The sequence below is a fragment of the Lissotriton vulgaris genome, unplaced genomic scaffold (assembly GCF_964263255.1).
Source record: "Lissotriton vulgaris unplaced genomic scaffold, aLisVul1.2 SCAFFOLD_3169, whole genome shotgun sequence".
In the NCBI taxonomy this organism is placed as follows: Eukaryota; Metazoa; Chordata; class Amphibia; order Caudata; family Salamandridae; genus Lissotriton; species Lissotriton vulgaris.
Window position 1 is genome coordinate 1 of NW_028245345.1, and position 267,092 is coordinate 267,092.

At 46.8% G+C, this 267,092-nt stretch overlaps 1 protein-coding gene across 1 annotated transcript; it reads left to right on the plus strand.

Moving 5' to 3' along the window:
* Window positions 1–28,453: 28,453 nt before the first annotated feature.
* LOC147666472 (complement C4-like) lies at window positions 28,454–217,021 on the plus strand. Its single transcript, XM_086949063.1, has 10 exons — window positions 28,454–28,548; window positions 64,320–64,482; window positions 86,208–86,298; window positions 138,051–138,125; window positions 141,541–141,643; window positions 142,330–142,419; window positions 168,054–168,146; window positions 169,479–169,562; window positions 203,938–204,070; window positions 216,730–217,021. Exons 1-10 carry the CDS (start codon window positions 28,464–28,466, stop codon window positions 216,869–216,871), a joined length of 1,059 nt encoding a protein of 352 aa, XP_086805189.1. The 5' UTR covers window positions 28,454–28,463; the 3' UTR covers window positions 216,872–217,021.
* Window positions 217,022–267,092: the final 50,071 nt, after the last annotated feature.

A 267,092-nucleotide genomic window follows, 5' to 3' on the forward strand; every position in this document is an offset into this window, starting at 1 on the left:
ATTTGCTTTGCTATAGAATACTATTAGCAAAGCAAATGGCTTTAACTTATTCAAAGGCGAGACCTATTGCATTTTCAATGCTTGTTTTTTCGTGTCGACCGGTAAACGGTACGACAGATAAGTAAATCTTTTGTTTTATTACGTTCCTTGAATGCATTTCGTATGTGCTTACTGCATTGTGCATCACGTTGCGACAGTTACAGAGCAGCACTTGAAAGGCATAGCTCTTGTGGTGCTAGGATAGGGAAAAGGCTTGGTATGGGGAGGTAGTCTTGCGGATTCCAGCCTGTAGTGGTGCTCCCACTCTGGTCATGTGCTGTTCATGTGCAAGCGACCAGATGTTATAGTGCCTCATTAGGTCTCGCGTAGCGTTCCAGCGCATGCGCTGGCATCGCTTTGCGAGGCATGGTATGTATAATTTAGTGGGGAAGCTTTGCGTAAGCTCCGCCCACTCTCCCCCCTTATCTTAATTTGGCTTACAGCCTAAATGCAGCCTCTTGATTGGTTTCTGTTGTTGTATATGAATCTAGGACCCTAGAGTAATTTTCCCGATTCATGCCCATAGATATGTATAAATCACCCGATCCTTATATAGGCATAGAAATCATAACCATATTTAGACTTAGCCTATGCAGTCCAAATACGGCATGGCTACTTCCACTAGTTCCGAGAATCCACAACTATTTCCTGGAAAAACCCGCCTTCAGCAGTCAGGGACTTCCCCTTGCTTGAATATTGATTTATCCAAGAACTCAAGAAGTTTTCAAAGAACTGAGTCTTTGATGAAGTTATTATGTCCAACCTTGCGTCAAACTAGGTGCCTGCAGGAGGATTGCTGGAAGACAACTTGTTGAGGCGTCTCATGAGTGCCATTGACATTTGCTCTTCCTGCTTTCCATGTTCACCTCCTTTGGCCCATGTCCGGGTTGGTACCTGAAGGCGCTTGCACTCAGCCACTCCTGGAGGAGCTCCCACCTGCAGCCGCCTGCCAGGTCAAACTGCCCATGTCCCGCGTCAAAATTCTTATAAAGGACAATCCTGATGTGACTCTGGCTAGCCAGGAGGCTGTGCGCTAACTGCTTGTGCCACGGTGAGTGCGAGATTGGGGTTCAGCCCATTCAGGGGAGTACATAGGAGTGGAATAAGGGGAGTCAGGAGTGAGTGGTGACAGTGTCGTCTGCACAATCCGTTAAAAAAAAAAACAGCAGCCCGGCTCATGTTCGGAACAAGATACAAACATCCAGGTGGAATTCTTACTTTCAAGTTTCCTCTTGTGTATAAATGCCCTGTCTGATATATGTGGTCATCTTCCTCCAACCAGCCCTTCGTTGCTGCACAGAAATTGTAGTGTTGCACATGTTTACATCCAAAACAGCAGGGTGTCTGCACTCTGTACTCCGTTACAAGGCACAAGCTGTGGTGTTGCATATGCTTGTTGTCTCCCGCCCCCTCCCTTGTCCCTCCTCCTCTCCCCTTCCTCGGTTTGTGATAGGAGCAGCAAGCTGTTCTCATTAGAAAACTCACAACGTCTTCGGGAAACTTGGCCCGTCTACCCTCGTATACCGGCTTCCTTCCCTCCTCTCTTTTTTGTCTGGCTCCAGCAGCACGAGTAGAAAGAGTTGATAGCCAGGCAACTGCATTGTCACTATGGAACATGTGAAGGAAACCAGCTAGAGTAACAATTCTGAGCCTCCAAGTGATGAGGAGGTATGACAGATCTCTAGAGGGAATCTGCAGCTATTAAGCAGTCCACTCTGCTTTGAATGAACCAGCTGTAAAAAGGGCTAGGGCAGACTTGGATTAGCGGCAGGAGTCTGACCACAAAAAGAGCTACATTCAACGTTCTCAATTGCAGAAAATTGTCGTATATTCGCAATGTGTTGGAATTTAAACAGACCCAGCTTTATACACAGTATAGCTCCTCTCCAGTTCACAACCTTCCTTTCCATGATGTCTTTAGACATTGTCATGAACTAATGGAAATACATTGATATATCCTATATTCCTCGTTTTAAAAAAAAAAAGATATCCAATTGACCGCTTTGAGGAACAGTACCCCATATTCCAAAATCTACAATCATATTTGAAGGGGTTTCATCTGGTCATCAGAACAGACAGTCAGGTAGCAAGTTGTTACCCGAATCATCATGGGGGGCAGAAGGAGTTGGGGACTTAAAGACCAGGCCACTAAAACCTTTTCCGGGTCAGAAGATCACCTGTTGACAGTGATGACAGTTTACATAGAGGAATGTGAATTTTCAGGCACATGCTTTGAGTCGCAGTTTGCCTTCCATTTCTCTCTGTCACTTCTTACAACAGATATGTGTTTGGTTTGGGCCCCCAAAGATAGACATATTTGCCTTTCAGATGCAATGCTCCTTCTCTTTTTCTCAGATGTTTGGTGTCCTCTCCTTTTGCAATCAATATCGTGGCCTCAACATGTATTGTATACTTTCCCCCCATTTCTCCTCCTCTCAAAGGTGCTGCTGAAGATTCAGGAGGAGAAGCTTCAGGTGATGTTAGTGGCTCCATTTTGGCCATGACGTCGATGGTATTGCTTGATCTTGGAGATGGCAGTAAAAGTTCAGTTTCACCTCCTTCTCGCCTATCCCTCCCCCCTTCAGTTTTCCACCAACGACGTTCAGGTTCTCAAGAGACTGAACTTGCCAGCTTGGAAATGGAGAGGTTAGGTTTGGAAATGTTGAGGTCCTCACATCAGGTGGCCACAAATATACAAAACTCCAGAAGATCATCTACATTGAAATCTTACAAGTAACATTGGAGTTCTTTTAAATCTTGGTGTTCTGAGAAATCGGTGGCTCCAGGTTCCATGAAGGTTTTGAGAAGGACTTAGCTCCTACCCCCAGTGCTTAGTGGTTAGCAATCCAGGCGTTCAGAATCCTATCTCAGTATTTCCCATGATTCTTACATTAGTGGCTCTCCTTCTTAAGAGTTTAAGACTCAGGAATCCGGCCATTCACGAATCTGGGTTCAACCTGTAGTTTGGTGATAGTGATTAATGGGCCTTCAGTTGACTCAGCCTGGACCACAGGAAGATGCTAGCTTACAGCACTTATCTTCTTACTTATTACATCTGCCAGAAGACCGATGGAGTTATCTGTCCTTTTGATTAAGTTCTCTTCTTTGAGGTTTTTCCCATACAGGGTTGCACTTCTGGTAGATCCCAAATTCATTCTCAAGTGTAGTTGAGATATCCTTTTTCTAAGGAGGAATGCCTCAGTTTTCCCATCTTCTTCGAGATCAGACTTTGTTAATATAACCCCAAAGACAACAACTTTCAATCTGTCTAATTCCAAGTTTGTTTCATGTGGAGCAGTCAACAAATGGAAAAAGATGTCTGCTCCTACTTTAAGTAGGTGGGTGAAAGTTTTTTTTTACTCAGGCTTACAGGTCTTATCAGTGTGACCCCTTATCAGGATGACCAGGGCTGGTCAGCAAGGGTGACATCAGCTTTCTGGGATGAGGTGGGTGTTGATTTGCTTCTTGAGAGTTGTAGGAAGAAACCTGGGCACATCCTCAGACATTTATTTCTAATTATTGAATGGATTTATCTAATTCCACAGTCTAGAAATGTGTTTGTTGTTTTGGGTACCGTAATGGAGTAATTGTAAGAGTTAAGTAAAGTTTCTCGCTGTGCCCTAAAAGTTAATTAGTGCTTTTTATTGGCTTGGTATAGCCTCAGATATATTGAGACTGGGACGGGAAGGTCGGATGATGGGTAATGGACTACATAATCCAAGATGGCAGCCGTGGATGCAGAATGGAACTGGATGCCTTTGTCTCGTAGAAGAGGGAATTGACAGCTCAAGTCACTCTACCTCATCCATCACCACACTCGCAGAGAATGTGGCTGACAAATAGGAGGTTGTTTCTGAGTTTTAAGGAACAATTCAGCGAGACATGGAAAAAACGTATCGCTATGGGTGCCAAACCCCCATTTACTGGGCGGAATTGAAAATATATGATGCGGTATTAGTTAACCTGTTATCAAGGCCTTAAAGGTTTAGTGCGTCAAGTAGCATTTTCAGAGCATTCTCTAAGGGCCAGAGACATCACTTAAAATAATAAATAATTAATACTACAAGAGAGGGGGGGAGGAGCTTCGCGGGCAACCAAGATGGCCGCGTAAGCTCGGAGCTCCGTGGACCCTCCGACCCTCCGCAATAATCCTGCACGAAATCCTGTTTCACTTCGGTGGATTCTACAAGCTGACGGGTCACTGATGCAGGAGCTGCTCTCCGCCTTTGAATCGGTGGTTCCTACGCTGAGTTACGTCGAGTGGGACTCCGTGCCAGGGGAGCGCCATTGTCTCCCAGGTCTCCGCCACTCCGCACGACTGGCATGCGTAGTGCTCGGTGCTAATCCCTTGTGGCGGAGTGCCTGTGACTGCGGTGCTTTACTAACGTCGGCCTGATCGGCTCATTTGGCCCCAACAGCTGCCTTTGGGTCATTTGCCTTGCACTCGAGAGGTGTGCCCCTTTGTTCTCATCGGACCTAACATGGCGGGCAAGGGCGATCCCGACAAATCGTCGAGCAAGGGTGTTCGTGGCAAAGCTCAAACTCAACAGAACAGAATTGAGCGCTATGTTCAGCCGCGCACTTCACCTGCAGCGGGGGCCTCCGCCAAGGACCTTCTTCCATCGGGATCGCCGGATGGCTCCGAGCCCACCCTCAGTGACATTATGGGGGCCATCTCGGGCATTCGGTCCGAACTGCAGAAGCAGCATGAGGTCCTAACCCACAAGGTGGACACTTTGGCAGTGGATTTCACCCTTATCCGAGCTGACCTGGGTAAAACTAATGACCGGGTGAAGTTGTTGGACCTCAAAACCTCTAGCCTCATTACCGACGTCTCGGACTTGCAAACTGAGGTCCGGACTTTGCGACTAACTTTCGAACAATTCTCCAAGAGGCTGGAGGATTTCGAGGGACGTGCCAGGCGGTAAAATGTTCGTATCATTGGAATTCCGGAAGGTTCGGAGGAGGCGGCAGCGGACCTATTTGTGGAGGACCTGATACAAAATCATCTAACTCCTCCCGGGTTGAGCAAATTCTTCTCGGTGGAACGTGCTCACCGTATACCGGGCGGCCCACCTAAGTCAGGCGTGGCGCCTCGACCCATCATTGCCAGGTTCCTCAACTTCCGAGACCGGGACGCTATCTTGCAAGCGTCTAGAAGACATGGACCGCTCCAGTTTCAGAACTCAGAAGTGCATTTCAATCCTGATTTTACCAGGGCGGTCCAGAGGCAGCGCCAGAGCTATGCGGGGGTGAAAAGGCGACTGAGAGACATGGGCCTAAAGTACTCGATGATGTTCCCTGCCAAGCTTCGGGTTGAACACGACGGACATGCCCTGTTCTTTGACTTACCGGAGAATGTTAGCGAATGGCTGGACACACTGCCGCAGCATAGGGAAGACCACGACGGACTCAATGGAGGCGCGACTGGTGGATCTGATCAGTAAGACTTGGTTCACCTATCAGGACTATGGCGGATGGTGGTCCTGCTCTATGTGACTATCGTTACGTTACTGTGTTGATTTTGCAGATCTCCTGTTGAATCATGGAGGGTGGCGGGAGGAGTCCAAGGGGATTCCTCACTCCTTTGGGGGCTTTTCGTAGACTAGTTAATGGGGCGACAGGCACACTGCTGGTTGGGTGGGCTTTTTAGTCTGATGCAGGGGTGCAGGGTGGGGGGTGGGTTTGGGTCAGTTCACTTGTTTGCTTGTTCTTTCTTTCTTTCTTATCTTAGGCAATGGGATGTGTACAATGTTGATTCTTTTAGTCTGTTGAGGTTTGTTGGGGCGGGAAGGGGCGGGCGACACGACGATGGGGGGTAAGAAACTAAAAGTAATCAGTTGGAATGTTAATGTGCTGGGTGATCGCATCAAAAGAATTGTCGTGCTTCAACTGCTCAAGTGCCATATACATGATATTGTCCTTCTACAGGAAACACATTTGTTTGGTAACTCATGCAAAGCGCTTAATCGCAAAGGTTACAAAATGGTGGCCCACTCAGGGTTCTCTTCAGGTTCTCGAGGGGCGGGCGTCCTTGTACGTACGTCCCTTCCATTTGAGATTGACGTCACCATGATTGACGATAGAGGGCGCTACGCCGCGGTGGCTGGGAGGTGGGAAGGGCGTGCCCTCACTCTGCTTTCGGTTTACGTCCCCCCAGGCCTACAGACTAGTACTTTTCGGGACCTTGGTGGCGCCATTTTAACCCTGCCTGCTGGTTTATTGATCGTGGGTGGGGACTTCAACTCAGTCTGTTCTGGCTCTCTGGACCGACACCCGCCTAGGGACCTCCGTCACTCCCAACTGTGGTTGCCTTCTTTTCTAGAGTCTATGGGCCTAGTGGACAGTTGGCGGCTCTTGCACCCCACGCATCGCCAATTCTCCTTCCTTTCTGGTGCACACGGCAGTCTCTCCCGTATAGACTATGTTCTCACTTTAGCTGCACACGCGTCTGCCGTGTCTGAGGCCAGGTTCTTAGCACGTGGCATCTCCGACCATTCACCGCTATGGGTCTCCTTTGATTTTGACGTTATCCTTTCCGACCGTCCGGCGGCGGTAAATCCGTGGTATTTCCGCAACCCTAAGACTCGCGCTCTCCTGGCCAAAGCCATCGACCTCTACTTCACTGAAAACGATGGCTCGGTTAGGTCGGCCGGGACCCTTTGGGAGGCATTTAAAACTGTCTTGAGAGGCGAGGCCTTCGCTCTGATAGCGGAAGCCCGAAGGATCAGAGACGCTGACCTACTACGCATAGAGGAAGAGGTTCTTCACCTTGATTCCCAGCTGGGACCCGAACCTGATCTCGCTCTCCTCCATCCTTTATCCCTCAAGCAGACGGAATACCGCGATTTGCCCACGAATGCCGCCCAGACCTTGGCTAGGGAACAGCAGGGTCGTATTTATGACGTTGGAGACAAAGCTGGGAAGCTGCTGGCCTGGTTGGACAGGAAAGAGATGGCTAGTCGCGTCGTTCCCGAGATTCTGGGGAGCGACGGCGCTGCTGTCACCGACCCCAGTGCCATTGCCGAGTCTTTTGCTGATTATTTCCGGGGGGTCTATACCGCTACATCGGACTACTCCGAGGCTGACTCGATAGCGCTTCTCTCGACGGTTGACCTTCCCTGCCTCTCCGAGGAGGACCGCGATGATTTGGATAGAGACATATCCACTGACGAGATCGCTCTCGCGATCCGCTCGTTGCGGTCTGGCAAGGCTTCCGGTCCCAACGGCATTCCGGTCGAGTTATATAAGATACGCCCTGACGTAGTTGCCCCGTATTTGCGGACTATGTTTCTGGAAGCGCGAGATGCCGGCACTCTTCCCCTCGACCAGAGACTGGCCACTATTGTGGTCCTCCACAAGGAGGGGAAGCCGAGAGACTTGTGTCGATCCTATCGCCCCATCTCTCTCCTGAATGTCGAGCCTAAGGTTCTTGCCAAACTGCTCGCCAATCGCCTGATTGGAGTTATTGGCGACCTGGTGCACCCAGACCAGTCGGGCTTTATTCCCCACCGTAACACAGCCCTCAACCTACGTAGACTCCACGGTGCCCTTGCCAGGGCCCATACTCTCGAGGAACCGGCAGTCTTAGCCTCTCTTGATGCCACCATGGCCTTCGATTCCCTTGAGTGGAACTACCTCTGGGCAGTGCTGGCCAAGCTAGGCTTTGGCCCGGTTTTTGTGGGTTGGGTGAAACTCCTTTACGCTAGCCCACTGGCTAACGTGTTGGTAAATGGCCGTCTGTCCACTTCCTTTGCTTTACACAGGGGCACCAGGCAGGGTTGTCCTTTATCGCCACTCCTTTTTGCCCTGGCTCTTGAGCCGCTTGCGGCCACACTGCGCGTTCACCCTGACCTGCATGGCATCACCTGGGCCCCCGGCTTTGAGGACAGGGTTTCCCTATACGCCGATGATATCCTGCTCTATCTGACTTCTCCCTTTAAGTCCCTCATAGTGGCTTGCGACGTACTCAGACTTTTTGGGAGGTATTCAGGCCTAATGATAAACTGTGCCAAGTCCTCCCTCTACGTCCTGAGAGGGGACACGCCACGTCTTCCTAGAGGGTGTAATATCCAGGTGGTTACACAGGGTTTCAAGTACCTAGGGATCTACATCTCTGGTAGCTCGAAGGCACGGTACGATAACAACCTGCTCCCTCCACTCCAACGTCTCCGTCGTGATGTGGATAGCTGGCGAAAGCTCCCGCTCTCCCTACTCGGCCGTGCAGCCCTGTTCAAGATGATGTCCTTGCCCAGATTTCTCTATGCTTTGCAAAACACCCAAGACCCGGTTCCTGCACGCTACTTCAGGGAGATCGAGGGTCTTCAGCGAGCCTTGCTCTGGGATGGTCGCCCCCGGGTTGCTATCACGAAGCTCACGCTTCCGTGGTACGACGGGGGCATAGCTCTGCCGGATATTCGTCGGTATTACTGGGCCTCCCAGCTCGCAGCTCTCAATCACGGGTTTTACGGCCCGGCTAACAGTCCCGGCTACGCCATGGATAGGTGGCTCTTGAGTGGTGGTAATTACTACCGGGCCCTATACTCGAGATCCCTGGATCGGCGGATGTCGGGTCCAACGAAGACGGCGGTCTCCATTTGGCGAACGATTAACAAGGCACAGGGATGGCAGTGCAGACTGACCAGATTCACCCCCCTGTATGATTCTGACATCCTGGGCAGGTTATGGCACACCAAGGGTTTCGACAAGTGGGACCTCATTGGGATCTCCAGGGTGGAAGACATGATCTCTAGGGGTGAAATCAAAACCTTTCCCCAGTTGCAGGACGAACACCAGTTCGGCGGCTCGGAGTTCTTCCGCTACGCCCAACTGAGACATGCGCTACTCGCTGCCATGCCACCGGAAGGGGCGATCCCGGAGAGCTCCCCGTTGGAGGACAGAGTGCTGGACGGCCATATGCCCGACAGTGCTATTTCACTGTCGTATAAAAAACTAATTAATATCCGCACTGACCTTCTCCTTGGAGTGCGTGATCAGTGGGTGAGTGATGGCTTGGAGATTGACGATGAGGATTGGCAGAGCGCTGTGTCCTCCCCTAAGGAGGTTGCCATCTCTTCTCGTCTTCGATTGGTGCAATTTAAGATCTTGCACAGGGTGTATGTGACTGGCCCCAGACTGGTACACATGGGTTACTCGCCCGACGGCCTTTGTCGTCGAGGCTGTGGCGCCCTCGCTACCTTCCTGCACATTCTATGGGAATGCCCCGTCATAGCCTCCTATTGGAGAAGGATACACGGCGTAATGAGTGAGGTGACTGGTGTGGCGACCACGGCGGAGGCGCGGAGATGTCTCCTCAACATCTGGGAACCTTCTGATCATAACACTGCACAGACCCAATGGGTGACCCTAGGCAATATGGTGGCCAAACGTGACATAGCCCAGAAGTGGGGTGCAGCCACGGCTCCCCTAGTGGTACAATGGAAAGCCAACATGGATTGGTGTATGCTCCGGGAGAAGACGGTTTATGTTGCCAGGGGGAGGCCCCGTAAGTGGAACAGAGTGTGGGGAGCCTGGAATGCTTACCGAGGGGATATAAGCCTGCCACCTGAATCTGTCTCTCTGGATGAAAATGTGTCGCCATAGCCTGTATGCCAACTGTGTCACTTTATTAGAATGATCCTGTCTTTCCTCCCCCTTCTAGTGTCCTCCATTCTCCTGTATCACTGATTCGATGTTTTCTCTCCCCTCTCTGCTACCGACACCTTGCAGCATTCTCTATCTCATTGCCACTCTCCAGCGCCCTCTGGCGCTTTCTCTCTTTTGTTTTCCTTTCTTATTGTAAAAATTAAAAACAACCTGCATTGTCCTGAAGTAACTGTTTGGCACTATAACACAACTCTTCTATCATGCTGCCTTGCCTCCGGGATGTTAGGCTGAATAGCTGTGTGCTCTTTTATAATAAAGGTTTTAAAAAATTTAAAAAAAAAAATACTACAAGAGAGTAATATTCATAGTGAAGGTGTCTTATAGTCTTTCATGAGCATTATTGAGGGTGACCATCCAGTTCCTTATGGGGGCATTTATACTAATTCAAGGCTATCGCGTCACTGGCGTTGTCATGCGGCTTTGGTGACCACCAACAACTAGCATTAGGTGTTATTTAATAGTTCAAAAGGGCCATCTAGTTGCCGGAAGGAGCATGTTCTATTTAATCTTTTTAATGGCCTGATAACGAACGGGTCGGGCAAAGAGTAATCTCAGCCAGATATAGCCCTCCTGACTCTGTGCTTTTTGTTTCTCCAGGGAAATCTTAAGGATTTCGGGGGCCATCGGCCAAGCAGATTTTAGGGGCACCTATTCAGAACAGCTTTGAATTTATGATCCAGTTTCAGCTCTTTCATGCCCTCTTTGGCCAGGTTACTGACAGGGCACAGGCACACTCGTCAATATTTTAATTGTGTTTTTATCTGAAACTCAGGAATAGCGGTGGTTGTTTTCAGTATTACAATACCGCATCAGCTGACTAATATTATTGCAAATAATATTTGTGACCTCTCCCATTTCTCATATGTGAAGTTCTGTTTTAATCTAAAATACTTTTTTTATGAATGGTATATTGTGTTGAAAAACAAGCATTTCTCTGCAACATGTCTGGAATAGGCTCCCATAAATCTGCCACATTAAACATAAATGAAAGGAAAACGTTATTTAATATTTAAAACAATCTGTGAAAGAATTATTCAAGGGCATCAGAGAAAGACCCTGCTGAACAGAGATGGTTCTATCAGGGTGTTCCTGAAAGTCTGATGCCCTGGGCCTGGGCCATGCCTTAAAACGTCTCTGCCTCTGGCACAAGCACACGGACACGGGAGCCATGTTGGTTATAAGATACATGTCACATGTACTTCCCTTGGGGCAGGGTAGGTGATGTTTTCCACATGGTGCGGTCCCCTCGGTGTGTTACCCAATCGAGAAACACTACATTTCTACGCAACCATAACTAAACCAACAAGTTAAAACATGAGGTTTGGGATGCGAACATGAGTCATAGTTTCGCAGTACAGACTCTTTGACCTGGAGGTAAGGCAACACGTTCTATCTCAGATGATATTTGGTGCGATCACTCCATCCTACCTGGATCTGTGCCGTGAGGGACAGGCAGTGTGCTGAGGGATTGGCGATTACTTCCAGAGGATCCAACTCGGGTTCACTCATCAACGGTGTCTAGGATACTGGCTGTGCTGTGGCCCCTTCATCAGTTCCCAGGGAGGGCCATCTCATTGCCAATCTCTGCTTTGGTAAGCTGGAACAATAAATATGATCTCTTGTCCTTCGCACTGTTCGGTGACCAAGGTTCCTTTCTGCCAGACTACGACCCACAGGTATTGTTCAAATGGGAGCTCGAAATTTGCTCTAGGGATACTAGTCCTTAATGTACACTGGATCTCCTGGCCGAATATCTGACTCTCAGACCCCTCAGTGGATGCTCCCCCTTTGATTGGTAGCCTTCTTCTTCTGCAGTGTTTGGCGGTAGTCATTGGGGGGAGGTCACCACTGTGGACTATGGGGAATGGTGTCCGCTATCACTCAAACCATGATGGCATGTCCTGGGGCTTGTTCAAAGTGGAATGTGGTGTCTGGCAGGACTCCCGTAAATAGGCATATAGGGCCCATTCATGGGGTTGTTAGTTAGCATGGGATATGCAAACTACTTTCTTAAACATCCGCATGAACCTCTCGCCCTCCCCCTTGGCTTAGGACCACAGTGTGGTCACCTTCTTATGTTTAGTGTTCCAATAGTGTACAAATTCCTGGCTGAGAAAGGGTGGACCATTTTTTTTCCTGAGTTCTTTCAATAACTCGTGTCTGGACATCATCTTCTTGAGTTCTGGCAGGGTCTCGCTGGCTGTCTGAGAGGTCACAATTTCCACCTCAGGGTATTTGGTGTAATCATCTATCAGGACGAGGGTGTACCGCGCTATGGGGAGGCAGCCAAAATTGAGGCTGGCACATGTCCACAATTGTTGACGGGTATGTTGTGTAAGCACAAGCACTGGTGGGTCAAGGGGACCAGCTACTTGGCACCATTATCACAAATGTATGGTAGTCTCTACCATCTCATCCATGTGTGGGAACCATACCTTGCTTGGGAGGCGATTTTTGGTTTTCATCGCCCCATTAGATCCGGTGTGTGTCAGATGCACCATGTGCTCTCTGAGGCTGGCTGCTATAATTAGTCAGGGCCCTCGCTGTAGGTATCCTTTGGCGTTAGTCACTAGCTCTTGGCTTACCTGGTGGAGTGAGCCTAGTATCGTGTAGCCGCAGATTCCTTACCCTAGGATTATCCCCAGGTATCAGACTGGATCTGGAAAATCTTTGTGAGCAGTATCTGTACGCGTCGGTAGGTTGAGCTCTTCAGCTTTGCATAGCGTTGTCCTTGCTGGAAGTGATGTGTGTGTGGGTCTATATAAGTGCCACCACAACATGCTGACCTCACTTCTTTTCTTTCCACGCCAGTCAGCGCAGATCCGGATGGAGCTACACTCAGTCGTTTTTTGACTGTTTCTTTTCAACATTTTGTCAAAGTTTTTTTAGACTGATCTCCTGGTGTGGGAGGTATTTAACAAGGAAGGCTGGATGTCACAAACAAATGTTTGAGATGGACCCTCACCTTTTTTGTCTCTGGTGCCTTGAGATGAGGATTGGTCTGAGGAGTTGGCGAGATGTCAGTGGACTGGACACCTCACAAGATACTGGCTTGGTCTTTCCTCCTACCGTGACTATGGAGAAGGGAGACTCCTTTGCTATGGTGTTTAGGAGGGGGGTCAAAGTCCTGGATCTTCAGCTATGCTCTGTGCTTCAGCCGCTAGGCACCCCCAAAGAACCTCTTCTCTCTTCTAATGCTTGGGCCCTGATTCAAGCCCGGCACACGGGCTCCAGTGAACTGGACAATTGCCCGCCACCATTGCCCTACTCCATGGGAACCCAATTTCCTCACCCAGCACTCTACCCTGTTGAGTTTTGTGCTCCAAGCCTCCACTTCCTGTGTAAATCCTGGCACATTCCATACCAGTACCACACCACTGGGTAGGGAATCCAAGAGTATGGACACATTAGGCAAGAAAATGTTTTATTCCACCAGCCTGGCACTGTGATCCATGAACACCACATGCCTTTTGGGCCGTTACACCCATTCCCTTTGTGATCCTGTTGTGCAGGTGCTGTCTGTAGTCCCAGATGTCGCCCAAGTCATACTCTATCAAGCTATGGCTGATGGGAGGGACACAGCTAAGTTCACAATCCGTTATGGGCTTGAAATGACTGACTTGTTAGGCAGAGCAGTTTCTTCATCTGTGGCTGTCCAGGCTCCCATCTCTTTGGAAACAAAACTTTACCCAGCGCTGGAGTGCTTTAAAGATAGCAGAGCTAGGGCCAGGTCCTTGGGCATTTCAAGCAACCCTCGCCAACCCCAGTCCGCCTTTTGCTTTTTTTGTGACCACAAAGGGGCTTCCAGCTGCGTCTCTACACGACAAGCAACCACAATACACAAGCTTTCCAAACCTGGCTTAGCCTAGGCTACAGTACGCATAGAGCCTGTAGGTAGTCAGCCAGAGGTCGGGCCAGTCCTCCCCTCCCCCAGAAGCTGCAGCTTCCAAGCCCCTTTACTTCACACTTCAAACATCATGGGCAATCAGGGGGAGGCAGGATACGCCGTCAACTGCACCACTGGAGGTCGATAACAACCAAACGCTGGGTTCTCCAGATCATCCAAAGGGGCTACTCCCTCCCCTTCGTGACCACCCCTCACCCATGCCACCCACTTGCAACAGGCTGATGGAGCCTTATCTCTCATTACTCTGCCAGGAAGCGGCAGTTCTCTTGGCCAAGGGAGCCATAGAGAGGGTTCTGGCTTCAGAAGAAGGTTGTGTTCCTATTCTAGAATTGCACCTTCTCAATTTCTTCGTGAAAAAGGAGAAATTCAAAATGCTTGCTCAAGTTCTGTCTGCCGTCAATACGCGAGACTGGATGGTAGCGTTGGACTTGCAGGACCCATACTTCCAAATTCCCATCCTGCCTTTCCACAAGTGTTACCTGCGGTTCACGGTGGGCCATTGCAGAGAACATACAATGTCAGCAGTTTTGCACGCTGGAGTTTCCAAGGCGACTCTTGCTCGGAGAAGCTTTTGATCTCAAGTGAAGCTCAAGTCTCTTGTACGCCTTTCTGCCCATACCACTTCTGCAGAGAGTTCTCAAGATCAGGAACAACCTGGCCCAAGTTATCCTTGTATCTTCTGACCGGGCTCAGAGAGTTTGGTATCTCGAGCAGCAGAGCATGGTTGTAGGTCCTCCGATCAGGCTCCCCCTTTGGGAGGATTTTCTGTTGCAGCAACTGGGTAGGGTTCTCCACTCAAACCAGTAGACCCTAGCATTCATTCGTGGAGATTGAGAGGTGACAGTTGACAGCTTTCGACCTCCTGCCCAAAGTCTATAATGTCATCTTGGCAGCTTGGTATCCCTCCACCAAAAGGGTATACAACGGCCGTTGTAATACATTTGTGACATGGTGTCCTGAAAAACAAGTTGATCCAGTATCTGATCCCCTTTCTCAGGTTCTTATGTTTGTGCTATCCCTGGCCCAGCAGGGCTCTGCTTTGGGCACCTTTAAGGGTTATATATTTGCCCTTTCCACTTTTCTGTGGTTGCCAGATCAGCCATCTCTCTTAAAATCCCCTATTGAAACTATTGAAAATAGGTTTCTTAAAGGTCTGCAACACGTTTTCACCAGCTCCCTTTGTTATGCCTCTATGGGACCTTCCTGGTTCTTACTTTCTTGATGTGTGCTCCTTTTTAGCCACTTCTTTCTTGTCCTCTTCGGCTCCTCACTATCAAGACAGCCTCCCTGGTGGATATTACATCTGTCCTGAGGGTCAGTGAATTACAGGCACCATCCTCTCAGCCTCCCTACATTTAATTTTTTCCTGACAAACTACTATTCTGGAATCAATCCTTCTTACTGAAGATAGTCCCACCTTTCCACATAGGCTAGTCCATCATTTTCCCTACCTTTTACACCTTGACTCATCCCTCTAAGGAAGTGAAGAGGATCTACCGGCTGAACCCAAAAAGTGCGTTGTCTTTCTAACTTGACAGCACAAAACCGTTCCAGGTGGACAACCAACGTTTCATTGGGTATTCCAGGGCCAAGAAAGGGACGTCCTGGCAGAAATAGACTTTCTCGTGATGTATCTTATCTTATCTTAATCGGAACTTATAGAGCGCACGGTCACCCAGAGGTTTCATGGCGCTAGTCAGGCAGGAATCACACTGGGGGAAGTTACCCGAGCGCTTGCTCGTATAGCCAAGTTTTAAGCAATTTTCTAAATGTCAGGAGGTCATTGCTCATCCGGATTGGTAGTGGTAAGGAATTCCAAAATACAGGAGCGAGATGAGAAAATCTGCATCCTCCTTGGCGTTTCGCTTAAAGGTAGGGACAGACAGAAGCTGAAGATGGGCCAAACGAAGGTTACGGGAGGGTACATGTCTGACAATTCTACAGCTGATGAATTTTGGGCTTTTACCGTGCAAAGCCTTGAAGATCATACACCCAGTCTTGAAGGCGATGCGTTGGACAAGAAGGAGCCAATGAAATTTATCCAACAGTGGTCTGGCAGATGACCATCTAAGTGGTTATGTATCAGTCTCGCCGCCTGATTTTGGATCAGTTGGAGACGCTTAAATAGACCCAAAGGAAGACCAAGGTAAATGGAGCTGGAAAAGTCTAAACGTGACAGAACCAGAGCAATTACAACCTGTATTAGAGTGGAATGAGTAAGCAGATGGGCGATTTTCCTAATCCTCCATAACTGAAATAGACAGGAGGAGACCACTGCGCCCACTTGACCTTTAAGAGAGGTCGGCGTTGATAGTGACCCCAAGGCTTTTTAGCGACGCGGAAGGGGCGGGTGAAAGGCACAGTTCTGCCGGCCAATAGTGGGGACCCCAGACGAGAGCGCTCTTCCCGGGCAAGATTAATTCAGTCTTGCCCGGGTTGAGTTTCAGGTGATTCTGGTCCATCCAGCTCTGAATATAGATCATAGTGGATTGAAAATTGAGGATGGAATCGGTGGAGTTGTCCAGGGTAAAGACCAGCTGGAGGTCATCCGCATAATTAAAGGTGGTGACCGCCATATTTTTTAGAGAGCTTATCAGGGGCCGAAGTTACAGATTAAAGAGAAGAGGCGACATGGAAGAGCCCTGAGGGACTCCGCATGAAGTTGCTAATTTAGTGAGGCGGACAGCTTGAGTTCTGCCCTGGAGAAATCCAGTCATGGGCGACGCCCAGGATGCCGGCCTGCCTGACACGGTCCAACGAGATCTTATGGTCGACCGTGTCAAAGGCGGCCGACAGATCTAATAACACCAATGCCTGGGCGGCGGCTCTATCTGCACCGGCTCTCATAGTGTCCAATAGCGTCAGGATTACCGCCTCAGTGGAATGGGCCGGCCTGAAGCCCGCCTGATGCGGCTCTAGGTATTCTGATAATTCTATGAAGTTAGATAAGCATGTGGTCACATGCGCCTCCAGGATTTTAGACAGAAAGGGGAGGAGAGAGATGGGCCAATAGTTAATAAGGTTTGCGGGCCAGCCCCTGGTTTTTTGAGTAGGGGAACAATTATGGCATTTTTGAAGGCGGAAGGAACTCTGCCTTGTGACAGTGAATGGTTAAGGAGAGGTAACACGCTGTGTGGTAAGTGAGAGAGGACATCCCTCATGATGTAGAGGGGACAGCAATCATTAGGGGAGCCTGATTTAATGCGGGTCAGTAGATCCAAGAGCGTTGATTGGCTGATAGGGGGAACATTTTCTAAGGTAGAGGTGTTAATTACCAGATTGGCCTTTGGGTCACTGACTATTGTAGTGGGAATGCTACCTTTAATAGACGCAATCTTCTGTAAGGAGAAATTGTTGAGGGAGTCACAGGTATCTTGAGTAGGGGTTTGTTTTGGGAGGATCCTTTCGGGGTTGCAGAGATCATTGACTATCGAGAAGATTTCCTTCGACTTATTCTGGGAGTCTAATATTCTCTGTGAGAAATATACGGCTTTGGCTCCCTGAATAGAAATGTTGGACTCTTTACGAGCCATAGAGTACTGGAGTTTATCTTCCTGAGAGTAAAATGATCTCCATCTCCTTTCCTTTTGGCGGGGCTCAAGTTTCTGTTCCTTTAATTCAGCAGAGAACCAACTTTGGGAATCTGAGTGACGGGTACGGGTAAACTTAGTTAGCAGGGCATGGACATTACTGGCCGACAGTAGCCAGGAAGAGATGTTAGATTCCATGGCATCAACATCTACATTAAGAGGGGGTACTGTACTAGTCAGTGTGTCTAAGAAGGCTTGAGCGTCTAAAGCCCTCCACTTTCTGGTGACTCCGCCACCTAAAGAGATGTTCTTGAACCTTGAGGGCATGGTGATATTAAATTGTATTAGATAATGATCCGACCATATACACGGAGAGATACTTAGGTCTGTCAAGGAGAGATTGGTAGACCACACTTGGTCCAGTGCATGGCCCTTGATATGAGTAGCAGAGTGAATATGTTGAACAAAGTTTAGGTTCAGAAGCGTATCAAGAAGATCTATGGCATGGGGTCCTCCCGAGGGACCATAAGCCAGTAATTCAGATCGCCTATGAATAGAATATTCGTAAAATTCATGGCTAGATTGGCTAGCTGTTCGCATAAAGAAGTGGGAAAGTTGGGCATGGGTTGGGGAGGCCTATAAAGTAGGACAAAGATAAGAGCACCAGAGCTGGAGTCTAATTTAATAACTAAATTATCCACCGCCGGCAGATCCAGAGGCGAGATGCAAGTGAAAATAAGGTGTTTAGATATAATGGCAGCAACTCCCTCCCCAGATCTGCCTGAGGATCGGTTTGCCTGTAGGATATAATAGTCCTGAGGTAGCGCGGCCAAAATATCAGGAATGGAATCCTGAGTTAACCATGTTTCCGTAAGTAAAAGTATATCTGGTTTAACTGTAGAAAGTAATAGAAAGATGTCAAGCTGGTGTTTGACGAGAGACCGTGTGTTGAGATACACAATGCTAAGAGCAGGAGGGTTCAGAGTGACAGGTACAGGCCCCTGTGGATGATAAGATGTACAAGGTAGGACAGGGAGGAAACTATGTGTATGGAAGATACCATTAGCTTTGAGTGGGTTGTTAATAGCCGTCTTAAGAGGAGGGTTTATCTTAGAAAGGGACCTGAGTTCATCCGAGTTATATTTAATTAAAAGTCCAGAATGCCTGGCTCCTGGGCTCGTCGGGGCGCGGACGGATGCAGACGGGCTTGCCTTTAGCGCACCACCGGCGCATCCGCTGCGCTCCCACTGCATTGTCGATATTTGAACTTAGGCTCCGCCTCAAACTCTTCCCCCCTTGCGGACGATTGGCTAAGGCCTCAGGGTGATGTCAGGATAAGCGAGAGGGCAGCAAGATTTCCCCAAAAGTGCCGGTTCTGATAAACACACACACAAGCAGGTAGCACAAATTCAGTTTCCAATATTTTAAAATTCAGTTTTAAAAAGCATAAACACGGGCGCCAACCAGTCAACGTGATGGCAGGCCTAAAATCACCTGTGCTTCGCGCTGCGGTGAGTTTTCTACCCTTCCGTGCTCCCTATTAAAATCTGCTATGCATTTGCCAAGAAGCAACACCCAGAACGTTTGTGAGCTCATGCCATCAGAGCAAAGTCCCTGACCACTGCGTTAGAAAGTGGGGTTCCAGTCCTAGATATCAGCCAGGCAGCAGACAGTCCGGTCCGTCGGGATGGACTGTTTTGCCCTTTCAGCATGAAATTGCTTTGAGGACCCACCTCCTGGGAGGTATTGCTTGGGTATTTAGTCTAAGGTAAGGAATCTGTGGCTAATTGCCTCTATCAGACGAACAAGTTACTTACCTTGAGTAATGCCTTATCTGATAGAGACTCTATCTAGCTGCAGATTCTGTACCGACCCACCCATCCACCCTGCTCCGCCAATGGATTTCTAGGGACAGGACTGTTACTCCTTTTCAGGGCCGTAGTTTTACACACCAGTGGTCTGTGTTCTTCTTGGCTCCAAGATCCTGGCGTGGAAAATCGGACAAGAAACTGACATTAGCACGCTGGGATGATGCCTAAATAGGCACTGTGCATGTCACTTCTGTTGGGACAGGTACTTTGTCCTTTCAGCATGAAATTGCTTTGCAGACCCACCTCCTGGGAGGTATTGCTTGGGTATTTAGTCCAAGGTAAGGAATCTGAATATATGATCCCATTCCGCATACAAAAATCCCGCATACCATCACTCCGCATTTTTTAGGACGCAAATACCATCACTCCGCAAGCCATAATTCCTCAAATTTTGATACCGCATATGACTTCACTCCGCATGCAATTACTTCACAAATGCATGTGTGGTGAAGTCATAGCTTTGTAAAGTACTTTATTTTTAAAAATATATATATCATTATATATATATATATATATATATATATATATATATATATATATATATATATATATATATATATATAAAAATATATACACATATATATATATTTTTTATTAAAATGATACATTATTTCTTTTAAATTACATTATATTTAGAACTATTTTAATATTACACATATATATACATATATATATATATATAAATATATATATATATATATATATATATATATATATATATATATATATATATATATATATAGATATATTTAATTTTTTTAAATTAATAATTACCCTATACACCCTAAAAACTAATCCCACCCTAGTTCCTTTAAATACCCCTGCACCCTTAAACACTAACCCATCCTGACCCTAAAAATACCCCTGTACCCCAAAACCCAAAACAACCCCTGAACCCCCCAAAAAAACCCTGTACCCCAAAACCCAAAACAACCCCTGAACCCTAAAAATACCCCTGTACCCCAAAACCCAAAACAACCCCTGAACCCCCCAAAAAAACCTGTACCCCAAAACCCAAAACAATCCCTGAACCCTAAAAATACACCTATACCCCAAAACCCAAACCTACCCCTGAACCCTAAAAATACCCCTGTAACCCAAAACCCAAAACAACCCCTGAACCCTAAAAATACCCCTGTACCCCAAAACCCAAAACAACCCCTGAACCCCCCAAAAAAACCCTGTACCCCAAAACAATCCCTGAACCCTAAAAATACCCCTGTACCCCAAAACCCAAACCTACCCCTGAACCCTAAAAATACCCCTGTACCCCAAAACCCAAAACAGCCCCTGAACTCTAAAAATACCCCTGTACCCCAAATATATATATAATAATATATAGATATATTTAATTTTTTTAAATTAATAATTACCCTATACACCCTAAAAACTAATCCCACCCTAGTTCCTTTAAATACCCCTGCACCCTTAAACACTAACCCATCCTGACCCTAAAAATACCCCTGTACCCCAAAACCCCAAACAACCCCTGAACCCCCCAAAAAAACCCTGTACCCCAAAACCCAAAACAACCCCTGAACCCTAAAAATACCCCTGTACCCCAAAACCCAAAACAACCCCTGAACCCTAAAAATACCCCTGTACCCCAAAACCCAAAACAACCCCTGAACCCCCCAAAAAAAACCTGTACCCCAAAACCCAAAACAATCCCTGAACCCTAAAAATACCCCTATACCCCAAAACCCAAACCTACCCCTGAACCCTAAAAATACCCCTGTAACCCAAAACCCAAAACAACCCCTGAACCCTAAAAATACCCCTGTACCCCAAAACCCAAAACAACCCCTGAACCCCCCAAAAAAACCCTGTACCCCAAAACCCAAAACAATCCCTGAACCCTAAAAATACCCCTGGACCCCAAAACCCAAACCTACCCCTGAACCCTAAAAATACCCCTGTACCCCAAAACCCAAAACAGCCCCTGAATTCTAAAAATACCCCTGTACCCCAAAACCCAAACCTACCCCTGAACCCTAAAAATACCCCTGTACCCCAAAACCCAAAACAACCCCTGAACCCTAAAAATACCCCTGTACCCCAAAACAACCTCTGAACCCTAAAAATACCCCTGTACCCCAAAACCCAAAACAACCCCTGAACCCTAAAAATACACCTGTACCCCAAAACCCAAAACAACCCCTGAACCCAAAAAATACCCCTGTACCCCAAAACCCAAAACAACCCCTGAACCCTAAAAATACCCCTGTACCCCAAAACCCAAAACAACCCCTGAACCCTAAAAATACCCCTGTACCCCAAAACGCAAACCTACCCCTGAACCCTAAAAATACCCCTGTACCCCAAAACGCAAACCTACCCCTGAACCCTAAAGATACCCCTGTACCCCTTAACCCTTAAATACCCCTGCACCCCATAACCCAAACCCACCCTTAAAATACCCCTGAACTCAAAAAAACCCATATACTTACCTTACAACTTACCTTAAAACATATACTTTTACCAATCATGCTTTTACAATGATTTTCGTCATAAAAGCATGCGAGATAAAAGTATATAATATATAAAGGAATGCGGTATGAAAAAATGCGGAGTAAAGGTACCTGCGTACTAATGGTATGAGGAGTGAAAGTATGTGGAGTAAAAAATGCGGAGTGATGGTATTTTACCAAGGAATCTGCGGCTAAATGCCTCTATCAGATGAACAAGTTACTTACCTTGGGTAATGCCTTATCTGGTAGAGATTCTATCTAGCTGCAGATTCTGTACCGACCCACCCTGCTCTGCAAATGGATTTTTAGGGACAGGACTGTTACTCCCTTTCAGGGCTATAGTTTTACACACCAGTGGTCTGTGTTCTTCTTGACTCCATGATCCTGGCATGGAAAGTTGGAAAAGAAACTGAAGTTAGCATGCTAGGGTGACGCCTATATAGGCACTGTGCATGTCACTTCCGGTGTGGACCTGCAAGCGCGCCGGGGTGCTGCTGGAATAAATATCCAGGTCCAACTATCTAGAAATTATCATATTTATGATTGAGGGACAACCGAAACTTTAATATAACGACCCCCTGGTGCCAAAGGAGACTGCAAATAAGCTACTTGAAATCATTGCACCACATGTTCTAGCCTCTGATAAATTCCTTCTAGTAGGCGATTTGAACTATCATGCGGAAACACAATCTGATTCGGACACCAGAAAATTAATCTCCAACATGAACACTCTGGGCCTTGATCAGAAGGTCATAGGCCCCACACATCTAGCTGGCCACCCCTTGGACCTCCTCTTTTCGAATTCCCCTGATATAACAGCAGACCCTCCCATCCCATTGCCCTGGACAGACCACTACTAAAATTCTTCTTTCCCATTACCATAACAAAAATGGCATTAGAAAATGTACTTACACTACGCAGACCCCTGAAAAAATCACCCTGCCCATGTTTTTAAAAATCTTTCATCTAGATACACAATTTTCCACTTCCAGCACTACAATTCGACAAAGCCATAGAGAAAGCAATGGATAAAATTGCGAAATCAAGCGCAAGATCAGAACTGCCCCTTGGTTCACAGAGCAATCGAAAATCATGAAATCTAAATGTTGAACCGCGGAGAAAAAATGGCTGAAAAGTAAAGATCAGGCAGACCAGAATACATACAAATTATTGTACTCTAGTTATATGAGTGACATAAAGTTGACAAAGAGAGCATTCCTTATGGAGCGGATAAATAAAGCTCAAAATTCCTCTAAAGAACTCTTTCAAATCATGAAAGAATTTACCATCTCTAGCAGTCCGTCAGTAACTCCGAATTCCCTAGAGTGGACCAATGCTCTTTCTAAATTCTTTGTGGACAAAATCACTACTATTCACCTCTTTTTCCCTCCCATCAAAATACAATTCAGTCCGATGCCCTAGCAACATTGCTACCTGACCCTTCCCATATATTGGATGAATTTGCAATATTTTATTGCGACGCGATCATGTCTGCCGGGTTGAAAATAAAGTCTGGGTCTCCTTCTGATCACATTTCCCCAAAACTTTTTTCTATACTCGTGCCGGCACTAGTGAAACATCTCACCAACCTTTTCAATAAATCATTCATGAATGCAGACTTTCCCTGGAAAGCTGCAAAAATTAGACCTATTTTGAAAAAGCCAACGGCTGACCCTAACGTCCTTTTAAACTATCGGTCCATCTCATTACTTTCATACTTTGGAAAAATGCTCAAATCCTTTGTCAACAAACAGCTTGTGAGCCACCTTGAAAATCATGGGCTCCTGGACCTTCACAATCTGGCTTCAGGGCACTACACAGCATGGAAACTGCGCTTGTCGAGGTTGCTGACAATATCAGACTGGCGTTGGACAAACGCCAATCAACTATCCTCATCCTGCTCGACCTATCTGTAGCCTTTGACACCATCTCCCACGGCATCTTAATTCAACGGCTGTGAGAATTTGGTGTCAAAGGAAACGCCCTAAAATGGTTTTCCAGCTACCTATCCGATCGCACAACAGCAGTCCAGATGGACAAAAACAGAGCAGGCGAAAGATAGGATAGGATAGGATAGGATGTACATTTGTATAGCGCGAATTGCTGCCCGGAGGCGTCCAAGCGCTAGGAAAACCGAATACCTACAGCAGGCTTAGAAGGAGAATTAGGAATGAGATTAGCTAGATTGAGTGAAATACCAGTAAAGATGGGCAATCCACAAGGCTCTATCATGAGCCCAACGCTTTTTAATGTCTATATGACACCATTGGCTAAAGTGATTAGAGCTTATGGCTTTGATGTTCTGTCCTATGCCGACGATACCCAGATCTTAGTCACACTGGGTCCCTATCCAAATGAAACCAAACAACGTTTTAAAAACTACCTGACTCATGTCGAGGAATGAATGAACATAAATCACCTCCAGCTAAACGGCAGCAAATCAGAAATCATGCTCTTCGGCAAAGCAGCAGAACCATGGACTCATGACTGGTGGCCTACTAATTTAGGCAGCTGTCCAGTGCCTAAGGAATCAGTCCGAAATTTGGGCTTCTACATGGATAATAAATTGTCCATGGAAAACCAAATCAACCACATCATAGGTACCTGCTTTGGACTAATGCGTAGCTCGAGGAAGATTTTCAAGTGGATTCCCGTTCAGGCCCGGAAAACCTTAGTTCATGGCCTAAGAAGCCTCCACTGGCTTCTGGTGAAAAAGCAAATCCTTTTTAAAACTCTATGTCTGGTCCATAGACACATGTATGAAAGAGGCCCCAGATACTGGTAAAAAAACTAAGATGGTATCAGCCACAAAGAGAACTCAGATCCAGCAATGAATTCCAACTGACGCCTTTAAGAATACAAACCTCCAGAAACGGCGGCTGCGTGTTTACTTTTCTAGCTCCTGCTTCGTGGAATAAAATGCCACTTCATCTCCGTACTATCCCCGAACACAGCTGTTTCCGTAAGAAGCTAAAAACCTGGCTTTTTGCAAACTAACTGTCCTGCCCCTCCTGTCAGAGCCGTCTGCAAGCGCCATGAGACTCTCCGGATGTGATTTGTGCGCTATACAAATGTCTCTGACTTGACTTGACTTGAGTATGAAACCAGGGGATAATTCTAAGGTAAGGAATTTGCGGCTAGGTAGAGTCCAGATAAGTTGTTACCAAAGGGAAGAACCAGTACTCCATGGCCTACCCATTAACTTTGGGAGCATTTTGTATTGGCAGTGTCTACCATGAAGCAATCCTTTATGCTATACTTTAAACTTTGCTGATACAGACTGTTGCCTCTGTCAGTATCATATCCTCAGCCATTCTTCCAGCCAGGGGTTATTGAACAGGTGAAAAATACTGCACTCCACCTGCTGGATAGCAGTTAATCAATGGGGAGACTAGCTCCCTCGACCAAACCACCTTTCTCAGATCCATACAGCAGTTCATGTAAAGGCTCACTGTCTTTCTCGACTTCATCTTTGTGACCTAGAGTGCTGCCACTGTTCTCTGTTGGAGCTAGCATTTTACATGAGCAACCCAACGGTGATCAATGGCAGCCCTAATAATAGCCAGATATTTGTACTTGCTGATCACCGGTGGACCAGTGTATGGGCCGCAGTTAGTGTATACAGGCAGAAAGTGGATAGATCAGGGGCTGCACCTCTCGGAAATTCCTACACATTTGCATAAAAACATATTAAAAAGATCAATTTATTTAGAGATGAGATCTTATCTCTAAATAAATTAATGTATTTAAGTCTGGGCTGTCTGTTTCAGGCTGCCTGCCCCACTAAGCTCTGAGTGTCTGAAAAGGTTCAGCGCTCTGTCCATCATCTCCTTGTGTCCACCTCGCTCTGAAGCAGGAGACAGAAGCCAGGCAGTAAATCAACTTTAACTGTGATGCACAATGCAGTGCTTTCTGTTTTAAAGCCCTTCAATGCTATTGTGGTCCAGGGTTGTATGCTCTCTGTAGGCCAGTAATGCAATCAGCGCCACGACCCTGCGTGATTTCAGACATCTGTCATTCAAAGACATAGATATCAACATTTTGTCATACGTGAGAGTGGATGCAAGGACGCCTAATCCAGTACCTTGTTCTCTGTAATGGTAAGTGTTTGCAAGCTAACCTCCCCCACTGTGACACCCCATGCCCTCACTGCAGATCGCTGGCCCCGTTAGAAGTGGAGCTGTAGCATTTGTTCCCCATGAAATGGATCCAAATAAGGAGCAGATTTTTTGTTCCCTTGCGAAGTTGATTCAAATATCCTAGTCAAACCCAAAGCCAGAGATATGTGCTTACTGTGGAACATGTGCTTACAGTGGACAGTTCTCTGGTGTATGATATTAAAACTGACCCTGTCTTCATGCCCCTAAGTAAGCCCTGATGCCAAAAACATGGATTGACTTGCAAACAATAAATGTTAAAAACGTCAAGGGAATGCATTTCAGCGATTTAGTTCTTTCTTATTTCACAACATTTTATAATGTTGTTGTTTGCCTGTATTTTTTTCTGTGCATACTTTGAGGCTTGAGCCATGTCAGGTGTTTATGAGGGGCTTTAATTGAGCGCGCATGCATTAAGGCTGAAGCCAAACAAAGTGCCTGTCAGTGGGTTGGCCTCTCTGTAGAGCACACAGAACAATGTTTATGTATTCCATTTGCAACAGACATCAATCAATCAATCAATCAATGCATTTATATAGCGCATTACTCACCCGGAGGGTCTCAAGGCGCTTGGGGAGGGGGGGTCCGCTACTGCTCGAACAACCAGGTCTTGAGCTGCTTCCTGAAGGCGAGGTGGTCTTGGGTCAGGCGGAGGTGGGTCGGGAGGGAGTTCCAAGTCTTGGCGGCCAGGTAGGAGAAGGACCTTCCTCCTGTGGTGGCTCTTCGGATGCGGGGGACGGCGGCGAGGGCGTGGCTGGTCGATCGAAGCTCGCGTGTGGGAGTGTAGAAGTTGAGGCGGCTGTTGAGGTATCTTGGGCCTTGGTTGTGTAGAGCTTTGTGTGCGTGGGTGAGGAGACGGAAGGTGATTCTCTTGTTGACCGGTAGCCAGTGCAGGTCTCTCAGGTGTCCGGAGATGTGGCTGTGTCGGGGGATGTCGAGGATGAGTCTTGCTGAGGCGTTCTGGATCCGCTGGAGTCTCTTCTGGAGCTTGGCGGTGGTTCCGGCATAGAGGGCGTTGCCGTAGTCCAGTCGGCTGGTGACGAGGGCCTGGGTGACCGTATTCCTGGTCTCGGTGGGGATCCACCGGAAGATCTTACATAGCATGCGTAGGATGTTGAAGCATGACGAGGAGACGGCGTTGACTTGTCTGGTCATGGAGAGGGAGGAGTCCAGGACGAAGCCCAGGTTGCGAGCGTGGTCTGTTGGTTTGGGTGCGCTGCCCAGGGCGGGGGGCCACCAGGAGTCGTCCTAGGCGGAGGGTGACGATCACAGGATGAGGACTTCCGTCTTGTTTCAGGCGGCTGTTCATCATCCACTCGGCTACATCTTTCATCCCTTCGTGTAGGTTGGTTCTGGTGGTGGCAGGGTCGTTGGTGAGGGAGAGGATCAGCTGGGTGTCGTCGGCGTAGGAGATGATGTTGAGGTTGTGCTGGCGTGCGATGGCCGCAAGGGGGCTCATGTAGATATTGAAGAGGGTGGGGCTGAGCAAGGAGCCTTGAGGAACGCCGCAGAAGACATTCTGGGGGTATGTGTGTGAAGGGTGTACACAAATGTCAAATGTCAAAATATTTGCAAGTCAAAAACAAGAGAAATTAAAATGCTTAAATTTGAGGGAGTGCAGTGCTTGTTGAGGGCGGTGAAGTGACAGAAATGTGAGGAAGTGCATTAAGGGAAGAGTGAAAAGAGGATGCTGAAGATGTGAAGATGGACAAGATATGCAGAGAAAAAGAAGATGCATATCTAACATAAAGCACACAAAACTGAAGGCCAAAACTTCTTCCACAGGCCTCAATGCTATTTAATTCACAGACTCACTATTTCAGAATTTAAATATTTTCAATGTTAATTATTTATAAGAAATCGTTGTTACTCATGTATCTTAAACAGCTAACACTCAACAAAGTCAATCATACTGACAGGTTTTAGGTGAATGTCAGTTGTTGTGTCATGTATCTGGATAAAATTATATCTCAGAGAGAAACCAAAATACTGATCAGGTGGCACACTATGGGAATCACCTAAATGTATTTCACATGTTCTTTTATAGAGAGCCCCCACTTTTTCCATCTCACTTAAGGTCCTCTCTGCACTTATTTCTGTGTGACTGGTTTCAGCCAGCATCTGTGGGTGCTTCTCGAAGTCTGGTTAGAGCATATCTTTCAAAAGTTAATGCTGCATGCAGTGCAAGACAATTGGCAAGCATGTATTTTAAATGGCTATAGTTGTCATGCTGTACATTTACACATTACAGTAACTGTTGAACATATTAATGCAGAAAGATATGGTGCAGTTTTTAATGTGTTTAATATTTCAAGACTATACGTTTCCCCTGCTTTATAAGCCTTGCTTTCTCGCTACATTCATTTGCTTTGAAATGCACCATTTGCCAATCTTTTTTTTTATTACTTTCTTGGGGGACGGACTCACCCTGGACCCCAGGTTTGTCCATTGAACTTATTCACATAACTTGCTACATAAAAGTTATGCCTAACGCTTACGGCTCACCACTTTCAAATGTCACCAGCCGCCACTGGGATAGACCCATTTCAGGTACTGGTAATGAAGGGAAGGGATGGCAGCTAACCCAGCTTTGGCACTGGTGGTGAAGGGAGGGTATATGTGCTGGCCCAGCTCTGGTACTGGTGGTGATGGGAAGGAACATGTGCAGATCTGTCTTTTACACAGTTTATGTGTTTGAAGAAGGTAGTCAGCTTTGTCAATGGTGTTAAGTGACCAAACGACCCGAAGAAACATTCTTGCAACCTACTGTGTGACACAGATGCCTAATTTTTGGCTTTACCTGTTGGTTTCAGGTTCTGCGAATGTACAACGTGATGCAGGTGGAGAACAATACCTGCCAACAACTGAAATTGGAGATCGAACTGACCGAAGAAATCCGGGAAGTGGGTAAGTGATGCTGCTTCCCGGTGCAGACTGAAAAGACACCACTCTCCACTGAGGCCACTATCACAAGTGTAGGGAAGTGCTAGAAACACACTCCAGTGATGCAAATTTCTAGACTGAATATTCAGCTGCCTGACTGTGCACCTGTTGTGCCAGTTCTGTGGTGGAGTGGTCATCTGTTCCACATTTCGAGACACTGCAATGGTGTAGTGGTCAGTTTAATGAATTTGCAGTCAGACTTAAGAGAGAGCCTATCAGCATGTGGGAGCCTCTATTCCTAGACAGTATTGTGTGGCGCCTATATTCTGATTATTGGCACTTGACGCCCCAGTCTGATGTTAGGAGCTGGTTTGTAGTGACCTTTAAAGTGATGGTTCATAATCTCTGCCCAGAATTGCAATAGTCTTTGTATGACTTTAGTTAGGTCCTCAAAACGAGTGAAATGTTTACTTGCAAGATGTATGGTAGTTCCTGGTACCAGACATATCTTAATTGGGAGTTTGATACCAAAACCCGACTCTTGCAGTTTTTTGTGGGCAAGTCAAACACGATAGTTACTGGGATATGCATATTTTGGCACGTTAAGCATTACAATATGCACGAGTCCCTATTATTAGGGCCAAACTATGAAATAGGAGGTATTTTCTGGACCCGATAAATTCCAACCCACGGAGTAGGATTTTATAAGGTGTTATAAATGTCAGCTCAAAGTGAAGACCAGTCGGAATGAAAGATGAATGAGAACCATAATGTATATAGCATCTTCCTTCACTTATAATTTCTACTTATTTTCCCTTTACCCTCTTTTTCCTTCATGGTTCTCTCTAGAAATAGGCAGGACATGTAAATACAAAGACACTGATTTCACAAAATGTGGTTGCTTATATCACAGAGTAATCACTCATTTAGGCAGATTGCGCATAGCTGAGCTACTCGTCAGAATGTTTTATTGTTTCAAAAATATCGAGAGAGAAATATTGTGTCAAAATATTGTAATGACAAAATATTGTGTGACAGAATACTGAAGGTACGAATACAGTTTTTTAAATGTAGTCTTAATCTTGTTGTACAGAATGTTTTTTGTAAATTATTTTGTGGATTTTGATTAGCTTTTGTTATATAAGTTACTAGCTTACCCGTCGCGCGTTGCTGCAATCTCAGAAGAAAGGAAATGCAAGGAAACTTGTTATGATAACATTCAATTAACATTGTGCCATTTTTATTGAAACTTATTCATTTTAATATGGAAAACATTTTAAAGTGTTGTTTTAATTCTGTTTATTTATTCGAGTGCTTGTGGATACACGTTATTTTTTGTTTTTCCGTCTGGTGCGTACACGAATAAATGAGAAGGTTTTCCGACACGTGAGCTGGCCACATCCAGTTGTCCATGTGAGAAGCACTGATTCTCCAAATCTAGTCCACACACTTGCAGCGATTGTCCTTGTGCTTTGTTGATGGTCATTGAAAAAGCGAGTTGCACCGGAAACTGGAAACGTTGCGTACACAAATAAATCAGAAGGTTTTCCGACGTGTGAGCTGGCCACTTACAGTTGTCCATGTGAGAAGCACGGATTCTCCAAATCTAGTCTACACACTTGCAGCGATTGTCCTTGTGCTTTGTTGATGGTCATTGCAAAAGCGAGTCACACCGTAAACTGTAAACGTTCAGTATTGGAAAGATTATGAGGGCCCTGGGTGGCCGGGGGGCCGAAATTTAAAAAAAAAAAATCTTTTTTTCCCCCCGAAACCTTCGCGGGAGTGTTCTCAACAACTTCCCAAAGTTTCATGCTGATCGGATGAACGGTGTAGTAATGCATAAAGGACAAACGGACATACTTTGGATTCTATATATATAGATTATGTTTAATTATTTTTAGCATAGTTTTGTAATCTGGAAATACATTGTACGCTTTTTTATTTTATTTAAATTACATTTATGGTTAATATTTTTTAAATGTACTTTTAAAATTAACTATACATATACACACTTGCACATATATATGTGTGTGGGTGTTTATGTGTATATTTAATGTTTCGTATTTTAGGTTTGGGTAAAGTAAATATGTGCTTTTTGAAGTGCTTAAATTGGAATGGGAATAGATAATCTGACCCCTCCAAAGTCAAAAACTTTCTTAATGTTGGAATGGGAATACTAAGTCTAATTTATTTGTCTAATTTATTTATCATATGTTTTTTCATTTAATATATTTTTTGTGGTTTAATGTTAAAAGTTTGTTTAATTTCAAATAGTTTTGTTACATATTTTTGTAGCATTTTTATACATAAATTTATTATCATTTAATATCATTGTCTAATTTTTATTTTTAGTATCTTGTGTTGTAAATATAGTTCATTGCGAGTAGTATATTTCTTGCTATTTATGTTTAAAGATTATATCTGATAGAGACATCAAGCCGCAGATTCCTTACCTTTGAATTCTCCCCAGGCACCATTCTGGATCTGAAAAAGTTTCGACAGTACTTCTGCGTGCCATGGGAATGCGTCTTATGACTCCGCAGTGACGGCGTCTCCGGATATGACGTCAGTAGAGCCATATAAGTGCCCTCCGGTGTGCAGACATCCGTTTCTTCTTTTCCGTGCTGTAACGCGGATCTGGAGAGGCGGTTTCCTGAGGTCATTTTATTCTACAGACCTACTCTGGCACCTGGTGTCGGTGGGACAGTGTGCCTTGACTGATGTGTGAAGTAGTGTGGCTCACTGGTTAGAGGCGGCAGACCCGAGAGCAGAGGACGGCCCGGGACCAGGGTTCGATTCCTGACGCGGCAGGTTTCTGGACCAGGGTCAGCGGACTCGATAATTCTCTCGCCTCGGTGCCCACTCTGATCAGCGATCACACTCGGCAACTCTGGGCACTAGCTTGCCTCATCTTCACTTACGGCCCCACCAGACCGCCGGGGATGCCTGGTCTCACCCTGGAGATACCCATTAAGGGACCATCTCTCAGGGAAGCCAGGAGGAGGTACCCCTTCGGGAGTGATTCCTGCGCTATATAAGCACACAATTAATTAATTAATTAATTTTAAACCTTGTGGGTCCTGTAACCAACAGATGTGGGTGACAGACCAGCATACAATTTGTGAACACCATGACACCGAGGATTGTGGTTCCTGCCAGAAGTTGAAACCGGAGTCGTTGAAGCAGCAGCAGTTGATATTGATAGCAGCACTTGTATCGTGATCCTCAGAGGCATCCCAGCCTCTGACTTTGTCATCCCGGGAATAGAAGTGGGGTCGATCTAGTATCTGAAGTCGGTCCAGAGGACGTCGAAAGGGAAGAGGCAGTCCAGGTCGCAGTCTCGGACTTCACTGTGGAGAGACTCCGACCCCCAGGGCTCCTTCCACTCAACGGTTGAGGAGGCCATTGCGAGACTCCGCAACGCCCCTCCCTGTGTTTCTCCCTCTGGAGCGCCCTAAGATCGCAAGGAGGAGGTGAGTGGAGCACCATCAAAGGATTCTTCCTCAGTGACTGTTGGGCTATCAGAGTTGATGGATCGGCGTCGACAGACATCGGATGATGTCGTCTTGGAGCAGGCTCACAGCCCTTCAGTGTCTTTGCCTTCGACGCCACTCATTGATCAACTGACTGTGACGTCGGTGGCACTGGTTGAAGTTGCCTCTCAACTCTGCTGTCAATGTTGTGTCTGCGCCACTTCGGTGTCGTTCGACCTCAGGGGTGGTATCTCCAATGCAACGTGAAGGAGCAGCTCATTTTGTGGCTCCTCTTCATGGAGAGGTGTCAGGAGGTTCACCTGGGGCAGAACTTTTTAGACCCATTTCAGATGTGTTTCAGGTAGAAGAGAGCTGGCTTACAGCTGTTGGTGAGGCCTTCGGTCTGGACTCTTCGCCAGCATCTGGGTTACTCCATCCTCGTGGCTTTGCCATTGAGACAAGTTCCTCCTCTGTGGACATGCTGAGGAAAGTGGCTGCAGTTTTAGATTTTGTCACTGCCCACAGTGCAGTGGTCTACAGACCCTTTGTTTGAGATCCTTTATAAGGGACAAAAGGGGGAAGAAACTGTTCTCCCATATAGTGAGGACTTTTTTGACATATTATTAGGTGCCTGGGCTAAACCTGAGTCAGGGTCCCAGTGGACCGTGATGTTGCACATAGACATTTACCTGCACCTGGAGACCCCGTCTCGGAGACATTTTTAATAATGGATGTTTTTCCATCTTCCCTTGATATTCTTGGTATGATTGGCATTGCCTGTCTTCTGGAGGAATTTACTTATTATTCTCCTAATTCGTTGTTTTGTGAGGATTCATAATTGTATGTAGTGGCGTTAGTTGTTTAAGATACCATATGTCAGGTGACATTTTCTTATGGCAAGTCACCTTGGATGGTGGCAGGGTACTACTCTTTTTCCTCTCTGGGTTGTGTATGTTGCCGATCCTCTCATTTCATATATTGTCTTGTATCACAGGTGTCGTATGTGCCTGTTGTTGGCAGGGATTTATTTTATGTGTAAGTTGGAACTGCACCTTTTGTTACGTCCAATTCTTCAAGAATATTGAGGAAGTGTTTCTTAGGACTGGTTTCTAATTTATTCTTATGTATTCAGTATAAACATGAAGGTATCATATGTGTTACACACATATATATTTTTTAAACAAATAAAAAAAGAGAGAAAAGAAAGATGTTTAGTCAAATATGCAGTTATTCAGAGCTCGAGATGGTATTCATTCTAATATTGCGCTATTGCACTGAAGACTGTTTGGAGGCAAATTGTATAGGTTCTTCTGCTGGCAGTAGTTTGTGGCCAGTTAATTGTTGTGAATTGCTGGGTTAATTAAAGTATCTGGTGACGCATTTATGTTTGCAAAACTTTTTATGTCTATATATACATCTTGTGGCAAGATGTTATGCAATCGGTCGATAGAATAAATATGGATATTCTTTTGTACAGACTAAGTTATTCATACCAGGAGGTATTGTTGTTTATCTTTCCCGTGCGGAAATGAGTTCTAAAAGTCCTGTTTTGGGATTTTATCAGGACAGTTCCTTTTGTAATTAATGTTGTCATGAACAATGCGGATTATAGGACTTTTGTTATGCTGTTGAACCTTCTTGGTCAGTGAGCTTTCTTTTTTCCCTTTGGGGGACAAGGGTTCATGCCTGTCCTTTGACAGATGGTTCTTCAAGGGCTTCAAACCCTTTTTTTCTCCTTCAAGTGCCGATTCTCTCGGGCCTGTGTGGTTGTTTCAATGTATATGTTCTGTGACAGTGATCAGGGATTCTATTAAGAGCCAAGCCATTGTACGGCTATTCCTATGCACTTGGTTGGTCGTTCATTTGACCGGTTAGTTCTCTCAGATAACTTTCATAGGATTATTTTGCAGACCTTCCTCTAGTGGGGAATAGCTATGGCATTTAATTGAAAGTTAAGGAATCTGCGGCTAGATGTCTCTATCAGCTGTAAAAGTTACTTACCTTCAGTAACACTATATCTGGTAGAGACACAGTCTAGCCGCAGATTCCTTAATGCCCTGCCCATCTTCCCTGCTCTGCATATTATTTATGAGATAAGGGTTTTCCCCTTTCAGTACTGGTTTATATACCAGTGATCATTGACTCTTTCTATGTTTGGGTTAAACAAGCTGCTTGGCCTGACCACTAGCTTCTGTTTAGAGATTGCAATAGCGTCCATTTCTGAATGCTCCGCAAGGTCTACAGACAGATCCCGACAGATACAAGAAAGACAGTCACCCAGGCCCTCGTCAGCAGCAGACTCGACTACGGAAAATCCCTCTACGCGGGAACCCCGACCAAGCTCATCAAACGACTACAACGGCTCTACAAAATCCCTCGGCACGACTAATCCTCGACGTACCACGCCACGGCCAAATCACCCCCCACCTGAGGGACCTGCACTGGCTCCCCATCAGCAAGAGGATATCCTTCAATCTCCTTATCCATGCACACAAGGCACTCCACAAGAACGTCCCAGCCTACCTCAACAGACGTCTCTCCTTCTAAATCCCCAACCGCCAGCTACGATCCGCCGACCTCTCACTCGCCACCATCCCACACATCCGAAGAACAACCACAGGCGGTAGATCCTTCTCCCACCTCGCCGCCAAGACGTGGGACACCCTCCCACTGAGCCTACGAGAGACCCAAGACCTGCTGACCATCAGGAGGATGCTCAAGACATGGTTGTTCGATCATTAGCGCCCCCCCACCCAGTACCTTGAGACCCTCGCGGGTATGTAGTGCGCTTTATAAATGACTGATTGATTGATTGATTGAATGGTAGAGTGTGGGTGTGTTTTCTCTTGCTCTCCGGTTTACACACCAGTGAGCAGTATTCATTTATTTGTTCTTTCTATGAATGAATTTTAGGTAATGTCATACCTTGATGCGGATACTGTCAGTTTATCAGGTGATGGTGTAAATTAACAAACAGCTGGAGCAGACTTATATCGCTCCACCTACGTCATATCTGGAGAGGAAGTCACCGCAGAGCTGTACGTCGCCAAGCCCCGGCACCCAGAGGTGCTGCTGAAAATGTTTGGGATCCAGACTGGAGCAGGGGAGAATTCAAAGCAAAGAAATTTGCGGCTAGACTGTGTCTCTTCCAGATATAGCGTTACCGAAGTAACTTTTACTTCAAAGTGAGGTTTTTTGTAAGTTCCACTGTTTTATATATCCTTGATATTGGAGGTGTATTTTTTAAAAAAAGTAATATTAGTTTAAAATATATATTTATACTTTATTATAATGTATAATTTTTCAAAGTTAATATACTTATTTTATTAGATATTGTGGTCGTATATATTTTCATAGTTGCTGTTTTTGATATTACATACAAGAATTTAAATTCAATGTTTGTGTCCTCAATATTTTTGTTGCTGATATACATTGAATTTTTTAATTGTATTGATTTTCATACAACTGGGTAAAAAACAGCCACCCACCCGCAACAATTAAACTTGAGTCATAATGAATACAATGCAACAGGTTCTGTCATCCGAGGCACCGGCTAAATCCCTGCAGAAATTATACGATGGAGCTGACATCCAATTGACCCCCACCAAAAGATTTTTAGACACTCATTAGTGCCCTCAGTTCCTGGACCCAGCTGGCTCCTCCACCTGAGTCCCTCATAAAGAAATGTCTTCCTCTGCATGCTGCCAGTGTAGTGTAGTTCCTATATTCCCAATAGGCTCTGCGCATTGGAATAATATATCCTATTGATTAGATGTAGGTCTGAGGTTGACTAGGTCTCTATCGCATATATTAAGCTTAATAGTGAGTGCCAGCTAGCTCAGAGGTCGCTAGAAACTTTCTCGTATTCTCAAGAAAAGATTAGTTTCTGACAACCGCATAAACCATGACAACTTTGTGTCCCAAGAATAAGAAATGTATCTCTAGAGTCGTGGAAAAAATAGATAAGTATTTCACTTAAGTCACTCATGCATGCTTCGTTTCTACAGAGGTGCAGAGAAATAGAGAGACTGGCATTTTCAATAAAAGATTTATTGAACCGTCTTCTTTCTCATGCAAGAAAAGTGAACTGCTACAATCGTAATGCAGATTGCAAAGTATAATACGTACAGCGAGAACAATATTATAAAATAATATTGTAAGAGCATTGTATGGTTTCTAAACCATGTATAAATACATACATAAATACCAATGGCTAAAAATACTCAACTGGTGCTTCTAAAATACGCCTACCCCAATGTACCTAACCTAAGTCTAGTTCGCGGGAAGAAGTAAGTATTGTGTAGCATAGGTTTTAGTTTTCTTTGCCAAGAATCTGTCCAAGATTTCTCTAGGTTCTAATCAGCTCCATACCTTAGTTTAGAATCTCTGGACTCGATTTCCCAACACCAGCGAGCGGAGCTTGGAAACACTGGAGCTGGATTCTCGCCGAGAGAAATGCAGCCTCTCGATCAGTGTGTCAGCTGGAGGGTCAGCTTCCTTCGGCACTTGCTGCGTCTGGCAAGTAGATAGTCGAACTGCTCCGAACCACTGTGTCTTGCTAGAGCAAGTGAAGGAATATTTACACCATGAAGGTGTCTAGTCAGGCATAATAACGTCAGGAAAGAACCCCTAGGGAATAGTAGTTCTTTGTAAAGTACATGAGTTCTTGGACTAATCAATATTCAAGCAAGGTAAAGTCCCTGACTGATTAAGCCGATTTTCCAAGAAATAGTTGACGTTTGGTACGAATGGAAGTAGCCATGCCTGTATTTGATTTGCATGGGCTATGTCTAAATAAGGGATTGATTTCTATGCCTATAATAGGGCAATGTGAATTGTACCTATATAAGGGCATGAATCGGGAAAATTCACTCGGAACCTAAAACGCCACACAACACCCACTCAACTTTATTATGTATGACATTACTAAGTTCTAAACACATAAAACATATCTAAACATGTGTTGAAACCCCACCCAAAATACATAAGAATGCATTTGAAATGGTTGTACACGAAAAGAGCATTTGTGCTGTACGCATTTAAAAGCAATGTTTGATTCAAAGCATATAGATGACATTTGAAACTGCTATCCGAATGAGTCATGAAAATACATTTATGAAATGGCTCTTTAATACAGAAGAAAAAGTCGAGGACATTTCACGACAGAATATATAAATTGAGTGTGGACAAGGTCAAATATTGTCTTTTGGAAGTATTCAAAGAATGTGTAGTAATCTGCTTCTTATGTAATGCATCTCCCTTGCCCTGATTCTCTGCCTGATGCTCTAGCTATAGGATGTCATTTGGAATGTTATGATGTTTGTACTTGAAGGGGGAGCAGCTGGAGAAGATGGGCTGAGCAGCCAGGAGGCTGCTCCTGGTGGGGCTTATATTAAGACTTACATTGGAATTTACTAAGATGTAACTTGAAGAATAAACTACAACTACAAGAACTGTCTACTAGACTTTATTGATTTCTATATTGGCGACGAGGATGGGAGGTTACTGTGTGTGGTGGTTTATAGGGAGGTGGATTCCCCCTTGAGAGTTTACTGTATGTGGTGGTTTATAGGGAGGTGGATTCCCCCTTGGGAGGTTACTGTGTGTGGTGGTTTATACGGAGGTGGATTCCCCCTTTACGAGTAGGTATTCTTTTACTGTTCTCTTGCTCTCTTATTGGGAGGCTACTGTGTATTAATGCATGTGTGGTCCTGCAATAGTATGCAGCCAGAACATAATAGTATGTGCATTAGTGGATATGTACATTTCCCTGGTCCTGCAATAGTATGCAGTAGAGGGTGTTCTTGGTAAGTGGACGGTATATTATAGTGTGTGCCGTAGAGGGCGTATGGTATTCCCTGGTCCTGCCATTTGTTTAAGTTTATGACTTCTATATTACTACGTTATTACTTATATTACTACATTTACTATGTCATTATTATTATCATTAATATTACATAGAGAAGGCTGTCTTACTGTTTATTACTTACATTATTACTATTGCATCATTATTATTACATAAGGAGAGTTTGGCTCATGTTATTATGATGTTCTTTTACGTTTACTTCTGGAATGTTGATCTTCTCTTCCTATGGTTATATATGTGTATAGTATTTCCTTTTATTAAATATTATAAAGGGGAAGATGTGTAGTAATCATCTTCTTATGTAATGCATCTCCCTTGCCCTGATTCTCTGCCTGATGCTCAAGCTATATGATGTCATTTGGAATGTTATGATGTTTGTACTTGAAGGGTGAGCAGCTGGAGAAGATGGGCTGAGAATCTAGGAGGCTGCTCCTGGTGGGGCTTATATTAAGACTTACATTGGAATTTACCAAGATGTAACTTGAAGAATAAACTACAACTACTAGAGCTGTCTACTAGACTTTATTGATTTCTACCTAATTCTTGTTCTCTAGTAATAGTTCTACTTTAAGCAGATTACTTTGTGCCTCAAAAAAAAAAAAGTTCAATTTTGGAAAAAAGTCAAATCATAGAAACATAGAGTTCCAAAGTTAGAAGTTTGTTTTTGGAAAGTGAAGGTCGAATTCAGAGTTTCACAGAACACTGTGTGCTAACTTCCTAAGAGAGTGTCCTTGTTTGTAGAAAACATCGAATCTTCTAAGCTGGTAAATAATTTGTCTACTACTGTAGGTAAAAGTTGGACTACCTCGTTAAGTAGATCAACCGCACATAGATGAGAAGCATCGCCGTCCGCATCAGTCGCATCATTCAAATCTCTTAAGCGAGTCAAGCCCAGTATTTGTATCATGCGCTCACGACACTTCATTGCAAGGAGGGTGTTCTCCAAGGTGATCTGGGTGTCGATGGTGACTTGACTTGCCATATCGGAGCAGAAGGAGCAAAAATAGTCTCCCTGCTACAAGTCCCAAAACAAGAGGCATGCCGCCAAACACAGAGTGCACGAAGTTTGGAAATATGTCTAGGACTGCTTTAAAGGGTGCTAACAGTCCCGAAAAAACGGTCTTAAATACATGTACAATACCACTAGTATCAGACATGTATAAGATACGACCTAAAATTGCTGAGAAATGTATAGGGAAGTTTGTCGATAAAAGCGCATGTATCTCTGCAGATGTCCTTGCAACTTGCAGATCATACGTCTCCTTTGCCGAGGTCAATGGCACCGTTTTTTTAAAAAAGAATGGCTTTCAGTCTGCGTAAAGTATCAATTCGTATAGAAGAGATGTTCAGTGAAGGCCATAATGGCGACTCCTCGTCTGTCTTAGTTTTAGGAAACAGTACTTGCATACAGCAAGTGACCCTGGCTGACACAGTTACGAGATAGGCGGTTCCTGGCAACATGCCACAGCGTCTGTGATCATTCAACATAATATAACTTCCATTAGAAAGCTGCCTAAAAATTGGATCTATCACTGCAGCCGGAGAACCTTGCAGGTGGCAGGATAAGTTGTTGGAGGAACCATCGCAGGCCCCGTGTAAATTAATACCCTGACATAAGAGTGAACCGCTTAGTGCATTTTCACAATTCGTACCACTAAGAAACACTTCTTTTCCCCCACTCCAACATTTGTGTGTATAAGGTAAATCCCAGGATGTCTTGATGTATTCTTTACCCAACCTTTCATATACGCCTGCTGGTATATGTTTTAAACAATACTGAAAATGGAAAATCGTCACAGGCAGAGTGATTGCACCATGTATTATCCATTCTGTTGCTGGTTTCTCAGAAACAGTTAATAGTAATCTTTCCAGTTTTTCAATGCTCAGCACCATATAGTCTGCTCCCATTTTTTGTTGGCTGTACCCAGGGGATCTCATCGTGGACATGTGTTGCCGGCTTGCGGCTGCGACGATAAGTCTCCGCAAGACCTGGCACACTTTTTGTTTTTTTGTCCTTTTTATGTCGTACCGAGGCAACTATATTTAAAACCCTGTTTGAAAAAACTAAATTTTATACAATTTCGCCCTGCACTGCACTTTCTTCAGCTGCTAAGTTGTGAATATACCTTGTATATATGTAGTTTTTTAAAACTGGCAGTAAAATTTAGAAACAGTATGGAAGGATAAAAACACTAATATATGAATTGCTATTACCTCTTTTTTAACGGACTCCGCAAATGTTTTGAATGCTTGTTGTATATTTGTCTTTTCTACGATTACATCATACTTGCACTTTATTTTTATTGTATAAATGTGTTTTTTTAATTGTAGTGTAAATGCTTTTATGGTTGTCAATACGAACAACCGAATAAAGTTTATTGACTTGACTTGACTAGTCTGCTCCCCTCTGTGCCAAAGTGATTTGTTTATCTGTAAGGTTAAATTCAGAAAACAATGACGTGGTGTTGATTAGACGCCATGACACATAGCCAGAACAAAGGTTTTGTAACGTCCAGCCCAAAAGCATTATAGAACACAATTGCGACTGATCATGTTGTAACATGACCAAGTCCTGTTCCATTATGTCAATGGCAGAGGATACTATGCTGTCCAAAGAATATTTTCTGGATGACAGAGTCTTTAACCCATTGTCATCTACAGAGAGAGATTTCTCTAAAACAATCAATTTCTCGTATTCGTTCTGCAGTCTCTGCTTGCGTAGTTTTCCATGCTTCATTATAAATGGCATAGATACCGGTGTATATAAAACGTTTATGATGCGGTTTTGCAGGTCCTTGTAATAAGTCCCTTATATCAACACCATCTTTAAGTAAAAATAAGTGCTGTTTTACTTCCTTTAGTCTAGATTTTTGTAGCCACTCAAGGCACTGCTTTCCCACACTGTATGATGTTACTATCCCTGGATGTTGTCTCTGGACATATCTTGGATCTGGCCTAGTGAATATGAACCCTTGTGTCTTATTCAGGAATCTATCTTGACAGTTGTTTGTGTCTGTGGGCCAGATTAACCATTTTTTCCAATCGGGATCTGTTCTGTTGTTAAGTAGAATAGTTTTTACATCGACCACTCCCTCTGAAGTGTTACTGCTATCAGGTGTAGTGTAGGTATTGACGGTTTGTTTAAATCTTTTATCTTAGCTAATCCAAGACAAGATATCATATGAACAGTGTCATTCAAAAAAATTAATTGTTCTGGGATAATGCAGGCCCTAAATAAAGCTTCTAAGCCCTGCACCTGCCAGTCTTTTGTGCCCCTTACAGTTTTTGTCACAATGGTGTCTTTCCAAAAGTCAAAACCGAATGTAGACAGCTGAGCATAAAAGGCCGCAGAATACATTTGCTTTCCATTCCTGTCCTATTAACATTTTTAAAGTAAAATGTTTCTGGATTTACAAGAAATGATGACCATAGTGATTATACCAGTACATTTGTTCATAATCTGATGAACCTTCTAAGTATTCATGATTTGTAAATTTTGCAGACATTTCTAAGTCTGACATCATAATATTAACAGTTTCAAAGTCCCAATCATCAGAAAAGGTGCTGGGTGAAACAAAGTCACTCAAGGAAACCTTGAATTGGTGTGGAATCTTCAACAGCTCTGCCGGACCAAGAATTTCATATTCAGTTCTGTCCCAAGCTATACCACCTGGTATAGGAACAGCTGTGATGTTCACTGCTGACAAGTCTCTTTGTTCATGATAGGATGATTTGTGTGGCTTGAGGAGTAAGTTGATTTTCTTTCTTACTGTATCATTTGTACTATATTTTTCATTGATCAGCATTCCCAAGGTAAATACCAGAGTCAACCAAAGTAGAAGAAAAAGTACACCTAAGACAATCCATACTTCAACTCATGGTGAAACCAGATATGTTTTTTCCACTTGGTGAAAGAGTTCCGTTGCTTGTTCTTTAAAAGTTTTTTTAGCTGGCGTCGTTTCAGGTTCACTTGGATCCTCGTAAAACGTTTCAAAGTTAATAAAATAGCCAAAGGCAGTTATGTCAATTGTCGGGATTGCTTCAGGATTCGATGAAATTGCTGGAACCATTTGATCACTTGTCATATTAGTATACTGGGATGCTATATCATTGTAGACAGGCGTTGCTTGACGAACTGTTATTTGGGTCTCAAGAGGTACAAGTTCCATGGCTTTGTTACATAGTCCTTTATTCTGTACTGCAGAGTCTTCAAATGTTATCAGTCTCTCAGTTTGAACCTCTTGGATTGTAGCCAGATTCGGGCGTCTGCTACATCTTTGGAGTCCACTTGGCCTACTACTTATAATTGGCCACATGATGTGTTTTTACCAGGTCGATGGGTACGAACCTGTTCTCCTTTCTACCAGCAAGGGGCACAGTGACACTGTTCTTAATCCGTGGATTGCAAGCACAGGTACTGGTTGTCTGTATGAAGGCCCAAATTCCTTCTTGTCTGCGATCTTTTCTCTGACTAGATCCCCAATCTTTGGATTCCAGGCAGGCCTTGCTGGGACGGGTGGCTTGTCTTCAGTGGTCATTGGCTTCTGCAATGTGTTGCTTTGACTTTTTCTTGTTTCATTTAAGTCCTGCAAAACAGACAAACGTTCTTTGATATCAAAAGGTTTTCGTTCTACCACTGAAGTGTGATGATCAAGGTCCTGGACAATCATTCTAGTTCCAAAAAGGATTTCATATGGAGTGATTCCCCCTAGAGAACTTCTTGGCAGATTGTTAAGACTACGTTGGACACTTATTAGATGTTTGACCCACCCGTCACCCGAGCTGTTATAGATTGCTTTATGTCCCGTTTTTTTCTCTCCACAACCAAATTTCCCTCAGGATGGAATGGACTAGAATACTGCAACGCAACGCCCAGATGGGCCTCCTTGTAAGCTTTTGAACTAAACACAGGACCCTGGTCAGAATGTATCGTGCCGACTGCGTATGTGCCGATAAAGACTCGCAAATCTTTTATAACAGTTCGGGCGTCACCCGAGCGCTTGGGCCACATCTAAATGAATCTTGAGCACGAATCCACTGCGACCATGATATATTTATAGTTACCGTCCCTCTGTTAGGGACCGCAGCTGTCCAGGTAAACACAAGCTAATGGTTTGTCTGAAATTAACAGGGGCATTTGCGCAGGAAGTTTCACAGTTGAGACTTTCATTTTTTGGCAGATTTCACATTCCAAAACATAGTTTCTGGTTTGTTTTCTCATGTCGGCCACCAGTATCGCTGTTTTAATAATGATACTGTAGCAGAAACACCTGCGTGTGCAGGGGCAAGCCCTTCATAAGCTGCTAAAATTAGTCCTAATCTATGTTCCGTGTTTGGAATTACTCTATCCCCCACTCCAGGGATTTGAACAAAATGAACATTATTTGCATCAGTTATGTATGAATATTTCAGTGGAAAGCCTTTTGCTAATGTTTTACCACTGTCTTTGCTTGAAGCATTGACAGCTTGCATTATTTTGCCGTCTATTTTCGTTTTTGAACGAGTGATTGCAGCTACGGAAGCCGATTGCACAGCTGCCTTTTCGGCTTCATCAGCCAATGAATTCCCTGCAATGTGAACGCCATCACGTTGATGACTCAGTGTATGGATCACATGAGCTTTTTGTAGTTCTTTTTGTAACTGAACTACTTGTTCCCAAAGCAACTTATGCTTGATTGTGCCACCTTTTGTATCTTTGAAGCCATTTTCAATCCAGTTCTGCAGGTATTCATTATAAGATTGAACGCAATAACAAGAATCACACACTATGAGTGTGGGGAATTCGTGATCAGTATTTTCAAGCGCCATCTTGAATGCCTGTAGTTCAGCTCGCTGAGCTGTACAATCTCCGAGAGATTGCGTTCTTGTGACCATAGGTCGGAATTTACCATCGCGCCACCGACCTTTAACGATCCCGCACGCAGCACTATAAGCTTGTTTACCCCCAATTGCGGGTTGTGCTGATCTGTCTGTATAAATTATACATCAGTACTGTTCTAGAGGCAGAATCTTAGTGGTCAGAGGACATTCTTGTTCGTATTGTAGAAATTCTTGTGTTTTCAAATAGGGGTCAAAAACATATTCAACATCTGTTGCAGCAAGAGAATTAACCCATAGCATCCATTTCGGATGTAAAGCCTTTGCATTTGGAATGCTCGCTTTTGCCACTGCCTCTAAGGCAGGTACAGGAGTAATAACCATTATGCGCTTACCCTGTGCGAGGGCTCTCTCTTTTTCTACTGCAGTTTGAACCGCTGTCAACATTTTTTCTGTAGAAGTGAATTTGACTTCAGCTTGTGTGTACAAGTGTGATTGGTAAGCTATTGGTACTTTATCCCCTTCAATAAAGGTTAAGTACGTGAATCCGCATCTTCCTGAAATGATTCGGATCACTAGGTTGCGTACGTTTACACGTGTTTGTAAATGTGTTGTTGCTAACATGTCTGTTTGCACTGAAAGCAAAATTTCTGTGTGTCCAATTAACTCTTTTGAAATCAGGTTTGATTAATTCGTAAAGAGGTTTAACCCTTTCTGCATAATTTAGAATGTAAGTTCTTCCAAATTTTAGGATACCTAGAATTGACTGTAAGTTTTTCAGCGTTTTTGAAGGTTTTTAGCAGCGCACATTTCTCCAGAAAATTAGCTGCCAGGTTTTTGCCTTCACTTGATAATTCAAATCCTAGGAAAAGGACGATGAGGTGGGCAATTCTTGATTTCTTAAAATTGAATTAGTAGCCTTCAGAGGCGAAGCCCAATATTAAGGTGTTCACCCTGTTCAAGTGCCTATCCAAGTCAACGTCTGTTAGATAGATGTCATTGACATATGATAATGCTTCATCATCATACGTTTGTAGTAACTCTGTTACTCTGGCTGAAAATAACCCTGAACTATTCTTGAATCCCTGGGGAGATGACAGAATTGATGCTGTGTCCCCATAACTGAGGAAGCGTTCAAATACCTGCTTTGCGGTGCAATGTTTTGACAGAAGAAACCGTTCGAAATATCTAATGTAGTTTTATATTTTTTATGCACAATGTTATTCATTAATGCTGCACTGTGTGCATTTTGTACTGCTAAAGTTTTGCAACAGGAGTTTAAATGTCTGTAATCCAAAACTAGACAATATGTATTGTCTAGTTTGGAGACAGGAAACAAAGGATTGTTAATTGACGAGGTGCATGTTTCAATCATCCCTTGGTATTCAAGTTGATCTAAGATCTCCCTGACTTGTTTTTTAGCTTCTTGCTTAACTGGATACTGCCTTTGTGCAGTTGGTTGAATTTTTCACTGGATTTTATGTTGAGGAGAATCCTCATCCCATCGTACATGATTTTTATATAATGCAGGAGCCTGGGCTACTGCCCATTTCCTGGCATAGGGTGTATTTTTTATGATTTGGAATATGATTGGAGAAGGCTGGCATAATGATGTCTTCGCCATGTGAGCACTCCCTGACAAATTCAGGTGGCCAGTCTTGTTCAGCTAGAAGAATGTCATAACCCTTAGAGAGCTTCTCCCAAAAGAGTGGTCTTATTTTTCTAGTTATATATCCCTTCATCCGGAGTCTTACTTCATATAACTTATGTGGGACACTAACCCTGGTATCAGCAGTTTCAACTTGGATGTAGTCATTCAGGTCCACTGTCTCCAGATGATCCTTCAAGATCTTGCGAGCTACGGTTACTTCTGCTGCGCTGTCCAACATTGTCTGAGCCCTCTCCCCGTTCTTGAGTTGTGTCCTCAAGATCCTCTGCATGTCTGATTTTTAGACCTGCTATCTTCTTTTTCGTGAATTGGGTTTTCTTATTTTTTGGAAGGTGCTGATCGTCTTTGGACTTCACACGTTCTTCCTTTTGTTCTGACCGTCCTCTTCTTTCGGATTTCTGTGATGAAGTCTGAAAGGTACGAGAGGAACGTGTATCAGTATCTTGATATCTATCAGGTTTTCTCAAATGATCCCTATTCCTGAGGTTATACCTCCTTTCAGAGGGCTCCTTTTGAGGAGACCTACCTTGGGATTGAGAACGCTTCTCTTTAGAAGTTTGTTTAGTGTTCTCCCACTTCTTTTTAGGAAGAGTGAGAGTCTTTTTAATAAAGACCTTTTCAGGAGTTTCAGTCAGTTGCGGTTTCACTGGTTTACCACCCAAACTGTTTCTCCCTAGTTCGTCATAGGATTTCTCAAATATTCTGGCAAGTTCTTGTGGTTGCTCAGTTACATCAAATGTTCATAGCTTTAGGCGGATTGCCACAGATGCTGCTTCACCTTTAATATTAGCTAAAATTATTCTTGAGACCTGTTTGAAATCTTTCATTAATTTCATACCTAGATTTAAAGCAGGCTCTGCCCCGTATTCATTTTGAATCTCTTTCAGGACGTCTGGTATTACCGCCATAGTCGGAACACAATGTGTTTTGGTGTGGATTGCAGCAAAGACTGTACCTCAAGTGTCGTAGTCCTCTGGGATTGGTGCGATCCCCATTGGTAAACAGATTGTTAAAATCCTGTGTTTCTCATGAGGGGTAGTATCAGGAAATACTGCATCGGTTTGAGTAGTTTTTTGAGCTTTCCAGAATGGAATTAGTTCCCTTTATGCGGGTAATTTACCAATGACTGATTGTATAGTCTGTGGTGTCATTTTATTTGTGTTCCCCTGGTAAGGGGTGTGTTGTGGAATCCTTATCACCTTCACTGCGGCGGCTATTCCGCCGCAGAGCAAAGGGGACGGGGCGGCCACGCGCCGCGCCCATGCTGGTGACCGAACCGCTCTGTCACCAGCCTCGGTTGAGCTGTGCTCATGATGGAGCGGTTCCATCATGGCCCCGCCCGCTCAATGGAACGCCCAGCGCAGGCGCGAAATCCGCGCCGCGCAGGCGCGGCGAGCGGGCCAAGGCGGAACCGCTCTGTCATCAGCACAGCACTACCGCGGCTGATGACGGAGCGGTTCCGTCATCAGCATCGAAAAGGTTATAGGCGGTTGGACTGTTAGAGTCCGCATGACATATTGAACCAATTGTCTGTGTATTTTTATTAGTTGTTTTGTTTGAACTAATAGTTCCGCACCTGTCATTTCTTCATGGCAGGATGTGGTCTATAGCTGGTTAATACCGGCCATGTTGCTCCTGGTCTACCTAGTGGACTGAGCCTGGTAATGTGATTTTGATGTTGTAGGGCGCCTTTAAACCAGAGCGCATGCTCTTGGTAAGTTAGCCGAATTTCAATATCCTCGAAAGGAATGTATTCCGTTGGATGTTCCTCTTCTTTGTAGAAGTGAAACACATGTGATACTGGATTTGCTTCAGGGTAGATAATCCATGAATAGAATACCTCTGTCTGACGATATTCATGTGCCTCTATCACAAAAATTACCCTACCACCTCTTGATGATAGGCCATTTGTTATAAGTTTTATAGTGATGGCTTTCCTTAAATTTTCTGGAATGATTATAGCATCCTGGTCTTGTTGGAAACCTGTAACGTCAAGGCCTGGTACGGCATTATTGCCGTCCTCGTTTTCAGTCATTTTGTCAGCTGAAAGTTTGCAGAGCAAGTTTCAATGAAACAAAGATAAGGTGCACAATATTTTGGAACACTGTATCCTTCAACGTTGAACAAATCAAAAAATAAATACATAGGATTTTCATCCTACTCAGTTATGGCGGATTTTTTATCCTTTTACCCACTCCAGACGTTTATTGGAGTATTTTACAGGAAAAAAGTTGGTCTCTGAGAAAAGCACGACTGAGTTACTTTAGTACCTAGCATTAAATTAGTGCCTTACCAAACGTTGGGCGCCATGTAGTGTAGTTCCTATATTTCCAATAGGCTCTGCGCATTGCAATAATATATCCTATATATTAGACGTAGGACTGAGGTCGACTAGGTCTCTATTGAATATATAAAACTTAATAGTGAGTGCCAGTTAGCTCAGAGGTCACTAGAAACTTTCTCGAATTCACAAGAAGGGATTAGTTTCTGATAACTGCATAAACATGACAACTTTGTTTCCCAAGAATAAGAAATGTATCTCTAGAGTCGTGGAAACAATAGATAAGTATTGCACTCAGTCACTCGTGCATGCTTCGTTTCTACAGAGGTGCAGAGAAATAGAGAGACGGGCGTTTTCAATAAAAAGTTTTATTGAACAGTCTTCTTTTTCATGCAAGAAAAGTGAACTGGTACAATCGTAATGCAGATTGCAAAGCATAATGCGTACAGCGAGAACAATATTATAAAATAATCCTGTAAGAGCATTGTATGGTTTCTAAACCATATATAAATACATACATAAATAACAATGGCTAAAAATAGTCAACTGGTGCTTCTAAAATACGCCTACCCCAATGTACCTAACCTAAGTCTAGTACGCGGGAAGAAGTAAGTATTGTGTAGCATAGGTTTTAGTTTTCTTTGCCAAGAATCTATCCGAGATTTCTCTAGGTTCTAATCAGCTCCATACCTTAGTTTAGAATGATGGAGGTCTGGTATCTCAGTCTCGGGACTCTATTTCCCAACACCCCGCAAGGGGAGCTTGGAAACACTGGAGCTGGATTCTCGCCGAGAGAAATGCAGCCTCGCGATCAGTGCGTCAGCTGGAGGTAGGCTTCCTTCGGCACTTGCTGTAGCGAGCTGCGTCGGGCAAGTAGATAGTCGAACTGCTCCGAACCGCCGTGCCTTGCTAGAGTAAATGAAGGCATATTTATATCTTGAAGGTGTCTAGTTTGACGTAAAGTCGGGCATAATAACATCAGGAAAGAACCCCTAGGGCACAGCTTTCCAAACTTTTCATGTCGGTGACACACTTTTTAAACATTCATGATTTTGTGGCACGGTAATGCGAGCGTGCGAGCGAGCGAGTTTTGAAAAAATAGTGGGCAAATGGTGCATTTTCAAGAAAATTTGAGAAAGCAGGAAGGTTAATAAAGCAATTGTGAACCTGTTCTAACAAAGACAGTGACTGGCAAAACTGGGTGTAAGGTTAGGTTTGTGCTTGCAGATCATCTTCCACTTTATCATCATATCTACATTTTATGGAGGTGTACTTCCTCTGCCACTCTAATCACACCCATCCCTCTCCCAAACGTAAAAACTAGGCCCACCCCACCCCATCCAGGTAAACGCAACTCTCCTCTTTGCCAACAACAATAGCAAATGCAAAAAATGTTATTTCATCTTTCTGCCTTACTGCTTTTTAATAGCGCCCAACAGGCAAACAACCGGTTCCAGCTCTATCTCAGCATGGCCACCTGCCTCACTGCAAATTCTCAAGCAAGGTGCAGGAACTACTTCACCTGTGCCTGACACTGGTAACAACATTTAGGCCTACTGGGGTCAATCTGTGAGGCAGCACAGTGATATACGTATGGTGCAAGAAATTAAAACAGAACAACTTAATACAATATGGAAGCAATCCCACCCCAGGGGGATGGGGCAGCCCTCCTTCAGGCCTCTTCATTCATGCCCTTTTGGATACCTCGTAGTGCTGCTCCACTGCTTTGGAAACTAAACGTTTACTTTACTTTATCGAAGCTTGTGTCATTTTATTTAAATGTGGTATCTTTTTCTGATGTTTTTCCATGTTTATTATTTCCGTGTGCATTTATTTATATGCTTCACCATAATAAAGGATTATCGCGTCATTTGGCAATCTCGGTGGTGTCGCAATGGGAGGTTACAAAATGAGTCTTACACGTTGGCAGAGCAGCTTACGCGCTGCCCTGGATCGTCCTAACAAGGTGAAAATTAAAGGTTTGAAAACACGAGTGTTGTCATCCATGCAGTTGCCTAAAAAGGGTCTACATTTGGCCTTTTTGCAGTCACTCCCATGACGATTTTACACTTAAGGTAAAGTTGTTTTTAGAAGTTTCCTGATTTGATGGTAACGGGCTTCTGTTCAAATTGATGGGCTGAGGGGTTCCAAAGTCCCGGCCCCCTGGGCCTAAAATATCTTTCATCATACAGTGGCATCATAAAGTAATTTCATGGGGTTAGATGAGACAGGGAGGGTCTCTGATTCATGGGTAGAAATAGTGACCTGCTGGCATATAACCCAGCGTGCTTTGTGCATAATGCACAACCGGAAGTCAGTTATGAACTGATGACCAGCCCACACGCAATGTCCAGAGAGGCATTATTTGAAACCGCACCATTCACACTGGTCACTCTTATAAAAAATAGCACTTTCTATATGGCCGGGATGCCCGTCACCGGACGCAGGCTTGAACTTTTGGAAGGCGGGAGGGAGTCACCCTCCCGGCCGTATGTATTAAAATATGAAACAAAATTTAAAACATTAAATGAAGGTTTCATAATCATGTACAATTTTACATTTATTACATTTCGATGAAGACATGTTCTTTGGCTAACCTTAACAGATCTCTAATACAAAGGTTTCCTAGCCGAGTCTAACATCCTGCAAATGCATACATTCTAAATTAAAATTGTACATCCTAGCATTAAGGGCCAACGGCAAGGTCTTAACCGGTGTCAGATCCCTACTACCAAAACTCTCGCCCTCACGGTGTGAGTGGCGCATGCGCAGAGGACTCTACCCTCATTGCCAACTGTAACTTCCCTTGTCGTGGTGGGGGCCCCCTTTCCACTCGACGCCATCTTAAAGGTCGTCCGAGTTCCCGTGTGAGGTATCTGTAGGAAGGACAGCGTGGACTCCCCCCCATCCCCACACTCTCTATCCGCCGTCGCGGATATCCGGCCCCCGGGAAATTAGTAGGAGGGGCATATAGCCGCCTCCTCCCCTGGGAGGGGCCTATGGCCGTCTCCCCTTAGGCGACCCATCCTTAGTGGGTGCCGCCTCCCCGTGGGAGGGGCCAATGGCCGCCTCCCCCCGGGCGCTCCCATCCATTCTGGGTGGCGCCCCCCTCTAGGGACCTTGAAATTACTGCTCACCGATCATGACCTTACCGCCCGACCAAAAAAATAAATACGACAGTTGTTCACCTACTAAGGAAGGAAAAATTCAGAATGCCTAATTGTATCAAGACTGTTTACTCCTAAAAAGAAAAAACAGTATCCTACAGACAGAAGTCACATCCTCAACCTAAACATTCCTTTACTTTTCTACAAAGGAAAAAAGGGCCTAACCCAGCAAAACTTTATTACAAAACAAACATTGCCATAAGGGGCTGGTGGGTGGGTCAAAATTGCTGCTTGTTCCGTCGAGGGCTCACGAGCAACGGGTGGGTGCAGCCTTCAGAGCACAGGAACAAGAGGACGCTTCTTCGGATTCCCGCTCTATTTATTCTTCTGCGGGAGGGCGTGTACCCTCCTCCGGTACTCCTACTGGGCGTGGTCATCGGTGTAGGTGTCTAGGACAACCCCTCCTGGGCAGAAAAAGGCGCGCCCCGGCTACGCCGCTTCGGGCATACCAGCCGAGACACGCCCCCCCCCGCCCAAAATGGTTTCCTGGGAGGATCGGGGCACCCAACCATACGTTCGGGGGGACCGAGTGGTCGCCCCTTTCCATTCCTACGTTTCTCTGCGCTGTAAAGGTCTGCTTTTTCTGTTCACCAACTCAGTGGTGCTATCTTTTTCGACATTGTACGTACGACAGAGACAGGTTGTTAATCTGCTGAGAATCAAACCTGTGACCTTCTGTCAACAAACTGATCACTTCAGCAGGTGTATTTGCTCACTAACGTTCACCGGTTGATACCCGGAGCCGGGGAGTGACTCGACGATGGCGAATGAATTGGCAAAGGTCGTGCATCTGTGAGGTTAGGAGTAACGGCCTTGAAGGGCCTAGTATTACAGTAATTATAGCCAGAGGTATGGCCCATTTAACAATAGCGAAAAACAAACATTTTTATAATCATGGTACACAGGTGAAGCCAGCAATCATAAAAAGGTCAACCAATTCATGTACAGAATACATTGCATATCAATACAATATAATATAATCTTTATTCGGGTTCCATACTTTTTAGGAAACCATAAAAGCACTTAAAATACATTTCATAATATAAAACCATTTTTTTAATTTTGTTTTTTTTAAAAGACGTAGATATAAAGAGGGTGGAATTAATTATACATACAAACATTTATACAGTTCTGGAATTTCATAGTTTGTATTATTACAAACTACTAGTGCATCAGGAATTAATCATAGCTATGGCGATATTTGATACAGGCCTTCAAAAAACAAGCAATTGATTTAGCACAGAGCTCAGTGTCTAAGAAGTGTAGTGCAAGGAATGCGGGACAACAGCATCTCAAGCCCAAGAGTTTCAATATAGGGATAATCCATCTCCTTCGTGGAAACTCACAGTATCTACAGAAAAATACTATATGCAATGAAGATTGTTCTGATGTTTCATTGCAGGGACAGAGTGGGAGATTATTGGACCAATCACTCTGCTTCAGGAAAGTAATCAAGCGATGGTAAATGTTAAAACGGAACCGGGTCAATAGGTATTTCTTGTAGCTATTCAGATTGTACTGTAGGTACGGTTGCACCCCAGCGGTGAACTAAATGGCTAAGATCTGGCGATTGGAGATTTTACTGATTTCTTGGGTTAGTCGTAACTCTCTCAGGTGGGATAGACATAGAGCTTTTAAGTTTTTTCTTGATATTTCCACAATAGTAGATGGATGGGAAAAATAAGGTGCTAAATTTAAGTCTATCGGAAAATTGCACACGTAGACCAACCAAGGAATATTGATCCATTTATCCAACCCAAGACAGTCAGTAATCAGGGAACGTGTCAATTTGCAGTGTTCTGTTTGCCAAACACGGTGCCATAGGAGAATTGGCTGGATGCTAATAATATCTGTTATATAATTCAAGCCTAATTCAATGTGGCAACCAAAGGTCGGTGAACTCTGTGGGACTGCCAGCAAGTATCTTTATAAAACCGTTCTCTACCTTCTGTAGGGGATCTACAGGAACATGACCCCAGACCCCAGCGCCGTATGTAGCTACGCTGAGGCATTTCGCCCCTTATATTTTAATAATTTCTTGGGGAGGACGCTTCCCTAGCTTTTGGGCGAATGCTACCAGGGCAGTGGTGGCTCTAAGAAATAATAGCTTTCTTGCCGAGATAGCTTGTTGCCAACAAGACTTATTGTCAATTAAGATTCCCAGATATGGGTAGGAGTTGGTACATTCCAATTTACTATTATCAATAAAAAATAGCTTTTGTCTTTTTTGCACTGTTGCCTGTATGCATAACAAAGGTTTTCTTGATATTAACCATAAGGTCCTGGCTTGCCATAAATTGGCAATATCTATCAAGGAGATACTGTAATTGAAGTGGTGTTCTGGCCATAATCACTGCGTCGTCCGCGCATAGTAATGCAGGAATTGGGCGGCAATCAATTACGGGCAGGTCCAGACTCCCTTCCAACATTGCAGATTCTAAACCGTTAGTATAAAGGTTAAAAAGGAAGGGAGCCAGGACACAACCCTGTTTAACCCCCTTTACCAAGGGAAATGAGTCGATAAGTTCCCCTCCATGGCCGTATCTAACTCTGGCTGAAGCCTCAGAGTAGAGTTCTTGTATAAAGGCAACCAACGGGGGGTCTACACCCATTTTCAGGAGGATTGACCACAGCTTTGAATGGGAAACACAGTTAAACGCTGCAGATAAGTCTTCATAGGCCAGATGTAAATGACCACTCTTTGTGCCAACGTATTCTCCCATTAACAGGGAGAGATTTGATGCCTGCTCTACGGTTCCCAGACCCTCGCGGAACCCGTATTGCAAGTCAGATATTATGTGATTTTCAGTGGCCCAGTCCTGTAATCATTAGAGAACTAGTCGGCCTGCCACTTTACCAACGGAATCCAGGAGGGAAATGGGCCTATAGCAAGCTGGGTTGTTTCGGTCTCCCTCTTTGAGGATGGGAAGCAATATAGAGGTGGACCAAGATTTGACTAAACCTATCATGGTTGCAGCTTCAAGAACCCGAGTAAGAATTGGGGACCATAGATCCAGGTTATAGGTGAATATGTCCACCGGCACCCCATCAGGGCCTGGAGCTTTCCCACCTTTGGAGGCCGTCATTGATCACTTCGTCATTATCAAATACTAGATCGATCGGGTAAATTGGATGATCATGGGAAACACCCCTCCCGTCAAATTCTATGTGAATTTGATTAAGACCTATGGGTGTGCTAAAACATTTTGAAAAATGGATGACCCCGGCACTTGCGTCCACTGCTACTTCTATTTTAAGGGTAGAACTTAAATCTGTTAAAAAGGGAGCTTTGACTACACGCCAGAAGGTAGTAATATCATTCTTACAGCAACTCAGATGGAGTTGATCCCATAGGCCCTTTTTTATAGCCAACTTACACTTTTTTATGGCCAGGTTGTACTCCTTTCTTAATTTTCTAATTTCATCTTGCTCTCTAATGGTCTTGCGTAATGCAGCTTTTAGTCGGGAATAGGCCTCCGTACATTCCGGATTAAACCAACCTTTTTTGATATATTATTAGCTTTCTGTTTTCGAAATAGCTCTTCTCTAATAATATTGGCAATGTCCTTAAAACTGGACAATATCAGCTCAGGTGGGGATTCTAAATTAGGGCATGCTTCCAGTAGGGGGAGCGCCCGACTCACGACTTTAGCTGTTATTACAACCGGATCTATTTTTGCCCACTTTATTAAGTACCCGTTTAACCTTTCCAGACTCAGTACTTGTTGGATCAGTAAGCTGGGTGGGCCACACTTTTTAATTGCACTTGGCACTGACAGGGTGATACTATTTGGATAGTGATCACTACTGGCATTATATCCTGTATTGAAATTACGCAAGTGATCTTTCGTGTTTTGGGATATGAGTATGAAATCAATTAAGGTAGAACAGCCCCTTCCATTAAAAATGGGAGAAAATTCCATGGGTCAGCCCTGAATCCAACCTTCCACCTAGACAGATGCCAGACGGGGCGTGAGGGTTACCTAGGGGCCCTCTACAGTAAACCAGTCAGGAACGGGTACGTGGGACCAATGGCACAAACAGTCACAATCTGGCATAGGGCCAACAGGTGTCTGGGCGGGTCGGACAAAATCACCAAAGCGACGCCATTGTGGTCATCGCAACAGTTAGGCTCCCTTTGCTTTCACTTGGGGTTCGACCGGTGGGACACGATAGGAATATCGATGGTGGGAGACCTAATACACAAAGGCAAACTACTGACATTTGAGGATTTACGAACCAAGCACTCCCTTGCCCGAACAAAACTGTTCCGCTACCTCCAAATCAGGCATGCTATCCTCACTGCTATCCCCGAACTCTCCTCCATTCCTGAGACCTCCGCCTTGGAGGACAGACTGCTTTCAGGACCTCTCCCCTCAAAGACCAACTGTGTAACAATCTCCCTGATACTTTTCAGTCCCTGCGAGACAAATGGCAGGCAGACTTAGGTCCCCTGGAAGAAGAGGACTGGTGGACGGCCTAATGCCCCCTAGAGAGACAGCAATCAACCATAGGTTCTGATTGATTCAATTGAAGGTATTACATATGGCCTACATGTCTGCTACATTATTGGCTAGAATCGGCAGCCGTCCTGACGAACTGTGTTTAAGGGGCTGCGGCTTGTCTGGCACCTTCTATCATGTCTTGTGGGACTGTCCGGTAATACAACAATTCTGGGGGGGGACTGTTCGAAAAATGAGAAACTCCCTGGGAAAGCCAGTTCCGCTGTCACCGAAGGAATGTGTCCTTAATATATGGGGGGCCACAGACCTGAACGAACTTGAATTACAGTGGGCGGCGCTGGGTTTCCTGCTGACCAAACGTTTAATAGCCATGAAATGGGGCTCTGTTGAAAGGCCACTGGTGGTTGGTTGGATGGCGGAGATGGACCGCTGTATTCTCGCCGAAAAAACAGTATATAAAATTAGAGGCTGCCCTGCAAAGTGGGATAAGAAGTGGGGACACTGGAATAAATACCGTGGAGAATTATGTGACTCTCCAACGTTGAAATTAGCCATGGACAGAGATGGACCCTTATCTCGAATTGTGCGCTGATATTCGTTTTGTATCTTGCTTCTATTGTGTCATTTTATATGTGACTGATTTACTGACTCTGTTTTCTTTTCAATAAAATTTTATGTTAAAAATATTAAAAAAAAAAAAAAGTGGGAGAAAATTCAACAGCGGGGTCTACAAGTTCATTGGCAAAACCCATCAAAACAGGATCTCGTTTAAACGATTCCCATTGTTGGTATGGGAGAAATGAGTTAGGTTGCTCCCGCATTCAACCTGAATTCCACATTTTATGGTGTTGTTATCTTTACAGAGTGTTAGGTTGAAATCACCACCCCAAATCAAGTTAAATGATGTATTCATTAATTTATTCGGCTTTTCCATTACGTGGATTAGATCCTGGAAAGGAAGATTATTATAAAAATTGACTATAAAATAAGCGGACGTTTTATTCGCCACTACTTTCTGGATTTGATAGTTGGCATCCTGCTTCATCTCAACTATATCATTAACTGAAATCTCATTAGAGATATATATTAATAGGCCTCCTTTGGCCCTGCCCGAAATAGAGGGTTGAGCGAATGAGTTATATGACTTATACCCCTGGAGATGAATTGGCGAGGTTAACCAGGTCTCTTGGAGACAGACAACGTTATGTTTCCTTATCAGTTTTACCCAGGAATGTAAGTCCATTTTTGAACGCAGCCCTACTACATTCCAGAATATCATTGTAAGGTTGAGATTGGGATCTTTTGGGGCTCCTGGATTTGGATGATCAGGAAGTACATTAAATGCTAAAAAAGGGTTGTGATCAGGTAAGGATATAGGCTTCTCTACCAAACTTGGGGAAGACCCACCAACATCTGTGGATCTATCTGACATCAAGAGTTGTGAATCCAAGAGTAGGTTGGAGTTGCCTATGGAATTATCTGGAATTAGCGTTTCTTGTTGGGTGATAATCTTACTGGGAGAAGAATAGAGCGAGCTCCCTATCTGTATGTCTGTTACTTTTAGTCATTCGTTATCGTCCAGCCCTGATAATAGATTAAATCTATTCTGGGTGAAATGCATTTGGGACTGGTGATGGGCACCAAATTGATTTCTCCAAATAGGAGTGGCAGATTATTCCTTACCGGGGGTAGAAGTAACCTAGCGGTAGAATATGGATCCCTTGCAGGTCTAGGGTGTGATTTGCACCTAGTTTCAACATCTCTTTAACTAAAAGAGGGGAAGCAAAAGTCATTACTATGCAATCACCCCTGATTATTTTCTCCCTTGATCCCACCCACTTAACTCTCCTAACCATCTTGAATTCCTGGAATAGGTGGTTATTCAAGCCTACCCTAGTACTCAGCCAGTGCAGTGATTTATTTTTTAATGCTGCCCAGGATTCTTCATCGGGGGTGGTTGGAGGATTCTTCATCGGGGGTGGTTGGATGTGGTGCATTGGCCAATACTATGACGTAGGGAGTAGCTTCTGGCGGCAAATCTAAGTGATGGTCTGCTACATTTATTTTTCCCAATGGGTAAGTACGTTGTGAGTGTAGTTGCACTTGACCAGGGGCGGTTGTAAGTGGTTGAGGGGGACTAACCTGGGTACCCAATGGCCTTCTGTCAGGGGCGTTACCTTGGGTGTCTGGGTGATGGTAATGCCGTTTGTCAGAAGTTAATCCTGTGCTCATTCTATTGGGAGAACTGCTATTAGATGTTACAAAGACCTCATGGGTAGGTGGTTTCTTCCTTGAGGGGGGATGTAAGGTCCCAGTAGTACTACCCTTGGGAATCATGGAATTGGGGTTACGCTTTGAATTATCTATGGGCATTGGTGATTTGGTTAGCTTTTCCGTGAGGAGTTCCTCAATATTGATCATTCTAGATGTTAGTTGATCTAACTTAACTCTTACGTAAAGGTCCAATCGTTCAACAAGTGACACCAGACTCGTCATATCCGTTTGCAAGTTGGCATTAGTACTAATTGGGAACTTTGTAGGTGGTTGAGATTTTCTCTGCCCCAGACGTTTTTTCCCTGTTAGTGGCGGTTTAACTGCTTTTTTTCGGGTCTGGCCGAGGAAGTACAGTAGCTTGAGTTGTAATTCTACCAGTCTCGATGATATTACCATCAGTTACACTAGGGTTTTTTAGGCGTTTTTGGGGGGGTTGGGATGGAGAGTCATTTACACGAGAAATAATCTTGTCAGGGCACGCCTGAATACATTGGTTGTGCTGTTGAGCAGATAGATTCCCTTGATCTAATTCAACCCTTTCAAGTTGGGCGGTAGAGTCCTGGCTTAATCTTGAGGTTGTTCCTTCAATTGACTCTTCAACCAAGAGAATCTGCTTATCCAGAACACCCACCGCCCCAGTTAGGTAGTTCAATAGGGTTTGCTGGGAATTTGTGGTGACCCCATTGCCCCTTGCTGTTTTGGGGCTCATTTGCTTCCTCTTTCCCATAGCGGCAATCAAAGGTTAACTGCAATAGGTGATTAATACAAAGTACCGCGAGACACAGATAACAATGGGGGAACAGTTATGCAAATTACGGAATAAAGCAAAGAACGTGATTAAGACCAGAAATAAGGCATGGATGAAACACAAATAAATCCCAAGGGGGACCCAGGGCTCCCCGCCACACCCACTCACTCAGAATTACTCGACCCCCAGCGTAATATGGGCAGGGTTGCTGAGAGTCCACGATAACCAGCAGAGACTAAAAGAAGCGCAGTGGTGAAGGAGAGGAGAAATGGGCAGAAAAGAACCATCCCCAATTGCGGTTTTTAGGCAAGTCAGTGTAGGACAATGTGGGCAAATCGGCCCTTAAACAACATACGGACAGTTTAGATGAATGTTACCAGAGGGTTCAGTCGTTTTATTCAAGTCCAAACTGGTCCTTTGTTTAACGACCAAGGGACCTGGCCCAGCCCAGCCTCCTCAGTATATGTGCTATATACTAGGGGACTAGTGGACTTTGGACATGCCCTCTCCTTTTTGGTTGATTAGTTGGCCTGCTTTTTAAAATTCCTTTTCTCTGGTTGGTTAATATTGTGCATCTGTCTGGTCTTTCGGTGCTTGGTTCACTCCCATCGGACACCACCATTGTTTTTTTTGGTTGGCCAGCTCTGGCTCCTCCCTCAAACACCCTCACCCACTCCCAAGTCATTGCTGCTAGTTTGAAACTATTGATAGGGTAGCTATTCAACGCCACAGACTGGTCACACTAAAATATGAAATAAATAAAACGACAGTCCATTGCAATAAAATAATTTTGTTATCTCTCCTTCCACCCTCTGAGCACAAATGCAGCATCCATCCATGCCGTTATCTGCTGGGGGAACCTTTAGGCCTTTTTCTACAGGCCACTGGCCTACTGTTGAAGAACGTCATGTGATCCAGATTTAAGATCAAGTTTTAACATGCATTTAGAATGCAATAGGACTCACATTACTGAAAGTTTGACCTATCAGCTTTGCAAATAATAATCAGATCATGTCTGAACTGAAGAAGAGGACCGAAGAAGAACTGCCCTTCTGACCTTGGAACCAACAAAGAGAGGCTGCACAGAAGATTGAACTTCACCTCCTGCTCCTTGGGCTAGTGAAGAAAGGACTGTGCCTGTGGTGCCTGGTTTGTGGAAAAGTGATCCCCCAGCCCCAGCTAGAAGATGTGATCTCCATGAGACACTTTCTCTACAGCATAGGGCCACAAAAGCTGAGGAAGCCTTCCAGGGCAAGTTGGTATTTCTGATCACTGGATCGTCGCTCCTAGGGGGACCGAGGTCTGATGTTTAAAAGGTGCGCCCGTGTCTGCTGGACCTGGAAGAGACATTGGATTGCAGTTTGGCCACCCAGAGGGCAAGCTATCATGAAAAAAAGGAAACTACTGAAACCGTTGTAGCCAGAGGCCAGCAGAAGAGTGGCAAGTGTGTCAGTGCTGGACTTCCTCTGGACTACGTGGGACGTCGACTCCTGTGGCCAAAGACGCCCCACTGTGTTTGTGGGGTGGCTCAGAAAAACCCAGTCAACCAGAGTATCGCCTAAAGCATCATTGAGCATCTCCATCGTACTGCATGTAATGTAATGTAATTTTATTTTTATAAAGCGCGACTTCCACTCCACTGAGCATCTTGGCGCTGACCACTCGTGTCCAAGAGGTGTTAGCCCAGTGAACCAGTGGGGTCTCAGTGGGAGGGTGTCTGGTGTCTCTGGGGGTAGGGTTTAGACTAGGGCTAAACAGGCTGTGTCTGAGAGTTTAAAAATCCATGTTTTAAGAGCCTTCCGAAAGAGGTTCTCTGATGGAATCTGACACAGTTGGAGTGGGAGTTTATTCCAGGCTCTGGCACCTAGTACTCCAAGGGATTTTCCTCCTTTCGTAGCTAGTCTGAATTTGGGGGTCACCAGTAGGTTCAGGTTGGAGGATCTAAGTGAGCGAGAGGGCGCGTATCTTCCAAACCTTTTTGACAGGTAGGTGGGGCCCAGCTGATGGTAGGCCCTGAAGGTGATTACTAGGATTTTAAACAACACCCTCTTGTGGATGGGCAGCCAGTGCAAGATCTTAAGTGCTGCTGATGCGGATGACTTCCTGGGCCATCTCAGCACTAGGCGTGCGGTGGCGTTCTGGACCATCTGCAGTCTATGCAGTACTGCTTTCCTGGAGCCTGCATATAGACTGTTGCAGTAGTCCAGACGGGAAGTGATGAGGGCCACCGCTACCGTCTTCTTGCTGTTAGAGGGAGAAGGTCAAAGAACCTTCTGAGGCCCTTGACTATACTAAAGCAGGATCCTGCCACAGTACCTGCTTGTTGTCTGAATGACAAAGCCTCATCAAACTTAATCCCAAGGTTGTGGGCTGTTGTAATGGTGTTTGGGTGGACTTCTGCATCTTGAGGCCACCATGATTTGGGGGAGAAAAGGTTTTGTTGTCCAAATGGAAGGATTTCAGTCTTGCCTGACTTGCATTTGAGATGGTGTTTTCTCATCCAGTCGAATGTGGAGGTAAGACAATCTCTCAAATTTTCTTCTGCCTTTGTTGTGTTGTTGTCCAATACGAGGATGAGCTGAGTATCATCAGCATAAGATATAGTGCTGATGTGGAAAGATGTGATGAGTTCTATCAGAAGGGTCATATAAAGATTAAAGAGTAGTGGGCTCAAACTGGAGCCCTGTGGTACCCCTGTTTTCAAATCTTTTTCCTCTGAGCAGTGGTTGCCTAGTATTGTGACTTGCTTCCTGTGGCTGAGAAAGTTTTTCAGCCATTCAAGAGCAACTCCTGCTATTCCTGATTCTGCTAGGCGGCCAATTAATACGGGGTGTGAAACCGTATCAAAGGCCGCCGATAGATCGAGCAGAACCAGAACTGCCTCTTTTCCTTGGTCCATAGCGGTCTTCAGTGTCCCCACTGTGTGTAATAGTGCTGACTCTGTGGAGTGTTTGGCTCTGAAGCCCGCTTGGTTGCGATGTAGGATGTTGTTTTCCTACAAATACCTCGTCAATTGTTTGTTCACTGCTGCTTCCGTAAGTTTGAGAAGAATTGGAAGCAGCGAGATGGGGCGGAGATTTGAAAGCGTAGTGGGGTCTGCTAGGGGTTTCTTTTGCAGAGGTTTGACGGCGGCTAGTTTCCATTCAGATGGAATGGCGGCAGTGGCCAGGGATGAATTAATTATGGCATTTATACTCGGGTTTACGGTGTCCACAAGAGCATGTAGCAGCAGAGGAGGACAGGGATTGAATGGGGAACCGGATTTGCTGGAAAGGATAGCCTGACGGGTTTCTTCCAGACTAACTGGAGTAAATTCATGTAGCTGAATTTTATCATTGTTGGGTCTTATGGTTTCAGCGAGGGTGGGCTCTGGTGGGTCAGGAAAGTCTTTGGTAAGATTGGTTATTTTCTGTTCAAAGTAGTTCGCTATTGAGTTACATAGTGAAAGCGAAGGAGGGATCTCTTGTCTAAGAATCTTAGGATTCATAAAGTCATCAACTATTTTAAAGATTTCTTTCTGTTTGTTGGTAGAGGAATTTATAGCTTCCAGAAAGTAGTCTTTTTTAGCAGTTCTAATCATTGTATGGTACTGTCTCCTAGATGTTTTATAGATGTTGAGATCTTCTTCTCCATTTCTTTTCCAGGGTTCTAACCTCTTTTTGTTTTTCCTTTAAGGGGAGGGAGAACCAAGGAGCGGACCTTTTATTCCGTTTTTTACTCGCTTTGCTTGAATCTGCTGGCCCACAGAATTATGTGACCCATTTACAGAAGTTATTGTAATCTGTTGCGGTATTTCCAGTCAAAAGGGGTTTAATGTCCTCAGCGATAAGGTACAGGTTGGGAGTGTCCCTGATCTTTTTCCAGTCTTTCTTTGTCTGGACTTCGATTTTCAAATGGTTCGTTATGATCCCTTTCTTATCTACCGTCAATTTGAAGGGGACCAGCCAAGGGTCAGTCCAGGTCTGAATACGGGGGGAATCAACTGACATGGTTTTGGTATTTGTGCAAATACAGTCTAAAATATGCCCCGCTTATGTGTGGGTTCTTTAGTCAGTATTGTGAGTCCCAGGACATTAGTTAAGTCTCTTAGCCATATTGCGTTGGGGTCCTCAGCTTTATCAAGGTGGAAGTTTAAGTCGCCTAGTACAGTGAAATTGGCGAATTTGAGAGTGAGTGCTTCCTCAAAGCATTCCAGAAAACCATTGTGTGGTCCTGGTGGACGATAAATTAAGGCTCCTGCAAAGGTAGTCTCCTCATTTATCTGGATGCAGAAGCCCATGCTTTCTGCCCCCTTAATGTCCGACAGTTCGAACATGGTGCATTTAATAGAGTCCTGGTAGATGATGGCTAGACCACCCCCTCTCTGTTCCTGTCTATCAATCCTCTGAATAAGATAGCCTTGAGGAACTGTTAGGGCTATTACCGGGTTACACCAGGCTTTAAGCCATGTTTCTGTCACGAAGAGCATGTCGAGTTCGGTCTCCGTAATTAGATCGTGAATGTGCGCCCCGTTTTTGCACATAGATCTAGCATTGATCAGTCCTCCTCGAAGGAGGATGTCTTGTCCCCTATTGGGTGGCCACTGCTCTGGGGTAAGATGGGTTCTACACTTACAGCAGCATATTGACCCTAGCCAGTTTTTAACGTCAATCAGTTTGTGGCAGTGTTCGGACTTGCAGTTTAAGGAAAGGATCTATTCCCTGGTAAGAGTGGGTATTTGTGCTGTGGTGGACAAGAGTTGGACGGCATAGCTAGTCCTAGTCCCGGCCACGGCACGGACGGGCACAGACAGGCTTGCCTTAGGCGCGCCCGCTGCGCTCGTCCGCTGCGCATTCGGAAATGGCACATATTAATGGGTTCAGGACGACGCCTAGAGAGGGCGTGGCCTCAGCAAAGGGGGCATGGCCGTGCTTCGCGCCGGTAATGGCGGGGAATATCTTTGTTTGCTTTTGTCCCCGCTGCAGCGTTACGATCCGCTGCGCTCTAAGATAAACAAGATGATATAGTGACACTCAAAAGTTTTAAAAATTGCGCTAGACTAGCTCCCGGCTTCCGCCTCAGGAGACACGATTTCTTTAAGTACCGCTTGTAGTCAGCGGCGCTTAAATAGTAGTTGGCAGTGGGCGTGGCCTCATGCATCCCTTGCATCAGGACCATTTCATTACATTTTATGGAAACTTTCTATTGATTCTGGAACTGCACTGAAGACTGCTCTGCTTTTGAGGTAACTGTCCTGTTGGACCTAATTGATCCCGCTGATCAGCTCCCTGCCGGAGACGGTCACTCAAAGTAACTCTAAATAACTGCATTCCACATTGCTATGAAGTTTCTTGAAAAAGCTATGATTTATTGCTTCTTAAAGTATTTGTATCTCCAGAACTCTATGGTAGATCTATTTCGTTTTGGTGTCTATAAATTCAAAGAAATACAGTCTAGTTTTATAAACTGGTGTCTGATTTTTTTAGTATAGCGTTGATTTCTAATAAAAATGTTTTGTTGCAGCTAAAATGCTTTACACTAGTTCCTCTGTTTACGCCTGACTGCTCACAGCCTCAGTTGCTGAGTTAAGGTTGAACAAATTAGCCTGACTCGACCCAAGACAGGGTTGGTCAATTTATCACACAGTGAGGTTGCACAACCCCACCATATAATACACCCCAATTTCCTCACACTCTGTCTTTTCCCTTCAATGTGGCTATAAGATACTGAAGAAGTTATTCCTGTTTTCACTTCATAATCCTAATTTACTATTGCAGCTCTACTATTAATCTAGGCTACATAGAGTTGGCAATGGCACTATTTTGAAAACTCAAGACTACAATTGGACAGTGCCTGAGAGAGTCTCATGGCTTCAGGTCTCAGGGGCTTCCAAGGGTCATGAGGTGGAGTTTTTTCCCCTTGAGCCAGCCATCACATGGTTCATTACTTTCTGCAAAGGTGAAGGCAATGGCTCAATTTCTGCTGCATGTTTTGTGGTGAAGGACAGGTTCTCCCGCCAAGCATAAGACTTTGTGCTGTGTTTGTTTGTGCTCTCCAGTTGTCTCTGAGAATGATAAAGACTACGACTACACAGAAGATGATGAAGTCAAGGAAGAGCCCTCTGCCAGGATCCACTGGCAGGACCTCCGCAGCAGACGCAGGCGCCAGGCTGTGCCAGTTGAAGGAAAGAACAAGGAGGTGGTGTATAAGGTGTATCTGCAGTAAGTGGAAAGAGTGCTGTATAGTATGTCTGTGGCAAGTGCTGTGTAACATCCATCTAAAGTAATTAAGCCGAGGACTGTATAACAGATTTGTGGTAAGTGTATGGAGTACTGTGTAACATATATCTGCAGTAATTATTTGGAATGCTATATAATATGTCTTTCATCAGTGTATAGAGTGCTCTGTAACATCTGTCTCTGGCGGGAATATGAACTGCTGAATAAGTCATCTAAGTACATGGCGTGCTGGGCAAGTCTGTGGTAAACATTTGGAGTGCAATGTCAGATATGTCTGTTTGTCTTTGAGTGTTGTGTTTCATCTGTCTGTGATAAGCATATGAGCGCCATGGAAGATTTGCCTTCGTGATTGCATGGAGTGCTATAAAGTGTCTGCCTTTGTTGATGAGAGTGATGTTTTAGATCTAGAGGTGGTAAGTTAAGTGTGTAGTTTGTTGCATAAGAAAATTGCAGTAAATACTGAAAGTGATCAAGATTAGGTTTTCATACGTCAAAATTATTTTGTCAGATCCCTTTGTGGTTAGTGCAGAACATGCAGTATTAGGCCGGTTTGTTGTTGGCTCTGGGAAAGAGGCTTCATGGGTCGCTTTAGGTATTCCATTAGAGCATTTATTTATTTATTTATTTATTTTTGCCATTTATTAAGCGCACGATTACCCATAGGCGTCTTGGCGCCTTAGTAACATAGGAAGAGTGGAGAAAGGAGAGAGTGCTCTACCCAAAAAACTATCTGATAGAGACTTCTAGCCGCAGATTTCTTACCTTAGCATATCCCCCAAGTGTCAGACTGAATCTGGAAAATCTTGAGCAGTACCTCTGTGCGCCTGTTGCATTGCAATTGTAGGCGACGTCTGTGTTGGATATTAGTTGTGCAATGTCTATATAGGTGGCACGCTTTCTATGAGAAGGGGGGGAGAAGGAAAAGTCTGTGATCCTTTCAGCTTCCTTAGTCGCAATATCAAAAAATCAATGGGGGAAGGGATCACTTGTCCTGGGTAACCAGGGTTTTATTCTCTTATTCGGTTCCGGTGCCAAGGCTTGATTCTCCGCCTTGTTGTTAGCGATGTGACAGCATCATCATTGGGTTTGATTGTATGCTTCCTCCACCCGGAGGTAAACCACTGGTTAGTACAGTAGTGATTTAGTGATCAAAAATGAGGGGGGTGCAGTTAAAAAAGGCTTCTATTAACCAGTGCTGATACATTATAATTGGTGCTGGAAAGAATGCCTGGTTAAAAAAAATGGGCATGGGTAGGAAGCTCGATTAGGAGGCTTCGGCACTGTGTTATGTCTATAAAAAGGTCGACATGTTTCAGCCGCAAGTTGCCCTCAAATGGTCAAGTCGGCTTTCTTCTGGACCTAGTGTCTCTAGTAAAAAAGGGGGAGGGTAAGGTAACCTTACGTTTTAGGTTAGATTCTTAGAATTAATTCTTCTAGAATTGGAAAAGGCCTTATAGTACCTGCGAATATAGAGAAATAGGGGTGGGGGGGCGTGAAGAGACAGACAATACAAACATAAAAAACGTCAAAGTGCTGTATCATAGATGCTGTTGTGCTATTGCGCAAGAAGAAATTTTAAGTAACTTAAAAATGGCAATTCTTTGTTACAAAAGGCAAAATTCTCTCGTTCTCATTTAGGCAAATTTTCTCTCATTGACCATATAGTGCATGTTGAGAATCTATGGTCTATGTGCGTGGGAGGGAGTGGAAGTTGGTTTGATTGCCGCACCTGGTCCCCCATTCCTTCCTTAATGTGCAGATGCTGGTCGATTGACTACAACTAGAGTCGGTGTTTGTTACCGCTATTTTTTTTTTCTTTTTTTGTCCTCATACACCGTGATGGGCATTCTTGATGGGAAACAAGACATCACCTCTCTCAAACGGCCAACCTATTCCAGCCCCGGCTCCGAGGCCCGTAAAGAGAGTGGAAGATGGAGATCCCTCAAGCCGATACTATTTTCCTAGTCCTCTCCAGTTCACAGTTCCAACGGAACCCAGTGTTACTTTGGAGACTAAGAACCAACAGTGCCCGGGCAAAGTCATAGGACCACAGTTATCTATTTCGCCATGCCACTAGGGCCGCCCAGATCTTATTATAGCTCGTACTGTCACAGGCCATATCTGATTCACTCGTAAAAATTATATGTTTCAGACATTCTGTAAAAGTTGGGGCATTTACATCTTTCCAGGCCCTGCATATCTCAAACCTTGCCAGGATAATAACATAAAAAATAAATTTAGAGGCTAAATCATTCAGGTGGTAATCTGTTGTAAGACCGAGAAAAATAGTCCCTGGTGTAACCTCCACTTGTTGATGTAACACATCCTCCAAAAATTCCTGTATCTCAATCCATTATTAGAGATCTTCGGGCAATCCACGAACATATGGAAGTCGTCCGCAGCCGGGTGCTTACACCTAGGGCAATGATATTCTAGGCCCGTCACCTTAACTAGTTTACCAGGTGTTAAGTATACCCTATGTGTAGTGTATAGGTGATTTCTTTTAAGTGCTGCAGGTTTAACAACTGCCTACAACATAGTAAAGGAGTCCCCTCAGATGCCCTTGGTTTCATTAGAGTTGAGACTAATGACATTGCCCCATAATTTTTGGAGTTCGGATTCAGTCACTCCCCTGGCCTCTAGAAGGGCCCAATACCAAAAAGAAACCTCCCATTTCCATCCACCCTTCTTTGAGACTAAATCGAATTTGGAGTTTGATGCTTCGTGGTCCCAGCATTTCGTTGCCCACCATCCTGACAGCTGGTAATACTTAAATCTAGTTAGTGTCCCTCCTGTCAAACCCGAGAGGGACTCCCAGCTCAAGAGCTGCGAATCTTTCTGCAGATCACCCCAGCATATTAGGCCTGCCATTTTTGGGGGCCGGGACAATTGATCTTTAAGACAGTCCGGGGTACCGGGGGAGTCCCAAATTGGGGCCTGGGATGCATAGTAGGGGATTTTAAGACTTTTCCTAATGTGTAACCAGTTCTTCAAGGCAGCACCCAGAATCTTAAGCCTGACTTTTTTATAAAACTTCGGATCCCCAAATTTAAAAAGAAAAAACTCTTGCCCCTGGGGGATGTCATACACTAGAGCCTGAAACAATAAGCCCAGTGAAGATGCATTCATCTTATTGGCCAATATTCTAAAGTTTTTAAAATGGAATGAGTGACAGTAAGTAAATAAGTCTGGTAGAGCTAGACCACCCATATTTAAACTTCTCCTAAGCTTTTTCCTGGAGATTCTAGAGGACTTAGTATTCCAAATAAAAGAGCCGTTTCCCTGCAGTTTCTTAATATCTGGTGTCATAAAAGATAACGGAATTGAGTTAAATAAGAAAGTTATTTTTGGCAAAATGATAATTTTGATCAAATTGACCCTTGCAAAAATATTTAGAGGGAGGCTTGACCACAGCTGAAGCAAACCACAAACATCCTTAGAAACTCTGGTCAAATTGATTTTAGATATATCTCCAATTTTCTGGGCCAGATGGATCCCCAGATACCTCATTCGAGGCTTAGCCCCTCGTGTCTTGGTTCCATTCCATAATCTCGGTCTTATCTTTATTTATTTTGTATCCCGAGATTTCCCCAAATGATTCAAGTCAAGTCAAGTCAATAGATTTATATAGCGCGCTACATACCCAGAGGGTCTCAAGGCGCTTGAAGAAGGGTGGGGAATTACTTGTCAAATATCCACGTTTTAAGTTGCTTTCTGAATGCTAGGTGGTTCTGAGTAAGGCGAAGGTGAGTGGGAAGTGAGTTCCAGGTTTTAGCTGCTAGGTAGGAGAAGGATCTACCTCCCATGGTGGTTTTGTTGATGCAAGGTACAGTGGCAAGGGCTTGGTTGGAGGATCGTAGTTGGCGGGAGGGGGAGTAGAAGGACAGTCGTGTGTTGAGGCATTCGGGTCCGATTTCGTAGAGTGCTTTGTGTGCGTGGGTTAGGAGGCGGAAAGTAATCCTCTTATTGACGGGGAGCCAGTGGAGGTTTTTCAGGTGACCAGAGATGTGTTCTTTACGCGGGATGTCTAATATGAGCCTGGCTGAAGCGTTCTGGATGCGTTGGAGTTTCTTCTGGAGTTTTGCGGTGGTACCGGCGTAGAGGGTGTTTCCGTAGTCCAGTCGGCTCGTGACCAGTGCGTGGGTGACCGTTTTTCTAGTTTCGGTGGGGATCCAGCGAAATGTTTTTTTGAGCATGCGAAGAATGTTGAAGCAAGATGAAGAAACGGCGTTGACTTGTCTGTTCATCGAGAGTGAGGAATCCAGGATGACGCCCAGGTTCCGTGCGTGGTCCGTCGGGATGGGTGCTTCTCCAAGGGCCTCTGGCCACCAAGAGTCATCCCAGGCGGAGGGGGAGGTGCCTAGGATGAGGACTTCTGTTTTGTCTGAGTTCAGTTTCAGACGGCTGTGCTTCATCCATTCGGCTACTTCTTTCATTCCTTCATGCAGGTTGGTTTTGGCAGTGTTAGGGTCTCTGGTGAGTGATAGGATCAGTTGAGTGTCATCGGCGTAGGAGATGATGTTGAGGTTGTGTTGGCGTGCGATGACCGCGAGGGGGCTCATGTATACGTTGAAGAGGGTGGGGCTGAGTGAAGATCCTTGTGGTACGCCGCAGATGACTTCAGTGGCCTCTGACTTGAATGGTGGAAGGCGGACTCTCTGGGTTCTTCGGGTGAGGAACGAGGTGATCCATTCCAGTGCTTTTCCTTGGATTCCGACGTTTCTGAGGCGCTGTAAAAGGGTGCTATGACAGACCATGTCGAATGCTGCGGAGAGGTCGAGGAGGATGAGGGCGACTGTGTCTCCATTGTCCAGTAGAGTTCGAATGTCGTCTGTTGCTGCGATGAGGGCGGTTTCAGTGCTGTGCTTGGCTCGGAAGCCGGACTGTGAGGAGTCGAGGGATTTGTTGGTTTCGAGGAAGGGGGCGAGCTGGTTGTTGACCGCTTTCTCAATGACTTTGGCCGGGAATGGAAGGAGTGAGATAGGGCGGTAGTTTTTGAGTTCGGTGGGGTCAGCTGTGGGTTTCTTCAGGAGGGCGCTGAGTTCGGCATGTTTCCAGCTTTCCGGGAAGGTTGCGGAGGTGAGGGAGCAGTTGATGACGTCTCGGAGGTGCGGTGCTATAATGGAGTCTGCTTTGTTAAAGATGTGGTGAGGGCATGGGTCTGTGGGGGATCCTGAGTGGATAGAGTTCATCAGACGGATGGTGTCCTCAGTGGAGATTGGGTACCAGTCATTGAGGATGTTCAAGGGGGGTGGGGGCCCTGCAGAAGGTTGGGTGGGTTGGTCTTCGGGTTGGTTGTCGAAGCTGTTGTGGATGTCTGCAATTTTGTTGTGGAAGAATGAGACTAGGGAGTCGCAGAGGGCTTGAGAGGGGGTGATGTCGTTGGAGTTGGCTGAGGGGTTGGTAAATTCCTTGACGATGTTGAATAATTCCTTGCTGTTGTGGGCGTTGCTGTCTAGTCGGTCCTTGAAAGCGGCTTTCTTGGCATTTCGGATCAGTTGGTGGTGTATGCGGGTGGCGTTTTTGAAGGCGTCCTTGGTGCTGGTGGTTGGGTCTTTTTTCCAGGCCTTCTCAAGGGAGCGACAGAGTTTCTTGGATTTCTTAAGATCATCGTTGAACCAGGAGGCCTTCTTGCTGCCTAGTTTGATTTGTCGTTTTTTCAGTGGTGCTAGGATGTCGGCGCTGTTGGATAACCATTGGGTGAGGTTGGTGGCTGCTTGGTCGGGGTTTGAGGAGTGGGCGGGGGGGTTTTGAAGAAGCGATGAGGAGATCTGGTCGATGGTGATTTTGTTCCAGTTTCTTCGCAGAGTGGGTTGGGGGTGGTTGTTGGATGTGGACTTGTTGTAGGTAAAGTGAACGCAGCTGTGGTCAGTCCAAAGGAGAGCTGTGGTGTGGCTGAAGGAGACATGTTTGCTGGAGGTGAAGATAGGGTCGAGTGTGTGACCTGCGATGTGGGTGGGGGTAGTGACAAGTTGTTTAAGTCCGAGGTTGGCGAGGTTGTCCAAGAGGGTGGTGGTGTTGCGGTCGTTGTTCTTTTCAAGGTGAAAGTTGAGGTCTCCCAAAAGGATGTAGTCCTCGGAGGGGAGCGCGTGTGGAGTGATGAAGTCCGTGATGTCTTCACTAAATTGTGCGCGGGGTCCTGGTGGCCTGTAAAGGAGGGTGCCTCTGAGTGTGGTCTTGGGGTCGATGTGGATCTGGAAGTGAAGGTGTTCAGTGTTGGCGAGATTGACGTCTGAGCTGGTTGAGATGCGGATGGATTTCTTATGGACGATAGCGATGCCTCCTCCTGTTTGGCCGGTACGGTCCTTGCGAATGATTTTATAGCCTTCCGGGATGGCAATGGTGATGTCTGGGGCTGATGTGGCGTTCATCCATGTTTCTGTTAGGAAGGCGACGTCCGGAGAGATGGTGTCTAGTAGATTCCAGAGGTCGATGGCGTGCCTGTGGACCGAGCGGGTGTTGAGCAGGATGCATTTTAGGTGGTTGGTGTCAGGTCTCTGTTCGGTGTTGGTGGATGAGGAGTTGGTTTTGGTGTCGTCGAACTTGCAGGAGTTGCAAGAGAAGGGTCCATGGGTGTGTCCAGGAGCGGCTTGGACGCAGTTGGGGGAACGGCCGGGGTTAAGGGCTAGGAGGGTGGTGGCAGCGTAAGTAATACGGGAGGGGTGGGCATCACGAGGACCAGGGGGTCTGGCGCTGGGCGCGGTCCAGGCGCGGACGGGCGTAGACGGGCTTACCTTTGGCGCACCTTCGGCGCGGCCTGTGCGCGTGGACGCTGCGCGTTGGGACATCTGTCATAAGTGGAGGGGGCGGAGCGTGGGAGGGTCAGCCGGGAGGCGGGAGCGAGGTGGGGGAAGGGCCAGGGGATGCACCCAAAATGGCAGCAACAACAACAAGCTTTTTTGCAACAACAACAAGCTTTGCAGCAGGGGAAACGGAGGCGCTTTTGAATAACCAAGTAATTCTAATAAGTACAGCCAAGAAGTGCGCGCTAGCGATGTGAAGTACTAGCAATGCAGGCACAATGGTTGAAACAGAGACAGTGCAGTCAAGCGCTAATAAATGGGAGATGGTCTGCACAAAAGCGCTACGATGTTAAATGCAGAGGTAGAGTCAGGCGCTACAATCACAAGTTAGCAGACAGCGCTACGATGAGATTTCTGCTGAGTTAGGCTCTACGATACCAGGTCTTCGCAGGAGGAGGCAGGGGAGCGGCCGTTCGTGTCCAGGACAGGACGGTCACAGCTTAAGGAGGGTGTGAGGACGTCCTATGGTTTCCGTGGGTGGGAGGGTCAGCCGGGAGGCGGGAGCGAGGTGGGGGAAGGGCCAGGGGATGCACCCAAAATGGCAGCAACAACAACAAGCTTTTTTGCAACAACAACAAGCTTTGCAGCAGGGGAAACGGAGGCGCTTTTGAATAACCAAGTAATTCTAATAAGTACAGCCAAGAAGTGCGCGCTAGCGATGTGAAGTACTAGCAATGCAGGCACAATGGTTGAAACAGAGACAGTGCAGTCAAGCGCTAATAAATGGGAGATGGTCTGCACAAAAGCGCTACGATGTTAAATGCAGAGGTAGAGTCAGGCGCTACAATCACAAGTTAGCAGACAGCGCTACGATGAGATTTCTGCTGAGTTAGGCTCTACGATACCAGGTCTTCGCAGGAGGAGGCAGGGGAGCGGCCGTTCGTGTCCAGGACAGGACGGTCTGATCTACTAATCTCGAGATAGCTTCAGCTGGATTAGATGTAAGAATAAGCAGATCATCTGCGTATAAAGCAAATTTTAACTCCAGAACTGCAATTTTAAAGGGTTTAATCAACGGATCGGACCTAAGCTGACAAACAAAGGGTTCAATATAAAGATTGAACAATAGGGGTGACAAGGGGCACCCTTGCCGGGTGCCCCGGGAGATTGTAACCCAATCTGTTAAAACTCAGTTAACTAAGATTCTTGCCCGAGGGCTAAAATAATGAGATCTGACGGCGGAAACAAAATTACTGGGAAAACCAAACCCAGACAGAGCTTCCCATAGATATGACCAGTTCACCTGGTCAAAAGCCTTGGCGGCATCAATGACTACTAAAGTCAATGGAAGCTTCTTATCTGTTGCCACATCTATTGCCGCAATAGCTTGAAAAGTTAATTCATTCAACTGCCTATCGGGAATAAAACCCCTTTGATCTGAATGTACTTGTAGATCCTGCAGAGCATGTGGAAGGTGTTGAAGGAGGAGGAGCAGACGGTGTTGACCTGTTAGTCATGGAGAGGGTGGAGTCGAGGATGACCCCTAGGCTGCATGCGTGGTCAGTGGGTGTTGGAGCGGTTCCCTCTGCGATCAGCCTCCAGGAGTCGTCTCAGGCCAAAGGGGTTGATCCACGGGTCCGTCTTGTCCGAGTTCAGCTTCAGTTGGCTGTTCCTCATCCATTCAGTGACGGCCTTCATTCCTTCGTTAAGGTTGGTTTTGGCGGTGTGGGGGTCCTTGGTGAAGGAGAGGATCAGCTGGGTGTCATTGGCGTAGGAGATGATGTTGAGGTTGTGCCGACAGGCGACATTGGTGAGCGGTGCCATGTAGATGTTAAACAGAGTCGGGATGAGCCCTGGGGTACGTCACAGATGATCTCGGTGGCTTCGGAGCGGAAGGAGGGAAGGCGAACGCTCTGTGTTCTGCTGGAGAGGAAGGAGGTGGTCCAGCCCAGGCACTTCTCTTGGATCCCGGCGTTGTCGAGGCGTGTTCATATTGTGTGGTGGCAGACCATGTCGAAGGCGGCTGACAGGTCCAGGAGGATGAGGGCGGCCGTTTCTCCAATGTCCAGCAGGGACTTGATGTCATCGGTGGCAGCGATGAGGGCAGTCTTGGTGCTGTGGTTGCTGTGGAACCCGGACTGGGAGGTGTACAGGATGTTGTTCTCCTCGAGGTAGCGGGTCAGTTGTTCGTTGACGCTTTTCTTGATGACCTTTGCCGGGAACGGGGAGATGGGCCGGAAGTTCTTGAGGTCCTTGGGGTCCTTGGGGTCGGGCTTGGGCTTCTTGAGTAAGGCGTTGATCTTGGTGTGCTTCCAGCTCTCCAGGAAGGTTGCTGTCTCGAAAGAGGTGTTGATGAATTTCCGGAGATGGGGTGCGATGGATGTGCTGGCTTTGTTGAAGATGTGGTGTGGGCATGGGTCTAACGGAGATCGGGAGTGGATGGTGTTAATGATCTTGATGGTGTTGTCGTGGTTGATGTTGGTCCAGGAGAGCAAGCGGTTTGTGCGGATGGTGGTCATGGGGGCGGAGGTCTCAGTGGTTGTTGGTGCGGTCGTGGCGTTGAAGCTGCCATGGATGTCTGCGATCTTGCGCTGGAAGAAGGTGGCCAGCGAGTCGCACAGGGTGGGACGTGGTTGGTGTTGGAGATGGGGTTGGAGAGTTCCTCCACGATGTTGAAGAGCTCTTTGCTGTTGTGCGCGTTGTTATCTAGGCTGCTTTTGAAGGAGGCCATTATGGCGGATCTGATGAGGTGACGATGTCTGCGGGTGGCGTTCTTGTGGGCTGCGTGACTGTCCGGTGTTCGTTCATGGAGCCAGATCTTCTCCAGCTTTCGGCAGGTTTGCTTGGAGACCCGGAGGTCTTCAGTGAACCAGCTGGCTTTCTTGTTGGTCTGACTGTTGGAGGGTTTCTTGATTGGGGCCAGGGTGTTGGCGCAGTCATTGATCCACTGTCTGAAGTTGCGGGCGGCGGTGTCGGGGTCGGTGGGTTCAGTGGGTGGGCTCTGGGTGAGGGTGGTGGTTAGCTGGTCTTCGGTGACTTTGCTCCAGCAGTGGCGAGGCATCTTTTGGGTGCAGTGGTGCGTGGTGGGTTTCTTTAAGGTGAAGTGGATGCAGCGATGGTCGGTCCAGTGGAGTTCGGTGGTGTGGTTGAAGGAGACGTGGGGGCTTGGGGAGAAGATGGGGTCAAGCATGTGACCGGCGGAGTGGGTGGGTGTTGTGATGAGTTGTCTGAGTCCGAGGTTGGTTAGGTTGTCGATCAGGGTGGTGGAATTGGTGTTGTTGTTGTTCTCGAGGTGGAAGGTCAGGTCCCGAGGAGGATGTAGTTCCTGGAGGCAAGGGAGTGTGTGCTGACGAAGTCGGCGATGGAGTCGCTGAACTGTGTTCGGGGTCCGGAGGGTCTGAGGGTGGTGTTGGGGTCGGTGTGGGTCTGGAAGTGCAGGTGTTCGGCAGTGCTGACGCTGTTGTCGGAGTTGGTAGAGACTCTGAGAGTGTTCCTGTGGACAATGGCGATTCCTCCTCCTGCTCTGTTGATGCGATCCCTTGCGGTGATCATGTGGCCTTCTGGCACAGCTTTGGCTATGTCGGGTGCCGAGGCGGGGTTCAACCAGGTCTCTGTCAGGAAGGCGACGTCTGGGGAGGTTGAGTCCAGTAGGTCCCAGAGTTCAACAACGTGTTTTTTTCAGGGGGAGCGGATGTTGAGAAGGATGCATCTGAGGTGGTTGGGTTCTTTCCTGGACAGCAGCATGGTGGAGCGGATGCTTGTGAAGCTGCAGTTCTGGCAGGTGAAAGCTCAGTGGGTGCCCTTCGGGGCAGCCAGGAAGCAGGTGTGCGATCGTACGGTGTTGAGTGCGTGGAGGTTTCTGGCATCATAGCGGTGTCTGCCATCATGGCGTTCGCGGGGTTTACACCCTTCTGCCAGACCTGTTGGAATGATCTAACCCCATACCTGGTACATGCATTCTGTCTTAAGTGTGCAGGCTTGCACACTTCTACTGCATGACTACCTTCCTTCTCAGGATGGATGTCGGGGACAGCAGGGCTGAATATCAGTCACAGCTCACAGGCAGCCTCCATCCTAACTCTGGCGGAAAGTGAACCTCTCACCAACTTTAGCATGGACCCTGCCTAAATAATAAAACAGCAATTGTATTGTACTCTGCCTGAGGTGCAAAACAACGTGTTAAATTAGTCTGAAGCAAAAGAGTCATCTCCTACAAGCACAGAAAATAAAACTGAGCGTCATGTACTCAAATGTGTGACCCTGGAACTAATTGTGCAGATTACAGGGCGACAATGTCTATTATGAATAAATGTGTGCATGGCACGTTCTCATATTAGGGCAGAACAAGTGTAAACCACCATTAAAAAAAGATTTTAAGGTAAAAACGAAAAGCTAAAATGGAGGTTTAATGTAAGCTCCACAATACCCTCTCCTTGGTCGGAAGGAGACGACAAAATAAAAAATAAGCAACAGAAATGAATAAATGTAAAAAGCCTGGCATTTCATATAACAGAATAACCAGACACAGAAATCCATAAATAATACCAAATGAAAAAAGTATGCAAACTACAAAAAAATGAATAAAACAATTTTTAGAAATGAAAAAGCAAATTAAGGAGTTTTGGAGGCGCCTGAAGTGAAATGCAGCTACTCCAACATATCTACTACATCAATATCTAGAGTGTTGGTGGGGACCGGGACGGAACCCGCATCTGCAGACAACGCAACCACAGAGTCTTGAAGAGCAATATCCAAGGAATGAACATTGTCATTACCAGCCCAGTCATCGGAAAACGAAGGCAACAATGGCAGGAGTGCAGAATCCAAAGAGGAACCAGAAGCCAGACATCGTCCAGATCTCAGAGGGTACTGCAAAAGATCTGCAGCAGTGGTTAATAAACCATGATTGGGTCAGTGACAGTCCCCTCTCCCTTCCCCAACCAGATCTGACAGTAGTAACAGAACCATCACTCCTCGGATGGGCAGCCATCTGGGAGAGGTGGATATCAGAGGCCTCTGGTCTCCCTGGCAGAATCCAGACTCCATATCAGTATAAAAAGACTTTCTACCCTCCATCAAAGGAAGGCTAGTGCAGGTGTTCACGGCCAATGCCACAGCCATGTGGTACTGCAAAAAGCCAGGCGGGTGGGTTGTGCACTCTTTGTCAAGCGTCCCTGCTTCTCTGGTCATGGCTGGAATATCAGGGAGTATCCCTGGTGGTTCAACACCTTGTGGGCTCTCTGACTGTCAGGGTGGATGAATTCAGCCAAAGATGTCACAAATGGCAACTCCATCTAGAGGTGGTGCAAGGTCTCCTTCAGCAGTGTGGAAAGTCTTAGTTACATTTGCTTGCCACAGCCGACAATGTACAATGTCTGTGGCTTTGTGCACTGGAGTTTCCAAGGTAGCACTCGCTCTGAGACGTTTTTTGTCTCGAGGGTAGCTCAGGCCTTCTGTACGCCTTTACGCCCATATTACTCCAGCCCAGAATTCTCAAGATCAGGAATGACCATGCTCAAGCCATCCTTGTGGCCCCAGGCTGGGCTTGGAGAGTTTGGTATCCCGAGCTGTTGAGCAGGGCTACCACTCCTCTAAATCAGGCTGCCCCTTCGGGAGGATCTTCTGTTGCAGCATCAAGGGAGTGTACTCCACCTGAAACTGTCAGTGCTCCAACTTCAGGCATGGAGTGACAGTTGGCACCTTTCGACCTTCCGTCTGAAGTCTGTAATGTCATTGTGACAGCCACACTTCCCTCCACCAAGATGGTATAGCTTGCTGCAAGGTTATGTTTATGGCATGGTGTGCAGAAAAACAAGTTGATCCCTTTTCTGCTCCCCCTTTTTGGGTGATTCTGTTTACTCTTCTGTGGTATTTCCCACCTTGATTCCCCCCGGCGCCTCTGCATGTAATGGAGCTGCTCGCGGTGACATCACTTAGAATGTCACCGCGACCAGCGTTCCAAGGCGAGCGCCGGCGAGCAGTGTGAAGCTGCCACCTGTTGTGGCCTGTGCTGTGGCTGGGGTTGTTGTTATAAAAATATTAATAATAATAAAGGGGTTTGTAAAGCGCATGGTGGCGCCATCCCGGCGTGACCCCGCGCTGTGGAGAGAGAGGCAGATGAGAGTGAGAGAATGGAAACTAGAGGGTATACAGGTAGGTCTTTAAAAGTTCCCTAAATTTAGTTTCAGGGTCCGCTAGCCTGATATTCATTGGAAGAGAGTTCCATGTGTTGGCTGCTAACACACGAAAGGAACGGCCTCCCATTCTGGCTTTTTTATCCGGGGGATTTTAAGTAGGCCAGTTCCACTAGAGCGTAGTGCTCTATTAGGCTCGTAGGTGATGGCTAGATCTGTCAGGTAAGCAGGGGCTTTGTGCGAGGTTATCCTATAGCACATTAAGAGCTCTTTGAATAGGATCCTCTTTTTTATTGGAAGCCAGTGTAGAGCGGCCAGGGAGGTTTTGAGGCTGCTCTTTTAGGTAGTCTGAGGACTAGTCGTGCTGCCGTGTTTTGGAGAACCTGCAGTCTCCTGATATTCTTTTCCGTTGTTCCTAAAAGTAGCACATTGCCGTAATCACAAAAAAGCACAATGTCGTATTCCTCTAACTTATTGAACCCCAATAAATACTGCTTTACGTTTCAACAGTTCCTGTCTACATTCATTGACCGATGCTACACTGACGACGAGGGACTTTCGGGGGACAGCGACCTCAACACGCCAATTAGGTGGAAACACGCCGCGAAGCAGAAGAAGTATAGCACGAAGTGCACCTGTAACTGACAGTAGCGCAGGAAAAGACTGATGGTGAGGAGCGGCAGCGTATTGCTACAGAGCGGTTGTGGAGTGAGTAAATAACCATATCCGACTCGAGGGAATGAAAAGAGAATTTCATAATGGTGTGCCAGCCATGGTGAGGCACTTCGCCTGTATCCTCAAAGAAGTGTAACGTGTAACGCGCCTGAGAGGACTGAAGTGCCGTGTTCAGCACCTGGGCGGCAGCGAGAGAGCAACAGAGCGGTGTGCGGCGTGTGTCAAGATTCAGAAGATAATGGAGTGGAGGGTCAGTGGTATGAGGAGGCAATGTGCCAGCATCTGCGAGTGAAGAGCGCTCAGAGGTGAAATTGGACGGAGGTCAGGGAAGTGTGGTGAGCGGCGACAGCATCTGCGAGGAAGAGCGCTCGGAGGTGAAATTGGACGGAGGCCAGGGAAGTGTGGTGAGGGTCTGTAGAGAACCGGACGTTGGACGTCCTCCCAACTCAGGGACCCCAGCTGGGACCAACAGACTGGAGGGTGCATACGGGATTGCCGGAAGTGTCTGAGATTAGAAGCCGTGGGGAGCGCTGACGGCGCGCGGGGGTGTGACTCTTGCCTGACATTGCCCTGACTAAGTTTGGAGTACTAGTGGTGACGGGCGGTGCGAGCTTCGTGCCACTCGTACTTGCATCAGGGACTCTTTTGGAAAAGGGGTCTTAACCTTCCTGTCTGAAATCAACGGCTATAGACTACACCACCATCCGGGTACCCTCCGAACTTACTTGTGCCTTTTCCCACGTGTCGGTTGTCAAACACCCTCGAGTGGAAGTGTGGAAGTGGGATAGCCACCTCAGATTAGCAGCGCCCTTTGCATGAACAACAACAGGGCGAATGTCATGCTGGTAACTCGCCTCAGTGTGGACAGATTGTACGCCACAGTGCTACCCAGTGGCTCTAGAAATTGTGTTTTATACTATCGGGAGGGTCACTATTCTAAGCGAATCTGTGCAGTAATCTCCTAGGATAGGTGTATTTACCTTGCTGCATTTCTGTCTAGAGTCTTTTCATTATTGTTTATGACCTGCAGTCCCAGTACTTAATTCTCCTCTTTTACACTTAGGAGGGCTTCAAGTGACATTGCTAACATGCAGAGTGTAACACCGCCACCCTTCTTTTTGACCAGCCCCGGGGAACCTACCATTCTGTGGAAAAAATGGGAAAAAGTGTTTTTGAATTATGCTACTGTGTGTGGCCCAAATCTTGGGTTAGAAAGGAAGGTAGCATTATTGGCATATTACCTTGGAGCGGAAGGGGAAGAGGTTTTAGATCACCTCCCAGATCTAGGGGTGCAGGAAGCAAGAGGTTTAAATGAGCTAGAAGTAAGCATGAAGAAATTAGACTTACTCTACCTCCCTAAGACGAGCACCATAATGGAAAGATACCATTTTGGGAAAAGAGTACAGTAGGAGGGGGAATCTATTGAAAATGTTGTGTCTGAACTAAGGAAACTGGCTTCTACATGCAAGTTTGGTGGTGCCAGTGAAGAAAGGATCAGGGACCAGTTCGTGTTGGGTTGTAGGATGGAGCGCGTGAGGGAGGAGTTGTGGCATAAGGATGACCCACCCCTGAGGGAGGTTTTAATAATAGCCAAACAAGTAGAACATATGTTAGTGTGCGTCAGTGAAATCAGACAGGACACCAGTGAGAAAAGAAGCGAAGACAAACCCAAAGTGAGCGAAGTTGTGACTGAATGTGAGGCAGTGTCTGTGATCAAGGGCCAGAAAACAGTGAGTATAGAGCAGAAAGAGAACAAACCGGGAGGGTCATTCAAGGGCTCCTGTTATAGATGTGGGAAGCAAGGGCACATGGCCAATGACAAAGAGTGTCCTGCCCTCAAGTTCACGTGCAACAAGTGTGGAATGAGAGGTAATTTCAGGCAGTTTTGCAAAAGTGGTCAGGGATTTAGCAGACAGGGCAAAGACAGGACCAACACTGTATGCGATGAAATAGTTGTGCGAGTGAGCGAAGAACAGAGCTGCAGCCTCATAAACTCCACATGTGAAGAAATAGTTGTGCAAGTTGGAGAAGGTCAGGTCTGCAGTCCGAAAGACAATATAAAAGTAAGGGGCACAGATTTGGAAGCATTGTTTGATTCCTGTTCTAGAATAACTATCATAAGTGCGAAAGAATTTTCCCGTGTGTCCAAGGGGAGGATAATCTTGAAGAAAATGGATGTGAGGCCCGGGGGGTATGCTGGGCGCCCCATCTCTATGAAAGGTTATTTCTGGGACAAAATTGAATACAGGGCGAGAACAACAGTGTCTAAGGTGTATGTGTCCACAGTCGGTGATAACATTTTGGGTTGGCAGGCACAGAAAGAATTGGGGGATCTACCTTAATCCAAACAGCAACCCCCAAATCTTAATACAGGAGATACGTGAGCCAAAGGAAGATTGAGTGACAGAGTTGAAGGAGGTATTCAGCGAAGAGCTTGGATGTTTGAAGAACTACTGCCACAAGATCAAATTGAAAGAAAACGCGGAACCAGTGGTGGCCAAGGTCAGGAAACTACCCATTGCCATACAAGAAGCGGTGAAGACGGAGCTCGAGAAACTGTGCAAAGCAGGAGTCATTGAACCGGTGGAAGCGACGGAATGGTTGGCGCCAATCGTGGCCGCCCAGAAAAAGGATGGGACGGTTCGGCTATGCATTGATCTCAGGGCTCTGAACAAAGAGGTTGTGGTCGACCGATTCCGGCTGCCCAACATCACCCAGATGATGAGCAAGCTAGAGGGGGCAAGAGTATTCTCCACACTGGACCTTACCTCAACTTACTTTCAGATCAAACTGCATGAGGAGTCGCAAGAACTCACAGCGTTTGTGACATCCATGGGCGTGTACAAGTTCAAAAGAATGCCTTTCGGGTTGGTCTCTGCGGCAGCCGTGTTCCAGAGGCTCATGGGAAATATCCTGAAAGAGATTCCTGGTGTTGTATGCTATCAGGACGATGTGCTAGTGTTTGCTAGAGACCATAAGGAGCATGATGAGAGGCTGAGACGAGTGCTGGCCAGGTTCAGGTCGCAAGGTCTAACAGTGAGGAGAGAAAAGTAAGGTGACGGCAGAAGGTATCCGTCCCAAAGCAGAGCTCCAGAACACCATCGTGAATTTGGCGCCCCCTAGGAGCAAAGACGAAATCAAGTCCTTCATGGGGATGCTAGAGTTCTACGGGAAATTCATACGGAACCTGGCTGGAAGAACGTATGCTATCAGACTGTTGTTGAAAAAGGAGACAGCGTTCGATTGGAGTCAGGAGTGTCAGGGAGAGTTTGAGGACGTGAGAATTGCACTTGCGGAAGCACCCAGCCTAAAGTCTTTCTTACCCAACCGTGCAACGGTAGTCACTACCCACGCTAGCGCAAAAGGGCTGGGAGCAGTCCTCACTCAAGTAAGCAAGGACGGAGAGGAAACAATAGCTTTCGCCTCAAGATCCCTTCAGAAGTCAGAAAACAACTACTCGGTGATTGCAAAAGAAGCTTTGGCAGTATTCTGGGCGTTGGGCAAATTCAGGGATTTCCTGTGGGGCACTAAATTCACCCTTCGCACCGACCACAAACCATTGGTGGAGGTCTTCAGCAAGAAGGGCCTGGACGCGATCTCTAGCAGGATCAAACGCTGGGTGGTCTACAGGAATACACTTTCTATGTCGAGTACGTCCCTGGAACCCGTAATCTTGCTGCAGATTGCTTGTCAAGGCTTGTGAATGAAAATGAGGCAAATGAAGCTAATGGGAAAGAAGATGATGAAATGGAAAACAATCAGATGGAAAATGTGTGCGCCATCCAGAGGGCGATAGGAGAAGAAACATGGAAAAGTGCACAAACGGAAGACCAGGTCTTGGAAGAGGTGTGCAAAAGAGTAAAAGACGGATGGAAACATAAAGATAAACGAGATGAGGAGATGCGGCCGTTCTGGACTATCAAAGATGAACTGTCCGTGGTCGATGAATGCCTGTTCAGGGGGACGAGACTGGTACCCCCCGCAACGGTGAGAGAAAATCTGATAGACATGGCTCACGATGGACACCTAGGCATCACCAAGACCAAACAGAGGTTGAGAGAAGACTACTAGTGGCGGGGCATGGATCTCGCAATAGAACGAAAAGTAAGAGACTGTGTTCCGTGCAGCATCAGTGACAAAGTACTGAGACAACAGACCCCCCCATGGTGTGCAGGCCACCACCGTCTGGCCCTGGGACATCCTAGTGCTCATAGATCTGTACTCCAGGTGGCCAGAAGTGACGTTAGTGAGTGAAGTCACCACTAAGGTCGTCATTGTGTGCCTTATATCACCCGGAGACCAATGTCATGGTTGAGCGTTTTAACAAGACCCTCAAGGAGAGTATCCAGTTGGCAAAGGCCAGTGGCATGAACTGGAAGGAAGAAGTATGGAGGCAGATTGAAGCATACAGGTTCACCCCGCACCAAACGACGGGGGTCACCCCGTTCGAGTTGCTCCGTGCTAGAACACCCAACACCAAACTATCCCCAGGGTGGATGGGGTGGAATAAGGGATGGTCAGATCACTCCAGAGAAGCGAAAGGATTAGTGAGGCAGGAAGGAGCTATGGTGAGGAGGAAAGAAAGGTTCGACAGGCTCAACTCTACACAGGAGGCAGAGTTTAGAGTAGGAGATGACATTAAGAGCAGGACGCCCACGGGCAGGGCAAGGGGGTCAGAGTACAGTAGGCCCACCAAGATCACTAAATTGTTCAAGAATGCAGTGAAGACCCAGGAAGGGAAGATCTGAAACCTGGGAAGAGTAGTGAGGTTTCACCCACCCGGGCAGGATTCCTGTAGAGAATTGGAGGGTAATGGAGATTCCAAGGGAAACAAGGGTCCCACTCCCAAGAAGCAGTGGCCGGTCCCCCACCTGGGTATAAGAACTAGCCAGAGAATGACCAGACCTCCCAGACATTTAGAACAGTATGTGAGGATGTAATGTTCTGTTATACCATTGGTTCTTTTGTTGAAATCTCATGTTTCATTCTGCAGGGAAGGGGGATGTGTGGTATTTCCCACCTTGATTCCCCCCGGCGCCTCTGCATGTAATGGAGCTGCTCGCGGTGACATCACTTAGAATGTCACCGCGACCAGCGTTCCAAGGCGAGCGCCGGCGGGCAGTGTGAAGCTGCCACCTGTTGTGGCCTGTGCTGTGGCTGGGGTCGTTGTTCTTCCTCTAACTTATTGAACCCCAATAAATACCGCTTTACGTTTCAACGGTTCCTGTCTACATTCATTGACCGATGCTACATCTTCCTCTTTCCCTGCAGGGCTCTGCTTAGGGCACCTTGAAAGGCTATCTTTCTGCCTTCTCTGCATTTCTGTGGTTGCGAGATCAGCCATCCCTGTTCAAATCCACAATTCTACATAGGTTTTTGAAAGGGTTCCAACATGTTTACTCCGACACCCTTTATCATGCCAAAATGTAGTACTCATATTTCTAATGTGTGCTCCAACTGAGTAGCTACATTGTCCTTTCAGCCTTCATACAATCAAAACAGCTATTCAGGTGGCCCTAACATCTGCTTGGAGGGTCGATACACTCCAGTTTTTGTCATCTTCATATCTCAACATCTTCCCAGAGCAGCAATTCCTTAGAACAAGAGCTTCCTTCCTTCTGAAGGCGGTCACTCTTTCATTTACCTTTTTAGCACCGTCCATCCCACCAAGGAAGAGGAGCAACTCCACTGACTGTACCCAAAAAGAGCATTCTCGTTCCACCTTGACTGCACAAAATTGTTCAAGGTGGACGAACAACTCTTTGTGTGGTATGTCGGAGCCAACAAAGGGAGGGTCGTGCAGATATGGCCCATCTCCCAATGGATCATGCTCTGCATTACCACCTCCTACATATTTGCCGAGAGTCAACCCCCATCAGGTTTGCATGCTCATGCCACTATAACAAAAGCTGTGACTACGGCATTAGCACATGGAGTCCTGGTCCTAGACATCTGCCAGGCAACAATGTGAATCTCTCTGCACACTTTCACGAAGCACTACTGCCTGGACAGTCAGGTCCATGGGGACGGGCACTTTGCCCATTCGGTCTTGTAGAACATTATAGCGTGAAATTATTCGCTGGCCCACATCCAGGGAGGCATTGCTTGGGTATCTATTCTACGGTAAGGTATCAGCAGCTAGAAGTGTCTATCAGATGAACAAGTTGCTTTACTTTGGTAAAGCCTTAGCTGGTAAAGACTAGACTCTATCTAACAGCAGGTTCCTTACCAACCCACCCTTCCTCCTTCCAGCACTCAAAGCTCTTCATTGGTTGCCTGTCCGGGAAAGGATCAAATTTAAGGCTCTGTGTATCACCCATAGATCCCTTCAGGGCAAAGGGACCCCTATCCTTGGGAAAATGCTTTATCCCTACAAAACCACCAGGACCCTGCGCTCTACCCAGGGTAACCTGGCCACTGTTCAAAGAGTTAGGAAGGCCCGAACTGGAGGGCGGCGTTTTTCGGGCACCGCTGCAACCCTTCGGAAGTCCCTGCCGATTAGTCTTCGATCCGAACTGACCTACTTGAAGTTTGGTAAACTCCTGAAGACACACCTGTTCCCACAAGATCCATAATATCACCTGTCACCCGCCCCTAGTTCCCCTCAGATCTCCTCTGCACTCCAGCGCGGGGACGCTCCCGGGCAGCCATGCGCTTTATAAATCCTTTTTCATTTAATTTCATTCATTCTACAAACTGGTTTCTAGGGACAGGCCTTTTCCCCTTTCAAGGCCCAGCATTACACACCTGTGGTCAGTGTTCTTCATGGCTCCGTGTTTCTAGTGTGGAAGGTCACAAAATAAACGGATGTCAGCAGGCTGGGGTGGCACCTATGTTTGCACCACGCATATCACTTCTGGCATGCTACGTGAAGCAGAACGACGACACCTACCATCCATCAGAGGTACTGGTCACAAAGAATTTCCGGATCCAGGGATAATTCTAAGATAAGGAATATTCAGCTAGCTAGAGTCTCTACCAGATAAGGCTCTCCGAAAGGTAAGTAACTAGTTCAATATGTACACAGCATCTCTTTAATGGGAAGTGTATGTTGGCTGCAGCTTTTAGTCAACATCAGAGGTCTTCTGCTTAATTTATGGTGGTGCTTAGATTAGGTAAGGTTTCCTTTAAGGTGAGTGCCATATCCTTAACAACTATATTTTGCCATTTATGGATAGTGATATATTCTGTGTGACTTGCTTTGATCAGATCTGCTATTTCATGTCTGAAATTAATAAAAAGTATTCCTTAATGGGGATCCTCATCTGCGGATCAGACATTCCACCAGCCTTTAAGCCCATCTGATGAATCTATTTACTTGATTATCTGTGTTTATATGTCATTTAATTAAGAGAAATAATTAACTGCTTAATTTCCACACTGGATATACAAATAATAGCACACATTTTTTTAATGGTCCCTATTGACTCCCTTGAAATTTGCTCAATATCAAAACATTTGCAATTAATAATAGTGTTCAATCAATATGTATATAAATCAATGTACAGTTTGTGCAATAAGGACCATACATTCAAAGTATGCTAAATTATCTAAACTACCAAAAGAAAGTAATTTTAGAACGTAAAAGAAAATCATCAACAGCTTGATGGAATCAAATATATTTTGAAGGGGGTTGACTACTAAAGAGCTGAATTTTGACTGGGTAAAGGTATAGTCAGTGTGCGATGAAGAATTTCTTTCTTTTCTTTAATGTACATATAACTAGGGGTACACAGGATGCCCAACCAGCACACTACACAGCACAGCTTCAGACTGAGCTGATTTTCCAACCCCTTTGGGACTTCTTCATTAAACTGAATCATTGGCAGAGTGTGGTTAGTGCCCCTTCACTCTACAGAAGGGCCATGGGGTACTTCCATCAATGTGATTGGTTACCCTGTAATTGACCGTATTGGCCTAAATACAGGATGGATGCATATATAAGTTAGAATGTGAGACTGTGGATGGCCCTATGTCACTTTTGTGTAAATATCGCCTTCCTATTTGATACATCACTTCTGCTCTCCCACTCACCACTGTGCGACAAGAGGTTTGTGTGACAAGTACAGAAAAGCACTGTAAGTTTGTCTGTCATATTGTTTTAAAACATTTGATGCTTCAGTACCTTAGTGTTGCATGATATTTTTCATTTTAGGCGAGAAGCACAATCCACCCTTTCTGGTATGGCCATTGTTGACATCACCATGTTGAGTGGCTTTGAACCGAGCCTAGACGACCTCAACACGGTACAGTTATATTTTAGTACATATATTTCTGTGCATGCTCAATTTCAATGAACCTGGCAGAGACTGATTTAGCATTCCAGCAGATCTTTTGACTACATTATATCATAATAATACAAAGCAAGAGGGGCAATCGGTCACAGCCCATCCAGTCATCAAGTACTGATTTTATATGTATTATGAACATATTGAATCCAGCCTACACTACAGCTATTTGGAACTACATAATTCATGCACATCTCACATTTGTCAATGACTTGTACTGTGTTTTAACAGCATGTGTGGCCAAGGAATGCCCTTAATGGTAGCCTCAACTTTCCAAGAAGGTTGACTAAATCCTCACATTCACTAATATACCCAAAATGCTTCAAAAACTCTCATTGATGTCTCAGAACATTCATTGTATGTAGGATTAACATGAAAATGCGTTTGCTACTGTGGTATAAGGTCTCTGAAATGGATGGAGTGTGGAACATATGATGGGTGTTATGAAGTACAGACCATGTTGATCAAGTGGGTGGCTAAAATGTACAATATGATATGTATGTGTGGGTAGTTAAGCAGCTCTGTGGGCTGTGGATGGCCCTTTGCTTCTGCTGCTGCTGTTACTATGGTCTTAAATAAATGTACCCACCATGTACTACCCCATTTGCCTCCAGACTTACGTCTACTGTTATTTTAGTCAACATTCAATCAGAAGTAAAATCCCCTAATAACCTATAGTTTAAGATTTTTTTAAATAAGGGTCTTGTATTATTTTGGGCATTTGGAAACAAATCCCTTACAAAGTTGTTCTAGACTCTGTCAAGAAGACAGTCTCATTTTAGTGTACAGAGCGTAAGAGATCTGAATGGATCGAGTATCCAGTTAAGGCTATGAGTGCAGTGTTACACCCATCACTGCGTCACATTTAGAGGTCTTGGCCATGATTATATAGGTTTCAATAGCGCAGTGGCTGTGTCATCTCTGGAGATAACACAGTGGGGTGGAGTTGTCAAGAAAACCCCCTTTCTGGGGTCTACACTAGGGAAAGTTTCCTTAGCCCAAAGGAGCCTGTAGTTTCTGTGGAGAAAAAGGAAACAGAAATGTGTTTTCCACCCACTTCTTCTTTTTTAATGTCTTTATTAGTTTTTTTTTTTTTTTACACAGATGCACCCTCCGCTCAAAAACCTCCCATCCCCCACCCCGATCTCAGACCTGCCAGCATGTACAAATAATGACTTTTTAACAGTTTTGGTATAATAACAAGATATCTCACAGTTAAAGAAAGATTCATTTGATACATTAAACCAAAAGAAAAAGGAAGAGACACTTTACACACCAGATCATGTTTGCTACTGATACACATTTATAAAGATGCACCCCGCTCAAAAACCTCCCATCCCCCACCCTGATCTCAGACCTGGCGGCATGTACAAATAATTACTTTTTAACAGTTTTGGTATATTAACAAGATATCCCACAGTTAAAGAAAGATTCATTTGATACATTAAACCAAAAAAAAGGAAGAGGCACTTTACACACCAGATCATGTTTTCTACTGATACACATTAACAAGTCTCTACTTGACTTTGTATCCATTGTATTACCGGATCCCAAATTGCAAGTCCCATTTTACGTTTATTACGCCCCTTTCTTTTATATATGGCTACTTCTAAACTACAAATAGCCAGCAATCAAGATCTCCATTGTTGGAACACTGGAGGATTTGGATCCAGCCACGCTGACGCTATAGATAGTCTAAAAACCGCCATTGCCACAAATATCAGCCCATGCGTATATTTGGGTCGATTTGTATTGGCCACACCTAACATTATTTCAGAGAGAGATATTTCTATTCTTATATCTAATACCTCTGATGAGAAAGTTGATATATCCTTCGCTAGTCTTGTTAAAACATCACATGAGGCAAAGGCATGTATGCTGTCAGCTTCGAATAACTCGCATCTCGGACATGCTGTTCCTTTTCCTGTCCCTCATTTCGCAATTTAATATGGTGTGTAATGTAAAAAGAAAAAAGTTTTATAATATTGAGCTTGCAGTTTTGTGGACATGAGGCAGGACTGATATAGTTCAAAGGATCATTTCAGCTAAAACCCCAAGTTTACCCTGCCATTTTATGGTATATTTATCAAGATCTTCTGGATACCTTACGTTTAATAATTCATAGATTTCTCCAATTTTTATATTTATTTTTTTGGACAGGTTCTCCATTATCTGAACTACTTCAAATGTTTGTCCCCCACCCCTTTCTTACATAAATAATCCAAAATTTGTAGATATTTGAAAAAATCCCGATGACCTAATTTATAATCGGTCTGGAGTTCTTTAAAAGATTTTAGTCCGGAAAAAACAACCTCGATGTGTAATCCCTCCCTGTACCCATCTCTCAAAACAGATATCATCAAAAATCCCAAGAAGATCATTATTTTTATTGATTGGCGTACAGGGAGATAGTCGCCCAATCCCCAGTCAGTAATTTACGTGTCTTATTCCACGCTTTATAAATACCAAAAATAGATTTAAATGTGACCTTCTTAAAATAACTGTCATTCAGATGCCTCCACAGACACCCTCTAGAATCATCACCTAATAAAAGTTCTTGTGGCGTTGGAATAGCATCTTTATTGCTAACATTTATCTTGAATAGTAGAATAACACAATATTTCATTACAGTGGCCCAAAAATATAACTTGTTGTTTGGCAATGCCATTCCCCCTCTCTCCTTAGATCGTGTAATACATCGTAGGGCTCTTCGTGACCTCTTGTATCCCCATATAAATCTAGAAAACATACTGTCTATGTCTTTGAACAATTGTGGCGGAAATTCCAGACAAATTGGCCTGAAAAAGTATAAAAATCTTGGTAAAAAAAAGCATTCTAATCAGGTTACATCTTCCTCCAATAGATAGATGTGGATTATTGGACAGAATCATATCCTTCTTTGTACGTTGTATTAGTGGTACAATATTGTTATTAACTAAATTCTCCAATTTGGCCGTTATATTAACACCTAGATATATTGCATTCTCTGTTACCCGTACATCTCTTATCTCGATTTTACTATTGGTGATAATCTGAGTTTTTACTTGGTTTAATTTGTATCCAGATAACTCCCTAAAGCTTTCAGCCATTTCTTGAATTATACCAATTGCTCTCATAGGGTCATTAGTAACCAGCGCAATGTCATCCACATACGCTAGCGTTTTTGTGGCTTGGTCCCTTACCCATATAGGTGGAATAAATACGTTGTTGTTTAGTCTCTGAATAAAGGGGTCAATATACACCGCAAATAAGAGAGGGAAACACGGGCACCCCAGTCTTGTCCCTCTCATTATGCTCAGCGGTTTGGATACTGAACCATTAACCATTACAACCGCAGATGAATCCCGCTATAGCATTTGTGTTGCTTTAATAAATGGCTCCCCGATACCACTTTTAGCCATGACTGTCCAGAGATATTTCCAGGAGACCATATTGAAGGCCTTTTCGGCGTCTAGTAATATGAGTGCCATAGGTTCTCCTGTAACCTTAGACCAATCAAACAATGAGGCCACCCTTTGAATGTGATCAGTTGTGGCTCTTCCTGCGATAAACATGTGCTGTCGTTCGGATACAATTTTTTGTATCCTCTGAGCCAAACGAGCCGCTGATAGTTTAGCATGAATTTTGCAATCCCCGGTTATTAGTGTTATAGGGCGATAAGACCCAAGTTCCATAGGGTCTTTGTGTTTTTTTAGGAAAATCATGATTTTGGCCATGGACCACGATCTCGGAGGTCGTCCACCCTGAAATACATGTATGAACAAAACTGTCAATATATTTTTTAGCTGAGGGAGAATTTGACATAAAACTCCGTAGGAATCCCATCCATACCTGCTGCCTTACCAAGAGCAAGACTATTATTGAGAGAGAAATTTCCTCCCATTGGAGAATGATATCCATACATTCTTGATCTTCAGTCTGTAATCTAAAAAAGTTATCTTGATCTATATGTTCCTCTATTAATCTTTGTTGTATGTCTATATCCCTATACAAATCCTGATAATATTTTTGAAACACAGTTCTTATTGCGTCGGGATCTGTCATTACCCAGAGCTCTGGGTCATGAATTGATTTGATGAAATTGGATGTGCTTTGTTCACGAGTCTGTACCGCGAGCTGATGTCCCACCTGCTCACTTATTCCGTAGAAATTTTCTTTATGCATAGTAGCTTTATCTATAGCTCTTGTTGTTAAGATATGAATAATACAATTTTTGGCTATTCCAACCCGACTTAATTTATTTACAATTTCCTTTCCCTCCTGGACAGAATTTATAAGTTCTTCCTCCGCGATAACTATATCATTCTGGAGTATGTGCATTTCTTGTTTAGCTTTTTTATTTGTATTCAATGGAAATCATAAAATCTCCCCTCTGATCCCAGCTTTTAAGGTATCTCAAACTATGTCAACCGGTGCACTACCTATATTATCGTCCAAAAATCTGGGGATCCAAACCTGCGTGTAATCACAATATTTCTCATTGACCAATAAGGCCCTTTCAAATGCCCAAGTTTTTACATGAGATTACGTAAATCCAGAATCAATAGTTAAAACGAGAGGGTTATGATCAGAGAGTATTCTTGGTAGCTTTTCTATGAGACTATTAGCTACTAACGTGCTAGAAACCAAAATGTAGTCTAATCTTGCATGTCTAGCATGTGGATAGGAATAATGAGTAAAGCCTGGATCATTATTAAGTTCTGCTTGCCAGCAATCTATCAGACCATGGGTTTGACACACATTTTTAAAAGCCCGAAAGACTCTTGGCTTCTTCCTTTATACTGAAACCCTGCGTCTGCTGCCCAATCACTTGGTAAATTCAAAATAAAGTCGCTACAGATTATCACCGGGAGAGGCCAATGAACAAGCTCATTAGAGATATAATTCAATACTTTTGTGTCATCACTAATACTATTATACATTGTGCAAATGGTCATTTTCACCCCATTATTCTGTTGACACTCTGTAATAGGCATTGTGCTAGAAATTATAATGTAGCAATTAAACAGAGATCTGTATTCAATTCATGGAATGCCAATTGTTATCTTATAAAAAATATATTTTCTTTATTTCATTTCTTTTTCTATTATTTTATATAGTACATTTCTTTCACATCTGTTGAGCAACATTTACATACATATATTCAAATAAATATAACAAAAGACTTCTATATTCTCAATGTTTCCTTATGTATGTAGAAAACCACAGATTTACAAGATATGATACGCCTGAGAAATAATTAAATGTTTTCAGTTGTTACTGTCACAATCACCATGGATGTACTACAAAGTTGTGCATGTCCAAATGAACATCAACCTATGGCAATTTACACTAAACAGTTAGAGAGCTAATCGTAGATATCAACTTTATATGATCACATATATACATTGGTTTTAAGAAGAGACTGGTTACAGTTCCTAACCTTTACCACTATAAATATATTTTGGATATAATTATTCAATTATTCATTATAATACGATAGAGATTATCAAATTAGGTGACATTCCTATCTCCCGCATTTAGCTGTCAGTTTAACGAGAGATGATACCAACCTCCAGGAAATGAAAGAGCTGATTATTAAATAACAAAATACAAGGGAACAAAAGTGAAAAACCGCCATTTAATTCCAATGAGTTTATCGCTACAAGCCTGTAGCCGAGCATACTTGCGGAATCGTCCCAGGTAAAAGGTAGGTGTACCTGTAAAAGTAGAGCCGCCATATTGATTCATTTTAATCCCATAATATAAAATGTTCGGACTCTGAAATCTCCTTCCTCATAGTGCATTGAATTCACATAAAATATTACACTTATAATTCATTAATGGGAGTTGTTAATTACAGTTAATTGTTAAAAAAGGTACCTTTTTCATTCGATGTTATCACCTGGCCACATATAGTTAGAGCCTTACTTTTCCAGACAAGGTGCAAGGATAACTTTATTTGTTTTTTTGAAAGACATCACTTCCTTTGAAAGAATACCTAAATAACGCTGAAATAGTCAACCATGGGTATGCTTTGAATCACGATAACTGTATCCTCTTATTTTATAGTCTGTTCTCATGGTATTTCATGGCTCAGGCCTTTCCTAGCTGTCCCCAAGATGAAGATCCAGTAAACCTCCCTCATTTTTCGAATTGATTCCATGGTTTTACCTTGCCTCTGAGAAATTCTTTCAAGTATATACCAGCGCATTTCATCTGGTGAGTGTTTTTTTTCTAGGTAGTGGCCTACCATTGGTGCTGTCATTTTTTGAGTCCTAATACCAGACCTGTGCTCTGTTAAACTCACATTTCTGGTTCTCCGAACTCCTACAGCTGTTGGTAAATCCCTGAGTACAGTTGCCTCTGATGCAAGACCTAAGTTCCATGAGGAAAGGGCAAGTTCTTCACCCTCAAATAGCCTCACTGAACTTGTCAGCATGGAACCTCATGAGCATGAATTTTATTCCTTAGACATCCCTCAGGACTGCAAGGATATGTTAGCGAACTCTCGAGCGCTATCTACCAATAAAACGTACACAACAAAATGGAAAAGATTTTGCCATTGGTGGTCTGATCAACATCTTCATCCTTTTCATTGCTTGCTGGAGCAAATTCTTCCGTACTTGTTTCATCTGGATAAAGCCGGGTTATCTCATGCTTCAATAAAAATACATCTTACAGCGATATCAAGGTATCGTAGAACACTAAATCAACCTACGCTTTAATCACAAAGGATTATAAAGGAGTTTTTAAAAGGATTGTTCAGAGTGTTCCCACCTGTTAAGCAGCCATCCATTCCTTGGCAGCTCAATGTAGTGTCCTGGAACCATTCCTCCAATTCAAATCAGACAGAGTCATTCTCAGGAGAAATAAAAAATGTATCCCCGGGGTCCCCACGGTTTTTCATCTCAACGAACCAATTGTGTTACCTACATATTTCAAAAATCCATCTTCAGTAGCAGAGAGGTCGCTACACACTTTGGACATCAGAAGATGTCTCAAATTTTACATTGACAAGACAAAATCTTTTAGGAAAACGGACCAATTGCTGATCGCCTTTGCTGGCTTTGCTCTTTCAAGATCTTCCATTTCAAGATGGATAACATCGGCTATCACTTTATGTCATGAGAAGGCAGGAAAGCCTTTACGCGCTAAGGTTCGCGCTCATTCCACAAGAAAATTACTGGGGAAAAAACTAGTTACATACCAGTACACTATGGTTCTCCAGTATTGATATCTTTAATAGATTCACATGCTGCCCGCCCGCCTCCCTGTTTTTAGCAGATAAACCACTTTTTATCTCCAGATTCATCCTTGGCACTGTTGTATGGCATTTTAGGACCCGGTACAATTTTACAGATTCATGCCCTTATATAGGTACAATTCACATTGCACTAATACAGACATAGAAATCATACCCATATTCAGACATAGCCCATGCAGTCCAAATACAGGCATGGCTACTTCCACCAGTTCCAAAAAGCCACAACGATTTCTTGGAAAACCGGCTTAAGCAGTCAGGGACATCCCCTTGCTTGAATATTGATTTGTCCAAGAGCTCATGGAGTTTTCAAAGAACTGCCATTCCCTTGGGGTTCCTTGATGACGTTATTATGCCCGACTTTACGTCAAATTAGGCACCTTCAAGGTATAAATATGCCTTCACTTGCTGTAGCAAACACACGGTGGGTTGGAGCAGTTTGACTATCTACTTGCCTGACGCAGTACACGACTTAGGTTAGGTACATTGTGGTAGGCGTATGTTAGATGCACCAGTTGAGTACTTTCAGTCATTGTTATTTATGTATGTATTTTTATATGGCTTAGAAACCATACAATGCTCTTACAGTATTATTATATAATATTGTACTCACTGTACGCATTATACTTTGCAACCTGCATTATGATTGTAGCAGTTCATTTCTTCTGTGTGAGAAAGAAGACTGTTCAATAAATACTTTTATTGAAAACGCCGGTCTTTCTATTTCTCTGCACCTCTAGTGAAACGAAGCATGCATGATTGAATGAGCGAAATACTTATCTGTTTTTTCCATGACTCTAGAGATACATTTCTTATTCTTGGAAACAAAGTTGTCATGTTTATGCGGATGTCAGAAACTAATCCCTTCTTGTGAATTCGAGAACGTTTCTAGTGACCTCTAAGCTAGCTGGCACTCACTATTAAGTTTAATATATTCGATAGAGACCGAGTCAACCTCAGTCCTACGTCAAATCTATGGGATATATTATTCCAATGCGCAGAGCCTATTGGGAATATAGGAACTACACTACAGCTCACTCTTGGGCTGGTTGGAAATCTGAGGTATGGTGGCTCTGCTGGGGATTGTGATCTCAGGGCTGGCAGCTGATTGGGTGGTGTTTGGCCCACATAATGATGGTGATAGCTACCAGAATATATACTTATTTTACTGCTATGGTTATTCTTTTACTGTGAGACTGCCACCATGACAATGGGGAAGATACAAGCATGTGAATCTACGAAACATATCAATACTGGAGAACCATAGTGCACAGGTAATTAACTCGTTTTATATGCTTGGTCATTAGGATTACTTCTAGATATGTTTAATGGAAATCTATGTACCCTCTGGATTTTCTTATCCCAGTCCCATTGCGTAAATTCAGGTAGAGACTTTGTCAACAAATTTATTGTAAATTTCCAAATGTCATTACCCTCGCTTTTTCTGGAATTCCAAGTAACCTTAAGTTATTACGATGTTGTCTATTTTCAGCCTATTCAAGCTTCCAAATGACGTCCTTCAGGGTGCTATCTTGAGATGTGGATTGCTTTTTCAGGCTGTCCTCTGTGGATTCTAGCACCTCTGTACGATTCTCCACCATAGCTAGCCTCTCCATAATTTCTGTGCATATTTTCCCAACTTTTCTAATTGCACCTTGTAACTTTTTTGACGCCTGTCGTGAATGTTGAGTTTCTAGTTTGACTTCCTCTTGGAATGACCTGAGGGATTGTAGATCAAGCATAAGGATGGTTCGCCAGATTCTACAGAGTCTTTCTGTCCGGTCGTATCCTTTAGCTGTTTTTAAAATGGTTTCAGCACACCACTACCTAGCAGTGTCTGTGTACCCGAAAAATCACAGCCTAGTTCATTCGCTTCTTCTCTAGGGCTGCTCCTTTTTCCGTCCGAGAGACTCTTAATTCTCCTTGATACCCTTTTCTCTCCATGCTGGCTGAAGTTACTTGTAGATGTATCCTCATCCCTCTCTTCATTGCTACTCATACTTGAAGTCACCTTTTCGGATTCACCAGATTTCTCATGAAGACTAATAACCAATTTCATGGTTCTTTTCTAGCTGTATTTCTTTTTCAGTGGAGGCGGTCAGGCTATTAATTTTGGTCGTTTCACCACCGTTAGAGTCTTTTGTTACAGTTTCCGCCTCAGAAACCTCTGCCTCCATGGCCGGGGGAACCGTGCTCAAGGTGCTGACAAGAGCCATGACTGCATGATTTTTCTCTTTGCCTGGGTGATCATTTAAGCCTAGCTCTGGTGTTCCTAATATGTTTTTCCCCGTTTGACCCCCAGGACTGTCCCTCCAGGCCGGTTTTTGCCATCAAGTCCAGGGTGATACTGAAAGTTTGCAAATCTATCGTAGATGTTTCTGCGCTGGTAGGGGTTTGTACATTTATAGCTATTAACTGATCTTGTCCATTTTAACATTCATCTATGCCTTTAACTGTGAACAAACTCGTTATAGCTAACTGCTTCTTATTTTGCTCACCCATTGCACCCTTTGTTGCCTTCTATTTTGCCTCCCTTACCGGAACGTAGTTCATGCTTTTTTCCGTCCATGTCCCCTTTACCATTCATTTCGCGTTGCCCTGATGGAGTGGTGTGGCTCACCAGTTAGAGGCGGCAGACCCGGGAGCAGAAGTCGGCCGGGACCAGGGTTCAATTCCCGACGCGGCAGGGTCGTGGACTTGGGTCAGCGGACTCGATAATTCTCGCTTCGGTGCCTACTCTAATCTGGGGTCTCACTCGGCAACTCTGGGCATTAGCTTGCCTAATCTCCACAACGGCCCCCCCCCCAACGCTGGGGATGCCTGGCTCCACCCTGGGGACTCCCAGCAAGGACCATCCCCCAGGGAAAGCCAGGACGGGTTCCCCAGCGTTGCACAGCGCCAGGAAACCTCCGGGTAGCAGCGCGCTTTACAAGCGCAAACATAATAATAATAATAATAATAATGAGAGTGCCACCGCTGGTACAGCTAGATGCACCTGGCTCGGCGCGCCCCAGGCCAAGCAGCGCAGCGCAACTCAAAAAATCCTTCTGCTGCTCTAACTGCGCCGGATAAGGAGGGACGAAAACTGGACAATAATGGAAAGTGGTTTTCTTCAATGTCCGCGTTGACAGTGCACGCTTCAAACTCTATGGCACTGTTAGGACGTTACAACCGTCAAATGTGGGCTGATATCGCCCCATATTTGGGATCATTGTCGGAGGAAGCAAAAGAAGAGGCAAAAAAGATTCTCTTAATGGGCGATCGCTCAGCCTCAGAGATGATTGATTGTGCATTGGATATCGCTTCGACGGGATTCCGCCAACTTGCTGGAGCTGCGGTACTAAGACGACAAGGCTGGCTCAAAGCAACTACTTTCTGACCGGAAGTGCAAACTAAGGTGCTCGAAATTGCCTTACGACGGCCAACTTCTATTTGGTTATATCAAAAAAGAGAATGCCAGGGCTCGAATTCAAGTCACAACAGCTTATTTATTCAGCTGGTGTGTGCCTTCTATAAGTTACTTCAAGAAGGTATTATGTATACATTTGTCATTATTTAGAATTTTCAAAACATATTTACATTTTATGCAAGCTTCAGAGGATTAAGCATTCCTTTTGCTGTGGAAACAATACATACAATGTTTCATGCATTACAATATTTTCAAACAAAACAAATAAAAAAACATTCATGTGTAGTTACACTTTCACTGTTGGAATACAAAACAAACATTAAATCATATACACCTAGATTAATTCAGGTACTGATCCTAATGCGCTAGTAATAATTGTTACATGGATCAGACACATTGGGCAATATGACTTTGGTTGCATCGCCCTATGCTTGTGTGTCAACCCCTAACATTTGGGTTGCATCTTTAGAACAGCCGTATAGTCGACGCGTTTCCAAACCCTTCTTTCTGTCAATAGGGTTCTTCCTCAGGGCTGAGCTGTGTACCTGTGATGTAGAATTGGGGGACATTTAGTATCTCCTGTTCTCTGAACTGTTTAACTGTCTTCTAACATAGGTGAAACCTACGAAGGATTTTTACCTTTTGTCACGTTGTTGTGGGCTGTGATTTTCAAAGGCTGGGCATCAAATTATCCATAATTTTTCACCATTGCTTAAATGGAATTAAAGGATGGTGGGTTCATGAGTTTGTAAATTTCTGGCACTTGTTTACACATTTTGAATCCAAGTTCGCGATGCGCTATCACTTACTTGTTGTGTATGTTCCTAATCACCCGTTGAGTTGAAGTGACCGTTTGTGGAAATCTAATTGTAGTTCCGCGGTGTTGGCGTTCTGTTTGAATGGAAATTTTAAATAAAATTTTAAACCTGATCGTGGTGGAGAATACTTCAATCTTATACACGCACTATAGCGCTGACGTGCTTACTTGTATTTGGGCGCCGAGGGAGGACTCAGGCACTGCTGCACTTTCTGTCGTTTGAATCGTTTTGCGTTAGAACGGTTGACTGTTCTGTGAATTAAACACAAAGGTGCCGACCATTACTCGACAATCTTATTTTAGTTAAGACCGCGCTTCGGTCTGTTCGTTACAGATTTCTTACCTCTGTCTGTCGAAGCAGTGCTCAAGGCTCCAAGGGGCCACGTGACTCTCACTCCTAACGCTGCTGAAAAGTCAGGTTTCCAACACTCGGTGGAACTCGGTTTCCTGTTATTATATGCTGCTAGGCATTATGGGACTTGTAGTGTTCCACATATTGCCGTTTTATGCACTTGCTTTTCTCTTCCATTTGTCTTAAAAAAAGGGGTGAATGATATGGTAGTTAGCGCAATGACTGGCATGTCCCATTAAATGTGCTTGTTGATGAGAGGAGGGTTAGCAGAGGACTCAATAATTTGATCCTTGCAGTTCTGATATTTCGTTCAACCCATCCATCACACAATTAAACTTGAGAATTAGGTAGGCTTCTTTTTTAAGCAGCATGGTATCGACATTTCCTCCCCTGGGAGGAACTTTCATAGCTTGTAACACTGTCCATTTAAAATCTGTCTCGGTATGTTAATGTTCCACAAAGTGCTGTACCATGGGCGCAGACATCACTTTGTGTCTGATCCTGGACCTGTGTTGAGCCATTCGTTGGTTGACTTTTTGGGTGGTTTTCCCAATGTACAACTTAGGACAAGGGCACGTAATTGCGTATATTACGTTATTTGTTTTGCAGTTTGAGAATCCTTTGTGTGTCCATTTTACTGTGTTAAATTGGAATTCCTCCCCTTCGATTGTGTTGGGGCAGGACGCACACGTGCCACATTTATGATGGCCTGTTATGGGTGGTAGTTTCCACAGCGTGCGTAAGTCCGTTTTGGCTTGGCTGACTCCCAGGTCAGCTCTCACGATGCATTGTGAGATGCTTCTATTTTTCTTTAAAGGGGTTGACCGGCCGGTCAAGGGGTTGACCGGCCGGTATGTGTCACCACATTCGGGCCATACACCAACAAATTTAAGTCCATCATTCTAAAAAATTGGCACCTGATAACGAACTCGGAAGTTCCAATGGAGAAGCCGTTGTTCGCTTTAAAGAAAAATAGAAGCATCTCACAATGCATCGTGAGAGCTGACCTGGGAGTCAGCCAAGCCAAAACGGACTTACGCACGCTGTGGAAACTACCACCCATAACAGGCCATCATAAATGTGGCACGTGTGCGTCCTGCCCCAACACAATCGAAGGGGAGGAATTCCAATTTAACACAGTAAAATGGACACACAAAGGATTCTCAAACTGCAAAACAAATAACGTAATATACGCAATTACGTGCCCTTGTCCTAAGTTGTACATTGGGAAAACCACCCAAAAAGTCAACCAACGAATGGCTCAACACAGGTCCAGGATCAGACACAAAGTGATGTCTGCGCCCATGGTACAGCACTTTGTGGAACATTAACATACAGAGACAGATTTTAAATGGACAGTGTTACAAGCTATGAAAGTTCCTCCCAGGGGAGGAAATGTCGATACCATGCTGCTTAAAAAAGAAGCCTACCTAATTCTCAAGTTTAATTGTGTGATGGATGGGTTGAACGAAATATCAGAACTGCAAAGATCAAATTATTGAGTCCTCTGCTAACCCTCCTCTCATCAACAAGCACATTTAATGGGACATGCCAGTCATTGCGCTAACTACCATATCATTCACCCCTTTTTTTAAGACAAATGGAAGAGAAAAGCAAGTGCATAAAACGGCAATATGTGGAACACTACAAGTCCCATAATGCCTAGCAGCATATAATAACAGGAAACCGAGTTCCACCGAGTGTTGGAAACCTGACTTTTCAGCAGCGTTAGGAGTGAGAGTCACGCGGCCCCTTGGAGCCTTGAGCACTGCTTCGACAGACAGAGGTAAGAAATCTGTAACGAACAGACCGAAGCGCGGTCTTAACTAAAATAAGATTGTCGAGTAATGGTCGGCACCTTTGTGTTTAATTCACAGAACAGTCAACCGTTCTAACGCAAAACGATTCAAACGACAGAAAGTGCAGCAGTGCCTGAGTCCTCCCTCGGCGCCCAAATACAAGTAAGCACGTCAGCGCTATAGTGCGTGTATAAGATTGAAGTATTCTCCACCACGATCAGGTTTGAAATTTTATTTAAAATTTCCATTCAAACAGAACGCCAACACCGCGGAACTACAATTAGATTTCCACAAACGGTCACTTCAACTCAACGAGTGATTAGGAACATACACAACAAGTAAGTGATAGCGCATCACGAACTTGGATTCAAAATGTGTAAACAAGTGCCAGAAATTTACAAACTCATGAACCCACCATCCTTTAATTCCATTTAGGCAATGGTGAAAAATTATGGATAATTTGATGCCCAGCCTTTGAAAATCACAGCCCACAACAACGTGACAAAAGGTAAAAATCCTTCGTAGGTTTCACCTATGTTAGAAGACAGTTAAACAGTTCAGAGAACAGGAGATACTAAATGTCCCCCAATTCTACACCACAGGTACACAGCTCAGCCCTGAGGAAGAACCCTATTGACAGAAAGAAGGGTTTGGAAACGCGTCGGCTATACGGCTGTTCTAAAGATGCAACCCAAATGTTAGGGGTTGACACACAAGCATAGGGCGATGCAACCAAAGTCATATTGCCCAATGTGTCTGATCCATGTAACAATTATTACTAGCACATAAGGATCAGTACCTGAATTAATCTAGGTGTATATGATTTAATGTTTGTTTTGTATTCAAACAGTGAAAGTGTAACTACACATGAATGTTTTTTTATTTGTTTTGTTTGAAAATATTGTAATGCATGAAACATTGTATGTATTGTTTCCACAGCAAAAGGAATGCTTAATCCTCTGAAGCTTGCATAAAATGTAAATATGTTTTGAAAATTCTAAATAATGACAAATGTATACATAATACCTTCTTGAAGTAACTTATAGAAGGCACACACCAGCTGAATAAATAAGCTGTTGTGACTTGAATTCGAGCCCTGGCATTCTCTTTTTTGATATAAGGTATGTTGTCCAGCCAGGACCCGTAGGACAAAACCCCTCCAGTGATAAACTTCTATTTGGGGCACACATTGATGAGGCGCTTCAAGGTATTAAAAAAGATACCGATACAGCAAAGGCGCATGGTACCCTCCAGTTTAAAAATCCTCCCTTTCGGGGCTCAAGAGGGACAGGCTAATCTTCAAGAGGTGATTTCCAAAGTTACCGGTCCTCGTACAGCTCAAATCAGCAGTACAAACTTCAATATCAGCAAAGACAGCAACAACAGTCGTCCTACACAAAGTCTTCCTTTCGTGGTGGAGGAGGAAAGAAGGACACAGCCAGAAGACAATGACTTCTCTCTGCCACAGGTCTCCACTTCTTCTCCACCATGCAAAGTTGGAGGAAGAATTTCATCTTTCCTACAAAATTGGAGAAAGATTACTACGGATCAATGGGTCCTCCAACTAGTTTGCTTCGGACACTCTCTTGAATTCATAGAAACTCTGCCTCAAACCTCTCATCGCCCAATGCTCCACAAGAATTTACATCTGCTGCAATTGGAACTCTCACTAATGCTCCAGAAAGGCGCTATAGAAAGAGTCCCTCGTGGTCAGAGAGGCAAGGGGTTCTACTCCTGATTCTTCTTGATTCGGAAGAAATAGAAAAAATGGAGACCTATATTGGACTTGAGGGACCTAAACAAGTATCTCAAAAAACAGTCATTCCGTATGGTGTCAATTCAGGAGGTGCTACAACTCCTCAAAGCGAACAAATTCATGGTGTCTCTAGACCTTCAAGACGCTTATTTTCACGTGCCTATCCACAGGAATCACAAGCAATACCTCAGGTTCGCTGTGGCTGGCAAACACTACCAGTTTCGGGTGTTGTCTTTCGGCCTGAAGTCGGTACCACTCATTTTTACAAAATGCCTGTCTCCAGTGGCAGCGTACTGCAGGCAAAAACATCACCAAGTCTTCCCATACTTGGACGACTGGCTCATCAAGGCACCTTCTTTTGCAGGCGTGACTAAGTTCTCCAACGTCTGTCATCAACTTTTTAACGACTTGGGCCTTACTCTCAATCGTGAGAAATCTGTCCTTCAGCCTTCCCAGCGTCTCACTTTCCTAGGCGCTGTCCTAGATATGGCTCAAAAGAAAGCATTCCCTTTGCAGGAGCGCCAATCCAAGCTGGCATCCTTGACGGCCCGTGTACAAACCAAAAGAACCATCATGGTACGCCTTTACAAGTCCCTGCTAGGGATGATGTTCTCTTGCATCCTGTTAGTTCCACACTGCCGTCTTCATATGTGCCCTCTTCAAGAAGCACTATCCACTCAATGGATCCAGTGTACAGGATCATTCGACAATGTAATCAGAGTGACTCCTCCCATGGTGAAAGCTCTACAGTGTTGGATTCACCCACAGAACCTTATGCGGGGTATGCCTTTCCTGCTTCCAGTTTTGCCGCATGTTATAACAACAGATGCGTCCCTGGAAGTTTGGGGTGCGTTCCTCCAAGAACTCCGAATCAACTGACAGTGGTCCCCTGCCCAACGACAACTGCCATAAACCTTCTTGAGTTAAGAGCAGTTTACCTGGCGCTTAGAGCGTTCCTGCCTCTGATCAAAAATTCCCCAGTGCTTGTGAGAACAGACAACACCACCACAATGCACTATATAAACAAACAAGGAGGGACTCGTTCTCTGACATTGTCTCACGAATCTCAGAAAATCTGGAACTGGCTACTCCTTCACAACATTTCCCTTTGGGCAGAATACGTCCCTGGAACGGACAATGTCCTTGGAGACTCACTGAGCAGACAGCGCTCTGTGTTCCACGAGTGGGAGCTGGACCACCAACTTCTCAGTCACATCTTCTCCTGATGGGGCAGGTCTCACCTGGATCTGTTCGCAACCAAACAGAACGCCAAATGCCAACATTACGCAATCTGGCGTCCCCAGAAGGGGTCTCTAGGGAATGCATTTTCGATCGCATGGTTCAACATCTTTGCGTACGCATTTCCTCCATTTCCCCTGATTCTCAGGGTCCTCCGGAAGCTGAAGACGGAACATTGCACCCTGATCTTGATAGCTCCAGCTTGGCCACGCCAGCACTGGTTTACGGAGCTTCATCTCCTATCGCTGGAACCGCCGATCCCATTGAAACCGTGCCGCAATCTCCTCACAATGAACCACGGACAAGTCCAACATCCAGATCCAGCATCTCCCAAATTATCGGCTTGGCTCCTGAGTTCAGAGAATTCCAGAATTTAGATATCCCGCAAGATTGCAGAGCTGTTCTAGCCTGGGCTCGGGCTGACAGAACCAACAAAACGTATTACCTGAAATAGAAAAGGTTCTGCATGTGGTGCAAATCAAAGAAAAGACATCCTTTTTCTTCGTCACCTGCACAGATTTTGCCTTACCTTCTTCATTTGGCAAACTCAGGTCTTGCTCATGCTTCAATAAAAGTTCACCTGGCTGCCATATCTCGTTTCAGACGTTCCTCAACTGGTGCTTCCCTCTGGTCCAGTAGACTCATGAAACGATTTACCTCCGGTGAGGTCTTTACCGCCTACCTGGCAGCTAAACATTGTGCTTGCTCAATTAATGAAACATCCCTTTGAGCCAATACACAAAGCTGATATCAAATATCTTTCCTGGAAAACGGCTCTTCTACTGGCGCTTACCTCAGCGAGACGAGTAAGCGAACTCCAAGCCTTCTCAATTCAAGACCCTTTCCTCCAATTCAGGCAGGACAGAGTGATTCTAAGGACTAATCCTAAATTCATTCCAAAGGTCCCATCTGACTTTCACCTTAATGAGCTTATAGTCCTGCGGTCTTTCTTCTCGAATCCACTTTCCGCAGCAGAAAGGTCTCTTCACTCTCTTAATCTCAAACGCTGTCTTAAGTTCTACATCCACAGAACAGAGACATTTCGGAAGTCTAACCAACTCTTAGTTGCATTTAGCAGACCTAGGAAAGGTCTTCCATTGACTAAGCAGAGCCTTTCACGTTGGATCTCTGCAGCTATTGGTTTCTGTCATCAGCAAGCAGGACATCCTCTGCATTCCAAGGTTCGTGCTCATTCCACTACAGCAGTCTCAACCTCCATGGCGCTCTTTGCGGGAGTGCCCATCATTGACATCTGCAGAGCGGCGACATGGAAGACGCCGCATACGTTCACCAGGCACTACTGCTTGGATTCTGAACTTATGAAAGATGCAGCAGTGGGACAAGCTGTGCTCCGTCATCTATTTCATTAGAGGTGAGCCTTCTCTTTCATCCCACCTTCCTACTGTCTACTTGCACATTTCTCTCTTCTATTGCATTTTGGTACCTTTTGCATTTCACAATTGATATGTTATTATCTAGTGAGATTTCATGTTGTACCATTCGAAATGTGCTTGTTATTGCTCGCTACTATGATTCAGGCATGTGAATCTATGAAAGATACCCCTAATACTGGATAAGAAATGCGTTACTTACCTGTAACTGCAGTTATCCAGTATTGGTATCTTTCATAGATTCACATGCAACCCACCCACCTCCCCTGGAAGGGCTCACCTTAGTTTCTCTCAGTAGTATACTACTTAGCAATGTGCTTATGAAAATCTGAGGGACTAGGGCTCCTTCCAGGAAGGTTCTAGAGGGTGGTGATGGCTGATTGGCTCTTGGCCAAAGTGTGGTCCTTTTCACAAAAGGACATGGATATGTTACTAATGAGAGGCCTCTGGCCCATTACTATATATATATATATATATGTCTATGTGACATTACTTTATTTATGTACCGGGGACTCCCACCCCGATGACGGGGAATGATTCAGGCATGTGAATCTATGAAAGGTACCAATACTGGATAACTGCAGTTACAGGTAAGTAACGCATTTCTTTTTCAGACATTCTGTTGTTTCAATGGCACCAAGCTTCAAGGGGAGACACATTGGTATTATAGGTTTCTATATTTATTGTTGATTGATTTATGTTTGGGTCGCAATTACTGGTAGATTTGCTTAGAGGCTCTTGTATAACCATATTCGTCGACCCCTCTTCTCTCGGGTAATTCACGGTTTCAGCATGGGTGGATATGTGCCCTATATTGTTACTCATACCGGTCCGGTACTTGTAATTTGTGGCACCTGATTCATATACATTTTGCTCTGATCGCAACCTTTTCTAGGCCGTGCTCTACTTTGGACAACATTTCTCTAAGTGGGTTTAATAAACTACTAACAACTGTGGTTAATTTTTCCCAGAAGGGTGCCCATTTTTGATTCTCTAAATTGCTAGGAACTATATTGTTCGAGTCAATACCTTATTCCCCTCCCCCAACAGAATAATTTCCTCAGGGCTTTTTGAGACAACAGATATATCACCTTGCGTCTTACTCTTACTTTTAGCTGCAGGCTTACAGGCATTATTAAAAGTTTTTGTGGCTTGCAAGGGTAAAAGTCCAGAGGCATCAGGAATGACGCCCCGATCTAGTACAGTTGGTGCTACAGTTGATGTCAATCTTTCGCCCATAACTTCGCTTGAGCATCCAGCACTCTCGGAATAATGAACACTACCTATATTAGCTGTCCCCTCGGTAGATGTCACCAGTTGTGAGTCTCCGGTTTGGCAAGTTCTAGTGAGCGGCAAACCCCGTTCTGCCAAATCAGTTTCTTTGTTCAGAGCCCCAACTGCTCATGCTAAAAAAGTGTCTGTGGTCGTTTGTTTGGCGAGCTGTTCAGTTAACAGCTTCACACCCCCGCCTACCGTTTGCCCATATTGCTGATGGTATTATTATTGGCTCTTATATGCGGAATTAAAAACCCGTCAGATTCACAAACCGAGGCAAGAGGGAAAAAAATTAAAATAATTGGACTTACTCCTCTCTTTACTCGCTCCTTTCGTGGTGCTTTCTGGCTGTGCTCAACCCACAGTACGGGTATTAATATTCCGATGGCCGTCCTGCACTACAAAATGGAGCCAAGGGACCTGAACCAGCCCAGCCTCATCCGGCCTCGAACGGGAGCAGACGGGCTGTTCACCCGGGCACGGCTGCGCGTGACCTGCTCTACGGGAGTCTGCAGCCGATTTTGAAGCGCCTCTTGGCACAATGGAGTGGCGCAGGCGGCTGCGCGCCGCATAGATTGCTAGTGCCTGTGGTCCCCGGTCTCTGGTCCAAAAGGGGAGGAAGGGCAAGTAGGCTGAAAGTGGCTCCCACGCTGCTGGAGCCTGTGGCTGATTTTGAAGTGCCTCCTGGCGCAATGGAGTGACGCAGGCAGCTGGGCGCCGTAGAGATTGCTGGTGCCTGTGGCCCCCGGTCTCCTGTCCAAAAGGGGAGGAACGGCAGGTAGGCTGAAAGCGGGTCCCCATAATAACTCATATGAACTACTGGAGTAGAGCTGTTCTCATTTTTGTGGTCCTTTAGTCCTGTGATTTGTGGTGGTGACCCCCAACTTGGGAGGGGCAGTAAGCATGTTGCCCTGTTTGTTGTACTGTAGTAACAACAGCCCAAAGTAAGGTGGCACTAAATGCGTATGTCAAAAAAAACAAATGGGGGGAGTGAAGAGGTAGCGCTCCATGAGCATACGAGGTGGATACTTTCTCCTCTAGTCAATATATGTTAAACAAAGGGATCCACCCTTATAAACTTGGAAAAAATGGAAAAAGTGACCCTTCAGAATTTGTGTGTCTCCTACGTTCGGAGAAAGCACACAGCTTTGTTCAAATACCCCTCACCCACCAAAAGCACCCTTGGTGGCATGCTTCATCATCGGGGTCTTCCTGCCCCGCTGCGGGACGGGGCGTGCTACGACCTATGGTCCATCACCACCCCCCTTTTGTACCGCTTTTGGCCGCCTTAAGTGTGGCAGGGTATGCTCAGACGTGAGTCCCTTGCTCACTTTGCCACTGGATTCAAGCAAGCCGGGCTGAAGAAGGCTGGAATGCCATAAACCGGTCCTCGGAAGCTTGTTTCCGGTCCAGGGAAGACATGGCTTGGCAGTTCGGGCTGGACTGTTCCCATGAGGCACAGGGTCAGACTGATTTGCATATGGCCATGTCTGAACTGGGGTGGCAGAGTGGGCTAAAGAACGGTGATGGATTAAACCCAGATCTTTTGACTGGGTGTGAGTGTTTGATTGATTCAGATGTTCGGTCCATCACCACCCCCTTTTGTACCGCCGCTGCGGGACGGGGCGTGCTACGACCTACGACTACGCGGGAGCACTGATTACAATACTATGTATGATATAGGAGTGTGAGTGGAAGGGTCAGAAGTGAGTGAAAGTGATGAATAATTAAAAAATACCTGGCTAATGTTCCTGTAAGCTGGTATTATTAAAAAGTGGAGAAAGAGACAGAGGTACTATGCTTTAATGGGCCGTACTTCCTTTGCCAACATGTTTCGAAGCCCTCCTCTGACTTCTCATCAGGACCTAGTGAGATCCTTTCTACACTCTAAATACTAAGGGTAAAAAGTGAATTCTTCATAAGGTAATCACTATGTGGTGCATATTACAATCTTCATGCACTGTATACAGTACCCCAATAGGTATTTTGCTGGTATGGGTCTGGAAGAACAAAAACACTATTAAAATTACATAACACAAACACCCTACACCCTATGTGGTGGTGACCGGTAAGACATAGTGATATATTGTTTCGTGATGTATTTTTCTTATTCCTTGCGTGTTGTACCAGGTGTTGTGTTATGCAGGCAGGATAGACAATACTAGACAAAAACAAACATTGAACATAAACCACACACTGTATAGTTAGAGACCTGCAGACAAAGGCGGGGCTAATGTCATTCAAACCACTACTGCATATGACAATGAATGCAGACGACTACTGGAGGACTGTAGAAACTATGAGGTATCACAAGAAGATCCCACAGAATCCATTAGGATCCGGATTGCCTCAATGGTTGAGGAAGCAGTTTCACACAACTGGATATCGAAGAATGAGGCAGAACCACCGGTCCGCCCCATAGTGTCTGGCATTGGCTCAATTTTAGAACACCTATCCAAATTTGCAGATGCCTTTCATCGTCCACTGGTACAAAAGCTGAGACATGTTTAAAGGGCACGAAGGAAGTCCTTCAGCTACTACAAGGGATGGAGTTTGACCCCACTAAACATCTTCTAATGGGACTAGATGTGGAAAGCCTTTAGAACAGCCTCCCACATAATGAGACCCTTACCATTATAGAGGATGTACTATTTACTACCGACTGGGAGTACCAAACAACACACAATGGCACACATATGAGAAGGAGACAGAAGCCTTTATGACCTGGTTGAATCTACAGAACACCTACCTCAAGTTTACCAGCACAGTCCCAAGGACCAACCTGGTCTTCCTAAACCTCAACATCTACCCTGAGGATGGCACCCTCAAGACCACTACACATTTCAAAGTTACCGCAAATAATTGCCTACTGTTATACAACAGCTTTCAACCTCAGCACCTTCGGGATAACCTCCCTTATGGACAGTTCCTCCGCTTGCAGAGGAACTGCACTGAGGTCAGGGACTTCAGGAGACAGGCAAAGGACCTTCAGGAAAAACTGAGGAAATGAAAATATACAGCTCGAATCATAGACAAACAGGATTGTCAGGGCAAGATTCGTTTTCTGTACTCTTTGCTGAAAAATTTCAATCACTCATTGATTCGTTTTGTAGGTTATTTATAGTGGTGTTGTCACTCTATCCGTGATAGTGAGTGAGCGGAACAGCCAACACGTGTTTCACCCCTTTACACGGCCATCTGGCCTGGGGCTTCTTCAGGACTGTATATACATTCATAGGTTGCATAGGAAAGGGCAGGGGTGGTGGGTATCCCCGTGATAGAAAGGGAAGAGAATAGTCACCGGATTATTAAGAGGTGAGAAAGAAAGACAGGGGAAAGGTGAATTTATTAATTTAGGTTGGAAAAGTGGTGGGGATGAGGTGGAACATTGGGGATGGGGTCGGAAGGGAGCACAACGTAAGAATATTTTGGACAGTGTTGTGAGGAGGTTCAAGGTAAAATTCGAGAGAATAATCAATATTAAGAGAGAGGACATAGAGGGTCAGGAAAGAATGGGTGTAATAGATAAGTTTGGAAGAAAATATGGTTAGAAACCCAAGGAACAATGGAGACAGGGAGGAAAAGGAGAGCAAAAGGAATGGTAGAGAAAGAGAGGTTGAAGAGAAGCGTTAGTAGGAAAAGGGGCCAGGAAGCATGTAAGGGGGATAGCATACGGTTACATCATAGTACAGTTGAGGCAAGGTTGAAGAGATATGTCAAATTCATGTACATTCATTAATTTCTTTGAATAAAAGAGGCACAATAGGTGAAAGAAAAATTGGTTATTGGTGAGAGCAGCGGTCATAGCGCAAGAAATAGTCAGGAAAAGTAAGATATATCACGATAGCACGCACATTAGAATTGCCGACATTTTATGAGATTACAAAATTACAAAAAGGAGTTCCCCGATTGAGGGATCTGAGTAGTAGAGAGATGCATTGGGGACATCAAATAAGGTAACAGAAATCATGTCATAGGCATTTCAAAACGGCGCAATAAGAATAGGTAAACAGGAGGGAGAGAACGGTGTATCAGGCGTGAGCATTTGGAAATTTGTATCAGGCGTACAGACAAATAATCTGAAACATATAACGATGGGCAATATTTCACATGAAGCAATTTGTTGTTTTAATACCACGAGTATTGTAATGAATTTAAATTTGCTTTAGAGAAATATAGCGAGGGAGCAAGATATTACATGAGGCAAACAGAGAGTTCAAATTAAGAATACATATACATTGGGCAATTTTATATTTACAGTTGATGTATTTTATGATGTCCGGTTCGATCCAAGGGAGAGCAACGCATCTAAAAGGAGAAAGGGGGGGTGAGACTCATTTTAGCCTACGATAGGTAAGTCAAGTTATAAACATGGGAGGAATAGCCTCCGCTAGTGAGTGTGCATAGTTATAAATCGTTGGATATTAAAAATATCACAAAATGACGTGAGTAAAAGAAGCCGGGATCTATGTACAATAATGCGGAGGTGATGTGACAAAACAGGATAGTGCGCTGTTACTAATAAGTACGGGGGCGTAAGTGCCGCTGTGTGTGTTGAATTTGTGGAGTAAATACAGTGGAGACAGACTACTGTGGTTATCGAGAGGTATTTGTTCACTTATTTGGCTCTCACGGATGCGCAGGCATTGTGTGGGCTGTTAAGATGGTGCCACATTATCTTGTAAGATCATCCGGAGATAGGGGCGTTCATGCAGTGATTTAAGGGGGCGTCGGTGGCTAGAGGTATATGCATGGTTCTCTTGTGATGGTGAACGTGAAATGAGTGTGGTTGCTCTTACTCGGTGCCTGTGGTTGATTTGGGCAGTGATGCTAAAGTATCAAGATATGGGGCCCCACGTTGCTTACCGGTTAGTAGGAATACCGCATAGATCAGGAGAAACTTTCTCGATTTATTCTTAGGATTCTGGATGGGAAGACATGAGAGGAATGAATGACTGTCTTGGACATGTGAGTTAGTAGTGGGGAGGCTTCTTAAGGAAAAGGGGTCTTCTTTATCGGAGGCTTACTTCTAATATTCGGGCATAATGTCACTGTCGAAAGTGTAGTCATTTGATGTGGAGAACCTGTCTTGAAAATAGGGTGGACATTTTATTGTGGAATGATGTATCGCTTCCGGGTCATGTCCCCGGAGGCTGGGCTTCCCTTGATACTAACATGAGTGCCATTTTGGAATGATCAGGTTCTTAAAGGAAGGCTTATAGTACTTCTGGGTCGTAACCTGTAGGGCTTGGCTTCCTGTGATCCTAACATGGGAGCCATATTGGAATAGTCTGGTTCATATGGAAAGCTATAATAAGAGGAGGGGTGGTCAGGTGGAATGCAATAAGGCGCCCCTATTACGGCGGGAGTCATATTGGGAACGACAGGAATGTATTTTATCAGTCATTGCAAGAGGGTTAAGATGGAAAAACCCAAATATTGTCTTGTGGGAGCGGTAAATGTGGGTTATCAAAGGGCTCGAGGGGAGATATAATCATAGAACATAAGTAGATCATCAAGCTAGTTTAGCAAATCATATATTAGGTGGTTCAGACATGTGATCAAGCTTACCATTTGACACAGGTATAGGAACAGAGCCTATTTTAAGCTATTCTGTGTGTGTCCGTCTGGCCTTCAGAGGGCGAACAGGCATGGGCAGAGAGGCTACTATCAGTGCAGGGGAGAGAGACGACTATCTTATTTCTTTTTTTTCATATACACTATAAAAACTTGTATTCCACTTTAATAGCTCTGTTTTTTGTTGATTGAGGAGATATCCTGAAACCTTTCCCAAACTTTCTAATTCTAACCATATTTCTGAATAGGACTTTTCCAAATCTCCTGTGAAAACAATTAAATCGTCTGCATATAGCCCGATTTTTTTATCCCATCCGTTACAGATAAAAGGTGTGATTTTCTGAGAGGTTCTTAATTTGCAGGCCAAGGGTTCGATATACATATTAAAAAGTAATGGTGAGAGGGGGCAGCCCTGTCTGTTCCCTCTACCAATCTGTATTGTTCTGGTTAGCTTCCCATTAACCGGGATTCTGGCCGAGGGGTTCTTATAAATGGCCTTGATTGCTGCCAAGCATTTTTCACCCAGATCGAAGGATTGTATTACTTTAAATAAAAATGCCCAATTAACTCGGTCAAATACCTTGGCCGCGTCGAATGTCATTACTGCCGAGGGAGACTTGTATCTTTGGGCCACATCTATGGCACCAATCATGTCGTAGGTTAACTCACTAATCTGTCTTCCCTTCATAAAACCCTTTTTATCGGGATGGATAAGAGGTCCTATTACCTTATCTAATCGTTTGGTTATAATCTGTGTATAGATTTTATGATCACAGTTCAAGAGTGAAATTGATCGATAGGATTCACATATACGCGGGTTTTTATTGGGTTTTAGGAGGATTGTTATTGTTGCCTCTTCCCAAGATATGGGAGGGTTTTCACCTTCTATAAAGGAGGAGTTAAATAATTGGAGAAGGATAAGTGTTAATTCCTCCTTTAGTGCATCATAAATCTCATTTCGGATGAAATCAGGTCCTGCTGCTTTCCCCTTTTTTAGGGAATTAATTGCTTGGGTTACTTCCTCTAACCGTATAGGACGATTTATTAGCGCTTTATTTTCCCGCTGAAGAGTACGGAGGGACACTTCTGCTAAAAAGTTTTCCACTGTGGGCATCGTATATCTTTTATCCAGTTCCTTGTCTGGTCGGTTTTTATTTTCCAGGCGAGGAGTTTATTACAGCCCTTCCCATATTCATGGTTTGCAAGTTTACTAGCATCCCATTTTTTCTATATAATAGTTTCCAAGAAATCAGCTAATTCATTTTTAGCAGAAGTTAGATTACTTAAGAGTGTAACGTTCTCCTGATCTCCCTCAAGACACTTATGTAGTCTATGAATCTAATCTTCAAGTTGTTTTGGTTCCTCTTTTACTTTCTTTGTTTGTGTATAAGAGATAGCTAGTATCACCCCCCTTAAGAAGGCTTTATATGTGTCCAAAACTATTTGGATTGGAGCAGAGTTTAGGTTGATATAAAAAAACTCTTTAGTTTCTATTTTTAACTTTTCAATTATATTATCTTCCAATAGTAACACACGGTTAATAGTGCATCTTCTTAGTACTTGTACGTTACTAATCGTTATTTTTAAAATAACCGCCGAGTGGTCTGCCAGATGTTCAGGGGCGTGACTGACTTGGCTTGTATTTCTACCTACTAGGAAGAAGTCAATCCTTGACTTATGTCCCCATTTTTTATTATGAAAAGTGAACTTCCCACCTTTAGTTTTAGACTTAGTGACCATATCCTTCCAGATGTCTATTAAACCTATATCAGATATCAGTTGTCTTAATGCTCTTCTCATTTTTTGTGTACTTGATGTGGCTCTATGCGATGTAGAGTCACTGCTTGGGTTTAAGACCATGTTAAAATCACCTCCTAAAATAGTATAATCACTGGCGTTTGTCAGGTGGGAAAGCAGAGTATATAAGGGTCCAGGGTTGTCCAAATTGGGACCGTAATAGCACCGTAATAGCTTGCTAAAGTAATCCCAGTCCCATTAATTTTAAATTTAGTGACAGCCCATCTCCCTGCTGGGTCTACTATACTATCACTTAATATGGCAGATGCTGTCTTTTTTATGAGTATAGCAACTCCCTTTGTTGTGCAAGATTGATTAGTGCAAATACAGTATTCAATCCATTTCTGTTTTTTTTTTTTAAATCAACGACCATTCCTCTCCAAGTAAATGAGATTCTTGTATCAGGAAAATCTTACACTCCAATAATCTCAGATATTCCAAAATCGTTTCCCTTCTCCGGGGAACCCTCAAACCGTTTACGTTCCATGTCATGATTTCCAAGTCATTTATTCTAATATTTTTAGACATAAAGGATCAAATAGTCTTCATGTAAAAATAAAAAAAGGGCATCAGATTTTATAATCAGCAAATTTAAATGACACATTTTTTTTAATTTTCTCCCACATGCTCCCCCACCCTGTGCACAAATACAAACTATTTTTTTTGCTTTTTTTTTTAACAGGTAGAACCACCCCCCGCCCCTTGGGGAAACCTCCCTTATTCCTAATTAGAGGAGGCCCTCTAAAAATTTTTTTTTTTTTTTTAGGCTCTGTCTCTAGCATGGCTTCTGTATCGTTTATCTGCAAGTGGAACTCTTGATCTGATTTATCAGGGTGTTTGCTTCAGCAGGATCTTTAAAAATAAACATTTTGTTGTTCCACATGACTTTGAGCGAGGCAGGGAAGCGTAGGTTTACCTTTGCGCCTAGGCTTTTTAGTTCCTGCATTGACTTTCCTAACTTCCATTGCCTTTCTTGTGTGATGTAAGATATGTCTGATCTAATTCGGAATGTCCAATCCACCTTTTTATAGGTCCCTACTTTTAAACCTCCTGTCAGAATTTTTTCTTTTAGTGTGAAAGTTTTAAAGTTCACCAAAACCTTCCTGGGATTTTTCTTCCCAGGTTTTTTAAGGTAGGGATCGCGATGAACTCTTTGAATGTCATCTTCAAGGGTTTTCTTGTCAATATCTACATTATTTCTGCCAAGAGGTTAATGATAAATTATCGTATATCCTCACCTTCTGCGTTTTCAGGAACATTTAGCAATCTAATATTGTTCCTTCTTGCGGCATTTTCCAAACTCTCCAATTTTCCGTTTAGGATTTTATCCTCCTCCCTTAGTGCCTGGATATCTTGCGAGTTTTTCCCAACCTTCTTTGTTAGATCTTCAACCGCTGCCTCCAAAACTCCAACGCTATCTGAAATAAGAGTTTCACAAACTGATTGGATTTTTAGTTGGTACCTGTTCTGATTGCGCCGTTTTGAAATGCCTATGACATGATGTCTGTTACCTTATTGGGTGTCCCCAACGCATCTCTCTACTACTCATATCCTTTAATCGGGGAACACCTTTTTGTAATTTTGTAATCTCATAAAATGTTGGCAATTCGAATGTACGTGCTATCGTGATATATCTTACTTTTCCTAACTATACCTTGCCCTATGACCGCTGCTCTCACCAATAACCAATTTTTCTTCCACCAATTGTGCCTCTTTTATTTAAAAAAATTATTGAATGTACACGAATTTGACATATCATTTTCAACCTTGCCTCAACTGTACTATGATGTAACCGTATGCTATCTCCCTTACATGCTTCCTGCCACCTTTCCTATTACCGCTTCTCTTCAACCTCTCTTTCTCTACCATTCCTTTCGCTCTCCTTTTCCTGCCTGTCTCCATTGTTCCTTGGGTTTCTAACCATATTTGCTTCCAAACTCTATTACACCCATTCTTTCCTGACCCTCTATGTCCTCTCTCTTAATATTGATTATTCTCTCGAATTTTACCTTGAACCTCCTCACAACACTGTCCAAAATATTCTTCTGTTGTGCTCCCTTCCGACCCCATCCCCAATGTCCCACCTCATCCCTACCACTTTTCCAACCTAAATTAATAAATTCACCTTTCCCCGGTCTTTCTTTCTCACCTCTTAATAATCTGGTGCTAATCTCTTCCCTTTCTGTCACGGGGATACCCACCACCCCCACCCTTTCCTATGTAACCTATGAATGTATATACAGTCCTGAAGAAGCCCCAGGCCGGATGGCCGTGTAAAGGGGTGAAACACATGTTGGCTGTTCCGTTCACTCACTATCACGGATAGAGTGACAACACCACTATAAATAACCCACAAAACGAATCAATGTGTGATTGGAATTTTTCCACAAAGAGTCCAGAAAACGAACCTTGCCCTGACAATCCTGTTTGAACCTTACTCACATTAGGGTATTAGGGGTTTCCCCCTGTTAAGGGCAAGCAAGAAACAAGAAAATTATTGCTAAAATATACGGCTAGTAAGGGATCGGGACCTTTCACCCCTTGTCTCCAATAAACAGAATCATAGACAAAGCTATGAAGAGAGCGCATAACAACAATAGGGAAGCCCTTCTGGAACCAAGAGTACCAAAGGACCCGCAGCAGAGACCCATATGCATTACCACTTACAATACTGGCTCAAATCAGGTGGCAAAAATTGTGAACAAACAATGAAGGTTATTGAACTGTGGCAATCTTGACCTCCCAAAACCAATGTTTGCTCATAAAAGAGGAAGGAATCTGAGAGACATGTTGGTCCACATGAGACAACGGAATATCCCACCCATGGGAATAGCCAACACACTTCTACCTCCAGTGAAGGGTCACCACCCATGTGGTAACTGCTGCACGTGCCATTTATCAAAATGAACCAAACACATTAAATTCAAGAATGGCACCAATTGGGAATAAAGGCGTTTCACGAACTGCAACAGCAAAAATGTAGTATACATCATTACCTGTCCATTGGTATGGAATATGTTGGGATGACAACAGGACCAGTCAAACCCAGATAGTGGAACACAGAAGCAACGTACGTTGCAAGAAAAGCACTACAAAAATGGCTACCCATTACCTGATGAACCAACACACTATGGAAGACTTACAGTGGACCATCATTGAACAGTTGAACAATGAAAATAACCTCTTCGAAAAATAACAGCAGTGGGTGTTCCACCTGGGCACACAGCTCACTGGACTGAACGATGACATGCCCTGGGGGCAATTCGGCTGAGGGTTATCAACTACAAGATAGTGCATGCTAGCAGCAACAACCCCTATGGGTAAAGCACCCTCTTTGCACATACCAGGGCTTTTACGACACTAAGATCAGCACGATGATATATACATCCACGTCAGGCATACACTGGAAGCAACCATCCAGGTAAGGTAAGTAATACTTTATTTTGATTTGTGAAAATCATAAAAGGGTGGGTCTTACCACCATGGGATAAAACTTTACATCTTTGAAACAGCATAAAAACAACATAAATCACATAAAAAGATAATACATTAAAGTAACGCAAAGCATTAGCAAATTGCTCGAATGTGCAGTTACTGTGTAAAGTTGAGAAACACAGATGGAACTGGGCACGGGAATAACTGTCTCATTGCAGCTGCCAGTCAGCAAATGGATATTCTAAACGGGGGTACAGTGCTTGGGGGTTAAGTGTAACTTGATGGAAGTAACACATTGTTAACTCAGAATGAAGTTTTTCTTTTTTTTTTTTTTTGTTATGCCGGAAAAGTGGAATGAAGGGTATCCATTAAGAGATTGAGGGAGAGTCTGGGCCCAGCCTTGGGGGGGCCAATTGGCACGGGTCGTCTTTAATTGTTTCCTTGTTTTCCTGCTCTTGGGCAGCGTGGGCCAAGAATTTTATAGTTTTGCAGGAAAGTTGTATCCAAGACCCGCTAAGGCATTTTATTACAGCCGCCCTGCAGGTTCTTACTTGTGCTTCTCTTAGGAGTGGTAACAAGAGCGTCTTCCTTAGATTTTGGAGTGCCGGGCATATGCATAATAAATGCAATAATGACTCTACGCCCTTGCCACAAAGGCGACAGTTTGAAGTTGGCCAGGTACGCAGCCATTTGGGGGTGAGGTCTTTGCTCGAGAACAAACCCAGCCTCAGAAGACTTAATTTCCTCTTGTAGTGATCCCTAAAACAATCTTGCAAGTATGGCTGATGTTTCAGATGGTTATATGTTGGTAACACAATCCAGGCGTGGCTTTTGCCAGCCACTGCGCCTTTGTCCATTATCAGCGATGCTTGTTTGATGGCTTTGTTAGTGATCTGTTTAAAAATGTTATAAGACACGGGTGAAAGCCAGGCTTCTTCCAGCTTTAAAGACTGAAGCGCTAGCCTAAGGGACTTATATGTTGAGTTCGAGAACCCAGCCTGTTTTTCGAACTCTAGCCAGCAGAGGTGGGCAAGTGAGTTGTCTTCGGCGTCCCTCATACGCCAGTAATATTTGGCCAATGCTCCTTGTCTTGCCGGAGTCTGGTTTGTTAATCCATATTCCAGACGTATTTGGGCCTGTGAAATGTGTCGCGGGATCGAAAAAAGGTGTTTAAACAGTTTAGATAGTGAAGGAGTGTGGCTCACTGATTAGAGGAGGCAGACCCGAGAGCAGAGGACGGCCCGGGACCAGGGTTCGATTCCCGGCGCGGCAGGTTTCTGGACCAGGGTCAGCGGACTCGATAATTCTCTCGCCTCGGTGCCCACTCTGATCAGCGATCACACTCGGCAACTCTGGGCATTAGCTTGCCTCATCTTCACTAACGGCCCCACCAGACCGCCGGGGATGCCTGGTCTCACCCTGGAGATACCCATTAAGGGACCATCTCTCAGGGAAGCCAGGAAGGGTTTCGCAGCGGTCGAAGCGCCTTGGGACCCTACGGGTAAGTAGTGCGCTATATAAATGCCTATACAATACAATTAGATTGAGCAAGATTCAGCGCTGTAGAGTCCCTAGATGCCATCAATTCCGAGCCATATGTGAGCGATGGCAAGAATTTAGCAGCTACGATCTTTAACATGTGGCCGGTTGAACTTCCACTTAAATGTTTTTGTATGGTTTTAAAAGCGAAATGCAGTTGTTTGGCTTTTGATTTCCCCTGTTCTAAATGATGTTTGTACTTTAGTTGGTAATCAAGTATGATGCCCAAGTATTTGTATTTATCAACCTGTGTTAATATAGAAGAATTTATCCTCCAGACATATTTAAGTTGTTTCTTTCGGGAACTGGAGAAGCATAGGATGTTTGATTTTTTGAGGTTTATTGTTAGTTGTGCTTTGGAGATGTATAACGCGAGTTTGGAAATCAAGCGTTGTAAGCCAAGCGGCGTTTGTGAGAGGAGCATAATGTCGTCTGCGTATTGTAGACTCACAATAGGCGTTTGTCCCAATTTCGGTGGGTCCCCCTGAATTGTGCGTAGGTCACTTTCTAGGTCTGCGGTGTAGATGTTGAAAAGGCTGGGAGCCAACACGCAGCCTTGCTTTAGTCCGTTAGAAGTTTGATATTTCTTTGTTAGGCATCGTCCATCTCCTTTTTTTATTTGTACCCAGGTGTGTGAGTATAGTTCTATGATTGCTCCCAATAGCTTTGGTGGCGCACCCCAGGCTTTCATTTTGGCCCAAAGTTTTGATCTAGGCACTTTATCGAAGGCCGCTTTTAGGTCCAAAAAACATGTGTATAGCGTAGAGGAGTTATTGACAGCCTTTTTAGCGAGAAGGGTTAGCGCGGATACATTTGTTAGAGTACCCATTCCGGCCCTAAAGCCTGTTTGTGTCAGTGGGATTAGCCCTTTGCTGTTGACCCAAGACTCCAGTTCTACCAATAGGTTTGATGCGTAGATCTTGGCCTCCACGTCTATTAGTGCTATTAGCCTATAATTGTTGGGATCTGATCGGGACCCTGATTTGAATATGGGGTGTAGAATGCTGCCCCTCCATGAATCAGGAATATTCCCGGTCCTTAAGCTGTGACAGAACAAAGGGGATAGTTGAATTGCCCAAAACATTGGGTCTTGCCTGAATAGGGCGTTGGGAAGGCCGTTTGGTCCGGGGGCCCCGTCTGGTCTCAAATGTTTTTTGGTCTTTGAAACCTGCGTTGGTGTAATCTGATCAATTTCTCCAGTTAAGTCCTGTGGCGGTTGACTGCAGGTGTCTTTGGATTGAGAAGACTTTGCTTCTACCATTGATCTCAGGCTTGGTGTTGGGCAGGGCTCGCAGGCGGTTGCGAATGTATTGTCTGTAGATGTATCATACGTGAAGTTGTAAAGTAAATTAATGTGAGTGCCCCAAAGCTGATCGGTCAACTCCGAATTGAACTGTCGGTGTTTGCCGTTGAGCATAAAATTTATTTTTGCCCAGAAATCTTTGGAATTTCGTAGTTTACTAGCATGGAGTATAATGCATTGTAATTTTTCCTTATACTCTTGCTTGGCCAATTTGGTCTCACGTTTTAGCTCTTTTTTTAAGAATTCAATTTTTTTCAGGGTTTGTTGTGATAGTTGGGGGTCCTTTTTACGTTGTGCCCTGAGATATGAGTTTAGTTGCTTTTTTAATAAGTGCAGTTTTGGAGTGTACCATTTCCCTCCTCCGTTTCTTGTTGTTTTGTGTCCTCTGTGGTTGGTTTGGTATTTTTTATTTATGTTCACTACGAAGGACTCCCAGGTCTTTACTATATCTTTGGATAAGGCTGGTGGTGAGAGCAATAAGTGGCATGTCTCCATTAAGTTGGGAATGTTGTCTTCTTTCCAATTTATTCTTTGCAGGTTAAAAAGTTGAGTGTTCAACGTTAAAGGCTGCGCTTGCTCGGATTTATTTAATAGGATTGATACTGTGAAAGTCTGAGGGTAATGGTCGCTTTCACCCCGTTCCACAATGTGGAAGTCTTTAATATGGGGGAATAGGTCGGGGTCGGCCAAGGTATAGTCTATTGTTGATCCTGAGTTCCTAGTGACCCTCGTTAAAGCGGCTGGTCTGTCAAGGTGACCCCTTCCGTTTAGTGTGTACAAGTGGAGGTCTTCCAGTTCTGCAGCACATTTCCTCCCCATTGCGCTTTGTCTACTTTGGTTACCGTGTCGAGGTTCAATGTGGGTAGGAAGAGTACCCCCCTGGCCTTGCATTAAGTTCATGTTGAAATCTCCTGTGATTAGCATGTTATCACTTGGGTAGGTGGATTTCAATGTGTTAATTGCGGAGGTTAATTGTTTTATCCTCTTCCCTTTATGTTTTCCGCCGGGATGTATGTATAGATTTACGATCAGTAGGCCGATGATGGGCGAAATTTCAATTTTGATGCATTGAATCCATGTGGAGTCCAATTCGATGGGGCTGGCTGACCAGAGGATGTCGGTAGATATGAATGTTGAGAGGCCTCCCTTAGCCCTACCTGGACGTGCCTCCTTGTGAGCCGGGGTAAAAAATTCTTTGTATCCCACAAGAGGCGAATTTTTCGTCTGCCATGTTTCTTGAAACAAAAGTATTTTGTATTGGGTGATGAACTCTATAAAGTCGTCTTCCTCCAACTTTGTATTTAGGCCATTGACATTCCACGAACAGATCTTACAGTCCTGCTCTTTTCCTACAGTTGTTAATCTTCCGTTGGTTCATTCTACCTTCCTTTTAGTTGGTACCCGGGGAGCTTGTTGGTGACTATCAAGTGTGTCTGCCTCCAGGTGGGCGAGTGTAATAGTAATTTGCCTGAATGGATAATCTTCCTTTTCGATGTTGCTTTTTTGATCCGGGCCTTTGGCACCTTTTAGAAGGCTTCGTTTTGGGCTTTGTTTCTGCAACGGGCTGGGATATCATACAGGCTCGACCTTTTTTAGCTCAATGCCCCATAACGCGAATTCTTCCCTGTGTGTCAGGATTAATTCTGTGAAGATATGTTCGGTCCACGTTGTAATCGTGGAGTCGGGGCCTGTTTGGTAAGGGTTTGGTTTGAACTCAATTGACACCAAGTCACTGGTTTTTAAGTGTCTCAAGCCTGGTAGTTCTTCTAGAAGTTTTAAAATGGACCCTCTGTTCAGGATGTCATGAGACCCTCTTGAGCTATATAGCGGGATTCGCTCGAGTTTGTTGCTTGGGGTGTGCCACTTTTGGTTTTTCAGTCGTCTTCTCTCTTCAGTGTTTGAGAGAACTGTTCCTACTTGGTCTGCTTCTGGATCGGGTATGACCGAGTTAGATGTGTGTACGATGCTCGTTTCCACGTGACCATTGGGAACTGTAACTGATGGTGCTTGTGAGTCTCCACTCAACGGTTCCCTTATCTTTTTTACCTTAATCTTTAAGGGTTTATCTGCGTCTGCTTGTCTATTGTTTGGTGGTGCTTGCATGGAAAAAGGGCTAGAATTAGATTGAAGTTGTATTTCAGTATCTGTGTTGTTTGTTGGCTCTGAGCTTAGTAATTTGCGTTCAACTTTCCCTCCTGGGAAATTAAATATGCTGTACACTTTCCTTGCAATCTGGGTTGAACTGGTGCATTCTGTTGGGCCATTCGAGGTAATGGCTGCCTTAGTTGGAGAGTTAACTTTTGGAATTGGCCCACGCTCTAACGTTGTTGTTTTTTGGGGTGGGACGTCCTCTATCTGCTCTTTCTTTTCTTTATCGTTGGAGTCGGTGTTGGTTTCTTGAGGCTGAGTTATTAGCACCCTTTGAGTGTGTGATTTGGTTTTTCTTGCTTTTCTCAGGCGCTTCCTTTCTCTCTTAGTAAGTGCGGGTACCTGTTCAATGTGTTTTCCTGCTGATAGAATCGTTTGATGATGATGCCTGAGTTTGCGGGGCTTCCTCTCGGATGTCAACTGGAGTTTGTTCGTCCGCGATCGCTGACGTAGTGGTGTCGTTTGGAGAGGTGGAGTGCGTTTTTATTTGCGTTTCGGGGCTCACTTCGCCACTACAGACGTTGGTTGACCTGCCAAATCCCTCATTGGCTTCTTGATGGTCGTTTACTTGGCTGGTAGTTGTCTTCTTTGTCTCCGTTGATGATTCCGTGACGGCTCCCAGTATTTGTGTCATCAAACTGGGGACTGTAGCCAGTTTGTCTATTATTTGGGAGCAGTGACAGGTGTAAAAGGCAACCATCCATTGACTCATCCATCTACATCTTTCACTTTCTCCATATATACTCGCAACTTTATGGATGTTACGATAATACCTGGAATTGCCCAATGCGTCTCCTAGGGTATCCCTAACACTGCATGGCCCAGCAAAAAGCACCTATACAAGGAGGCACCTCTGTGCATTTCCTTACACAGCTAATACTTATAGCATTAACCCTGTGGATACTCGTGAAGGCATGATCTTGCGAACATGCCTTATTTGTATTAGTAAAGGTGTGAATAGGATAGGGTATTATATCCCGCAATAGGGCCATTTCTTCTTTTTCAGACTCATACGAGTCTGTCGGGATTCCAAAACCAAGCGACGGCGGATATACACCCCCGGTTCCGTATTTCTAAAAGACGTACTGAGGTTAATTTAAAAACTCTTCCTTTAGAATTTCACTAACGGTCACAAGCACTAAGACAACTATCATAATCCTTGGGCATCTGTAGTCCCATATACTGTCTCGCAGTGGAACCGGAAATGTAGACCACTCCCCCACCGGGGATGACCCATTCCCGGGGTCCATTTTGAGTACATGCACTAGTTTTTCCACCACTGGACGGGCTGAAACAGGAAGTGAATCTGTATTGAGGGAGCCATTTTTATTTTTGTAACAGTCTAGTGTTGCAATCAATTAGTGTTTTTCGCACGTAACTGCCAATTGAACAGAGCTTAAAACGGAACTCCTCAGGCAGGCTCAGTGTTCCACGGAGCCACGGTGAGGTAGTGTCCAGGCGAGGTAGCAATCATTATGACGTGAGTACGGCATAGCTGCATACGAGCAGAAAAAGGCTGCTTGTGTAAATGGGTACCGTTTTAAATAACCAACAGCGGTATTTGTCGCTTTCTTTTAACAGTGTCTGACTACAGGTGCTCCTTCCCTCCCATTCTACAGGCTCATGGGGCATGTAAAAAGCCTATATAACAGCTGATATTTCTTGTGAATTAGCACCTAATTAGGTACGCATGGATCCATTCAACTCGGGCTCGCTATTTAAGCAGACCCTAACTATAGTGTGTGGTTTATGTTCAATGTTTGTTTTTGTCTTGTATTTTCTATCCCGCTGGCATAACACAGCACCTGTTACAACGAAAAAGGAATAGGAAAAATATATCACAAAAAAATATATCACTTTGTTTTACTGGTCACCACCACATAGGGCGTAGGGTGTTTGTCATATGTAATTTTAATCGTATTTTTGTTCTTCCAGACCCATACCAGCAAAATTCCTATTGGGGTCGAGTATACAGTGCAGGTAGATTGTAATATGCACCACATAGTGATTACCTTATAAAGAATTAACTTTTTGTCTTTAGCATTTAGAGTGTAGAAGGAATCTCACTAGGTCCTGATGATAAGCCAGGGGAGGGCTTTGAAACATGTCGGTAAAGGAAGTACCGCCCAGGAACATTAAAGTTTATTTTTCCGCTGAGCCAGGTATTTTTTAATTATTCATCACTTTTACTCACTTCTGACCCTTCCTCTCACACTCCTATATAACACATAGTATTGTAATCAGTGCTCCTGCATAGTCGTAGGTCGTAGCACCCCCCGTCCCGCAGCGGGAGGGAAGACCCTGAGGATGAAGTATGCCACCAAGGGACTTTTTGGTGGGTATGGGGTATTTTAACAAAGCTGTGTGCTTTCACTGAATGTAGGAGACACACAAATTCTGGAGGGACACTAAATGCATATGTACATAACTGAGGGAAATGACCTCCAAACAAATGTGAATGTGGTAAAGGAAGTACTGCTTTTCGCAAACCCTGAGCATAAGCCTGCCACAACACTAGTGTTACAGCTTTTTTAAAAACTTTTTTTATTGAGCGTAAGCATAGCACGTTACATAAAGCAGACCAATTTGCAAACTCTCCACTCTCATAAATAGACAATAAGTAAAACAAGCTTAAAACAAGTTTCATAATCCATTTGTACATGAAAATGTGATACACAAAATATACAGAAAAAGAAGGTTAAAGACCTATAAAATATTAAGTCACATATTTAAAATGTACACTAATAAAAAGTGCAAATTCAAAACCCATTTTACATGGTGTGCAACACCAGCATTTTAAAGAGCAGCTCAGTGATAACATGTGGTCCCTACCTTGATGACCTAAGTGAATACAGGCTTTCCTTTGAAAAGTGGTACTTCGTGATAAGTTTAATTCTACCTTCTGAGCTCTCTCCTGGAGACTACCCTCCTTTTAACTATTACAGTACCATCGAGAGGTCAAAAACTGCTGATAATAAAAAAAAATTAAAATGATCAGCAAAATAAATTACACAGTATCATTTGTATGCATAGCCCTCCCATGTCCTCCTGAATCTTCGCTCCCGCCCTAGTCTCTTTGCGTAGGCCTCTTCAAATGTGTAGGTCCTCCCCAGCTTAAGTAACCATTGAGCCGATGTAGGGATTTTCTGAGCTCTCCAATTCTATAATATTAAAGATCTGGTTACTGCTAATGTTAAAAAAACAAAGGATTGCCTATAAAATGAAAGCTGGCCAACTACATAGGGGAAACCAAACACCGCCAGCGATGCACATGGAAGGATAACTCTTGACAGACATTTACTAATAAACGTAAACACCTCCTCCAAAAAATACTGTAATCTCGGGCAAGTAAAAAATATATGTGTCCAATCCCCTCCCTCTGGCCGATTACATGTAAAGCAGTCATTCGGTGTTGTAGGAAACCATTTATGGAGTCTGGAAGGAGTGTAATATCCCACCCATCTAGAGAGGAAGGACATTCTTTGAAAGTTGGCCGCCCTCAACGCCCTGTGGCCAAGCTCACAGACTCATAACCATTCCTGGCTATAAAACCAGCAATTGGTTTCCTGAGCAATTTTTGGGAGCATTGCTTCAATAAGATTCTGATTTGTCTACTGGCGTAATAACCTATACCAATTGCCAATACCAGTTAAATTTACCTCAAAGGCTGCTCTTAAAATTAGTCTAACACTCTCACTGATTCCTCTATAGCTGTTCAGATGAAAGCATGTAATCTGTCTGAAGCTTAGCCGAAGATCACAGCTCTGAGATTCAAATTGTATTGTAAAGACATCCCACGTCATCAGATTGGCCTGTTGTAAAAATTCCCTAGTTTACAAAAACCTAGCATAGTAAAGGGCTGAACCCCCTTTTGCGAGAGCTTAAGTCCCCATTCCTCACAATCGTGTAAAGAGGAATATGCATGGCATGATGAAATATTGTAGTTTTTATTAAGGCGCTGCATGCGGCTAAAAAATGTACTCACAACCTTGTATCTTGTCTTTTTTGGTAGCTTTGCAGTACGCAGGAATTCTGGTAGCTGAATTGCACTCTCCGTTAACATAAGAGCAAATAAGAAATTATAAAAATTCGAAATAGGGGCCAATAGCTGAGTTGTTAAGCTAAGTAACGCGGCTTGATAATAATAGGTAACCAAATGCTGTAATGCAAGACCCCCCTGTTCTACATCCAGGTGTAAAATAGATAGCTTAATCCGAGGTTTTTTCTTACCCCAAATGAACTCTCGAAAAATACGAGATTGGAATCTTTAAAGGAAGATTTAAAAATAAAAATATCAACAATGGGACGTCTTTATCAAAGAGACTCGTCCTATTATCGACAGGGGTCAAAGTGTCCATCTTTCTAGCAGACTTTTTATTTTATCTAGTGTTATACCATAGTTCAGATGAAAAAGTTGGAGGAAGTCCACTGCACATACAGGCCCAAATATCTAATAGGTTTAAGAGGCAGAAATGTTAAGCATTCTGGGAGCTCTAATCCTGGTACATTAAATTGGAGAAGCTCCGTTTTAGTATGATAAAACCTGTAGCCCCCAGTTCTGTAAACACCTGGATTTCTCCCAGCGCTCTCTAGATGTTTGATTTCTCTGGATTTAGGTACAAGATCAAGTCATTGGCAAACAACTTGATTTTGGCCATTCCTGCTCAGGGGCTTGGATTGATACATTATATCGAATTTTTATCGCTAGTGGCTCAATAAAAAGAGAAGATAAAAGGGGGGAAAGAGGGCTTCCCTGCCTTGTACCCCACCTTATCACTACTTCTCCTGCCTCTTCAGAGTTTATAATTATTTTTGCGGTGGCTCCTCAATAAATTCTCTCTAGCATTTTGATCAAAGGGCGTGGAAAGCCAAACCCTCCCAAGATAAAAAAAATAAGGCCTACAAATCCACCACATCAAATGCCTTTTCCTCGACCATCATGAAGATGACTGCCTCCTCCTTTCCAGCAGATAAGTAGTCAATGGCCTGGATCAGATAAAAAGTATTTGCAGCCATGGATCTCCCAGGCAGAAACCCTGCTTGATCTGCGTGTACCAGATATTGTGCACAGCCTGCGATTCTATTTGCTGAGATTTTCATTACCAACTTATAGTCTACGTTTAGTAGACTTATTGGGCAATAAGAAATTGGGTCTTTGGGGTCCTTATCCTTCTTTAAAATTGATATCAGGAGTGACTCCTTAAATCTATTTGAGACCATTATTCCGGCCATAATTTGATTGTAAAGTGATAGCAAGAACGGGGCGAGTTAATCTAAAAACAATTTTTCTCTTCATGGGGATACTCATCAATAGTCATAAACACTGAATTATCTCCGCCCATGTGCGGGAACCCGGAACATATGGTATAATATATATATATGTGTGTGTATATAGTAGAACAGGAGTACATAGTACGAATAAATTAGACACATATACATGTATAAACCAATAATATGCAGCCCTAAACTTATCCAATAGGCTAAGAAAGCCAGAATTACATGCATTTCTCTTGTATGAAAATAACCCATAACATATAATGTAAGAGAAGGACATGTACAGTAATTGCGTTCCGAAAAACAACCTTTTATTTTCATCAAAGAAAATAGGTAATGACAGGCAATTAGCCTAATGAAGGCTGCATAAAATGACATCCCTGTACAGAAAAGGAAACTGGCACCTCGCCTTTAAGGCCTCAGAGAATCTGAACACGTTGCCTTTAAGGCCTCCAGGAGAGCCCTGCTCCTATCATGCACCACAGGTGGCAGTTAGGTCAGTTCTTTTTTCCGGTTCTTTCTGAGAGGAACCTGGAGGTTGAGCTCATCTGATTTTGGCTTGTTTCAGTCCGAATTTATATTCAACCTACTTTATTTGATATTTCTTATTGCTGGTGGTATTTTACAATCTTTTTCTGACTAATTGGTCATTCTTTTTTAGTCAGATATGCCACCTTTATTTTGTAAATGTCCTTCCTGTGGGAAGAAGATGTCTAAGTCCGATCCTCATTCGGTCTGAGTAGTGTGTTTACCTTCTTCTCACAACACAGAGACATGTTACCACTGTCTTCAACTTTCAAGAAGAACTTTGAAGGAGAGAGAGAAGATCAGACTTCTTGGCTTTCTGGAGAGAGGAAAACATCATGAAAAGGGCCCAGAGAATCATCTTTCATCTGGAGGGCCCTCCTCTCCGAGAAAAAGGAGAAGAGCTGCTTCACCAGAAGCTAGAAGTAAGAAAAGGCTTCATAGTGTGTTGTTGACGTCGAGACCAGATAAAAAAATTAAGATCGACGTCAAAGACAAGATCGCCGTTGAAAAGTAAGTCGGCGCCGAGACCTGCAACGTCAACGCCATTAAGATCGAAGTCGAAGATCAGAAGTAGATCGACGTCGAGGCCTGAAAAGCAAGTGAGATCAACGTCAAGATCGCCGTCGAGCCATAAGTCGAAGTCAAGGCATGCTTAGGGCTCGAAGCATGATAAATCGCAGTCGACGTCGAAGTGACCATCGAAGTCAAGGGGGTCAATGTCGAGATCTCTGCCACCTGTTCGATGGTTGGCGTCGAGGCACTCTAGATCAACCTCTCGGACCCGTCAAAGGTCTTTGTCGAGGTCAACGTCAAGGATACCGCGTGAGCATCAGCGGTCGATGTCGAAGGTGCCGACGTCGAGGGCGCCGACGTCGAAGGCTTCGTCCCATAGATCTCTGTCATCCAGAGCGTCGTCAATGGTGGCTCATTCTGGTTCGACGTCGAGGCATTCGACATCGAGGGACAGACAAGTTATCCCTGCAGCAGAGTTGGAAAGACCAGCGTCTAGATCACGGCGCTCGACGTCAAGGGAGATTTCTTCTTCGCTAGGGATAAATATTATTCAAGTTACGCCGGAGGGCTCTCCGGTGAGCAAATCACCTCCTATTTACATGTCTCCTAGATGGATGGAGGAAATTAGACACTGGAAGATGCAACCCAGACCTAATGAGATGCCTCTTACCATGGGGTGCTCAAGACCTCCCGCTACTAGGTCCCCGAGACGTTCCAGATCACCGTTAAGACGGCGTTCACGCTCAAGAGAGCGCACCAGATCACGCCGATCTCGTACGCTAATGAGAAGACAGAGGTATCCTACAATGACCACGTCAACAAGGTCATCGTATAAAGACTATTCTCCTACTATTTCATCAACTCCACCTTCCAGGGTCTCCCCTGTTGATGATCTTGGGACATTCAGTGAGGTGTTATGTAGAGGTGCTAACGAGTTCAACATAACCATGTCTGTACCTTAAGTTACTTCATCCGTTATATTTGAAACTTTACACCATAAGTCTTCGGCGAAGCCTCTACTACCTTTGGTGCCAGGGTTACTGGAACCTGCGATGAAGACTTTCTTGCCACTTGCCACAGTGAGCTCGGGCCCTAAAGGATTTCAAAGAAATACAAGGCTCCAGACCAGGATCCCTTATTTCTGCGTACTGACCCTCCACCGGATTCTCTTATAGTCGCCGCTGCCAGGAAAGCACATTCTGTTGCTTCTATCTCATCTGCTCCACCAGAGAAGGATAGCAAGAACATGGACTCCTTGAGACGGAGAATGTGCAGTACGGCAGGGTCCGTGATGAGAGTGGCTAGTGTAGCCGCTCTACTGGGTCGATACGACCGATCGTTATGGGATTCCTTGACAATATTTGCGGAGAAATTACCCAAGGAAGATCAAAAGGATTTCTTGGAGATTGTGCAGGAAGGAGGCCTGGTTGCTAACCAGATAATTAGTATGGCAGCCGATTCTGATGATTTAGCAGCTCATGGATATGCCCATGGCATCTGTTCACGAAAAGCAGTGTGGCTTCGCCTCAAGCCTGATGTTCAGAGGAAGAACGTTACTTTGCCCTTTAATGGATCGTCGTTGTCTGGGTCTCATGCAGACGATGAAATGGCTAAAATGAAGACTGAGTTAGATACCCTTAAGGTGGTAGGCCTTGAAAAAAAGAAAGAGTTTCGTCGTCGCTTTCGCCCCTATCACAAGCGGTCTTTTTAGCAGCGGGGGCAAATGCAAAAAGGTCCCAGTTTCAACAACGCAGACCGGGACGGGGCAAAGGCGGTAATAAACAGCAGTAGGCAGCGCCAAAGCAGCCACAGAAACAATGAGATGGATCTTCCTCCAAAGTTGTTGTCCACTCCGGTAGGAGGAAGTGTTTCATTACATCTGGAGGAGTGGAGGTGAATAACAAAAGACAAATGGGTCATAGACATTGTTCAAAATGGATATCTTCTCAAGTTCAAGACTCTTCCTCCATCTATACCTCCGAAAGGCATTTCTCACCGCGACCAAAGATTGTTGCAAAAGGAGGTGAACACCTTATTAAGCAAAGGAGCTATAGAGAAAGTTCCAACTCATCAAAGAAATCAAGGTCTCTACTCTTGTTTCTTCCTTGTACAAAAAAAGAGGCCCCACCACAGAATACAGACCAATACTGGACCTGAGACTGTTGAACAGATTCATTCGCAGAGAGAAATTTTGAATATTAGCACTCCATGAAATATTCCCTCAGCTTCACCAAGGGGATTGGATGTGCTCCATCGATTTGCAGGACGCATACTTCCATGTACCGATATCAAAGAAACATCGCAAATTTCTACGGTTTCGAGTGTCTGTCCAGCATTACCAGTATTCAGTTCTTCCGTTCGGGGTAAAGTCAGCTTCCCGAACATTCTCCAAGTGTATGGCTGTGGTGGCCACCTTCCTTCACAAGCAGAGGATATTCATTTATCTTACTTGGACAACTGGCTCCTGAAGATCTCATCTCCAGCTCTGCTATAGGATCATCTCTCGAACTGCCTTCAACTGCTACACAACTTGGGCCTTCACGTCAATTTTAAAAAATCCATACTAAACCCGACGCAAAAGATCCACTATCAGGGTTCCTTCCTGGACAGCGATAAAGTAAGCGTGTGTCCTTCGGAGGAGAGGTGGTTATTAATCCGAGGAAAATGCCTGACCCTTCTTCACACACAGTTACCGATAGTTCGTCAGGTGTCATCTCTACTGGGATCAATGGCGTTGTGCATCTTTATAGTACCAAACGCACGATTACACATGCGTCCACTACAGCAATGTTTGGAGGACCAATGGATGCAAGTATCAGGGTGCTGGGAGGACCAGATAATTTTCCATCAAACAGCCAAGGATTCCATCCGGTGGTGGATGCAGAGAACGCACCTGATGAAGGGAGTCTCTTTCCACAGGACCCTCCAACCCAGACTCTAGTCACGGATGCTTCTCTCCAGGGTTGGGGTCCTCATATGGGCCCTCTGCAAATACAAAGTCTTTGGTCCGACTCCGAACAGAGTTACCACTTCAATCTGCTAGAGTTGAGAGCCGTACATCTAGCTCTCAAGTCCCTGTTTTTGTCGTTCAAGTCTCGATCCATTCTAATTCAAACGGACAATACAACGACGATGTATTATTTGAACAAACAGGGAGGTACCCGATTAAGAACGCTCTCCATAGAGGCTCAAACCATATAGAACTGGCTTCTGGCAAGAGACTTGTCAATAGTAGCTGTTCATCTACCGGGCTCCCTCAATTCTCAGGCGGACTTCCTCAGCAGAGACTTCGTCGAAGCACACGATTGGGTTCTCAACGACGATGTCGCACGCAGCATCTTTTGAGAATGGGGAACGCCAGACATCGACCTGTTTGCAGACACGGTAAACGAAAAATGCTCCGTCTTTGCATCCAGGTTTCCCCAGAAAGGTTCTCAATGGAATGCCCTTTTGATCGAATGGTATCAGAACTTACTGTACGCTTTTCCACCGATCCCATTGATACCAGTGGTAATCAACAAGTTGTACAGGGCCAACTCCAGAATGATCCTAATAGCCCCGGAGTGGCCTCGCTAATGGTGGTTTCCGGACCTCCTTCAGCTATCGGAAATGCCACACAAGAGGTTACCATGTCGCCCGGATCTTCTATCCAAGCAGGCAGGGAGAGTATTCCACCCCAACCTGTCCTCCCTCCGATCGACAGCATGGCTCCTGAAGTCATCCAATATGGTCACCTACAATTGAATCCAGACTGTATGGATATTCTCAAAGAAGCGAAACGACCTTCCACGAGAAAGTCATATGCCTTTAGGTGGAAGCGATTCTTCCTATGGTGTGTGAACAATGGACACAATCCCATCCGGGGTCAGGAACAGGTGATTTTACCTTATTTGCTGCATTTGGCTAGATCTGGGCTTCAGTTTGCTTCTATTAAAGTTCACCTTGCAGCAATCACGGTCTACAGGAAGTCCCCCAACCAGACTTCTTTCTTTAGAATTAGCCAGCCGACACGTGTTTTGTCGCATTAGAATATAGTAATTCCGCGACTCCTCAGGGCTGGGGAGGATACAAGATGAACACAAATGGAGCGTACCACAGTATGGAAAAAGTACACAGTCATTACTTTTGTGGTGTGGTTTCGTGATGGTGCTATAACGATTAAGAGCACCGTGAACTGGAGCAAAAACTGAGTGGAAGATAAAGAAACCATACCCACATACCGATGCGGGCAGAGACATGCGGAACAACGAGCTGGGCTGTGGATCGAATATGACATGGTGTATCATCGGTGTGAAGAAAACTCAAGTGCTATGTTGTGTGTGAGTGACGTAAAAGAGAAATCGAGTGACTTGGAGGCGTGTATGGTGATGGATAAAAGGTGCAATTACAAAAACGGGGGAATCTAAACGTGACAGTACTGCAGTTGCATGTTTATGAATCAACATATGCCCTGAAAGCATGCTCAGGGGGTTGTGATCAATTGAAATTTGAGTCAAGAAAGATACTATTTCTATTCTCTGTTCCTTTGCGAAAGGGGCGTGCGCCATACCTGAAAGTTAAAGGTGGCGGACCGCAGGTCTTTAGAATTGCAACAAAAAAGAAGAAGGAAAACGGGACATAATTTCAAAACTAGCTTCGACTACTCAAAGCTCAGTTAGGTGAATATTAGAGTGTGATTTTCAAAATTAAGTAAAAGAATTGAATTGAAATTGGAAATCTCACCGCTTGGCCGGTGATAATTCCAACCCGGCCCGCTCAAGACCAGGTGTAAAGACGTGGGTCCAAATCGCCGTCATTGCGATTCTTGGGGTGCCCATGGGGAGAGAGAGTAGAAAAAATAATAATAGGGAGAATGGGGTAAGGGCTTATGGAATATTGTATACCAATTTATGCATAACTGTTCGAGTTCTTATCATCACTTCAAAGAGGGGGGGGGGGCAGTAGGAGCGGGACAGCGTCTCACCTTGAAATAAATATTGCCGGTTGTACTATCGTGTTGTGGTTAGACTCCTGACCATATGTGCGACGTGCGTTTTCTCCCAAGATATATAGATTTCTAAAATAATAGAAAAAGCACAGGGGATGGTCCCAGAATCACTTACTATGTACCACAGGTAGAGCGAATACGTAAGGAATCTAGCCAAGGTACATGGGAAAATGAACAATAATACATTTAAATAAAAAGGTGTGCTGTCGCACGAAAACAGGAGCGAAAGACTGGTTTATGGTTTTACCTCGTAACGGTGTAAGTTATTGGCGTCCACTTAGGAAATGAGGGGAGTCTGTAGGCTCCCGGTAATTCAGATGCCCTAAAACAAAACAGGGGAAAAAAAGGGGAAAAGAGACCATGAGATCAAACGCTCTCCTCTGCCAGTGTGACAAAGAGAAACACCGACTGTTTAGGTTAATAATCCGTACAAATAAATTATATACTGGCTCTCTAAGTTGATTACCAATCATGGGAGTTCCATAATGTTAGAATAACTCTTCTAACAATTGCTAGTAATCATGTCCTCACGAACGGACAAAACATATCCTCTTACCCGGTGCAGGGAGAAGCCAGTGGGACGAGTGTTCCTTCGGCATGGTTCCGGGTGCAGACACGTGATCTGTGACCTGGAAGTGGTTAAATAGACACAGAATGCCCCGGATGTACTGCTCTAGCGGTAGTCTTAGAAATATGCCCAATATGGCTGAAGATCCGAACTTATGAAGATAGGTTGAGGCAGTTTTTGTTATGAATATAGAAAACAAAAAAAGCCAAGAAGAAGGAAAGACACCCACAATCAAGGGTTGTTTCTTCTGTTAGTGTCCAACATGGTTAGAGCATGTAAAGAAAGACTAGGCTGATTTAAAGTGTTGTGTTGTGCATCATATGGACACCGACATCGCAGGACCATTTGTATGATAATTTTGTGTCTGTGCCCGCGACGTCTGAATTGTAATGTCAATGTAGGTTCGATCGTTAATAATGGTGCCCTCCGATAAGCAGTGCAAAGTGTGGACGTTTTGTGCGCATAGCATGCAGTGAGCGAACAATCATGAACCAATTATAAATTGCATTCAAAACCAGTCAAAACTTGAAATTAGATTTACAGTGGGAAGTTTTCCCATCACATAGGTATCCATATTACGAATTATGTACATTTCTATAGATAACATTTTAGAAATAGAAATTTAAAAGTACATCATTTGTCACAGTGTGTAGATACATAGCCAGTGTTCAAACACTATAGTTATGTGCTAATCCCTGCTTCATGGATGCCTTGTCGAGAGCAAAATGTACATGAGTGATTTGTCTTAGGTCTAAAAATTGAAATCAGGCCTAAAAATGTTAAACGCAGTATTTTTAGAGAAAAGAAGAAAAAAAGAAGAAAAATTGCTATATTTGCAAAAGGAAGAAATGCAGGATTTGGAAAATTGCTATATTTGCAAAAGAAAGAAATGCAGGATTTGGAATAGGTTATTCACTTCCAAATTACTTAAAGACTTTACGAAAATGTAGACAAAACAGTTGCATTGTTTATATTCATGAGAAAAAAGTGGAGGTGTCTTAAATCAATCGCCTAAGAAGTATTGCATCTCCTGATCGTAGTTAAGACCTCGTTCCACCGTGCGAAGGCAAAGAATCCACCTAGCTTCTAGGCGCCTTAGTTTGAATTCTCTGTTCCCGCCACGTATTCCAGGTGGCACTGTGTCGATTCCGAAAAAGGTAACTCGTTTGTCCACACTCTGATCATAACATGCGGCCGCATGTAATGCTACAGGGTATTTAGGATCCTGTTTGTGGATTGCTTTCATATGCTCAGCTATTCTGTCCTTGAGTTATTACCCCGTTTTTGTAATTGCACCTTTTATCCATCAACGTACACGCCACCAAGTCACTCGATTTCTCTTTTACGTCACTCACACACAACGTAGCACTTGAGTTTTCTTCACACCGATGATACACCATGTCATATTCGACCCACTCTCGATCCACAGCCCAGCTCGTTGTTCCGAATGTCTCTGCCCGCATCGGTATGTGGGTACGGTTTCTTTATCTTCCACTTCAGGTTTTGCTCCAGTTCACGGTGCTCTTAATTGTTACAGCACAATCACGAAATCACACCACAAAAGTAATGACTGTGTACTTTTTCCATACTTTGGTACGCTCCATTTGTGTTCATCTTGTATCCTCCCCAGCCCTGAGGAGTCACGGAATTACTATATTCCCATGCGATGAAACACGTGTCGGCTGGCTAACAAGATACAATAAAAGAAGAACTAAACTGTACAAACATTGGTGTTTTCCCCGACAGAGGCGACCTGAACTTTGAAGTGTCCACTGAGACACGAAACCACTGTACTTTTTCCTTGGAGTTGTGCAACAGGCATTTGTTTACTTTGATCTAGCGTGTGGTCTCCACCACACACTTTAAGAGGGGTTATAGGGCTCTTCCCCTTACCTGTCTAGACCTTCGCTTTCAAACATCATCACATAACACTGTTGAGTTTCAATAAGGCCTGTACGCCCAGCATTTCCCCAACTCTGAAAACCCTGTTCTCAATGGATATCTCTGTTATTTATTTATGCATCCTTCTTTAGGCTAATTGCCTATCATTACCTGTTTTCTTTGATGAAAGTAAAAGGTTATTTTTCGGAGTGCAATTACTAGAGAAAGGCATGTAATTCTGACTTTCTTAGCCTATTGGATATGTTTAGGGCTGCATATTATTGGTTTATACAAGTATATGTGTATAATTTTTTCGTACTATGTACTCCTTTTCTACTATATACACATATATATGTATTCTGCTATATGTTCCGTGTTCCCGCACATGGGCGGAGATAATTCAGTGCTTATGACTTTGATTGCCAATTGCTTTCTCATTTTCCATTTTTTTAATGTTTTCCCTTAATTCTGTGATTGTGGTTGGTTCGCTAAGCAGCATTCAGTCCTCCTCACCGATCGTAGGTAACTGGAGTGTCATAAAATATTCTGCAAGAGCTTGAGGGTCAACTATCTGAGCTTCTGCATATATCTTATTAAAATGGGACATAAAAATGTTGGCAATCTCGTCTTTATCATTCACAATGCACCTAGTACTGGGATCTCTAATTTGTGGAATAGACTGCTTGCTCTGTTGCGTTTTTGTGGTCCAAGCTAACAATTTGCCGATGTGCTGGCTCTCTTCCTATACCTTTTCTTGAGAAGCTTTGCTTCCAAGAATTTCCTCAAGCATAAAAAACTCTTCAGCTCCTCCTTTGCCCTTAATAATTTTTGCTGGAGTGCCTCTACCTCCGGATCCTCAGTTGACCTACCCGAGAGTTCCTTCCTAGCCCACTCCACTGCCTTCAGAAATCCAGCAATCTTAAGTTTCCTTAACTTATAAAGATTGGCCCTGTATGCCACCACCCATCCCCTAAAAGTGCCCTTAAATGCTTCCCACACCATAAAGCCTGGTGCCGTGTCCACATTTTCCTGAAAAAAACACCTTATAAAATCTCGGGTTTCGTCGATCCATTTTTGATCCGATAGCAATGCTTTATCAAAATGCCACCTGCTATTTTTTCTCTTGGTTCATTATCAAGGAAACCAGAGAGTGATCTGAGAAAGGATTAGAATAAAATCGAGGATTACCCCCTAATGAGATGATTACTGAGCAAAAAGAAGACCAAACGAGATGCTGTTTTAAATCTCGCTGAGTAGCACGTAAACTCTGATGATCTACCCTCCATGGCTCTAAAAAAGCAAAATCCTCTTTTATAATTTTTAAAAGTCTATCTGTTTTAGGTTTCAATTGCTTTTTTCCCTTATTAGAGGTGTCCGGGGCTAAATCTTGTATTAAGTTAAAATCTCCTCCCATAATTGTAGACCCATGCGCATTCGCCCGCAGATCATACACCTGTTTCACGGCTGCGCAATCATCCCCAAATGGTCCATAATAGTTAAGCAGGACTAGGGCGACCATATTAACCAGGACTTCTATCCAAATCCACCTATCTCCCTCATCCCGGATCACCTTACCCACCTCCCAATCCAACTCTGTAGATAAAAGAATACCCACTCCACGCACTACCGCACGGGACGATCAAAGTATTCTTGGGCATGTTTCTTGAAGAGAGCAAAGTTGGGGGGGTTAGATTTAAGATGTGTCTCCTGCATAAAGATCACCTGAGGGGAAAAAGATTCTAACCATTTTAGCATTGCTCCCCATTTGTGTGCTTTCAAAAAACTATTCACACTTCCACCAACAAGCACAGTACATCTAGTAAGAGCTCTTAATAACACTTATGCCTGATGCAGCTCCCCCCCCTGAAAACTAAGTATCTAAGATATCTAGAATTTCCAGTGGTTCCGGTATAGCTTACAATTCAATAAAGTTCGAGCTTTTTAGATCCCATTACTATACTTAACTATCCTAACCATCCTACCCTACCCATACAAGGAAGGGTTAACCTGTCCTAGTGCTTTTACCCAATTGCTCGAAGTAATATCCTTCCCCCTTACCCAAAGGGGGAGGTAAAGTAAAGTGCAATGATGCCAAAGTGACATAGACCAGATGTTTAGCCAAAAACACAGTAAGAAAGTACAAAAGCACTTCAATTCTCCAATAAACCAGGGTTCCTAAAGAACAGTGCTCCAAAGAGGGAGAGCAACAGAAAAAAGTAGAATTTGTGCAATTTGTTCAATCGTGTAAATGTAAAATTTGAGGAGAAAACAGTATTCTGAATTATTGCATCCTCCCCCCAATACTTTAAACGTTTTCAAAAGAGAGAAGGAATTTACCACAACACTTTTAGTGCATAATAAACAAGAATACTATCTCGCCTCTTCACAGTAAACGGGGGAGAGGTAAAGTGCATTGTGCAATGGTGCAAAGATGAATATTTCAGCTGTACGCATACTACTAAAAGTGCAATGTGCAAAGTTCGTTAGTGCAAAAAACTGCATCTTTTTCCACCTTTAAATACAATTTTTTAAAAAGTGCACCGATTGAATGTCAAATCCAGTTCGCACTATATAGAGGCACTTCTGCTGTACCTGTTTGTTTCTGCCTGCATGTGATTTTGCCTAAATGGGTAAGTATATATTTGCCTCTGATTGTTTTTTTGCTTCTTTGCATCTCCTTGTCTTTTTGTATGGTGTTTGCGTGTGTGAATTTACACGCACCAGCTTGTTTACCTGAGTCTCCAGTTTGATACGGCAGTGATTTTCGACGACTCTTTACTTTGCTGTCTGTATGTGTATATTTCTATCTATGCCACTTCACGTCTGATTTGAGCCACCTTTGGATGCATTGTTTGTTCTTTTCTGCTTTCTTCCTTTAGCTGAAGGATATGGAAGACCGTTATATCAGCCACTATGAGTACATGCATGGCCGACTTCTTCTCTATTTCGAAACGGTAAGATCGACATGGAAGAGCAAATATCATTTAGCTTATCTGAACACCTGCAAATCGGTTTTTGGTATCAGTCAAGGCATGAGTCCTCTCTCATCTGGATAGTGGCGACACTGGTGTAGTTTGTGTGCTTGCCGAGGTGGCCCATCTAGAGGTGGTTCTACATGCTGCTGGACAACCCATCATCAGTGGCATGTATACATGTACTTCTCCATGCTGCTGGACACCCATCATCAGTGGCATGTATACATGTACTTCTCCATGCTGCTGGACACCCATCATCAGTGGCATTGTTGGAAGGGGGAGTCTCTAGTTGGCGCAGTGCAGCACTGGCGACAAGCAGGGACCCTCTCTTCCACGTCAGGGCTAAGGGTTACCTTCAAGACAACCTCTGCTTACCCTCTAGGTAGTGTGGCTTAAGCAGTCTAGGCTAATCTCTGGGGCACATAGGGTTAAACATTTGCAATATTACACCATCACCACCAACCCACCACACAATGACACCAAACTGTATTTGTAAAAATATATTCTCTTTATATACTTTTTAGAAGCAGGCTTGTTTACTTTAAAAACGGTTCCAGTGATTCTTAGCAAAAAGTCACAGTTCTTAAGCAAATGCAATCTTTTGGGCCTTCTGCCCAGGTTTGGAAAGGTTCAGTGTTTTATAGCGCCTCAATGCGCTTTCTGCCGTCTCCGCTCGCTTCCTCGGAGAAAATCGGGCCCGGCCTGCCAAAGCTCACGCTTCCCGCGTGGGCCGCGAAAGGCACGGCCGGGTCTGCTCTGGAATTGAGTCACCCTTCGGGGCTCGACTAGAGGAGAGGGGGCCGCGGGCCACAGGGAGCGTCAGGCGGGGCCTCGGGGGCCAGGAGCAGTGCGAGCCTCTGTCTCAGGGGCGGCTCGCGCTGTGAAGCAGACAGCAACTGCGAGGCTCCCGGGGCGCCCGAGGTCACACAGCGCGGTGCGAGCTCAGCTTGCAGGACGCTCGCACCACGAGGGGCAAAGACACAGTACCTTAAAATTCTTGTGGAGCGGACGGCTGGAAGGGTGGGCCTGTCCCACGTCGCGTTGCTTCTCTGGGGTCGATGCGCGCTGCGGCTCTCAGCCGGGCAGGTCACGTGTCACCCGGGGCGGCGGTGCTTGGTGGCGGCAGGGTCCTTCCTTTGGAGTTCGCTCCGACCCTGAAGGCGGCGGCTGTGTGGTGGCGGCAAGTGGCAGTACGGTCCCCAAGTGCGGGACGTACCCAGCCAAAGTGCTGGTTGCAGCTGTGCGCTCACAGCTGAGCTGTCGGGCAGGATGCCGACCAGAGGGGGGTTATCACAGGGCGGCAGTCCGTCTTTGCAGAGGGGTTGACGGCGCGAGGCGCAGTCAACTCGGGCGCTTGAACCGGACGGGTCCTCCTTCACGTTGCTCTCGGGGCTCCCAGGCAGAGGCAGTCACGGTGCTCGGGCCAGCGGCGGCTGGGCCTCACGTTGCTCTTGCTGTCGCTTTGGGCCCCGGTCACGGTGCTTGGGGGGATATCGATGCCCTGGATCACGGGGAGCGTGGCAGGGATGCACAACGCTCCCAGACTCCTCAGTCAGCGCTGCAGCGATAAGCAGCACACACAGTAGCTTTCTTCAGGGGGTAGCGCCCACTGTTCCTGGGGCGCTGGTCAGGGGGCAAGTTCAGGCAAGCCCTTGGAGATCTTTCAGCAGAGTTTGGCACAAAGTTCAATAAAAGCAAAAGTCTCTTGTAGTCTCTTCTTTTCCTCTCCTTCTGCAGCAAGGCACCAGACACAGGCCAGAGACAGCACTCTTCCTTGTAGTCCTTCCAGGTCCTTCTCTTCGGGCAGAGTTTCTTCTGTAGCGCAAACAGGATCTAATTTACAAGGAGCAGGGCTCCTTCTTTTATACCCAGTTTCTTTTGTTCTGACAGGCCAGGGGGGCCTTTGCCTAACTGCTCTCAGCTCCTGAGCACTTGTGGTGGGTACTTCTGCTTCTGCATTCAGTGTGAGGGCAGGCACATCAGCCGCTCCCCAGGGGGGCGGAGCCGGCATTATGAAGACAGGGGCAGCCTGAGCACTTTGTTGACAAGCTTCGGTCCTTCCTGGGCCAGGTGCAGGCTGAGTCATCAGTCGCTCCCCAGGAGGGCGGAGCCAGCATTGTGGAGGCAGAGCACAGCCTGATGCATCATTCAGGGGAAACTCCCACCACCCACTAAGGTGTCATCCTGCTATTCACAACCTGTCAACTCCCAGCCCTGTCACTCACACACTCAGACAGTCAGATACACACAAGAGCAGAGGCGGGCTGAAATGGTTAGACAAGCAAATGCTAACTTTCTAAAAGTAGCATTTGCAAACCCAGGATATTAAAATAAACTGTACTAAAAGAAGTATTTTATTATTCTGAGTTCAGGCATACTAAACATTAATTTCTACCATGTTCCCTGAGCCTGCTGGGATTATAGAGTGTAACAATTCCAGCAGCCCATTCTGGCCTAAAGGGAGCAGGTAGCCTTACAATAGTGAAAAACGAATTTGGCAGTAATTCACTATTAGAACATGCCACACACATCAGGGCATGTCCTACCTTACACTTACAATGCACCCTGCCCTCAGGCCTACCATAGGGGTGACTAATATGAAGTTAAGGGAAGGTTTGGGGGTGGGCAAGTGTGTGCACTTGCCCAGCCAGCATGACAGTACCAGACTGCACGCAGGTTCTGCAATGGCAGACCCTAGACACATTTTAAGGCTGCTTCTGTGGGTGGCGCAACCAGCGCTGCAGGCCCACTAGCAGTATTGGCATTTACAAGCCCTGGCACTCCTGGTGCACTTTACTGGGGACTAACAGTAAATCCAATGAACCAATCATGGACATCAATCACATGTACACTTTTCAGTAGGGAGAGCATATGCACTTTAGCACTGGTCAGCAGTGGTAAAGTGCCCAGAGTCATTAAACCAAACAAAATAGGTCAGAGAGAGTATTGGAGGAAGGCAAAAAGTTTAGGGATGACCCTGCCAAGAGGCCCAGGTCCAACAGGCATGTATACATGTACTTCTCCATGCTGCTGGACACCCATCATCAGTGGCATGTATACATGTACTTCTCCATGCTGCTGGACACCCATCATCAGTGGCATGTATACATGTACTTCTCCATGCTGCTGGACACCCATCATCAGTGGCATGTATACATGTACTTCTCCATGCTGCTGGTATGCCAGTCTCAATGCCTGATCTAAGCGTGTTTCTGGCCATTCCATAAAGGCGCTGCACATGCTGCTGCTCCGTCATCATTGCTGTCATCAGCAGCACAACAAATGTAGTTGTGAATGCTGCTGATCTGGCCATCTTCTGGGAGAAGTGTGTGAGCTGTTACCTTCATGAGGTTAGAACCCTAATGCTTAGTATTATAACACTTTCTCTCTCCAGGTTCCGGATGTGAGAGATCTCATCAGCTTTAGAGCCACCCAGACTGTCAAGGTTGGTTCATTACAACCGGCCTCTGCCACCCTGTACGACTTCTACGAGCCGGGTAAGACCTAGAAGACCTCCGTGTGTCGCTAAATTACTTGATTGAGCTCAGCCGTGTGTCCTGGTACGAATCATGCCTGTTTGCCTGGTTTGAACGTCTTCCATGGCCAGCATATACCAGTAGGTTCAGTCGTCCAGCTGAAAACACTCCCAGTTCATACAGGTCACAGCCCGTCCTTGGGTATCGTGCGGGCTGTGACCTCATACTTTCACAGTAGCCTCTGTACGTCCAAGATTGTGGCAACTTTCAGAGAAACCATACCTGAGTTACAAGTCCCAGGGTAGCGAAGATAGGGGTGCTGTTATGCACTATCCCCTCCCAGCAGGAGCCAGCAAGGAACAGACAGGCCTGCTATTTGTCACTAATGTAAGCATCAAGAACCAACAAGGAGCTGCCCTTGTGACACCTCTGTCCCCATGAGGCTTCTTTTCTGCCCTTATCTGTGTCTGTGAAATGTTGTCATAAAGTATCCATTCCACCCATGTTCGATATGTCGCCCTCTTCTTGTAGTAAAGGTCAGCGGCACATCTTGTGATGTCATCAGTGTCCATGGCCCTCTGATCCAGTGATTTAAGCTTTTGTGTATTCTTGTCATGATTAGTTATTTGGACATGGAATGAGTTGCAACTGAGCTTATGTTTTTCTGTCTTTTTGACTGCACTGACCATCTCCTTTCACACCTACAGCCAAGAGGTGCAATATTTTCTACAACCTCCCATCCAGGAGCAGACTGGTAAACGCCCTCTGCTCTGAAGACGTATGTCAGTGCGCGGAAGGTAAGTGAGGTTTCTGGAGTGTTTGAAGGAGCAAAAGTGCTGAGAATGGTTTGCACTGGTATTTGTCTTCAACAGGGCAGTGGAGTATAGTCTTCGGGAGAATGTGACTAGGCAGCCACTCTGCCCATCCTTTACACCAGTACAGTAGCTCAGTTGGTGAAATCTCCAGCTGCAAAAAACCTGCAGCTTGCAAATGACACAGAGCTTGTAATAGAGGCAAGAGCAAATGGGATATCAGCAGAAAAAGGCAGATGTCTCTGCTTTTCATTCCACTTCCCTATTTTGAGAGTGTCAAAAAGCTGCCCTTCTGATGATGGAACCACAGCTCACTCTACCGTTGTGATGACCCTATTGATGGGCGTGACCCTAACTGATATGGCGTTGGCTAGCAGCCCAAATTAAGGTAGCATTTGTGACATCATTTAAGCCAGATTCACCTCATAAGCATTTTAAAATATCCTCATTTTTGTAGACTAAAGCTACCAGTGCTTAGGTGATATTTTGCCTTAAAGAACTGCAAAATGGACCCCTATCGTGATAGCCACACCCAGGATTTACATTGGCCCAACAGTGGTGGCAGGAAGAGGCAAAGTCATGAGACAATAGAGAGGTGGTACTACAGGACGGGTACTAGGAGGGGGTGACACAGTGGAGGGTGTCACACGGTGAGCAGACATGAGGGACTATGTGTTTTTCTGCAATGGAAGATTCCACTTGGGTGAAAAATCATGCTCCACCAGCAAGAAATTGTTCATTCAGATGTTTGTAAGTTGCTGATATGGTGGGTGCCTTGCTTCCTCCACATTAGTAGTTTGGCAGTCAGGCATCCAAACTTTAAATACCCCGGTAAATCTTTTACCCTCTTTAGGTTAATTATGACAGGGCACAAAAAGAAAACCTGAATTACAAACTTTGTGAAATCCACTCACTTTTCCAAACCAACAGTGAAGTGAAATTAGACAAGAAAACCACACAAATCCAGTCCATCAGGGTACCTTAGAAATAAAAGGATTTCAGGTTTGTGTGGTTATCCCTGGTCAGAAAAGCATGATCCAGTTCGAACCGAATGATGCACACACATTAGATGAAATGAGCAAAATGAGTTGGATTGTTGGTTCATTTATTGCCTTGGCCTGCACCTTGAATATTCATGGCTTTGCTCCATTTACAACGCTTTGAAAATAAAATGTGCACAGCCCTTGTTGGCAAAATGGGTCCTTTGTGAACTTTACCTCAAAAAGACCTGAAAATCAATACCTGAAATTGTAAATCAGTCTTTCATGGAAGACTCCTGCCACATAAATGCTGAAATTCAACTCTCTAAAAGCTCCAACAATTATTTTTCCCAAAATCCAGGACCCCTGAGGTACACCACTTCTTAAACACATTACCCTTGATTACTAAGGAGATGTTGGCTAGTCTGGCAGAGAGAGTAAATTCTGGCTCTCAGGCAGACCCCTGCCCACCTAGTGTTTTCAAGCTTGCGATGTCGGGATTCGAAGAGGATGTCCTTACCCTCTTTAATTGATCCCTAGAGATGGGACAGGTCCCAATTTCTTTCAAAGAGGCTCGGTTGATCCCGCTTCTAAAGAAACCTGGGGCCGACGTTAAAAATCTAAAAAACTATAGGCCCATTTCTCAATTACCTTTTCTAGCCAAAATGATTGAGCAGCACGTTCTGATGCACTTCTCAAAACATCTGGAGACCAACGCTCTGTTAGAACGAAATCAGGCTGGCTTTCGAAAACATCATAGCACGGAGCTGGTGATGGTATCCATCCTGGATGAATTAAGATGTAGAGCTGACAAAAAGATCCCGGGGGCCCTGGTGCTATTAGATCTCTCAGCCGCGTTCGACACGGTGAGTCACAACCTACTGTTGAAACGCATGAGAGATCTGGGCATCGGGGGGACCGCGCTGGGCTGGCTAACCTCATTCCTGCAGGGAAGATCGCAGAGGGTCCAGCTGTTAGATCTGGTCTCTACATCAGCGGCTATAACCTGTGGAGTACCGCAGGGATCTGCCCTTTCACCGCTCCTTTTTAACATATACTTACAGCCACTGAGCTCTGCTCTTAATCAGATGGAGTGTCAGATTTACAACTATGCCGACGACACACAGATTATCATACAAATTGAGGATTCACCTGGAGCCCAAGCCAGGTTACATAACATCTTAAAGTTCACGAGTAATTGGATGTCCTCCAACTCCTTGAAGATCAACCCAGAGAAGACCGAAGTGTTGCCCATTACCATCTCGGGCAACCCATGGAACGATCACCTCTGGCCTCAGGAGTTGGGTAGGACCCCGACACCAGCTAGGGTGGAGAAAAGCCTGGGCATCCACATTGATGATAACCTATCTATGAAAAACCAAGTGTCGTCGGTGGTGGGCACATGCGTTGGCCTCCTAAGGCAACTCCGGAAAATCTCTCCAATGCTGTCTTTTTCTACTTTAAGGACGTTTGGACTATGGGAACGCCCTCTATGTTGGGCTCCCTCAGCAACAACTCTCGAGACTGCAAATAGTGATGAATGATGCAGCTAGACTGATCTTTGGGAAACCTAGAAGCACGCATGCTTCTCCTCTTTTATGCCAATTACATTGGCTCCCCATTAGGCAGAGGATTTTATTCAAAGGTCTGTGCATCGCACATAAGGCGGTCTATGGTAATGCTCCTAGCTACATTAAAGCCAGACTGGTGCAGTATATCCCTAGAAGGACCCTGCGCTCGTCTGAGGACACCTACCACATGACCACCCTCGGTGGACGTGCTTTTTCAACTACCCTACCGGCAGCTTGGAATAAGTTACTATTAGGTTTACGGAAGGAACCGAATCTACTGCCTTTTAGGGGAATATTAAAAACGGTGCTCTTTCGAGAAGCGTGGGGTTTGATATAATTTGGTTTCCTGTTTTCTATAACGATCAGTTTTAGAGTACAAGCAGTTAGAGACCAATCGGTGATAATGCGCTATACAAATGGAATACATAAATAAATAAATAAATAAATTAAACAATTTGGTAGGGTCCAGTATAATCATAGAACAGTGTTACAATGACCCACCAAGGGAGATGGTCAAAAAAGACTGTAGTGGGAAACCTATTCATCTCTCATTATTGTTACCAGGACAAGAACACAGATTTTGTCCCTGTAAATCATCCTTTTCTGCATGTAGTAAAACACCCTTATGCTGGTTCATGTCGTGGTGTTTATCAGAAATAATGAAAGTGCATATCGAGTAACAATAACAGCTGAATGGCATTAGGTGTAGCTTCTTGTACCTACGTTCTTGATTCTGTTCCTTTCAAGCGAAGCCTAAATAATGTATTTCTTATGCAGATTTCTCACCGTTTGAATATTCCCCAGGCATCAACCTGGATCTGAACTTTTAAGCACTACTCCTGCATGCCGATAGGTGGCAGCATGCAGCTCTATGCTGACTTCATCCTTCCGGAAGTGTAGCGGAACTGCATAAGGCACCACACTTGAACACTGTTCTTTTATGTCTGCACCACCAGACATGGATCAAAAACTGGCTTGTCTGTGCTGCCTGAGGTCGGAACACAACTCCAAGACCTGTAGTAACTGCACCTTAATGAAACCACAAGGCAACTCGGGACTCTGACGTGAAGTTCTGCATCTCCAAGCAAGGGTAGCCTCCACGCAATTACTGGTTTAAGAGAAGGTCCATCAGACTCCCATACAAAGCCGCAACTACAGGGGAGGGCCCAAACCCTCAATACTATTTTGAACAAATTCTGTGAACCATGCGTATGATGCTGCACCTTCAGGATTCCAGTGGCCTGGACATCTACCCAGACACTGGACTTGTTTTGCATTTGGGCCATGCCACAGAAGAGTGTGCCTCCTTTGCAATGGTCATGTGAAGGGAGCTCAAGGTTCTTGACCTCCAGTTACCCACTGTGGCAGTGAAGACTTAGGTCCTCACTGCAGTATCTGGGCAAACAAATACTGAGCCCCTGCTTCTGTTCAATGAACCTCCCACTATAGTAAATTGCCTGTTTTTGCATGATCGCCCTAATTATTTTGGGGCTGATGCTACAGGCTTTTCGCATTGGAACTCTGCTGGCCAGGCTTCAGTGCATGTGCTCTGACCCCTAAAACATTTAGAAGTTGTCCAGGCTCCTAATTGGCATATTTAACTTACATAAATGTCCCTAGTTTGTGGTACAAAGTGTACCAAGTGCCTGTAAGTTAAATGCCCGTAGTGGATCGCAGGACACTTCATGACAACACTAGAGTGGCAGAGCAAAACATGACAGAAGGCTTACTACTGTAGCTTCTGGGTGCTGTTTTAAAACTGTGAATTTGATCTGGCAAAACATCCCTTTTGACCAGCCTAAAACCTCTTTATAAATAATAATAAGTCACCTCTAATTCACCATAACTTAATGCTTAAGGTATGGTGCACAATATATAAAATTAGGTCATGTAGAAGTTTTTTTTTTTTTTTTTTTGAGTTCAAAATATTTTTATTGAAAAAATTTTTTACATATACAAAAACAAACAGTGCTAGATATGTCCTTAGAGTGACAGGGTAAAAAAACTTATTTTCACTGTAACATGTTTAGCTATTACACCAAAAAGCATTGGTATATAATATGTCAATAAAAATAATGTTCTTTCTACTTAGGAAACAGTAACAAAATTAATTCTTGGATTTTTTTAAATGTTTATTATTAGCCCAATATTCATAGGTTGTCGGATATGTACACGTTTGTTTACAGGGCGCACTTTTAAAAAGTCGCCTTTTATCTGCCTAAATCCTGCCGAAGGCCATTTGCATGATGTTCCAGACATCACCCGAGACTGAATAGCCCTTTGATGAGGTGTGAACTTTCTCCCAGACTTGAGACAAAGGCCTTAAGTTTGGGAGATGTTCTGTTCCTCTGGTAGGATGACCATCTGGGCTGTGCCCAGCAACTGAATTAACTCCAAAGATGCTTACCCTGTCACAGGTAGATGTAGCTAACCCCTGGGACCGCCTCCTCCTTTGTGTTTCTAGGTAGCCAGGCACCAATTGCAGCAGGAGATGATCTGCCCTCAGAACCAGTTTTGAGTGACCACAGAGAAGGGATTACTCTAGACCGCACCTCTACAGCACTGCAAAGGTTCTGCCATTTTGGATTTAGGTAGAAAGGGTCACTGTGTCATTGTTTGAAGTAGGGCACACAGTAACCTCTGCAAAAGTGGATTTGGTTACCCCTGGGTACTGTTTCTATATTGGTTAGGGAAGAGCCAGGACCCCCACAGCTAGTGCAGGGAAAAATGTTGCACCCCTGGGCACCCTCTTCAGAGCACTACTGGGCCTATAGAAGACTGAAGAAGACCTGCCCCTGCTGTTGAGACCTGTAAGGAGAATCCTAAAGGCTGGATCTGCTTCCACGTGTACCGAGTACAAATACATGGTCTCCAAGGGTCAGTTGGCTGACCTCCGGTTTAACTATAGGGACACTAAAGTTGCAGGAAGCCCACCTTCCTAGAAGCGCGCAACTGACTTGTTTCTACTGGACCTGCCCTAACCCTATTGTTACATCTGTGGAGTGAGTCCTGACCATTAAGCACTGTTGTTAGGGTGCTGAAACCTTAGACTGGTGTCAGAGTGTACTCCTCCTGCCTAAACCTAAAATCTGGGGACTTAGAAACAAACGTAACTCTTGCCTTAGCGTAGTGTGAACCATTGCTGTGGTTGGCACTTTGCACTTGTTGGTGCTGTTTTTATACAAAACTTCAAAAATCTACATCTCTGGTTCTTCTTATTGGATTTTTGTAATGTTGGAGTCATTTTGTTCATTACATTTTCTTTTTTTATAAAGTGAAGAGCGATTTCTTTGTGTTGTGTTTTCAACGTTTTAACTGTTTTGGTACTCTAAAGCGCTTTACACATTTTCTTAAGTAAAGCCTGTCTACTCTGTACCATGGTTACTAGGGGTTCAGCTCAGGTTTAAGTGACTGAAACTCTTACTGGACCCAACAAGATTAGTGACCATAATATTTGAGGTGGATTCCCATCCACCCAAGCTAATAATCCACTTTCTCACACTCACAGACACCCGTCTAGGTGCTTGGGCAAAATCCTGTTCCGGGCCGCCGTCATCCTGTCCCAGGCGACCAGCACTATTTTGCTCAGCACCCCACACAAGAAAGCTAGTAATGCAGGCCTCAATGAGTAATGTCAACCCCAATGCATTCCCTACCACCTTACCAGACAGGGAAACGAAATGTATTGAGACCTTTGGGAGACCTATGTTTTCCTCCACCAGCTTAACCCTACTCTCCATCAATATGGCTGCCTTATAGGGCATTATACCTATGCTTTTGCATAAATCTTGCCTGGTCGCCATGATGATTTATGTCCTGTCCCCACACAAACAATTCAGGGTTATTGCAATGCCACAAAATGTAACTATCCATTGTGGCTTGGACATCACTGATTGCTTAAGTAAGGCAAGTGGCACAAGTGTGGCTCTCAGGAGGCCGGTCTGCATGAGGTCCACAGGCTTCTCTGAAGAAGTCCATTCAAATTAATGAACATATCTTTCAGAGGCTCTTGCCTTTTTCATGAGAAGGCAGACTTGGCCCTTGAGCGCTTTAAGGCTAGTCGGGCCATGCTGCACTCCTTAGGCCTGTCATGCCTACCATGTCAACCACACTAACAGTTTTGCCCCTTTTGACGCTATGGTAAGGACATCCAGTATAACCAGCAAGTGCAGCCTACCCAACAAACTCTTCAAACTGCTCAACACAGAGGCCGTGCTACTAACAGGTCATGTGGACAATAGGGCTAGAATGTAGCTGAGTCTTCTGCCCCTCCAGCTGCCTCAAAACCTCTTTAGTGTGCGCTTTGAGACACACAGCCATCCCGTTGTAAGCAGTATTGTACATTTTCTGCGTGGGTGCAACTGCAATTACTTCAGACAAGTGGGTCCTAATAGATTATTCAGTGGGATAATACTCTACCATTTCTTGTCAACCTGCTGCACCTTCCATCACCCTCAGAATGGCTGACAAAGGACCATCTGTCCCTCTTGCTACAGGAATTGCAGGCCTTTCTGGCTTAAGGAGCCACAGTGAGGTTAGCAGTATCAAAAGTAGGCTTTGGTCCTGCTACTTTCTGGTGCCCAAGAAAGCCTTCATTCTATTTTTTACCTTCTCCCTTTCAATGTCTTCCTGCTAAAGGACAACTTTGAGATGCTCATCTTGGCCTAGGTCTTGTCTCCCCTCAAACATGGACACTGGATAGAAGAGTTGGACAGCCAGGATGCTTGTTTCCACATCCCTGTCCTGCAGGCCCACAGGCACTATCTCCAGTTCATGAGGGGAAAGGAGCATTTTCAGTTCACTGTGCCTCCTTTTGGCCTCACCAGTGCCCCTCGGGTGTTCTTTAAAGTGATGGCAGTAGTTGCTGCACATCTTCGGAGGTCAAGATTTCAGTCCTCCCCCTCAATGACTGGCTGCTGAAGGCGGGCTCACCCCTGGCAGTCGTCACACACCTCCAGGCTAGGGCAAACCTCCCAGTATCATTGGGGTTCTCTACAAACATGCCGAAGTCCCATCTGGCTCTTTCACAGACACTCCCCTTCATCTGAGCCATTCTGGACATTGTACAGTGTGTGCCTTCGTCCCCGAACGGAGAGTCCAAGACATTCAGGCTATGATCGCAATGTTTTAACCTCTGTCCTGGAATTTCGTCGAGGATGACTGTGAAGCTGCTTGGTCTCCTGCATCTTGTTGATCAAGCATGCCAGGTGGCATAATGGGGCTCGTTAGTGAGATTTGAAGTCCCAGTGAGCACAGCATCAGGGTGACAGCTCCTATTATGTCCACATTTCGTAGGAGACAGCAAAAGACCTGTAGTAGTGGTCGCTGCGCCATAATTGCGTCAGCAGCAGACCTCTCTTCCTACCCAACCCAAAGCTGACAGTGGTGGCCGAAACTTTGCCTATGGGTAAGAGCAGCCTCTTGGGAGAGGTGGAGTTCAGAGGACTTGCTCCACATCAACCCCCAGCATTTGTAGGCCAGCCGCTTGCCGTTGATGGCCTTCCTACCATCCATCAAAGGGAGGCTGGTGCAGGTGCTCACAAACACCACCACTATCCTGTGTTATTGCAACAGAGGTAGAGTGGCCTTGTGCACCCTTTGCCAGAAGGCCTTATGCCTCTGGAATTGGCTGGAAAACCAGGGTATTCTTGTGGTTCACCACTTGGCAGGATCTCTAAACATCAGGGTGGACAAACTCAGGGGAAACATCCTTTACAACGCAATTTTTACCACGCAGTGCCTTTACGACGCAACTTTTACAAGGCAAACCATTACAACGCATTGCGCTGGGGGGGCGCTCTAGGATAGGGAATAAGTTTAATTTACTATCCAACACCTTCCCTAGTGTCCACGGGGACTGGAGTTGGAATAGTAAATTAAACTATTCACTATCCAGCACCCCAAAGTGCTATGCGTTGTAAAGGTTTGCGTTGTAAAAACCGTGTTGAAAAGGCATGCGTGGTAAAAGCATGCGTTGTAATGTCATACATCCCAAACTCAGCTGCCGACGCCTAGAGGAACTTGCGTGGCACTTATATTTAGCGGTAGCACAAGGTATTTTCCACAAATGGGTAATACCTTAGATCGATCTCTTCACCACCGCAAAGATTGTAAAAACTGTGCTTTTGGCTCCCCACAAATGCATCTATTAAAGTGTCCCATTGGTCAAAATACCCTTGAAGTTGAGGCATTCAGTTTTGAAGCTTACAGGGATGTTCTTCCAGATCCTGGGTGCAAGGATGGAGAAGGCCTTTTGCCTTGTTTTTTTTTCTTTCTTGCTCTTCTTTGTCTGCAGTCTGATGGTACCTTACATCGGTGTCCAAAATCCATTCAGGTGGCGAGTTTGTAATCAAGTGAGTCAAGGTGCCGGTCAGGATGGAATTGTAAAGATGAAAGTGGCCTGTGCACACCCAAACATACCATCTCTCTGGTTCACGAACAACAAAAGCCTGTTGCCAGTGCTTCACATGCCTTTTTGCCATTCATCTGGGGAACATTGTCTCTATTATCTATTCCACAATCCTTTGAAGTGAGTTTTCTGAAATCCCAGATGCCTAAATTCTACACATGGAATTTGCAAGGCACTGGACAATAGTGAAGTAGATGCACATGAAATGAGTTTCATACTTAATATACTCGTTTTTAGCAGATGTGCTTTAATGCTTCAGGAGAATATTATAGGAGAACCCGAAAAGTCTTCAACAATGCTGTAAGCTTAGTTAGGCAGTTCTTGGCACAGGTGGACATAGGATGTGTTTCAGGCCCTCGACTTTCCTACTGAAAAACATTGACCTCTGTATATGGCCAGTAGGCCCTGGGCAGGTGTGAGAGGCCTAATCCAGCTGTCTATTATGTGATCAAACCTGAGTATGGTTCTTTTGATATACAATGACTTGTAGCGTTCCTAGTGTGAGACGTACATGAAGTCCCATCTTAATTATGTCCATAAAATGGTATGTGCATACCCACAGAGGTTAGCATGTGTCCAGGAAACATTCTGAAGTTTAATAGTGCCCAAAACATGTACAAAATTGTCAAAGTTGTTTATAGCGAGGTCTGAAAGTGTAAAAGCCTCAACACTAGTATTCGTAGATTCGGGTCGGTTGATTAGGGTACAGCAGTTGTTGGTTAATTGGGTAAGGCAGTTGACGTTGGCTAATTAGGGTACAGCTGTTGATGTCGGTTGATTAGGGTATGGTATTTGGCGTCAGTTAATTAGGGTACAGCAGTTGGCGTCGGTTTATTAAGGTTTGGCAGTTGACAATGGTTGATTAGGGTATGGCAGTTGATGTAGGTTAATTAGGGTACAGCAGTTGAGGGCAGTTGATTTCAGTATGGCAGTTGACATTGGTTAATTAGGGTTCGGCAGTTGACGTTTGCTGATTGGGGTACAGCAGTTGATGTCGGTTGATTTGGGTTCGCCAGTTGACATTGGTTGATTAGGGTACAGCAGTTGGAATATGACTCATTGCAAAGCATACTAATACCACGCATGCCATTACAACGCGTGTATTACTACGTGTTGCAATTACAACAATATGCCATTACATCGCATACTTTTACCACGCATATGTAAAGAAGTGTGGCTCAGGGGTTAGAGGCGGCAGACTCGGAAGCTGAGATCGGCCCTGGACCAGGGTTCAATTCCCCGCCCCGACGGGGTTTGGGCTCAATAATTCCACGGACTCGATAATTCTCACTCCGGTGCCTACTCGACTCACGGGTTCACACTCTGCGACTCTGGGCAGTAGCTTGCTTAATCTCCACAACGGCCCCTCGTGGCGGGATGCCTGGCTTTCACCTTGTGGATACCCTGCCGGGGTATCTCACAGGGGAATACCAGGACGGGTTCCCTAAGCAAGCGCATAGATGCTTGCGATGTGGGCGATTTGCGCTATATAAATACATTTACATTTATTTACATATGCTTTTACCACGTATACCATTACAATGCTAAGGCATGCGTGGTAAAGCTATACTCATGGTAAAAGTATGCAATGTAAGTGACACTCCCCTCCTGCCTTAAACCCTAATTTAGTACCCCTGCACGACCCTCCCTAACCTCCAGTACTCTCTCTACATTAAGACTACCCTGCACGACACCCTGACACTACCCTAGACCCAACAAAACCACCCTGCACTAAACACACACCATGGCAATACCCTAATCCGTAAACCACTACCTCCAGCACAACTCTCCCCCGACCCCCAGTAAGCTCCATACACTTAAATACTACCCTGCATGACCCCCCAACACTACCATAAACCCTAAAACACTACCCTGCACTACACACACACCACAGCACTACCCTTAACCCTAAAACACTACCCCCCACTCCCCCAGGTCAATCCCCTTTACCTCGCACTCCTCATGGTTCCTCTCCCTGGTTCCTGTTCAGCTTCATGCCGGCTGAGGGGCGGTGCACGATGCATTTCGTTGTGAGGAAACGGAAGAGCCTCAGTTTCTCCACAACGATGTAGATCGCCATTACATTGCATGCATTGTAAAAGCACATGTGAAAGTTGAAGAAATTGATGTACATAGACAGCATTCATTCCCCTTCTTCTCCCACTCCTCTCCCTGTGAGCGCCATGACTACTGTAAATTATTGACCGTATCACCCTGCCAGTAAGAGCCCGTACCCATATGCATATGTACGACTATTCCAGGCACCATGGCCTTTCACCCATTGGAATCCCCGGCTTCTCTCCTGCGCGTATCTTAAACCCTCTCTCATGCATAGACCATGAAACCCTCTCCCTCTGCGCGACCCTACTGTGAAAGGCAACTCTCCTACTTGACTCGCACAAAACCCCCCCCCCCATTCCTTCTTGAAGAGGCATCCTTCGCCTTAGCTGACGTAGCCCTCCCCAGCTGCACCTGACTGCCCCCGCTCTCTCTCGTACGGGTCATAAGACCTCTCTCTCTCTTGGCGACTCTGACTCTGCGCGCACCCTGACCCCCCCCCCTTCTCCTCACATGGGCAAGTCATAAACCTTCTTCTTCTGCAAGGCCCTGTCCTTGAGAGTCACGGCCGCGCCTGACCAACACCTCCTTTCCTTCTATGAATACCCCTCTGTTGACGAGCCTTCCCTCCGCGCTCGATTGTCCACGCAGCATGAATACCACTCCTTTGATGACCCCTTCCCCCGAGTCCGGCTGACCACACGTGTCCGGGGCCATCGCCTAAGCCAGGAGATACCATTTACTGCCCTTATTGTATGAAGTCACTCCTCTTCAAAGGACCCACTATTGATCCTAGCCACCCCACCCCCTGGGCTATGATCAGGCGTACACATCCTAAACAGTTGACGGAACACTCAGCTGCGTGATTGCCCTCCCCTCTTATCAGCAGGTCAAGGGTCCCTATTGTGAACACATGTGGGGTAGGATTGACACGAGGATTATAGGGTTATCTTTCCTTCGTTTCACAATGCTGTGACTGTAATGCCAAATGTTTTGTAAGGTATAAAAGCAAGAGTCTCAGCTCACTTGTTAGAGCACCTCCCGAAAGACACTGTGTTTCGTGTCCGAAATGACTGGCTCTCCTCATGAGAATTAAACTCTGTTCTTGATTCCTGCTTCCAGCGCCCGTCTCTTTATTTGGTAACTATTCAACATGGGAACTAAGAGGCGGTTTGCGCCAGCGGCCTGGGCATCGATAGTAATATGGGCTCATCTTCCACAATTGGCGTCCCAACGCGGGGTCCATCAGTGACATAAGGTTCGGTAAGAGAGATCCAGACGAAGAAGTGAACATCTAAATGATCGGGGTATGCCTGCCTTGAGAGGGCCCTCGCCCGGCTGCCGATCGAAAGAACTTCACCAATTCTGAACGGACCTCCCTTGAGTGACCTATTGTCCTGACTGGAATCCCACAGGAATGCTACATGGAGTAAGAGAACGATCGGGCGCTGGAGGAGGGAGATGAAGAACTGTCCGTATGGTCCGGTCCGGGTAAGATTAAGTAGGGTGTTTTTACGCCTGATTGGTAGGGTGGTTCTATCCACCTGATTGATTGATTGTTTGTATTGAAATCGGTATTTGTATACTGATATTGTTGGTATTGGTTCATTTAGCTTTGAATGCTACTTGACATATTGGTTCTCTTTTGAGAACGAGACATTCTCTGTTTGCAAACAGCGGCGAATAGGAACGTCGTCCCTCTTTGCAGATAGAGAAGGGTAGGTAATGCAGACTTTTGTCCCCGTTGTAATCCGTCATGCCTACTTTTCTCCCCACTGGATTGTTTGAAATCGATTAATAATCGATTGTTGCTCTTTGAGATCTTCCCTGTCTACAAACTGAGACGAGTAGAAATATTCTGTCTTCCTTTCTGGATAGCGAAGGGCAGGTAATGCAGACGTTTGTCCCCGTTGTAATCCGTCATGCCTGTTTTTCTCCCCACTGATTGGTTGGTTGCCTGGACATTGTTGTTCCAGGAATTGTTTCGTTTGAGGTATTTTCTGCCTGCAAACAACGTGGAGTAGAAATATTCTATCTAGTCTTTGCAAGCAGTAAAGGGTAGGTTATGCCCCTTTGTGAATTCGTCAGTCCTACCCACTCCCCACTGTTTGGGGGGTAGCTCGCATGGTCCGCCCAGGAGACTACCCTTATGGAGGACATATGCTCCCCGCTCATGGGCCATTTAATGGAAGTAGACCATCTGGTCCGTCCAGGAGGCTACCCTAGTAAGTGGAAGTACATCGCTCGGTCTGTCCAGGATGATACCCTAATGAAGGAATATATGTTCCCCTTTTGATCGATAATCTCGTTCCACCCCGGACCATTTATTGGAGGGAACTCGTCTGGTCCGACCAGAAGTACCCCCTAGTGAAAAGGACACATAAAAATATGAAGTGATCACCGTTCCCTACTAACAGAAAGCTTTAGCTCGAAACACGCTAAGGAAGAAAAATAAAAATAAAAAGAAATCAGGCTAAGTCAGTAACCCCCTGATGAGCTTTTGACTTCACTAAAAATAAGAAACATTAGAAATAGTTCGTAATAAGAAATGTAAAATGGTGAAAAGTTTGACAACAAAAATAGCCACGAGGTAGCTAGGCTTCACTGCCTATTCCTGCTCCCAACATGTCTGCCTCACTGCCTGCCACGCCCAAAATAACGGTCACGTGAAATAGAAACAATTCAATAGGTACCTACCCCCATTCCGGAAGCTCCCGAAGTGCAACAGGTCCGCGGTTACGCCCATCCGGAAGGCGAGGCCTCGAGGCACGAGGGGCTCGCCTGGCCACGGTCAGTAGGAGATGATGTTGGGCAGGCGGTCTAGAGAATGGCCAGGACCTCTCCATCTCTTCTCTTCTGCTGCCCTGCAGGCCACGGGGGGAGGGAGCTGTCTTGCCTCAGCCGCCGACCACTCCCCACCCCCTCTCTTGCCTGATCTGGCCATCAACGAGGACCGGAGCCAAGGCGAGGTCGGACAACCCTGGAAGTTGCAGGTGGTCTCGTCACATGCCCTCGCCTGGACAGTTCCAGGTAGTCCCGCCACATGTCAAGAGAAAAGGGGGGGATGTCTTGCCGCAGCCACCGACCCCCCCCCCATCTTCAATGGCTGGCACGGCCAATCTCGAAGCGACGGAGCCGAGGAACGGCGCGGGGTCGCTGGAAGGGGGAGGCGGCGCGAACGAGCCTCCCCCACCTCCCTCCAGGTGGAGGCTTCCAGCGACACCCCAATGCTCTTACTTAAAGAGGGTCAACATCAAAAAGCGGTCTTCTGCCCTGGACGGGCACACGCCCCATGTCTGTTCTTCTCCTCAACCTTGAAGATTCTATAAGAGCCGGGGGGCACCCCGATCCCTCCGCATGGGCGCCCCCGTCCCCCTCACTGGGAACCGCGACATCGACGCACTCCTGCCAGCGCCAGCTTCAGTTTGGAAATGGCTAAGGTGCAGCCACGGCACAGACTTGTTCAGTTCCGGAGGAACACCGGAATGACCCGGTAGGAAAATTGTTGCCGCCCTCCCCACTCTTTGACTGTCGTTAGACTGTTACCACATGATTCAAAACTTTTTGAACTTCCAACGGAAGGCTCCGGTCCAACCACGAATCATTGGAGACATTCTGACTGTGCTGGAACTCGCCTGACCCCACCCAAAAATGGCGCCGACACAAAATGAGACGTTTTGAATAAACTTTGTTGCACCCTGATTGCGCAGCTTTTTGTCCCGAGATATATATGCAGTTTTTGGATAATGAAAGTAGATATGAAGGTTATTGAGTATGTGCTTGGACAATGAACTGACTTAGGGTGGGTACTGATTATAATTTGGAAAATGAATTGGTGTAATTTAGGTAACGAATGAACTTGGATAATGAATTTATGAATTTATTAAAGATGAATTACTGACATGCATCATGCTTGCTCTGTAGGGAAGTTTAATGCGATTTTATTGCACTGCTGCACTTTATGCAATGAACTGCCACCAATTTCGTTCTTCTTATGTACAGTTTCAATCTGCTTTGTAGCCGGCCCACCGAGTTGCAGGCCTGTATTTGTACATCAACACTTTTTATTAAAAGTATTTTGAAAAAGAAAGCATGGTTGTAGCAGTTGCATTAATGAGTTTTGGATGTCTTACTACTGTGAGCGAAGAATAAGTATGATGAAAGATGTAGATCAAAAGGGATCAGATATTTAGCAGCTACATTGTGTGTCACAGGCGGCCAGAAAAGCGTTTTGGACACCCTTAAAACGACACCACGGAAATGCCACCTGACCGTCACCTTTGCACCCGACGAAGAGGGTTGCGACCAAGTAACTCATGTAGATACGCAGATCGTCAATGATTATCTATCTGACATTACTGGTCCCTCTGGGCTTAAACGCCGAGATGGTAAAGAAAGGCGGCACGTGGAGATAGGTCGAGTAAGTGGTAGGTAAAAGCATTTTCGGACTACTGCATGCTGATGTACTTTGAATGCTGTCCCCCACCCCTTCTTCTTCCTCCCTTCTGCAGGTCACGTCAGAACGTCGGCTGAAGTGTGGGAGAGCGACGGTCGAACCACCGACGAAAAGGGAAAGAGGGAATAAGTGTATAGTCCTCATAACGATAAGTTTTAAAAAAGACGTAGACTTAAACATGACTGTTCCTCCTTAGAACATAGCGACTGAGAGGATGGACTGACATAGAAACTGGACAGGTACTGAATGACGAAAAATTGACTAGAAATGACGTGTTAAATAATGTAACTGGACGTTTGACTAGGTAGGGAAAGGACAGAGAAAAATATACGGGTAAGGGTTGCCACGGCACCACCCGTCTAGGAAGTTAGAAATGTTGCTGATGTTCAAAATGCACTGCCCCCCCTTTCTCACACTCTTATAGATATAGCCAAGCTGCCCGACTGTTCTCCCGATCAATACTTGCCGTTGCCTCAGACTGGAGAACTTCCCACCAAAGGAAGGGACTGAAAATGGTTTAAGATCCAACCATGGGTAACTAGCACGACCAGGTTAATTTCTGATCGACCAACCGAGGTGTGAGTATTGGCAATTGGGAACGCTCGCAGACATGACAAGCGAGAAGAAAAAGGAGGGAAGGGTAGAAAGAGCTAAGCACGTAGATAAATAGGATAGTAAAGATACGTAGGACATATAAAACAGACCTTGTTGGCTAACAATTGTTTCCTGTCTTGTCATGAATGTCTTATATATGTGTAATACATGTGCCGTCTTCCCTGTCTGAGTCTGTGTGTGTGTAATGTACGGATTTATGTCTTCCCTCTGTCCGTATCTGCGTGTTACCTGACCTTTGCTGTTCTGTGTTGTGAGCGCACTAAATGACCTATTCACGTACACGTCTCTCTCCCCCTCTATCTCTCTCTACATGTCATACGTGTACCGAATGGCTCGTTTAGATTGCGGACGACTCTCGCTCTCTATGAGAGTCTCCCTATTTTCTCTCCTTCTTTTTGGTAAAATTGTGCCCCACCGGCACCAGTCTGATTTGATACATATTGAACGCGAAGGCGTTCAGCGAAATTGACCGAAACTAAAATGATTGAATCTCGCCATATTACTGCCTCTCCTTTCTGCAAAATGAATGAACTTGAATTGGCTGAGAAGGAAAGGACAGGTAAGACGACTAAAGTCCCCCAAATCTGGCCAGTTATATAGGGGAACTGTATGTCAATGGCGCCTTGTGTCTGTTCTTCAGAGACGAACGCCAACGTCTGGATTGACCCCCAATGCCCAGATTGCCCCACCCCCTTTTGCACCCAAGCGCGAGCGCCCGAAGCATCCCCGCCCCATTTTTTGATAGACCCCAGTTGCTGTCCCGAATATAAACATGATGACCATGAGTAACTGTTGACCCTCGAGAAAACCTTGTTTTGCCTGACTCTCGATAATGGCACCCCCGCCCTGTTTGAAAAGGTTAGCCAGTCCTGAAGGGAAATGCTCCGTAATGTTGAATATGATGTAATGCACAATTGATGGGAATATTATTTATCCTCACTTGAGTTATAAATAGGACGATGAATAAACCTGCCATGAACTCAGTAGGAATGCTGACACATGCACTGCTTGGTAACGGATCTCTGACTGTGACCAATGAGCGTATCCCAAATGCGTAGAATTGAGGGAGGAATTCACATGCGTAGATATCTTCTTTTGCCATTTCTCTAAAACCTTGTCTTGTACCTATTCAAAGATTCACGATCACCGAAGGAGATGGGTCAGATGTGATGTACAGCCCGACTGCGGATCTTGGGACACGTGTGACCTCGACCAAAGGTGGAGCCGCAGAGCAACAGGATACGGGACGAGACCGCAATTTCAACGTGGAAAATGAAAAATGATGGGCCGCCTTGAAGCCCTCCGTCTGCTGACCCACGTGTGCCTGGAGTCTCCGTCCCCCTTCTTTGGGCCCGATTGATGGGCCTGCCTGCTTGTTATCCTTTGCTCCCTTGGTCCCTTTTGTGTGTCCCAGGAACTCTGACCCAACTCCGCTCTCTCTCCTATCGACTATTTGAACCACACTCACCCTCTTTTCCACGTGACTTTTTGCCAAAGGAAAGAACGGCATTCCAGTGGGAATAGGGTGTTGCCACGGAAAATGTAGGTGCCGAGCATAAGGCGCCGCCAAACGGATTGCTTAGGGAACAGGACTGTGGTCTAACAGCAGAGGACTGACCGCACCCTGCAACGCGTAAGGATAGAACCGAGCTGGACCTATAGCTCCACCGCCGGTGCTCAACAGCGCCAACGAAAGTACACGGACTAGAGCCTACCAGTGATGGCTCACTGATAAAAAGACACTGTGACGAAGAGATCTTGCATATTGAACTGAATTCCGCTCTCAACTACCTGGTTAAAACTGTTCATTGGTCACATTTTTAAGTTAGAAAAGATTTATGCTATGTAGTGTGTTTAATTGTGAGGAACATAACGAAAATGCAATTTCCTATGTGCTGCATTCTGCCCATCACCTCGACTGTCTATGATTGTACGCCAACTGTTAGTATCGACAAAATGCTAATTCATCGACGATGCCTGACTACCTGTAAACCCATCAATTGCAAAAATGACTGCTGTTATGTAAAAAGGGGCGACTGTGAAAGTTGAAGAAATTGATGTACATAGACAGCATTCATTCCCCTTCTTCTCCCACTCCTCTCCCTGTGAGCGCCATGACTACTGTAAATTATTGACCGTATCACCCTGCCAGTAAGAGCCCGTACCCATATGCATATGTACGACTATTCCAGGCACCATGGCCTTTCACCCATTGGAATCCCCGGCTTCTCTCCTGCGCGTATCTTAAACCCTCTCTCATGCATAGACCATGAAACCCTCTCCCTCTGCGCGACCCTACTGTGAAAGGCAACTCTCCTACTTGACTCGCACAAAACCCCCCCCCCATTCCTTCTTGAAGAGGCATCCTTCGCCTTAGCTGACGTAGCCCTCCCCAGCTGCACCTGACTGCCCCCGCTCTCTCTCGTACGGGTCATAAGACCTCTCTCTCTCTGTGCGACTCTGACTCTGCGCGCACCCTGACCCCCCCCCCCTTCTCCTCACATGGGCAAGTCATAAACCTTCTTCTTCTGCAAGGCCCTGTCCTTGAGAGTCACGGCCGCGCCTGACCAACACCTCCTTTCCTTCTATGAATACCCCTCTGTTGACGAGCCTTCCCTCCGCGCTCGATTGTCCACGCAGCATGAATACCACTCCTTTGATGACCCCTTCCCCCGAGTCCGGCTGACCACACGTGTCCGGGGCCATCGCCTAAGCCAGGAGATACCATTTACTGCCCTTATTGTATGAAGTCACTCCTCTTCAAAGGACCCACTATTGATCCTAGCCACCCCACCCCCTGGGCTATGATCAGGCGTACACATCCTAAACAGTTGACGGAACACTCAGCTGCGTGATTGCCCTCCCCTCTTATCAGCAGGTCAAGGGTCCCTATTGTGAACACATGTGGGGTAGGATTGACACGAGGATTATAGGGTTATCTTTCCTTCGTTTCACAATGCTGTGACTGTAATGCCAAATGTTTTGTAAGGTATAAAAGCAAGAGTCTCAGCTCACTTGTTAGAGCACCTCCCGAAAGACACTGTGTTTCGTGTCCGAAATGACTGGCTCTCCTCATGAGAATTAAACTCTGTTCTTGATTCCTGCTTCCAGCGCCCGTCTCTTTATTTAGTAACTATTCAACATGGGAACTAAGAGGCGGTTTGCGCCAGCGGCCTGGGCATCGATAGTAATATGGGCTCATCTTCCACACACATGCGATGTAATAAGATGCGTAGTAATGGCTATGCGTTGTTACATTGCATGCATTGTCACGTTTGCGATGTAATGGTATGCAGTGAAACAGCCGGGATGTAATGGCTGTTTACCCAGCAGTTGACGTCGTTTAATTAGGGTTCGGCAATACTCTGCCATAATACTGAAGTTTAAATAAAGACCTGCACTTCTATTGACCCCATAGCATGGACTTGCAAAATATTGTCAAGATAAGCAGGTGTGGAATCACTAGTAAATATATATTTCCCAGTGCATAGCTTCCTTTGATGATAAGTGAAAGTCAACCTCGTTGAGTCGATAAATGTGCGGGCCTATGTTGTGATATACACCCAGGTACAACATATTTAGAACACAGTTGTCATTGCGAGTTTTTTGATAAATCCGTACTTAGGCACAACTACCTGAATCCAGATGTGGACCTGAAGTCATTTACTCTGGGAAAATTGGGCAATAATACAGAAAATGTGTATTAGAACTGGATCCACGTGTTGTTCCCCATCCCAGCCTGGGCAACTCATAGTGGAGGGGTGTTAGAACTGGCTATTTCTGGTAGGCTAAGGCTGACGCCAAAGCCAGGCAGAAACCACCATTCTAGTCAGGGCAAGGAAGTCACACGCCAAGATAACCTCTGCTCACCCCCTTGGTAGCTTGGCTCAAGCAGTAAGGCTAAACTCGGAGGCAATGTGTAAAGCATTTGCGCCAGCGCACAACAGCAACAACATACTAGGCACACCACAAAAGAGACTCCACACAAGGTTATTATAAAAATAACTTTTGTATTGTAAAAACACATCAGATAAAATCACACATATACATTGTGCCAACTGGCACGGGCAATATTCACAGGGATTATGTACACCAGACAGGGCCACAAGGGCCACTGTCATATTCAGATATAGCACTTCTAGATAAAATGTAGAATATAAAATAATAATCAAAGATAACAACCAGTAACCACTGGTAACAGGAACCAGGACCTTACTAGGACCACCTGTACTAAGAAAGAAGAACCACCTAAGTATCACACAGCATTTAGGGGTCTAAGAAAGAATACATTACTCATGATGCAATAAACCTACATTCAGAGGAGTAGAAAAGACAACCACCTAAGAATAACCACATTTAGGGGTACACCAGAACACATTACCCATGATGCAGGAACCACATTCAGAGGAGTAATAAAGAAGAACACATGATGCCATAAAATACATTCAGAGGTGTTAAGAATAGAGCACATGATGCAATAAAATACATTCAGGGGTGCAGCGCAAGAAGGCACATGATGACTAACCATTCAGAGGTGCAGCGCATGGAAAGGAAGACACATGATGCAGTAACACATTCAGAGGTGCATAATAAATCAATAGCGCAAACACTCACATTAGCAATAACTATTAAAAAGCATAGAAATCACATTGCGCCAACACTACATAAGCCACTACCCGTGGCAGTCCCTAGGCCAACTGGCCTTGTGGGGCAAGGATGCCCTGGGTCCAATGTCAGGGCGCGCTGCCATGCAGCGCCAGTCCAAAGTACAAAAAGCCTAAACGTGGCAGGTGCCCACAAAGTGCTGGGCACCTGGGCATCGCAATAAAATAAACTGCGACAGGGTCCTCACTGACCCTTGGGCGCAAACTGCGCCATGCTGGAGCCACACAGGCTCTGGGACACATATAGGCCCCTGGGGCCCTCTGGCTCTTCAACGAAATACCCCCTCTGAGCCTAGCAGGCTCTTAGAACATCTGTGGGGTCGTTGGAGCCCCCTTTGGGGCTCGACGTCATGGAAATGGCCCCCGAGCCTCTCTGGGCTCATACACGTTGGGGCGACCCACTGCCAACCGGGGCGGCCCTTGAAGCCCTCATGGCTTCATACAAACGCGAGCTCGCGCTATTGGGGGAGGGGGGGCGAGCACCGACCATGTGCCCCGACGCCCCGTCTAGAGGCTGCCCTCGTTGGAGCCCCTCACAGGGGACTCGACACGAACAAATGCCCTCACGAGCCCCGCAGGCTCGTGAATCAAGATAGGCGGGTTGAGCCTCTCTGGGCTCCAAAACAATAGGAGGGGTCCCCCTCGGGGGACTGGGCAGCCGCGGAAGCTCCACGGCCTCTGAGCACCCAGGCGCTCGCACTCGAGGGGGGGGGGGGGCGGGCACCGGACATATGCCCCGACGCCCCTGCTGCCAAAACAGTACCGGCCCCACTCACCGGCTCAGCGCGCCGTCTTCTCTCTCTCGGTGGGGCTCCCTCAGCACACGGGAGCCCCAGCAGCGGGCCACGCTTCACCCGGTCCCCCATCTCGGGACCGGGACTTCGGAAAGCGGAGCTCTCGTGGCTCCAGGCTCATTCTTCGGCCTGACTCCCTCATGGCGGCCTCAGCAGACACCCGGGAGCCAGCCAATGGCAGTGGGGCTCCCGGGACAAGCCTCCGATGACGCTGACGCCTCAGCCAATCGCTGCGCGGCTCTGCCCATGACGCGGCGGGGCTGGGGCCAATCCCAGCGCGGCGTCACTGAGGTCTCGTCGCTCTCCGCCAATGGGAGCGCGGATGCTTCGGTTTATCTCGGCAATCCCCGGCCAAGGGCTCTGATGAATGTAGGCCCCGGGCAGCGGCAGAGAAAAGCGGAATAAGGCAATTAAAGCGCTCTCAAGCGCTGCAGGCAATTCCCAGCGCTCCCCAGCGCTGAAGGTACCGAAAAAGCGCCCTCAGTACTAAAAGGGGAAAATAAAGCGCTCTCAGCGCACTCAGCAGCAAAGTCCTCCAGGCACTTCCAGGCTAGAATAAGCCTTGGCAAAAGCAAGCAAAAAGTCCCCAGTAGTCTGCAGCAGGGGACCACCGGCAAAGGGTCCCCCAGGGAAAGTCCATCAGGTGTCCAGGAGCTGGGCAGGGCCCAGGGATTCCCCTGAGCCCCAGCAGCAGCATGCCCCTGGCAGATTCAAGTCAGAAACAAGAACATTTTGGAAGGGGACACAGCCCCTTCTTATACACAGAAAAGCCTTTGAAGTCCTTTGAAGTCCTTTGAAGCAGGCAGTGTGAGAACCAGCTAGACTGGTTTAGAGGGAAGTCCCCTTCAGTATCAGGGACAGAGGTGTCAGTCGCCCAGCGGGAGGTGGAGCCAGCTTTGTAGTTACACAGGAACAGCCCTTCACTATCAGATGCTAATCTCCTCCCACTTCCTTGGCAGCAGATGCAGCAGAAGCCCCTGTCATCCTCACCCCAGACAGTCAATCCACAAGCAGGCCCAGACACTCTGGGCCAGGCTCACCAGCCAATCACACGCTAGCACCAACTTACACAAATATGCCAACTTCCAAAAGTAGTACTTCTAGACTAGACACAGTCATGCCGCATACATCATTTTGCAGCATTCATTCTCACGCGTTCGCTCATACCAAACTCGCCCCTGCACTCCCCACGCATCAGGAACTACCATGGGCATACATATTCCCCATTCATTCCTATGGGAGGGCAGGTCACTCACCATTCATTCACAGAGAGCTCAAGCACTTTACACTGTACCACAGTGAAAAAGTGCGCAGAGGCCTAAAATCACCAACACCAGGTTCCATAAACAGGCTAGGAAAACGCAAAAAGTCTAGGGGTGAACCTGCCCAACGGGCCGTGTCCAACAAGGGGTAAAAATAATTTACTGGGGGGGTGGACTCAGAATGGGCCTCTGTTTCATGGGGAATTTTGGGGCTATATGAGATTATGCCTGAGATTTTGATAAAGGGGCAACTTCTGCCTACTTTCCAAAGTAAATCCAGAAATAAAGTTTAAAGTTGATTCAATGGATATACGTCTAGAGGTGACAAAATATAGTATAAGCTATTTCCCTTTACCCTTGGGTATGGAAAGCTGATATAGAAATTAAGGTCAAGATGATCTAACCAGGGGGAGGAGCCAAGATGGCGATTGGAATGGAAGTGTAGGCTCCCGGCTCCGTAAGCCTCCGAGCCCCGCGAGGAAATCCTGCACAAGATCCTGGTATTGCACGGCAGCGGGGTGACGGTGAATGCGCGCAGACATCGCTCGCGCGATCCCGACGTCTCTACCAGCCTTATAGACGGAGATATCCGCGACTACGATTGATGGCCTCAAACGACCCTGAGCCGGGTCCTTGACTGCGAAACATGGCCGGGTGTTGACTCATTGATAGCGGCCAGCTGGACTTGGGCGGAACCGGTCCACCGGGACGCAGCAACTGTGGAAGGGAATTTACTGGAGGAGCCTCGATTGTCACACGAGGCGGCTGGAGTGCATCCTCGAGGTGGGGGGTTAAGTGGAAATATTGCTTCATTGTGGAGCGCTGAAGGTGAGCCTGTCGGCTCTGCTTTCGATCCCGCCCGGTTTTCGCGGGCCGCTCCCGAATTTGCTACCAGCGCTGAGTCGGAGAGACGATGGCTATTACCGGTGATTGCTCCTCAGGCGTGTACTTTGAAAGCCCCCGTGATTCAAACTGTAGTCTGCCTGAGCCAGACTCGTCCCTGCCTTACCTTCATACTCCCCACAAGGTGGACACTCCTGATGGCTGCTTGAATGAGAAGGAGTACGTTACCCTGCCTATTGAAGTGCTGCGTTAGGGTGAGTGCGAGTCACCGAGTGGTGCTGTGATGTGGGAAATACAGCCTACGCTGTCTCGCAGTGCCATTCTTGCTGCTCTGGGTGACTTACAGTCTGCTTGGAGGGACGGCTCCCGAGCGCTGGGTGGTAAGCTTGACGATATTGCGCTTACACTGGGGCGATTGCGGTCGGATGGCCCCCAGGTGCGCGAGGACTTGCCCCCACCTGTCTTCGAGGAGGGTACTGTGGTTACACATGGATGTGGAGGGGAACGGGTGATCCCGGACTGCGTCGGTACCTGTGGAAGGATGACCGCATGCCTCTATTGTACTGCAGGATGCCTTTCTCGGCAATGGATGGTGACCTCATCCACTGTGGCGCCGCTGATTACACGGACACTAGATCAGCTACTGTTGCCTCCTATGACTGCTTTTTCTTTCCTCGCCCCTGTGCTTCTGCCATGGAATGCGTGTTATGGGACGGAACTGGGGGTGATGGTCTTCAGTGCAGGAGACTCTGTCGGTGGTCGGCGACGTCCATTTTGTATTTGCAAGTTGCTTTTCTACCTTGCGAGGACATTTTGTTTTCACGTGTCAGCTGAGATGGGATCCTCTCGGCGGGCATGCCATGGGGGCTTTACAAGAACGGGCCAGGGCTAAGTGATTCTCTTTAATGTTTGATATCTATGTGGCTGGCGGGGAGGCGGGTTGGCGTGTTCTTATGATATACCTAGTTGCGCAGTACGTGATAATTCACCCCCATTTCTTATTGCATTAAGTGATTGCTGATGTCGACTGTTGCTTTTGGGGTGGAGAATAAATTTGTGGAAGGGGAGACTGGGAGCCTGTTTAGATGGCCCTCCTCCGGTTTTATATAACTTTTTTATTTTTCTTTTCTCTTTTCTGTATCTAAATTTCGGGTTCTCGTTTTTTGGGCGACAGGCACACTGCTGGGGGTGGGGGGGTAGGCCGTAGCCTCTGCATGAGTGCAGGGTGGGGGGTTGGGGGGTGGGGATTTTTGTTTTGTCCTTTCTTAGTTTCTATGGGCCTTTATTTTTTCTCTTCTCTTAGTTCTTTTATCTCTTTTCTTCCTTCTTAAGCGTCAGTATGGAGGCTAGGTGTAGCGTTGCTTATCGTATCTGTCGTTGGTGTTACCGCTAACATTAGTTAGGGTGTTCCACGTTTGTGAGGTGGGTAATGACCGGTATGAACTGTGAATATATGCTTCTTTATCCTGATAAGCGTATTTTTGTGCCGCTCTTCCGATTGTGACTCTTCGCTTTGTTGACATCCTGCTGTGTTCATTGCCCACTATGTGCTTTCGGTGGATTGAATGGCGTCTGATCCTTCTTCTTTTATAATTGAAAAATTAACCTAATTTCATCCTGTACTCGGTGGTCGCTTTTCACTTACGTGGTATTTGGAATGTTTGCTGGTTTTCATCTTCAGGGACTGCTGAGCTGTTTTATGGTTACTGTATGTGCTTCAAACTGATTTCGAGGCCGGCCAGATTGGTTGTAGGCCCGTACCTGTATGCTACTATTGCACAATAAAGGTTTCCAAAAAAAAAGATGATCTAACCATTTGATGAAAGGTAGGTCAGAGCATGAATCTGCACACTGATAGCAAGCCATAAGTCTAAAATAGGATCCTTCTCCTTCATGGCAAAGTCAATAACTTGTTGTTCTTGGATGATTAAAACATGACTTATGAAGGCTTTTTATTTATTTTAAAGGCCCTTGCCCTAAAAAGACTACGACCTTGAGCATAAAAGATGACGGGGACCCCCGACACACCCATGCCTGTTACAGCCCCAGAGTCAACTATGGTAAGTGAGGGGGAAGGAAGGTTAAAGGGTAGGCTAAGAGAAACAGAGATTGGATTTTGAGGACAATTGGAGCCAAATTTATCAGAGTTGAGTCACCATTGCACCACGCAATGGCGTTCAAAGTGACGCAACTCTTAAGTCTGATTTATCAAGCCACGCAAGGCCACCTTGTGTGGCCCTGTGTGACTTCATAAATCTCGAGTCGCTGCATTGCGTTACTCTGCCCCAGGGAGGCGATCCCTGGATGGAGCGTAGGTGTTCCTATGCATTCACCCATGGATTTTGCTGCATTCCCAGATTTACATTGTTAGTAGACCTGGGAATGGGTCCGAATGCATTCAGCAGCACACATGGAAGAAGGGAATGTCCTCAGAGGATTGTTTTTGTGCAGGAAGGCGCTCCTTCCTGCACACAAACAATCCTGCTTATAATGCATGCATTGGCGGTAGTCAGCACATTGTGCGCCAGCACAGGGAAATAAATATATGATGCTAAATGCAGCACATTCCTGCCCTTTTCCTATAGCTCAGTGCAGCAAGGTGGCTTGCTGCGCTATGTGACTGGTTTTTAAATGTGGCCTTTAGACTGGAGCCTCTGGAGTCCCTGTAATATGAATGACTGAGTGAGGGTCTGTCAAAGCCAACTTTAGGGTCCTTATGAGCCTGAGGGGCTCAGGCCCTTACACAGAGGATTTCAGCAGACTGGAAGACACTATAAAGGAGATTAAACAACCTTTGCTTGTCTGGAATGTGTATACATAACATATTGACTCCAAGCAGTGCTTAGTTTGTAAAATCAAGAGTGCTGGTGCCCGAGGTTCTGCGTAAAAGCCTGACTAGGATCTTAGTCCTATATCCACCTAATGCCTCTTTTCTCCACTATCAGAAACAGCTGCACCTTTATCTTATCCTTGCAGCTTCCTGCTTTCTCCCTTTGTGACGGTTTTCCCCATATTTCTCATCCTCTGTTTCTATTCTTTTGGTGGTTTTCCCTGTGTTGCGCTCAGTAAATGTCTGAGGTGGAAAAGTAAGTGCTGGTCCCTAAAATAGGTGCCAGTGTCCCCAACAGCAACCACTGGCTCAAATTAAGCACTGGTTACATGTATGACCCTGGGGTATGTTGGCTTGATCCAGGAAGTGCTTGTTAGCTCCCAGGACAAATGCTCTTTCAGAGACCTGACGAGGCGGACTCTCTGTACCTCTGCCAGTCTTCCAGAGGCACCATCCTGTCATGGCACCTCCCGGTTTTCTGGCAATGTTGAAATAAATGAATTGTAAGTGACCAAGTCCCAAAGCCTTCCATCTTTACTAACCCCAAAAATCTCCTTTTCAGGATACAAAGTCAAGTTGGTGGAGTTTGCAGACCTGAACGGTTTTATGGTTTACAAGGCACAGATCCTCGAAGTCTTACAACGCTGTATGTATCAAACTGCATAATGCCTGCTGAAATTCCAAGGACTGTGGGGGGAAGGTGAAGCTGGGGGGCTTGGATCTAAAGTAAAAACAAAGTTGTATAGTTTGGGGCTGATGGGAATGCAGATTTGTAGAGTTTGTGTTTGAAGCTGGAGCATGGGGGAGTTCCTGCTTCCTCTGGATATGAATGTACCTATTCATATCATGATGCTCTCTGCAAGGTATTAATATCTTCATTGTATTTATGTGGCATATTTTTGTCTCTCCCAATGCCTCCTGACTGTCATTTGAAAGCGCTAATAAGGTTTTGGTGGGAAGAAGATAGTCTAGAAACAAGTGATCCTAACATCATGAGTGAGAATGCGGGGGGGCAGGACACCCGTCACCAGCGAGTAGACTTCAAAACAGTAAATCCTCTGTGGGGTTGAGCTGGATGGGGGGGATTTGCAAATGGTGGCGCCTTGAGAGTGCAGGAACCCTCTAATTACTGGCTGTGTTTGGCAGGTTAGGTGTCCTGCAGGTTCAGAGTTGTTTTGTCTGCAGAGATGTTAATTAGGTGATCTTGAGCCCACCTGTGCTGATCTCAAGTGAGTTTGCTCTTTTTATCGGTGGGCAGTGTCGACTCTTCAATGCAGGGGTCATGTGAACTGCGTGACGCGGTCTCACAGTGAGGTGTGCCGCCTGATTTGTTGCCCTTCGCAGACTCGTGATCCTTTTAGCTAGTAGCCTAGAAGTCATCAGTACTGTGCCCAACACTGTGGGAGGGCCAGTGAGGGTACAATTTGTCCTAATGTATATACACCCACAAAGGCTCTTATGAACACCTTTTTTTTAAACTGTATTGTGAATATAGCATGTTACATTTAATGCATTCAGTTACCCAGTTTGGTCTTTAACTATGAGCATCATCATGATGATGGCACGTCGGGGAGACATGGTAACTTAATAAATATGCGGGCATACAAACATCATTTTAGGCTGGCATGTATATCAGTCATAACATTTCCCCATCATAGGGTTGAAGGTCTGTTACAGTAGGGGGTTGCACCTTTGTTCATGGCTGCTCTCAGTATCATCTAATTGTCGGAGGTAAGTCTCCAGGGGGTCAAGATATCATACAGCCTAATTGCCAAGAGCATTAGGTTCCAGTATTCGCTCAGGTATGTCTGGCAGTGTGCTGCGTCTGCCAGCCAGTGTTTGGACAGTTGTCTAGCTGAGTTGTGTTTTCGGGGAGAGGACGAAACTGTCCATTGGGATAGAGGGCAGCGTTAGTGCATTTACCCAGTGTCGAAGACTGTTTTTTTTTTTTTTTAAATCTGTTTTATTGAAACTCTTGGTATACAAGTACAGTTCGTTATGTGCATAACTCAAAGGGGAAACAACAATCGGAGTGGTCCGTACAGTATCAAAGCAAATACAGTCGATGGTTAGAGGTCCGATAATTGTACATATACATATAAAATCACCACTTATCGCCTCATGGGTGGGCGCTGTATGCGTCAGACCATTCATTCCAGTGTCCTGTCTCGGAGTGCCGCGCAGCGTCGTCCCCACCTGGGCAGCCAATCCTGCCCGCCCAGATGGGCAGCTTGGTGTCCAGCCTTCCCCCCGGTGTACGTAGCCTTATGGTCAGTGGTGAAGTGTGGTGATTCCCTACAGCTTGGACAGCCATCCAGGTCTGACTCCGGGCGGCATGTACGAGTGTTGTGGACCACTAGACTGGTCAGGATATAGGCACCATGGGGTGGAAGGTCCCGGCAGTGGTTCGCCTGTGTGCTGCACTCCTACGTGTAACCTTTGTATGCTAGTAGCGAGGGTGCGAGTGGGAAAGGCAGGTCTGGTGTGGTCAACTGGGGGGCGACCTCTGCCGTGTGTGTCGCTATTTCGATCTAGGGAAGAACAGGAAAGAGTGTGCGGGTGCAACTAACCTAAGCATAGGGGGGGGGTGCTGCAGTGTGGGTTTTGTCTCGTTGGTTACGAGCGGAGTAGTCGTATAGGGTGCTGCTCCGTGGTGCGCACATGAGGGTGCTACAAGTGGTGCGTGATAACTTTAAATCCCGGGGTGGGAGTGCATTAGCGGGGTCGTCTGTGTGTGTGTGTCCCCCACCGGCAGGTGAGGGGGATGATGATGGGGGGGGCGCAAGGGGCGGAGCGGGCGGGGAAGGGGAAGCGGGGGGGAGGGGGGGGGAAACCGGGGGGGGCGGGAGAGGGCGGGCGTGGGGGGGCGGGAGGGGGGAGGGCGGTGGATCACGGGGGCGGTGTGTCTCGTTTATCTGCGCGCGTCATTCGTTGCTCCCCTTCCTCTCTACCCCCCTTCTACAACACCCCTTTGTCATGGCAGGCCCTGGTGAAAGCTCGAAGGAAACCCTCCCACATCTGGGCTATCGGTATGGCCCTCCGCCCCGCTGTTTCCTCCCTGCTTAGTACCGTGCCCTCTGCGGTCGCCCAGTAGGTGAGGGAGGCACTCCAATGTTTCGTCAGCGGTGGTGCTGCTGCTTTCCAGTGCCGGGTTATGAGTCTTTTGGCGGTTATCAGCCCTAAATCCCAGAACCTCATATGCGGTTTGTTGTGTTTCGTTCTGGCGAGGAGGCCCAATACACAGGCGTCCCAGTCGTGTCGAGCACTTAGTCCCGTTCCCTTTGCCAACAGTGTGGTGACATCATGCCAATACGTCTGTAGTTTGGGACATGCCCATAGCATGTGTAGGAGATCCGCATTCAGTAGCGCGCAGCGTGGGCATTTGGACGTGTTCAGGCCAAAATAACGATTAATCTTGTCTGGGGACAGATATGCCCTGTGTGTTATGTAGAACTGTATGATTCTGAATCTCGAGTTGCGAGGAATGTGTTGTGGCCCCTCTAAAATCCTTTCCCATTCCTTATCCGACCAGTCCTCCCCCCTGTCCGTGGTCCACCTGTCCCTGAGTGATTGCAGGGAGCATGTAGTGTGGGATCTCAGCGCCTGCGTTAGCCAATGTACGACGTGTGTGCCCGCCCCCATTACGTGCAGGTATTGTATTAAGAGGTGTGTCTCGGGTTCCGCTGTCATATCTCCCCAGTGTTCCGTTAGGACCCGTATCATTGATGCATGCGTCAGGAATTGACCCGCTGGCAGTCCTGGATTCTCCACTAGTCCCTCGAACTGCACCAGGGCCCCATCGTCATAGAGGTCCGCCATCGTTTCAAGTCCCACCTGTGCCCAGTCTTGCAGGCGCGCTGCCGTCACCACTCCCCCTGGTCTGGGCAGTCCTTCCAATGGTAATGCTGGGGCGTAGGGTGTGGTCTCCCTGGTTAACGTCAGCGCACGCTTATAGCACCTCAGTGCCACCCCTACATGTAGTTGCGTCACACGTGTCGCGCCTCTGAGGGGGTGGAACAGTGCGAGAGCCTCCGCATGGGTCAATGCCGGGGCTGTTGAGGCCGTATCGCTTAAGTTTCTGCCCGCGAGCCACGCCACCACCCACTGAAGCTGTGCGGCGAGGTAGTAATGCTCGTGGTTCGGGACCGCTAGTCCCCCCGAGGCCGTTGGAGCATATAATTTTTTCAGGGCCACCCTCGGTCTCCCCGCATTCCATATGAGGGTTCGTGTTAAGGACTCCAGGTCTTTGAAGACCCGGGCTGGGACATATACCGGTAGGTTCGAATAGTGGTACAGAAGTCTGGGCAAGACTATCATTTTGGACAGGGTAATCCTGGCCGGGACATTAAGCGGGAGCGTGCCCCAGAATCGGATTTGCGCCCGCAAGGAGTTTATGGCTCGAACCAGGTTGCCATCCAGTATATCCGCCGCGTTCCTGTAAATGTGTATGCCCAGGTACTTAAAGGTGCCGGCATACCACGTCAGCGTCGTGTCTCCTAGCCGTACTGCGCATTCTTGCATATCTGGGTGAAAGGGGAAAACCCCAGACTTACCCCAGTTGACCCTTAGACCCGAGTGCGCCGCGAATTCGCAGAGGGCACTGCTGAGTTCCGGGGGTATCCGCGTCAGGTCCCGAACGTAGAGGAGTAAATCATCGGCATACAAGGAAACCGCGTGCTCCCCGTCTGTCAATGGAATGCCCCACTGGGCGCCCTGCATCCTCAGAATCTCCGCCAGCGGTTCCATGGCCAAAGAGAAGAGTAGGGGCGATAACGGGCAACCTTGTCGCGTGCCCCGCCTCACCTGTATAGTATCCGAGATCAAGCTCCCTATTCGGACCCTGACGGTGGGTGTCTGGTATAGGAGTCCTACCATTTCCAGATAGTCGTCTCCCAGACCAAATTTTTGCATAACCGTCCTAAGGTACGGCCACTCCACCGAATCAAATGCCTTTTCCAGGTCTAATACTATGCAACCCGATCGTGGCCAAGGGTCTCTCGCGTACTCTTGCACCCTGAATAACCGGCGGATATTGAGCGATGTGCTGCGTGTGGGTACGAACCCGTTCTGGTCAGGGTGGACCAGGAGGGGCGTATATTGGGCCAGTCTCCTCGCCAAGGTGGAGGCTAATATTTTATAGTCTGTGTTTAGGAGGGCGAGTGGCCTGTATGAGCCCATAAGCGTCCCCTCCTTACCCGGCTTCAATAGGGAGATCAGTGTGGCCTCGTTCAGTGAAGGGGGCAGGGAGGAATCTTCTAGAGCCGCCTCATATAGCTTGACGAGTTCAGGAATCAGGAGGTCCTGGTAGGCCTTATAAAACTCCGCTGGGAGTCCGTCGGGGCCAGGGGACTTGCCGTTCGAGAGCGCTGCTATGGTCTCCCGGATCTCCTCAGGGGCGACGGGTGCCGCGAGGATTGCTCGTTGGGCGTCGGTGAGTGTCGGCAACGTCAACCGACGGAGATATTCCTCCGTGTCCGGGGCGGGCGTGGGCAGGCAAGAGCGATACAGCGCCCCGTAATGAGTAGTGAATGCTCCATGGATCTCTGACTGTGTGTGTAAGGGCGTCCCATTCGCATCTAGCACCTTTGTGACCGGTTTCGTTCGGTCCTCACTGGCGATGAGCCACGACAGCAACTTTCCGGGTTTATCGCCCCTATCATGTGTGCGCGCCGCATGAGCCGCAAAATTCAGACACCGGAGCCTCTCCAATAGTCGTTCGTGGGTCGCCTGCGCGTGTCGGAGGCCAGTGACATTTCCTCCCGTCGAGTCCCGCTCATGTCGACTCAGTTCCTTCTCCACCCTCAGTAGGTCCCTCTCCACCTGGCGCTTGAGGTTCCCCTGTGTACCTAAACACTGCCCCCTAATGACCACCTTAAACGCCTCCCATTCCATTTGCAGAGAGGTGGCCGAGCCTGCGTTGTCCTCAAAGTAATGTACGATATGTGCAAACAGCGAGTCGCGGAAGGGTGCGTCTAGGAGGAGGTCTGGTTGTAGCCTCCAAGTGGGGACAGGGGGGCGGGCACTCTCCCTAGTGATGGTTAGCATATGTGGGTTGTGGTCTGAATGTGTCCTACCCATGTAATGCGCGTCCGTCACTAGCGGGAGTAGGTCATCCGTGAGCATGAATCTGTCCAATCGGGTGTGTAAAGTGTGGGCTCCCGAATAGTACGAATATATCCTGGCCGTGGGGTTCCGATGTCGCCACACATCATGTAAGTTCCAGTGTGAGGCCCAGGCTATAAGAGCTTTCATGGCGCCCACTACTGGCGCAGTGGGTAGTGGTGGGAATGAGCGGTCCAGTGTGGTGTCCAGTACACTATTATAATCCCCTCCCAGCACCCAGGGGACCCCATGCCAATGTGCCAGTGCCGCGGAGGTCTTCTCGAGGAAGCCCTGTTGGTCCGTGTTAGGGGCATAGAGCGACGCTACCACCAGTGGTCGCCCGTCTAGGCGCCCCTTCACCGCCACAAACCTCCCCTCCTTGTCTGTGTGGGAGTCCTCTACCTCAAACGGGAGCCCCGGTCTGATCCATATCAGTACCCCTCTAGCGTATGAGGAGAACCCAGTTGCATAAATCTGTCCGCGCCATCGCCTGCGCAGGGTGTGTACCTCAGGGGCTGTTAGGTGTGTCTCCTGGAGGAGCGCTATCTGTACCTTGTGTCTTTTTAAGTAGGAGTAAATCATGTATCTGCGTGCAGGTGTGTGTATTCCGCGCACATTCCAGGTACACAGTACTACTTCAGCCATCAGCATATAACAAGTCAATCACACCCACTCTCCCCCCCACACCAAGCGCCCCCCCAAGGAGCCCTCCACCACCCAGCGTCAGAGCATCCGCAGCTTTTTCCCGAGCAGCACCCAGGAGAACCCAGTGAGCACCCCCGTAGGTCATGTATGCAGCATTGCACAGTAGGGAAAGGGGGAGTAAACGTTAACTGGGGGGAATACCATCGGGTCGGCTGCCAAACATGCAGCCGTCCAAACTTTTTGCAAAAAGTACGAACAGTCCATGCTGGGGGGTTGCTGCCCATCGCGCAGTCCAAGTGCCCAGTGAGAGTTCGTCGAGCGTGAAGGCGTGAGTGCCCTCCCAGGGGGGTGTGTAGTGTAGGCCCGATCGGCCCTCTGGTCAGCCCACGGGCTGGATAGTTATATGTCCAGAAAGTCATGGGGTGTCCGCCCCAGCTGAGCCTGGAGCCGCCAACTATCTCCCACCTATAGGGACCCCGCAGTGTGGCGGCCCACGTGGCAAGGGTGCCACTGGGCAGCTGCTCCGTAACAAGTTACTGCAAACATGACATAGTCTCAACTTACTGCGTGTTCCGTGTCTGTCTCCGCCAGGCCTCGCTGCGTCTGTACCTCAATCACTGGTGGCCCCGTGGCATGGCACTCCTCCGTTAGCCAAACAGGTCCGATGTCTGTGGGGTGATGTCGGGCAGTCCATTCGAGAGCTGCGAGTCCGGGAGTCCATAGATCGCTTCGTCGTCGCTTGGCGATACTCTGGGGCTGTGGGTTGGCGGGGAGCGTTGTGAAGGGGAGCCGCTGAGCTCCGAGACCATTCGCAGAGCTTCCTGTTGTTCCCTGCGCACCTCCTCCTCTGGTGGGCTCGCGCTGTGTTGGGTACTGCTGGCCGCTGGAGAGGGTGATCTAGCTCCACGTCTCCTGTTAGACCTCCTGCGTTTCCTTGGCCTGTCCGGGCGTCTCGACCTCTCGGTGTTTTTATCCGTCCCATTGTCCAGCCAGGCTTCCACCTCCTCCGAGGAGTCAAAGAAGTGCGTTTTCTCGTTCGCTACCACCCTGAGTTTTGCTGGGAAGAGGAGGGAGTACGTAAGTCCCAGCTGTCGTAGCCTCCGCTTCACCATTAGGAATGATTGTCGTTGGCGTTGCACCTGGATCGTGTAGTCTGGGAAGAACATTATATTCGCGTTCTCGACCTGTATGGTGCCCAGTTTCCGAGTCTCCCTCAGGACAGCATCGCGGTCCCTGTAATTCAGGATACGGAGCAGGAATGGGCGCGGGTTGGAGCCGGTGTGCAGTGGTCTTGACGGGACTCTGTGCGCCCGTTCCACCACGAAGTGCGGTGAGAGGGTACCTTCCGGCAGCAAGGTGCGTAGCCATTCTTCTACGTGGGTGGTCGGATCCTTGCCTTCCCATTTTTCGGGCAAACCCACTATGCGGACGTTGTTGCGTCTCGCCCTCCCTTCTGCATCCTCTGCCCTGTCCTCCAGGAACTCCACCCTGTTGAGGAGATCTTTAATCTGCTTGTCTGACTGGGCAACCCGAGGTTCCATGCCCGTCACCGTGGATTCCAGGGTTTTGGTGCGCTCAGCCAGTTTCTTGTGATCTTCCTTCAGGTGTGTTAGGTCAATGGCGACTCCGTCTATCTTCGCCTCCAGGGACGTCCGGGTAGACTGGATGGAACTTTCCAGGCGCTCCATGGCTGCCAGCACCGAGTCTAGTTTAGTCGCCACCGGATCCGCGTCCGATTGCTTCTGCGCCTTATCCATTTTTCCCTTTTGGGACGTGGTCCCCGCTCCTGTGCGTTTTCCGGCACCCCCGGACATGGGCGGGCGCTGGCCTTCGGGGGACCCCGGCGAGGTGTCGGTTTATGGTCGCAGTACTCGTCAGTGCCACAGGCTGGGGTTCCAGCAATGTTCCTAGGTCGGGGAGTGAAGTTATGACCACCGTGGAGTCTTCCGTGAATTTGGTCGGGTCGGATTCCGGCCCAGGCGACGTGTGGCTCCCTGTGGGTTCCGCTTTGTCAGGCGCGGTGAGCCCCCTCTCTGCGCCTGTCAGGTGGGCACTGCCGTGGCTACGTCTCGAGGGGAGCGGTGTTTCCACACGTTGTGTCCGCCGGGCATGTGTGTCTCCTGGGGTGTCTCGCGCCGCGGCACTCACCCTCAGGGCCACAGCAGGTGGCGTCGGGGGTCCAGCCTCCAGCCCGGGGGGCAGCCCGGGTTCCTCCGGCCTTCGCACCGCCTGAACCCGGTGGGGGGCAGCTCAGCAGGCGATCCGGTCACACCCGGGTCCGGTAGGCGCAGCGCCGGGTGGGGGATGGGCTCCGGGTCCGCCGCAGTAGACCCGATGTCGGCCTCAGTTTACCGGTGGTGCGCCGCCTCTCAGCCCCTTGCGCGCACTTGGTTGGAGCGGTGTGCCCACGCTTAGTGCCCGCTGTGCATGCGTCCGCAGTTGGGGTGCCTCGCGTCGCGGCACTCGCCCTCAGGGCCACAGCAGGCGGTGTCGGGGATTCGGCCCCCAATTCAAGGGGCAGCTCAGGGTCCTCCGGTCTCCGCTCCGTTGGGACCCGGTGAGGGGCAGCTCAGAGGGCGCTCCGGCCGCACTCGGGCCGCTCCGCAGGCGTAGGCGAGGTGGGGGATGGGCTCCAGGCCCGCCGCTGCAGTCCCGATGGCGGCCTCAGTGTTCCGGCGGTGCGCCGCCTCCCAGTCCCTCGTGTTGCAGTAACGGGGCCAGGCACTACTCGTACGCCGCCCGTTAGGTCCCCACTGCCTCCGACGACCTGTTCGGGACCTGTCCGTCGCGGTGGGTCTCAGCGCCGCTTTCTCCACTCGCGCCTCTCGGGCGCCTCGTCCCTGCGGCCCTTGCTTCCGGTCCCAGCCCCGGGCTTGCCTGTCGGGTCTCGCCGGGCCTGTGTCCACCTCCCCGGCCACGAAAGCCCCGTTGCCGTCGGTGCGGTCCCGGTGCTCGTCGGAGCGTCAGACTTGGTCCGATGCTGTGTTGGCGGCTCGTTGTCACTCGCTGCGAGTTTGAGCCGCCGATGTGGCCATTTCACCGGATAAATTAACCCCTGAGTTGGGGATCACGCCGGAGCTCCGCTAGTGTGCAGCCAGTCTCGCTGCGCGCGTAGCCACGCCCCCCCAGTGTCGAAGACTGTTGCGCCATACTAATGGTATGCGTCCAAGACCCTGGCCTCCTGCTGCGTGATGCGGGTATCATGTGAGTCCACCCATTGTTTGACCTGGTCAAGGCAGGATGTCAAGTGGTCTATCTTAGAGTCATTTGTCTTTAGGCTGGATTTGACCTTGCGTAGGAGGGAGCATATTCTGTTGTCTTGCACTTCAGTTGTATCCGTCTGCGTGGCCTGCTCGCCAGACTCCTGGGCTGGAACTCCGCCCCTGCTAGTCCTGCGTCCTTGAAAGGTAAGCTTGGGTTGTTTGGCATCAACTTTCCTCATTGTGGCAGCAACTACGAGGCCCAACCCGAAAGAGCGTGGACAGTAGCAGTGCACAGTGGTCTCAAGGTGGGAAATGAGTTAGCAGAGTCCACCCAGCAGGCCACGTGTTTTAATTACCCCGGTCTGTCAGTTGTCCAAGCTCATAGGCCTCTCTGGGTGGTTCAGCCATTGGCGGTCACACTGCAAGAGGAAGCGGGGGGCAATGCTAGCTAGGTGATCTTTGTTCAGGCTGGTGTGGTGTTCTGCCCAGTAGGCCTCTCCCCGCTCAAAGTTGAACTCAGAGTGGTTGTGCTACTCGCTCAATGTCAGCCAGATCAGAGACAGTGGCGCGGTGTAAGTTTGCTGTCTTTGGCCCGGCGTGCCTGTGCAGTTCAAGAGTACAAGTTGGGGGGAATTCACCCCCACGCTTTAAGGTGCCGAGTACTAGCGGCCATGCAAGGGGAGCAGGCGCGCTAACGTAGGTATGCTTCCAGGTGTGTCACATCGCCCAGTTAGGTTAGCCCCGGGGTCGTGTGGGGGCCCCGCAGCGCGGATTCTGCAGCGCTCGTGGTCTTCAGGGCCCAGCCGTCTTAGGCTCCTCGGCCACTGTGGCTCGCGCACCCCTCGAGCGCGAGGCTGCATCAAGGGGTTGATGGGTATTGGCGGTGTGCCTCCTCCCAGCACCAGCACCTTACTTGATTAGTGTTCGGGGGCCTCCCGCACCGTGCCACATCTTCTCTTCAGTCCAGCCGCTCGGCAGCCGACCAGACAGAGATTTCTCTGCTTCAGTTCAGGCTGGTCTCCCTGGTCTATGAGTGCAGCCTGCCTGCACCGTCGGAGGCCGATTGACCAGCCCGGCCCAGTGCAGCATGCGCCTCGCCACAGACAGCAGCAGCGCCTGGAGCTAGCAGAGGCGCCAGCACCAGTCCAGACGGGCATTGAGCTCCAGGGCCTGTAGGTCTTGTCACAGGACAGTACGCCTGCTGTTTTTTCCGCAGGCTGCAGACACCATGCGGTTGCGCGGAGCTCTCCTCCAATCGGCAGGCCTCAGTCTTCCCTGTGTTCCGGGGCTCTGGGACCATCCAAAAACAGCAGTGCTGGCTCTCAGATCAGTACACAGCATAAGTTTGCTTTCTGTGCAATTAGATTTCCTTGCAGCTACGGATGTTGGTGGATTTTTGCGTTTGGCCGGTGGAGCTCGCTAAAGACAACAAACAATAAGAGACATCAATCTTGTATGTGCCCAAGGCATTTTGGGACATAGTAGTCCCTTCCTCAGGGACAAACCTTGTCCATCAGTTAAATTCTCATGCTAAGTAGATACTGATCGTTAGTATCTACTTGACATGAGAATGTAACTGATTTGAAGTTCGTTGGCACAGATCTACGATTAGAGGGGAACACCTCGGGGTTTACCCTACGCGTGCAATACACCGATTGAGACGAGTAGGGAGGACATTGTTTAGTGCCCAGGGACTTATTTTCACTGTAAGACAGTACTCACCTGTTACAAGGTTGGAGGTTGGAAGCTTCGGGTGCAGCTGGGTATCGTCAGCGTACACGTGAAAACCTGATGTCATATGATTCAGTGATCTGGGAGCGAGGAGCTTTGTATGCAACAAAATGCATGAAAAGTGCGGATTCTTCTGGCAAATTTACCATTCATCTCCAGCTTTAGATTTCTACCTTAAGAGTGCAATGATTTAGCTATCGTTTATGACTCTTGAAATCCAGAGAGCCGAAATTGTCGACCGTTCTAACTTATTGCAGTTGGCAAGTGTATTAGAGAGAAGTTACAAATCTGACCTCATGACTCCACATATAGCCCCTGTGCAACACCTTTGGCCACAACAAGCCACCATAGGAGAGAAGAGGCGGGAGTGGTCTCTGCAAGGACCCTCTCCTACCGGTGATACTGCAGCCATCAGCAACCCTTCCCATCATACCCTGTTTTCATACTTCTGCACAGGTTTAAAAACCTACATGTGTCCTCTGTAACTGGCTGAAGACTATGTTTTAGCGCTGGTGTCAACATCTCCCTGTGTCTTTATTGCAGTCACTTTCTCTGTATGCCTGCTGTAAACTGGTGATGCCTTTGGTATATACTGTATTTCTATAAAGTGCTCCAGTGCTCTTCAGGGTCAAATTCGTCTACAGAGAAGATGCTCTTCATAAAAGGTGCCCCAGAAGAAGACCAAACAGGGCACTTATGCACCGGGGACATTGCTCTTAAACAGAATGTGAATCGAAAGGGGAGCTCTCATAGGGTCATCACTTTGGACAAGTCTTATCAACAGAGTGTGAATACACTATGATCTATGTTCCAAGCTGTTGGACAGGCCACATGACGGGCCGCTCTCCCCCGGCTCGACCAGGCCCGAGCCCAGTCACGCAAGCACCACACACCACCATTGCACGCCCTACGTCCCCTCAGGGACCCCTGCCCTCGAACATGATAACCTCGTGGGTCCGATCCACTGCCGGCCCATGCACCCAGCCCGGGCCGCCATCTTGGACGCCTCGCCACGAGGCCGCCTGGCCCCCGATCGACCTCAACCCTGGGCCTAGCCCAGCCTCAGACAATCCGGCACCACCCTCCACCCAGGAGGTGAGCGGGCTACTTGGCAAGTCAATGGGAGAGAGAGGTGCCGATGGCTCTCCCCCCGCCCAGTGCCGCTCGCCCATCGCCTCCCCGGGCGCTGGCTCCACCCCCCTGCTGGGTGTCTGGACTCCCTCATCCCGGACCTCCCGACCTCCAAGTGCGAGGGTCCGGACATCAAAGCACGCCAGCCCTATAACTGGGACAGCTCCAGAGCAGGAAGTCAGTTGTATCTTGGAGTCGAGAGACGTAAGAGGAACTCATCCTGGACGGACTACTGGCGCTGCCGTAGCTCTGTCCTGTGCACCATCGTCCTGCCTGTTGGCGCTGCCACAGCCGTCGTAACCTTCATTCTTCACCGTCGTCCGGATCTGCTGGCGAGGCCGCGGACCGTTGTAACCATCATCTTCATCGGGACCTGCTTGGCTTCTCCACGGCCCGTCGACCATCCTTCATCCATCTCGGGACCTGCTTGGCTCCTCCACGGCCCGATCAGCAACCACGCCGAGCTCGAGGATTGAGAGCTATTTAACTCATTGGTAACTAAGACTGTCCCGCTACCCTTTCTCCTCAACCAGAGATCAGAACCGAGGGGACCCCTGAGTCCAGACCTCCTTGTATCATAGCGACGTAACCTAAGAATTGCATATAAAGTCTCGTTAACCTTCAATCTTGTGTGGTGTCCGTCTGTGGGGGGGAAGTTACTTACCTGTACAGTCGTTGGAGGCGGCTCTCCCTGGAGACCTCTCCCCGTAATCTCGGCCGACCCTCCCGGTCCGTCTAACATTGGTGGCCAGCGGCGCGATCCGAATCACCGCATAACGTACAGAGAGTAGCTCACCCCACAACGAACAACAATGTCGACTAAAGAGAGCGGATCAACTGAGAAGTTCCAAATGGAAAAACTAGAGGAATACAGCCATCGTGAACTAAAGCAGTTCTGCATCGAACTAGGTATCGCTACCACCGGACTAAGTACCAAGGACGATTTTAAGCATGCCCTAGAATCTTGGGCAGAGACCGGGGATGTCGAAACCCCTGAGCAAAGCACCGCGAAAAATACCAACACGGCCCCTGAGGGGCAAAGAACCAGTCTCTCGCAAGACGAGATCCAAGAAAGAGAAAAAGCCCGACTACACGAACTCGAAATGGCCCGACTCAAGATGGACATAGAACTCAAATTGGCCGAGCAAAAAATAAACTTAGAGCACCTTCGCCTCCGAGAAGAAAGAGAGGAGAAACAGAGGCAAAGGGAGCTCGAGGAAAAAAGACTAACGTACGAGCACGAACGGAACCTAGCCGAGATCAACCTGCGCAAACAAAATAAAGAGTTAGGGGTGCCCGACAGACCGTCCACCCCAGGGACCGCGGAGAAAAAAGTGCACATCCCCAAGGATGTGGTCCGAGAATATTTTCGAGAAGACGACATCCAGCAATGGTTTAAGGCCTATGAAATCGCGATGACTGCGCACCGGATCGATAGAACCGACTGGGGAGCCGGCCTATGGGGCAAATTCCTCAATGAGGGCCGCGATACTCTGTTACAGCTCCCAGACCACCAGATGACCTCCTACGACCATATGAAAGCGGCCCTCCTCACCCGCTATGGCCTCACGCCCGAGATGTACCGTCAGAGGTTCCGAGACTGCACACGCATTCCAGGTACAACTTGGGTGGACTATGTAACGTACTTTAGCCGAGCCTTCGAAGGCTGGATCAGAGGGAACAACGTCACGACCTACGAGCAGCTGTTCAATCTGATGGTATGGGAGCATCTGTCCAACAATTGCTTCATTGAACTACGCCAACACCTCCTCGACAGCAAGTTAACCGATCCCCGGCAGCTCGCAGCCGAAGCTGACCGGTGGGAGATCACCAGAGTGGGCCGGAATGGGTCCTACGAGCAGAACAGGAACAACAATGGTCACTACCGACCCAGAGGAGGAGGAGGGGGCCAAGGACGAGGAAGAGACAATACTCCGGCCGCCCCCGCTACCAGCACCACCCCCCCGGCCAACCGGGGCAGCACCCCGGCGCGACCGGGATACAGAGCCAATGTTACATGTCACCGATGCCAACGAGTCGGCCACTATGCAAACGACCCAAGCTGCCCGCAGTATCAGAGTCCAAGACCCCGCCAGGTGGCCGCCGCGGCACTAGGGGAAGAACAGATCTCCGAGGAACAAGAAACAGGCGAGCAAGAGTATCAAGAGTGGGAGCCAGCCGCCATGACTCTCGCGTGCTTAGGGGGAAGAGACATGGTCCCGCGGGTCCCCCTACCCGCTAACACCCAGAAGTACAGCCAATGGGTGAGCATCAATGGACAACGGGCCGAAGCCCTTCGAGACACCGGGGCCAGTGTGACAGCCGTCCGCTGTCATCTGGTGACCCCAGAACAATATCTACCGAACGTTCTCTGCCCTGTGCGATCAGCCGACAACTCGGAAAGTCTGTGTCGGATGGCCTGCGTCCCCTTTGAGTGGGGAGGGGTCTCCGGCATGTTGAAGGTAACGGTCCGAGACGACGCCCCCGTGGAATGCCTCCTCGGAAATGACCTGGAAAGCTCCCCGTGGGCAGCCGTGGAGCGAAAAGAACACTTGGGGATGTTGGGCGTCCCAGACTGGGCGTGCGTCACCACCCGGTCCATGGCCGCCCGTGCCAACCATCACCCGGAAGAACCAGAATGGCCGGCGCCACCGCCTCCGGTCGCCCCCGCCGAGACCCCCGACCATGGCATCCCCCTCGAACTTGCTCAACCTTCCGACCTCGCTAATCTTGATCAGTGGGCTCAAGAAGGGGGACCCACACAAGAACAATTTCGTCAGGAACAGAAGACCTGTCCCTCCCTTGAGGGACTCCGACAACAAGCGCTCGCCCAAAGCGCCGGGGATACCTCCGGAACTCATTGGGTCTACTGGGACAATGATCTATTGTACAGCGAGCAACGAATCGCCGAGCTGGGGGCCAACCGAGTACTAGTGGTGCCCCTCCGCTTTAGAGACTTCCTGCTAAACCTGGCCCACGATGCCCCCCTGGCAGGGCACCTGGGACAGGATAAAACCTACAGCCGCCTAGTGACCCACTTCTTCTGGCCCAAAATGAGAAACGATGTGCACCAGCATTGCCGATCTTGCCCCACGTGCCAAGCCAGTGGGAAGAGCGGCCGCAAATTAAAGGCTCCCCTGCAACCCTTTCCAGTAGTCACAACCCCATTTGAGAGGGTCGGGATAGACATTGTGGGACCCCTGGACCCGCGTACAAGACAAGGCCATCGCTTCATCCTGGTACTAGTGGACCACGCCACCCGCTACCCTGAGGCTATTCCTCTCCGGACCGTGACAGCCCCAGTGGTCGGCCGGGCCCTGATGGGGATCTTCTCCCGTGTGGGGTTCCCCCGAGAAGTCGTCAGTGACAGAGGCACGAACTTCATTTCTAAATATATGAAGTCCCTCTGGCAACAGTGTGGGGTCACCTACCGCTTCACGACCCCCTATCACCCCCAAGGAAACGGACTTGTTGAGCGGTTCAATCGCACGCTAAAAGGGATGATCGGGGGATTGGAAGAGCCCCTCCGTCGCCAGTGGGACGTGCTGCTGCCGTGCCTCCTCTTCGCCTACCGGGAGGTCCCACAGAAGTCCCTAGGCTTCAGCCCCTTCGAGCTGCTCTATGGGCACCCAGTACGGGGGCCACTCAGCCTGATCAAAGAAGGCTGGGAGATGCCTCCGGCCAAGAGTCCTCCAGATGTCTTCCGGTACCTCCTCACCCTCCGCAACCAGTCCCGGCGGTTCAGAGACCTAGCAAAAGCCAACCTAGAGGCCAGTCAAGAGGACATGAAGAAATGGTATGACCAGAACGCCTCATCCATTGAATTCGAGCCGGGGCAACAGGTCTGGGTAATGTCCCCCACCGAACCGTGCGCTCTCCAAGACAAATGGACGGGACCCTTCAAGGTAATCGAGCGCAAGGGTCCTGCCACCTATCTGATCGATATGGAGTCCGCCCGGAATCCGCTCCGAGTCCTCCACACCAACAGACTGAAACCCCACTTTGCACGAACAGAACTCAGCCTCTTGATGGCCACAGACAATGGGGTTGAAGACGACTCCGAGCCTCTCCCTGACCTCTTGCGGACCCAGGAGCAAGACGGCTCCGTGGATGGGGTCCGACTCTCGGAGACCCTCACCAGAGAACAACGGCAAGAGTGCCAAGCCCTCCTATCACGGTTCGCCAGTCTGTTCTCCCTCACCCCGGGTGTCACTTCCTGGTGTGTGCACGATGTGGACACCGGAGACAGCCCTCCTATCCGCCACCGGGCCTACCGCGTACCTGATCGGGTACGGGCCTGCATCCAGGCGGAAGTAGCTAAGATGCTCACGCTCGGGGTCATCGAGCCCTCAGACAGTCCATGGGCCAGCCCGGTCGTACTGGTCCCCAAAGCAGCCGCCCCCGGGACCACACCAGAACTCCGGTTCTGTGTCGACTACCGGGGTCTGAATGAAGTCACCAGAACGGACGCACACCCCATCCCCCGGGCAGATGAACTGGTCGACCGAATGGGCGCTGCCCGCTACCTCAGCATCTTCGACCTGACGGCAGGTTATTGGCAGATCGGCCTCACACCCCGAGCACAAGAACGCTCTGCCTTCTCCACCCCCGATGGCCACTATCACTTTACGGTCATGCCCTTCGGCATGAAGAACGCCCCAGCGACGTTCCAACGGCTCGTCAATCAGGTCCTGGCGGGGCTCGAAGAGTTCAGCGCCGCCTACCTGGACGACATCGCTGTGTACAGCCACCATTGGACCGAGCACCTCCACCACCTCCAAGCAGTGCTGCAAGCCCTTCAGCGAGCTGGCCTCACGATCAAGGCCAGCAAATGCCAAATTGGACAAGGGTCGGTGACCTACCTCGGACACCAGGTGGGAAGCGGCCTAGTGGCCCCCCTACAGCTGAAAATTGCCGCCATCCAGAACTGGCAACCCCCTATCACTCAAACTGAGGTGCGAGCCTTCCTGGGCCTCACGGGCTACTACCGAAGGTTCGTGAAAGATTATGGTACCATCGTGGGGCCTCTCACCGAACTCACGTCAAAAAAATCAGCCCAAGAAGGTGAACTGGACCCCAGAGTGTCAAGCGGCATTCGAACAGTTAAAGGCCGCCATGTGTTCCGCTCCTGTGCTCCAGGCCCCAGACTACAGCCGGGAGTTCGTCGTCCAGACGGACGCCTCCGACCAGGGCATTGGGGCGGTCCTGTCCCAAGTGAACACCGAAGGCCTCGATCAACCGGTGGCCTTCATCAGCCGGAGACTCCTACCCCGGGAACAACGCTGGAGCACCATAGAGAGGGAAGCCTTCGCTGTGGTATGGGCCCTCAAGAAGCTCCGGCCCTACCTTTTTGGCACCCACTTTCGGGTGCAGACTGACCACCGACCCCTGCAGTGGTTGATGCATATGCGGGGGGAAAACCCAAAATTGCTACGCTGGTCCATCTCCTTACAAGGTATGGACTTCACAGTCGAACACCGGCCTGGGTCCGACCACGCCAACGCCGATGGCCTGTCCCGGTTTTTCCGCCTCGACGAAGAGAGTCCCCAAGAGGATGGGTAACTCTCCCCGCCTTCAGCTGGGGGGGACGCATGTTGGACAGGCCACATGACGGGCCGCTCTCCCCCGGCTCGACCAGGCCCGAGCCCAGTCACGCAAGCACCACACACCACCATTGCACGCCCTACGTCCCCTCAGGGACCCCTGCCCTCGAACATGATAACCTCGTGGGTCCGATCCACTGCCGGCCCATGCACCCAGCCCGGGCCGCCATCTTGGACGCCTCGCCACGAGGCCGCCTGGCCCCCGATCGACCTCAACCCTGGGCCTAGCCCAGCCTCAGACAATCCGGCACCACCCTCCACCCAGGAGGTGAGCGGGCTACTTGGCAAGTCAATGGGAGAGAGAGGTGCCGATGGCTCTCCCCCCGCCCAGTGCCGCTCGCCCATCGCCTCCCCGGGCGCTGGCTCCACCCCCCTGCTGGGTGTCTGGACTCCCTCATCCCGGACCTCCCGACCTCCAAGTGCGAGGGTCCGGACATCAAAGCACGCCAGCCCTATAACTGGGACAGCTCCAGAGCAGGAAGTCAGTTGTATCTTGGAGTCGAGAGACGTAAGAGGAACTCATCCTGGACGGACTACTGGCGCTGCCGTAGCTCTGTCCTGTGCACCATCGTCCTGCCTGTTGGCGCTGCCACAGCCGTCGTAACCTTCATTCTTCACCGTCGTCCGGATCTGCTGGCGAGGCCGCGGACCGTTGTAACCATCATCTTCATCGGGACCTGCTTGGCTTCTCCACGGCCCGTCGACCATCCTTCATCCATCTCGGGACCTGCTTGGCTCCTCCACGGCCCGATCAGCAACCACGCCGAGCTCGAGGATTGAGAGCTATTTAACTCATTGGTAACTAAGACTGTCCCGCTACCCTTTCTCCTCAACCAGAGATCAGAACCGAGGGGACCCCTGAGTCCAGACCTCCTTGTATCATAGCGACGTAACCTAAGAATTGCATATAAAGTCTCGTTAACCTTCAATCTTGTGTGGTGTCCGTCTGTGGGGGGGAAGTTACTTACCTGTACAGTCGTTGGAGGCGGCTCTCCCTGGAGACCTCTCCCCGTAATCTCGGCCGACCCTCCCGGTCCGTCTAACACAAGCAAACTTATAAGACCGCCTTAACCAAATATCACTTACTCTGTAAAACTGCAAAAATGGAACATGTCAATGTAACTATTCTTGAGGCACAAAACCGCCCAAAGGCGCTTTTCTAGGCTGTACAGGAACTTTCGGGCGCATCATGTCAGCCCAAAGCGCCTTGTCTAGACGCCACACAATGCAACTCTCTGGCAGAGTTTTGTATCTCCAAAATCGACGCCATTTACACTGACTTTGAAAAATCAATTCCCCCCCACCTCCCCTCTAAATGACCTGTTCCAGTTCCTCTCTGTTATCCTGAGGCTTTAGAGGATTTGCACTCCATACCCTCACAGCAGATCTGCCTCCCTAAAGCACCTAATCCAGTGATCTCCCACGTACCGGAGGTCTCAGAGGAGACTAACTTTCCATCCTCACAGCAGAGCTGTACTTGGGATCCCCTTACTAGCTCCACACTTTGTGATATTATCAGTAATATCAAATCTGGCTCCCCACTGGATCCACTTACCCCACAAATTTTAAAAATCCTGGACACTTCCTCCCTTAATCTTATTCTGGATTTGCTTAACACCTCCCTCAGAGAAGGCAACGTACCTTCTACATGGAAACATGCAATGATAGTGCCCCTACTAAAAAAGGCAAATGCTGACCCTAATAACCTATCCAATTTCCACCCCATTTCACTCCTCCCGGTTTTTTCCAAAATTTTGGAAAAACACATTAATACACAACTCACCCTACATGTTGAATCAAGGAACATCCTACATCCATCTCAATCAGGTTTCAGGTCCGGCTTCTCGACGGAATCTACTCTATTGGGGGTTTCAGAAACCATTTGTTGCCGAGTGGACAGGGGGGAAACCGTGGCACTCATTTTGCTTGACTTGAGCGCTGCATTTGACACGGTTTCCCACCCCATCCTCATTAATGCCCTTAAATCATCTGGCATCACCGGCTCAGTTTTTTCTCAGACCGTACTTTTCAAGTATTCTCCTCTTCATCAGTTTCTCAAATCTATAAATCGGCTTATGGTGTTCCTCAGGGCTCCATTTTGAGCCCCCTACTTTTTAACTTATATGTCAGATCTTTGGCTACTATTGCGGAGCAAGCTGGGCTCACCATTTACTCATATGCCGATGATACTCAGATCATCTACTCGCTCTTGCTCTCGATGGGACCTCACTCCTCCCCCTCCTCCCTCTGCGTAGGGCTCAGTAACATCGCTGCGTGGATGCACGAAAATAAACTAAAATTGAAAGGGGGGAAAACAGAGCTTCTCTTGTTTGGCCATAACACTACTCTGTGGAGGCCCCAACATTGGCCCACGCAAATGGGCACCCTCCCCGCTCCCTCTAGAACAGCACGTAATCTTGGCATCACTTTTGATGACCAGTTATCTATGAAGCACCAAGTGGTTAAAACCTCCTCTACTTGCATCACCATCATCAAATGGCTCAGAAAGATCATTTGGATGCTCCCTCAGGAGACACAGAAAACCGTAGTCCAGGCCTTAATCACCTCTAGACTGGACTACGGCAACATTCTTCTCCTGGGGGCTTGCAAAGAGGTGACCCGTAAATTACAGACAGTCCAGAACATGTCGGTTCGGCTGCTCTGTAAACTTCCTAATAAATCATCCACTTTTAATTCTCTACGTAACCTGCACTGGCTCTGTATTGCTAAGCCGCACGAAATTCAAGGCCCTTTGCTTTATGCACAGAATCAATGCTGGTCGGGCCCCACCCTACCTTAGTACTTTGGTTCAGCAGTATTGTCCACCCCGTACTCTTCGTTCATCCAATCAGCATATGTTCCAGGTTCCCAGAGTTAAAAGAGCCAGAATGGGTGGTCGCTCCTTCTCCTGTCTGGCTCCCTCCCTCTGAAACTCTCTTCCCCTATCTCTGCGCACTGAATCCTGCTACCTCAAGTTCCGCAGAGAGGTTAAAACTTGGTTATTTAACCAATAACTGCCTTCCTTATTCTTTAGTTGGCTCTCCCCCTTAATTTGGTCCTTAGCGCCGGGAAACCTCCGGGTAGCTGTGCGCTTTATAAACGTAAATATAATAATAATAATAATAATCCAATGGGGAGCTCCCATAGGGTCACCAACGGGAACACAGCTCATAAACAGAGTGTGAATCCCATGGGGAGCTCTCATAGGGTCACCACCTGGGACACAGCTCATAAACAGAGTGTGAATCCCATAGGGAGCTCTCATAGGGTCACCACCTGGGACACGGCTCATAAACAGAGTGTGAATCCAATAGGGAGCTCTCATACGGTCACCACCTGGGACACGGCTCATAAACAGAGTGTGAATCCCATGGGGAGCTCTCATAGGTCACCATCTGGGACACTGCTCATAAACAGAGTGTGAATCCCATGGGGAGCTCTCATAGGGTCACCACCTGGGACACAGCTCATAAACAGAGTGTGAATCCCATGGGGAGCTCTCATAGGTCACCACCTGGGACACAGCTCATAAACAGAGTGTGAATCCCATGGGGAGCTCTCATAGGTCACCATCTGGGACACAGCTCATAAACAGAGTGTGAATCCCATGGGGAGCTCTCATAGGGTCACCACCTGGGACACGGCTCATAAACAGAGTGTGGATCCCATGGGGAGCTCTCATAGGTCACCATCTGGGACACAGCTCATAAACAGAGTGTGAATCCAATAGGGAGCTCTCATACGGTCACCACCTGGGACACGGCTCATAAACAGAGTGTGAATCCAATAGGGAGCTCTCATACGGTCACCACCTGGGACACGGCTCATAAACAGAGTGTGAATCCAATAGGGAGCTCTCATACGGTCACCACCTGGGACACGGCTCATAAACAGAGTGTGAATCCAATAGGGAGCTCTCATAGGATCACCACCTGGGACACTGCTCATATAGACAGAGTGTGAGTGAATCCAATACGGGAGCTCTCATAGGGTCACCACCTGGGACATGGCTCATAAACAGAGTGTGAGTCCCATAGGGAGCTCTCATAGGGTCACCACCTGGGACACTGCTCATAAATAGAATGTGAATCCAATAGGGAGCTCTCATAGGGTCACCATCTGGGACACTGCTCATAAATAGAATGTGAATCCAATAGGGAGCTCTCATACGGTCACCACCTGGGACACGGCTCATAAACAGAGTGTGGATCCAATAGGGAGCTCTCATAGGGTCACCACCTGGGACACGGCTCATAAACAGAGTGTTAATCCAATAGGGAGCTCTCATGCGGTCACCACCTGGGACACGGCTCATAAACAGAGTGTGGATCCAATAGGGAGCTCTCATAGGGTCACCACCTGGGACACGGCTCATAAACAGTGTGTGAATCCAATAGGGAGCTCTCATACGGTCACCACCTGGGACACGGCTCATAAACAGAGTGTGGATCCAATAGGGAGCTCTCATAGGGTCACCACCTGGGACACGGCTCATAAACAGAGTGTTAATCCAATAGGGAGCTCTCATGCGGTCACCACCTGGGACACGGCTCATAAACAGAGTGTGGATCCAATAGGGAGCTCTCATAGGGTCACCACCTGGGACACGGCTCATAAACAGTGTGTGAATCCAATAGGGAGCTCTCATACGGTCACCACCTGGGGCATGGCTCATAAACAGAGTGTGAATCCCATGGGGAGCTCTCATAGGGTCACCACCTGGGACACGGCTTATAAATAGAATGTGAATCCAATAGGGAGCTCTCATAGGTCACCATCTGGGACACGGCTTATAAACAGTGTGTGAATCCAATAGGGAGCTCTCATACGGTCACCACCTGGGACACGGCTCATAAACAGAGTGTTAATCCAATGGGGAGCTCTCATAGGGTCACCACTGGGAACACAGCTCATAAACAGAGAGTGAATTCCATGGGGAGCTCTCATAGGGTCACCACCTGGGACAAGGCTCATAAACAGAGTGTGAATCCAATGGAGAGCACTCATAGGGCCAACACCTCAGGCCTGTAACTGAGGGGACATCACTTGTATTACACATTATAGGGAGATAACCACCTCTAGCCACCTAATCCAGACTGCTTTCTGTCCAAGCTCCTTGGCAAATTGAAATTGGGTGCAAAAAGTGTTTGTACCTAATGCTGGATTCTGAGTTGTGCACAAACACGGCAGAAAGCTATGAATTTACCCATAGAGATTCCTAAGATAGTACTGAGAAAACAGGTGGGGCAGAGGTAAAATGTGCAGTAAAAAGATGCTGTAAAGTCACATGTTATGCCTCATCCTGTCCTGTGGAACTTACAATTGAGAGGTCAAACTGTTCAGAGGCGGACTAGAGTGGCAAACCAAGCTGACCTCTGGTGTGATCATCCTAGTCCCTCTAATGGTCAAACACCTGGGTTTTTATAGTTGCTAATGGCCGATCATATATTTTTATTGATAAAACAATGCTGAACTTGCAGCATGAAAGTATCAACAAGACTAAACAACATGGCGATAAATGTGTCATCTCCATTCACATACTGATGATATTCTCCTAGAACAAAAAAAACATGTTCTCTTCCAAGGGTTCCTCATCAATAGTCATAAGCACTCGAATATTCCCGCCCATGTGCGGAACCCCGGAAACACGATCATATATGTGACCCACATATATGTATCTCCATATATATATATACATATATATATATATATATATATATATATGTTTGAACAAAACGCCTTGACGCTTCAGTAAGGTCACTCTGCCGCACCCCTCCCATCCGGGCTGAGTCCTCGTCGAACTAGCACAGACACCTCCCTTGTTACGATAGAACAAGCCGGCGCGTTTCAAGGCTTTAGCGCCTCTTCTTCCTGGGCTATTAGAAAATGGCATTGAGAGATCACCTGATTGTTGTTGCCACATCTCTTTATTAAGCAGTTTCCTGTGGGCGTGTCACCAAGTCGTACTGCATTGTGGGACTTGAAGTCTCATCAGGTGAATTTGCATAAAACTTTAAGTAAGTTCAATGTCCATTCCACATTATGCATAGTTATTTTCACCTTGAGTAGGTGGGGACTTGTCTGTGTTCGCTCCAATTGTTTTGGGGTGCAGCGCTGGGAAACTTGAAACGGTTTCAGTCCTCAGCTCTCCCATATACGCGGCTCCGCTGAGAGTGCTGCTCGTTACCAGGACTGGACAGCCCTCGATAATGTGTTTGAACAAAATGCCTTGACGCTTCGGTAAGGTCACTCTGCCGCACCACTCCCATCCGGGCAGAGTTCTCGTCGAACTAGCACAGACACCTCCCTTGTGCACCCCACAACAATTGGAGCAAACACAGACAAGTCCCCACCTACTCAAGGTGAAAATAACTATGCATAATGTGGAAAGGACATTGAACTTACTTAAAGTTTTATGTAAATTCACCTGATGAGACTTCAAGTCCCACAATACAGTACGACTTGGTGACACGCCCACAGGCAACTGCTTAATAAAGAGATGTGGCAACAACAATCAGGTGATCTCTCAATGCCATTTTCTAATAGCCCAGGAAGAAGAGGCGCTAAAGCCTCGAAATGCGTCGGCTTGTTCTATCCTAACAAGGGCGGTGTCTGTGCAAGTTCGACGAGGACTCAGCCCGGATGGGAGGGGTGCAGCAGAGTGACCTTACCGAAGCATCAAGGCGTTTTGTTCAAACACACACATATATATATATATATATATATATATATATATATATATATATATATATATATATATATAATAAAAAGCAAATGCAGCCTTACACACACTAGAGCTGACTAATGCTGTAAGGACTTCCCATTAGATCATAAAGAATACATTAGAAACTGGGAAAAACAACAGCAGAACATGTTTAAAAACTTTTAATGCTTAGAACTTAGCATAAACAATCAGATAGGATTGAAAGCATAGACAGCTCCCAGGCTGCATTGCAGAAAACATAGCCTTAAAAGGCCGAAAGCTAACTCATAGCAACATAGAAATAAACTGGCACCGTGCCTTTAAGGCAGTCATGACCCCCAGCTTCCCATCATGCCTCAGGGGTGACAGTTAGGTCAGTTGTTCTTTGCGGTGACTCAAAAGCCATAACACAACGAGTTGACATTACCTTTAAAAATACAATGATCCTTTGCCCAGGGAGGCAGGAGGGTTGCTTATTACTTTGATGTTGGTACCCCTGGAAGAGAACTAAGATTACAGGTAAGTAACTAATCCTTCTCTTCCAGGGGATCCTAATCAATACTCATAAGCACTAGAATAGAATAGGGAGCGTCACCTCATCCCTCTGCGGGCAAAGGAAACAGAACGGTAAATCAACCAACCAGCTCAGATAACTAAGCTCAAATAGATTCCGCAAGAAGGCCTGGCCTACTTGAGTATCCGCCCTGGAATCGGATTCTAGACGATAATGCCTTGTGAAAGCATGAACCAATCTCCAGGTTGCTGCCTTGCAAATCTCTGCCATTGGAACATCATGCAAGAAAACTATTGTGGCCCCCTTTCCCCTAGTGGAGTTTGCTTTAGGGGACAACAAAAGGGGTTTATTTGCCAACTGGTAGGCCAATTTTATACAGGACACTAACAATCTTGAAATGGATCTCTTAGAGGCTGGAAAGCCTGTTCTCATGGTACCATAATTCAAAAAGAATTGATCCGATTTCCTTATACCCTTCGTACCCTCCAAATAGAATTTGACCACTCTTTTAAGGTCTAAGGAGTGGAGAGACCTCTCCGCAGGAGTTGCGGGATTGGGAAAAAAGGACGGTACGGAGATTGACTGATTAATATGGAAATCAGATATAACCTTTGGCAAAAAAGCAGGGTGAGCCCTTAACACTACCCTGTTGTGATGAAACACAGTATATGGCTCTTTAGCACACAACACTTGGATCTCACTTACTCTGCGCGCTGACGTTATTGCCACCAGGAAAGCGGTCTTCCACATTCACATGCACAAGTGGTTAGTGCAACATAAACGGTGTTTGGCCGGACACACACAAAGCAAAAATGTGACAAACATGACATACATAGTGCGGGTGGCGTTAACCAACCACCGTCAAGGAATGGCATTCCAGAACTCATTTGATTAGGGTTATGATCACGCTTCATCATCTAGCAGGTGGATGAATGTACGTTACAAGAAAATTAACTTCCTGCTATTTAAAAATCAGAAGAAGAAATATTGCAGAGTATTATAAAAAGAGAAAGTTACAGCCAAAGTAAGGCGTACACCAGCCAGCTGTAGAGTCAGGACCCCAGAGGAGGGCAATCTTACTCACAGTTCAACCGGAACATGGTACCGGAAACTTATCACTCACTCCATCTGGTCAGGAAGGCGAGGGGTGTTTACACAACCAGGTTAATTAACCCGTGGCCGGCTCAGCTCAGTGCGGAACCCAGAAGCACTCTGAGCCTACGTGTGAGGAGGCACGTACGCATGAGTAAGTGGCTGGCTCGTCAAAAGGAAAAGGCGGCGGCCATCTTGCGTGAGGGAGATCTATGGTCTGCGTCAGCACTGAAGGCAGTAGAGGCTGAGTTAGCCCACAATGGGAGATACATCAATAAAATATGTCATGCTGGCAAAAGACATATAACCCCCACCTTTAAAATCCCAACCACCGCTTTCCAAATGCTATGCTGGTCGTAATGCTGGAATCACACATGTTGCAATGGACAAACAATAGAGCACTGTGCTTTGCAAAGGATAAATAATACAATGTGTAACGATACACCCCGGTACAATGGGAGAAATATTACAATGCGTACCGCTACAATAATGTACTGCTCAGTGAAGGAATAATGCATGCGTCACACCTCAATCACCTACTTTGAAATGAAGAAATAATGTAATGCGCACCTCTACAATAATGTACTTTGCAATGAAGGAATAATGCATAGCTACAATCATGTACTTTGCAATGAAGGAATAATGCCATGCAGGCCACTACAATCCTGTACTTTGCAATGGAGAAATAGTGCAATGCGTAGCCCTACAATTGTGTACTTTGTTATGCAGAAATAATGTCAGGGGTCATAAGACAGTCTGGCTATTCGTTAGCAGCAATATTGGCATTGTGTATTACGACAAACAGCCTCTTCGATAACAGTTGCCCCCCCCCCCCCTCATTTCAAAAATGACATAAAGTGCAGCTTCTCACTCGGGCCCCAGTACTGCCACTCCTTTGGTCAGTACTGCAAAGGCTCACTTCGCCAGAAGGAATGAGGGGCCGAGAGAGTGTCCCTCCGTGCTCGCACCCCGCCCAGGTAGTGATCCACGTTACCTGGGGGCGCAACCCCACTCTCCTCTCCTCCTTCGGCAAACTGGGCCTTACGTGCAGAACTTTATCAAGGGAGCTCAGCTCCTCTGGGGCTGCTGTTCCGGGCCTCAACTGTGAGGAAGGTCTCAGGCGTCCATAGAGCACACTTACCCCATGCCTCTGAGATTACGTTACTCTGGTTGCAAGTTCACCACAGCACCCACCGGGTCTCCTCTGGCACGAAGCCACACACACAATGTTGATGGGACTTCACGTCGACTCCGAGTGGACGTTCACCAGGCACTCCTTCCTGCAGTCTCAGTTGGCACCAAGACACGCAAACTGTGCTGCAGAAACTCACTTTCTTCTGGTACACACAATGTTCAGCCGATCACCTCCACAGTTCCAGGTTGCACCAAAGCACGCACACTGCTTCACTGAAACTTACTCCAACTCCGGTGCCCCGATATCCTCTGTCTCAACGTCGCTTGCGATGTAGATCTTTGCCTTGACGCCGATCTTGAATGCGTATGCCCCAGCGTTGATTGTCTGGATGGAGACCTGCATCTCGACGTCGACCCCGATCTTCTATCCTTCGACGGAGTACTGCGTCTCAACGTCGACTGCTGCGCCAGTGGAGGACTGTGTCTCGACGTCGAAGAAGATGACTTACGTCTTGGCGTCGATGATCTGTGTCTTGACATCGATCGTCGCTGAAGAGTCGACGGCGGAGGATCTTCTCACGAGGCCAGACGCTGATCCAAGGCAGACGGAGACTTGGTCTTGGAAGTTTAAGAGCGGCGCTCCTGCGCCTGGTCCCTTGACGACGATCCCACCGCCGCAACCTTCGACGTCGAGCCTGACGCCGAAGGAGAACATACGGGATCTTGCTCCTCGACGTCGAACGCGCCCTTTTCTTGGTCCTTTTGAGAGCCCATAAAGCCTGATTCTCTCCCTGTCTTTGAGAGATCTTTTAGACAGCTTCCTGCAGTGTAGACAGGAGGTAGGAGAGTGAGAATACGGAAGATAGAGAATACACAAGTCATGTGTGTCTGTCTTGGCCTTCTTCTTGCCACAGGCAAGGCAAGGGTCGAATAAAGAAGGCATTTTTGATAGAAAAAAGGTACTCCTGCCACAAAAAATGGGTTAACCTGTACTCAAGTGTCACAAGACTTTGAGGGAAGTCAAGAAAACCCCAAACAATCTGAGAATTTTTGACAGAAAAGCCAAAAAGTTGAGCCCTGTGAATCCAGGGTCCTCCTGACAGAAGGAGCCGGAAAGAACAACTGACCAAACTGTCACCCCTGAGGCATGATGGGAAGCTGGGGGTGATGGCTGCCTTAAAGGCACGGTGCCAGTTTTTTGTGGTTGTAAATGCTTTCATTTTCCATGCTGTGGTTTACAATGCAGCCTATAGGCTAACAATGTCTACTTATTTGCAAGTCTTTTTCTTTGCGCTTTGTGAGTGTGTTACTCATTAAAAAAAGAGTTCAAGTGCTACTTGCCCTCTTGTGTTTTTATGTATTGGCAAAGAGTTTTTATGTGTGCAATTACATTGTTTAGCCTCCATTTGGGGGCTGCATTGGTATGGGAAAAAGTGATATATGTATGTATGTATATATATATATATATATATATATATATATATATATATATATATATATATATGTGTGTGTGTGTGTGTGTGTGTGTGTGTGTATATATGTATATAAATATATATATACACACATATATATATATATATATATATATATATATATATATATATATATATATATATATGTAGAGCTTGCAGCAACAAAATCCTTTTTCACAAAGACACCGCACTCCTCTTGAAGCTTCCATTTCTCTTTATTTGACCTGTTGTCTTCTTCCACCTACGCGTTTCGAACTGAAACGGTTCCTGGTCACGGTAGAAAACATTAGTCCATTCTTTCTTTTTAGTATTTATACAAAGTCACCATTCATGCTAGTAACAATGCATTATGGGCTGTGTAGTTACTTGGTGAAGCTGGCTATTGCAAAGCCAATCCATGTGTCTTTCCTCTTTTGAGATCAGTTGATTATTTTACTTCCACTAGAGTTATGTATAGCAACCAAAAATGTTTTATTGGCGCTCATGAACGTGAGAAAGTACATGGGATAGTCATTAATATGGCCATCCTTAATGCAATTAGTTGCGGTTACTGTTTGTCAGGCTTTGTCTTCCGATCTCTTCAGAATTGTGCCGATGCTATTAAGGGTTCCACCTCTTGACGGCCCCAGAGTCTGAAGTGATATACACAGACTACCAGGATAATCAAGCGAGGGAAGGAAAGGAAGGGGACAGCAGGGAGGGAAACCTGAAATGACAACAACAGATATTCAAGACACAATAAATAGAGACCCGCGTTTTAAACATTCAGCTATCTCATTTCCCTAGTACACTGCTTAGAACCCCCTCTTCCTACCTGTAAAGGAAAATACGATTGACTTCTCTATATGGAGAGGTTAAGGGTGGAACCAGGACTTTGGCTGACTAAGAGAGGGAAACAAGAAGAAAGGGTTTTGAGCAGAACGTACAAAGCTATTATGCAATTGGATAGACTCTGTACTGTAACATACCTTAGACAAAGCTTCTCTTTGCGTAGCCAAACCCACTGACAGTTCCCCCATAGATCCTCTCTCCTATATAGACAAAATAAATTAAGATGCGTGGAAAAACATGTTATAACAGCAAACAAGCTAATGCCGCTTAACGTAGTCTGCCTTCACTGGATGTTGTGTGCCAGGATAGAGTCCCACCTCTCAGTGGGTCAAACAAGGTAGGGTTATGCTTTCAAATGCCACTAGAAATGGCCACTAGCCCGGAATTCCACATATTGCTCTTAGTTCAGCACAGTTCTGCTCTTAACCCCAGAGCCAACAATGTACCGCTCCATAGGAGCCGAGTTTCTCCCTGCAAGGGTCGTCGGAAATGAGCGACCCGACCAACGGGGAAAATACACAGGAGGTAACAAGACTTGAGACCAGGACTCGATAGCAACGAGTTCAAGACTGGCTCAAACACACAGTAACAGGATAAGACCGTAAAGCCCTTCACGAGGTTTGCATCCAATTCCGAAGTGGGATGTAATCCAAGATACGAAGAATATAAATCAGAACGGCCTTACCGGCACATCGCTGGTCCGAACGTGACCTCAGTTGTAGAATTATCGGCAGCGCCTTTCTTCCTGCACCGGCTTTTACTTCCGGGCATGCGCGAGCGTAGTGGCGTCATGCGTAACGCGATGCTCGCGCGTGCTGGGCGTGAAAGGAAATAAAGTTCTTTCAGCAGCGAGCAGGCAGCGCCTTCCGAGGACAACGGAATATGACAGTACATCCCCCTTCACAAGGGGCGCTGACCAGCAGCAGGCCGGTTCGGATGTAACCGGTGGAACCTGTCCACCAAACGAGGCCCATGCACCGCTCCAGCCGGTTCCCATGAGTCCTCCTCAGGGCCATAGCCCTTCCAGGCCAACAGGTACTGCAACCTTCCCCTCACCATCCTGGAGTCCAGAACCTCCTTCACCTCGTACTCACGGTCTTGCAGGACCCATATAGGAAGAGGAGCCCGTTTCACCGGGCATTGAGAGGGTTTTAGCAGTGACACATGGAACACCGGGTGGATTCTGAAGTGTCCGGGTAGGCGCACTCTCACAGCCACAGGGTTGATGTGCTTCACAACACGATGAGGACCAATGAACCTCGGGTTGAATACACTGTACTTACTGAACGTAATATGTTTTGTAGACACCCAAACACAGTCACCTTTCTTGTACAAAGGACCAGGCCTACGATGCTTGTCAGCCTGCTTCTTATACCTGGCTTTGGCATTCACCAGATTATTCTGTGTGACAAGGAGGATCTTGCGGACACGCAATAATTGTTCCTTAACTTTAGGTAGCTTGACATTGGCACCAGGGAGTAACAGAGGATTAAACCTAGGGCGGTGCCCATAGGAACAGAAAAAGGGGAGTATGCCTTGTGGAGGAATGTTGTGTGCTGTTGTAAGCAATCTCCGCCACCCACAGCCAGTCTACCCACGATTCAGTGTTACCCTGAACATAACAGCGTAAATACTGCTTAAGGGTCCGGTTTAGCCTCTCTGTTTGCCCGTCTATCTTGGGGTGGAAACTAGTGGATAGCGAGGATTTTATTTTAAGCTCAGACACCAGGTTTTCCAGAAGCGGGCGGTGAACTGAGCCCCCCTGTCCGAAACAATGACCCTGGGAAGGCCATGTAAGCATACAATGTGTATCATTAACAGGTGTGCCAATTGCCCCGCGGTGGGGACCTGGTTGCAGGCAATAAAGTGTCCCATTTTGGTGAGGTAATCCACTACCACGATTATTGCTGTTTTCCCTTGGCCTTTGGGAAGACCGACTATGAAGTCGACTGAAAAGCTTTCCCACAGGTTTTCGGGTGTAGGCAAAGGCTGCAACAGACCTTGGGGTTGCTGTCGATCAGATTTCATCCGAGCACAAGTGACACACTCCTGCACCCATTGTTTCATGTCCGGACGGATAGAAGTCCACCAGAATTGTCTCAACGCCTTTTCCAATGTCTTTGCGTATCCAATGTGACCGGCGCTGGGTGCGTCGTGACACCAGGAAAAAACGGTTTTCCGTAGGGCCCTGGTAGGTACCAACACCTGTGGCCCATTCAACGGTATTCCTTGCTCCATCTTCCATTCCTTATGATGACGAAGCCAAGTCCTCCATACACATGTTCTCGCACCTGCTCTCACCCCCATCACGAAGTCCCCTGTTTGCACAGCACACACAACTTTGGCAGGTTCAATAATAGCTCGGTTCGGGGTTATGGTGTGCATGACTGGATTCTCCTGAAAAAGAAGAAAGAGAAGAGAGAAAAAAGGGAGGAGAGAGGGAACGATAGAGAGATTCTCGAGACCTTGTGCATTTATGAATCATAAAGATGAATCTTTTCTAAGGCAACGTTGATGCAATTGCAGTCTCTCACTATACATTTTTCAATAGTTCATTTCAGATTAATATACCAAATTTACAGATGAACATGCATCTCTTCATCTCTGTTGAGTCCCCTTGGAGTTCTGGTCTTGAAGCGTATTTTTAATTTGGACTCCAGGCGTCTCAGTTTCTGAATGTGATTACCTCCTCATTCCTACTCATTGATAATTGCAATCCCTGAGTACTTGATATCTTGCCAGGTTTTGTTAGTGTGGGTTCGTAAGTGTTTTGCTATGGCGTAGCTGTGACCGTTGTTTTGGATTGCTCGTATATGTTCTAATATCCTCTTTTTTAAGGGACATATTGTTGAGCCGATGTATCGTTTGCCACAGCAGCATTTACCACAAACTGAGATTCACAAGTGATTTTATCCTGAACTTCAAAGCTTCTTCCTTTTTGGTCTTTATTTAATGGTCTTAAGATTTTTGCCCACTTTGCAGGCTTTACTGACCAGACATTTTGTGAAGCCTTTCTGTCGTTTGTCCAGCCATGTTTCAACTTTTGCGTTCTTGAAGTGGCTATTGACCAGTGTATCTTGAATAGATGGTGCTTTTCTGTAGGAACTTAATGGTCTTTCTCCAATTGGACAACCAATATCAGGATCTTTCTTGAGCACACTCCAATATTTTGTCAAGGTTTTTCGAATTTTTAAGCTTTCTTTGGAGTACGTTAAGATTATTCGAGGTTTGTCATCATCCTCTATTTTCTCCTCCTTTTTGTTCTTCACAATCAGAGTGTCAGCTCTAGGTTTTGATCTAGCTCTTAGTTCTCCTCGTGTGATGTCGCTCTGTCTGTATCCACGTTTGGTGAAACGAGTCTTAATTTCTGCGAATTTTTCCTCCATCTCACCTTGCTCAGAGCAATTTCTTTTCATTCGCAGAAATTCACCGTATGGAATACTTTGTTTGAGCGACTGTGGATGAAAACTAGTGCCATTGAGGACACTGTTGGTTGAGTTTTTTTTACGAAAAACTGTTGTTTCTAGCTTGTTATTCCTGATGTATACTTTGGTATCCAAGAAGTCTATTTCCTTCTTTTGTATTTTTTACGTAAATTGAAGTCCAACTTCATTTTGGTTCAGAATCGCTATGTACTCAATATGTTTTTGCTACGGACCCTTCCATAACAGGAAAAGGTCGTCAATGAATCGCAGCCATAATACCACATCCGTGGTGTATTGCTCATTTTCTTCTCTCCAAGCTATGTGCTTCTCCCACCATCCCATGGTGAGATTAGCATAGCTTGGAGAGAAGGAAACTCCCATGGCGCATCCACATTTTTGAGAATACATATGCTTATTGAATAAGAAGATGTTGTTTGTTAGACAGAGTTTCATAATGTCTAATAGCATGGTGGTATGTTGTAGCTCTCTTATGGGTCTTTGTTTCAGAAAGTATGTTATGAGTTTTAATCCTACGTCATGATTAATAGACGTGTGTAAGGATACAACGTCAATTGTAGCTAATAAATATTCAGGCTGCCATTCTGTTTCCATTAGGATTCTTAAAAAATCTCCTGTGTCTTTAATAAAAGAACTTAGTGTTGAGACAATAGGTGCCAAAAAGTGATCAACATATGAGGCCATGTTTTCCTAGAGGGAGCCACAGCTGGAGATGATGGGGCGGGCAGGTGGTTTGTACAGTCTTATGTATTTTTGGCAAGAAATACATTGTTGGTGTTACCGGGTGAGATACAATTAGACATTTTTTCTCATCCTGGCTCAGCAGTCCTTTGTCATGCCAATCAGATATTAACTTACGTGCATCTCTAGTCATATCCGCAATGGGATTAGTTTTTAGCAAAGTGTAGTTGTTTGAGTCACTTAGCTGTCGATTTGCCTCTTCCACATAATCATTCTTGTCTAGGATGACAATGTTGCCCCCCTTGTCAGCTGGTTTAATTTCTATTGCATTATTGTTCTTGAGGGCTAACAATGCGTTCTTTGATTGATAAGTTTTCTTGCTTGGTTGATTTTGTATTTTCCATTACACATTTTGCTTAAAACATATATGTAGAGCTGTACATATATGTTTTCCATATATAATTTTGTATTATTTCCGGGGTCCCTGCACATGGGCGGGAATATTCAGTGCTTATGACTTTGATGAGGATACCTTTGGAAGAGAACTAGGATTACAGGTAAGTAATTTATCCTTCTGTATCCTTTTTAATACGCACAAAGCTGGATAGGACATCTGGTATACTTCCTTTTATATGAATCAAATATTCAAAAAAGGTATTTTTGAATGCAAACTAATGAACATTCCATTATCCATTTTCTCTTTCTCTCTTTACACTGCCTTCTCACCATTGTACAGCCAAAGATGAAAAGATTAAAGCGGGAAATTTCAGAAATTTCATTAAGCGCAAATCCTGCCGGATGGAGCTGAAAATCGGAAAGGAGTACCTTCTGATGGGACAGGATGGGGACACCAACGACACTGAGGGAGAGTGAGTAACAGCTTAGATACACACCCCCTTCTCTCAGTCTCTCCTTTCTCGAATGTCTTAATCCATGGAAATAATTTAGTGTATGAAGTCATTACAGGTTAGCTGTAATATAACTATCAGGATGATAATAGCATTTGTGGTTAGAAAAGGTACAACACATCTTTACAGCGTGTCTTCACATTATCCTTGCCTGAAGCAAATCCATAAATCAAAAGGTAATACCCAGAAGTAGCTCATTACCTCTTCATGCTATTTCATGCTATTACTTCCAGATTGAGTGCCATAGCGAATACATATTAGAAGATTAAAGTTACTGGAACACAATATTTACAGAACAGGGTTGTTTAAGTGTCAGTTAGGTGCAAAAAGAACAAGTTACTTACCTTTGGTAACGCTTTTTCTGGTAGATACAGTATCTGCCTGTGGATTCCTCACCTTGTGAATATCCCGTTGCGTCAGCAACATTAGAAAATTCTTTTTGTAGCTTCGCGCCGACGTGGACGACGTCAAAGAGGCACGACTGATTTCACCGACACCATAATAGGCCCACGCTTGCGTGATGACATCAGTTCCGCCCTTTTTTCTGTGCCTTCGAGGCACACGGACGGACCGACAACAGTAGATATATATACAGTATAAAATAGTCAAGATAACACACACAGTGTAAAGACAATGCAGTAATTCAAGTAGGATAAAACACTACTTCTGAGAATAACATATATAAATTAAAACAATACCATTAACTAAGGTATAGAAGAGTGGACAACGGGGAGGCGGGTGGGCATGTGAGGAATCCAAAGGCAGATACTGTATCTACCAGAAAAAGCGTTACCGAAGGTAAGTAACTTGTTCTTCTGATAGATACATCTGCCAGTGGATTCCTCACCTTGTGAATTGAGTCCCACAGCAGTCCCCACTCCCGGAGAAGGGTGTACACTCTCCTATACCAGAAAGTCCTGGAGGACAGAACGCGCAAAGTGGCCGTCCCTCCTCACTTCAGAATCCAAGCAGTAATGCTTCGCGAAAGTGTGGAGGGAGGCCCAAGTTGCCGCCCTACAAATGTCCTCTACGGGTACACCCCTAGACAAAGCAGATGTTGAAGACTTTGCTCCAGTAGAGTGAGCCCTTATACCCTCTGGAGGTTACTTGCCCGTCAGGGAGTAGCATATCTTGATACATAGTATGATCCATCTTGAAAGTGTGCGCTTGTGCAACGCTTTTTCTTTCTTGCAGCCAGCAAATCCAACAAAGAGCTGGTCATTCACTCTGAACTCTTTAGTTCTGTCCAGGTAGAAGCTCACCACCCTTTTAGGGTCCAAGCGATGAAGTCTCTCCTCCTCCTTCGAAGGGTGAGGGGGAGGATAAAAGGTAGGAAGGGTAATAGACTGTCCTAGATGGAAGGGAGTCACCACCTTAGGCAGAAAAGCAGCCCTGGTCCTAAGATCCATTCGTTCAGCATGAATGGTCAAAAATGGGGGCTTCGAACTAAGAGCTTGAAGCTCACTTACCCTCCTTGCCGAGGTAATTGCAACCAGGAAGATCGTCTTAAAAGACAAACGTCTCAAGGGACACTTGTGCAAAGGTTCGAAAGGTGAACCCATCAGGAAAGTAAGCACTAGATTTAAGTCCCATTGAGGCACAATAAAGGGAGTAGGAGGAAATTTATTTGTAAGGCCCTTCAAACATCTTAAAACCACAGGAGATCTGAACAATGACGGCTGATCCGGCAAACAGAGAAATGCTGACAAAGCCGAAAGATAACCCTTGACTGTGGCAACAGCAAACTCTTGCTGCGCCAAAGAAAGAGCAAATTGTAGTATATTAGATAAACAAGCCTTCAAAGGGTCAACAGATTTCTCTCCACACCAAGTGACAAACTTAGACCATCTGTATGAATAGATAGATTTGATGGAGTCACGCCTGGCCAATAAAATGAAATCCACCACATCATGTGGGAGGGAAAAGGAATTCAGGTTGTCCCGTTCAATCTCCAGGCATGAAGGTGTAAGGTCTGGAAGTGGGGGTGTAGAACCTGCCCCTCCATCTGAGAGAGGAGATGTGCCCTGAAAGGGAGACTGAGCGGCGGGCACGAGGAGAGGTGGAGAAGATCTGTGTACCACACCCTTCTTGGCCAATCCGGGGCGATCAATATTACAAGTGCCCGGTCTTGGTGAATCTTCCTCAGAACCCGAGGAATCAAGGGTATGGGAGGAAACGCATAAAGGAGTCGTGAGCCCCAACTCAACTGAAACGCGTCCCCTAAGGCTCCCTGCATCGGATACTGGAGACTGCAGAATGACGGGCAGTGAGCATTCTCGTGAGTGGCGAATAGGTCCACCCGAGAAGTTCCCCACGTCTGAAAAACGTAACGAACTACCTCCGGATGAAGCCTCCACTCGTGGTCGGCAGAGAACTGCAGACTGAGACTGTCTGCACGAACGTTCAGAACTCCGGCCAAATGATTTGCCATCAGACAAATCTGAGGGTCCTGAACCCAGGACCAAAGACGCAGAGCCTTTCTGCAGAGAAACTGCGACCCTACTCCTCCCTGTTTGTTGACATCCCACATCGCGGTGGTGTTGTCCGTCAGGACTTGAACTGACCGACCGCGAAGGGAAGGGAGGAAGGCTTTGAGTGCTAAATGTATCGCCCGCAATTCCAGAAGGTTGATGTGAAGTAACCTTTCCTCTTGAGACCAAAGACCCTTTACCTCCAGATCCCCCAGATGAGCACACCACCCTAGAGTAGATGCATCCGTTATCACGGTGGCCACCGATGGAGGCTTTCCTTGAGACAGATTGCCTTCCACTCCCCACCAAGTCAGATCCGCTGCAGTTTCTCTGGAGATCCTCACAGACTCCCTGAGATCTCCGTTGTGTTGATACCACTGCCTGCGGAGGCACCACTGGAGTGCCCTCATGTGCCAGCGTGCATTGTTGACCAGCAGAATGCAGGAAGCCATCAGACCGAGCAGGCGAAGGACCTTCAGGACTGGAACGACCGCTTCATGTAAAAAAAAGGAATCCACTCCTGTATGTTGCTAATCCTTTGAGGAGGAGGAAATGCACGACACACAGTTGTATCCAGTACCGCACCTATGAACAGGTTGCACTGGGAGGGCACAAAGTGAGATTTGGGCACATTTATCGAAAACCCCAACCTGTACAATAACTGAGTTGTCACTTGCTGATGATGGAGCACCTTCCCTGGAGATTCTTCTTTGATCAGCCAATCGTACGGATACGGGAATACCGGTATCCCCGATCTTCTGAGATGTGCTGCTACCACAGCCATCACCTTGGTGAAAACTCGAGGTGCAGTAGTAAGACCAAACGGTAGAACCACAAACTGGTAATGTTGCGATCCTACCGTAAAACGGAGATTCTTCCTGTGTGATTGCAGGATAGGGATGTGAAAAATGCATCCTGCAAGTCTATTGACACCATCCAGTCTTCTTCCATCAGCGCCTGTAAGAACCTGTGCAAGGGTGAGCATCTTGAACTTCTCCTGTTTCATGTAAAGGTTCAAGATCCTGAGATCCAGGATTGGACGAAGTCTGCCATCCTTCTTGGGTATCAGGAAATACCGGGAGTAGCACCCTGACCCCTTTCCTGCTCTGGAACCATCTCTATCACACCCTTTCTTAACAGTGTCTGGACTTCCTCCTGCTGGAGTAATAGGTGTTACTCCATGCAAAATCCTTGGCAAGGAGGGTAATTCGGAGGGAATTCCCGAAAGGGAAGAGCATACCCATTTTCTACGAGATTGAGAACCCAAAGATCTGATGTAACCGATTCCCAATCCCGTAGAAAATAGGTAAGCTGGCCGCCTACAGGACCCGCATGATCCAGAATGGCGGATCTAGGGCTGCTTTTCTGTGGCTGGGGGGTTGGAAGAGGTGGAGGAGGAGGAGGCTTGACATCCTCGAGGACGAGCTCTTTGTTTACCCCTGTATGACTTATACAGCGGATTTTGCTGTTGCTGCTGCTGCTGTTGAACTTGACGGTAGGGACGAAAAGAAGAACGTCCAAAACCTCTATACCTTTTAGTTGATGAACCTCTGGTATGCAGCCCCAAAGATTTGGCAGGAGCCCTACTGTCCTTAAATCTTTCCAACGCTGCATCAGCTTTTTTACCAAATAGTCCAACACCATCAAAAGGCAAATCCAACAACGCAGCCTGAACATCCGCAGAAAAGTCAGATGACTTCAGCCAGGCAGCCCTTCTAGAGGCAACAGCAGTTCCCATGATGCGAGCAACTGAATCAGCAATGTCTAGCTCACTCTGAATCACTTGGCGAGCAGCCGCCTGTACATCGGCCAATACCTCATTAAAATCCTTACGAGCCAACAGCCGTAATGAGTCCATCAGGGCATGTATATATCTCCCCAAAAGGCAAGTGGCATCGGTCGATTTTAAAGCCATACTTGCTGAAGAGAAAGACTTCTTCGCAGTCTGATCCGGTTTCTTGGATTCCTTATCCCCAGGCACTTGAGGGAATGCACCCACTGTCTTTTTTGAACAGGCTGCCTGAACAACCAGACTTTCAGGCAAAGGATACGAGGATAAGAATTCAGGGTCCCCAGGTGCAGCTCTATACCTCCTTGCAACACTTTTAGCCACTGCAGGAGCTGTAAGAGGCTTCTCCAAACCTTCAAAATAGGTTAAGTTAATGCTTCATTAAAGGGAAGCAACGGTTCGATAACAGAACTTGGGAAATGGAGGACCTCAGTCAAGAGATTGGATTTATATTCCACTGTAGGCAAAGTTAAATTTAAAAGTTCCGCAGCCTTCCTCATGACCATGTGGTATGGTGTAACCTCCTTTGAAGGGGCATCAGACACAGATGACAGCTCCCAATCAGGAGAAAGCTCCAAACCACTGGCTTCCCCTAGTTCTTCAAAACAGTCCTCCTGAAGCTCACCTTCTTCCATCTCAGCCTCAGCTTCTCTATATCTTTGCTCCTCTATAAGGCGCTGAGCACCCCTTTGGATCTCTTTCAACAGCCTCACCGTTGGATCCGTGAACGACTCTGACGGAGCCGGTATCGACGTCGAGATCGAATCCGAAGGCCCAGGGTTCCATTCTCGAGGTCGACTCGGAGCCGGCGACGGCGGTATCGGCGACGACGACCTCGGCGGCGCTGAGTAATGCCAAGGCGGCGTCAGAGCCGGCATAAATGGCATAACGGGAGCTGGAGCATAGGAGTGGGGAACTCCTAAATTATACGCCAGAGGACCCATGGGACCCGAAGGTGCACCAGAGAGGTACAATGCTCTGGAATAGACTCCATACATAGCGTTTAAAAACGCAGTAGGGTCTTGACCTGGAGCTGGGAAAGATGGGTAAGAACCCACCGACTGACCCTTCAGAGGTTCCAGATTCGCCTCCTCTTCCACAGGTGGCTATGTCATAGACATTGAGCCCTCTTTTAAAGGGACCTCTTCATCCTCCCGAGCCGGAGACGGCGCCTGAGATGGATTCGAAACCGGAGCCGGAGATTGAACCTGCGACTTCAAAGGCGAAGCCTCACCTTCTGGATCCAAGACCTTTGGTGATGGAGACACTACATCCTTTCCATGTTTCCTCTTAGGCGACTTCGGTCTCGAGTCTGAATCCTTACCGGAGTGATGTCGAGATCCATGCCTTCGCTTCTTATGCTTCTTTTTCGATTTCGAAGCATGATCGGATGATGTGACCTCAAAGGCGACGCCGTGCGGGATTTTGACCTCGACCTCGACTTTGACCTCGCCCTTCTCGAACGCGATCTCGAAGTCTTCTTTTCTTTTCTTTCTCTCAACTTCGCCACCAGAAGTTTAGTTTCCCTCTCACAAAGTGCCTTCGGGTTCATCTTCTTACACGAAGAACAGCCTTCGACATTATGGTCCGAACTCAGGCACCAGATACAATCCTCGAGCGGGTCCGTGATCTACATCATTTTGCCGCACTCTCCACATGGCTTGAACACGGTCTTCTTAGTCGACATCTTCAGAGAGACAAAGAAGCAAGAAAACAGAGAAAAACAGTAACAAAGTTACCAACAGCTACAGAAATTCCCCAAAACTGTTAGTGTCGATGACGCGGAAAAAAGGGAACTGATGTCATCACGCCGGCGTGGGCCTATTATGGTGTCGGTAACGTCAGCGGAGTCGCGCGTGATGTCGTCCACGTCGGCGCGAAGCTACAAAAAGAATTTCTGAATGTTGCTGACGCAAGGGGATATTCACAAGGTGAGGAATCCACTGGCAGATGTATCTATCAGAAATTTTGGATTGGATTGGTGTATTTAAATTTGAAATCCTGATTTCACAGAATCAGGGTTTGTGCATTTTCCCAAACACAAATGTAGGTGTGTAGGGAGAGTAAATGGGAGTTTTGGGATGCCCATGAAAACTCCGGAGAACACCAACATGTTTAGATAATTGTTGTCACCCACAAATGTTTACCATCAAGACTCCCACTCTAGAGGCACACAGAAAACTTCTATATGAGTCACGGTCCTTCCTTTTGTGATAGGGATTGGAAGCCTTGAGGCCTTTTACCTGGCACTGATTCCTGGTGTCTCTAATGAGAGAAGAAACTCTTCTCTGCATCTTGCTATGTGTCTCTGAAAACATGCAAACATCACCAGCTCACCTTACAGAGGACCTTGCCGTAATTTCACAGGTGCAGACATCCCTGGATCATACTCACAGAGAAAGCACTGACAGAAGAAATACTGCATTTTGGCCCAGATGTACTAACACTTTGCTCCAGGTTTGCATCACAAAAGTGGCATCAACCAGTTGAAAGTGTTGAATTAGGATTTACTTTCCAGCTAATATCTTGCATCATGCTGTAAAGTAGTCCTAAAGTAACACTAAGTAGCTTTATGCCCTGCTTTGTTTGGTTATATCTGAAAGAAAAACGTTAGTTATAGATTCCTTACCTTAGAATTATCCCAGGCATCAGTACCTCTGCGCGTCGGAAGGTGGCATCGGTTGGCTCCAGGTTAGTCGTTGGCATCATGTCGCCGGGATGACGTTGCGGTAGCTCCTTAGACGCTGCCCTCGCGCACAGACGTCAGTTCTTTCTTTTTCCGCGCCAGCCAGTGCAGATCTGGAGAGAGCGGTACCTCAAGTCATTTTTTGACTGAACTTTTTGAGTGACTTTTTGTTGACGTCTTTTGAGTCTACGAGTCCTGGTGCACGTAGGGATGCCCGGCTTCAAGGCTTGCGGATCCTGTTCCTGACTGATGTTGGTTACGGATTCGCACCGTGTGTGACTCTTTTGCCTGGAGCGCGACCACGATCCAAGTAGTGCTCCGACTGCTGGTCCAAGGTGCCCGAAGGCTTTGGGGGAGCGGTCCCAAAAGCTTCTTGAGCGTCGCCAGTCTGCTCCACACAGTTCAAGGTCCCAGTCGAGATGGAGGTCAAGGGACCGGTCGCAGAACCATCACCATTAGTCCAAGTCATCGACGTCTTCGCACTCAGGGTCAGGTAAGTCGAAGCACAAGAAGAAGTCGAAGAAGCATCATCGCTCTTTGACTTCTCCTCGGCGGTCGGCCAACCTGACGAGGGATGCATGTGGTGTCCCTCCCGCGGCTCCACGTGCGGATCCTGAAGAGTCGACTCCGCGTTTCCCTCCCCTCCCGGGACCCTGAGCAACTCCCGCCCAGCTTTGTACGTTCTATGATACAAGGCATGCCATCTTTGGGTGGCCCGAACCCGCTGGCGTGCCTTCAGACCCCGCGGACTCGGTTGGGGGGCCTAGGCCTTCTCCGTCGACAGCTCCGGTGCTGCAGGCCCCCCTTGGATCCAGGCCTGGATTCAGATCCTCTAACCCACTACGGCATTCGATGCTGGTCAGCCCCCCTGCCTGCGTCGACCCCGGCCTCATCCCAATGTGGATCCGGACCAGCATTGGCCGATGCCGGAGCCGGCGCTTAGAGGGGTTTTTGTGCCCCTGTTCACTCCTCTGGTCCCTTTTTCACCAGATTGGCACCCAGAGGAGGAGGAGGAGGACTGGCAGGGGTCAGGTGACCCTCTGACTGACCAGTTGGATAGTGAACAGGACTGGAGAGAGGAACTGGGGATGCCTGTGGTCGGGACACCTCCCTTGACCTTGGCATATTGTCTCCTCCTACCGCGGCTATGGAGGAGGGAGTGTCATATGTAGTGGTGTTGCGTAGCTAGGCCAAGGCTCTCAATCTCAAACTCCCTACAGTGGCAGTCGGGACTAACCTCCTGACAGAGGTGCTGCAGCCGGTTGCAAGCTCTTCCGAGCCTCTGCTTCCGTTCAATGAGGTCCTTACCGATGTCCTTTTGGCCACCTGATCCAGGCACAACACAGGGTGATTGCCCCACGTCACCGCCCGGCTCTGGGTGACTCCACTTTCCTCTCCCAACACCCCACCCCTGAGAGCTTGGTGGCCCAAGCCTCTACTCCCAAGAGCCCATTCCCTACCACTCCACCGGAAAGGGAATCCAAGAAGCTGGATCCTCTTGGAAGAAGATTTTCTCTTCCGCCAGCTTGGGACTGTGGTCGGTAAACACTGCATGTCTATTGGGCTGTTACTCCCACTCTGTGTGGGACTCGGGTGCGCAGGTGCTGCCTCAGTGTCCTGAGGAGGCATGGACAGTGCTCTCCCAGGCTATTGTCGCCAGGAGAGATGTGGCGAAGTTTACCATCCATTGTGGGCTGGATACCGCCTACTCTCTGGGCAGGACAATTTCCACGTCGGTAGCTCTTCGACGCTACGCCTGGATGAGATCAACTGGCTTTTCTGGGGATGTCCAGAATACCCTCATGGACATGCCCTTTGATGGCCGTCGCCTTTTCGGCGAGAAAGCAGACAATGCTTTAGCGCGTTTCAAGGACTCACGAGCTACGGCCAAGTCGTTGAGCTCTCCACCCGCCGTGCACAGTCTGCTTTTCGCCCCTTCGTGGATACGGAAGGGGTGTCCTGTTACGACCCGCCCAGAGGCACAGGCCGCAGCAAGTTACCCAACTTTCACGTGGCTGGGGACTTCGGAACAACTATTATGGCTCTGGGGGCCAGCGGGTGGGCCAGAACACCCCCCCCCCTCTGCAGCAGCCTCCAAACCAACCTAGTCTGACATTCAAGGCCCATCAAATGCCAATGGGCGGCAGGATTCGCAATCACCTCCCCCGCTGGTGCACCATCACGTAGGACAGGTGGGTTTTGCAGATAGTTCAAAGGGGCTACTCCCTCCCCTTCAAGGTTTCCCCTCCAGCCATGCCACCGCAATACCACCACACACCATAGAATCACATGGCCCTTCTCCAGCAGGCAGTTACGTCTCTCTTGGCTAAGGGAGCCATCGAGCGCATTACTGCCTGGAAGTAGGTTGTGGTTGTTATTACCACTACTTTCTGGTTCCCAAGAAGGACAAGGGCCTGCATCCTATCTTGGATCTCAGGAAAGTCAACTGCTTCCTCCGGAAGGAGAAGTTCAAGATGTTGCTCAGGTCTTGTCTACCCTCGACCCGGAGACTGGATGGTAGCGTTGGACTTGCAGGACGCGTATTTTCACAGCCCTGTCCTGCCGTCCCACCGGCGTTACATGGTAGGCCACGAGCATTTTCAATTTACCGTGCTCCCCTTCGGCCTTACCAGCGTCCCCTTGGGTGTTCACGAAAGTGATGGGGGTGGTCGCAGCTCATCTGCGAAGATCAGGGGTTGCAGTCTTCCCCTATCTGGACGCCTGGCTGTTGAAGGCGGGCTCGCTCCAGGAAGTCGTCTCACACCTCCAGACTATGGCCGACCTCCTGCATTCGCTGGGGTTCTCCATCAATGTGCCGAAGTAACACCGGATTCCTTCTCAGAAGTTCCTCTTCATCAGAGCTGTTCTGGACACGACGCGGTTTTGAGTCTATCCTCCTGAACAGTGAGTCCGGGATATTCAGGCTATGATTCCGATCTTTCAGTCTCTATCTTGGGTTTCTGTCAGGATGACCCTGAGGCTGCTGGGCTTCATGGCCTCGTGCATCCTGCTGGTCAATCATGCCAGGTGGCATATGCAGGCTCTGCAGTGGGACCTGAAGTTCCATTGGGTGCAGCATCATAGGAATCTGTCTGATTGCATCCAGAACTCGGAGGGCACTGCACGACAATTGCAGTGGTGGCTCAAAAATCTGGATTGGGTCAACGGCATGTCCCTCTCCCTTTGCCCAACCAGAACACACAGTGGTGACGGACGCATCCCTTCTGGTATGGGGCAGCCACATGGGAGAGGCAGAGATCAGAGGCCTCTGGTCTCCGGGGGAGACCGGGCCCCATATCAACCTTCTGGAGCTCAGGGTGATCAATCTTTAATTCAAGGCATTTCTTTCCTCTGTCTGGTGAAGAGTAGTGCAGGTGTTCACGGACAAAACCACCACCATGTGGTACTCTAACAAAAAGGGTGGGGTGGGGTCCTGGACCCTATGTCAGGAGGCCCTCCACCTCTGGACATGGCTGGAACATCAGGGCATATCCCTGGTGGTTCAACACCTGGCAGGTTCACTGAACGCCAGGGCCGACAAACTCAGCTGCAGGTGCATGATGGATACCGAATGGCGTCTTCACTCGAAGGTGGTGCAAGGTCTCCTTCGACAGTGGGGAGAGCCTTGGTTAGATATATTCGCCACAGAAGAGAATGCGCAATGTCAGCATTTCTGCACGAATTTCCAAGGCGGCGCTCTCTAGGTGACGCTTTTCGTCACAAGGGGAGTTGCTGTCTGTTGTACACCTTTTCGCCTTTACCACTTCTGCCCAGAGTGCTGAAGAAGATCAGGCGCAACTGGGCCCAAGTCATCCTTGTGGCTCCTGATTGGGCATGAAGAGTCTGGTAACCAGAGCTGCTCAACATGGCCATCGAACCTCCAACCCGTCTTCTACCTCTTCGGGTGGATCTTCTATTGTAGCAACAAGGGACAGACCTCCACTCCTCCACCCAAACCTGTCCAGGCTCCACCTCCTTGCGTGGAGATTGAGCGGTGGCCGTTAACATCATTTGACATGCCTCCCGAAGTCTGAGCTTTAATCTTGGCAGCCAGGCATTCCCTCCACTAAGACGGTATATGCCTGTCGGTGGAGCAAATTTGTGGCATGGTGCTCATCAAAGGCTGTGGATCGCCTCTCTGCCCCTCTTTCTGAGATACACTTGTTCATCCTTTCTTTGGTCCAGCAGGGCTCTGCTCTGGGCACTATCAAGGGCCATCTCTTGGTCCTCTCTGCCATCCTTCGTCTTCCAGATCAGCCTACTCTTCTTAAGTCCCCGGTTGTCAATCGTTTCTTAAAAGGTATACCTCATCTCTTTCCTCCTATTCCTTTTGTTATGCCTCAGTGGGACTTGAATCTAGTTTTAACTTATTTAATGTGCGCTCCCTTTGAGCCGCTTCACAACTGTCCTTTGAGACTTCTGATGCTTAAAACTGCATTCCTGGTTGCCATCACATCTGCCAGAAGAGTGAGTGAGCTCCAGGCTCTTTCATCTAAGCCTCCTTTCCTGTCTGTCCATCCGAACAAGGTAGTTCTCAGGACTCGTCCATCCTTCTTGCCCAAGGTTGTCACTGCCTTTCACATCGGGAAGACTATCACCTTGCCCACCTTCTTTGCTCATCCTTCGAATGAGAAAGAGAGGCTCCACCCTCTGGGCCCAAAATGTGCGCTTTCCTTTTATCTGGATCTCACTAAACAGTTCCGGGTGGATGACCAGTTCTTTGTTGGGCATGTGGGCGCCATGAAAGGTCAGGCTATCTCCCGATGGGTCGTTTTGTGTATCAAAGCCTACTATTCTCTGGCGAAGAAGGAGCTTCCAGTGGGGCTGCTCATCCATTCCACAAGGGCGATGGTAGCAACCACTGCTCTGGGACGAGACGTTTCTCTGAATGACATCTGTCAGGTAGCTACGTGGGCTTCGTTGCACACTTTTACGAAACACTACTGTCTTGACAGTCAAGTCCGGAGAGCTGGCTTCTTTGGCCATTCTGTTCTCCAGGACTTTCTGGTGTGATCTTGGTTCCCAGACCCACTTCCGGGGTTGGTATTGCTGGTATCTATTCTAAGGTAAGGAATCTATGACTAACGTGTTTCTTTCAGATGAACAAGTTACTTACCTTTGGTAACGATATATATGTGGAACTACCTGTGGTTTTTGACACAAAGACCAATGCACTAATAAGGTAGAAAGAGCTTTAAACCAAATATATATGCCTCCTTGAGGCAGGCATAATGTTGGAGAAAAGTTTTATTTTCTCCAAACCTTTCCGACTTACCATGTGGCTTGTACTGCAAAGGCCAAATACACATTTGGAAAAGACTTTGGAAAATATGTAAACTGTGTCTAAGCAGAGTATTTTGAACTGAAAGGTTATCAATCCAGTACAGAGCCCATTATAGACATCACACACTCGCAGTCTTGCACCATGACTGTGAATGGTCGTAAGTGGGCTCAGTGATGCTCCAACAAGAACACCTTTGTTGCCCTTACAATTCCTGTAAGCTTCTCCCAAGCCCTCTTCCACTCTCTGTTTCAAACCCCAACCCCTAATGCTACATCACCAGCACCCTCCCCTAATTCCTTCTTTTGTTCCAGGCACTTTAAATCTCATTATTTTCAAGTCATATTCATATTTAATGCTTCCTTTTGTCTCTCTCACGTTTGTCCCTAATAGGCTGCAGTACTTGCTTGAGTCCACCTCCTGGATCGAGGAGCTTGCGACTGAAGGGAACTGCAGAGCCTCCATCAACCGTAGCAAGTGCCGGAAGATGCAGAAGTTCATGGAGGACTATCGGAGCAATGGCTGCATGGTCTAGGGAGCCGGTGCAGGGCTCCCGGAGCGAGACCAAATAACATTTACTTCCCGGCACAAGTTGTGTCCACTACAACTCTATTTCGCTTTTTTTGAAATGTAGATTAGATCCACTTCATGCATAGACAGTTTTAATAAACAGAAGATAATTTTGCTTTTTCTGTTTCTGACATGTGTCATTTCTTGATTTTTTAAGGCAGTGTTATTTGTGTGAGAGTACATGATAGTCAGTCCTTTACTCTGGCACAGCAGAGGGTCGAAAGGAAACTCTAGAAAGAAGGCGGGCTTGGTATGATGTCAAGTAGACCTCATAAATGCAGCTAGATTGTACTTCCTCAATGTGTACATTTGTATTCATCCTTCCACTGTGAAACTGGAGGTGGGGCAGATGAAGATGCCTTCTGAGTTGCCTGAGTGTTGTTTAATTTCATGTCTGTTACAGAGCAACTGAGGCCATTGTTTTCTCCTTGGAACCAGACACAGCCTCTACCCAAGTCTACTCCCCTGCTTCACCCCCTCCCCCCACCACCCTCCAGCTGTAAATTTCAGCTGGGCAAAGGTAGAGAATTTCGGGACAGAAGGGACTTCAGTATGGCAGTGCAAGCACCATCATGTTCCTGCTCCAGTTGGCAGCCCTGCAGGACACCCTTGATGAACTCAGGTTTGTCGTTGACCTCTGTGGGCCTGCTGAATTCCCAGGATTCCCACTCTCACCGGTGTGTGTGTGTGCATAATGGTGCGAAAAGAATCATAAGGATTCCCCGGGATCCAGTGAGCCAAAAACACAAAGATAATCCTAAAGTTCAACTTTGTGACTTGGCCTGCAGGTATGAATCTGCTTGTCCTCCACTCTTGTGGTCTCAGGGAATCCACAAGTGTTCTTTCCCACCGCCTGCTCGACGCGCATGCCCCGTATGCCTGGGGTAAATTCTTGGAGATTCCTTGAGCCTCAGAGCTGATGAGATGCAGTTCTACTAATGCCATAGCTAGCATGCCCCCGCTACTCTTCTACCCCTTCAAGTTGTGATACAATCGTGCAGTCACTCTTGGCACTTCATTCTTACAAGGTGGTTGACTGGTTGGATGTTGGAGCGGCAGAAGTAGGAATGATGCCAATCTGAGAGACCTTTGCCTTGTAAATGCCAAATGGCAGCAGAAGGTGAAACATTGGCATATAGAGGGCCATTTAACAAAGTTTGTATAGAGATTTAGGTGCAGAGCATTTCTCGGAGATTTGTATACTGGTTTTTTATTTTATGCTCTTAAAAATGTGTTTATCACTTAGTGTTAAGGATGTAACATTTATGTGCATATCTTTTATGGCCTTGTGACCGAAATAAAGATTTGAAATTGAAAAAAAAAATTGTATACAAAATAGGGACCAGTCACAATATTTTCGTGGCGAGTTATTAATAGCAATGTGAACAAAGATCGACTTGCACTATTTCGCCAAGGCAACATGGGTCAAAATTTACTAACACGAGGCAGAGTGTTGTGGTGGTGTTTGCTGTCCAACACACATCAGGATTTGCATTCGAAAGTAAAGCAAAGTAGCGCAATTTGAAACTTAGCGATACTTTGCATCATGAGCATTCACATGCAACCATGCTTGATTGTGGCACAAACCCCTCTCTACTAAAACCTGTAGACAAGGATGTCATCCAAAACCTTATGGCTCCTTGAGGCAGAAGCAACTGGATAGTAAGCTTTAAAACGCTTCACATTTTTCCAGCTTCACATGTGTGCTACACTGAACAGCACAAATACAATGAAGTAAATGTATTAAATCATTTTTGTTGGACTGTACGGATCCCCTTCCAGGAAAAAAACAATGCTCGATAGAACGCACTCATCTTTGCACCATTATGCAAGGGAATCTATGGTGGTGCAATGCGGCCTAAAGTGCACCAGCACAGGGATAGAGGAAAAAGCTCGGCCTCTTTCATGTCCGCTTACTTTCACACAGCCAGTGGCGGCTGGTGGGATCTGAAACTAGTGGGCCGTAAAAATCCGAATCAGAAACACTCAGGATATCACACAGAACACAACAGTAACACGCAAGACATCACACAGAACACAACAGTAGCACACAGGACCTTACACAGCGCAACCGTAATACACAGGAAATCACACAGAACACAATAGTAACACAGAACACAACAACAGCACACAGGACATCACACGGAACAAGGGGTTGGGAGAATATTTGTCACAACACGCATCACATAATACTGTCAGTTGAATGTTTTTGGAGCAGGCCCAACATCACATATTTTAAACAAAAAACTCTTGAAAAGACTTTTGAGGTTGCACTCAGGTTGTGCCGAACCCTGTAATACTTTTATGATGACCAGTAATGATAATAATTAATCAGCCTTCCCAATGTAAACACTTTTATCGGTGCTAGGAAGATAAGGGCTATGACAGGAATAAAAAGCTGTTTTATCAGATGGGGCTGAAGTTTGGGAATACTTTACTTTTTTTAAGGAAACTAGGAAAATTAAAACCCCCACTTAGGGTGACCAGAATTTTAAAGCCAAAAACGGGGACATTTCACAAAAATAGAAGAAAGACTACAATTTTACTTGAAGCGATGAGAGCGCTCCTCAGCAGAGAATTACAGAACAGGCAGTAAGAACCTAATTAAAATGCTATGTTTACACCCAGTAGCTTGCCTGTTAATTAAATTGCTTTCTTGAAACAAATGCTAACTATCCCTGCTTTGTAAAATATAGAAAACACCTCCCATCGTTTTTAGTCGACCCTCTCTAAAAACCGGGACATGAGCTAAATTTCTTGAAATCTGCTGGGACAGCTGGTGAAAAACAGGGACCGTCGTGGCAAAACGGGGACGCCTGGTCACCCTACCCCCACTGCCCCAAGCCATGAATTAATGTACCTTTAAAGGCAGCAAGCAGCACAAGGGGCGCTGAAACTCATCACTCGGACTGCATCGTGTTCCGGGCTGATTCCCTAATAACATGCTCCTAGTCTCTAGGCCTCTGCTCGCACCACAGCCAGTTTCCTCCAGAAGCTGAAACACCAATATCACGGGAGCTGTGCCCCTACGCTACCGTTCACCCCAACCACCAGCATGAAAACAACAATGTAAAATTGAATCTGTTTTTTTTTTAATTAAAGAGTGTCAGCAAATGAGTTGTGGCGCCGCGGCTAGGGCGACTGACTCCGGTTACCTGGGATCAAGGTTCGATCACCGGCGGCAGATTAGCCCAGCACCATGTGCCTCTGGGCAATAGCTTGCTTAATCTTCCCGACGGCCCCCAGCGCCTAGAGACCCTTACGGGGGATTGTGCGCTTTACAAATGTGGATTATTATGGGGGCCAGGCGAATCACAACTTAGCCTAATTAACAAGTAAATGGTCTTTTAAAGACTCTCTGTCTGTCTCCCTCACTCTTTGTGATCTGTCAGGCCAGCTGTCGCAAAGGCAGTGTTATGGGTTGAAAGGCATAAGCCAGGGGTGGCAGCCGCGGCCCCTGGCGACCCCTAAATGACGTCCATGGTGCTGTGGCAAGATGCAGTGTGCAGAAACGCAGACCTGATGGAACATGCGAACGCTGCAGACGAGTCTGGAAGTGGTCATGTTACATGCCTGCAGCAAGCGGTGGGGGAAGGGGGGATTCACTGGCATGCTTCAATGCAATGGCAGCATCCACATGGGTTCAGGGTGTGGGCAATGCACAGACCGCACAGCATCCTTATGCAGAAGCAGGCCGGAGCCTTCCAAGTCACCGTCCTTTTGTTCTTTCGGGGCTGTTTTCTCTAATTAAAAATACTAATATGTTGATCAGATCTGCTCTTCTTCAACATAAAACACTTTGATAGGTGAAGGATTATGAAAAATGCATCCAGTGATTCATTAATGTACTAGGATCATATTTTATGAATAAATCCTGAAATAAATGGCTACTGTGTAATTATTGATTGGGCTTCAGAGCTGCAGTTGATTTACTGGGAGACAGAGGGAAGGAGACAGAGGGAGGAAGACAGAGGGCGACAGACAGAGGGAGGGGGCGACAGAGGGAGGGAGACAGACAGGGAGACAGATAGAGGGAGAGAGACAGACAGAGGGAGGGAGACAGAGAGAGAGAGGGAAAGAGAGGGAGACAGAGAGAGAGGGAGACAGAGAGAGGGAGACAGGGCGGGAGACAGAGGGAGAGAGACAGAGGGAGGGAGGCAGAGGGGGGAGACAGACAAAGGGAGAGAGAGGGAGGGAGACAGAGAGAGGGAGACAGAGAGGAGGAGATGGACATAGTGAGTGAGACAGAGAGAGAGAGAGAGAGCGGGAGACAGAGGGAGGGAGACAAAAAAAGGGAGGGAGGGAGACAGATAGAGATAGAGACAGACAGACAGATGGAGGCAGAGACAGGGGCAGACAGGCAGAGAGCGACTGAGAGGGAGACAGAGGGAGGAAAACAGGGAGAGACAGGGACAGACAGATAGAGGCAGGGACTAAGACAGACAGAGAGGGAGACGGAGGGATAGTTAGAGAGGGAGTGAGACAGAGGGTGAAAGAGGGTGACAGAGGGAGGGAGAGGGAGGGATACAGAGCGAGAGAGAGGGAGACAGAGAGAGCGACAGAGAGAGAGGGAGACAGAGAGAGAGAGAGGTCGAGAGAGGGAGACAGAGGGAGGGAGAGGGAGACAAAGGGATAGATAGATAGATAGATAGATAGATAGATAGATAGATAGATAGATAGATAGATAGATAGATAGATAGATAGATAGATAGATAGATAGAGGGAGGGAGACAGAGATAGATAGAGGGGGAGACAGACAGAGAGAGAGAGAGAGAGAGAGGAGGGAGACAGAGAGAGGGAGTGAAGAGAGATAGATAGAGGGAGGGAGACAGAGATAGATAGAGGGAGGGAGATAGAGAGAGGGAGGGAGACAGAGAGAGAGGGAGAGGGACGAGAGAGAGAGCAAGGAGAGAGAGCGCGAGGAGAGAGAGAGAGAGGGAGGAGAGAGAGAGAGAAGGAGGAGAGAGAGAGAGAGAGAGAGAGAGAGAGATGTGTGTATGCCGGGTTTGGTGGCTCAGTGGATAGTTTTTTTGTTGCTCTAGCCCCAACCCCCTCCCCCACTGACCCCGACCCCACTGGTGCAGCCCTCGGCCACAAACCACACTGTAAATTTGTCCCCCGAGAGAAAGTTTGTGAGTACCCATACTCTAGAACCACATCAACCTGATATAGAATGTTTTTGTTTTTTCTGGCCATTTTTAGTTTTTCCCTCTGTTTTATTGTAGTTTCCAGGTCGTCTGCTGTGGTGCCTCACAATATTTTTCTCTTCCCCCTATGGGTTTCTTTTTTTATTTAAGCTCTTTGTCTTATTATATTTTTATTAAATGTATTTAATACTTGTGCTCAATCATGTCGGAGGATGGTGATATAGTTAAAATGTTGCCCCAACCCCCCTGCCCCCCCCCCCACAACCCCACCCCCAGAAAGATTTCTGTGGACGCCAAATATGTTACACCTTTGAAGACGTCTCAAGGTAAAATAATTGATTCACTTCCAGGCACAAGTCTAAGCGTTCCAGATTTGGAAAATGTCCTGGAGCAGGAAAGGGGTGTGCTGGGAAAACAGTACAAACTGGCAGAGCTGGCTTTGGGACAGGGGCAACTGGCAGAAGGTTCAGAGCATGACAGGCAGGGACTGGCCTTGTGAAGAGGGAGTGCCTGCTTTCAGTGCTTTAGCCTTGTGGGGGTTGTTGGTCGCTTTACACACACAAAGCTAAATAGGGTGCTCTACAGACTTACAGCAGTCAAGTGTTGGCCAAACTTGAGCAAAAGATGAACCTCCGCTGTCCTCCTTGTCTCGAGCCCTGCCTGGCTGGTAAATGTGGCAACCCTGAGGCCTGGGCAGGGCAGGCAATATCAGGTAAAGGCTCCAAAGAGTGCTCAAGAACAAAGTCTGAGATAGTAGGGTGTGAAAAACAGCCTGCACAGGAGGGATCAAGGCATTGACATCAGGCAGACTTGGGTCAAGGGTCCAGCAGTCAGTAAGGCAATGCATGAGCCAGGTAAGTCTATGTCTTGGCGATGGACAGTGGGCAGCAGCAGGCATGGTCACAAGAGTCCAGCAGGTCAGTGAGGCAATGGGAGGCCCAGGTAAGTCTATGTCCAAGCGTTGGACAGGGGGCAGCAGGCAGACGTGGGGTCAGGGGTCCAGCAGTCAGTGAGCCAATCGGAGGGCCAGGTAATTCTATGTCGAGGCGATGGACAGTGAGCAGCAGCAGGCATGGTCCCAGGAGTCCAGCAGTTAGTGAGGCAATGGGAGGGCCAGGTAAGTCTATATCCAGGCGATGGACAGGGCATATCAGGCAGACGTGAGGCCAGGGGACCAGAAGTCAGTGAGGCAATGGGAGGGCCAGGTAAGTCTATATCCAGGTGATGGACAGAGGCATAGCAGGCAGGCGTGAGGCCAGGGGACCAGCAGTCAGTGAGGCAATGGGAGGGCCGGGTAAGTCTATGTCCAGGCGATGGGCAGCAGCAGGAATGGACTCAGGGGTCCAGCAGGTCAGTGAGGCAATGGGAGGGCTAGGCAAGTCTATGTCCAGGCGATGGACAGTGGGCAGCAGGCAGACTTGGGGTCAGGGGTCCAGCAATGGTGGTCCCGGTAGGTCTATGTCCAGGAGATGGACAGCAGCAGGCATGGGCATGGGCTAAGGGGTCCAGCAGGCTCGCAAATCTTACAAGCTAAAGCCTTGTATAGTGGGGGCGATTGTCTGACACGGATTACAGGTGCAGGTGCCCAGAGCTCTTTGAACCATGCCAATCACTTTTGATAACCGAATGAATAAAGATTACGCTGCCTTTTTATGTCCTGGGCAGACTCATTACGGGTGTTTGTAGTGAAAAACGATGACACGGCTGAACGACAGGGGTGAGAAAGCACAAAGCCGCGCGCGCTCTGGAGATAAGAAGGGTTAAATCGCTCGTTAATAGATGCGACTTCACGAAGATCAAAACAATAATGAAAATAACAGGCTGGCGGGGGGAGCGGGTAAGAGAGGGAGAAAGGGAGGGAAAATAGAAAGGGAGAGAGAAAACGAGAGGAGGGAAAGAATCAAATGGATCGAGCGAGGGAAGCAAGAGAAATAGAGAGACTGCGATAAGGAGAAAAGAGAGCAGGGGAGTGAATGGGAAGGGAACAAAAGATTGAGAGAACAAGGATAAAGAAAGATAAAAAGCGACGGAGATGATAAAGAGCAAGAACAAGAGAAGGCAAAAGAAGGGGACGGGATAGTGCGAGAGAGGGAGAGGAATGTATAGAAAACGGGCAAATGAACCACAACAGGAGACAGTCGAGAGACAGGCAAATCTAGCGATAATAAAGGGCGCTAGAGGAACTGAGACATGAAGAGAGAGAGAAAGAGAGACAAAAGAAAATAAGATAAAAGGCAGAGTTGTAGAGAAAGAGCGTTAGAACAGGAGAGATATCAAGAAAGAGGCAGGAGACAATCTGCAACCATAGAACATATAAAAAGACAGGGGGCAGGCCATTAGAACAAGTAGACAGGGGTGCAGTGTGGGGTAGGTTGAATGCGAGAAGCCGTGCAGATGTACAGAGAGGGTCAGTCTCGAAAGAGCAGAGAGGGGTGAGAGTTACTGGAGGGCGAGGGCACCCCGCAAAGACTGAGACACCCCGACATGTTCCCCATGGACTCACCTCCTCCAGACACCTTAGCAATCAGAGGAAGGGCGAGAAGGGTTAGACACAGTCCCTGGACCTTCATCCTTGCAGAGCCGATGGAAGACCGACACCTCCGTCTTCTGTGCACGAGTGTCCCACCAGGGCTCCTAGGTTCCCATGCACTGGTGCTCACCTAAGAGCGGAGAAGCCCCCTGGCCCCCCTCACCAGTACTCACCTCGGAGTGGTATAGGACGCTGCCTCTCTTGCACTAGTGTCCACAGCAGTCAGCACTCCGCTCCCCGTGCACATTTATCCCCCCACCAGTCCGGCACCCTGGTCCCCGTGCACACGTATCCACCCCAGACCAGCCGGCACCCGGTGCACTGAAGTTAGCCACAGGTAATGCAGTCCACTAATTCCTAGCACACAGGAATCAGCACCCAGCTTGAGCGCTTGTGCCAATCCCTGTGTGGCCCTGCGGTGATGTCGGCGGATTCCGGGCCGCAGCGTTGATTGCGGTAGCGATGATTTTGTTTTGTTTTTGCAAAAGGGATCGTGCAGATCCCTGGGCCGCAGTGGTAAAGTCTGTTTGCAAACGGGATCGTGCAGACCCCCGGGCCGCAGTGGTGAAATCTGTTTGCAAAAGGGATCGTGCAGAACCCCGGGCCGCAGCGGTGAAGTCTGCAAGCAGTATTGATGGCTCCTAGGCCGCGGTGGTGCAACTGGCAGAAGGTATTCATGCGGTGGTGCAAGTGGCAGCTAGTATTCAAGGCGGGCCACAGCGGTGAAAGTGGCACAAAGCATTCACGAAAGTGGCACAAAGAATTCACGGCCCCGGGCCGCAGCGGTGAAAATAGCAGGTGGTATTCGGATGGCGCCGGAGCTTATCTTTATGGGGCCATGTGTTTGAAACACATGGCCCCATAAAGATAAGAATCCTTTTGCGACACCAGTGAGTCAAGTGAGCCAGTCCAAGTGGGACAGTGATAGAATTCACTAATCGATGCTCTAATTACCCTATGATGACGTGTGAGTTAGCATCATATGACTAACTAACGCATTTACGTAAACGCACCTATGTTGAATTCATATTTTTACTTACTGCTTATATTCAAATGTATGCGTGACCATATTATTTTCTTAGCTTAGCCTGTGTGCCACCATTTTGTGTAACTCTCTGTGCCTGCGGGTTCTGCTCGCTCATGCCCCTCCCGCAGGAATACAGAAATATACTAAGACAGCAGTTTTCGTTTCTCGGCTTACTGTGGCCGAAACTAACAAGTTCCGCTATCTGCAATGTTCCCATGCCCAGAGGCGCCGAAGCCTAGCTCCATGGCCTTGAGCAGAGATAATAATGTATCCCTCGCAGGTGCAGATGCCTGCTGTATGAGAGCATTGTTCACTGGTCTGGGGCTCAGTAGTTTTCCACAAGGGGCGTACCCTATTTACTGTATTGCATTATAATGTATTGCTGTGATGCAGAGAGTCAGTCCTCTCGTTCGCACTCCTAGGAGTGAGGTCGGACAGGGCCCTCTCATATGAGTGTTATTTGGCCTAATAAAGACTTTTGTTTATACTTCTCCACTGTCCGGCTGACTTCCTATAAGGTAATTATAGGTGAGTGCTGTAAGTCACTCGGGTGGATTTGAGCCACGCTTATCAGATGGCGCCCGAATAGGGACCCCGCGATAAGGATCTTTCTCACCCGTAAGTGGGTAGCAGAAGACCGGGGACCCGCTGGTCGGCACGGTGGGTCCGGGATCCCATTTGATGCCGAGCTTGGTTCTCGCAGCGCTGCCCCACCCTGCTGATCGGGAGAGGTCCCGGTTCGGATCTTACGCCGGGGTCCAGAAGGCGGAACTTGAAGCTGACCGTGTTGGTCCTGGCAGCCGGAGGTGGAGAACGGTAGAGGTCGGTGCCGCCTACGGAAGGTGAGTGGTCCACCTGTGATTGCTGCAGGAACTGGAGTGTTCCGGGAGACTAGAGTGTCTCCGATGCTTTGAGGAGCCGGTGCGCTCCTGGGGCTAGTGTGCTCCGGGGAACTCAGAGTACGAGTTGGTGCTCTGACAGACTTGACGGGGTTGGGGGACGTATTTCGAGGTAATTGTTTGTAGCGATCCGACCGGATGGTACTGTGGTGACGGCGTGGCTCATTGTGGGCAGACTCTGGTGCGCTTACCCTGAACTCCTAGTGTGGTGATTCAGTGGAGGTGTGATCTGGGTTTCCCGCGGTAAAGTGCGCAGTGATCCACAGTGCCGCACGGGTGGCGGATTTGTTCCCCTTCCTCAGAACAGTTAGTGTACTGTTCGGTCTGCGGTAGAGTCCAGGTTCCCCAGGACTTGGTCGACGGGCCTTGTCCCACTTGGTAACACGTGTTTGGAGATATTGTATATGTGTACGTGGTTCTCTGATGTACGTCTATATGTTTGTGTGTGAATGAACTCGAGTTGAGATTCAAGATAAAGTAAAGATGCCGTGTTTTAGCAAGTTGCGATGTTTTGGATGCTGTTGTCGACCCTCAGATACTAGACTGGCCGAGAGCCAACCTGCACCCCCTGAAGGGACACCGAGTTTTGATATGTATGTTAAACATGGACTGGTCCCGATTTTGTTTGGCACTTTGTGGCATCGATACACTGCTGATAATGTGGATTTACAATGGCCTTTGACGGGTTCTTTTGATGAAGCTAAGTTGGATTATTTGCAAGACAAACTGTTTGCTAGGCGTAGCCGTCAGAGTATGTTTGACTCTTTGCGAGTATGGCAGAAAGAGGTCAGGAAACGTAAGATGCGAGAGGAGAAAGAGGAGTATAAAAAGTCCACCCAGACTATGGCGCAGAAAGCGAGGGAACAGGTGGGGAATGAGAATGCATTACGCATGGAGCGCGCTGATAGACTTTGTAGGTTGAAAGAAAATAAAAGTTACGTAGTACGAGAGGACGACCCAGATGAGATGGAGGACATTTTGAATGCCCGGCCCCCTCCCCCTTATGCCCCGCAGCCTTTGTACCCCTCCTTGCCACTTTCGGCCCCTAGTAGTGCCGTTCCAGGTCTTTCGGCGAGTGCCCCCCAACAATCCTTGCCCTCGACACCCCTCGTTTCTCTACTCCAGACAACTTCACCTGCACCCTCACCATTTTCCTTAGCACTCCCTACTGTCTCAGCTAGTACCACCCCCAGTCAGGAGATGCTAACACCGAGTCGCGGCGCAGGTAGCGGATTGCTTTCACAGGTACGGAAGTTGCTTACACGTTCTACAGTTGGTTTAGATGAAAAAAGTATGGTGGCTAATCAGGCATGTCAATGGGCCAGGAATAATATTTATTCGTTCGAAGACATTTGGTCCACCATGAAAGATTTTGAGCCCTTGATGCAGCAGCACGCTTTGTGGCACATGGCTGGTGTATTGATACCGCTATGGGAGCAGGGATATGGAGGTGTGGCTCCGGCGGTTTTACGGGATATACAGGCTGGAGCGTACAGAACGAACACGGGGGTGAAGGAAGTGATGAGTAGTTTGCGCGCGCTATTGCAATACAGGAACGAATTGCCCTCTGCCGGTACACCCCATTTCCCAGGTCTCCACCCAATGCGAGAGGTGCACCCTATTTTTCATCCTGAGGTCCCCGAGTTGTTAGACCCAGTCACGAGGGCTGTCACACGGAACAGAATTGATGCGCATTTTCAGGAGCAATGGGTGTATACGCCATGGAAGAGAAGTGAGGTGTTGTCATTGAAGGCTCAGCTGCCGGATTCTAGAAAGAATCCGACTGCCTATTACAAAGAGCTTACAGAAGCGGCGTCTTCTACTGTGATGACGTTGGCTGATGTTGAATTGTTTTTCGGGCTTTTGGTCCCGGTTGATGTGTGGCGACAGGTGAAAGGTACGGATCATACGGAGGAGCTGGGAGGTACATGGCAGGAGTTGCAGGATTGGGACAAGGAGCGTAAGCCAGGGGAGAAGCCGAGGGCTGAGATATTAGCTTTGCCAGGACGCATTATAAAGTATATGCATTCTCTCATTCCCCCGAAAAAGGTAGATTGGGACAAATTGACGGCTTGCAAGCAGAAAAAGGATGAGGCGGTCTCAGATTTCTTTACGAGGTTTGAGGAAACGTTCATGGATTTTAGTGGGCAGGATGTGTCGCAAGATGGAGGGTTACGGCTCTTCGTTAACAGGTTTGTCACAAATTTATTGCCTGAAATATCGGCTAGACTGCAAGCGTCCGAGAGCACGTGGACGACGTCCTCTCCTTCGGGAATACTAAGTATGGCGCAATATTACGAGCACAGGGAAAATGAGAATAAGGACAAGCAGGAAAAGAAGGCTAAAGATTTGAAGACGAGGGTTTTGTTGCAGCAAGTGGCAAGAGGCAGAGGAAGAGGTGCGGCGCTGAGTCGCGGAGGCGGTTTTGGGAGAGGTGAGAGTAGGGAAAGGCTGGGACCGAACCAATGCGCCAAGTGTAAGCAGGAAGGGCATTGGTGGCGAGACTGCCCGCTGCTCCAGTCAGGCACGGGACAAGGACGAGGACGAGGACGAGGTAGTGGTGATTTTGGAAGACAGGCTGGGCGATCAGAAGGAGGCGGGAGACCGGGAGGTAATTATTTTGACAACGGGGCAGATAGACAACAGTCACAGAGGAGCGGGGGCCAGTATTACAACGATGATTATTCAGTGGACGATTTGACAGGGTTCTCCCACAACTAGGACAGCGTAGGACAGAGCATGGGACCAGTACTTATGGAAGTTGATCAGAGGGGACCTTATGTCGAAGCCGACTTACTAGGGTCTCAACAGAAATTTCTAGTGGATACGGGTGCAATGAAAAGTTCAGTGGCTCGTTCTCGGGTCCCAGGGGCGGCTCTGTCTGGCAAGAATAACATATCCGTGGGTTTCGCAGGAACTCCGGTGATTAGCCCCATTTCTAAACCTCTCACGTTAACGATTGGCCCTTTTACTGTTGATTCACCGTTTTTATTGACATCGAATTGTGGAGAAAATTTGCTGGGTTTAGATTTATTGAAGAGATTGCATGCCACCATCTATTGTTCTCCGGATGGCGTGTACCTTACTCTAGGCCCCAATGTTGCCCGCCCACTACAGTGCCTTTCAAAAGACGACCCGTTGCCACCTGAGTTTCGGGGCATACCCGACAGCTTGTGGGCTGTCAGTGACAATGATGTAGGGAGAATGGATATTGCCCCGGTGTCAATAAGAGTGAAGGTGGGAGCCAAATTGCCCAGAATTCCACAATACAGAATACCTAGAGAGGGTGAGAAGGCCTTGTTACAGATAATTCAAGAATTGATACAGTCTGGAGTTGTAGAAGAGACTGATTCGAATATATGTAACAGTCCTATTTTGCCTGTACTTAAAAGACGGTCACCTGATGCAACTGATAATACTCCTGATGTCTATAGATTTGTGATTGATTTGCGGCAGGTGAATAGAGTTGTGGAACAACAGTATCCGGTGGTCTCGGACATCACTACGATATTGACAATGATTCCACCTTCGGCCAAATATTTCTCTGTCCTTGATTTGAAAAACGCTTTCTTCAGTATTCCAGTACATGAAGATAGCAGGTATCTCTTCGGATTCTCATTGGCTGGCCGAAGTTTCCGCTTCAAGAGAATTCCTCAGGGGTACACTGAGAGTCCTAGTATATACAGTCAGGCTCTAAAGGCACAATTGGATGATTTGGAACTTCCACCTGGCAACGTGATGTTGCAGTACGTGGATGATATCCTAATAGCATCGGATGACGAACAGGGTTGTCGGGATGCTACTGTGAAATTGTTACACCATTTGGCTAAAAGGGGGCATAAAGTGTCTCTTCCGAAATTTCAATACTGTCGAACGGAGGTCACCTACCTCGGTCACCTCCTTTCGAAAGCGGGGAGGAGATTGACGCCGGAGCGCATAAAAGCGATCACTAACATGCAAGTACCTAACACGCAGCGAGAGGTGCGCGCGTTCTTAGGCATAACATCGTATTGTCGTCAGTGGATACCTAACTATGCGTTACTAACAAAACCCCTATTGTATCTGACTACCAAAGAAGTGCGCGAACCTCTACCCTGGACCCCCGCATGTCAGGAAGCGTTTGAGTCACTAAAAACGTCTTTGTGTTCTGCGCCAGTGCTTGGAACACCTGATTACCAGAAGCCTTTTGTTCTTTATGTGCACGAGGCGGAAGGTTGCGCGTTGTCTGTCTTAACTCAGTGTTTTGGGGGGAAGCAGAGACCGTGTGCGTACTTCTCTGCAATGCTCGATAATGTGGCAAGAGCGCTGCCGAGCTGTCTGAGAGCCACGGCGGCTGCTGCGGTCTCTATAAGACAATCGGCAGGGCTCGTGCTGGGATCAGATCTCACAGTAATGGTACCGCATGCTGTGGATATTTTGCTGAACAGGACACAGACGCAGCATTTAACAAGCGCTCGTCTGACGGGTTACGAGATGACTCTTTTTGCGCCCCATGTAACAATTAAAAGGTGTGCCACATTGAACCCCGCCACCTTGTTACCTATCCCCACAGATACTGACACGAATGGTGACATACATGACTGTTTGTATAGGACTGAGGAGGAGACAAAGGGGAGGGTGGATCTGACAGACAGGCCCATGGAAGAACCAGACGGGGAACTGTATGTTGATGGATCCTGTTTTAAATTACCAGACGGAACATCGACAGCAGCATATGCAATAACAACATTACAGACGGTGGTAGAGACTTCTAGAATACCTTACAATTCTGCTCAGGCTGCTGAGATTATTGCCTTACTGAGGGCATGTGAGTTGAGTGAGGGGTTGGATGTGAACGTTTACACCGATAGCCAATACGCCTTTGGCGTGGTTCATAATTATGGGCGACTTTGGGCAGAACGGGGATTCTTGACCTCCCATGGACAGCGCATCCAACATGGTCCACTGATATTACGACTGTTAACGGCATTGACATTACCCAAAAGATTGGCTGTGATAAAATGTAGCGCACACAAGACAATAGTGGACGATGTCGGGCGAGGCAACGCTTTTGCCGACGAGACAGCAAAAGAGACTGCTAGAGAAAAATTACCACGAATGTTTGTGGCAGGGCCAGCACGATGGGTCCCAGATATTCATATGTTCGCAGACACGGTACAGAGTGTCAAGAACATACAAAGTAAGGTGACGGATGAGGAATTGAGAGCATGGAAGGATGGGCAGGGACGACTGGATGCGGATGAATGTTGGACAGATGTGACAGACAAGAGAAGATGGATGTTACCGAATGCGTATGTCCTTCCAGTAGTGATGATGGCACACGGGCCTGCCCATGTGAGTGCAAAGGGTATCTGCAAACTGTTAGACCCGGTGTGGAGCAATAAAAACATCTCTAAGATGGCCACCAATTTGGTTCGTCAATGTATGGTGTGTTTGAGACACAATCCTGGAAAGGGTACCCCTGTCCCAGCTGGAAATTTTGCACCCCCCTATTTCCCTTTTGAGGTGATTCAGATGGATTACATCGAAATGGAAAGAGTCAACAACTTGAAGTACGTCCTTGTAGTCGTATGCGCCTTTAGTAGGTGGGTGGAGGCGTTCCCAACGAAAGACTGCACGGCTATGTCTACTGCAAAAATGTTGATAAAGGAGTATTTCTCCCGCTTCGGATTACCTAGGGTGATTTGGAGTGATAATGGCACGTCCTTTAATGCTGAATTAGTGAAAAATATATGCAAAGGTCTACACATCACCCAGAAGTTCCACTCGGCCTTGCATCCTCAGGCGGCAGGACTGGTGGAACGATTTAACGGCACGCTCAAGTTAAAAATGGCCAAAATATGTGAGAGTACAGGTCTCCGTTGGCCAGACGCACTTCCCTTAGCCTTGCTATCCACAAGAGTCACTGTAAATGCAAAAATGGGCGTCTCCCCGCACGAGGTGGTATTTGGCCGCCCGGCCAATATCTGGGGAGTGCCCCGACCAAAATGTTTTTCCGAAGTTCCTTACCCTCTGTTGACAGACTATCTGTATGCTTTGACTAAAGATCTTCGTTCTATTCATCAGCAGGTAGCAGACACTCTGAAGCCGTTGCCGGAGGGGCCTGGACACACCATCCACCCAGGGGATTGGGTCGTGGTGCGACGATACCAGCGGAAGTCCTGTTTGGAGCCCAGATGGTCAGAGCCTCGTCAGGTGCTCCTTACCACGCGCACTGCACTACGAATTGACGGCAGAAAGGCGTGGACCCATGCCTCTCATGTGAAGAGGGTCCCGCTCCCGTTGCCCTATGATCAATGGGTACAAGATGGCATCGCTGACCAGGAGTTTGAACATATTCCGAGGTATGTTCCTTTCTCGGATGCTTCATTGATTGGAGAAGAGCGAAGCGGCATTGAAAATACTGTGAGCTCTACAACTCCTTTTGTTGCTAGCAAAGAGATACCGGAAAGTTCAGCATCTGCCACGGAGACACCTGCTTTGTTCTCCGACCCCGAAGTGCCAGGGAGCACTCGCTACAATTTGAGGCCCGAAAGAAATAAGTGCAGTGCTGGAATATGATGGACTAAATACTGGAAGAAGGGCTTAGTGGACATTCTGAAAAAGAAGATTTAGTGGTAGGGATGGACTTGTAAGAGCCCTGGTGTTTAGCCAAAGATTGTGTTCTTTGAGACTATAGAGTGGTGCGGGGCCCAAATTAAGTGCTTCCCTTATTTCAAAGTGTTGACCAAGCGACGTTGGAGTAGGTATGAACGGTAAAAGCCTGCCTGTGAGGCTTTGAAGGACACAGGGAGAAGATCCCTTTTTAAGGGTTGAAGAACCCCTCTGGCCGGTGGAGGATTGTCTGGGACTATTTTTTTAGTAACAGTGTGATTTTTATTTTTCCTTTGATTTTTGATATTTTTGAACGACTATTGGAAATGTATCCCTTTGGGCGGCCAATTCCTGATGAGGAGCAGCCTTTTGCAGCTCCCCCGAGACGTGAGCCCGATTCCCCCTGGTTGGCCCTTCCCCGAAAGGGAAAAATAGTAGTGATAATAATTGTTTTAATTGCCTTTCTGGTGACTCTTGGAATACTGTTTTTCGTAGATAAACATTATCCCGTTCATACATTTGCACCCACACCTACTGCTGTCCCGGAACATAAAATGTTAACAGTTGAATATGGTGAGAGAATGATACGTAAGAATTATAGGGATAATGTTTTTATTAAAACACTGCATCACGCACATGCCACTACCAACATGACAGATTGCTGGGTATGTGGGCTTTTGCCTTCTGCTGCCTATAAAAAAGATAGGTTCCTCGCTCTCCCTTTAACGCCAGTGAATAGCTGTGTGGGGTGGTATACTCTTATAGGTCTTGTTAAATATTTCCAGCAGCCAGATTCCTTGACTCCACTCCTGCAGAATAGGGGGTGGACAATGACAATGCGAGTGCGGCCCTTGCCTTCAGCTTCCCTTGGACGAATATACACTGACGGACGTTTTGACCAGACTTTTATACAGACATGTGAGAAAAAGTTGGGTCGCTTCTTGACACCTAATGATACTGATCGACTAAGGGATAGTTTCATGAAATTGAACGCCACTTTGTCTTATAGGCATCCCCCTAGGAGTAACGACAGCTCCAAAAGTTTGATACCCTTGGCTGTGGTGGGTCCTCCTCCATTTTTCTGTATAGAGGGAAGGGGTCCCATCAAGGTTGGAAATAGCTCTTGTAACGTGACTGCTTCAATACGCCTGCCCGTTAGCCCTTCCTTGATTGCCCCACCCAGTGTCTATTTTGTTTGCGGTGAAAATGGGTACTTATGGTTGCCCGAGGGTTGGGGTGGGGTGTGCTACCTGGCTTATCTGATTCCTCCCGTGTATGTGGCTCCCTCTGATTACCACAGAACTCATCGACGATTCCCCAATACTCAAGAGCAGCCGCAGGGGCAGCGTAAAAGGAGGGACCTTCAGGTAGAGGACGTTGATCAGACAGATACCTCGTATCAGCAGTGGACTGATTTTTCTAAGGGTCTGCTTCCCTTCTGGGGTCCTATATTCAACAGTAGAGCTATCAGACGACTCTCTAGGGTAATGGAAAAGGTGGTTCTGGTTGAGGCTGACATTACGACTAACATCTCTGTTGAGGTTCAGGCTATGAGATTATTTACGATCCAGAATAGGATGGTCCTTGACGTCATATTAGCTGATAGGGGCGGGGCCTGCCGCGTCATCGGGACCTCTTGCTGTGTCTATATCCCTGACTCCGCCCCGACTGTTAACTTGGCGGTGCAAAAATTGCATAGATTAGCGACTGAATTGCACCAAGATAATGGGACATGGTCTCTCCAAGGGTGGCTCTGGGGTGCCTTTTCTTCCTGGGGCTGGAAAATACTGATGGGTTTGGTTGGAGTGGTGAGTGTAATTCTGTCATGTTGCCTTTGCATATATTGCCTTCCTCCATGTTGTTCAATGTGTGCCGCAAATATACGTCCGAAAAAGAAGTTACATGGTCAATATGCCACTTCTATGATTACTGAAATTCCTGCTGACGCAAGTTTCTTAATGTTTATTGCAGAAGATGTTCTAGACTGAGGTAGCACAGTCCTGCCCCTAGAATGGATGTCGGCACTACCTTTGGCAAATAAATGAGGCTATAGTTAGCCAATGATGCTAAAAGGAGGGTCTGATAGAATTCACTAATCGATGCTCTAATTACCCTATGATGACGTGTGAGTTAGCATCATATGACTAACTAACGCATTTACGTAAACGCACCTATGTTGAATTCATATTTTTACTTACTGCTTATATTCAAATGTATGCGTGACCATATTATTTTCTTAGCTTAGCCTGTGTGCCACCATTTTGTGTAACTCTCTGTGCCTGCGGGTTCTGCTCGCTCATGCCCCTCCCGCAGGAATACAGAAATATACTAAGACAGCAGTTTTCGTTTCTCGGCTTACTGTGGCCGAAACTAACAAGTTCCGCTATCTGCAATGTTCCCATGCCCAGAGGCGCCGAAGCCTAGCTCCATGGCCTTGAGCAGAGATAATAATGTATCCCTCGCAGGTGCAGATGCCTGCTGTATGAGAGCATTGTTCACTGGTCTGGGGCTCAGTAGTTTTCCACAAGGGGCGTACCCTATTTACTGTATTGCATTATAATGTATTGCTGTGATGCAGAGAGTCAGTCCTCTCGTTCGCACTCCTAGGAGTGAGGTCGGACAGGGCCCTCTCATATGAGTGTTATTTGGCCTAATAAAGACTTTTGTTTATACTTCTCCACTGTCCGGCTGACTTCCTATAAGGTAATTATAGGTGAGTGCTGTAAGTCACTCGGGTGGATTTGAGCCATGCTTATCAACAGCTCTAACAGAGAAAACTTTTTGAAAGAAAGTGCTCTTTCCCAATAGCTGGCCACTGTTTAGCCTAAACAGTGATGCTGGCCAATGGGAAAGAGGAGCACGGCTTAAAGCTCACTAGTGAACCTTCCAGATGACACTAAATCTCGCCAGCGATACTGCGCATGTGCGCAGTCTTATGCTAGGCTTCGACCTAAAAAACACTGCATAGTGTCCTTACCTCCTGGCTCCATGTTGAAATTCGTGCTCTGAAATACACGTTTCAGCTAAGCCCCAGCCCCAGCCATGCCATTTTCTCAATGTAGGCAGCCTACATAGAGAAGAATAGAGAGAGGGCGGTCCTGCAAGAGGGCAGGTGGGAGTGGCTTACCCAATGTTGTGGGTCCTGACTGTATCGTCGGCTCCAGGGTCGACCAAACAGTGAGGACCCACAACAGTGGGTAAGCCGCTCCCCCCTGGCCTCGAGCAGGACCACCCACTCTCCCGTCCCCAAACAGGCACTTGTGCTTAATGGTAGTTTTTACCATTTTATGTTTCTGTTTTCTCGCACTTTGAGAGGTCTAATGTGACAATGCTCCTGACGACAGATGCTGGAATGGAAGAGGAAAGTGACCCTTTTCCTGACCTCCTGGCAGCCAAGGAGCAAGACGGGGCAGTGGATGGTGTGGTCCTCTCGCCCACTCTGACCCCAGAACAGCAGAGGGACTGTCGCCAGGTGTTGGGTCAGTTTGCCTCCCTGTTCTCCCTGATCCCGGATATCACCAATTGGAGCATCCATGATGTGGACATTGGAGATAGTCTACCTGTGGAACAGAAATTTTAAAGGGGAGCTGACAAGGTCAGGGCCAGCAACAAAGAAGAGGTTTCCAAGATGTTGGCGCTAGGGGTAATTGAGCCCTCCGGCAGCCCCTGGGCTAGCCCACTGGTATTAGAACCAAAAGCTGCTGCGCCCAGTACCACTCCAGAACTCCGGTTTTTGTGTGAACTACCATGGGCTCAATGCGCTCACCAAGAATGACGGCCACCCCATCCCCAAAACTGATGAGCTTGTGGATCGGTTGGGCGCTGCCCAGTACCTCAGTACGTTTGAATTAACATCTGGGTACTGGCATATTGCCTTAACTGAGGGGGCCAAGGAGAGGTCTGCGTTTTCAATACCAGGGGGGCACTTCCAGTTCCGTGTCACGCCCTTTGGGTTGAAGAACGCCCCTGTCACGTTACAGAGAGTGGTCAACCAGGTACTGTCCGGGCTGGAGGAATTCAGCGCCACATACCTGGATGACATTTCTGTGTTCAGCTCCATGTGGAAAGAACACTTGCAACACCTCTGCAAAGTGTTGAAGGCTCTGCAAAGGGCAGGCCTCACTATCAAGGCCAGCAAGTGCCAGGTAGGGCAGGAATCTGTGGTGTACTTGGGACACCAGGTATGGAGCGGCCAGGTGGCACCCCTACAGGCGAAGATTGATACCATTCTTGCTTGGGAGCCCCCCAAGACCCAGCCAGAGGTGACAGCCTTCCTAGGTCTCACCGGGTATTACCGAAGGTTTGTCAAGGGATATGGCACCATTGTTGCCCCCTTGACAGAGCTGACTTCAAGGAAGCAGCCCAGGAGAGTGAATTGGACCGATGCCTGTCAAACTGCTTTTGATGCCCTGAAGACTGCCATGTGCATAGCACCTGTGCTCAAGGCAATTGATTTATCCAGTGAGTTTGTAGTACAGACAGACACTTCAGAGCATGATGTGGGAGCAGTACTCTCACAGATCAACAACGAGGGCTTGGACCATGACTGCTTAATAAACTGTTCTTTGGCATTATTATAGTCAATTTTAGCTTGCACTTTTTCATTCTTTCTACACTGCAATTCATTATTTTTTCAGCACCACCGCATTTCTTCTTTGGCAGTGGTACATCACTGGCGGATCCTTCCTTGGATGTCCTACGATAACAACTAGTGGGACTCTTGGATGAGATACCAGTTTTCTTTCTCAAAAAAATGTTTCGCCACCGGGTGGGCTGATGGGTTTTCTAGAGACTCGTGATGACACATACTTAGGACACAGCCTGCGCCATTTTTGTTGCCTTCCAGCCACACACTGTTTGACCCGTAGTGTCCAATTTGTTTTTCCAGTATATGAAGTTTGGGGGATAGGACACTTAAGGGCCGGTAATCTTAAATCCCCTTGGGCCCCCTTCTTAAAGTTTTTTGTTTACTGCAGTTGCTAACTGCCATGCTGCCCTGGCCAGTGTCCACACTGGCCAGGCCTAACCCTTCCCTTTCTGTACACATTGGCCCCCCTATAGAAGGCCCTAGGTACCCCCTGGGAAGGGTGCAGTGTATATGAAAGGTAGAGCATGTACTGGTGTGTGGGACCTGCTCTGGTAGTGAATTACAGCCATTGTCTGACCTTTCTGTGTGCCTTGGCCTGTTTGTGAATTGACTGTCTGGTTTGTGAGTGAAAGGGTCTGGGGAGCCCCTAGGAGGTTGGATGAGTCAGCCCTAGGCTGAATCGATTTACAAAAGGGGGTGGTGATGAACAGAGTGTCTGAATTGAGCAGACCACTCTTACCCAGTCCAAAGATCAGGGCTTGATCCATCACCGTTATTTATCTCACTGCCCCATCCCAGCTCAGAACCTGGCTATATGCAAATCAGTCTGTCCCTGGCCCAGTGCATCATGGGAACAGGGCAGACTAAACTACCAAGCCAATTCTTTACCAGAAAGGAGACAAGCTACCGGGGACCGGTTTCTGGCATTTCAGCCTCTTCGGCCCGGCTTGCTTGAATCCTGATGGAGCAGTGAGAAAGGGACTCATGTCTGAGTATACCCTGCCACACCTATAGTGGCCAAAATCGATTTACAAAAGGGGGTGGTGATGAACAGAGTGTCTGAATTGAGCAGACCACTCTTACCCAGTCCAAAGATCAGGGCTTGATCCATCACCGTTATTTATCTCACTGCCCCATCCCAGCTCAGAACCTGGCTATATGCAAATCAGTCTGTCCCTGGCCCAGTGCATCATGGAAACAGGGCAGACTAAACTACCAAGCCAATTCTTTACCAGAAAGGAGACAAGCTACCGGGGACCGGTTTCTGGCATTTCAGCCTCTTCGGCCCGGCTTGCTTGAATCCTGATGGAGCAGTGAGAAAGGGACTCATGTCTGAGTATACCCTGCCACACCTATAGTGGCCAAAATCGATTGCACCATCAGGATTCAAGCAAACCGGGCCGAAGACGGCTGTAATGCCAGAAACCGGTCCCCGGGAGCTTGTTTCCTTCCCAGTGTAAGAATTGGCTTTTGTAGTTTGGTTTGCCCTGTTCCCATCATGCACTGGGACAGGAACAGACTAATTTGCATACAGCCAGGTTCTGAAACTGGGATGGTGCAGTGAGCTAAAAAACGGTGTTGGATCTAGCCCTGATCTCTTGACTGGGTGAGAGCTTTCTGCTTAATTCAGAGACTCTGTCCCTCACCACCCCTTGTTGTAAATATTTTTGTCCACCCTAAGCGTGGAAGGGTATTCTCAGATGTGAGACCCTTGCTCATTGCACCATCAGGATTCAAGCAAACCGGGCCGAAGACGGCTGTAATGCCAGAAACCGGTCCCCGGGAGCTTGTTTCCTTCCCAGTGTAAGAATTGGCTTTTGTAGTTTGGTTTGCCCTGTTCCCATCATGCACTGGGACAGGAACAGACTAATTTGCATACAGCCAGGTTCTGAAACTGGGATGGTGCAGTGAGCTAAAAAACGGTGTTGGGTCTAGCCCTGATCTCTTGACTGGGTGAGAGCTTTCTGCTTAATTCAGAGACTCTGTCCCTCACCACCCCTTGTTGTAAATATTTTTGTCCACCCTAAGCGTGGAAGGGTATTCTCAGATGTGAGACCCTTGCTCATTGCACCATCAGGATTCAAGCAAACCGGGCCGAAGACGGCTGTAATGCCAGAAACCGGTCCCCGGGAGCTTGTTTCCTTCCCAGTGTAAGAATTGGCTTTTGTAGTTTGGTTTGCCCTGTTCCCATCATGCACTGGGACAGGAACAGACTAATTTGCATACAGCCAGGTTCTGAAACTGGGATGGTGCAGTGAGCTAAAAAACGGTGTTGGATCTAGCCCTGATCTCTTGACTGGGTGAGAGCTTTCTGCTTAATTCAGAGACTCTGTCCCTCACCACCCCTTGTTGTAAATATAGCCCTAGGCTGAATGACTGCATCTGCATCTTGAGTGGTGGGAGGGGATAGCACATGGGCCTGAATAGGGCTGTGCCTGCCTTCCACAATGCTGGCTCCACCTCCTGCTGGGCGGCTGATGATCCTGCCCCTCTCTCTGAAAGAAAAGGAGAAGACAGAAAAACAAAGTGCTCAGGAACTGACCTGAACTGGCTCTGACCAAGCCAAGGCCTCTCTGCCTCTAGAGAACAAAGGAAAGACTGATATAAAAATGGCTACCCAGACTACAGAAAATGAGCTCATCCTTGAATCAAGAAGGAACCTCTGCCAACGAGAAAGCTGGAAGACTGAAGAAGAAGGACTGTCCTGCTGTGTGCTTGTGGACTGACCTGCAGTTGCTTTGCTGCAAGGAGAGGGCAAGGACTTTGCTGTGTGCTGTGTCCCCTTGCTTGAAAGATCTCCAAGGGCCTGAGGAGAGCTGGCCTCCTGTTAAGAAGTCCCAGGAACCAAAAGAACTTCACCCCCAGCTTCCCCCTGAACTCTGCTGAGTGAGTTCTGCCCTTCCTAGAGTGCTTGATCCAATTGTGGGGCCTCTGGAAGTTGTGCGTGCTGTTTGGGGAGCTGGACAAGAAGAAAATAAGGCAATCTGCAATTTTCCTGCACGCTCGCTTGCGGAGCACATCCCCGACAGTGCGAGGAAATTTCCGCCGCCGCGAAGATTGAGATCGTCGCAGCGCCTGTTGCCGCTGCAAGAACCAAAGCATCGTTCGCTTGCGCAACGCATCCCCCGGTGCGGGAAGTTTCCTGTTGCTGCGAGTATCGTCGCAGAGCCTGTCGTCGCTGGGTGAGATTGCTGCACCGATTGCTTGCGGACCGCATCACTTCGCTGCGAACATCTTCGCAGAGCCATCGCATCGAGGCCCGCGAGAGGAGAAGATCGGCGCTGCGCATCACCGCCGCACCTGAAATCGTCGCCGTCCCGAAGATCCTCGCATCGTACCTGTGCGAGATGCTTCGTACCCAACCTGCCGGAATCCATACAAGGTATCGCTTCCCTCCCCATACAGACGGGATTCGTTGCAACACACCCACTGCATCCAGCGGGTATGTCGCATTGCCTCCCCAAGGTCTCAGGAGTGACGCATTGCTTATTTTTCAACTCTGCAGCTTCCATTTGGTTCTTTTGTCACATCTACAGGTACTTTGGGCTAAATGTGATGAAACTGGATTATTTTAACGCAAACCCTAGAACTTTTTTAACATCATATTCTTGAAAGGTGTATGTTAGATTTTGTGACGTTTTGGTCTTGTGTAGTTTAGATAAAGATACTTTATTTTTCTAAACTGGTGTGGAGTTCATTTGTGGTGTTTTCACTGTGTTACTGTGAGTGTTGGTACAAAAACTTTACACATTGCCTTTGATAAGCCTGTCTGCTTGTGCCAAGCTACTAAGGAGGTGAGCAGGGGTTATCTAAAAAGTGTATCCACCTTACCCTGACTAGAAACAAGGGTCCCTATTTGGACATTGGTACCTACTACCTACCTCTGCCAACTAGAACCCCCCAGATCTAACAATGCAGCATTCATGCATGGTACAGTTCCAGGTGACGGGGGTTGTGCATGTGCCCGGTAATGCCTGCCATTGCGTTTGTTGGTCTCGTAGCACCGGCAATCCTCAGACTGGCGGCAGTTCGGTGGACGCTATTCCATAGCTCTGGTCAATGAGTCATATGTGTGTGCAACGTTTGGACGTATGGGTTGTTTTTAACCAATGGATCAAGGGCATCCCTTGCAGGTGTAGCTCATGCAGAGACAAGTGAGTGTGGGGTGTGGGGACATTGTTCTTTCATTAGTGCAGTTTGTGGTGTGGGAGTTGTCGGAGGCTGGTATGGTATGTCACGCAGGGTGTGCCAGCCACATTCAGGACCACGGTCGGTGGTTCAGTTTCCTTCCACCTTGTGTATTGAGACAAAGGAGCTTTCATGCCTAATTTTAGTCTGACTACTGCTTTCATTTCTTATTTGTGATGCGGCCTTCGCTCTGACTTTGATGCCAGGCCCGTGATTTGGGCTGCACTAATTACGAGAAACACACAGCATTTGGCATGTGTGAATGAGCCAGGGCCCGAGTGTCATTGTGCTCCTTGTTCTATCTCTCTCTTTCTCTCTCTCTCTGTCTGTCTATTGGTGAGTGCCTGACACCCCTTCATATCTTGGATATTGTCTTGCAGGCTGTGACTCACAGATTGTCCTGAGATTCCCCGCCATGACTCCTGTAAATAGTTGTTTGGAGACATGTTGGAATGTGAAATTTTGTTTGGACTTTCAATGGTGAATGAATGAATCAGGATTTCTGTACTCACATGTATGTTAATTGTTGTAATTGTGCCACATCAGATGGGTGCTTTTGTTCATGATTTTGTGACGTTGATGTGCAGTATTTTGGTCCAGGGGAGGTGGGGGTGCCCAGGGTAGGGCCTAAAGGAGAATGGGGGTGGCCCTGGGGATGGTGGTGGTGGGTGTTGTGGCCCTCTTGGGTTTCCGGCCCGCATGATCAGTGGCTCCATGGCATCTGTTGCTCTTCAGGTGTGGCTCTGGGCTGGGTTCCCCTTTCTGTTGCAGGCTGTCGTCCGACTTTGCACCAAGTCAGAGCAGGTGTAACTTTCCTGCTGCTATCGCGCCATATCAGATGTTTTGTGCTCTTATCGCCGATCTGGCTGGTCATTCAGAATGTTGCGGTGGGATGTTGTCACAGCTTTTTACACTGGAATGCCTACTCTGCATCTCATTAGCGATAGCGGGGTCGTCTGTGGCGATGTTTTTTGTGGCTGCTATTGTGAGTAACCTGGTGATATGGGCTGGCAGCACCAGTTTGTGAATGGGGAGATACATTTATCTCGAGTTTGGCTGCGATAAACTTCCGATAACGCGGTGATAGTTCTTTGAGAATATGCCCCATAGAGAGATAACCCCACTTGTGACACTGATTACTGACGACATAATCAAGCTCATAACTTGCTGTCTTGTTCTATTATAATGTGACACTCATCACAGAACTTTGTGAAGCACCTGAGTGGTAAATTATTGACGCTCATTTTCTGAATATCTGTTTATCAGCTATAATTGCGATGGAACTCGTCATGATTTTTGTAAAATCCCAATAAAGAAATGTGCTATAAAAAAATTAGGATATGTGTGCTTACGTTTTACATGTCCTGGTAGTGAAAAACTCTTACATATATTTTTTACTACTTTAAGGCCTATTTCTCCTATTGGATAACATTAGCTTACCTTATTACATTTATTAAGTGCTAACTTTAAATTAGGAGAAGATAGGAATGTCGTGTGTGGACTCAAATGAATTGTAATTCAAAATCCTCTTTAATGGTAAAGTCAGATTTTAGTCAAAATTCTGAAAATTCCACTTTTAGAAAGTTGAGTATCCAATGAGGCACGCGAATTGCGTGCCAATCTGTCCCACTGCAGAAAGAGGGATTTTCTGATCAATAAACTACTCTTTACGATGTTGACCAATCCTTCTCAAAGGTATACCAATAGTTTTCCTACTTATAATTTCTCTGTTAATCCAAATATTTATGAGATCACAACGGAGACAACGTTATTCCACGATGATTTTTTATTCCATAATTTCAAAAGAACACTGCATGCCCATCCAGGCCTTCTACAGCGTCAAGTCCAAATGAATAATTGGCTCTTTGTCAGGGGTCACTGAAACAAGACGAGAAAAAGATCTCAATCACCTGCTCAATATGCACTCTCTATAACCTAGCAAAATCAATTACATTATATTTGCAGAATCCTGTGACTCCACCCTCCTGAGCCCTCAACCCTATTGCAGCCCAACTATTTCAAAAGACTCCCACACGTGAAAACTGCCGAAGGCAGCACCTACCCACTCTGTGCATCGTGTTGAACTAATAGAATACTTAAGTAAAAGCACACCATTATTCTAATGTGAACCCTCAAATAACCAATGCCCTGCATGCTTAATGCGCAACTGATATGAAAACTATTCTGCAACATTCATACTACTGATTACACTATCCCCAAGATTCTTTATTGACGCTACCCCACTTACTATAAATACTAAATATCCCCATGTGTCATAAAAGCTAAATTAAATCAGTTACCTTAAAGAGCCTCGAAAGGCTGAAAAATCTCCTTGACCATTTCAACTACGTACTAATGAAAGAATGTGTTCAACCAGTTTTAAGACTGTTACTAACATGTTCACCCACATGTAGGTATGGGCGGAAAATCCGTTTCGCTCGCGGATTTTGCGGATTTTCGGGAAATTCGCAATCCGCGAGATTCGCGAATCTCCCGCAAAATCCGCAAATCCGCGAGCAGCGGATTTTGCTCGCACTGCTCGCACTGTTCGCGTGAGTTCGCGGCTTCCCAGTACAACTTCGCGCCCCGCGAATAAGTGCTAAATTGCAGAAATACGATCTTAGCAAAACTGAAACTACTTGCCAGGTTCAAAAGTTCAGGCTCATTATTAGTAGCCATTTCCTGTAGTGCTTCCTGAGGGGCCCCTCCAGAGTTCAGTTGCCAGTTGCAACTATTATGTGACCCTGCTCTGAACCTCAGAATAGTTACACATATGCCACAAAGGTCCTGAATTACAGCTAAGGGAGACAAGCAGGAGCCAGGCTGGAAGTTAAAATCCATTAAGCAGCCCCTAATTCATTATTGTCAGTTGGGGCAGGGCAGGTGTTGTAACTAATTTTGCAACAATGAAAGCACTTAGCAAGTGCAAAAGATCACTAATCAGGGCGCACTAAGGAAGCAGGTGCCAGCTAAAAAAATATTCTGTGACACATTAATCAGCCCCAAATTAATTCAGGTCACTTGAGGCAGGGAAGGTGTGCTTTGCTTTGCCGAAAATAATGTACACTGGACAACCAGAGGGTGTGGTGATGAAACAGAGGGTGGCATGGGTGGGCCAGAGGGTGGCATGAGTAGTCAGAGAGTGGCAGTGGTGATAGAGAGTGGCAGTGATGAAGAAGAGTGTCCCAAACAGGCTGGACACGTAGAAACAACAAGTTCGCAAAACTTGCGACCCGACAGGTAAGTTCGCAAATTGCGAAATTGTAAACACCCTCGCGAACTGGCAAACACGGGCGAACACAAAAAAAAAAAAATCCGCAAATTCGCGGGAATTCGCGGATTTCGCGGATTGCGAGTTCGCAAATCCGCAAAATTCGCGAACGCGAGATCCGCAAAATTCGCCCATGCTTACCCACATGTGCCCTATTAATGAATTCTGCCCCTTGACCTCTCCGTATAAAGACAGCAAATCATGAAAAACTCAGATTTTAAGTCACAATTCTGAAACTACCACTTTTAGAAAGTCAGCATTTTTCTGTCCTAACCATTTTGTACCTGCTGCCTGTGTCCTGGGTCACATGGTTATGAATTGATCTGCTGTTGGTCTTGCCCTCCGTGTCCTGGGTCACATGGTTGTGAATTTATCTGCTGTTGGTCTTGCCCTCCGGGACAGTGACAACAAAAGAGATTAGCCATGGGGAGGATGTGCCATCCTGCCAGGATGGCACAAGTTAGAGCTGTTCCCTGCCCCACTTACACTACACTTCAAAGGGCCTCCAGCACAAACTTTACCCCACTTGATAAAAAAGGAACTGCAAACGGGAATCCTTGGTCACTGCACCAGAGCACTGTCTTCTTCCTCAGCACACACTAGGGGTGTTCTGGTGGCAACATGGGCTTTCCTCAACATCATCACTAAGCATTATTGCTTGGACTCAGAGGTGAGGAGGAATGGCCATTCTAATGTGCTGTGCTCCAACATTACCAGTCCTGCAGACCTACTGTCTAGCATGGTGTACTGCATTTGATTCAGGGCAGGAATCTGAAAGTACCACTATCTATCAGAAGAAAGTTACCTGCTGTGATGATGTTTTGGGTGGATTCCCTATCAATCTGCAGATTCCTCACTGATCCCACTTACCACACCATTCTGAAGGATGGTCAGAGTCCATTTTTACAAGGTTCTGATTGCTGTACTGCACTGCCTCAAATTAGTTGTCCTATCCTTATCTGTGCCTCTAAGGACATGGAACAAACGCACCAGGAGCTCATGTTGATGCACTGTGGTGGGCACTATATGGCTCTAGTGACATGACTGTACCATCACTTCCAGTGTTGACTAAGCTATCACCCCACTGGCACTGAAGAGCTATGGAAAATGTCCAAGATTCAGTCTTGCACCTGGTGTTATTAAACAGGAGAGGAATCTGAAGGAAGAGTATTCACCAGAAACATTATTACCGAAGGTAAGTGACTTTCATTTTTAACAATGTTTCTGTAATATAATATCTTTGCTAATAATATTTGGTGGACTTGGCCCTTTTTGCAAGGTCATCCCTGAACTTTTTGCCGTCCTCCTGGTATTTTTTCTGACATGGTGTTGATGGAATTAGGACTCTGGGCACTTTATCACTGCTGTCCAGTGTAAAGTGCATGTGCGCTCTATGGTAAAAGGTGGTAAGATTGGTCTACACCTGTTTGGCTAATTTAATTTACCTGTCAGTCCCCAGTAATGTGGTATCCCATATACCTGGGGCCAGTAAATTAAATGCTACTGGTGGGCCTGCAGCGCTGATTACGCCACTCACCAAAGTAGCCTTTCAAACCTAAACACATAAAGTAAGTGCCACGTCTGTGACTCCCCTTTTACTACATATCAGTCACCCTTAAGGTAGGCCCTAGCTAGACCTATGGGCAGGGTGCAATGTAGGTAAAAGGTAAGACATGTGCCTTAACTGTGTGGCATGTCCTGGTAGTGACAAAAAGTCATTTTGGTTTCTTACTACTGTGAGGCTGCCCTCTCATAGGAATGCATTGGGGATTCCCTGATAAGTGGTTCAGTGGTAATTCCTGATATGAGAGCAGTAGTGTGATCAAGTTTGGTATGTTTGGAATAGTAATAATAAATGCTGCACAATGGTGTTTGCAGATCTATTATCACTATTTTAGAAATGCCGCTTTGAGAAGTTGTGCGTGCTATGAAAAACAAGGGGGCCAACTACAATCGGTCAGGTAACTTGGTTAATTAACTATTTCTAAAATATTACAAAAAGGTGAAAAAATTGAGGTGAGTCTCAATGGCGTATTTGAATTATTGCTGGGTTTGAGATTCAGCAGAAAGTAACTGTGTAGTCTTATCCTCCGGAAGAACCTTAACAGCTCAGTCTGTAAGTCCAATAAATTCGGACGAATAGTGGACACGAATGAAAGTCCCATACTTTATAGTGATTGCTCTTGGTCTGACAATTGGTGCTTAGATAAATTGAAGATGGGTAATACTGAACGGTTTGGCATTGTCTGTGGTTCTATTCCGTTGTCTACCACTGGTAGTGTTTCTGATGCGTCTGACACTCCTCTGGTGGATTTATTTATTTATTTACTTGAGTTTTATATAGCGCTGGCTAGACCCAGAGGCATCAGAGCTCTTTACATGAGGAGAGTTGCGTAGCTTACAAATTATACATTGCTACATCAGGTACAACAGTTACAAGTTACATTTTTAGAAAAATGGCATGTAGAGGGGTAAGATTGAACCAGCGTTGTTGCTGTTTGACCCTGCCTCATTTTGGGGGGGTCTGAAGCTCCTCCTCTTGAGGCGCGCCCGCAATGCAGGCTCCAATCCATGTGTAATTCACTTCCCGGCCAGTCGTCACAAACAATACCGGTTTGTTTCAGGTTGGCCCCATGAATTGACCCCGCCATCTGAGACCGCACATGTGGCTTGTTTTATCTCCATGCCGTGGACTGTTGGCATACAGGCAAATTGACTTTCAATAGGTAAGCGCGCACTAACTCCCAGCGGCTACCTGCAGATCCTCATTATCCAAATTCCGGGCTAACCGGCCCCTTCACTCCTCCTTTCAGGTCTGCAATGTGAATTCACACCACTGACTGAGACCGCACTCGCAGCTCGGTCCAACTACATGCCCTGGATTGCAGGATTACACATTAAGTGAACTTTGGTAAGCGTACTGCCGCCAGCTTTAGTCCCTCCCTAATTAAGTACCGGGCTAACCAGCTCTTGTACTTGTTTTTCCTTGCCACCCCAGCAGGTGGTTATCCATCCACTGCACAGCTCCTAAACTCACATCTGGGTAAGCTCCAGCTAATTCCCGTGCTCCGGATGCCTTCATCCTTTACCTTCTCTCCCATACTGACCTTCCGCTCCTTCCTCATTGTGCCAGTGTGCACCGCAGCGCAGCCCTCAATACTTACCTTCGCCCCGCTGTAACCTTAGTTAGGTAAGTCATGGCTAGTCAAGCGCTCTGAGCGCTCTGAGCGCCTTCCCTACCTTTTCCTACCTTTTAATTAACGGCTGACCCTCTCTTCATCTCAGGTCAACTTTCAGAGTGCCATTGTGCCCCTTAGAGTCTGCACACGCAGCTCTACCTTCCCTGCCACATACTGCACCTAGGACGTACGCTCAATTGTCATTGCTACAATTTCATAGGTAATAGCGCTCACTTATTCTTCCTTCACATGCCTACTCCCCATCCTGGTTGATCCACAACTGTCCTTGCGACGGTACTCCTTGTCCTATGCGACTCACCGCACAGTTACTGTTAAGGATATATTCACACCTCTCACAAGTACGCCAGATCAAGTTGTTTTCATTGTCAACTTGACTCGTGGCCCTGCCTTTCTCTCCCTCTAATTGATTCACTTACCTTTGTGCAATTCACATTAGATTCACGTATACAACCTTTGTTCAGGAGCGTTCCACTTCACGTCCGATGCCGAAACACAGACAGCTTCACGAGTACTTGGATGTACTTCACTTCACTGCATTCTTGGACTCGGGGCCCACCCTCAGAGAGGTCCCCCGATCACTCGTCCTACTCCCCCCGCCTCCTAGGCATTCTGCCTCCCTCCCCCTCCCACCTCCAGACCACCCCTTCCAAGCGTCCTCAGTGCGTAACACCCTATCTCCTACCTCGGCGAACAGCCCAACCCCCTCACCGGCTGGACACCCCTTTACCTACCGCGCCGAATAGCCCAGCCCTCTCCGTCTTACTCCCCCCCTCCCTTGCCCCAGTGGAACCACACCTCCCCATGTCCTGCGAGGATGTCCCTGGCCGTGCAAATGGACACGCATCCCTGCCCCTCACTCAACCACCTGTCACCACTAGGACAGAACACCTTTGCTATAACATTCCCACACAGTCTCTCCTAGTTGTTGACACTTACCACTGCTCATCTAGAGGACATAGGAAAATGGACTTCATTTTCCACACCAACAGGCCTGACCTTTGGGTCACCATCTCTAACTCACTCCTTTCCGTCTCCAAAACCACCTTCACAGAACACAACCGTAAACGAACAATCTCCCCCCTGAACCAACAGTCCCTGACTGGAGACATCTCCATCACCATTTTCGTGAATGGCACCATACTAATTCAGGCGAAAGACGAGAACCTAGAGTTCCTTAACTCTATCTTCCCCACACTAAAGATGGTAACATCTCACTACCCACACCTGCCGATCCCCTCCCCCCCTAATGGCCCCTTACAAACTCCTAGTCTTCGGAGCACGCTTTCGTCACCACAGCGACCCCACCCCCCTGTGCTTAGTCACTCCGCCAGTCATGCGTCACCCTCAGCCCTAGCTCCCCCTATCTCCCAACCCCCGTCCTCCATCCATCTCACCCATCCTCCCAGAACTCAGCCCCACTCTCATCCCCTCAATCCCCCATCCCCCATCCCCCATCTCCCGAAGCATTCCTAGTTCTCAATCTCCCATCCTGAGAGTTCCCAGATCCCCAAACTACTCCGTTTCACAGCCCCCGCCAGCTAACCCCTACTCTACTAGTTCACACCGTCCCCCTCAGTGATGAAAACTACCACCTCCAACGGGACCTCAACCCCCCTCCCTCTCTAGCCCTCCCACAATCAAACTCTAAACCTGAACCAGCTCCCCCCTGTTAGCCCCCCCAGTAGTGACTCGTCCCAAAGCCCCTCACACTCAGGGCTCAGCTCCGCCCACCCTCCCCTCCTCTCCCCCTCCCCTCCTCTCCCCCTCACTTAAGCTGACGCAATGCCTTGACCTTCTAGAACAGGGGACCCTAGTAAATGAGGATCGCACAAAAGATAGACATATACTAAATAGTATACATGACCTCTGTCCAGCCGGACAGGTGTTTATTTTTCAATTATTGTACTGATTTTTTTATATATAAAACATTTATACAAAAGTGGGCACAGCCTGTGACCCACAGACAACAAGACAGAACAAGTGACAAAAAAAATATGTGAAAACGCACAAAAGCGGTCTGTACTTGTTATTTGATTTTACAGACTGAAATTCATTCATAGCAACCCATTGTTGAAAAAATTCATGAGGTCAAACCAACATATGGAGCATTAAGTCGACGACGTTTTGATGCAACTGAATAATACATGCACCATCATCAGGACATGGAAATAAATTGTCATATTTGTCTACAGAGCCTGTTTCAATCACAGTGCCTCAGGCGTGGCAACACATATCAGCTCCGTGGTTGAGAGGAGGAAATTAGTGCATGATAGCTGGACAATGGGGTTCTGGCGATTACCGCCAGAACCCCATTGTCCAGCTGATTCAGTATATCCGCATTACTATGTACACAACTTCCAGAGCCACGAATAACACATGTTAATGAGTTTCAGGATTGAGGTGCATGATCTGCATGTTTCCCACATGATCTGTTGATGTTGGGACTACTTAATTGGGGCAACATTCTAGATTGTTTTAAGTTTGTATTAAAGATTAATTAAATGCGTCAGTTCTTTCCTGTATATATTAATAAGTGGATTTATTGTTCATGTTTACAGCCCTTCGGAAGAAGAGATAGATTTGAATAGAATGTGCTTGAATACCTGCTTTCCGGCGCTATATTTTGGCAAAAAAAATCAATTTGAGATATCTAGTTTCGTATTGTATTTTTTTCACACAATGTTATTCATTAGTGCAGGGCTGTGTGCATTTTGTACTGCAAATGTCTTTGTGCAAGTGTTTAGATGTCTGTAATCTAAAACTAGACGATATAAATTGTCAGCTTTCATTTCGGGAAACAAAGGATTATTCATTTGAGAGGTGCAAGTTTCAATCACCCCTTGGTACTCAAGTTGATCTAAGATCGCCCTGACCTGTTTTTGTACTTCTTGCTTTATCGGATACTACAGATCTGTGGAGTCGGAGTATTTTTTAATGGAATTATGTGTGGGTTGAAACCTCATCCCAACCAACATGGTTTTTATATAATGCCGGGGAAGGGCTACCGCCCACTCCTGTGCATATGTATATTTAAAATAGTTGAGAACAGGGTCGGAAAAGGCTAGTAATGTTACCGTTTCTCTCCTAGGGCAGTCTATGAAGAATGATGATAACCAATCTTGTTCAGCTAATAGAATGGCATAAACAAACATCAGGTTCTCCCAAAAGAGACCTCTAACCCTCTAACTTTCCTGGGTTTGTCTCCTTCCATTTGGAGTGTTATTTCGCATAACGAATGTGGGACACTTACCCTAGTAACAGGTGTTTCCACCGTGATATAATCCTTCAAGTCCATCGTCACCACAAATTCCATCAGGTTCTGGCAAGCTATTATTACTTCTGCATCAACAGAGAGCATTCCCCTTTCAGTAGTTGAGTCCTGAGAATTCTGGGCATGTCTGATCTTCAGACCTGCAACCTTCTTCATTTTGAACTGAGGTTTTGGTTTGGCTTTATCATTTTTTTGGAAGTATAGTGTTGAGCGTGCTGATTGTCTCTGAACTTTGTATGCTCTTCTTGTCTGACTGACCCTCCTTCCCACTCTGAGTTTTCCGTTGAACCCTGAAAGGAACGAGAGGAACATTTATCAGTATCCTGATACCTGTCAGGTTTCCTAATAGTGTCCCTATTCCTGAGGTTATACCTCCTTTCGGAGGACTCCTGTGGAGGAGAGCTACCTCTAGATTGAGATCTGTTTTCTTCATTTTTTCTGCTTTTTGTTATTATCTCATGTCTTTTTTGAAGAAGCAGGTGCCTGCTTAAAGATGTCCTTCTCAGGACTACCCATCAGTTTGGGTTTTAATGCTTCCCCTCCCAAACTGCCTCTGCTTAGCTCTGCGTAAGTGGTCTCAGTTATGTTAGGCAATTCATGGTCCTGTTATAAAGGACTGAACTCCCTTAGGCGTTGACTTCCCCTTTGCTATTATGATGGCTGATACCTGGGCATATTTACCTAGTAATTTCATCCCTAAGTTCAGCTGCTCCGTATTCATTTTGTATTTGTCTTAAAACATCTGGTATTATTGCTAATCACGGGATACCATGTGTTCTGCTATATATAGCAGCAAAAACTGTACCCCAAGAGGTACAATACTCTATCTGTGGTGTTATCCCCATGGGCAAGCAGATTGTCAGCGTTCTGTGTTTTTTCATACGGGCTAGTATTTGGGAATACTGCTTCTAGCTGTGTTATTTTTTGAGCCAGAATGGCATTTGTTCAAGTATTGCGAGCATTTTTACTCATTACTACATGTAAAGTTTGTGGTGTGATTTTAGTTGCTGTATTTTGAACTATATTTGTATTTGATGTAACCGTTGCAAGCTGGATCGTTAGTGTCCTCGTGACGAACTGTGTTGCGTTTCTGTAAAGTTTTATCAGTTCTTTGTGAAGTGTAAGTAAGTCTCCTCCTGCCATTGTTTCAATGTCAGGATGTGGTGTGTAGACTGCTAATACTGGCCATGTCACTCCTTCAGAGCGGACTGAGTTCTACTTTATTTCTTGTATGGGGAGGGCGCCTTTAAACCAGTTTAATGTTCCTGGTAAGTTCAATGTCTTCATAGGGACAATATTCGTCCGGTATTCCACTTTCTGTGTAGAAGTGAAATGTTTTTGTTCTTGCATTTGCAACTGGAAATGTAACCCATGAATAGAAAACCTCTGTCTTAAATTATTTGTGTGCCTCAATCACGAAAGCTACTGGTCCACCCCTGTATGTTAGACCGTGTGCACCTAGTTTATGGTAACAGCATTTCTAACATTTTCTGCAATGGAAATTGCGTCTGCATCCTCTTTGTCTGCTGAGAGATTTAGTTCTTGTGCAACTCTATCCACGTTTACTGTTTCTTCAGTCATTGTTTAAGAGAAGAAGAGCATTTCAAGGGAACTAAGATAAGGTGTTTAGCACAGTTTAGGAACAATGTTTCCTTCAAGCTTGATTAACCAACAGCCAATAAATAGCACTTTTGCCTACTCAGCTGTGGCGGAGTTTGATCCACCCACTCCAGACGTCTCTGGATAATTGTGAGTAGGGGTCTCTGAGACTAGCACGACTGAACTACTCAGATTCTACTGTTAAATAAGTACCCAACCCAACGTTGGCAGTGCCATGTCGTGTAGTTCCTGTAAAACCTATACAGGAACTGCGCGTTCAGACAGCATACACTGTAGGATTGCGGTCGGACCTTTTCTGAACACCCCCACCATGTATGTTGGCCGTCTGTACCAGCTAGCTCACCTTGCCACTAGAATCTCCTCTTACCAAGGAGAGAATATTTCTTGGCAACCATTGAACATGACAACCCTGATCCCTCAGGACCGTGGAAACAATATATTACTTTTCGCTCAGTCACTTGTGCTTACTTAGTCTGTCTTAGAGAGATACACAGAATAAACAGGCTGGGCGTTTTCAATAAGTGTTTATTGAACAGTTGTTATTTTGGTGTAAAATAGATGAGCTGCCTGCAACAACCGTTAGACAGGTTAGCCAGTAGCAGATATTTAGGATTAGAAGCACTAGGAAAGTAAATGATGGTAAAGCTCTACCATATTGCAGTAATCATGAATACATACAAGTACATAAAATATATGATAATAAAAAGATACATACTTCTACGATGTCTCCCTGACTATATGTACCTAAGTGTACCTAGCCTGTGTGTAGGTGTTAAGCCAAGAATCCCTCTAGGATGAAGTCAAACCCATTACCTGAAGTGAAAGACTGTGGAACTCCGTCTTGGTCTTGAGTTGGAATCCCCCCGAGGGATGTTTAGACCACTGCGGCTTGGAGTGTTTGCACGCAGGAACCTCAGCGTCTCTAGGTCAGTGTGTCGGCCGGGAAGTCCTGATCTCCTCTGGCTATCTTAGCAAGATGTGTTGTGTATATACCCATAGGTCTCCCCAGGGGTCCTGTATTACTGTGTCAGACTAAGGATGACGTTGGGCATGAACTTTATACATAGATATTATACAGGAGATGGTAGTTCTGCTGTGCTTCCAAAATTCCTCATGCATAATGTATGAGATTTCAAACTAGAGAAAACTCGCGTTCTGAATGCAGTGTCGTATCTAGGTAAAAGGTCAGTCCCTGTAAACCATTATTAGTGTAATGTAGGGAAGAATATAGATGAAGGTTTATGAAGTTACCTGAGCCTATATTATGGTACCTATATGGAATATGACAAAAGTGGTTGTTTGCTTTACAAATGCATCAATCCAATCATTGTAGTTGGTGGTAGCTGCATTTAGGACATTTGCAAGGTTTGGCTGTGAATCTGCCAGAATTTCATTAACCTTATTAATATTAACATTTTGTCAAGCTCTTGCTTCTATTGTTTGAGGTACCTTGTTGGCCGACGTTCCTTTAACTAAAGTTTTTAGCATGAAGAGAATTGCTTTGTGATCAGGCCATGTTAGTGGTCTGACTGATTTCACATCTAACTCTGCGTTATTAGAGAAGATGCCATCAAGAATATGACCTGCTGTGTGAGTGGCATGATTAACCAAGTTCAAAACATCGTAAGTAATCAATTAGTTGTTCAGTTTCTTAACTGGTTAGGGCCTCTAGGTAAATTAGGGGGCTGCATGCACAACTCAGTAAATTCATTAAGTGTGAGTAGAAATGTAGTTTAGGGACCAGGGGTCAGTAGATAAGCACCCCATTGAACTCCTCCTTATCATGTGGCTTACATTTAAAAAGAAGAGCCTCACAGTCTAATTGGGTTATAGGCTGAACAGAGATTTTTAAGTGGTCATGGTAGATAACTGCAAGCTCACTTCTACGTTTTTCCATGCGGCTTAACATCAACAAGGTAAATCCATTGGGTATTGCAAAGGCCAAATCAGGGCACAGGTCTGATAGGCCCATGTTTCTGTGATAAGTACTGTATCGGGAGAATGGTTGTCCATAAATTCAGCAAAATAATAACAGTGTTTAACAAGAGAGCATTAATCAGAGTGCATAAAAATTGGACAGAGCCTTCTGCACCCTTTTCTTTTCTAGAAGGATTAGGCTGAGGTTGTTGTGGAGGGCTTGTCCTTCCTCTGAAACTTGTTATAGTCAGTGGCTGACTGGAGAGTTCTTGGCTCCTACATACTTAGTGTATCTTACATTGACATAACCAGATCCGGGGAAAATGACTTGCCAAGTATTACCCGTATTAATTTCACATGGATAGTGAGGGTAACCTATATATGGGACAGAAACTACTCTTGTGTAGGTTGTCTTGTTATCTTAATGGTATGACCGGTTCTCAGTACTGTGCCTTGAGTCTGGGACCTTTTAATCAGCTCCTGATTCTGAAATCCAACATCTCCTGCGTTGTTGTTTTCAGAATATTGTTAGAAATGGGATTTCTGGTTGGCTAGGGCAAATGCCTAAGCCAGACAGAAACCACCACTCTAGTCAGGGCAAGGGAGTTGCACACCGAAGGTAAGCCCTGCTCACCCCCTTGGTAGTTTGGCATGAGCAATGTGTAAAGCGTTTGCGCAACTCACTCAGACAGCAGCTACACACTAGGCACACCACAAAAGAAACTCCGCACAAGGTTTTATAAAAAATAGCCTTTGTATTACTCATAAACACATTAGAATGTAATCACATATGTACACTGTGCCACCTGACACTAGGTTATACTTTACAGGGGGATTATATACATGACAGGGCCAATCAGGCCACTGTCAGCACCATGAGAATCACAAATAGAGAAAATAAAACAACCTGTAACTACTGGTATTAGCACCCCCTCCCCAGGTCCTCCCATAGGTGGGAATCTAGAGTTAGCCCAACCCCTAAACTTACTATAAGAATAGGAGCCCAGTTCCTATGACTTTAGATTTCCCTGGACGAATCTCTGCAACATATTTCTTGGACCTTCGCCATTCCATATTGACTGGAAGACTGAAGAAATCTCGCTTGTGGTCAAGGAGTGACCACTCTGTTCAAACAGGCACCAACAGCATCTTTGCCGGTCTGCATTTTCGAGGCTCCTGCCGGATCCCGAAAAATCTGCGACACAGGACGCAGACTTCCAGACATCTCTGAGGCTGACCCGAGATTCCAGCACAGCTTGGACCCGTAGCTGACACGAGAGACGTGGGACCGGAACTCCTGGACATCCTGCATTTTTGCTACTGCACCTACTCCCTGAGGTATCCCGAAGTTGTGCATTGGGGTATTTGAAGCCCCTGCCCGAGCACCTTTTTGACCAAAGCTTGGAGGCCTACACTCCACGAGTGTTCCGTGGGCCCGCTTTTTGCATTTCAGCTCGACGCGCCTTCGTGTTTCCTAGCCCGTTGGCTAGTGAGCCCCCACGAAGACCAATCCTTGATTTCCTCCTGAGCTTTCCTGGTTGCTCCAGATGTGCTCTGACTCCCCTCCAAAGGAAGAGTCCCCCAGACCTTGCTGGTCTGAAACAAAGCCAATGTTGTCATCTTGCGTGGGTTGCTGTCGCCAAGGCTTGTTGGGTGCAATCCGGATTCCGACGCTGCAGCACTCGACATCCTTCATGGGACAGCTCGAATCCAGCTCCTGGTTGTTGTCGATGCCTCCTGGTCCTCTTGGCTGAAGAGTCAAGCTTCACCTCTTTCACCTGAAATCACCCGACATCGGCTGGCATATTCTCCTCGCCATCCTGGTCACTGGCTAGTGACCCAGACTCTGTCCCCTCTGCTTTCAGGTTCTTCACATCTCCGATCCACCCTTGGATCCACCCGGACACTTTTCCTCTGGTCCCCTGCAGCATTTTTTCGCAGCTCTCCATTGGAATCGACGACGAAGCCCAACACCAAAAGACACCTAGGCACCCGGTTTCCCTGGATGAGGTAACACGAATACTTCAGTGCTCCCGTGGGTCCTAGTTTAAAAGGGTTCCATCGTAGTTCACCCCTAAGTGCCCTTATTCTTTAAAATTGTAACTTGTTCGTTCTCCATAGAAAGTCAATGGTGATCCGCGGCTGTGTTTAGACACTGCACGCGTCCCCCGTGGGCCTCCTGCATCCTAACCTTGGGTAGTTCCAGGTAGCCCCAGTGGTTCTACAGGCCCTAGGGATGCTTTCTATCCCTCACTTGGTTCTTATACCACTATTTTAGTATATGGTTTGTGAGGCCCCTAGGGCAAAACGTATACTGTGCAACTTATCGTATGCTAATTAAGTTTCTTGTATTGCACTTTTACCTCTGACCTCATAAAGAGTCCAGAGGGGTTGTGTTTAGATTAAATACATATATATTTAATATATACCTTGTGTGGTGTGCTTTCATTTGATCATTCAAGAGACTACAACTGGTAAAACAACTTGCTTAACTCGCCTCTAAGTCTTAGCCTGAAGGCTGCTCTCCACAGCTACCACTAGGATAGCTTTCTATAAGGTTGACTTTACAACCTACCATCAATAAGGGTCGTTTGGACGGTTGCAAGGTGCCCACTAGAATAGTGGACATCATATACCAGGCCAACTTCTCACACATTATGCAAAACATAATCCGCAACAGTGCCTCAAAGTAAACACACACCACATCCTGCCATCATCTAGGCCCTTATATTATGCAAAGCACAAGATAGCTACACCGGTAGCAGGGTACCCTATAGCAACCCCAGCAGGGAATCTTATAGCAACCTCAGTAGTGTAAACTCCGGGTGCCTCTGCACCATCGCTAAACATAGTCAGCAGGCCGGCCCGATATCCCTGAGTGCCCACGGGCCCTCAATTGGCAGTCCCTGTGCCTCTGCATTCACCAACGGGACTGCGTGGTAGGGTTGTGAAGGTTCCTTCCTCCACCAGGGCTCACAACGATGCCTACAAATTGGCCCGCAAGGTAATGGGGGCAAGGGTGCCATTCACTCTTGTCTGGGTTTAGCACACAAAAAAGAAAATGCCCCTGTGTTGTAGCTGCCTGAACCCTGGCGGTGCAGCTGTAAGAATAAGCACTGGCATCAACAGTGCCTTGGGAGCCCCATTCGCCGGGCTCCTCTTGGTGCAACGCGCAGGCACCAACCATGTGCCCTCTCAGTCCCACTCACCGGGGCCTCTCTCGCTGGCTTGGAAAAATCATGAATGACGCCTCCTTTAGATCAGGGGGGGACACCTACTCTTGTCATGTGAAACCCGGGCTCCTCCCAGGCCCTACTCCCCAGTACCTTGCACTTGCCTGAAACGTCTGCGCTTGGAACCCGCGATGCTCCGGTCGGTCTCTTCAGCACGCGGGAGTCCGTCTCCACATGTAGGCATGCGGTGCTGTCCTCCTCGGCACAGGGAGCCCCCCCACTACCAGGCATCCACATGCCTGACTTCCTGCATGTTCTCCTCGGCTGCCAACCGGGCAGGACTCCCGTAGACAGCCTCCTCCTGGGTGGTTGGTATGGCAACCTGTAGGCTGTATCGGGCATGCAAGGCTCTTTGCTTCTGTCTGGCTGCCTTTTAGGTCGCGGCCGCGGCTTCCTCTTGCCGCCGGGCCCCGCCCCCATCCAGTCAATAGCTGCCTAGCTTCTGGCGCGGTCAAAAGAAATCTCTCGAGCACAAAGGAGAAGCCAACGTGAGGCGCTCAATGTGCCCTACTGCAGCGGTGGCCCATTCCTCTCCACAGCCATAGTGAGAGGTGACTCGGGCTCTACCCAAAACGCAATGGCTCTCTGTGCGGCCCTCAGTCCCTGTTTAGCGGTTGTGCTGTGCGCCTTCTACTCGGTCCGGTGGGGCTCAGCCCAGAAAGAACTCCCTGGCAAATTTCACCGCTCCTCCTGCGTTTTCAAAAGGCGCAATGCTCCCCCAGGATTAGGCAACAGGCATTGAAGTTCCCCATGCAAAGGATGAGGGGGCACCTCCAATGAACCCAGTGCTGTCATAGCGCTAAAGCTGCTAAGTACTGTAGGGGCAGGATCAAGCGCTCCCCAGACACTAAGCCTAACATGTCCTGTTTGGTTTCAAACACTTTCGAATACTACCCCCAACCAGTTCTGGCGATGGGGGTAGCATTCCACCCTTCCTCAGGGGAAGAGCTGGGCCCAGGCAGGCCAGCGCACAGGTCCCTATAGCAGACAGGGGGGCCTTTGTGGCGGTTCCTCCTGGTGCCAAGCTGTCCTGCAGCTCCAAGTCAGCACCAAGCAGCACACTTCAACATGGGGTCACAGCCCCAATACATATACCACTTGTGTCCTTTGTTTTGCCCTGGCACAGGGCACTGGACCTAGTTCAAACCAGTTCTGGGGCACTCAAACACTTCTTTACAGTGTACCAACACCCTCCTTTGTAAGTGTAGGCTCTGGCCCCAGACACACCAACGGGGGAGCCAGCATTGTCCCAAGCTGGCACAGACCTATTCAGGGTTAGGTGCTACTCCTCCCACTACTCCCAATGCAGATCCGCCTATTCAGCCTAGTGCTGACTCACCGAGCCCCTCTGGAGCCAAGGCACCTCCCCAGTCCCTGTCACTCCAGGGCTCGACATGCAATACACATCAGGCAGGCACAAAGGCACATAGTACACAGAAATGCCAACTTCTAAAAGTTATTTCGAAAGACAGTGGTCCCTAGACAATAAATTAAATGAATCAGTAAATATAGACCCAATCAGTGCTATATTTTAACACTGTCCAGCCAGACAGGTATTTAATATTCAATCAGATAGGTATACAAAAATTAACTTGGAACAAGCCTGCATCCAACTTAAGCAAAGAAAACATACAACATAAAGCAGAAGGCTCAGGCAAAACAAATTGTTTGTTTAGAACACATTTTTGATATAACAAACAGATTATGCAGAAGACACCATTACACAAAAATAGTAATTTGAGCGAGTGTATAAGGTGTACAAGTAGTCAATGGCGTTTCGATCCTTAGAGAACATACTAGGATCATCTTCAGGACATTTGAATTAACATGCCTGTATATATCTGCCTGTAATAACTAGAACCATGGAAAAAAATGACAATGAAGAAAGGGAGAAAAGCAAAAAAAACAAAGAATAAAAATTGTGAAAAAGGGCAATAAAAGTACATTTTTTATTTATGTATTTATTTATTGAAGTTTTGTATAGCGCTAGCTGGACCCGAGGGTATCAGAGCCCTTCACAGCAAATACAGATATGCACCAAAAAGAAAATGTGGACGATAAACAAGAACAAGGAACACAAGCGGGAAGAAAAAGTCTGCACAACATCAACTTGAGCGCAATACGGGACGAAGATCAAGAGCGAAACATCCGGCTCTGGGATCAGAGAGATAGCTGTCTTTCACAGTCAAATGTGGGTTTCTCGTTATGATTCAGAGCGCTCGAGGAACAGGGCTTTGAGTAGAATCTTGAATTTCGGGAAGGAGGCGGTCATTCTGATATGGGGGGGGGGGGTGAGGGGGGGGAGTTCCAGATCTTGGGAGCATTTCCCGCAAAGGATTTATTTGAGGTTTTGTGTTTCTGTGATTTCAGCGGGATGAGTAGGAGTGTGTTGGAACTTCTGAGGTTCCTAGACTGACCGGCTCTTTTGAGTTTGGCTGCCAGATATTCTGGTTTGCCTGTGTGTAGGGCTTTGTGTGTGAGGCAAGCTGTACAGAAGCTGGCTCGTTGGTCTATAGGGAGCCACTTCAGTTCCTTGAGTGCCGGTGAGATGTGCTCAAATTTCTTAGTTCCTGTGACCATTCTCGCAGCGGCATTGAGGGTAGTGGTAAGAGGTCCCAGGTGAGATTTAGCTGTTCCAGTCAGCGCTGCAATGCCATAGTCAATTCTGGAGAGCACCAGTGCCTGAGTGGCCTGCTTCAGATCTTTCGGGGGGAGGAAGGGTTTGATTTTGTAGAGAAGTTTCAGGTTAAGGAACACACTTTTGGCTGTTTTTGAGATGTGTTTTTTCATGTCCAATTTGGGGTCGAGTGTAATCCCTAGGGATTTTACAGAGTCCGTTGGCGCAAGAGTATCATTGAGGGCGTTTAAGGCTTTGAGCCATTCTACTATTTGGGGGTTTTCATCTCTATTCGAGATGAGGAGCACTTCTGTTTTCTCTTCATTGAGTTTGAGGTGGTTGGAAGAGAGCCAATGTTGGACCTCCCTTAGTGTACTGTTCAATCTGTGAATGTCTGCGATCGATGTGGTTTCCAGATAGAGCTGTGTGTCGTCCACCTAGAGGTAGAAGGGGATGTTGGAGTTCCTTAGGTGAGGGGTTCCATGTAAATGTTGAAAAGTTGCAGGGAGAGTACTGACCCTTGTGGAACTCCTCTACTAATGGGGAGGGGGTCCGATTCAAAGCTGTTGATTTTTATTCTTTGTGTGCGGTTGTTGAGAAAGGAGGAGAACCATTTTAGAACCGTCTTTTCAATGCCCGCTCTCTCCTGGAGGACATTGAGTAGCAGGGTATGATCAACTGTGTCGAACGCAGCCGAGAGGTCTAAGAGGATGAGAAGGCTACATTGGTTGGAGTCGAGTGACATGTGCAGATCATCTAGGACATTTAGGATTGCGGTTTTCAGTGCTGCAGCCCTTTCTGAACCCTGATTGGTGTGTGTCAAGTAGGTTCGTGTTCTCTAGGTGTTGGGTTAAGTGTGACTGCACACATCTTTCAAGAATTTTGGATAAGAAAGGGAGGTTTGATACCGGTCTGAAGTTGTTCATGTCCTTGGGGTCAAGGCCAGGTTTTTTAGAAGCGGCATGACTTGTCCTATTTTGAGGCAATCTGGAATGGATCCATCGCTCAAAGAGCTATTAATGATCTTCCCCCAGATTGGGGCTAGGGTAAGCTTCAGGTCTTTAGTCAGTCTCGAGGGTAGCTGATCGAGGGAGTGTGATGAGGGTTTGGCGGAGGCGATTAGATTGCTTTTCACTGCATCTTGGACGGGCTGGAAGGATGACCAGCGGATAGACGAGGTTACAGGGGTGTTGTGGTTGGTTGCTGGAGTCAGGGACTCTTTGCGGGAGGAGGGCTTAGAGATGAATGATCGATCAATTTTGGCGATGTTTTCATTGAAAAAGCTTGCAAAGTTGTCTCAGTGGGTTTTGGACGCCACTATGTTGGCTGTCACTGGATTGGAGGTTTGACTCCTGATGATGTTGAAGAGTTTTTTGGGGCGGTTTTTAGCCTTGTCTAAAGCAGAACAAAAGAAGGATGACTTTTTGCTCTTGATATGGTTATAGTAGTTTTTGCGTGCTGCCTTGAGTTGATCCCGGTGGAGGAGGGTGAGGTTGTTCCTCCAGGATCTTTCCAGGGATCTGAGGTGTCTTCTTTCCTCATTAATGTCAGTGGAGAACCAAGACCTAGAGGGGATGCTTCTTGGTTTTTTAAGTTTCAGAGGTTCCAGCTCATCCAGGGTGAGCTCCGAGTTGGAATGGTAGAGCGAGGTGAGTTCCGTGGTTGAGAGGAGATCCGTCGTGTTGGAGAGGAGTGCGTTAAGTCCTTCTGCTAGATTGTCTTGGGGCACTCTGGATGTATTCCTGAACCATTTAAGAGAGGCTTGAGTGGGTGGGAGGGATAGGGCCGGATGGGTGATATGAAAAATGATGTGATGGTCAGACCAGTCCACCGGGATGATGTAGTCAATCGTGATTGCATTTTTGTCCGCAATGATTGCATCCAGGATCGCTCCTCTATGGTGCGTTTCCTCTGAACAGTGTTGGATCATATCGTTGTCTTGCAGGTGGGTGTTGAGAGATTGAATGAGCGGGTTTTTTGTTTCGTTCCATCTTAGGTTGAGGTAGCCCAGAATTATTCTGTAGTCGCTGTTGAGTGCAGATTGGGTGATCAGATCTGACAACTGAGCTCCAAATTCGTTGGAGTGGCCTGGTGGATGGTATAGGAGATGGCATTGAAGTGAACTATGAGAGGGCGATTTGAAGTTGACCGATAGGCATTCGAAGGAGTTATACAGGCAGGCGGGAATTTCTGAGATGGAGAGATCACTTTTGTGAATAATTGCTATGCCGCCACCTTTGTGTTGGGGCCTGTCTTTGTGGATAATTGATAAACCGGGCGGCACCAGCATTTCCAGAATGGGGTGGGACAGGGTGTTTAGCCACGTTTCCGTGATGAAAGCTATATCCAGATCATATGAGAGTATGGCTTCAGCTATTTCCGTTGCATGTTTGACGGCGGACCGGCTGTTGATAAGCATACAGTTAATTGGAGGGTCTTCTTTAGATTTCAGATTGTCAGGCTTGGCTCTGGGTATGGAGGATAGATACGTTGGGAGTCTAGTTTTCGGGGGGGGGCGGGTCCCTACCCACTCCAGTAATGACTTGGATCGAGGAGAAGGAAGTAAGGTTAAGGGGTGGCGCCTGAGCAAGCTGGTTAGAGGGGAGTTCATATGATGAGACGAGTGCGATCAATTCCTGGGGGGATAGGGTGGGAATAGATCTTCTGGGACTGTCTGCTCGGGACTCAGTCCTGGGTTTAGTGAGTAGAGGCCAGGAACCTGGGGGGGGGGGGCAGGGACCGGTTAGGGGGCGGTGAGTCATTTCTAATGAGAGGCGGAGGGATGTGGGGTGTTGTGGAGTGAGGGGAAGGCAGCTGGAGTTTCCCTAGGGAGGATAAGGTTTCCTTCAGGCCATGAATCAGGGTAGTGATCTGCGCTTCTAGAAGGTCAACTCTGTTTAACAAAACAAGGGAAACCCAAAAGGAATAAGGCTAGGGTCCTTGGGCAGTTATCTATTGTACAGAACAGGGGACCCTAGTAAATGAGGATCGTACAAAAGATAGACATATACTAAATAGTATACATGACCTCTGTCCAGCCGGACAGGTGTTTATTTTTCAATTATTGTACTGATTTTTTTATATATAAAACATTTATACAAAAGTGGGCACAGCCTGTGACCCACAGACAACAAGACAGAACAAGTGACAAAAACAAATATGTGAAAACGCACAAAAGCGGTCTGTACTTGTTATTTGATTTTACAGACTGAAATTCATTCATAGCAACCCATTGTTGAAAAAATTCATGAGGTCAAACCAACATATGGAGCATTAAGTCGACGACATTTCGATGCAACTGAATAATACATGCATCATCATCAGGACATGGAAATAAATTGTCATGTTTGTCTACAGCACTAATTTCCTCCTCTCAACCACGGAGCTGATATGTGTTGCCACGCCTGATTCCCTAAACATGGCAAAGAGCATCAAACTAGTTCGTAACAAGAGGCACTGTGATTGAAACAGGCTCTGTAGACAAACATGACAATTTATTTCCATGTCCTGATGATGATGCATGTATTATTCAGTTGCATCGAAACGTCGTCGACTTAATGCTCCATATGTTGGTTTGACCTCATGAATTTTTTCAACAATGGGTTGCTATGAATGAATTTCAGTCTGTAAAATCAAATAACAAGTACAGACCGCTTTTGTGCGTTTTCACATATTTGTTTTTGTCACTTGGTTCTGTTCTTGTTGTCTGTGGGTCACAGGCTGTGCCCACTTTTGTATAAATGTTTTATATATAAAAAAATCAGTACAATAATTGAAAAATAAACACCTGTCCGGCTGGACAGAGGTCATGTATACTATTTAGTATATGTCTATCTTTTGTACGATCCTCATTTACTAGGGTCCCCTGTTCTGTACAATAGATAACTGCCCAAGGACCCTAGCCTTATTCCTTTTGGGTTTCCCTTGTTTTGTTAAACAGAGTTGACCTTCTAGAAGCGCAGATCACTACCCTGATTCATGGCCTGAAGGAAACCTTATCCTCCCTAGGGAAACTCCAGCTGCCTTCCCCTCACTCCACAACACCCCACATCCCTCCGCCTCTCATTAGAAATGACTCACCGCCCCCTAAGTCCCTGCCCCCCCCCCCCCCCCCCCCCCCCCCCCAGGTTCCTGGCCTCCACTCACTAAACCCAGGACTGAGTCCCGAGCAGACAGTCCCAGAAGATCTATTCCCACCCTATCCCCCCAGGAATTGATCGCACTCGTCTCATCATATGAACTCCCCTCTAACCAGCTTGCTCAGGCTCCACCCCTTAACCTTACTTCCTTCTCCTCGATCCAAGTCATTACTGGAGTGGGTAGGGACCCGCCCCCCCGAAAAGCCACTAGACTCCCAACGTATCTATCCTCCATACCCAGAGCCAAGCCTGACAATCTGAAATCTAAAGAAGACCCTCCAATTAACTGTATGCTTATCAACAGCCGGTCCGCCGTCAAACATGCAACGGAAATAGCTGAAGCCATACTCTCATATGATGTAATGTAATGTATTGGCATTTATATAGCGCACTACTTACCCGTAGGGTCCCAAGGCGCTTCGACCGCTGCGAAACCCTTCCTGGCTTCCCTGAGAGACGGTCCCTTAATGGGTATCTCCAGGGTGAGACCAGGCATCCCCGGCGGTCTGGTGGGGCCGTTAGTGAAGATGAGGCAAGCTAATGCCCAGAGTTGCCGAGTGTGATCGCTGATCAGAGTGGGCACCGAGGCGAGAGAATTATCGAGTCCGCTGACCCTGGTCCAGAAACCTGCCGCGCCGGGAATCGAACCCTGGTCCGGGCCGTCCTCTGCTCTCGGGTCTGCCGCCTCTAACCAGTGAGCCACACTACTGATCTGGATATAGCTTTCATCACGGAAACGTGGCTAAACGCCCTGTCCCACCCCATTCTGGAAATGCTGGTGCCGCCCGGTTTATCAATTATCCACAAAGACAGGCCCCAACACAAAGGTGGCGGCATAGCAATTATTCACAAAAGTGATCTCTCCATCTCAGAAATTCCCGCCTGCCTGTATAACTCCTTCGAATGCCTATCGGTCAACTTCAAATCGCCCTCTCATAGTTCACTTCAATGCCATCTCCTATACCATCCACCAGGCAACTCCAACGAATTTGGAGCTCAGTTGTCAGATCTGATCACCCAATCTGCACTCAACAGCGACTACAGAATAATTCTGGGCTACCTCAACCTAAGATGGAACGAAACAAAAAACCCGCTCATTCAATCTCTCAACACCCACCTGCAAGACAACGATATGATTCCAACACTGTTCAGAGGAAACCGCACCATAGAGGAGCGATCCTGGATGCAATCATTGCGGACAAAAATGCAATCACGATTGACTACATCATCCCGGTGGACTGGTCTGACCATCACATCATTTTTCATATCAACCATCCGGCCCTATCACTCCCACCCACTCAAGCCTCTCTTAAATGGTTCAGGAATACATCCAGAGTCCCCCAAGACAATCTAGCAGAAGGACTTAACGCACTCCTCTCCAACACGACGGATCTCCTCTCAACCACGGAACTCACCTCGCTCTACCATTCCAACTCGGAGCTCACCCTGGATCAGCTGGAACCTCTGAAACTTAAAAAACCAAGAAGCATCCCCTCTAGGTCTTGGTTCTCCACTGACATTAATGAGGAAAGAAGACACCTCAGATCCCTGGAAAGATCCTGGAGGAACAACCTCACCCTCCTCCACCGGGATCAACTCAAGGCAGCACGCAAAAACTACTATAACCATATCAAGAGCAAAAAGTCATCCTTCTTTTGTTCTGCTTTAGACAAGGCTAAAAACCGCCCCAAAAAACTCTTCAACATCATCAGGAGTCAAACCTCCAATCCAGTGACAGCCAACACAGTGGCTTCCAAAACCCACTGAGACAACTTTGCAAGCTTTTTCAATGAAAACATCGCCAAAATTGATCGATCATTCATCTCTAAGCCCTCCTCCCGCAAAGAGTCCCTGACTCCAGCAACCAACCACAACACCCCTGTAACCTCGTCTATCCGCTGGTCATCCTTCCAGCCCGTCCAAAGATGCAGTGAAAAGCAATCTA

Bases quoted from the DNA above. Each gene is read 5' to 3' on its own strand.
- LOC147666472 (XM_086949063.1), top strand. From the start codon at position 28,464: ATGTACAACGTGATGCAGGTGGAGAACAATACCTGCCAACAACTGAAA. The intron at 141,644-142,329 runs GTAAGACCTAGA...TCACACCTACAG, and splicing joins GTACGACTTCTACGAGCCGG to CCAAGAGGTGCAATATTTTC. The intron at 168,147-169,478 runs GTAAGTGAGGGG...TCTCCTTTTCAG, and splicing joins CAGCCCCAGAGTCAACTATG to GATACAAAGTCAAGTTGGTG.